General features: G+C 49.0%; 83 protein-coding genes and 2 non-coding genes across 85 annotated transcripts in view; 43 read left to right on the forward strand and 42 right to left on the reverse strand.

Annotated features, from left to right (window-relative positions):
• Positions 1-5960: 5960 nt before the first annotated feature.
• KY384_002194 (uncharacterized protein) lies at positions 5961-7428 on the reverse strand (the record flags this gene model as incomplete). The annotated part of the gene is made up of 2 exons (XM_044810720.1): positions 5961-6917; positions 6982-7428. The coding sequence occupies 2 exons, from the start codon at positions 7426-7428 to the stop codon at positions 5961-5963; spliced, it is 1404 nt and encodes a 467-aa protein (XP_044672694.1).
• A 1581-nt stretch (positions 7429-9009) lies between these two features.
• On the reverse strand, positions 9010-10299 carry KY384_002195 (uncharacterized protein; the record flags this gene model as incomplete). Its single annotated transcript, XM_044810721.1, has 5 exons — positions 9010-9539; positions 9602-9641; positions 9703-9718; positions 9784-9908; positions 10285-10299. The coding sequence occupies 5 exons, from the start codon at positions 10297-10299 to the stop codon at positions 9010-9012; spliced, it is 726 nt and encodes a 241-aa protein (XP_044672695.1).
• A 2439-nt stretch (positions 10300-12738) lies between these two features.
• Positions 12739-15694, reverse strand: KY384_002196 (uncharacterized protein; the record flags this gene model as incomplete). Its single annotated transcript, XM_044810722.1, has 3 exons — positions 12739-13682; positions 14097-14448; positions 14501-15694. 3 exons carry the CDS (start codon positions 15692-15694, stop codon positions 12739-12741), a joined length of 2490 nt encoding a protein of 829 aa, XP_044672696.1.
• A 216-nt stretch (positions 15695-15910) lies between these two features.
• On the reverse strand, positions 15911-18770 carry KY384_002197 (uncharacterized protein; the record flags this gene model as incomplete). The annotated part of the gene is made up of 2 exons (XM_044810723.1): positions 15911-18127; positions 18186-18770. The coding sequence occupies 2 exons, from the start codon at positions 18768-18770 to the stop codon at positions 15911-15913; spliced, it is 2802 nt and encodes a 933-aa protein (XP_044672697.1).
• Positions 18771-21446: 2676 nt separating this feature from the next.
• Positions 21447-22874, reverse strand: KY384_002198 (uncharacterized protein; the record flags this gene model as incomplete). The annotated part of the gene is made up of 2 exons (XM_044810724.1): positions 21447-21964; positions 22382-22874. The coding sequence occupies 2 exons, from the start codon at positions 22872-22874 to the stop codon at positions 21447-21449; spliced, it is 1011 nt and encodes a 336-aa protein (XP_044672698.1).
• Positions 22875-23565: 691 nt separating this feature from the next.
• On the reverse strand, positions 23566-24069 carry KY384_002199 (uncharacterized protein; the record flags this gene model as incomplete). The annotated part of the gene is made up of 1 exon (XM_044810725.1): positions 23566-24069. One exon carries the CDS (start codon positions 24067-24069, stop codon positions 23566-23568), a length of 504 nt encoding a protein of 167 aa, XP_044672699.1.
• Positions 24070-28308: 4239 nt separating this feature from the next.
• KY384_002200 (uncharacterized protein) lies at positions 28309-28746 on the reverse strand (the record flags this gene model as incomplete). The annotated part of the gene is made up of 1 exon (XM_044810726.1): positions 28309-28746. The coding sequence occupies one exon, from the start codon at positions 28744-28746 to the stop codon at positions 28309-28311; it is 438 nt and encodes a 145-aa protein (XP_044672700.1).
• A 4003-nt stretch (positions 28747-32749) lies between these two features.
• KY384_002201 (uncharacterized protein) lies at positions 32750-34021 on the reverse strand (the record flags this gene model as incomplete). Its single annotated transcript, XM_044810727.1, has 1 exon — positions 32750-34021. The coding sequence occupies one exon, from the start codon at positions 34019-34021 to the stop codon at positions 32750-32752; it is 1272 nt and encodes a 423-aa protein (XP_044672701.1).
• Positions 34022-35315: 1294 nt separating this feature from the next.
• KY384_002202 (uncharacterized protein) lies at positions 35316-35683 on the reverse strand (the record flags this gene model as incomplete). The annotated part of the gene is made up of 2 exons (XM_044810728.1): positions 35316-35453; positions 35486-35683. 2 exons carry the CDS (start codon positions 35681-35683, stop codon positions 35316-35318), a joined length of 336 nt encoding a protein of 111 aa, XP_044672702.1.
• A 1366-nt stretch (positions 35684-37049) lies between these two features.
• Positions 37050-38315, forward strand: KY384_002203 (uncharacterized protein; the record flags this gene model as incomplete). The annotated part of the gene is made up of 1 exon (XM_044810729.1): positions 37050-38315. One exon carries the CDS (start codon positions 37050-37052, stop codon positions 38313-38315), a length of 1266 nt encoding a protein of 421 aa, XP_044672703.1.
• A 752-nt stretch (positions 38316-39067) lies between these two features.
• Positions 39068-40365, reverse strand: KY384_002204 (uncharacterized protein; the record flags this gene model as incomplete). The annotated part of the gene is made up of 5 exons (XM_044810730.1): positions 39068-39298; positions 39350-39508; positions 39571-39835; positions 39890-40201; positions 40259-40365. The coding sequence occupies 5 exons, from the start codon at positions 40363-40365 to the stop codon at positions 39068-39070; spliced, it is 1074 nt and encodes a 357-aa protein (XP_044672704.1).
• Positions 40366-43780: 3415 nt separating this feature from the next.
• KY384_002205 (uncharacterized protein) lies at positions 43781-45199 on the forward strand (the record flags this gene model as incomplete). Its single annotated transcript, XM_044810731.1, has 1 exon — positions 43781-45199. One exon carries the CDS (start codon positions 43781-43783, stop codon positions 45197-45199), a length of 1419 nt encoding a protein of 472 aa, XP_044672705.1.
• A 1297-nt stretch (positions 45200-46496) lies between these two features.
• Positions 46497-47885, reverse strand: KY384_002206 (uncharacterized protein; the record flags this gene model as incomplete). The annotated part of the gene is made up of 1 exon (XM_044810732.1): positions 46497-47885. The coding sequence occupies one exon, from the start codon at positions 47883-47885 to the stop codon at positions 46497-46499; it is 1389 nt and encodes a 462-aa protein (XP_044672706.1).
• Positions 47886-50192: 2307 nt separating this feature from the next.
• On the reverse strand, positions 50193-52244 carry KY384_002207 (uncharacterized protein; the record flags this gene model as incomplete). The annotated part of the gene is made up of 1 exon (XM_044810733.1): positions 50193-52244. One exon carries the CDS (start codon positions 52242-52244, stop codon positions 50193-50195), a length of 2052 nt encoding a protein of 683 aa, XP_044672707.1.
• Positions 52245-53098: 854 nt separating this feature from the next.
• On the reverse strand, positions 53099-54344 carry KY384_002208 (uncharacterized protein; the record flags this gene model as incomplete). Its single annotated transcript, XM_044810734.1, has 2 exons — positions 53099-54133; positions 54183-54344. The coding sequence occupies 2 exons, from the start codon at positions 54342-54344 to the stop codon at positions 53099-53101; spliced, it is 1197 nt and encodes a 398-aa protein (XP_044672708.1).
• Positions 54345-55235: 891 nt separating this feature from the next.
• Positions 55236-56933, forward strand: KY384_002209 (uncharacterized protein; the record flags this gene model as incomplete). Its single annotated transcript, XM_044810735.1, has 2 exons — positions 55236-56556; positions 56737-56933. 2 exons carry the CDS (start codon positions 55236-55238, stop codon positions 56931-56933), a joined length of 1518 nt encoding a protein of 505 aa, XP_044672709.1.
• Positions 56934-56957: 24 nt separating this feature from the next.
• On the forward strand, positions 56958-57575 carry KY384_002210 (uncharacterized protein; the record flags this gene model as incomplete). Its single annotated transcript, XM_044810736.1, has 1 exon — positions 56958-57575. One exon carries the CDS (start codon positions 56958-56960, stop codon positions 57573-57575), a length of 618 nt encoding a protein of 205 aa, XP_044672710.1.
• Positions 57576-58278: 703 nt separating this feature from the next.
• Positions 58279-59106, forward strand: KY384_002211 (uncharacterized protein; the record flags this gene model as incomplete). Its single annotated transcript, XM_044810737.1, has 1 exon — positions 58279-59106. One exon carries the CDS (start codon positions 58279-58281, stop codon positions 59104-59106), a length of 828 nt encoding a protein of 275 aa, XP_044672711.1.
• Positions 59107-59478: 372 nt separating this feature from the next.
• Positions 59479-60312, forward strand: MET14 (Adenylyl-sulfate kinase; the record flags this gene model as incomplete). Its single annotated transcript, XM_044810738.1, has 3 exons — positions 59479-59486; positions 59546-59801; positions 59923-60312. The coding sequence occupies 3 exons, from the start codon at positions 59479-59481 to the stop codon at positions 60310-60312; spliced, it is 654 nt and encodes a 217-aa protein (XP_044672712.1).
• Positions 60313-60409: 97 nt separating this feature from the next.
• Positions 60410-61810, reverse strand: KY384_002213 (uncharacterized protein; the record flags this gene model as incomplete). Its single annotated transcript, XM_044810739.1, has 5 exons — positions 60410-60613; positions 60670-61162; positions 61220-61311; positions 61366-61460; positions 61510-61810. 5 exons carry the CDS (start codon positions 61808-61810, stop codon positions 60410-60412), a joined length of 1185 nt encoding a protein of 394 aa, XP_044672713.1.
• Positions 61811-62674: 864 nt separating this feature from the next.
• Positions 62675-64338, forward strand: KY384_002214 (uncharacterized protein; the record flags this gene model as incomplete). The annotated part of the gene is made up of 3 exons (XM_044810740.1): positions 62675-62697; positions 63105-63267; positions 63322-64338. 3 exons carry the CDS (start codon positions 62675-62677, stop codon positions 64336-64338), a joined length of 1203 nt encoding a protein of 400 aa, XP_044672714.1.
• A 582-nt stretch (positions 64339-64920) lies between these two features.
• On the reverse strand, positions 64921-65598 carry KY384_002215 (uncharacterized protein; the record flags this gene model as incomplete). Its single annotated transcript, XM_044810741.1, has 1 exon — positions 64921-65598. The coding sequence occupies one exon, from the start codon at positions 65596-65598 to the stop codon at positions 64921-64923; it is 678 nt and encodes a 225-aa protein (XP_044672715.1).
• Positions 65599-66805: 1207 nt separating this feature from the next.
• KY384_002216 (uncharacterized protein) lies at positions 66806-67394 on the forward strand (the record flags this gene model as incomplete). Its single annotated transcript, XM_044810742.1, has 2 exons — positions 66806-66820; positions 67062-67394. 2 exons carry the CDS (start codon positions 66806-66808, stop codon positions 67392-67394), a joined length of 348 nt encoding a protein of 115 aa, XP_044672716.1.
• A 398-nt stretch (positions 67395-67792) lies between these two features.
• Positions 67793-68517, reverse strand: KY384_002217 (uncharacterized protein; the record flags this gene model as incomplete). Its single annotated transcript, XM_044810743.1, has 3 exons — positions 67793-68014; positions 68073-68243; positions 68293-68517. The coding sequence occupies 3 exons, from the start codon at positions 68515-68517 to the stop codon at positions 67793-67795; spliced, it is 618 nt and encodes a 205-aa protein (XP_044672717.1).
• A 1433-nt stretch (positions 68518-69950) lies between these two features.
• Positions 69951-70595, forward strand: KY384_002218 (uncharacterized protein; the record flags this gene model as incomplete). Its single annotated transcript, XM_044810744.1, has 1 exon — positions 69951-70595. The coding sequence occupies one exon, from the start codon at positions 69951-69953 to the stop codon at positions 70593-70595; it is 645 nt and encodes a 214-aa protein (XP_044672718.1).
• A 308-nt stretch (positions 70596-70903) lies between these two features.
• On the forward strand, positions 70904-73837 carry KY384_002219 (uncharacterized protein; the record flags this gene model as incomplete). The annotated part of the gene is made up of 1 exon (XM_044810745.1): positions 70904-73837. One exon carries the CDS (start codon positions 70904-70906, stop codon positions 73835-73837), a length of 2934 nt encoding a protein of 977 aa, XP_044672719.1.
• A 368-nt stretch (positions 73838-74205) lies between these two features.
• On the reverse strand, positions 74206-75447 carry KY384_002220 (uncharacterized protein; the record flags this gene model as incomplete). Its single annotated transcript, XM_044810746.1, has 1 exon — positions 74206-75447. The coding sequence occupies one exon, from the start codon at positions 75445-75447 to the stop codon at positions 74206-74208; it is 1242 nt and encodes a 413-aa protein (XP_044672720.1).
• Positions 75448-77183: 1736 nt separating this feature from the next.
• KY384_002221 (uncharacterized protein) lies at positions 77184-78387 on the forward strand (the record flags this gene model as incomplete). Its single annotated transcript, XM_044810747.1, has 2 exons — positions 77184-77805; positions 78032-78387. The coding sequence occupies 2 exons, from the start codon at positions 77184-77186 to the stop codon at positions 78385-78387; spliced, it is 978 nt and encodes a 325-aa protein (XP_044672721.1).
• A 2008-nt stretch (positions 78388-80395) lies between these two features.
• KY384_002222 (uncharacterized protein) lies at positions 80396-81255 on the forward strand (the record flags this gene model as incomplete). Its single annotated transcript, XM_044810748.1, has 4 exons — positions 80396-80579; positions 80647-80742; positions 80800-80978; positions 81043-81255. 4 exons carry the CDS (start codon positions 80396-80398, stop codon positions 81253-81255), a joined length of 672 nt encoding a protein of 223 aa, XP_044672722.1.
• Positions 81256-83293: 2038 nt separating this feature from the next.
• Positions 83294-84342, reverse strand: KY384_002223 (uncharacterized protein; the record flags this gene model as incomplete). Its single annotated transcript, XM_044810749.1, has 2 exons — positions 83294-84138; positions 84189-84342. 2 exons carry the CDS (start codon positions 84340-84342, stop codon positions 83294-83296), a joined length of 999 nt encoding a protein of 332 aa, XP_044672723.1.
• A 222-nt stretch (positions 84343-84564) lies between these two features.
• On the reverse strand, positions 84565-86811 carry KY384_002224 (uncharacterized protein; the record flags this gene model as incomplete). Its single annotated transcript, XM_044810750.1, has 1 exon — positions 84565-86811. The coding sequence occupies one exon, from the start codon at positions 86809-86811 to the stop codon at positions 84565-84567; it is 2247 nt and encodes a 748-aa protein (XP_044672724.1).
• A 6822-nt stretch (positions 86812-93633) lies between these two features.
• KY384_002225 (uncharacterized protein) lies at positions 93634-96554 on the reverse strand (the record flags this gene model as incomplete). The annotated part of the gene is made up of 2 exons (XM_044810751.1): positions 93634-95439; positions 95835-96554. 2 exons carry the CDS (start codon positions 96552-96554, stop codon positions 93634-93636), a joined length of 2526 nt encoding a protein of 841 aa, XP_044672725.1.
• A 310-nt stretch (positions 96555-96864) lies between these two features.
• On the forward strand, positions 96865-98664 carry KY384_002226 (uncharacterized protein; the record flags this gene model as incomplete). Its single annotated transcript, XM_044810752.1, has 6 exons — positions 96865-96917; positions 97824-97894; positions 97955-98002; positions 98057-98312; positions 98375-98552; positions 98611-98664. The coding sequence occupies 6 exons, from the start codon at positions 96865-96867 to the stop codon at positions 98662-98664; spliced, it is 660 nt and encodes a 219-aa protein (XP_044672726.1).
• An 840-nt stretch (positions 98665-99504) lies between these two features.
• KY384_002227 (uncharacterized protein) lies at positions 99505-101306 on the forward strand (the record flags this gene model as incomplete). Its single annotated transcript, XM_044810753.1, has 3 exons — positions 99505-99787; positions 99996-100745; positions 100795-101306. The coding sequence occupies 3 exons, from the start codon at positions 99505-99507 to the stop codon at positions 101304-101306; spliced, it is 1545 nt and encodes a 514-aa protein (XP_044672727.1).
• A 1826-nt stretch (positions 101307-103132) lies between these two features.
• KY384_002228 (uncharacterized protein) lies at positions 103133-106718 on the forward strand (the record flags this gene model as incomplete). Its single annotated transcript, XM_044810754.1, has 8 exons — positions 103133-103255; positions 103389-103419; positions 103468-103531; positions 103583-103709; positions 103757-104704; positions 104758-104818; positions 105371-106098; positions 106311-106718. The coding sequence occupies 8 exons, from the start codon at positions 103133-103135 to the stop codon at positions 106716-106718; spliced, it is 2490 nt and encodes an 829-aa protein (XP_044672728.1).
• Positions 106719-108057: 1339 nt separating this feature from the next.
• KY384_002229 (uncharacterized protein) lies at positions 108058-111436 on the forward strand (the record flags this gene model as incomplete). The annotated part of the gene is made up of 2 exons (XM_044810755.1): positions 108058-108795; positions 108854-111436. 2 exons carry the CDS (start codon positions 108058-108060, stop codon positions 111434-111436), a joined length of 3321 nt encoding a protein of 1106 aa, XP_044672729.1.
• Positions 111437-112004: 568 nt separating this feature from the next.
• KY384_002230 (uncharacterized protein) lies at positions 112005-115181 on the reverse strand (the record flags this gene model as incomplete). The annotated part of the gene is made up of 1 exon (XM_044810756.1): positions 112005-115181. One exon carries the CDS (start codon positions 115179-115181, stop codon positions 112005-112007), a length of 3177 nt encoding a protein of 1058 aa, XP_044672730.1.
• A 407-nt stretch (positions 115182-115588) lies between these two features.
• KY384_002231 (uncharacterized protein) lies at positions 115589-116887 on the forward strand (the record flags this gene model as incomplete). Its single annotated transcript, XM_044810757.1, has 1 exon — positions 115589-116887. One exon carries the CDS (start codon positions 115589-115591, stop codon positions 116885-116887), a length of 1299 nt encoding a protein of 432 aa, XP_044672731.1.
• Positions 116888-117176: 289 nt separating this feature from the next.
• KY384_002232 (uncharacterized protein) lies at positions 117177-118028 on the reverse strand (the record flags this gene model as incomplete). The annotated part of the gene is made up of 3 exons (XM_044810758.1): positions 117177-117329; positions 117402-117737; positions 117894-118028. The coding sequence occupies 3 exons, from the start codon at positions 118026-118028 to the stop codon at positions 117177-117179; spliced, it is 624 nt and encodes a 207-aa protein (XP_044672732.1).
• A 568-nt stretch (positions 118029-118596) lies between these two features.
• On the reverse strand, positions 118597-126928 carry KY384_002233 (putative PKS/NRPS-like protein biosynthetic cluster; the record flags this gene model as incomplete). Its single annotated transcript, XM_044810759.1, has 6 exons — positions 118597-119421; positions 119499-119822; positions 119870-121635; positions 121690-124590; positions 125372-125774; positions 126443-126928. 6 exons carry the CDS (start codon positions 126926-126928, stop codon positions 118597-118599), a joined length of 6705 nt encoding a protein of 2234 aa, XP_044672733.1.
• Positions 126929-129285: 2357 nt separating this feature from the next.
• Positions 129286-130621, reverse strand: KY384_002234 (uncharacterized protein; the record flags this gene model as incomplete). Its single annotated transcript, XM_044810760.1, has 3 exons — positions 129286-129469; positions 129602-130562; positions 130600-130621. The coding sequence occupies 3 exons, from the start codon at positions 130619-130621 to the stop codon at positions 129286-129288; spliced, it is 1167 nt and encodes a 388-aa protein (XP_044672734.1).
• Positions 130622-131027: 406 nt separating this feature from the next.
• On the forward strand, positions 131028-132380 carry KY384_002235 (uncharacterized protein; the record flags this gene model as incomplete). Its single annotated transcript, XM_044810761.1, has 5 exons — positions 131028-131344; positions 131409-131505; positions 131572-131727; positions 131781-132019; positions 132083-132380. The coding sequence occupies 5 exons, from the start codon at positions 131028-131030 to the stop codon at positions 132378-132380; spliced, it is 1107 nt and encodes a 368-aa protein (XP_044672735.1).
• Positions 132381-133183: 803 nt separating this feature from the next.
• On the forward strand, positions 133184-134149 carry KY384_002236 (uncharacterized protein; the record flags this gene model as incomplete). The annotated part of the gene is made up of 2 exons (XM_044810762.1): positions 133184-133271; positions 133308-134149. 2 exons carry the CDS (start codon positions 133184-133186, stop codon positions 134147-134149), a joined length of 930 nt encoding a protein of 309 aa, XP_044672736.1.
• Positions 134150-138459: 4310 nt separating this feature from the next.
• Positions 138460-139679, reverse strand: KY384_002237 (uncharacterized protein; the record flags this gene model as incomplete). The annotated part of the gene is made up of 3 exons (XM_044810763.1): positions 138460-139212; positions 139297-139473; positions 139608-139679. 3 exons carry the CDS (start codon positions 139677-139679, stop codon positions 138460-138462), a joined length of 1002 nt encoding a protein of 333 aa, XP_044672737.1.
• A 3464-nt stretch (positions 139680-143143) lies between these two features.
• Positions 143144-144442, reverse strand: KY384_002238 (uncharacterized protein; the record flags this gene model as incomplete). The annotated part of the gene is made up of 2 exons (XM_044810764.1): positions 143144-144109; positions 144371-144442. 2 exons carry the CDS (start codon positions 144440-144442, stop codon positions 143144-143146), a joined length of 1038 nt encoding a protein of 345 aa, XP_044672738.1.
• A 2060-nt stretch (positions 144443-146502) lies between these two features.
• KY384_002239 (uncharacterized protein) lies at positions 146503-147170 on the forward strand (the record flags this gene model as incomplete). The annotated part of the gene is made up of 2 exons (XM_044810765.1): positions 146503-146553; positions 146607-147170. The coding sequence occupies 2 exons, from the start codon at positions 146503-146505 to the stop codon at positions 147168-147170; spliced, it is 615 nt and encodes a 204-aa protein (XP_044672739.1).
• Positions 147171-148275: 1105 nt separating this feature from the next.
• KY384_002240 (uncharacterized protein) lies at positions 148276-149154 on the reverse strand (the record flags this gene model as incomplete). Its single annotated transcript, XM_044810766.1, has 2 exons — positions 148276-149019; positions 149080-149154. The coding sequence occupies 2 exons, from the start codon at positions 149152-149154 to the stop codon at positions 148276-148278; spliced, it is 819 nt and encodes a 272-aa protein (XP_044672740.1).
• A 956-nt stretch (positions 149155-150110) lies between these two features.
• On the forward strand, positions 150111-151252 carry KY384_002241 (uncharacterized protein; the record flags this gene model as incomplete). The annotated part of the gene is made up of 4 exons (XM_044810767.1): positions 150111-150133; positions 150228-150450; positions 150556-150723; positions 150788-151252. 4 exons carry the CDS (start codon positions 150111-150113, stop codon positions 151250-151252), a joined length of 879 nt encoding a protein of 292 aa, XP_044672741.1.
• A 366-nt stretch (positions 151253-151618) lies between these two features.
• Positions 151619-152617, forward strand: KY384_002242 (uncharacterized protein; the record flags this gene model as incomplete). The annotated part of the gene is made up of 2 exons (XM_044810768.1): positions 151619-152095; positions 152144-152617. The coding sequence occupies 2 exons, from the start codon at positions 151619-151621 to the stop codon at positions 152615-152617; spliced, it is 951 nt and encodes a 316-aa protein (XP_044672742.1).
• Positions 152618-157639: 5022 nt separating this feature from the next.
• KY384_002243 (uncharacterized protein) lies at positions 157640-158503 on the forward strand (the record flags this gene model as incomplete). Its single annotated transcript, XM_044810769.1, has 1 exon — positions 157640-158503. The coding sequence occupies one exon, from the start codon at positions 157640-157642 to the stop codon at positions 158501-158503; it is 864 nt and encodes a 287-aa protein (XP_044672743.1).
• Positions 158504-159853: 1350 nt separating this feature from the next.
• Positions 159854-161898, reverse strand: KY384_002244 (uncharacterized protein; the record flags this gene model as incomplete). The annotated part of the gene is made up of 2 exons (XM_044810770.1): positions 159854-160041; positions 160125-161898. 2 exons carry the CDS (start codon positions 161896-161898, stop codon positions 159854-159856), a joined length of 1962 nt encoding a protein of 653 aa, XP_044672744.1.
• Positions 161899-171649: 9751 nt separating this feature from the next.
• On the forward strand, positions 171650-173120 carry KY384_002245 (uncharacterized protein; the record flags this gene model as incomplete). Its single annotated transcript, XM_044810771.1, has 4 exons — positions 171650-171855; positions 171909-172111; positions 172162-172571; positions 172620-173120. 4 exons carry the CDS (start codon positions 171650-171652, stop codon positions 173118-173120), a joined length of 1320 nt encoding a protein of 439 aa, XP_044672745.1.
• Positions 173121-174411: 1291 nt separating this feature from the next.
• Positions 174412-176749, reverse strand: KY384_002246 (uncharacterized protein; the record flags this gene model as incomplete). Its single annotated transcript, XM_044810772.1, has 2 exons — positions 174412-174429; positions 174467-176749. 2 exons carry the CDS (start codon positions 176747-176749, stop codon positions 174412-174414), a joined length of 2301 nt encoding a protein of 766 aa, XP_044672746.1.
• Positions 176750-177210: 461 nt separating this feature from the next.
• On the forward strand, positions 177211-177711 carry KY384_002247 (uncharacterized protein; the record flags this gene model as incomplete). Its single annotated transcript, XM_044810773.1, has 2 exons — positions 177211-177420; positions 177484-177711. The coding sequence occupies 2 exons, from the start codon at positions 177211-177213 to the stop codon at positions 177709-177711; spliced, it is 438 nt and encodes a 145-aa protein (XP_044672747.1).
• A 199-nt stretch (positions 177712-177910) lies between these two features.
• On the reverse strand, positions 177911-180253 carry KY384_002248 (uncharacterized protein; the record flags this gene model as incomplete). The annotated part of the gene is made up of 2 exons (XM_044810774.1): positions 177911-179736; positions 179956-180253. 2 exons carry the CDS (start codon positions 180251-180253, stop codon positions 177911-177913), a joined length of 2124 nt encoding a protein of 707 aa, XP_044672748.1.
• Positions 180254-186074: 5821 nt separating this feature from the next.
• KY384_002249 (uncharacterized protein) lies at positions 186075-187256 on the forward strand (the record flags this gene model as incomplete). Its single annotated transcript, XM_044810775.1, has 1 exon — positions 186075-187256. The coding sequence occupies one exon, from the start codon at positions 186075-186077 to the stop codon at positions 187254-187256; it is 1182 nt and encodes a 393-aa protein (XP_044672749.1).
• Positions 187257-193039: 5783 nt separating this feature from the next.
• Positions 193040-194214, forward strand: KY384_002250 (uncharacterized protein; the record flags this gene model as incomplete). The annotated part of the gene is made up of 2 exons (XM_044810776.1): positions 193040-193409; positions 193448-194214. The coding sequence occupies 2 exons, from the start codon at positions 193040-193042 to the stop codon at positions 194212-194214; spliced, it is 1137 nt and encodes a 378-aa protein (XP_044672750.1).
• A 1269-nt stretch (positions 194215-195483) lies between these two features.
• KY384_002251 (uncharacterized protein) lies at positions 195484-197750 on the reverse strand (the record flags this gene model as incomplete). Its single annotated transcript, XM_044810777.1, has 3 exons — positions 195484-196487; positions 196637-197673; positions 197737-197750. The coding sequence occupies 3 exons, from the start codon at positions 197748-197750 to the stop codon at positions 195484-195486; spliced, it is 2055 nt and encodes a 684-aa protein (XP_044672751.1).
• Positions 197751-198256: 506 nt separating this feature from the next.
• On the reverse strand, positions 198257-199727 carry KY384_002252 (uncharacterized protein; the record flags this gene model as incomplete). The annotated part of the gene is made up of 3 exons (XM_044810778.1): positions 198257-198839; positions 198950-199171; positions 199558-199727. The coding sequence occupies 3 exons, from the start codon at positions 199725-199727 to the stop codon at positions 198257-198259; spliced, it is 975 nt and encodes a 324-aa protein (XP_044672752.1).
• A 907-nt stretch (positions 199728-200634) lies between these two features.
• Positions 200635-202148, reverse strand: KY384_002253 (uncharacterized protein; the record flags this gene model as incomplete). The annotated part of the gene is made up of 2 exons (XM_044810779.1): positions 200635-201599; positions 201641-202148. The coding sequence occupies 2 exons, from the start codon at positions 202146-202148 to the stop codon at positions 200635-200637; spliced, it is 1473 nt and encodes a 490-aa protein (XP_044672753.1).
• Positions 202149-203299: 1151 nt separating this feature from the next.
• On the reverse strand, positions 203300-207608 carry KY384_002254 (uncharacterized protein; the record flags this gene model as incomplete). The annotated part of the gene is made up of 4 exons (XM_044810780.1): positions 203300-204343; positions 204396-204755; positions 204849-207445; positions 207512-207608. The coding sequence occupies 4 exons, from the start codon at positions 207606-207608 to the stop codon at positions 203300-203302; spliced, it is 4098 nt and encodes a 1365-aa protein (XP_044672754.1).
• Positions 207609-209522: 1914 nt separating this feature from the next.
• Positions 209523-211214, forward strand: KY384_002255 (uncharacterized protein; the record flags this gene model as incomplete). Its single annotated transcript, XM_044810781.1, has 1 exon — positions 209523-211214. One exon carries the CDS (start codon positions 209523-209525, stop codon positions 211212-211214), a length of 1692 nt encoding a protein of 563 aa, XP_044672755.1.
• Positions 211215-214706: 3492 nt separating this feature from the next.
• On the forward strand, positions 214707-216130 carry KY384_002256 (uncharacterized protein; the record flags this gene model as incomplete). Its single annotated transcript, XM_044810782.1, has 3 exons — positions 214707-214895; positions 215149-215571; positions 215624-216130. The coding sequence occupies 3 exons, from the start codon at positions 214707-214709 to the stop codon at positions 216128-216130; spliced, it is 1119 nt and encodes a 372-aa protein (XP_044672756.1).
• Positions 216131-218349: 2219 nt separating this feature from the next.
• On the forward strand, positions 218350-221102 carry KY384_002257 (uncharacterized protein; the record flags this gene model as incomplete). The annotated part of the gene is made up of 2 exons (XM_044810783.1): positions 218350-220682; positions 220889-221102. 2 exons carry the CDS (start codon positions 218350-218352, stop codon positions 221100-221102), a joined length of 2547 nt encoding a protein of 848 aa, XP_044672757.1.
• Positions 221103-221565: 463 nt separating this feature from the next.
• Positions 221566-226053, forward strand: KY384_002258 (uncharacterized protein; the record flags this gene model as incomplete). The annotated part of the gene is made up of 3 exons (XM_044810784.1): positions 221566-222286; positions 222396-224218; positions 224431-226053. The coding sequence occupies 3 exons, from the start codon at positions 221566-221568 to the stop codon at positions 226051-226053; spliced, it is 4167 nt and encodes a 1388-aa protein (XP_044672758.1).
• An 863-nt stretch (positions 226054-226916) lies between these two features.
• Positions 226917-229857, reverse strand: KY384_002259 (uncharacterized protein; the record flags this gene model as incomplete). Its single annotated transcript, XM_044810785.1, has 2 exons — positions 226917-228838; positions 229803-229857. The coding sequence occupies 2 exons, from the start codon at positions 229855-229857 to the stop codon at positions 226917-226919; spliced, it is 1977 nt and encodes a 658-aa protein (XP_044672759.1).
• A 620-nt stretch (positions 229858-230477) lies between these two features.
• KY384_002260 (uncharacterized protein) lies at positions 230478-231854 on the reverse strand (the record flags this gene model as incomplete). Its single annotated transcript, XM_044810786.1, has 1 exon — positions 230478-231854. One exon carries the CDS (start codon positions 231852-231854, stop codon positions 230478-230480), a length of 1377 nt encoding a protein of 458 aa, XP_044672760.1.
• Positions 231855-232927: 1073 nt separating this feature from the next.
• On the reverse strand, positions 232928-233660 carry KY384_002261 (uncharacterized protein; the record flags this gene model as incomplete). Its single annotated transcript, XM_044810787.1, has 3 exons — positions 232928-233346; positions 233405-233459; positions 233601-233660. 3 exons carry the CDS (start codon positions 233658-233660, stop codon positions 232928-232930), a joined length of 534 nt encoding a protein of 177 aa, XP_044672761.1.
• A 683-nt stretch (positions 233661-234343) lies between these two features.
• On the forward strand, positions 234344-234883 carry KY384_002262 (uncharacterized protein; the record flags this gene model as incomplete). The annotated part of the gene is made up of 2 exons (XM_044810788.1): positions 234344-234431; positions 234723-234883. The coding sequence occupies 2 exons, from the start codon at positions 234344-234346 to the stop codon at positions 234881-234883; spliced, it is 249 nt and encodes an 82-aa protein (XP_044672762.1).
• Positions 234884-235172: 289 nt separating this feature from the next.
• Positions 235173-235886, forward strand: KY384_002263 (uncharacterized protein; the record flags this gene model as incomplete). Its single annotated transcript, XM_044810789.1, has 2 exons — positions 235173-235211; positions 235356-235886. The coding sequence occupies 2 exons, from the start codon at positions 235173-235175 to the stop codon at positions 235884-235886; spliced, it is 570 nt and encodes a 189-aa protein (XP_044672763.1).
• Positions 235887-238178: 2292 nt separating this feature from the next.
• On the forward strand, positions 238179-239920 carry KY384_002264 (uncharacterized protein; the record flags this gene model as incomplete). Its single annotated transcript, XM_044810790.1, has 2 exons — positions 238179-238528; positions 238591-239920. 2 exons carry the CDS (start codon positions 238179-238181, stop codon positions 239918-239920), a joined length of 1680 nt encoding a protein of 559 aa, XP_044672764.1.
• Positions 239921-240829: 909 nt separating this feature from the next.
• On the reverse strand, positions 240830-241794 carry KY384_002265 (uncharacterized protein; the record flags this gene model as incomplete). Its single annotated transcript, XM_044810791.1, has 2 exons — positions 240830-240884; positions 240911-241794. 2 exons carry the CDS (start codon positions 241792-241794, stop codon positions 240830-240832), a joined length of 939 nt encoding a protein of 312 aa, XP_044672765.1.
• Positions 241795-242499: 705 nt separating this feature from the next.
• Positions 242500-244942, reverse strand: ERB1 (Ribosome biogenesis protein erb1; the record flags this gene model as incomplete). The annotated part of the gene is made up of 2 exons (XM_044810792.1): positions 242500-242664; positions 242729-244942. 2 exons carry the CDS (start codon positions 244940-244942, stop codon positions 242500-242502), a joined length of 2379 nt encoding a protein of 792 aa, XP_044672766.1.
• Positions 244943-245228: 286 nt separating this feature from the next.
• KY384_002267 (uncharacterized protein) lies at positions 245229-247121 on the reverse strand (the record flags this gene model as incomplete). Its single annotated transcript, XM_044810793.1, has 2 exons — positions 245229-246074; positions 246225-247121. 2 exons carry the CDS (start codon positions 247119-247121, stop codon positions 245229-245231), a joined length of 1743 nt encoding a protein of 580 aa, XP_044672767.1.
• A 3013-nt stretch (positions 247122-250134) lies between these two features.
• Positions 250135-250927, forward strand: KY384_002268 (uncharacterized protein; the record flags this gene model as incomplete). The annotated part of the gene is made up of 2 exons (XM_044810794.1): positions 250135-250432; positions 250797-250927. The coding sequence occupies 2 exons, from the start codon at positions 250135-250137 to the stop codon at positions 250925-250927; spliced, it is 429 nt and encodes a 142-aa protein (XP_044672768.1).
• Positions 250928-252514: 1587 nt separating this feature from the next.
• Positions 252515-253680, forward strand: KY384_002269 (uncharacterized protein; the record flags this gene model as incomplete). Its single annotated transcript, XM_044810795.1, has 2 exons — positions 252515-253546; positions 253582-253680. 2 exons carry the CDS (start codon positions 252515-252517, stop codon positions 253678-253680), a joined length of 1131 nt encoding a protein of 376 aa, XP_044672769.1.
• A 1319-nt stretch (positions 253681-254999) lies between these two features.
• Positions 255000-256371, forward strand: KY384_002270 (uncharacterized protein; the record flags this gene model as incomplete). Its single annotated transcript, XM_044810796.1, has 2 exons — positions 255000-255279; positions 255398-256371. 2 exons carry the CDS (start codon positions 255000-255002, stop codon positions 256369-256371), a joined length of 1254 nt encoding a protein of 417 aa, XP_044672770.1.
• A 504-nt stretch (positions 256372-256875) lies between these two features.
• On the reverse strand, positions 256876-257738 carry KY384_002271 (uncharacterized protein; the record flags this gene model as incomplete). Its single annotated transcript, XM_044810797.1, has 3 exons — positions 256876-257007; positions 257102-257593; positions 257658-257738. The coding sequence occupies 3 exons, from the start codon at positions 257736-257738 to the stop codon at positions 256876-256878; spliced, it is 705 nt and encodes a 234-aa protein (XP_044672771.1).
• A 530-nt stretch (positions 257739-258268) lies between these two features.
• KY384_002272 (uncharacterized protein) lies at positions 258269-259863 on the forward strand (the record flags this gene model as incomplete). Its single annotated transcript, XM_044810798.1, has 4 exons — positions 258269-258469; positions 258610-258817; positions 258984-259171; positions 259729-259863. 4 exons carry the CDS (start codon positions 258269-258271, stop codon positions 259861-259863), a joined length of 732 nt encoding a protein of 243 aa, XP_044672772.1.
• Positions 259864-260742: 879 nt separating this feature from the next.
• On the forward strand, positions 260743-262009 carry KY384_002273 (uncharacterized protein; the record flags this gene model as incomplete). The annotated part of the gene is made up of 2 exons (XM_044810799.1): positions 260743-261331; positions 261435-262009. 2 exons carry the CDS (start codon positions 260743-260745, stop codon positions 262007-262009), a joined length of 1164 nt encoding a protein of 387 aa, XP_044672773.1.
• A 961-nt stretch (positions 262010-262970) lies between these two features.
• Positions 262971-263042, forward strand: KY384_002274. Its single transcript has one exon. It is a non-coding gene; the product is annotated as a tRNA-Arg (tRNA).
• A 490-nt stretch (positions 263043-263532) lies between these two features.
• Positions 263533-264564, reverse strand: KY384_002275 (uncharacterized protein; the record flags this gene model as incomplete). Its single annotated transcript, XM_044810800.1, has 2 exons — positions 263533-264114; positions 264262-264564. The coding sequence occupies 2 exons, from the start codon at positions 264562-264564 to the stop codon at positions 263533-263535; spliced, it is 885 nt and encodes a 294-aa protein (XP_044672774.1).
• A 3486-nt stretch (positions 264565-268050) lies between these two features.
• Positions 268051-268121, forward strand: KY384_002276. Its single transcript has one exon. It is a non-coding gene; the product is annotated as a tRNA-Gly (tRNA).
• A 1204-nt stretch (positions 268122-269325) lies between these two features.
• On the forward strand, positions 269326-270510 carry KY384_002277 (uncharacterized protein; the record flags this gene model as incomplete). Its single annotated transcript, XM_044810801.1, has 2 exons — positions 269326-269538; positions 269593-270510. The coding sequence occupies 2 exons, from the start codon at positions 269326-269328 to the stop codon at positions 270508-270510; spliced, it is 1131 nt and encodes a 376-aa protein (XP_044672775.1).
• Positions 270511-271402: 892 nt separating this feature from the next.
• Positions 271403-272468, forward strand: part of KY384_002278 (uncharacterized protein) — a gene marked incomplete at both ends in the record, with an annotated part of 1829 nt that continues 763 nt past the window's right edge. The window contains 2 exon segments of the mRNA XM_044810802.1: positions 271403-271438; positions 271456-272468. The exon segment at positions 271456-272468 is cut by the window's right edge and continues 763 nt beyond it. Coding sequence (XP_044672776.1) covers positions 271403-271438; positions 271456-272468 — 1049 coding nt within the window.

Consider the following 272468-nt stretch of genomic DNA (forward strand, 5'->3'; position numbering starts at 1 on the left):
TAATTATTTTATTATTATAAAGTATATTAAGTTTTTATAATCTATAAATATTTTAATATATTTTACTTTTTTTATATATATTCTTTATTATAGATATTATAATTTTATTTTATATCTATTATTTTATATAAATAATATACTATAAAGTACTATTTATTATTTATTTTCTATTATAAGTATGCCCCTATTACTATATTTAATATATTAGTTTTAATTTAAATTACTTTTCTTAATTAAAAAGTCTTTAATATTAAAGTTTTTATATATTCCTTCTTTAGTTAGTTAAATATTTATTATTATTCTTTAGTTTAATTATATTCTATTTCTTTTTTTATTAGCTTTATTAAAAGTAATATAATTTATAAAAACTTTTATATAAATTTTTTATTAAAATTAATTATTTTAAAAATAATTATAATTTTTTAATTATTATTAGTTCTAATTAATCTAATATTACCTATATTTTTTCTAGATCTATTATTAAGCTTTTAGTACTTATAATATATCTTAAAAAAGGTACTTCTTTCTTATAAAATTTACACTTTTTTAGTTTGAACTTAAAGTTTATTTTTACTAAATATATAAATATTTTTTTAATATTTTTTATATATTATTATATTATTTTTAAGAATATTAATATATAATTTAAGTATATAATAATATATTAGTCTAGTAAGTTCCTTAGAATATTATTAACTAGTTCCTAGTATAATACTAGTATATTAATTAGCTTAAAAGGTATAACTATATATTTATATAATTTATATCTTATTTTAAAAGCTATTTTCTATTTATAGCTTTTAGTTATTTATATTAGATTATATACTCTATATATATTAAGTTTTAAAAACTATTTAACTTTTTATAGTTAATTTCTAAGTTTATTTACATTTAATAATAGATATTAATTTTTTATTATAATTTCGTTAAGTTTTTTATAGTTTACTATTTTTTTTTAAAATAAAAAGAATTAAGTATTTAGCTAAAGAAGATAATAGCTTTATAAATTCTTCTATAAAAAGTTTTTTTAAATATTTATTTAAAGCTTTAAATTCTGTTTCCAATAGTTAATATATAAATTTAAATATTAGTTGCTTATTGTTAATTAATTTAATTTAATAATCTTAAAATTAATATAGTAATAATACTTTTTCTTTTTATTCTTTTTTAAAAAAATATATCTATTTTTTATATTCTAGTAATATAAAAGTTTTATTAATACTTTTTCTTCTAGCTTTATAATTAGTTAACTTTTCTTCTATATTTACTAAAGTTAGCGTATTACTTAGCTACTTATTTTTCAAAATCTAAAATATATAAGTACCTATAATATTTTATTAGATTTTTTTATCTAAGATTATAATTATAAACTACTTAAGTTTCTAGGCTTTAATAATAAGTTTATTTTTAAACCTTAGTTCTCTAAATAGCTATTTAATAAATAAATTCTATTTTTTTAATTAAAATATTCCTAGTATAATATTATAAGTAGCTATCTTAAGTATATTAAATATTATATTTTTATTATATTATTAAATAGCTATTATTATTTATATAGTTTCTTTTATAATTAGGTTAGTTTTTACTATATTTTTTATTACTATTATAATTATATATAGTTTGTTTATTACTTATATTTTAATCTATACTTTTTATACTTTCTATTCTAAGATATAGTTTTTTCTTACTTTTATATTTATAAATATAATTATTAGTATGTTATTAATCTATATATTTATTATAATATATAAGTTATATTTTTTAGTATCTTACACTTCACTAAGATTATTAATTATTATTTAAAGTAGTATTCCTTATTATAGTTTTTTATTTTAATATATTTTATATAATATACTTTTATAGTATTACTATATAGAGTTTTATTACTATATTAAAAGCTAATCTTCTTCTTATAAAATATATAGCAAATATATTCTATTTTTTAGTTCTTTTATTAAAGATTAGTAATATAATTTATATTATTTATTTCGATATTTTAGAAAAAACTTATTTTTATATTTATTAAATAAATAAGATATATATTAGTTAATTATATAATTAGTCTATATAGTTCTTTTATAAAGTTCCTAATAAATAATCTATTATATTACTATTTTAAAGATTTTATTTTCTAGTATATATATAATATTATTTATCTAATATTTAAGTTAGAAGTTAATATAAAAATATAGTATCTTTTTAAAAAGTTGTTTATTACTATCTTTTAGTTCTATATTTCTATACTATTTTAATTCGTTAAAAAGATTTTATAATTTGTTTTTAAAATACTTTTATTTATAATTATACTACTTATATATTTATAATCTTTATTTAAGTTATTCTATTATATTATTAAGATCTATATTAAGTAATTTACTTATTTTTTCTATATTTTATAGGGTATTATTTAGTATATTAATTTATTCCTACTCTTTCTATTTAATTAGCATTTATTCTTAAGTATTATTATCTATTATTATAAAAAATAATATATTTAAGTTTATATTACTTACTAAGCCTTTAACTTCTTTATTATTAATTAATAATAAGTATAATAATAGAAGTTTTTATAGAATATCTAACTATTTTTATACTTAATTCTTTAATTAATAGTTATGTACAATATATTTTATCTTACTATATTTATAATACTTCCTTTAATTAATCTTTTTATAATTACTTTTATTATTATATTATAATATTAATATATTTAGCTCTATAGGATTATTTTATAAATTAGTACTTCTTCCCTATTTTGCTTTATAGTTATAGTGTCCTTAGTATTTTATTATATTATTACTATATTTTATAATAACTTATCCTATATATTATTTTCATTATTTAATTTATTTTATATATTATTAATATAGCTTATTATTAATTTTAATTACTACTTTTATAAGATTATTAATATTTTTAATTTCTTTATTATAGTATATAAGCTTGTTTTAAATATTGTCTCTTAGTTTTTATTTAAATATAAATATTTAAACTTTATTATTCTATTCTATTATTACTATATAATACTAAAAGATAGTTATATAATTAGCTACTTTTTTAGTTTATTATAGTTGTTATATTACTAATTTAATATACTATTCTTTATTAGCGGGTTTAAATACTTATTAGATTTATTTTTTAAATTTAGAATAGTTTTTAATTTATTTATAGGTTTCTATACTAGCAGTTTTATTTATATACTTTCTAAAGTCTAAGTTAATTTATAATAATATTTTACTTTTTATATATATTACTATAAAAACTATTTTAATTTTACCTTTAATATTAAATATTAATTTAAACTAGAAATTTAACTAGAATAATTAGTTATTAAACTTATTTTTTTTCTTATAAAAAAATTAAGTTTTAAAAGTTTAGTTTTATCTCTTTTAGTAGTAGTTAGTTAATATATTATATACTTTTACTAAAAACATTACTTACCTATTATAGATCTAGTTATACTTATCCTAAAAATATTTAATATATTATAACCCTAGTATTTAAACTAAAAAATAATTTTAACTATAAATTAGCAAGTTAGTTCTCCTAGAATATAAATAGCAGTTAAAAAGTAAGTAAAAGTATAATAGTAAAATAGAATTAAGTTATAATTATTTTAAATTTTATAATAAAAAATAAAACTTATATTAAATATAAGGAAATCTAGTTAAAAAAGGGAATAAAAGGTTCTATATATATAACTTTACTTAACTTATTTAATAATATTTAACTTTTAATTACTTTAAGTATATTTAATTTAAAGGTTGCTTAGTACTCTTAGCGCTTAAGTATATTTAAATACTTTAGCTAAATTTTCCTTTTTTTAGTTATTTTTCCTTATAACCTAGTATAGCTATAGTCTCTATCCTATAGCAGTTGTCTAGTCACATTTATTACGCAAGGTTATAATACCCCTCTTCTAGTTTATAAGTTATTATACTTAAGTATTTTAAATATATAAATACTAATAATTTTATTAAGTTATATAATATTTAAAAAGTATTATAATATTAGTTTTATATATTTTTATTATATTTAAATAGTATTTCTATTATTATTATTATATATAAGAGTATTAAGTCCTTTATATTAATAATAATTAAGATTATATTAAAGTCTTAGAATAGTAATTTAAAAAATTAATAGAATTTTAACTATAAATAGAAGTCTATCTAAGAATTAGATAAAAGTATAAATAAGTATATATACTAAGCCTAATTAGGTTTAGCGCTTACTCTAAGCAAATACTTATACTAAGCTAGGCCTAGAGCTATTATATTTAAATATAAAATAAATATATTTCTTTAAATAAGTAATATACTCTTAAATATAAATATATTAAAAATATCTTATTTTTATTTTAATAAAGACTTTTTCTTCTTCTTAAATTAGCTTATATTTAAATTAAATTTAAAAAATCTTAAATTAAGTAAAAATTACTTATATTCTTAGTTTATTTAATTTAAGTTTATTAAAAGTCTAGGCTAAAAGAATTAAATATAAAATAAAAGTAAAATTAAAAGTTTTCTAAAAACTTATATAATAAGATATTTATATAAAAGTAATAGCTTTTTAATTAATATATATATTAAATTATTATTTATAAGTTATAAAAGTAATAAATTTCTTTAAAAGTATTAATAGTAAAACTATTAATTAATTTATAATAAAAAGAGGGGCTAAAGCTAATAGTAATTTATATTTAGTTAGCTTTTTATTAACTATTTAATATTTAATATTTAATTATAATAATAATATTAAAAAATATATATAAATAATAATTTAAAAGTCTCTTTTAATAGTTTATAGTCTCCTTACTTACTAATTACCTAAAATATACTAAGTTTTAGTAATAGGAGGTTTACTAGTAATAAAGATAATATATTTTAAAAACTATAATATAAAAAAAGAAAAAATTCTTTAAAAAAAAAGAAAAACTTAATAATAAAAATAAAAGAAAAAAAATTTAATAATTTTTAAAATTAATATTATAAAATAATATTATTAAGTTTAATATTTTTATTATTAAATATATCTAAAAATATATATATTTAAAGTTTAGAACTAATAAGCCTTATATTAAATAAATAGTATTAAAAATAAAAATTAAGTTTTTTTTATTTATTAAATAGTTATTAAGAGTTGCGCTACTATATCCTATCTATAAGTTATAAATATACCTATACTTTCTATATACCTCTATATAGTATTTAGTGTCTAGAGTGCCTTAAAAATATCTATAAATATATTTATTATTTTAAAAAATAAAGTTTTTAATTAATTTAATATAATTTAAAACTATTAATTTTTTAATTTATAGTCTTTATATTTTTTTTATAATAGTATTCTTTTTTCAATTATTTTAAATATAATATTTTTTATAACTTAATTAATAAATAAAATTATTTAATATAAATTAAATATTAAATTACCTATATTTAAGATATATTATATTAATATTTTTAAATATAGTAAAAGTCTTAAAGATAATAATTAGGTTTTTAAAGAACAATAATATAGTAATAATATAAGAAGGCGCCTTATATAAATTTTCTGGGGGGCGCAATTCTAAATGCCAAGAATTTGCAAGATTATCAAACCCGTTGCCTACCAAAATGTTATTCCGCCAGCTCGAAAATGTGAAGCGATAGTTTTACCATTTTGCAGGTTGATGCAGGGTATGACTTCGTGCGCAACCCGCGCAATCCTAGAAGGCCAGTTCACCAAACGAGGAATCAAATTTCGTCGAGCAACCCATATGAGCAAGTAAAGTATCGTTCTCGTTCAGGAGTAGCAGAGGTACGCTATGCCACGGATCAAGGAAAGAAGCGCAGATGTGAAAAAACACCGACTTCCTTTTGTATTCATATTATGACATTCTTCAGCCTCTTCAATCCGAAAGACAACATAGAAAGCCAGTCTCTGACGGGACGGCCAAACTACAAGGTCGGGAAAATTATTCAGGGCGCAGTCAATTGCGCATCTGCCACGTAATGCCCACGGCCTGCGCAGAGGAAACCCCCTTCGACCCGCTTCCACGAGTACCCATTGGCGCACTTCCCAACCAGGTTGAGCGCCGCGACAACTTTGGTGTTTTCGGCTGTCGTACCGACGGGGATCTTCATCGCGTCCTTGGCTGTTTCCTTCGCCTCCTCGACCTGTTTCTTCTTCGCTTCCTCCTCTACTTTCATCCTCGCCGCCTTCTCCTCGGCTTCCTTCTTCTGGGCTGCTGCCTCCTCGGCCTTCTTCTTTGCCTCCGCTTCCTCCTCCGCTTTCTTCTTGGCGGCTTCCTCGGCCGCTTTCTTCTCTGCGGCTGCTTGTTCAGCTTTCTGTCGCGCGGCTGCTTCTTCGGCTGCTTTTTTCGCTGCGGCTTCCTCGGCTGCTTGTTTTTCAGCGGCGGCTTTGGCCGCCTTTTCCTTCGCGGCGGCTTCTTCTCCCGCCATCTTCTTCGCTAAGGCTTCCCCAGTGGCCTTCCGAGCGGCAGCTTCTTCCACCTTTTTCTTCGCCGCGGCTTCTTCTTCCGTCTTCTTCTGAGCAGCAGCTTCGTCGACCGCCTTCTGTTGTGCAGCTTGCTCGACTGCGGCCTTCTCAGCGGCTTGCTCCGCCGCCTTCTTCTTCGCCGCGGCTTCCCCCACGGCCTTTTGAGCGGCGGCTTCTTCCACCTTCTTCTGGGCAGCCACTTCTTCGTCCTTCTTCTTTTGAGCAGCAGCTTCACCGGCCGCCTTTTGTTGTTTAGCTTGCTCGACTGCGGCATTCTTAGCGGCGTCCCCAGCCGCCTTCTTTAGAAGAGCACATTCCTCGGCATGCTTTTGCTGAGCAGCTTGCTCACCTGCCGCAAGGTTGGTGGATTTCACCGCTGCTACCAGTCCGGCTGCGAGGTCGATTAGGATATCGGCTCCAGGGTACGTGGGGTCGGGCTAAAGGGGCCAAAACGTCAGGTGAAACTACCTTTAATAATGTATACCAGGTTAAGGAAATTACCTGAGACTCATTCCCGGGGCCAGCTCCAATGGCCTTCGTTTGCCCTATGCTGGTAAGAGCCCCTTGGCTGGGATCAGACTTTCCAACCGCCCCGGTGGCTCCATCCACACCCACGAGTCGCAATGTTTCCTCGAGATCGTACAGAAACTTAGATAGGAGGCCCTCAGCAGTCTTGATAGCGAGAACACGCAGGGCGCCGCTCAGTCGAGCCCGAGAGATATGGCACAAACGTCCTTTGACAAAGGTATCCTCGATTTCCTGTCTTTTTGCGTCCAGCTGGGGAGTCCCGATGGCGGTGGCAAAGAGCAGAGAGAACTCATCCAAGATTGTGCTGGAGGTAACTAGAGGGGTTACCACGCTCAGCGAGACGGGGATCCGGAGGCCGAAGTTGACGGTACTGCTATTGAAGTGGTGATAGTCCACCTTGGCGATATCTACTTGAGACATAGTGATATGAGTAAAGAATTGTGCGTGATGATAGATCAGCGAATGAACTCGACAAAGAAAGCCGCCAGTTTAAATAGATTTCTTACTCTGTGGGTTTTTTCGCGTTGATAAGACGTCAGGAACGCCGAGTTCGTACGAGTATATGCAATTAGTCCCGAGAGCTTTCTCCATCTACACGGCAAAAGATCATTATGCAATGTATTCAGGTTCCCATTGATAGAACTCAGGAACGCCGAGTTCGTGCGAGTATATGCATGCAACTAGTCCCGAGAACTTTCTTCATCTGCGGGGCAAAAGCTCCTTATGCAACGTGTACAGGGTCACATCGAGGTGTGCGTCATCTCGTTCAGATGAAGATCGACGCGTCGGAACACCTAGCAGATGCAGCGATTCCAACCAGAACAGCTTCGTTGGACCAGCAAGGCTTGGGAACGTTTCAGCTGATTAGTATGGTGATTCAATAGATTGTTTCTTCTGGGCGACGCCAGAGCCTTTAAGATTTGGCAAATTGAAACTCTGCCTTCCAGATTCTTGATCTCACTCGCCCTCTATATAAGCGACAGAGAAGCCAATGAATTGTGGATACGCCCTGCTTCACGAAACATGAATAGAGCGCATGTGACATAATCGACGCACGACGGCCTGGCATACCTGCAACCAGATACGTCCGTTTGTGGGGTAAGTCACCTTTTGACTCCCTCATTATGGCTCGGTCATTTTTGAAGCCCTTGGAGCATCGACGGCAGTGATAATGCGGGGTCAGTGGGCTCGAGATCTCTCATACCCCCGACATCTGTCGTGATAGGATTGCAACTTACATCCGAAGTGGCGAAGGCATTTCGCTTGCTCGCTTTCGGCTATGGCACTCTGGATGATGCTTCCGCCTGTTCGTCTGAGTATCATGCCTCCTTCCCCTCGTCAATTTCATGGAGTTTTTCGGGGCAGAGGATGGAGACTCTATCGTCGAGTTCTCGTGGCCTATGACGCTCCTATCTAGGAAGGTGACGGCGCAAGGCTGGTACCACGCTAGTCTCATCATTAGCCGTGGAGGGTCTTATGAGAAAGCGTTGGTTGAGATGGCCGAAGTCCCTCGCTGATTAAGGCGATATCTCCGAAATAGCGAAAGTTCGGCGCGGAAGAAACCCTTGTCCCGTTAGCGTCGTATCTAACCTCATAGGGAGCCTGTAGACGCTAACGGACTTTTGCCAACAGCACACTAGGGGTTGGCATTATTAAATAAGCGCCAGGTTTCGCGGTCAGCGAGACCGCGAAACCTTCAAGTACCGCCGTGAGCATAGCTGTATGGAAGTCCACTTTTTGCACTTCGATATGCTTCGTCATGCTCTGATCGAACGTCTTGGCAAACCTGAGCCTAGGATCAGCTCACAATTTCAGATTGAGCCAGTTCCAAAGCAGCTTACCACGTATCCTGTCTGAAAAGATAGCCAAAGACCTGGGTAAGGTAATTCTTCGCGCAGACTGCCCTTCGGCCGCGGCAGATAGTGCCTTCTTGTCAATTTGCTGCTCAACGATGCCCTCGCAAATCAAGGAGCTCCAGGCCTACCAGGATTGGACCATACCTCATAGCTCCTTCAACTTTTCTGTGCCATGGGTATCGAGGTTACTGGGAGGAAAGCCAACGAAGAAGGTCGTCTGATCATCGGACTCTTCGAGCACAAGCCTTTCCGGGAAATGCATCACAGAGAGCTTGTTGAACTGTTCCCTGTGTTTTGCTGGATGGCGCCCCCAGAGACTGCCAATTTGTTTTTTGAGTAGCGACTTCCCGTCGCCGGATTCAGGAGCACTTTCGCTGTCCTCATCCTCGTCAGTATCACGGCTTTCGCTGTTGTCTTCATCATACATGTCGGACGCCAATGCGTGCCCAGTCAAGTCAGTCATGCTTTCAGCGCTTTTCTTGAGCGCTCCCGGTTCCACTCGTACAAGATAGAAGCCTGTGGCAAAAAAATTATATTCTGTCTTGATGGCCAATTTGACAGCATGGACAGACTTCTCTCCACTGATTACTGCTAAAGCAAGGATGTATTCAGCGAGCTTGTTATCAGCCGGGCCGACAACAGAATCAATGTTGGGAAAGCCAAACCCGACATGAACTTCGACCACATTTCATTAGCATCATTTCAGGGTATGAACTTTCACAGAAGTTGGTGCATACCTGCAGTGGACGCATCGTTCATCAGAACAGGTGAGCCTGACTGGCCTTGAGTCAATAGTGTCAGTACATCGCTTATCCTCGCGAAATCGCCTGACAATTACCTTCGTACTCGTCGATCTCATAACTCAGCAGCTTGAAAAGTATGAGCTAGGCCAATTTCGGCGGAAGTCCACTTTTGATACATGAAATTTCCGCTGCCGAGATCGCCTGGATAACCGACCATACCTAGTTGCGTCTCGGTTTCCGCCGTTGGCGTACTGACACATTTGATGGGCTTAACCTCACTGACAGCTTTATTCAGCACGATCTGCATGGGAGTCAGGTTGGTATTCGGTAAAGTAGATGGACTGTCTAACTTACGAACGATACGTCGTGGATAGCGGCCTCGGCTTTGAGGGACTCAGCAGGTATTGCCACCCTGGTACTGTAACGGTAAGTAGATCCGGCTTTGTCAATTGACTCGGGTCCACTTTATCCAAAGTAGACTTTGATATAGTTCAAAACATGGCCACTTTCAACACCACAATGTCCAGCGGTGACAATGAGTGTTGGGCTAATAAGCCCACCAATTCGATATGCTCGTCCTTCGGAAGACCAACTTAGCTCATGAATAACTTGCAGATAGCTTAACGAACTTTAGATTCTTAAAAATGGTACAAAAATAAATAGAAGCCGAGATTTACATCCGTGTTTGCCATTTGGTTGGATGTCTGCCTCGGGGACCTTGACTCGGTGATCACTCTTCAGATTGAGGCTTTCAGTAAACTTGGCACGAGCTGGGCGCATAGCCTTCCTCTTCTCATTAGTAGAGGGGCTATCCAAATCCCAGCGCGCAACGATGGTCCTTTTTGAATCTTCATTCTTGTTGTCTCGATGCCATCATGTGGACTTTCGGGTTGCTTGCATCAATAGCGATTATAGTCTGGAGGGCGTCATTCTTCGTGGCAGCTTTGAGAGGCTTGGTCGATATCGCGGTTTCCATGTCATTGTGATGTTCTAGGCTGATCGGTGACGAAGGGACTTCTGTGCCTATTCATTGGCTTTGGAAACAACAGTCGGGAAAAATGCTGGAGCTATGTATGTTCACTCAGAAGCTCTTTGAATTCAGACATAGACAACCTTTTCTAGCCAGTTCTCGTAGAGTGAGACATGGCCCCTGAACCCCCACTTCGCTTGTTCGAGTCCTATCACCTACCTAACCTAGAACAAAGCTCGAACTTCTGAGTCAGACTGGAGCACCAGGTGCCTGATTAAATTAGTCTCGTCTTTCAGGCAGCTACCTCTTGGGTTAGACCCAAACTTCCCATCCCATCACGCCGTGTCATACATGTCATGTCGCATAGCTATGACAAACTTTGTTTTTCAAATCTTAACATCTACCTCAAAATTGATCGCGAGTTTCCAAGTGGGGCTGAAGTTCCGAGTGCCTGTTTTCACCAATCTCGTCTTCGAACCAGCTACCTCCGGACTAGTGCAAGACTCTCTTTCTGGTACCCCGTGATACATGGAGCATGCTGCATTACCGTGGTGGCCACTGCTCATCTAGAACATTCGAAGCAGCCGGATTTGTTAGCACTGTAGATGTGCCGTCACAGAATCTAGTACGCTATTAGATTTGTCGACGTCGCATCTGTGCCGATCTGCTTGATGTGCTGCCAACATTTCAGCTCAGGCACTTTGTGATAGCGGCAGGCACCATGTCCTCAGCTTGTCCTTTTTAAGCCACGGCGGCTAGCTAGGAGTGCCATACTGCAGCTCACTTACTTGCACAATACTAATCTGCGAATGCGTTGGAGCCTGTACAGACCGTTACACCGACGCTTCTTGTCAATCTCTTCGTACCTCCGATTGTAACAATCGAGTATGGGCCAATAGTCTGTGATCGAGAGAGGTTCAGATTGTGTGGCGAGCTATGGTTAAACAGGCAAATTTCGACAACGTAGCAACCATCGGCTGTGCGAAGCTATCCAAGATAGTACTTCCAGCAAAAGAAAAGCTAAGAATACTGCAGGAGGGAACAAGCAATAGCATAGCTACTGGCCTCTTCAAATTAGCCAGCAGGGAGACCTGGACTGGCTCACAGACGCGCCCACTGAAGGTCAGTCTGCCCTCGCAATCTTGCGCTGCTTTCCAAACCTCTTTGAACGACCAGCCATTACAGGGAGCGGTTCATTAAAGACTCGAATTGGAAGCTTTGGTATATGAACTTCGAAGTGATAACGCAGGCATCATACTCTTCATCGCCATTCTAATGGCTTGTAATAGTCGCCGTTAGTATATCGAGACCTACTGGCTATGCACCAAGACCTTACTAAGTGTCACACCTGATTGACCAAGTGTTCAATTTGGTCAATTAGCCTACCCTATTGATCAATTAGGTAGTTTGGTGAGTCAGACAGCTGATTGACTAATCAGATATCTTGTTCATCAAACTCATGCTGCTTTTGATAGAGCAGGGGTAATTATGGGCAATCTAACCTATCTAGGTATATTCTAAAAATTAACGTCAATATATTAGAACCTTTGTATAGTGTTTTCTTGACCTAGGCAACTTTTTAGAAAGCTTGCTTTACACCTCGCTGACCCCCTAATTTAGCGATTAGCACTATACAGATTAAGCTACTATAAAGCAGCACGATCTATATAGTCAATTGGACGGTACTTAATCAAACAAGCTAATTTTTGGCCAAGGGACTGCGTAGTTGATCAACAAGACACTATTGGTCAACGAGGTGAAAGGAATTGACCAATTGGGCTATTTGGTCAATCAGGTGTGACACTAAGAAAGTCGCTCGAAACAAGCATTGCGATAGGCTGAAGTTAGCATCAATCTCACCCTGATCCAGGTTCTTTTTCAACAAGAGGTATCATCGCTCATCTAGTTCACATCGCGTTTTGAAGGGGTATTCGGCCTATCGGCGTCCACATTCTTACCCTAGGTGGCGTCTCGGTGAGCGCCGATGCCATGGATGGCCATAATACTGAGCGTTCATGATCAGCTGTATGTAAGAAAGGAAGAGCGGGAATCTACCTCTTCCATGATCTTCTTCACCCAGCCTCTCATCCTTCTGACCTTGCACTCTCAATTCGTTCGGCTAACTTTATGACCGCTACAGATAACAGGTAGTCAGTGGCATTTAAATCAGTAGCTGTGGCATACACCCACATCCATCTAGCCCTGTCGGCACCATTCCATTACGCCTAACAGTAAAAACCCAGACCTCAGATCTCTCCTCCAAGCTCACCTTTCCTCCGCCAGCCCTCACGTCAGCAAGACCCAAAAGATTCCCGTCCTGCCGTGTTCCGAGCTCGAGCTTGAGCTCGTTCTCTTCATTTTTGAAACCTCGAATTTTCACCGACGCGGCCGTCGTCCAGCCCGCAGTCTTTTCTTCCGCATTCACCCACTTGATAGCCAATCGGACTGACTTACCGTCTTTACTTTGGAAGCAGAGCACGTCCCCTCGCCTTTTGTGTCTAGATTTCCATCCAAGTGGCAAGGAGAGTCCGTGGCGCGGCGTGTGCCTGATCTCGGTGGTGGAGAAGAGGGCGAGGAGGTTCCAGCCGGTGAGAAAATTTAGGAATTGGTGGAGGGTTGTGTGGCTTGATGGCCTGATTTCCTGCTCATGCACTTGGGCCTGTGCTGGACCTGTGTCAGGTCCCCTGTCGTGGTTGACCAGATCTAGGTCTGCTTGGAAATGAAGAGAGAAGCCTTTTCGACGTTCGCATAAGCCTACGTCGAAGAATTTGGCGGTGTCTTCGGGTCGTTCGTATGCGGAGTCATAATTTGACCGATAGTGAGGCATCCAGACGGGGTTGATCGTGAATTTGATATGACTCCGATTGTTCTCTAGCGCCCAACCAATATCGGTATTGGGAGGTACGAAGACCGATTCCCTTCTCCAAAACTGCGTCTCTCTTAGGGGATAGAGCAGTGATATTATTTGAGATCGCCCGCTGCCATTCTCAGTATCCCAGTCGAGATCATGAATGGTGAGGACTTTGTGGCCTGGAATTTGCAATTTATGTATCGAAGATTGCTCTAATGGCTCGCGGGAAATGAGCTTGCTGAGATCTCGAGCATCTGGCTCTTGTCAGCATTGGTCTCCTCAGACTAGTCGATAAAGATGTAAAGGACCTCTTTCATCGACAAGCTCGACTTCCATCCGAAGATTCGTTTTGAGGGGGCTACTGTAATGAACCTATTCATGGATGAGCAATACGTAGTACTAGCGGTACTATCCATTGATTGTAGCAATATACCTTTCTGAACATCGAGCGGCGATCTGGATCATGGATTCAATTAGTTTCTGTTTCATGCTCTTCTCGGTTGAGACCTTTGTAACGCACCGGTTATCCTCTCTACGTCCTGATCGCAATCGGACCATTCGAGCACCACGTTGTTTGCATTACACTGCACTTGAACAAAATAGGCTGGCAACCCTAATTCAGATACCATAAGCACTGCCCTCTCGAGTTTTGAAGGAAATATACGCACATTGTTCTTGAAGTGAATTAGATCCAATAAACAGCACGCGAGTTGTTTGCCAGGGTGCGTTGGAGACACGTTCTTGAATTTCAACTGTACCTTCATTTGGGTCCACAGAGTAGTTGTACTCACCGTATCGGGGCGGGTCGGAGGATTTAAGATCTTGTTTTCGCCTTCCAATCTTGAACGATTTTATAGACCTGGGATCCGAATAACCCATCGGTTTCCGTGGATTCGGTGGGGCACAGGGGGTTCGGGGTCTGAGGACAGTTTCCAAACAGCAGCTGCCGATGAATTTTGTGCCGCGAACTTCTTTTAAGAGCTGTTGAGCGGTTTTCCGCTGACTACGGTCCTCATGGAGCTAGTTATCTAAATCAGCGATGAACTGGGGATGACCTCGACTTTATTCTTACCATATTTGCGATTGAATCATCTAGAATCACCGATCGAACAATACTGTCACGTTTTCGAAGCATTTCTAGCCACGGCTTGATATTGGAAAGCGATGATGCATACGTCCAGGGTTCATTGAAATCACTAATGGCATTTGGTGCAATTTCTCTAGCCATATGGCTAAGGGTCTCACCTCGAAGAACAGTATGGATCTCAAGAAATATACACCCCAACGAGAAGATATCCACTTTACTGTTGTGTGTCAAACCGAGATCATCCAGAACCTCCGGTGCTTTGTATTTTCGTGTCCCGGCTTGGCCACCTTCTGTCGACTCCTTTCGGTCAGATGGTTCGAAATCATACGCACTACCAAAGTCGCAAATTAGAACACGACCGTCATGTATAAGAATGTTCTTCGTCTTCAAGTCACGATGTCTTATTTTCAAATCATCGTGAAGATAACGCACTGATTCGAGCAAACATCCAAATGCTTTGGTCAATGCTTTACGTGAAGCATCATGTGCGCTGTTATGTAGTTCATTTCTATCCGTGTAGCCACTCAGTACTCCTTGCAAAGTCGACTCAGCAACAGGCGACATCACAATGCAGAAGGAGGTTTCATCTGTGAAGCTTGCATGAAATTTGATCATATGGTAATGTCTGCATCTCAAGAGATTGTGGAGTTCCGTCTCGAACTCCCCGACAGTACTCCTGCGCGGCGAATTGCCACCGACTTTTCTTGGGGCTGGTTTGTTCATGAGCTTCAGCGCGAACAATTCAGAAGATTTATTGTCCTGGGTGGCATCGTGTCGCAATCTTCCGGCCTGGACTTTCCCGAAGCGGCCAGTTCCAAGTACCTTAGTATAATCGAATATTGAGGTTATATCGAAGGCTTGGATATGCGGTGGGTCTCTTCCCTCGAGCCTCAATTGGTGGGGGATCGATCGTAGTGTAAGTGCGGTCTCGTCGATATGCTTCGTCTGGGCCTCTAGAAAATCATTGACATAGTCCCAAGGATTACTCGGGTCGGTGCTGTCTTCAGGTAACTGGTCCTTGTGATACGGAAGCAGGTAATCATTCCAGTGGAAATCGGATCGCGAGTTATCGATGTCAAGCAGTACAAGCTTGCCAATAGTGCTTAGAATCTCATACGTCCTCGGACAAGACGCTGAGGACGAGGAAGTCGATGCTGATATTTGACTGGGCTCAGGCATGTGGGGTGGATGTTCGGGATTCACAGTCTTGGAAGCACAAACATAAATGAATTGCAGCAGCGGAAAGCGCAGAAGTTAGGCAGCCGCGAACATTGGGCAGTGGGCAGGGATCAGACTGGTTTCAGCCTCGTATATTTCTCCCTATATTTGCATTCAATATGCCACACTTTACGGTTTCAGAACTCCATAGTAATACATGTACAATGACTAATTGAATTACGCACGGCATTTGCTGGAACTCAGCTCTTCAACGACAAGCGTCCGAAATCGCATCGGCATCTTGTCAAAACCTCCTAGAGAGGAAGTCGTCTCTAAGGTTCCGTCAAGACATTTCAAGACACTATCACGATAGGATGAACCCATTGACGGCCCTAGACGCAATACAAGCTCCTCCATAGTGGATTCATCGCCGTTGCATTTACGTACAGCTCCTGGATACAGTTGCCAAATGCCTATCTCCAACAGTAGTATGCCTAGGGCATAAGAGTCGTGGTGCATTTGAAATCCCTGGCTCTGAGACCGATATTTCGGATGCTGATAGTAGTCATCCTCTTGTATTCCCGCTGCGGGTCCATCGCTGTGTGTCAGGTCCCGATCAGCACGACTTTGTGCAAAACCAATGAAGTAGAACGCTTTAGGATTAATTGGATCCCCCTGCTTGTCATAGAAGAAGATTATGTTGGATGCTGAGATATTGCGGTGTAGCCATGACACAGAATGTAGCTCAAACAGTGCGGCTGCAAGACTATGGGCAAGGTGGAAGCGGTCTTCCAGGAGCCAGGCCATGCTCTCGCTTTCGAGAATCTGGCGTAGGGTGATGTATTGCTCAAGCTGGCCATGCGGACCGTTGGGCAGTTCATAGAGTAATCCCGAACGTAGCTCAATTGGGTGGTGGTAATAGCCACGACACCGCAAGACTTTGTATATATCATTAGCTGCTGAGATCGAGAGCAATTTTGTTATCTCTTGTAAACGTAAGGGTGACGTTGGTTCAGGCGCAGTGTCGATCCCGAAAAAAGTTGTGTCTTCAACAAGAGCTACAGTATGCTCACGAGGAGTGCTGGACATGACCTGCACTTTGGAGATCTGATCCATTCCTGGCGAGGGGTCTAGTTGAGAAAATTCGACAAGAAGATTTCCGTCAATACGTTCATTCGACCTAGATGGCATAAGAATTCGTCTCCTTATGTCGACTTTTCTTTCCGTGTGCGCGTCGAATATCTTCTGGCTAAACTTGTGCAACTCTTGGAGCCACCCGAAATCTTTGCTCTGGAGCATGATGTGATCCATGTACGCCGAAGCGCTGGCACGTCGTTCGCCATCTAGAGCCTCCAGGAGGCGATCTATGCGGTTCCTAGCAGGTAAGAATGCCTTCCTTCCTCGATTAATATGGCTCTCTTTGAAACTGGCGACTGTGCTTTGCAATGCTTGTAAATGGTCCATCGTGGACGCAAAGCCGCCATAAGACGTATCTACGAAAGATCCCAGAAAGTCTGGAAAATCCGAATGCGTGATTTTGACTGCTAAACGCCATCCTTGGAACCTTACTCTCTCGACATGGACGTGGGTGTAGTCACTCTCGCAAGCCTGACGGAAGGCCTGGTCAACCGTCTGGGACAATAAATAGATTATCAAAGCTCGAATGTGTATATCGACAGCAGCAGCTCTCGGTCGCTTGTTCTTCTCCAGAGCAAGCAGTTTTTGGATGATTTTAGAGAGGCCTTGCACGAAGGCAGAGGGATCAAGGTCAAGTTTAGTAAATTGATCTATTAGACCCTTATTAGGTCTGTCATAATCATGAAAGCAATGATGCGAATACTGCGGCCATTCTCTTCGGCGCTTACTCTTGAGCTGCTCCAGCCCATCAGGACCATCCTTGTAGTACACTAACAGCATCAGCATGATACATCCAAATGCCCATATGTCACTCGAACGCCCGATGGGATTTCGGATGAAATCTTTGCCTTCGTGCTCAGGCGCCAAGAAGTCTCCCAGAACATTCGGTGCTGTAGAGCTAGAGGTCTCCTGGCTGTCCACAATTCTGGATAGACCGAAATCGGCCAGGAGCAATCGCTGACCATCCACAAGAACATTCGCAGGTTTGAGGTCGCGATGGCATCCTATCAGGCGGAGATTTCCAGATGTAAATTCGTGCATTGTTACCAATGCCGAGGCTAATCCAGACACACCCATAAGGACAGATCTATCAGATTCCATTATCGACCATTGAGATGGCATCTGACGTCGAAATAATTGTTCGAGGTTTCCGTGACTTGCAAGGGGAAAGATGAGATTGAAGCTTCCATCTTGTACATATGCTGACAATAGTTGGACAATGTTTTCGTGCCGTATTGAAGACAAAATACTTAAGTTATGAAGCTCCTTAAGGAACATCTTTTTCTTGACATAGGGATGAAACTTTTTGCGAACCACCTGCAGTTCCCGTCAGTAAGTCTTTTTGCAAAATACTCCGGACTTTGATTATACGTACTCTACCACTATAACCCGGCTCTGCTTGGTGACCTTGCTCAACATAAATCTCTGTGACAGAGCCGAACGCTCCTAGTTCGTCAAAGTGTCTTTCCGTCTCATTAGATCGGAGTGGCAGTATGACTTCTCGACTGAACTCGACTGGAGAAACTATACCAAGGCGAATGGTAGGTGCAATGAAATGCCATTGCTCGTTAAAGAAGGATTTCGCATGATCAGGGTCGAGCTCGCAAAGGTCGAGACTCTCGACAGTAAGTGGCAAACGGTGATCAATATCAGAGCCTGTAGAGTTTCCATACCTGATGAGGCTGACGATGTAATGTAGATAACGTAAATAGATCGGATCGAGGTGAAATAATATAGCAAGCGTTGCCGTCGCCTGCGCATGAATGGCATCCACAAGACCAGGTCGGTATTTGACCCCAAATTTGCCACCATCCTCAGGAGTTGGAAGGTTGCTCTCGTCTGCAAGCTGGGAAATAGTGTTCCTGTCGAGTAATTTATTTATCGTAGGCCTTGGTATATACCATTGATCGTCCACGTTCGTTTTACGAGCATCACAGAATCGTGCCGACAATTTCTCCATCTTGATACAGCTGCCATAAAGGAAGATTGCTCTGGGATTCGTCGGTCCAGGTAACAGATTCGATTACATAAGATCAGTAAGCTATAACGCTGTCAATCTCTTCCTGCATCTCATTAGACCGCTTCCTTGCGCAAAACTCTACGAGTATTTAAGGGATTTTCAGTAACCTGAGTCAACCCTCGTTCAACTTGCAAGACGTAGCTATCGTCAACAACCTATTGCAATGATTAGAGAGGCCAACATCTCTTACAGAGGGTTTGACACTGCCGACCTCGAGGGAATATCTTGACCCAAACAGGTTTTTGAGTAGTTGCACCAAATCTGCTTTATCGATGTACCGATTTGAAAGGACTTGGTTCTGCATGTTGCGAGGCAGCAACAATATTGAGTCGGCCTCCCTTAACCTCGGATTTGCACCGATCTCTGGTATGTAGATGTAAGGTTGAGTAATGAAAGAGCAAATTAGTGGAATCGGCGAAGTCCTTCCTACCCCGCGGACATAACACGTCAGTGGGCTTATTAGCAGGCAATGGAGTAGGCTGAATAGCGCCCTGCATAAGAACAGGGATCTAAGGGAAAAGCCCCGCGCACAGCCCGCAGCTGCTGGCTACATGCCCACAAGTAGGCTGAGATGGCGTCCTGCATAATGACGAAAGATCTGGCATGTTGCATGGGTCTTGCGAGATTCGTATTCCAAAATATCACCGCACTTGGTATCTTTTGCGGTATACCCTTCTAGTTATTCATCAGATCATGGACTCTAGGCGACCAGGACCCTTCTATAAGCAGGCATTCGAAGATGCTGAGCATATCTTCAATAGAGAGCTCGAAAGCGTCCGTGTCTTGAGAGCGCCGTCTATTCAGACTCCAAGTAATTCGCCCTCGCTGTTGGAGCGGGTTATGATCAGTAATTTCGAGCAGATGCGAGCAGAGACAAAGGTGCGGTCTCTCTTAGATTGCGAGACAACGAGGTTGTACCATATGCCTGACGGCTTGCGGAATTAGGCCAACTCATCTCACCGCCAACGATCTCTTTAGTGAGTTTCTTCTATGTTGAACTCCAAATGAAGACTCATTCACCTTCACCTAGCTTGGTATCCCGGAATTCAAGTTGGTCCTGCCTCAATACATCTCTCGAGAGTTTCCGTGAGCTCGTGGATGCCTATGAATTCAGTGATAATGTCTATGATGTTGTTCAAGCATTTGGGCGGAGACAGAGCGAGATCCAGCAATTTCGATGGAATGGCTGCCGAGCATTGCTCACCCATACCAAACGCCACAATTATGGCAAGTCTTTAATCTACTGAACATGCTTCCGCCTACTGATGTGATCGGTAGAGATATGCTACCGAGTGCAATATCCAGTTCGAAACAATCGTTCCCGGGGCGATCCGTTCTCCATGCGCCAGACAGGCATTTGTCACAAAAGATTTGGAACACATTCCTCGGCTTGGATCGTACTTCAGCCAAGCCCAGATATGGAAGCCGATATAGAAATGACGGTTAACGATCCAGGACTGCTTTTTACAATCGATGAAGACCCGATGCTTCCCCACTTGATCTTTTTCTCTTTCCAAAGTTCCAAGTGGGATGATTATGTGGAACACCTCCGGAAAGAACTGGAGCCCCTGGTCAGTGTATCGCAAAACTTTGCTATCCAATTAATTCTGAGACTAGAATGAAGCAGCGCACTTCTCTCGGGTCGGCCGCCAATGCAAATATTCCGAGTCCGACTATACGGTTACTTTTGCAGACTGCCAGAGGTTGCGAAAATTCCAGTGGAAGCTTGCCCAGATAATTCCGGCCTTGGATGGCAATATTGCAGCGTTGAGAGTATGCGAAGAGCGCTGGAATGAGTTGGATGACAACCACGTTGTGCATGCTTCCTTGGTCAAGGCTCGTGGCTTTATCTCTGAGGTTGAGTTTCATAAAGAGAGTCTGCAAAAATTGGCAGAACAGTCGAATCGATCCGCGGATCTGGTATTTTCTTTTTAAATCCGTTGCCTCACCCGATTCACTAATATCACATGCTGACTTTGCCTGTTTGAATAGCTCCACAGAATCCTAGATTTTCGTACTAGCGAGCAAATGGAAAGAACCAGCGCGGCAATGTGCCACTCTTTGTGTACCCTAGACTCACAGGCCAAACAACTTAATGTCCTTGGCACACAAATTGACAGAGATTCCAAAGTCATGAAGGCTCTGACATCGGTTGCGACTTTTTATCTCCCCGCTAGCTTGGTCGTCACAATTTTCAGTTCGAATCTCGTTCAATTGGCTCCGACAACATCTTCAGAACGGCCGAGCCACTTCCGAATAGCTCCCCAATCATGGCTACCAATCACGGCCACTCTATTGCTCATGGTTTTGACTCTGATCTTAGTACGACTTCTCGAGAAGGCCTTTGGGTACGGTAAATTGTGGGGTCGTAGGTAAAGAAGTATTGTTAAGAAGAGCGTCGTTGGCGCCGTATAACTTGAAATTCATCATTGTAGAAGCTTGGCTTCTGTGCTCTTGAAGTACTGTTTCTGCGCGCTCGCTGCACAATATTATCTTTAGGTAGAAAGATTGATTCACGGTATCCAAATGAAGGAGAAGAATATAAAGAAGCGATCTTTCATCGATCTAGACATGTACATCGGCGTTACTCGAGTATCGACTGTCACGTTTGTAATTCTAATTCTCATGAGAAACTGGGTGTCGTCGATGTCGTGCAGAAGATCTAGACCCGCTGTTGGCAAGTCTGATTGTATCATCGTTGTCGCTTCCAATGCCCCCATCAGATTCAACATCAAAGTCATCAAGTTCGTAACCACCGTTTGAGTCTCTATCCGCGGAGCGATGGACAAGTTCGGGATAAGGCTTCCGTTTGAACCAGCCCCCAGATACTAACCATATGACTTGAGCTTTGCCTTTTTCCATGATCTGCTTGGTACTAAAGTTGAAGACTCTATCGAGCTCTTCCAACTTGTATCGACTAGTCTCGGGCACGAAGCTATCAGCCGGAAGGTCAGTCAGCTGCCTCAGACTCTGAATAGCGAGTACGAACAAGATGATTAAGAACCATCCAATAAGATTCAGGATCGCATAGAAGCCAAAGCTCCCCTCGTAACCCCATCTAGCCTGCATTGGAGGCCAAGTCAAAGCCATCAAGGAATTCAAACCCCAATATATACCAGTGAGAAGACCGACTCCTAGATATTGTCAGCACTTTCTAGATAGCTTCACGGTTGTGAGGCTACAAGGAGACAACAAATTGAACGAGCATTTTCATACCTGTGTCCCTCAATTCCAGAGGGAGACATTCGGACGCATAAACCTAATGATTCAGCCTTCTAAATGGAATTCAAGAGGGGTTCACATTTTGTCTGCTTACCAGTGGCACTGGACCTTCTCCAATACTGTAAGCAACACAAAAAAGATATGCAAATGTGACCACCAAGGCGTGTTGATATTGGGAGTTCGCGCGGAAACAAAACCCTGTAATGAACATGAATGCACTCATCAACGGAAATGTCGTGATCAAAAGTAGACGACGGCCAACTCTGTCAATAAGGAAGGCTGCTATTATTGACATGCCGAAGTTTATAGCACCGAAACCCAGAGAATACTGTTGATACGTGAGCGGGAGTGCGCTCTTGTGTCCACAGCTGTACGTACACTGAGAGCGGTGTTATCCTTGCCAACGGTAGCTTTATCCAACGAATCCCAGAAGACTGAGCTGGAATAATATGCGAGTACGTTTACCCCACACAACTGCTGTAATGACATGACAATTAATCCCGCTGTTATTGCTCGACGACATCGGGCTTGTCGGAAGAGCTCTAAAATATTTTCCCGCCAAGGTCTCCACGGTAGCCGTGAAAACCCTCTGTCTCTGTTTGCTTCCGGGTTATATGACTCCTCACTTATCTCTTCCATGCGAAGCCAGGCGTCAATAAGAAACAGGTCTCTCGCTGCTTGAAGCTTAGTTTGACGGAGCTGTCTTAGTGCGTGGAAGGCAGCTTCATAGTGTCGCTCAATTCTTAATGAATCAGGCTGTGGACGTCTCTCGAGGCGCCGCGCTTTGAGAAGATGCCAACGCGGAGACTCTGGTAGCGCCATGGTCAGAAAGAATAGTACTGCAGGAGCCACCATCTGCGAGTTTAGTTAGCAATCTTTAGATACCAAGACTGAGAAATTGAGAGACTCACAGGACTGCCGATCATGAGTCGCCACCTATATTCCTAGTACCGTTAGATTGGTTTAAACCATGCGCGTAGTATCTTACCCCTAGATGCCTGAAAGCAAACGTGAATGCATATCCGAGCATGATCCCAAGGGCCGTGTACATTTGCCAGCTCATGACCAAAGCGCCTCGAATTTCTTCCGATGGCACACTTTCCGCTGCATAGATCGGAATCGTCGCAGATTTTGGACCTATTCCGAAACCAAGGAGCAAACGACAGGCTAGGAGCTGCTGCCAATTCTGGCAGAATGCCTATCCAAGGCAAGAGGTAAAGGAGAACACACAACAGACCATGATAGCACCTCTCCGGCCATAAAATCGATTGAGGGGCTCTGTTAAGCTGTCGAGCAGGTCAGCACCTGACTTGGAGGGTTTGGCACAATGGGCAAGCAGAAGAGGTCAATGTCAATTTGGTTCTTGTCAGAGTTTTGGACTTCCATTAACTTACGTGCAAGACAAGATGCACATCAAATATGGTGCAGCATTGACAAGTCCAATTTTTACAGGGTCTTCGTCAATGTTGAAGGTATTGCGATAAGTCAGTTGGGCTGGATTGCATGTTAGATGTTATGACGACTCCCCTTCATCGAACTCACCTCCATTGACTGCACTCTCGTCCCAGCCTTGTATGGCGGCACCCAAAGAGCAGCACAGAATCAAGGCATGAACATGCCAGTTCTGCCGCCTATAGATCTGCCATCGCCCTCTGTCACCTTCGCTTTCGAGATGTCTGTACATGTACTCCCGTCGACGGGTAACCTTTGTATCGGTGTGGTCTTCCGCCCGAGCTCGCTCTCCGTCACTTGCATCATCGTTAGGGTTACTCGATTTTCTGTTGAGAAGGTCCTCTTCTTCGTGCATTCTTTTGAGGTGCTTTATTTGTTCTGTCCCGAATGGTCGACGAGCAAGGAAGGCGCCAAGCCGAATTTCTTCGGCATACTCGTAGAGAGCTGTCCTCTTGAGAAATCGATCGATACTCCTGATCATGTCGCTGTGGGTAGGAGTTGGGTCGAATGGTCCTCCCACACCAATTGATTGCGTTGCAGCTGACCTGGAGGCGTTCGGCGCCATAATGAAACCTCGAAGGGTCTTGATTCTGGGCGAGGAATGTATCAACTTAGAATTTCCAAGTTGGTCAATCTGTCGTCCTTTAGCGAGTTTATAAGAAACGAGTCGCCACCAACCGATGAAGGTCTGCAACATGCTGATAAGGTGTGCATGCTTCAGCCTTGTCCTTGCAACCTTCGATTTGCTCCGCGTTAAAACGCTCGGGCGCTTTGGTACACTCTTGACAAGGGTATATCAATACTAAGCAGCGCAAGAGGGCGCAGCGGGATGCGGGCGCGTACAAAGGGCCAGTCGGTAATTGCAAGGCTGGGAGAAAGTCGCAAATGGAGCCAAAACGAGACTTATGTGAAACGAATATCGTTACTTCGTACGTGCGGCCGTCACGGAGATAGTCTTGCGAGGCCATACATTGTGTCGTCGTTGACCAGAACGATCAACACCACTAAACACTTCTTGTCTACCGCACGAAACCATAGAACTCCGTCGTAGCTAGACAAGTCACGTAGACGCATTATTGTAGTCGAGGCAGAAGCCTACAGATACATAGACTATGACAGGAATTGTCTCAAAGACGGCCACCAAGGCTGACCGCGGGACATGATGAGAGGTCGGAGTTCCAATGAGCAGCTTTTGAAACTTGCGTTACAGTCATGTTGCCCCTTGCGTCCCTCGATCATCCATACTGTTGCTCGCAAAAGTCTGTGTTCTGGGAGGCTGGAATGACAATTAAGGGTAAGAATTAGGGCTACACTCCCGAGGGTCCTAGCGTGGTTCTATCCGGCACTAAGTTTTGCACCGTTTTCAGCCGTCTATTTGGAAAAATCATTTGGTGAATTCATCAGGTGCCATATTGACAAGCCTTCACTTTGTGTGAGCGATTTCACACAGCCTGCAGCTCGTGTACGCGCGTCTTGATAACGAAACGGATGTCACCCTCCCAAACATACCGCGCCGGGTCTCCTGATAAGGCTCTGACTGCGAAAACGTTTGACCCATGTTTCACGACCAGCCTACTTCCTCGTTGCCATCGAGGCAACGAGAGCATTATCCGTTTCACTAACATCCATAAGATGTCCTGTTAATCGACTCGGACCTTAGCCCTCGGAGAATAGCGTGCGCTAGCTTGTTGCAAAGAATCTTGCAAGGCCTGTTGAGGTCTTTCAGTGTGAATGCTGTCTACGAGTGGAGGGGAAAAAGTGTATACCACTTTCAGTCAGTACAACAAGCTCCCAATAACTGGGGTTGCAAAGAGCTATTGATCCATCCCTCGTGGAATCATTGAAGCAGAAACATCCGACTGTGAAAGGCCTTTACGATGAAGATTTATACAGGTCAATTGGACGTGCCACTCATCTTCTGAATTCGAAGCAATAGCGTACCTGGCTCGCTATGCTGATATGGACCAAGAGCAGGGACAATTGCGGATGGAGAAGAGAGTGGAAAGGAATCCTCAAATGCGTCATTTGCAGTATAGCCTAGAAGTAATGGATCCCTTCACAGGGATTTAGCCCGCTTTTCAGCTCGGGAATTCTTGCAGGATGGTGTCGTTACGTTGTCTTGGGTGATATAGTGGTTCAAGTAATCAAGAAAGGCTCAAGTGCACTATCAGAAATATGAGGTACATGTGCGTGACATATGGGTGCCCAACGCTGTGCCTCGCCCAGCGGATGTGTTGCATAAAGCTCACGTCAGCACCTCGGCTGGCAATCTGTTGCCCTTTTTGTCGCCACCAAGGCAATCAGAAGCGTATCGGAACCATTGGGGCAAGAGTCCTGCCTAGAGCAAGTCATAGCCCTCCTCAAGATGGGCCTCATCAGAGTACCTTGCAAACAATAACCACGGCCGCGCGGATACCTTGCAAGTTTCTCTGGAGGTCTGGATTCCTAAGGCACAAGAAGCGGGAATCCTAATGCCTGCTCAATTAATCGAAGGAGAAAGGGCGAGAACGCCTCTATAGCGATACTTGACATAAGAATATGTTACTCTTGGTCTTCGTAACTTATCAGCTGTTATCACCATTTCTCCAGTGAGCTCTTTATGTGAATTGTGGTGTGTAATTGTTGCTAGGCTTGGTATCCACGCCCAGTGCTCTTCGACTCTACGTTCCTGACAGGGTAAGGGGTTCCCCCTGCGTTGTCGTGGCAGGACCAGGAACACGATCCTGTCAGTCGATTCAATAACATCCTGTGGGTCTTTCGTCGAACACAAGGGCTGCATTCGCCTCAGCCTGCCGTTATCTGGGTCTCATTAAATACAACATGCATGACAGAAACTTTGGAGATCCTACGGAAACACGAACTGGCTAATGGGCTCAGGATGTCGTCTTCCGTGGGGATACTTCCAGGGGTCACCTAAGAAATTGGGCGCTTTTGGTTTCTCGCCAAGCAATTAGGCATTCATTCCTTTCAAAGATCATGCTTTGGACTTGATACTCATACCAATCGCCAACGTATCATGTGGTGCTCGGTGGTCCGTGAAAGAGAGTCCTGCAAACCTGACTTTTCTGGAATCATGAATCGTCGAATGTGAAGATATTAGAACGTATTTCACATCATGTGACTAGCTTCTGCCTTAACACATTTCGAGGCGAGCCCCCAGCAAGTGTCTTCGAAGTGCGCTTTCTTTGTGAGAATGGGCGGCCTCGTCACTAAAGAAGTACATGATGCAAAGGAAGAGCCTTATGGATCATAACCCCTTCACCTAGAAGCGGTCCTTAAGTTCGCCGGTCGGGGTGGTGACCTCAACCTGTCGCCAAAAGACATTGATGACAAAAGCGACGCAGATGCGTTTACCAAGGTTCTGATCTGCATTCAAGTCGTGTGATTTGCTAAGCAATGTGCTGCACGATTTTCTGTAAAGCTTCCGGTCAGTCTGCTGGAAATTCATACAGTAGTGCACGTATTGTGTGCCCTTGGCAATGTATGGTATGTGGTGGAAAGTCAGCCGACGAAAGCCTAACCAGTGATTCCAATAACAGGTTCATTAGAAATCTCACAATGTCTCCCAAACTGTCAACATAAGATATATACGACCGTCAAGACGTTTCAATGCCCTCGCTCGAGTCAACTGGCCTGCGTGAGGTGCATCCAGAGGTTGGCAATCCAATTTTCGAGGGGTCGAGATCGGTGTCCAACCACAATCCGCAGATTGCACCGCATGATACAGCACACGAATCGATGCACACCGTCCGACGTAGCATATCCTACAAAGCCGTAAATTGTGAAGTGCTTGTAAACTCGTATAGACGTTCTTCAGACCTCGAACAAGACATCGCATGTGGTCTTGTCCCGGACCGGCGACCCAGCTTTGGGATCGACCATTCTGCGAGAGACGACGATCGAAGGTGTTCCCTAAGAAGCTCCGCGAATACTGTCACGCATCTCTTTGAAGACGACCATTCTCTTCGAATTGAGCTTGCAAAGTCAATGAGTCCGCCGAAAGAACTGAATCGCGCAAGGAAAGCAATTGCGCAACAGAGAAACGAGCCTGGCATTTGCGTACTACAACCATCAACATCAGCTGGTCCTGAATATGAAGCAGAGGCCTCGCTGAGCCTTCATCATCCAAACTACGTCAAGTGGTCGCTCTTGCATATTGCATCTGACCCGTTGCCGCCGCATGCAGCAGGAATCCTGTCGATAGTATACAGGGTCATCCACCTGGCAGCCTGGAATTTCAGATTCCCCTCAGGTACCGAGCAACTCTTGTGGAAGATCGCGAGCATCATTATCATAGCCACTCCACCGCTCATATGCTGTTCAGGTTGGCTTAAAAAATCGCGCTTTTCAAGCCCATTATACAAAAACGTTGTCCCGTATTCAGGGTGCATGATGCTCACACCCTACGCATTTTCACGAATTTATCTTCTTGTTGAGGCTTTCATCAGTCTACGTCACGGACCCTCGGGAGTTTGGGCTACCATGCCGTGGGGTCAGGCTATGCCTCATTTGTGAGGAAGACCGCGACAGGAACACATGATATCTTAGGGGTGACATGATCACGAAGACTTAAGTACACATTTGTGCTCTATCTGCTCTCTAATTTGAACACATTGTTCATTACCCCTTGACACTAGACCGGCTGGTTTTCCAAGTATCTTTGCCTCAGTCGGTAAGAACCGGTGATTTGACAGGGAATCTTCCTGTTTCCTCCTTATTTCATGATGTTTCATACCTAGACAGCTTCGAAAAAATCATTCACTAAAGCGAAAGCCATCTTGCATATCTCATCCTTTGTGCAGCTCTACACATCCCTCTTGAGTGGACCGAGTAACGCGTATAACGCGATCAAGTCCGCTTCTCCTTTATCAATGTCTTTGATAAGTTCATCTTTCACAGGTAATGCTACATCGGGTTGATCATTGACAGCGGCGACCAGGCTTTGGGAGAGCGTAATCGACATTTGAATTATGGCTGCTAGCTCTTCCCCGCTTTGGGGCTGGTCAGAGGCATTCTGTAATGACTGTGCTTCTGACTCTTGAGTGGTGAGCTGGTCCTCCAAGCTTTGCAGCTGCGGGTCAGGAGCTTCGACGTTGTCCTCCACGGCGCTGATGATGATGTCCAAGATTCCTATTACGTTCTCGATGACATCTCCTAGAGAGCGCTGGTCGAGAGTGAGCGGCCTGGAACAGATCGTTGTGACCAGCGAAAGCATTGAGAAGAGTGTTGCGAAGAGCTTCATTTTCTTTGAGGTTGAAGCGGACTGTCTTAGCAAGCGAAAGAACTGGGTGTGAGTGGGTGTGAGTTTCAGGAGTGGAATAAGCAAAGCGTGAAGAGACAGGGGAAAGTTATCAGGGTAATATGTCCTTAATGAACGACTCACACGACAAAAAGTAGCAAAAGATCAGTCATGATGGATGGGTGCTAAATCCAGGTGATTATGTGCGCCACTCAGCGGCACAATGGTGTGGTACGGTGTTGATGTAATGGAAGACAAATGATTTCTTCGACTGGGTGCGAATTACCTTGAACTCACTATCTTGCACGACGTTCGACGCTTGAGGATCATCGGACGAGAGGACGAGTGTATGTAGCGAAATGAATCTGGTAGTTCATCCAAGACCCACGAATCAGACCTTTCACAAGCCTATACACCATTACCTTCTTGCATCGACCACGGCCCGTAAGCGTTGAGCCTAAACCATCTTTGATCATGGCTGATCCCACTTGATCGTAATCACCACCTTCGCGTTGGGTGGTGGTGTAAAGACTACTAGGATTGGGTGACGATCGCCGAACCTTTCCGCCACTATGCTATCTACGCTAGTCTATAATTTCATGGTCGTGCAGCAATCATTCACCAACGCCGGCTTTTGAAAGTCCACGGAAATGCAGACGGCTCTTGGAAGGCGAGCTGCCTCTTGCCATTTAACCCTCGCAATGGTCAAACGTCATTGAATTGGACACGACTTTGACTAATCGCAACATTGAGACGTGGGTGAAAGTACGAGAATGTTCCTTAGAACCCGACCTCGGTTTACTTGACGACGAAGACTAGCCGTGATCTTTCACAAGAACTCTTTGAGTTTTCAACATATTGTCAGCTGTGCTTAAGAAGTCGAGCAAACTGGGAAATTGTTTACCCCCCGCATTGAACGAGGCAAATCTGAGGCCAATGTATTCTTGATCCAAGAAATTGATTTTAGCCAGCTACACTATGGGAAAAGCCATACGGTAGCCTGTGAACATACTCTTAGACATTTGGCGGGAGGTTGGTGTGAGGCCGCCCTTAAATCCTATTAGATAAGCGATCGCACAGCCCATGAAGACGGCAAGATCGACAAGAAAGGCAGCCATGGCCTTAGTTCTAAAATCATTGAAGGATGTATCCGCGAATCATCCAAGGTTTTGTCCTTTTTGAAACAGAGATTAGAAAGGATGGGATACCAATTCTTGACGAGGCCACCAATGGCATGCGGGTCGCGTCGTGTCAGTGACGTGGCCGACCATGAGCCGCCTGTAGTATTCGATAGGAGACCCCCTCCATCCTCTGGTCATTTACTACGCTCAGACGGCTGTCCAAATCTTGTAGGAATCCTGTTCTAGAGAAGGCAAGGACCCAACCTCCACCAATAATGAGAAAGCCAATGCTTGGGAATTGGGCAAAATGACTGCTTTTAAATGTCGCGATGCAATAAAATGTAAAACTCTTGAAGCTTGAGTCTCTCGAGGTTTGATATAAGTGTTGGTGACAACAGCCTTCCCATACTTGACCCAGCTGGCTTCTTGTGTGCTTAGCCCATTCGCTGGACCAAGCCACTGATAGTCTGCCGGATAGTCTACATGTACAGGCGCGTAGCTTGTTGATGATATGTTGGGGATGCTCTTGCCGTGAACACCAGCTATGATCCATGTATCAAACCAGATTGTAGGTGGCTAAATTCGAAGCGAGAGCTTCTCCTTTTCTTCCCTCCATGAATCATCCCTGGCACCGCGCTACTTAAGCCTTAAAGCCACTTGATATTTATAAATATCAAATAAAAGCCTAGAAAGCGGTCGTCCCTCTAATAGTCAGTCTAAGAGATGTGTGGTTGTGATCCTCCGAACCTGCGAGAGGGTCAAGTTTGAAGGAAGACCACGAAGCTCTGAATAATTGAGGGATATATTCAGAAAGGTCGTTGGTATTTGGAATATCACTTGGCTTCATCTCAAAGCTGCTTCAACGGGGGTTAGGGCCCACAAAAGCGTGAAGTGTTCCTCTTTCAACTTAGTATCGGGAAGGAGCTGGCAAAAACTACCTCTATACTTCAGCGATAGGGCTTTCATATCATGGACCAGGCGTAGACCGCAGTGCGTAACGCCGTCCATTTTTCGACGATAGCTCCCAGATGCTCTTAGCTCCTACCCACGTGTCTCTGATTGATCGCCTGGGCATTTCACTAACTTAAAGGAAACCAGTGGTATTGGTGTCGGGCAATGAGGTGGATTGTCAAGGAATGGGAGGAGTGCTATCTTGGAATGGATCATGATTGGATGCTTCTCATTCTGCCCGGGCTGCGGCTGAAGACTCGATGTCTTCAACATCCCGCCTTTCAAATTTCCTCTGTCCATCTCACGACTTTCATTTCCTATGTCAGTGTTGTCAGTGTTCTCAAGGTACATTTTGCGGCGTAATGAATTGGTTTCTGTCGTGAATGTGAGCACGGCCTGGTCGAGTGATAATATCCAAATTGCCTAGGCCTGACACTTTTGCGGCTCTGGTTCAGTATGCGTCTCTTGAGTATCGCTACTTTGCAGCTCAAGGAGTTTTTGGGCTCGAACATACCCAAATACGCTATCTTATTGCATCGCTGAGGCGATGAGGAGGTAAACTATAAATATTGGCGAAAAGGCACTTAGTCGGATGTTGATATCTCCCCTAGGCCAAAAGTCTAGAGACTATTAGAAAGCCTGCTATCTTGCCTATATCCAATATCGGAGGGTCCTAGTGCTATCAATATTCGGAACTTTTGCCAGCTAGCTGCTCAGAATGGGTTCAACTGGGACTGGGTTGATGCTTGTTGCATTGGCAAGAGGAGCAGTGCAGAGCTTTCAGAGGCCATCAACTCAATGCTGAAATGGTGTGAAAAGTGATTGTCCACTTGTCCGATGTTATCAAGTCTCACGAAGAAGAGCAAGTACTGCAAGATAGACTAGTGGTCGATCTTCTATTTCCAAGTTCAAATTGTAAAGAATCTAAGCTAGGGAATGATTGGCTGTCAGGACATTTGTCAACGCTGTGGGAAAAGCTCCGTGAAAGCTCTTGATTCACCCGAGTATGGACACTGCGGGCATTACTGGCACCAAATGACGTTATTTTTTGTTCTGATGAGTGGAGACCGATCGCATTTCTGATAAATATTGTGAATGAGGTATCCACGAAAACAAAAATTAAACCTGAATGTCTGCAACCATTCCAGCTGTCGACTGGTGTCATATATTATTCGGTGGCTGCGCGTATGAGCTTGGTTGCAAATCGATCTACAACTCGGGGAAAAGATCTGGCTTATTCTTTACTGGGACTTATCCAAGTAAACATGCCATTATTATATGGCGAAGGAGCTCGAACTGCGTTCCGACGATTACAGATCGAGATTATAAACATTTCTGATGATGAATCCTTGTTTGCATGGCGGACTGAAAAATGCACATTGTCTAATTCCATACTTGCAAAGAGTCCACGTTACTTTGCAAACTCTGGGGAGATCTTCTGTGAGAGACATAGCAGTCTTCAAAGAAATCCTTACAGTATGACTCATAAGGGCCTGATGCTCGCTGTACCCCGGCATAGTATTTCTCGCCAACTGATGGGTTACTTCGCAGTATTTTTAGAGGTGTACGAATGGTAGCCAGAACGAAACGATTTTCTTGTCCTAGAGAACGACCCCAAGGGAATTGTCCGAGCGCATAAATTTGGAAATGGAGACGATCCTCCTGTGTAGAGCTCGAGGTGCAATTTCGACCACTTACTGAAGGATCTTCAACACACAGAAACGATCTACGTACAGTAATATGATCAATGGTGTAATTTCAGGTGAATCTCATCCAGAATCCGTCTTGTCCCCATTTATGATGCCAGGGAGCTCAAAGGCTTGATGAAGGCATTAGGCACCTTCTCAACATCGGGAATAGATTAGTCTGCCTTCTTGCGCCCATGGCTCGTAGGTGGGCGATCTTTTTATGCGACACGCAGATTCAGGGCACTCTCAAAGTTCACGAAAGCCACTCTGGCGGCAAGGCCACTGTAGAAGTTCTCTCCACTTTGCCTTGCCCGCTCCCAGATCACTCGCACCGTCCGAATGTTGCTTCAAAGAATGATACGTCAACGTATACTCTCCCTCTTGCACACAAACATTCCCGTCTTCAGGTTGCGCGAGGAATTCAACAATGTGCCTCAGAATCGCGATACCCAGTCCACCTATCCACCACCTCTCCTGGAACGTTCCGAACAATACAGTCCAGTATGCAAGCAGGATCAAAGCCATTGGCTCTCTCCTCTTTACCAGTGGGAAGAATTGATCGTCTAACAGGTTACTCCAGACCATCACGATACTCTCATGATCAGCATTCACTGCCACGATAGCAAATGACGTTTTGAGAAATTTCAGAGCCGCATGAAGTATCATCTTGTCGACACTTAAGGCTGTATGTTGGTCAATCGCTAGTGCAAGGGCATCAAGTGCTGATAAGACCTGCGGTGAGACGGCTTGCTTGATTTGACTTTCGATGTCGCTTTCGGTACCTTCGACGCGTCGATGGCAGAGCATAGGCTGTAAAAAGCCATCCATTATGGTGGCGCCAGCGTTCTGGACAACTGAGTTGACACCCCGAACCAGGACAGAAATCTCCAACCAGTCGTCGATGGGCGATGGGTGCCGAGACTGATAAGTTGCCGCACAGTAACGATTTTGTGTCGAAGCTAGGGCATTGAGTGACAAGAGGGCCGAGGCAGCACAAAGAGCTTCCTGATTCTCCACGTTTAGGGTACAGAGACTAGGGATGTAGGCTTGGAAGGCCAGGCGTTGTTGTTCCAAAGAATGGCATTCGTATAGATGGCTTTGCTGCATCTGCCGCTCCGTTCGATCAAAAGAGTCATGGTAGAAGCTGGTTTTGAGGATCGATTCTCCAATAACAGGGGAGACATCTAGTATTTTCTGCGGTTGCTGTTCTAGGGGCTGCTTGGCATATGCGCCGCAGAGATGGGAAGCACTTATCGATAACATACTATGCATGAGGTACGGATGAGCTTTGGCTTGCTGGGGAATCTCATGCTGCCACATCTGCCGCAAATGGTCATGGGCCGAGATGATTGGGGCTACAGAGCTGCAATAGTGATCGAAGAGGCGGAATTCAAGATCTGAGAGTCCAAGGAGGGAGATCCCTGTCTTGACTGGTGACAATCGCTTGACTTCTGACGGTGACGCAGGAACTGAATCTATCGTCGAATTTGATGATGGTGTGGCACAGGCTTCATCCATAAGAACCGTTGTATTGCTACAGTGCTCATGTCGGCGTTCGCAGTGCTGGCATGGTGCTCTAGCGTCACACTACTCCCTCGTTCAGAGGAATCATTCGTAGTAAGAAGATCTACGCCGGAGCCTCACCTTCACCCGCCTGGTCTTGCATTGCTTGCAACCAAGCCTACTTTTAGGGTGGAAACGTCGGGAAGGCATGATCCTTGATTACGAAGCGCTGTGCCTGTCTTACTGCAAAGACACAGACGCAAGTATAGTTGCCCATTGGGCTGTGTGTATGTGAACATTGAAAATGAACGGTCCCAAGTTCCGTGCACACGTATGACAGAAGATTCGGCCCTCGTTTGTCCGGATGTTCCATTGACAATTTTGATGGCGCTAGGGGACATTAGGCTTAGTGTACGAACTATGCGTACACATCATCACACTCTCTGTACCTTTCAGCCTTACTGTTTTATTTACTTGACCTTTACGTCCTTGTTTTGAACTTCAATCTCTACTAGAAACCGTGGATATGAAAGAGGTGTCGGAGACGCTCCCCGCTTGCAATGTTCTGCTTCGCAAATTTGCTAGGAAAGAGTACCTTGCAAGACATTTGGTACACTGACTAGCGTTACACCTTCTGGGGCCAAACCAAAGAGACCTTCGAAAGCCGGAGCTGCTACCGAGTACCGCATCTGCAAATTGTGTCTCACTGAGCCCAAGACTGATCTCATTCGAGAGACTCATCTACTTTGTGCGCAATGAGAATAAGGTCAATTATCAATGATACCTGAGTTCACCTAAGGACTCATGTTGGGGGCCAAACCCCTAGTGCTTATGGGGGACTTCACGAGCCTCACCCAGAAACCTTTCGCTTGAGATTAGATCGAATCCTTTGTTTATATGGCGTGTTTCAGTATTTGTCAAGTGGCTGGCCAGCCCGGCCAGGATCCAGAACATTTCCTCGAGCTTGCGATTCACGGCTGGCTCCTACTCACTCAGAGATCACGCCGCATTCTCGTCCGAGGTCGAAAATCTAGATCAGCAGATCATGGCAAGCTTCCTATTACCTCGTGACGACTCGGGACCAGCCTGTTACGCAAGTCGAGGCAATGACGACAATGGGAACACCAAGATTGAGGCTGACGGTATTCAATCGCCATGTGGCGGTTCCAAAACAAATGTCACCTCTTGTTGTATTACAGGGCATGAGTGCACTCAAGATGGCATTTGCCATTTCCAAGGAGCGCAAGACAAGTCCAGCGGATACTACATTGGGGGTTGCACTGATAAAACGTTCAACGACGCAGCCTGCTCAAAAGCGTGTATTGAATTCAACCAGCACGATGTCATCTTCAATACAACGAATGGTCTTTGGTCCTGTTGTTGGAACAACGATCAGAAGGAGATAGATTGCACCGACCCCACCCGGCAGACCTTTCAGGCTGCCCCTCTAAACTCGCTGTCAGCTGCCCCAAGCTTTACGCCAATATTGTCATCAAGTAGTTCCTCCTCCGCAAGCAGTTCCGCCACAAGTAGTTCTGCATCTTCGCCCGCAGTGACCTCTTCCTCTTCTACAGCTCCTCCTTCAGCGGCCGATACGCCTATATCGTCATCAGGGGGCCTAGGTTCGGGCGCAAAAGCCGGGATTGGCGTTGGTTGCGCGATAGCTGGGCTGGTCATCATTGCGGCCCTGATGTTTCTGGCCTTGAAACGGCGAAAAGGAGGACGAGAGCAGAAACAGGAAATTGGATTCGCGGGCGAAAAAGCACGAGAGGAGCAATACGCGACGACCTCGATGATGCCAGGGGAGCTGGATGGTGGAGCAAGAGAGCCAGAGCTTGCTGGAAACCCAAGGTCTGAATTAGAGGCCAGCACAAGATTCAGACATTGAAGGACATGTCGTGGTTTTGGAAGCCTTGCACATGACGGGCTACACACTGGGATTACGACTCATGAAACTGAAGCGGGACTATATCCTAGGAGCTAATAATATGTCTGATGCTTTTGCCAGATGTCACCCATGAAGATTACAGACCTACAGACACGGGCGGATATTCCGGCGTCTATGATCTGGAATATACAGCGTGGACATTGGGCACCTCTTCGAGAATTGCCAATTACTTGGCTCTGCGCTATGAGCATCTTACTCTGTCGCCGACGGCAAGAAATCAGCAAATATCCTCAAAACTTGTTATTGCATGCTCGCCAGGCTCGCTGTTGAAGTGAAACCGGGATATCGACATAGACTCTGGCGACGAGGACGGACTTCAGTAGTCTGATGCTAGCTGCAAGCATGCACCAAGGCTTCGGTACACGTATTTGACTTGATGAGATATAGGCATTCGGCCCAGATATCTGCAGAAATGCTTCGCGTGCTTTCTTGCCCACTGAGCCGTTGCACGCAAAGTCGCTCAAGGCAGAGTCGACTGCAATGTTCGTCGGAAGTTCGACGCCAATAGGGAAAGCCCTTGGCTAAACGTCGGGTTGAAGATGGACCATCGGAGAGCGAAGCATGGCGCAGTACTTTTTATACAAACAGAGGAGGGCTTGGACAGAGGCGCTTGTCGGAGATGACATTGATGTCAAACGCTGCAGTACTTCGTTTTTGATCTACTATTCCATGTTTCTGGTGGAAATGCTTCCTTCTGATATTAGATGTCCAATGAGAAGCTTTCTCCCTTCAGCTTTAGGCTCTTTGGGTCTCAATTCGCATGAAAGTGAGCATGGACCAAGCTCTGGCAACCCTCAATTCTAGGTATCCAGTTGGCTATGCAATTGTCACTGCAGCCTCTCTCTCAAACCATGTCTATTCCCGCTTCACGTCCTAATATAATCTCTTGGCACTGATTCGCGACGTATGTAATTAAACCTAATCTCAAACCGTAAACTCATAATCTGGGACTTCTATTCTGACATTGCCTGTGCATTAAACCTTGAACACGTCAGCCGAGAAAGATCGAATTCCTTCCATGGCTGCAGAAGATATGGCTCCGTTTTGACATCCGCGTCCGCGTCGAGTCATCCTCATTCATTGACCCTCTGAAGTATGAGTGCACGCCGAAACGCCTTTCTCTCGCGGACTGAGCCGTTGCAGAGACACGCGTCTTTGGAGCTGCAGCATGATCGCATATCAGGGCCATTGAGCTTCTTGAACCCCACGCGCGCGGTCTACACGCATCTCTCGCCTCCAGTGAAGCCTAGCCAGGGTATCTCAAACGGGGCGCCAGACGGCCATCAGTCTTCCCATGGCGATCACCCAGCATCTAGACTCGAGTTCAAATGGCGATCCCGAGACAATCGGAAGGGTCGTCATACCCTCCTCGTTGACTCTTCCACCAATTCCGTCGCTCCTTCAAAGACGACTTCGTTGCGCGAAGTCTGCAAAGGGATACTCCGCATGCTGACTCAATTCCCTTATTGGGACATCTCCTGGCTTGTCGCCACAATTTTCACCCTTGGTTCCGTCGTCTGGGTCATGAATTCTTTCTTCGCTTGGCTCCCGGACGTGGCGCCATCTACAGAATTCGACAAGGAGATACTCTACGCTGGAGGCATCACGGCCTTCATCGGAGCTACGATCTTCGAAATCGGTAGTATCTTGCTCATAATTGAAGCGGCAAATGAGCACCGAGAAGGATGTTTCGGCTGGGCGCTGGAAAGGCTCGTGGAAGGCGATGATTCGGATGATGGCGGAACGCTGCGGATCAAGCCGGATAGCGACCGATGCGCGCATCATCATACTAACAAGAAGAATCTAGTTGGGAAAGGAGACACTGGCATGCTGGAGAAGACCGTGGACGAGCGTGGCAGTGGGAAAGGATGGACTTGGTTCCCATCGCGGTACGACTTGACGAATCACTACCTACGCGAGCTCGGCTTTCTTGCCGCCCTCGCTCAGCTATGCGGTGCGACTATCTTCTGGATCTCAGGCTTTACTGCTCTTCCCGGCATTAATGATAAGCTCTCAAAGGGGCTCTCAGACGGTATTTTCTGGACGCCGCAGATCGTGGGTGGCTCCGGCTTTATCGTATCTGGGACTCTTTATATGCTTGAAACGCAGGAAGTATGGTACAGGCCTGCATTCCAGGTGCTGGGGTGGCATATTGGGTTTTGGAACTTCATAGGAGCGATTGGATTCACTTTGTGTGGAGCGCTTGGCCCCGCATCTTTTACGAATAGTGGCGCGCTGTATCAATCTTCGTTGGCGACTTTCTGGGGGAGCTGGGCATTCTTGATTGGATCTACAATACAGTGGTATGAGAGCTTGGATAAGCATCCAGTTGAAGTGAGGAGCAATAACAGTAACTTCTGAGACGATTTCGCCAGACAAAACTCTATCCTTGATTGTAAACGAAAGACAAAAAGCTCTTCACCTTGTTTCGTCATCTATTCTATCGAAACATACTGTAATTAGTTAATCTAGATCTATAAAACACAAGAACGATCTGCCTTAGCTAGAGATTCGGCTTTGGCATCACCGCATAGCAACTCACTTCAAGGAAAAGTCAGTTACGTATCAGGATCTGGTGCTCTAATCGTCTAAATTAACTCAGATCCGTCAAGCGCATACAGAAGACATTCTGTCACTGAAAAGGACCTTCCTCATGATCCTCGCAACCAGAAATCCTCACCACTTCCATCAATCACCCTTTCAGATCCCACCTCGCCATCTCCCTCCCTAGCACCTCCTCAACATACTGATGTCTAGGCTTCAAATAGACCCGAAACGGCATCGGGCTCCGTCCACTCAAGCCATCATACTCATTCAAATCAATCGGCTCACCCGGCACTTCAGTCATGTCGAAAGCCCAAAGCATGCGCGAGATCGTGAGCCAGATTTCGCGCTCGGCGACGAGCATACCTGCGCATATGCGGCGTCTGTGAGTGGAAATAATCGTTAGCTCAAGGTAACAAGGGGGGAGGCAAGGGGGCAGCAAGGGCTGGGTGCGCATAGGGAGGGGAGGGGGTACCCAGCTCCAAATGTCCAATGATCGCGTTCGTACGGGTTTGGTAGATTTGCGCTCTTGGCTGAGGAGAGAGGGTCGTTCGTGTAACGCTCTGGCTTTAGAGGTATAAGCTGAAGTCCTGCTCTGCGAGTAATGAATGAGTTTCGAGGGTGGAAAGTAAGCCTACCTTGAAAGTATCTGGGTCTGAATACCGCTCAGGATTGTGGTGCATGGTCCAAGTATTGAGGACGATTGCAGTGTTCTTGGGAATGAAGTGGCCTTTGTATACGAAATCTTCCGTACTAAAGTGTGGCGTACCGAGCCAGAAAGGGTTTCGGCAGCGCTCGACCTACTGGTGGATTAGAGGATTGAACGAAGAGAAGTTGAGCTAGATGCGCACCTCTTTGATGATAGCGTGACAATATGGCAGGTTTCTCTCGTCATCGATATTTGGGAGACGGTGTCGGCCAATAACGCGGTCCAACTCCTCTTGGGCCTTCTGCTGAATATCGGGATAGGCTGGTATAAGGGCCGAGAACCATTGCATGATACCGGCAGTCTATTGCAAGCAGATCAGTAAGATGTCATGTAAAAAATTCTGAATGCGCTTGCTGTTTCAACGCCACCAATCATGAAGGCAGAAGCCAAAATCCTCATGTCCAAAGCACCTAGGTATTCCGTTCTAGGGGCTTGAAGCATGCTTTTCGCGAGGCAGTCCTCAACCGGTCTTCCGGCATTCAAGTCTTGCTCCATGCCATCAATGATCTCTCCATAGGTCTTGATGAGCGTGTCATGAAGTCTTTTGCCACGGCGCTGCATGAAGGTCGGAATGAATTGTAATGGTCTGATAAAATCGACTAGATTTGACATAGGCCCTGTGCAATTCCTGGATAACTTTTAGTCCTGACCTAGAGGAAAGGGGATACAGACTGTCACTCACATAAACTCACGGCTCAATTGGAGGGCCTGCCTCACCAATGGGTGCTCGATGCTATTAGTACGCATGCCAAAGGTAATGGTGAGCATGTTGTTGAGGGAGCAGCGACCGGCATGAGGCTTGAAATATTCATTAGTCAACCGGGATAAGAAGAGGCGTGAATCATGTACTTGAGGATTGATGGGGACCATGCCACAGTTGCTTTCTCGGTTCAAGGCGTGTAGCAGCACTGTCGCCTCTTTGTCGAGAACATCAGTGTACTTGTTCACGGCTCGTGTGTTCAGCCAAGCCGTGGCAAGACCTCGATGTTTACGCCTTTTGCTGAGCTTAGCTACATCGTGTCCGCTTCTCTATCTGGAGATACCCACGTACCATCTGTCATTGTACGGTGTCGCAGTAATGCCCCGTCCAGCGAAGATCGTCTGGCTTTTAATAAACATCTCTTTGCGAGAAGAAAAGATGTTGCCATTGGTGACCATGAGATCTTTCGCGACGGACGCGTCGGATACAACAATGAAAAGCTGATTGCCAAGCCAAAGAGAGTATATTTTGCCATATGCTTTGGCCCATTTGTCAAGTATAAGCTCTGGATAGTGTGTCAAAGAGAAGAATGAGCCTGCACAAAGTCAGATACACCAACGAGCGGCCGTGAGAGCGGGATCTCTAGCCACACCAACAATAGGCCAGCCCCTTGGACCCGAAGGAATCTTGGATCTTGGCTTGATTCGGTGAAGCTTCGCGGCTAAAAGAGGCGACAACGCGCGATCGACAGCAACAAGAAGAAGGCATAGGGCAGTTACAACACTTGTGACGATAAACACGTCGGGCATAAAATGGAGAAGTGTCCTCATGATGACGAACTTTTGAGTGAAATATGAGTTTGAGACTCGAGAAGTATTTCGACAGACAGAGACAACAACTTGCACCTCTCTTTTCTAGGAACCATCGGATTCCAGCGGAGATAAACCCTAAATTTTGAATGGCTTCTTTCAAGGATCTCCATCTCGTTGAAATATAATCGAAGCAACGCTTTGGGCAGGGAGACTAATGTGCCGAAAGAGGCAACGGCTTACACATCGATTGTGGAGCCGTAATTCTTCGGTTGGACTATCGATTTATGGAAAACTCGAGGCTCACAGACTCTCTGCGGCTCACCAGGAGCAGAACATTCCCTGCAGTATTTGCTGCGCAACGGAGGTTATTCATGCTCACTTTACCGACACTTGCTTACATGAAGTACGTCGAGCAGGAAGATCTGCTGAGCAAGCGTAAAGCCAATGGCTGGTAAGTACGACACCTGATCTTGCTATGAGGTTTTTGGAAGATCACGACGTTGTATGGGTAGATCGCGCGCTATCCGCATAGTCTGGGTAAAGTGGTGTCCTTTTCCCGGCTTTGTCGGACCTGACGACAAGATGACACTATACTAGACCATGGAATATCAACCATATACGATAGCTAGTGTCGCACTGAGCCAGAGCTCGACAAACAAGGATGGATGCGCTGCTATGTGCACCTGTGGTTGTAGTACAAGATGTATTCCAATGCCAAGAACGTTCTAGTAAGCAGAACAACCCTCAGAGGCGGTGATCGATTGCTGGAGAGCAGCCTCACACGATCAGTTGAATCTAGAACATGAGAGCTCGATGCAGATGACAGGTGTAGCTTGTCTGAAAGACAGCTGTAGGTAGTTGACTCCCACAACCTCAAGACTTCTCGTAGATCCGCTAATCAGATTAAGCTCAGCGCTAAAAAACCGGCTTAGTCAGCTGAGGCACTAGAGCTCGCTTAGATCAAATATGACGAGCTAGGCGAGCCGCAACTTCCGATGCTGGTGAATGGGTCGTAAAGATTGCTATTCTGCTCGAGCAAAGCCAACGCGAGATGCTGTGACGTTGTTCAACATCGCTCACTTTATCGAGTGCTTATGAGGCGTCCAAAAGCTGCTTTGGACCTCTTTTAATGATGTCCGTGCGCAGTGCCTATGGATTCTCGCCTTCCAGTGGATCAACTGCCATGACGGACGAAGGATGCCAAGCGTGGGCGTGCTTGACACGGTCAGACGTCATTCTTCTACCTGTAGTGAGGTTTGTGCAACTTGAGACTACAATGGCCCCTTCTCCAGGCAAAGACCGTTGCTCTCAGCTATTTGAGCCTCCGACCAGCGCGATTGGCCGTGGCCTCCTTTAGGCTCGAGCCTGCCAATGACAGGCAGAGTCTATGAGGCATCTCGGCCCAGGTGATTGTTGAACGCTCTCCCTGTTGACTGTTCGTGAGGAAATCCTCATGTTCAAGTTAAGTCATGGGAAAATTTTCTGTTACGTAAACACTAACAAAATCACAACGTCACCTGCACTAATCCTTGTCTCTTGCATCTAAATACCCACAATTTCTTCCTAATGATGCCTCAATGTCCTAGAACTGACCGATTTGAGTATCTGAAATGCTACATTCATGACGAGTACGCAATCTCTTCATATCAAAGATACAGTCTAAGGTCTCTCGAATACTGAATCGTAAAAGTCAGCCTTTAGCAAACCTACCCTGAGACACCATAATACTATTTTCCCCTGCATTAAGCAAAAGATCTGGTATGGCATCAAGACAACTGCTGTCACGCCTGCCCCTTTGGATCAGCCACTGGCTTGGATATCGACCGTCGCGACCAAAACCACCTCCTGCGTGGGCGGTCTACCTTTGGTCTTTCATCGGCTCTTTCATCGGTATCTCCGTTGTCGAAACAATCTTCATGCAAAGTTCCTACTTTCACGCTCGACATGCTCCGATTATTGTCGCTTCACTTGTAAGACTCGCCCAAATGCCGGATTCTGCCACTGTTTTGCAATATTCTCGAGTTCTCTCCATTGAATGCACCACTTACTAGAAACTAGGGTGCATCAGCAGTCCTCTGCTATGGCGACATCGAAACTCCGCTTTCTCAACCGCGTAACCTGATTGGCGGCCATTTTCTTTCTGCCTTGTCCGGGCTTTGCGTAACGAAGCTTCTTCGCCTCCTACCGACCACCAATCGCTTCAATTGGCTGCGTTGGCTTGCTGGATCCTTGTCGACTGCGACCGCAATAACTGTCATGGCTGTGACTGGAACTACTCATCCGCCCGCTGGCGCAACGGCCCTACTGGTTGCAACTGATGATATGATTTACGCAATGGGTTGGTACTATCTACCCGTGGTCCTTTTGAGCACCACCATGATCTTGGTGAGTGCTTTGATCGTCAACAATATTCAGAGGCAATATCCGATGTGGTGGTGGAAGCCTGACCCACCCGGTCCTTCTATGCAAGACGAAAAGGGGACAACAACGAAGACTCCGTCGAACAGAGCTGAGGGGAGCCAAGAGACGAATAGGGCCTCCTCCGAAGTTTAGTGTGGGCATTACCAAGGACGCTGCAGTACTCTCTTACCATCCAAAATAGCAATAAGCTTACGTATCAGGCTTTCAATTGCATAGGTTGTCACGATGAGACATGTGACGGGTGCCATGCTCCAAAGAAGAGCTCGGAAATTGTAACCTAGCATTGAAGGTTCGTTGATCTCAGATTTCAGCTTGTACAATAAATGTGGAAGCAAACTATCGGTTGCACAATTCGTTCTTGCCAGAATAGCTGCCCCAGGGATGAGCGTACGGATCGGGGTGCAACCCGACTCGTGCCTTCCAAAACGGGTGGAGTGTCCAAAGACTTATTTCACCTTCCGGCATAGCCGCAGACTAACACTCTGCATTCTTGGTATATGTGTTAGCATAGCATGAGCTACGGGATACAAGGCTTTCAAATATCATTGCTGCAAAAGCTTACAGCGGCCTTGCCTCTTGCCGTCCTGCTCAAGGTCGGAATCACTAGACTCAGGTCTGAGCAGTAAATATTCCGGATGCAATGCTGTACTACGACTCAAATTATAATGTTCTAATTTGCAGGTCCCACAAGCACGCGGTGAGAGACCTAGGATGGCACCTTCGAATCCACGGGGTTTCCGGAAGGGAGCGTGAAGCCCTTCTCACCGAGTACGGCTCACGGACCATACGAGACCCCCGTTTCAGGCTTGCGGATAGCACCGATGTCCGAAGCTGGCTGGCCGATCCTGTCGAAGGATACTTATGCGCAAGATGCAACTTCATGACGAGGAAATACATGCACCTCCTCATGCACTGGGAAAAGGCCCACTATGATTTGCACAATGCTCCACGTCCTACTTTTGCGGAGCCTAGAAGCCATGCCAAATGCATTTGGATGCAGACCCTCTACCCTTCTCCCTTCATTAGATGGTTCGCTGTCGAGTATCGGAGGGGGTCCATTTTTAGCGAAAGGCATGAAAAGATGCCCGTTGGTGCCGAGTGGCGACCGGAGTTTTTGAATGATTGTATACATAACCTACGTGAGACATACAAACCAGCCCTTCTTGGCATGCCTAGAGAAATCCGAGATATGATATACGAGCTTGTCCTTACAAAGGACGCCACCTACCATATTGAAGACATACTAGGCCCGGTTGAGCCCGAATTCGGTGGTGGGATGATTGACGATGAACACGATCTAGCGTTCGGCACCTTAGGCGATCGAAAGAAGCCTTATGATTTCCGAAAGGTGGCTGAACGTGACCTCGAAGCCTTCTATCGGAACGGACAACCTACTAAGCTACGAGCAGTCATGCTATCTTCTCACCAAAAGCAGCCGGTCAATCTTCTTCGTACGTGCTTCGTGATATACCTGGAGGCCGCAGAATTTTTTTACACCAAGAATCGTTTCTTCATTCACATGCGTTGGCAGAACTTCATGACCGCGATCCACTTTCTCACATCGCTTCGTCCCCAAACAAGAAACCATATCCGTGATTTGGGCATCAAGAGTCTAAGACCTCCTCAAGGAGCGGAGAAACCGTGGGAGGGACCGTCGCCCAAACAGGCGCTCCTCTATTACTTCTCCATGAGGGAATTTCTACGGGTTTGCGTACCTTCGATGTCCCTCAAATCTATTGTCCTTTGCTTCAATCTCCAGGACATTGACGAGGGAGGCCACTTATCTCCGCGCTCTTCTACCCAATCACCTTGGCTAAATCCATTCTTACGGCTTTCTACCGCGTCAATTGAGATCCGTATCGCAAGCTTTGACTTCACGGGATATGAGACTGGAACCGGCACAATCGACACTTCAGCAGGCAGGCTTGTTGATAAGCTCTGTGTGGTGGATCGTTTGAAGTGTATCAAAGGCCGATGGGGGCACGGTGATGACTACGGTGGTGATATTTATGCGTGGTGGAATCGAGTGCTTCCTAAAAAAGGGAGAGAGATATCATGAAGGGTTCGGTAAGGTGGAGACTTGATCAGTACAACAAGTTTGACAGTCGCGGCAAAAGTTATTCTACACTGAACATTTGGGCCAAGCTTGCCATCGAAGCAAGTGACGCTATGTTGAAATCGTCGACAAATCCTTACGAATGAATATTCTCGGAGGACATCGATGCATGAAAACGACCGCTTCAAGCCCCAGGACTTATACTTTGCAGGCTTGAATCTACTACTGTCATATTAATCGTTTCTTCCCACGAAAGCAGAAATTAGTTTGGAATCGCTAATTCTTAATCTGATATCGTATTCAATCGCTTCAAACATGAACTTAAATTGAATGTTAACACATTTCAAGCATAGGGGTTTCCCAGCAACTGCAAGTTTGGCTATACTACTCTCAACGTGCTTGTTTCGAGAACGACGAAATGCCCGCCAGTCACAACACGCTAAGAGCAACCCAAAGCCTGCCTAAAAAACAAAGAACAATCACCTACATCTACCTTCACTCACTCCACCCTGTGAGAACCGTGCCCGCATCACGATCGCTAACGCCAAAATGAAATCTTCCCATAACTGACATCACGTTCTATTCGAGCCTTCGCGGAGACTAATTCGAACTATAATGAGACGGAAAAAGCATGCAGCCCGCTGAAGAAATGCCGTAAAAGCCCGTGTGCTTGGTGTATCTTGTCTGGCTTTTCTGCTGTTATTGCGGATCATTTCTTCTCCTGTCTGCTCATGCATGAATTACTGGTGGTGGTTCCCTTAAGGAGCTGATACTACGATGTCCGCTGGGAGGGGAAGGGAGGGGAGGGGGGGGGGGAGGCTGTGGTGGCGCGCTGTCCTTATAGCTACCCGCGTGACATATCGTGTTGGAGGTGCAATTGCAGTCGTTCATTGATTTGAAACAAGGGAAAGTCGTTTATGTTCGAGTCGAGTGTTTGTTCGCTGCTTGCGGATCGCCTAGGAGGTTGGTAAAAGGGACTAACAGGCCCTGGATAATCGGGACTTGTACTGGATTGACAGAGCGAGGAGGAGAAGAGGGGTGTGTCAGAAGAAAGCCGTGAGTTGTCATTGAGATTCTAATCTTAAAGTAAATATTTAACTTATGCCCGGACTGAAAAGCGAAAGAAATCCATCAACGTAATCGAACAATTCGTGACCCGTCATATTTGGAGGCCGTTACACCATTCCCATCCATGCTGCCGTTGCCATGCTCCTCCGACCAATTTCCGTCACTGGTATAAAAATGAACCCCAATCTCAACTCCCCAGTATACCGGCGCCTTCCATCCTCAATCACCAAACTCACCACGAAAACTTCACCTTCTCCCACTCCTTCCCATTCAAATACTGAAACCCCTTCCCATCAACACTAAAAACAACCGTCAAGCTCTTCTCCTGCAAAGGCCACGGATCCTCCTTGAATAACCGATTATGCACATCAAATGTCGCCTTATCCTTCAAAAGATGCAGGAACGTATCCACTGTCTTCTTATCATCAAACACCTTCCCACCATACATGATCGCGTCAATGTAGACATTACCGAGCGTGTGGCCTGGCTTCGGCACCCATTTCTTGCGGTTGTGGAGTTCCTCGATCTTTCGGTGGAGGTCGTTGATTTCTTTCTGGAGTTGGTCGTTCTTATCTTTGAGTTCGCAGGCGCGTTGGGTTTGGCGGCGTGCGCGCTCTTCGGCGTCATGGAGGGCTTGGTGCGCCTCGTCGAGGAGGGTGCGGTTCTTGTCGGCGCGCTTGGAGGCGTCTTGGTAGTTTTGGCGGGCGTCTTTGAGTTCGTCCTCGAGGTCTTTGATCTTGCATTCGAGGGGGGCGATTTTCTCTTGGAGTTCGGAGAGTTGGTCCCTGGTTTGCTGGTGGTAGATCTTTTCTTCTTCGAGGGCCTTCTGGACTTTCCTCAACGTTTCGAGGTCTTTCTCATGTGCCTCTCTCTCCTTTCGAAGTTCTTCTTCAACCTGTTTACGGTACTGTTCTTCTTCGATGAGTCTTTTCTGCACTGCCTTCAAGGTCTCAATGTCATCCTTATGCTTTCGCTCTTCTTCTTCGAGGGCATGCTTAGTTGCCTTATGGCGCTCCTTTTCATCATCGAGAGCTTTTTGGACAGCCTTGTGCTTTCGCTTTTCTAATTCGAGAGCATTTTTAGTTTTCTGATGATGTTCTTTCTCTTCGTTTAGGGCGTTCTGGACTCTCTTCAAAGTCTCCACATCTTCCTTATGCTTTCGCTTTTCTTCTTCAAGGGCATGCTTCGTTGCCTTATGGTGTTCCTTTTCATCTTTGAGAGCTTTCCGGACTTCTTCCAAGGTCTCAAGGTCTTTCTTATGAGCAAGTTCCTCTTTCTTAAGCTCATCCCCCTTCTTCTTCAAATCGTTCAATGCCTTCTGGTACTTGAATTCGAGCTCTTTATATTTCAATTCGGAATCCTCCAGTTTATTTGCCAATTCCTTATTGCGATTGGTCAGATCTGAGTTCTCGTCGCGGAGCGATTTGTTCTTGGTGTCAAGAGCTTGATCGTGGCGGATAAGTTTTGTGATGATTCGAACATGGTGCTCATAGAATTGCACAATGTCATTCGCTGGTCGGATTACATCGTCTTCAGAGTCGGATTCGACAGACTCCGTGCGGACGATGAGATTGTCTCTAGAGGCCTCAAATGCCTTGAGCTGACTGAGAACTTCCGTCATGGTGATGGACTGTTGTTAAATAAAGTGGGTTGAACTGGGCAGAGCTAAAGGGATAGTTCAGATCAAAGGCGGATTCAATATTTCGGGTAATTGTTATAGTCTTGAACTGCTTTCTGTGGTTGAGTTGAGTGAAGAAGACGTTGGAAACATCCATCCTTTTATGCCTTTCGAGAGCTACGCGGTGAGGGTCTTTACAAAGTCTAGAAACCTTGGGATCTGTGATGATAAGGTTCTACAGAGCTCTGGACTGTCATTCTGGAATGCCAAGAGCATATTTCCAGCCAGCCTTGGGAGTGTGGCTTGCATATTCAGCGTTATTGATGGCAGACATCTGGGCAAAATGAGCGTACTACCGGCCGCAAGATGGCTCACTGTCATGAACTAGCCTGTGACTATTACCACAAGGAGAATAAACGCCGGAACATGGCGCTTGTAGTCACACTGAAGCGGAGAGGTTTCTAGAGGGCCTCGCCAGACGGCCAAAAGTGGCTGGCCACCGACTTAGCTGAATGGAAGTAGGAGGGTCGTGATAGTGGTAAGGCTGCCTGTTCAAGCGACGGTCTAGGCTTCCGCAACCATGGTCAAGGCGACGCCACAACACTCAGTGGAACCATTCATGCACCAATTGATGGAGCAATTGAGTTCCAGAAGCCCCTAGGCATACAGGTTGATATCCAGTGAACGGATGGTCCATGTTGCCGTGTGGGTCACTAGATCGTTATCTGAAGCTGTAATATCTCGATAGCTGCTTTCTGAGTGATATCGATGCACGGCCGGTAGGACACGTATGGTGACTGGTTTATGACGGTAATATTACGGTTCTTCTAGGATGTTATGTTCGGGAGGGCACTCTGTCGGCAAATCGCACGAAGGCAGAAGCTTGCCAATTCTTGTTTACCACAAGCAGCTTGACAGCCGTGTATCAATCAACCCAGCATGATCATTAGCGGTCGGTATTGATTGATGGTAGAATAAGGCTGTCAGCTTCTGAAGTACGCCACAAGCCACACGACCCGAATTGGAATGGTTGGTTCCCAATGGGGCAGTTTCCACGTTGACTTGCATATTTTAGCCGACGCAGTCAACAGGGGTCCATCCCGTGCGACAGAAGTCTAGACCTGGGTCCATGCAACGGTCCAGCTAGCCACGTCAATGCAGTTGCTTAGTCGGATACTTAGTGTTACTCCAACAGTCGCAAGTGGACGTTGTACCCTCAAAGCCTCTTATCAGTATCCTGCATACATATCACATCTATGGGAAGAATAGTCGGATTCTTACCTCCGCGTGATGGTGCACTCATTCCTCACAGGTGTTCCTTCTTGAGGCCACAAGAGGCTGGTCTATGCACTCCATCGATCCATTACACGTCAATTGGGAAGCATTCGTCTAGTTTAGCAAAATCGCGCCATAGCGAACGAATCAGAGCGTGACAAGCTCCCGCATGGATGGGAGCTCGAGGTCCATGGCTTGAACACTGCTCAGCTGAGAGGCCCCGGAACACTGGAATTGCTGTCGTGCCAAGGACTTCAGGGTCCCTCGATAAGCGTCCTGGAGAAGGGGTGGGCTGGGGACTATTGTTCGAACGTGCAGAAAGCTTGCCTAAATGCTCGCTGCTCAACCCACTCGGAGACAAAATGTTTCAGATGACTTCGAGTAACACATTCAAGGTTGCAACCCTCGAAAATTGCGGCCGTGCACGATCGCTTCCACTTTGGGAGGCTTCAGTACTCCATCGACACGGTTCGGGATCGCCCCAAGCGACAAGGCCCCCGTTTCTCTTCTGCAATGCGCCCGGCTCTGGGTTGTGTGAATGTTCTCAATGTTTCGTTACTCATATATCCTCGAAGAAGAAGACACGGCGGCTGCCAGGCTTCAATGAATAAGCAGCAGTCCTAAGGCAAGCATGTGGTGATGAGATGCGTTCAAGTACTTGACTAAATGTCGAAGGTGTGTGATTTCTTGCATGTCTAGTGATCCTTCGATGATCGAAGATGATATTGCGCACTGCTGCCAATGAAAGCCTGATGTTGTCAAAGTCTGATATTTTGACTCGGAAACATAATTAGATCGTGCATGAAACCCTTGTTCATTCGGGGTACACCTTACTCACATCTTCGACGTCCTGCATAGAAAATCTCGCTTAGATCAAGACTGTGGATATGAAGCCAAGCTTAGTCTACACAGGATCAATAAGTATCGGGTTTGACCTTCATAATGCAAGACTTAAAGTTCGGCAAGCGCGATCATGGTGCACTTGTCAATAGAAACTTGGAGTACAGCCGCTATGAAAGCAGAGGCGAGATCCAATCAAGCTTTTGATTTATCAGTACATAATGTAGGCTCATCTGTCACAGTCAAGGATTCTATAGCTGGCTGTTCAGAGCATTGACTCGTCCTGCTTGATGACTGCTTCATGCTGCATTTCTGGATCTTACCCTTCGTGCCGCGTTTCGATCGAGCTCCTCCCACCGAGACCTGAGGAGCCTCTCTGACCCATCTGGCCACAGCCTCTGCTCTGCCGCTTCCTGAAGGATGTTCTTTGGCGTACTGCTGCGACCATCTGTCGTCCTCGGACTCACTGTGGAACGTCGGATTTTGGTTTGAGGTTTCGGACTCTTGAGTATTCGCCCTCATCGCGGCCTGGAAGCTCGCCTCATCGTGTACCCTTTCATCAGCTAGAGCTTCAAGAATCGCTTCGTGCCTTCGCTGTTCTCTCATTTCCTCTGGTGTCTTTTGATGTGAGACTGCACCATTTTGATTTGGCAAGGGCGGTGGAGAACAGAGATTCTCCCATGACTGGCCGAGGTCGATCCAATTCGCCGTCTTCTGTAGGATCTGAATCCAGTCTGAACGACTTGGCGACCTTGCTGTGAGAAAGATAGGGTATCCTTCACAGATTCGAGCAAGCCGAGCTACCATATGAGCGTGGCGGAGTATTTGCTTTGGTGGAGTCTGAATGAGCGAATGGCAGAGGAGAACAGCGTGAAGTACTTCGACCACCAATGGGTGGTACGTCAAAAGCTCCTCGTCCTCGATTGGAGGGCGGAACATATCCTCTTTCACTTGTTGCGCCGCTGCTTTGCGGGTGACGGGCGCTTTCTCTGTCGATGGATAGGGCGGAATGTCTGCTGGTAACGAAATCGAAAAGAGTTCAGAAGCTGAGTACACTTTGCTTTGACGGAAAGTCGACTGTGGTTGGTGTGGGTTTAAATCAGGCCTGGCGCTTAGTTGCACATCAGACTGATCTCTATACTTGAAGGTGGAGGGGTCTCGAACTGACGACAGCTGTGTCTCTGATTCTTCACCAAGCCCACCGTCCGCAGAGATGGCAGCGCTTTCATGCGAAGAGCGCGTTTTGTGCTGACCCGATAAGCTGTCGAAAGAGTCCACTGTTGATAGAGCTGTATATTCCAAATGAGACAGGAATTCGAGATAGTCTTTTAAAGCGCGTTTGGCATTGATCTTCACAGACCTCTGTGCCTCAATCTGACGCTCATCCAATTCTGTTTGAAGTCTCTCTCCATTACCACCATGAGTGCCATTTGTATTGTTTTGCAGAGGCGTATCAAGTGCGACGTGGATCCTTTGACATGCGAGTGTCAGATATACGCCACCGCGATGAAAGAGTAATTGAGGCTCAAGGCTACTCAATCGCTCTACATCCTTTTTTATCGCTGCTCTGTCTGGATCCTGCCTTCTACGACCCTGTACATGCCCCACGACCGTCGAATGCTCGGCGGGGCGAGTTTTCCAGCCGTGTAACGGCGCAACATTGCGGTAGATTCGGAGGGCTGCCGTAAGATCTTCTAGAGCGCTCTGATATTCCTCCATGAACAGCTTGGTAACAGCTCTTGTTCTCAACGGTGCTGCCTCCAAAGGTTGATCCTCTATCACTTCATCGAGTGCCTGAAGACTTGTACATTGAGCGAGCATTCGTGACGGAATCTTCTCATGAAAGAAATGCACGTATTTGGCATGACTATCTTCTGGGTTTCGCTGTAACACAAGATTGGCGACATCCTCCAGAGATGATGTGCCCTGCATTGTAGCTACACTGGCTGCGATCTCTTCTAAGTAATATGCCTGCGACAGCTTGCGCGTCGCCAGATCCCGCATCCGATGTTTGCGTTCCCGACTCAATTTGATATTTGTCCCCCCTATACCGCCAAAGCCTAACGCTGCTGCGCTCCCGTAAAGCCCACTGTCAGAATTATGAGAACCCCCAGAGGCAGTACCGTTGGCTGCCCTGATTGAAAGATCTGTGGCGTCGTCGATCAGCTGACGTATTTTAACCATATCGAAGAAGATGGCAGGATCAATCGGCCGAGGACGTGGACAATTGTAGTTGGCGTAAGCCATGGACTCTAATATTTCTATGGGCAATTGAAGCCATGGTCCATGAAAGCAGGATATATCTGTAACGGTATTAGATTGAGAAAGCTCAGATGCGAGGACAAATACATCTCCAATGCTTGTTGCGACAGATGATCAATGAAGAACTTGCAGGCTTCTGTCCCTTCGCCGACCCAGCGCTATCGGCATTCATGGAATGTGATGAGTCCGGCGAGACTACCTCAGTTGACTTGAGGTGCCCATTACAAGTTTTGGAACCGTCTCCATTGCTGCTTTTCTTCTTCGTCATTGTGAGTGTCCGAATTCCACTTGAGCGGCTGGTAGTCTGTGGGCCGCTATGAAAATATCGAACGTGCTTCTTCCAGGTCTTTGTGCGCACCAGACGTGTAGATATACATGTGTGCAGACTGAGTATGCATGCAACTTCGTACTCTCAGGACGTAGGATGAGTGTAGTATTGTCAACACGATGCAGTCGCGGGATAATGGAAATTGGTTGTTTTTCATGCGGGTAACTGCGTCAAGCCGCAAACCTTAGACAAGCTTTTGTGACCCTTACGAACCTTAATCACCCTCCCTGTGAGGACGGCAGACAGAAGTCTACGTAGCTGTGACTGGATCTACTGCGCAAGAACGCGATCCTTTTGAATTGGAGGTAGAATTGATATATGAGTCGCGAGAGCTCAGACTTGCCTTTACTACATCACGGTGCTGTATATACGTCCTTGACTCGCTGTTTCACTGCTTCGCCTCTCATGGAACCAAAACCCGTGAGAACAGCTATCGGTGGTAAGCATCGCTGTTGCGGTTTGCAGTCACTCAGTAGTATCTGATCATCATCATCGCCCATTGCTGTACTACCTAGTGCTCCTCCGATACCAGCTGGGTGCCTTTCTTCTTTCCTGTCTCCATTCTAGCGGTCCTCGCACCAAATTGTATGGCTCGCTTCTTCTCGCCCGCGGCAACGCGAACTCCAAGTTGCCAGGCAAGAAGCCGCAGAATCTTCTTACTAGGGTCCAACGAGGGTTTTGCTCCGCGATCCTGCCCAAAGCCGCATTTGTGAGAGATGGGTGCTTTCAGAGCCCATGTTACCACATCTTCATCCAAGTAGGGGTACCTGACCTCCTTCCCCCAGTGTGAAATGATGCGGTCATCCCTACCTAGATTGCGCTTGCCAATCCTTTTAAAATCAAGCTCCAATTCGTCAGCGAGGCCTGAATGGCCGCGTCGATCATATGCAGTCGCATGTCGTTGATAACCACCAAATAGTTCGTCAGCTCCCAAACCAGAAAGAAGGACTTTGGCAGGTGTGGTGAAGAAGACGTCTGAGCCATGTTCTGTCGCGATAAGCCCGCAGCCTCGGCTTGCAAAGTAAAGGGCGTAGCCTATCGATAGATCCATTTCAGTGTTATGTGGTAGAAGCAACGTCAGTACTGTAGATCTGTGAGAGAAGGTCTCTGAGTATGGTATGTTGATTGCGACAAAGCGCCACTTTCGAGATGGGCAGACTTTGCGCAACTCCTCGTAAGACGAGCGTCCAGTCAGGCGATCCGGACAACGCTCATAAACCGAGTAGGAATTGGACGTTGCACTGTCAGATTTGTTAGCTGCTTCAACTACCCTGGGGTTCTCGAATGCCACATTGAGAAGGTCGATTTCAATTTGAGAAGGAAGTACATCATGAGCGATGCGTGCAATTAGCGTACAGTCAAGGCCGCCAGAGAATAGAATTGCTATTTGTTGCCGAGGAATTCCCATAAGATCAGTTACCGGAATCGAGGACAGTCGGATTGTAATAGATGTACGCAGGTGTCTGAAGAGATCTTCGACGGCCGGAGAATCAAGGTCTAAAATTGCATTGAAGGGCGGCTCCTTGTTGAGAGTTGGAAAGGGTGACTATTTTGGGCAATCAGACATTCGGCCCGAGAGCTTCGAGAGTGCTTACTTCTTGGTTGCCTACTAAGTTCAGAGACTCATCATAAGGCCAGGATATATGCAAAGCTGGCAGCAGTCCCACCTGATTCTTATCGTTTGCTGATTTGACCCGAGCGCCTGGAGCAAGATCGACAACGTAAATACCATCTGCTTCCACCTCATGAAAGTCCATGTCCTTACTACCATCAGAGACGCTCGAAAGCTCTAGGAGGCCATGAGAAGGCCGTCTCGTCAACAGTGACCGCCTTCCCAAGCAATCTCGCCCATAGAAGAGGAGTCGGTTAGAACTGTCGTAGAAAACGAAGGCGTAGGGACCAGATACTCTACTCAATACAGCCACCACAGTGTGAAAGACAGGATTTGATGCATTGCATCGTGAATGAGTAGAAGCATCTGCAGACCTTACGGCCGCAAATAGATGTCTACCTATGAACTCTGCGTCATTCGTTTGCACTAATTCAGCGTCGTACTTCCACGCCTCGCCATTCCATAGGAGGAAAGATGATTGTGGATCATGTTCCTTGATTGGCTGCTCGGTGATCGCAGTCCCACGAATGGCGAGCACGCTTGATACTGCATTCAACGTGCACGGACATTCTTCACTTTGAAGGGTTATTGAAGACGTCTGAAGACTATCTGGGCCTCTTTTCGTTAAATATTCCAGAAGAGTGACGGAAGGATGGGTGGCAGGTGGACGACCACAAGAAAGGAAGATCCCACACATACCATGTCTGGTAGAACACAATCAGGGGCAAATGTCTGCTTCAAGCAATCTCGTAATGCCTAGAGGCCCAAAAGGGTGGCATTTACTAGCGGGAGAGGCGCGGCCCGGGCGAGGTGTGAGCTAAAGACTGCTTTAGCTTTCGATATTGCAGGGTCAGGTGCAGCGTCTCAGATTCCAGCCATTGTGTGTGCTTTACAGAGTATCACTCTATATTCCATCCTAAATGACGTGGAGACTTCGTTATCGCTCGTTCACAGAGATGTCTAGATCGGAGAGAACGGTTGCTTAGCAAAAGAGCCGCCCAGCTTCGCTCGAGTTCAGTGTCAAGAGATTCACATCATGGATGCAGCGCATGCTACCATCACAACCAACGCGTTCCACGACCCGGCCAGCAAGTCGTTTGGTAACGCAAGTGGACAAAGTGCCCAGGCAGGAATAGCAGACAGTACTGGCTTGGATTCGGAGACAGCAAGAGATGTCGAAGGAGGACTACAAGACGTTGTTGAAGATGGAGGTGGCTCAGTAAATACTGAGTCGCCCAAGATAGGCACATCAAAAAGTGAGGATACATCACACGCCGAGCTACAACGGTGGAACACACTAGCAAAGGATTTCCGCGAGCTGCAAGTAGAGCCGGCCAAAATGTCGTCTGGGCCCTCCACCACCACGAACAGCGAAGATCCGCCAACAGAAGATAGCAAGCCAGAGATCTATCTAGATCCAACCCCAAAGACTCCTCGTATGTCTTCGCCTTCGCGTGCTCATGACAGTCCAGTCGAAGCCCCAGAGGAAAGCGGTCCCACACCAGAAATCCAGAACATCATGGACCAATTCGGAGATGCAGATGGATTCGAGGCCAAAGATGGTAAAATACATACGGGAAGAGCGAATGGAATGACTACAGATAGCTCAGTACAGCATCCGCCCCGGGGATCAAGTCTAGAACCTCTCATTCCAGGATTGGATGAAGCGGAATCGTTAGCAAGTCCCACAGATCGCCCGCTCACAATACCCAATTCAGAAGAATCAAATACTTCAGAATTGGTAATGCCAACACGTGTGTCGAGTCTGCCGCAGAATGCAGGCTTGCAGATGACTGGAACCAACGCATCTTCCACCCTTTCGTTGCCCAAGGCGTTGCCGCCAACACCTGATCCTGAACCAGATCTCCCCTTTGACTTCCATCGTTTTTTGGAGCAGCTACGCCATCGATCAGCGGATCCAGTGGCTAGATATCTACGATCTTTTCTCACTGAATTCGGCAAAAAGCAATGGATGGCGCATGAACAAGTAAAATTTATCCAAGACTTTCTAGCATTCATTGCCAATAAGATGGCACAGTGTGAGGTGTGGAGAGGCGTCTCTGATGCAGAATTTGATAATGCAAGAGAAGGGATGGAAAAACTTGTTATGAACAGATTGTATTCCCAGACCTTCTCCCCCGCCATCGCCCCTACAGCCACTTCCGTAGGCAAAGGCAAAAAGAAGGACCTGGAGAAGCTGCTGGGACATGGCAGACGAGGTCAACATCAAGAAGATATTGAGCGCGATGACATCTTGAGCCAGAAGGTCAGTATTTACAGCTGGGTCCAGGAAGAACATCTTGATATCAAATCCGTTGGGCCTAGCGGAAAGCGTCTTCTTGATCTTGCGCAACAAGGTATTTCCTACCAAAAGATGTCCACGATGGACATACTAACCTACAGCAGAGCTTTTGAAAATTAAGAATTACCGAGCCCCTCGAGATAAAATAATATGTGTGCTTAATTGCTGTAAGGTCATTTTTGGTAAGTTCGATATTGAATGGAGTCTGGTCATAGGACACTGCTGATCTATGAAGGATTACTTCGCAATTCCCAATCTTCCGATACATCTGCGGATGCCTTTGTACCACTACTCATTTTTGTTGTACTTCATGCAAACCCGGAGCATCTTGTCTCAAACGTGCAATACATTCTTCGATTCCGCAACCAAGACAAACTTGGTGGAGAAGCTGGTTACTATCTTTCCTCACTGGTAAGTGTAGATGTTGAGTGAAGGTCCCAAGCTGACGTGTACAAGATGGGGGCAATTCAATTTATTGAGAACCTGGATAGGACGTCCCTGACAGTCTCAGACGAAGAATTCGAGAAGAGAGTAGAGGAAGCAGTCTCAGTCATCACCGAGCGTCATCAGCAAGCATCTGTGCCGAATACGCTAACTTTCCAGCCCACAAATCATGTCCAGATCTCCGAAAAAGGCACGATCAGCCAGCCTCAAGTAGCTAGAAATTCCATTGAGGCAGAAAGCCGGTCGCCAAGAGTTTCTGGCAACAGCAACTTGGCTGGCAATGGCCAACCAGTCGAAGAGAAAAACCCCATGAATGGACTTCTAAAAACGATCCAACGCCCACTCTCGAGCTTAGGAAAGATTTTGACTGATGAGTCTTCTAATAAAGTCAACCCCAAGCCCCAAGCCCCACCACAACCACCACGTCGGCTTTCGCCTGCAATGTTCCAACCACCCCGTCATAGTGAAGAGCACGAGCGGCCGAGTCCGCAGTTTTCAGCGGCTGAGCAGACGAGCCTGAGCCAGTCAAAAACTCTAAGGGCAGAGGATGCAGCTGCTCGACAAGCCAGTGCTGAAGCAGCTGAGGCGCAGCGAATACAACAGGCAGAGCACAATAACGTGGTTGAGTAAGCGACCAGATACTGTACACATGTATCGCGCTGATGCGTGCCACTAGAACTCTGGCTGGGATGTTCCCAAACCTTGATAAGGATGTTATAGACGACGTTGTAAGAGTGAAGCAGGGCAGGTACAGTAGATGCTCCGGTGCTCGCCCGTTCAGGCTGACAAGGATGGCTAGGGTCGGTCTCGCGGTAGACGCGTGCCTTGCACTCAATACATGATGCTACCTCAATATACTCCTTGCCCAGATCGGAGACAGCATGGATCAAATTTCGCCTTGTCAGAAAATTCGACTGGCACACCGACACAATTTCATGCGATAACTCTAGCGTCCATCGCGACTTCCGTTAAGCAAAACGTTCGCAGTCCAGCAATACCAAATTTCCCGTGTCGACTCAGAGGACCACGAATCTACGCCTTCGATGGGTATCATTGGATAATATTCTAATCAATAGCCCTTCATGCATCCCTAGGCTCAGCAGTGATCGCTCCTTATCTCAATTGGTACAGACTGCCAGCCTATTTCATGATTGCGACGCATGAAAACTGAAGGTTGCAGGCTTACTTCAAACTTGAAGTGCCTTACGGGTGCAATATAGCAGACTTTAGCTGTCATCCTAATCTGTGGACGCGTTCTTGAATATCAATACAGGAACAGCGTGAAGCGCAACCACGGCTTTGAACTTCATTGGAGCTTTAAAGTCGACTCATCATGGTATCAGCAAGGCGTCTTATGGGGCTTCTCAAAGCCTTGGCGAAGACTTCTGTCGTGGCTCTCACATCCTCGCAATCCATGGGCAAAGGATTGAGTCAGCAATCCATTTCGCTTAACGATCAGTCCCAAGGCTTACATGGTAAACCTACGATGCATTCGTTGCCACACTCCAACGAGACTATACGTACAACTTTTGAAGCCGTCGACATACCGCCCACAGCCGCGAGTAGCTATTCGAATGGGCTGAAGAGCTCGGGGCTGCAATCTTGCATCGACAATACAAATTGCATCCCCATCTACATGCCTGGATTTTATCTAGTTCCGACGGTGCCTCAAGAACTCAGAAACGATGGCTCGGAAGACTCCAAACTTAAATTTGACATTCAAACCACAGGACTTACAATACCATGGAACCGTTCTCAAACAGCAATATCAATCCCTGGAAAAGATGCTGATCCCAAATTCCGGTTGGGGAGTGACAAAGCAAACCAGACGGATCAAGCTGATGCAAAACAGCCTCAAGACGAAAAGAAAATGGGATTTCTAAAGCGGTTCTTCTCTCCTCATGGATGGTGCATGGATAATGTCTGCCATGATCCCAAGTGGCTTAACACGACGTGTAACCTCACTTCAATCGAATTTATGAGGTTACCAGGAAATACCAGGAACGAATGCTTGTGGTGTTTTCCCCATCCCAAGGAGACAGCGCTTAAAGCTCATTGTAAGAATGTTGGCGACAGCATGGAGAAAGCATTGTATGGAGCGCTTGGGGCACTTGGAGGGTTGGCAATGGTCAGCCTAGTCCTAATATTCTTGACGCAGTAGAGGCTGAGAACGAGCCGGAACAAGGAATGTCCTCTTTGCATAGAGGGGTTCGGTCAGGCATGACCATTATACGAATATACGGTGGCTTGAAACAAAAGGGGAAAGTGCTTGACGCAAAGAGGTTTTTAGAGTTCTGAAAGAGTTGTATTGTTGTGGAAGTTATAGACATGCCGAGGACGGTAGATGAATGGGATCCTTATGTGCAAAGTGTGTTGTGCGTGATAAGGTCAATGACACAACAATCCCAATGACTTAGCGAAGCCCAACCTAGATAATCTCCTGTGGCGTGATCAGGCGTGAATCTTGCATATAACAATCCAGTAATACCTCGACGCCCTTTTCTCCCTCCAAGCCCATACTTGTCTCAATCCAATGGCGACGTAGGTCCGCCCCTCTCCTGCCCGCCCTGCCCCGCCCCCACCCGCTCACCCTCCCGCAGCAACATAACATACCACCCATCCACCGTCACCTACCCCGAGCGCACCTCCCTCCGCAAACAAAAAGGTTTCACCCTCTGGTTCACAGGCCTCTCCGCGTCAGGCAAATCCACCATCGCCAACGCGCTCGAGCAAACCCTGCTGAAGCGCGGGCTTGCCGCGTACCGGCTCGATGGCGACAACATCCGCTTTGGATTGAACAAGGACCTGGGCTTCTCGGAGAGGGATCGGAATGAGAATATTCGGCGGATCGCTGAGGTGGGTTTATCCTGTCCGGAAAGCAGCACACACCGGGTGGGGAGCTGGGTAGAGGACGAAGGAAGAGAGGGGTGGGGTGGGGTGGCAGAGGTGCTGACTTCAACTATGTGGGGAAGTATAGGTGGCGCTGCTCTTCGCAGACTCCTGCACAATAGCAATAACGTCCTTCATATCGCCCTACCGCTCCGATCGCGACGCCGCGCGCGCTTTACACGCCTCCCCACCCTCGCATCCGACGCAGTCGCTTCCGTTTCTTGAGATCTATGTGCATGTGCCGATTGAGGTTGCGGAGGCGAGGGATCCGAAGGGGCTTTATAAGAAGGCGAGGACGGGCGAGATTAAGGAGTTCACGGGTGTAAGTGCGCCGTATGAGGAGCCTGTGGATGCGGAGGTTGTGGTGAGGAGTGGGGAGGAGAGTGTGGAGGAGGCTGTGGGGAGGATTGTGGGGGTGCTGGAGGAGAGGGGGTTGCTGAGTTTTGAGGGGGAGGAGGGGAAGGAGGGCGGGACGTGAAGGGGGGTGAAGGTAGAAGGAAGGCGATGGGCGGACGAGGCAGGTTTGGAGAGCATCAAAGAGTTGCTAAGGTCGAAGCACGAGGGGTTTGTCCCCGTCATTGTATCTCAATTTCGTAGCATACATACGCTGAATAGTCGCCTCCATCGCCCATGTGACCAGCTGCCTGCATGTCAGCAGACATGGCCGAGTCGTCCTTCACTATTCTCCCCTTCTTATCTCTGCCGAAGGCGTTGCCTCCGAGGTGTGAATATGCAACATCGAGTGATGCCTTTGCTTTTTTGAATAGCTTTGGCGTCGTCTTGAAAACGGGGATTAGCATTGACATGTTCGCAGAAAGGTCTTTTGTTTACGTACCCTGACCAATCCACACACGAAATTGAGAGGGAGTCCGTATCTCAAGACCGTCTCCACGAAGACTCTCAATGCCAGCACATGTACCCAAGCCATGACGGCTTCCCCCCACGCCGTCCGTCCCAGCCGTAATGCCTCATTTCTGACCTTACTCTCATCCTTTCGGACCTTTTCCACCTCTTTCTGCTCCTCCTCCCGCCCACCATCCTTGAACTTGAAGTCTCGAGGCGTCCATTTATGTTCCCTGCATTTGTGTACGAATTCTGGACTGTTTTTCCGGAATGTTACGACTGCGTATAGAGAGAACTCATCATCCGAGTCAATCAACTGGGCCGAGCGGGGTACAACTTTGGGTGATAATCTTTCGTAGCTCTTCAGGAAATCTTTGATCAGCTGTTTGGGAACGGCGATGAGGTGTGTCTCGAGGTATTCGGAGTCTTGGATGATCTTAGAAGAATCGACGACGTTGGAGAGGGATTTGTTTGATAGGTTGCCTCTAGCCAAAAGTGTCAGCCAGCCGGAAGATGCGCCATCTGAAAACCTAAGCTCCTACGATTGTTTCTTTTCGAGATTCGCAAGAGATGTCTTGAGCTGATTGTATTGGTTGTATTTATTTCTGACGTCGTTGTCTATGCTCTGGATCTCCTACTTCCACCATTCAGCTGCTCAGGCCTCCTAATCTAGCCTGACGATAGTCACCTTTTGAAAAGTATCAACGAGTTCGCCCAAGGGTTTGTCTGCCCTGTATTTGACCTTGTTCCAGTGGAAAGATTTGAGATAGGCATCAGCAGGTTCTAAGCTATGTCAGCGGGGTGTTTGGTGGGCGCGTTGCAAGTGACAGACTATCATTGACGGTTTTGAGCTGCGCTATCTTTTCCTCGTCCCCGCCAAGTATGCTCCTCAATGAATCTCCAACTTTGTTCACGACACCTTCACATGCTCCTTCAAGCTTGGCAAAATCGTCGGCTTGCTGTACGAGAGCATCTAGAGAGCCGATCTTGAATTCTGGGATTGGGAAAGGGAAGACGGAGCCGTAGTCATTCGTAACGGAGGAGCGGAGAGCTGTCAAAGCTTCATCGTGATCACCTGAAGGTGATATTGAAGTTGGTAGAGAGATCAATAGGTATTTGATACCTTTAGACATCCTTACAAGGTGGACATCTATATTTGGGGGGAGCAATACTTCCGCTCACTCTAAATATCTGATCAAAAACGGAAGGGCGAGGCGCACTTCAAAGTCTTGGCGCTCGGGCCTTTCACGGTCTAAACTCCGAGGGCTGTCCTCCCAGAACCGGGCGAGCCCAAAGAACTTTCATCGTGGTCAAGCTCTTTTCAACAGGGAGACCCTATTTCGTGACGGAATCAGTTGTCTGATTTGCGACTAGGATCAGGTATTGCCGAACTTGATTAATTGGTTGCATACACTCTTTTGCGTGCGGATCGTGTTACCCTCCCTTAGCCCTGCTCGTCCAGGAATTTCCTGCCTATAAATAAATCATCCTACAAGGCTGAATGGCGATTCTTCTTCTACGAAAGACTTCATCATGAGCGTCATTCATTGCCATCCCATCCAGTGTTATTTGCTAGCATTCCGTCGCAAAATATTGTTGCCATTTTTTGAAAAAGGTCAGAAAATACCCACTGGTTTTGTCTTAAGACTTTTGAGACTGTTTGCACGCAATGTCAGCGCCTGAGACCTGGGATGTATTGAACTTCACCTTTTCTGAGCATTGGTCAGATTATAATTCCACTCATCTATCATCCAGTACTATCTATGGCCTCCAAAACGCTCTGAGTCCTAGTACAGGGTTCCAGGTGCCGTTCTACTCTGAGTATCACAAGTTATATATCTTCTGGGAGCATTGCTCCGGAAGCACTTCTTCCTGTTTCAGCCATTGCAACAACTCGAAGGAAATATTCTCGTCCCTACCTAATCTGCACAACTGCGTAATTGGCATGTTGTTGAAGCATTTTGCTACTTCTGACTCTCGTCCATCCTCGTATTCGAATGAAACTGGTCAGACCATATCGGTCCCTATCCTACCGAGTTCGACAGCTACACAACTCGGAGACCAGGTGAAGACATGCTTTGATAAAGCTTGCGAGCTCTCGACATTGTGCCTGCTCAATAGCACTTCGGATGAATTTTACAAGGAGTATGGAAGTATTTGGCAATTACAACATAAAAACTCCATCGGCAGTCTTTGTCATGCAACTAAAACTCAACTTACCCAAGATATCGGCGGAGTGGGCGTAAGTCTGCTGGAAATGGGTATGGAGATTTCTACTAAGAAAGCATAGATCTATATCTCGTACTGGATCCAAGCCAGTTTAGTCCTTCTTGCGCTAATAGGCATATTCACGTGCAAGCTGCTTCTGCCCAATCTGCACATTGTAGATGTGGAACGTTCGTATGCCTCACTAATCGCTCACAAAAGACTCTCAAGGCTTGTCCTGGCTTTGACCGACTTTCACAAGGCCCAGTGCTATTTCGTTGTAGCAACAAACATAGCCGCAATAGTCATCACCACGACTGAAGGTTTCAAACCGGACACCCTGCAGCAGATCTACAACAACTACTTATTCCTCAGACTTGTTGCGGTAAGCGGGTTTCTACCCGTATCATTTACCCTCTTGTTGTTGCACATAGTCCAGATGACATCGTGGTATCTGATCTTGCTCACTTTCATAGCAGTCACTACGGCTCTTGGTACACTGATCTTAGTCGGCATTTTCAATGTAACCGCAGAGGATAGCAACTTCCTAGCCACTAAAGCCTTATCAGGAGGTCCGGAGGAGTGTGGTGGGTTTCAACCTTGGCTTTGGTGCTTTGAAACTGTTGGTAGTGCTGGAGAGAAGGGTGTAGCCGGTCTCGAGAAACCGGCGTACAACACTTTTGCCTTTTGCCTTCTGGTCATATTTATGGTCGTGTTACGCAAATTTGGACTGACACATCCGGGCAAGCGATTGAGAGATTCCATGGGTCACGCCCAAAACCACGCTCGAAATTTTGTACAAAAAAAATTACGGCCAGCCACTGATACGATTTATCGAATTTATATCTCAGTCCGGCACTCTCTGCCTGAGCAAATTGCCAGTCTACTTGAAGCGAGATATGGCAGTCTAGACGGGGACTCGCAGTTGGACAAGGCCGTCGTACAACGTCTTACGACACTGAGCTCTTCCGAAACATTCTGGATCATATTTGAAACCGTCATTTATCTTGTCTTGATAATTGTATATCTTGTGTTCTTCAACACATTCCTGCGTGAGCTTGCCTGGTTCCACAAGCACAATATTTACGACACTAGTTGGAGCTTCGGACAGCTTGTCGCGATCTTTGTTTGGGCTCCCGCACTAGGGGAGTATGCACATTTGGAGTTGAGAGGTATGAAGCGTGGAATGGAACACAAACTTCTACCCCCATACCGGATAGTGGGCCGAGAACGTGAAGACACGAGCGACGAACGGGGTTCAAGCGCACAATCAGGAGATGTCAGAGCAGATTATGTCGGTACAGATAATCGCCATACCCAAGAAGTGGGTACCGAAGAATTTACTACACGGATACCAGAAAGGGACTCAGGCCGTCGGGATATCGAGAACCCCGAGACGCCGGTGACGTGGCAGGATGACTTACCATGGGTGTTTCCTGAACTGCGAGACTTGTAATATCGCAAGTCTTGATCCAACAAGTGTACGGTAATCTCTCTCGTGACTTCTCATGTGATGATCACTGCGAGTGCAACAGCAGAAGATTTGGGTAATGAATTACCTACGACACCGTCAAAGGCGATGTAGCAAAAGAAAGGCCATACAGATACAGCGTTTCATTTAAGAAAGTATTTCTCTCAAGCCTCCTTCGAAAGCAGCCCCTACCAAAAAGCTGATTCTTTCAGAGACGCTTTGCTGTGGGTATCCAGCAACCTTGAGAGTCGGAAAATTCCATTGTGTACAAAATATGGAGTTCTTGTACTCAAGATCAGGAGCATAATACACTAGGCTGCAGTCATCTCACTGTGCTAATTGAGCTCAAGCTAACATCATCCTCTCTGTCAAGTATGCTTGTTGCTATCTTCGGGTAGCAACCAAGAGTACCAACCTAAAGGTTAACATTTGCATCCGGCGTCTGGATCCGTCTGAACTTTTGCTCGCACCCAATGCATACATAACCTTTCGACCTCGCAACTTGCTACTATTCAAGAATGCTTCCCTTCAATTAGTGAGGACGCGGGGAGTTTTTGACCCGAGCATTCATGGCTTATATTTCTGCAAGTCAGCGCCATCAGCGCGATTATCCTCGATAAGAGGAATACCCTCCTTTTCCACCGTCTTCGACACCGCAGCACGCTTTGTGACTTCAAGCACGAGCTTCGTATACTTCGGATACGCCCCCTTCATATCCAATCTCAGCATGTGTCCCCAACGATAGATCACGTAGAGAAAAACATCGACCGCCGTAAATGCATTTCCCACAGCATACACTCCAGTCAACCGTTCCTCGACATCCGAAAAACACTGTTCAATGAAGGCGTAAGAGCTGCGACGAATAGGATCAAACGCAATCTCATCGTCGGCAAATCGATGCGGTCCGAAAAAGCTGCCGAATCCACGCTCGTGGAAGGTGCCTGAGAGCCAGTTGAACCACTCGTATGAGCGGACGATTTCGAGATCATCAGATCCGAGAAGATGATGGTCAGGCGCCATTTGCGAGATCTTTGTCGAGATGGCTACGGTTTCAGTGATGACGGTGCCGTCGTCTAGGATTAAGATTGGAAGGCGCTTCTTGGGGTTGATCTCTTTGTATTTCTCTGGGAATCCGAGTTCTTTGACGATGTCGACGATGACGAGCTCGAAATCGGCGTTGATCTCGTTGAGGAGGATGTGGGGGAGTAGCGAGCATGCGCCTGGAGAGACCCATAGTTGGACCATCGCGATAGATGTGGTGCTTAGATGGAAGATTGTTTTGCGTCAGTTGGACAGTGGAAAGATTTAGCTTTGCTTGTTGAATGAGGAAGCTCGAGTGAAGTACTGCCTTGCGAACTCGCTTTATGTCTGTGAATTTGTGATTGCAGATTGAGCGGGGTCGTCGCCGAATGTTTCCTTTATGAGATTGGCGAGGACTGAGACTAGCCGAAAAGGTAATTAACGAACACACTCAGCAAGGTTTGGTCGAAATTTGTGAATTGCTTATTGGTGCATAGGCAGACTTTATACTCTTCGTTTCAACGTAGGAGTGCTTACTAAATCCCGACGTTCAGATCCTGTTGAGCGTCTTTGCGAAGCTTCGGGCTAGGTAATCACCACATCTGCACGGCTTTGTTTGAACATGCGCGGACCAACAACGAGGAATCCTTGAACATCGACTCTGATCTTTTCTGAACGTTGTCAATGTAGTTGTGCTGAACCCTTTTCTCCGTTATACATCCATCTCCGTAGTACCCGCATCTTCGTTATGCTGCCATCTCCCTAGCACCGCAACGTCCGCAGTACCATCAGTCCGTAATATCAGTATCTCCGTATTGCATCCAAAGCAAGCACGAAAGACGATTCCTTAGCGTACCCGCCTCTAATACTGACTCTTGTGGATCTTTGCCTGTTCGAGGATGCCAGTCCTCAATTCTTTTCTAGGCGCAATTGACAATTTGGCTGAAAGGATCTTGGGACTCGTGCCTTTTGCTTCGAACCTCTGCGATCTACTATGGCTAAGGGTTTGCTAAACCGCCAGTGGTGTGGATCATTAGCGTGTCTGCAATTTGTAGGGGCGGGTTGCGGCAAGGGGGGACATTGAAAGATAGATCCATTTTTATATACTCAATGCGATTGCCACGCAGCTAATAGTTTTTGTGGTCCCTCCATTAACCTGACTTAGCAAGATTCGGGTCTTATCAAGCCTCTTGCGAAGGAGACTTAAATGAAAACCTACTATGCTAGACGCAAATAAGAATTTTTCGAGTCATAGTAATGTGGCTGCCACAACTTCAAAGACGCAATTGTAGGATACTATAATCTTAAAGGCCTATTTAAAGTGCTGTCCCTCCGATTTTATCCCTTTTTTTTGTTTTCCCCTGGCCTTGGCCACCACAATGAAGTCGCGGTTTGCGCGAGGGTTCCAGTGTGAAGTTCCAGAGGGCTTAAAATGGTCTTTTCGAGGGTGAGAATGGTCAACGAACTTCACCTGATGCAGATACAAGATTTCATCTGGACCATTCGAAGGCCGCACCTGGGCCAGTCTTGACGGTGAGGAAGTTCTTTTTAGCTCGGACCATCGACCTCGTCTTAGATGTCTGTACTTTCACCATCTGTTTTGTTGTCACCGTGCAGCGTGGGAAAGTAGCAAGGAAGACTGGGAAGTCAAAGGCGATACCATCATAGATCATTTTGGTGCCCAGTAGGGCACAGCAGGCCGCTACATACGCCGATGCTTTCTTCGAGGCTTTGTTTTGGAGATTGGTCACCAGCACGAATACTTGCTGAACCATGCCATCAGTGACAGAGAAGAGGATCCTGACCCCACGATACCGTACATAATGAAGAACACAAGCCCTGACGAGATGAGTTCGAACTGTTCAGAGGACGGGGAGGAGAGTGAGAACGAGGAAGACGATGAAGGTGAGGATGATGAGGATGAGGATGAAGAGGATGAAGAGGATGAGGAGGATGATGAGTATTTTGAAGAAGCTCGGGATACGAGCGACAGTGAACCTGATTTTATCGGGTTTCCGTAGCGCGTGTAGTAGACCAGTCAATTAGCCACGCCTGAAAAGGTGATGTATGATGGTGTCAATACAATTTCCGTGTCAAAGAACAATACAAAGGCCGATTCTCGAATTCGATTGTTTCCTGCAAAATTTAGCACTCAAAACATCTTTGCGAGGGGAGCTTTGACAGATCGAAAGCTCTTCTCCGTAGTACCACCATCACCGCAATACTGCCAACTCCGTAGCACTGCGTCCCCGTGGTACCCGCAACTCTGCAACACTACCATCCTCGTAGCTTTTGCATGAATGATCCTGGAGGACCTGAGCATACAAGGCTTCATCATGAGGTCCCGACCTAAAAAACTTTTGAGGTCGATGTGACAAAATACGTATTGCACGTCTATGAGACAGCCTGGTCGATCCGATCACACGGTCATAGTAGTCATCTCTACTGATGCTCCCGACTTTGCGTTATTGCGCGACTGACGCCAGAAATAATACGCAAATGCAACCATGGTGGATGGAACCGTGAGGATGACCCATACCCAGATCCTAGATGAGTCCTTCAGACTGTTGTCAAAGAACGGCATTGAAAGGATAGCTGCGAAAGACGTTCCTGGAAGAAACAACATTGTACATGCTGCAATCTATTGAAGAGTTTAGTATACCAATTGTTACTGACAGCGTCTAGCGATGGGAACTTACTGTTCGCATGGACAGGCTGTCCTCCTTCATGGACTCGGATAGCTTGTGTGCCTTCGTCGCTAAAAGTCGTGACACCTTGGTCTCTTCTCGTGATGCTTGCATGATGCCTTGCATCGCGGCTCCGTTCGCAACCATCAATCGGTCATTACTGAGCTGAATCCTATTGAAGAGCTGAAGCTTCCTTAGCAATCATCCATAATTCAAAGGACAGTAAACCTACCAGAGCTAGATTATTCTTGATCTTCTTCTCCAATTCTAGCTCGAACTCCATGACAGCCTTAATTTGGGAATGTATCTGTTTGAGATTGTCTTCGACTGCTCGAAACCCTGGATGCGATACACCTAATGTGCTCCCAACTATAATTGAATGCTGTGAGATTACTGCATTAGCCGTATCTTTCAAAGACTTGAGCTCCGAACAATAACGGTGAAGGTGTGCAGCCATTGCATGCAAAGCCCGGTTCATATCTTCATGCGATATTGAGGCTGCGGCTTGTGTTTCGTGGTCATTTTGAAGGTGATTCTCCTATTAGCCGATCATTAGCAGGAAGATCAAGCGCTCGAAAGGGCATGCCTTACATAGGCAATAAGTTGATCATTGATACTGCTCAGGGAATTGGTCCACCATCGCGTCACACTGATGAGATAAATTAGTTGAATGAAGAAAGGGTCGCTTTGTGTATCGTGGTTGTGGCTCCGTTCTAGGACTCCTCTGATTCTTGTCTCTGGGTCCTGGACTGTCTTCGGCCACCTCCCATCGATGAAGTTGACCGCCAGCATTGAGATTGAATTGTCTGATCTACTATATCGTAGAGAGAGAGCAATCACAGAGCCTCGGATATCAATCCCGTGATCCGGCAAATGCAGATGGTTGAAGGGATTCATCTGCTTTTGATTGGATTTGTTCGTAATATGACACTTTGTGGACTCCGAACACTTGACTTGCATCCGAATTGGAAGGAAGTACCAAATGCAGTTGCCCAGAATATCGTCGTTGGAGTAGAGGCCACACTCCCCCTGCCGGAAGGCAGAAAATAACGAGAGAGTGAGTATACAAAAGCCGAGGGTGCGTCTAAGGCGGATAAGACACGCTCCAAAGCGTTTTTCGAGATGCGGAGTTTCGCAGCGTCATCAGGTAATGTGACATTCTTACCCTTCAGAAGAAATCTATTGATGAAGCTGCGAATGAAAACGTATCAGACAGTGGAAGGTATACGCCGCTGAGAAGCCACAGGCATACAAGCAACTATATTTGTTCTTCACGCGCTCTAGCAGCTTGTTCCCCAAGATGAGTAAGCTAAGGGATTAGTCTACAAGGATTCTTGATGTGAACCAACCATTGGAGAAAAGATATGCGAGTCTTTGAGCATTACATCGCTGAGACCTACTTCGACATCGGTGACTGTTCAATTGGCCTTGCCTTGGGAGACCACGCACATCCTGAGGGTTCATCGAGTACCATAGATCGGAGACTTGTCTCCTCCGAGAGACACGAAGCAGCAAAAACATCGAATTCTGTCTCGATCTCGTTTCCATAGAAACTACCTCAAAGTCAGTAATTCTTCTGTGGGTCCTCATTTCTGGCGTGCTTCACAGATCGTTCATCGCGCCCCTGTCTGCTGATGACTGTACCACGATAGTCGAGTGGGTCAGGGTGAAAGACTGGCTGAGGCAGAAGACTTGATGAAAACGCTGGTCGGGTCGCAAACGTGGCGCAATTGAGGCTATGTGCTCTAAATAGGGAAGGTGGGGCGACGCCACCAGATGCAGCCAAGAAGAGTCATTTGAGCCCAAGTCTGCCTTGTGAGTATCGCTGTGCAGACACTCTTATTGAGGACCAGAACTGGATCATTGAAATTCGACTCTACTTCCTAAATCATGTCAAAGAAGAAGTTCCGCTACCACTCAAGCTTTGCACCTGATTGGGTGCTTCCATTGCAATCTGAAAATCCGGCGGAAGAGTCCAGCAAGAAACATGTCGACCCTCAACCTTCTCGTCCAGACTCCAAAGCAAAACCCGATCGATACAAGAAAGTGCTCCCGACAGACTGGGTAGATCAAGAAACGACTCCATCTAAACCCATCCCTCCGATACTTCCACCACTCACCAAAGAAGGTTTGAATGAATTAGGCTCACTGGAGACAGCCGAACCCAAAAGAAAGCAGCGCGACGTCCCTCTTGTCGATACCTCAATCCGCAAGACCCGTGCAAGTGGCCACACTCCACCTCCTGGTCCACGCCGCTCCACATTTGCTTCTGTTTGGGGCAGGCAACCTCCTCACTTTTCTGCAGATGAACCATCGCGTGGTGATGACGATGATAGGTCGGATCTACGATACGGGTCAAAGGCCAATTCATTCCACCCAGCCGAGTTTCAACCAGCCGCGCGCGAACAACCTATATCGCCTCCTGTCAGTGTAGGAGTATCATCGTCAGTCCTCACAACTAGTCCATACCATGGTCGAGATCTGCCAGTCAGAGGCCCTAGGATGTCTCCTTCCTACTCTGTTGTGTCGGGTTGAACATGGTGTTCGCATTCATCGAACGATGTAATCAGACACAAAGACCATTGATCAAGCTTTGGTCGTCAGGTTCTCATTTACTGAGGTAGCATCAAGTCATAATTGTTTCCAAAGACGTCGATGGCGTCCGCAGAGTGGCGAAGCACAAGGCTGACTCAACTCTCGAGCCATTTAGCCTTACTTGTGCAGCACCTTTGACAATCGGAGTACTTAGCAAGTCGTTTCCCATCTACTAAAACCATATCAGGCTTTTGGAGATCTACTTCTGGCAAAAATCTTAGTGAACTCGCTGTTGCAAGATTCTAGTCATGAGTGCTGCAACCCCGCAAGTAAGCTCGGCCAACGGGGATGGAGTTGGGCCTGATGCACCCAAAGCACCCTTCAAGCCTCGTTGGCCGAAATATTCGCCCACTCGAATCCTCAATTATGAGGCAACATCTCAAAACACTTCAGAGCCGTCGCCATTGCATATCAGCCAAGGCGAATCTCCAGTTCATGATCAACAAGAGCCGTTTGACTCGTCGTCCTCCGCCATGCAGGAAGCTGATTCCATGATGACGGGTACTTCAGAGCATTCTATTGAGAATGGCTCAAAACCTCGCACTCAAACTCTGCCGGTCCCAAAAGAGGCGCCTCTTCAACGCCCCAAAGCCTCTACCGTCTCGAGTAATGTCACCGAAGTGCCTCTACAACGACCTCAGCATTATGAAGAGGAGATTGCCTTTTCTGACATAGTGGCAACATTCGCTGTTGACGTATCTGGCAGTACAGAAGGAAGGGTACTTGAAGAAGAGAAAGACGCAATCAATTTGCTCTGCAGTGGCCTCTCTCGGGATGCTCAAAGTCAAGCGCAAATCATACCTTGGAGCCATGTAACTCATCGCGTGATTCGTCCGACTGAAATCGATAGTCTCCAACCAGGGGGTGGTACAGTTCCCAATTGTCTCAACCAGGAGACTGACTCAAGGAAAGCGCTGAGCATGTGCTCCGCTTGGTTCTTACTTACGGACGGACAAGTCGACCACCATGAGGTCCTAGACTTCTCTAAGGGCGTTTGTGAAGCAAGCCTGCATGGGACACCTTGCGTCATCATTCTATTCGGCTACAAGACTTCAAGACCTGTGCAAGCTAATGTCTCTGTCGGTCTGTCAGTTTTTAGCAATGCGGCAGATTGCTTGTTCTTGTTCCACGACATCGATAGCACACAGGTCTACGTGCTGCAATCAAAGGGAAAATTCAACCAAATCCTACCGCCAGGCTGTCGAGAGTTGCTTCTAGATCAGACAACTTTGTGGGGCAGCTTACCTAACTTTCACTATCGTGAGTTGTTTGATTTACCATTACCAGCTCGACAACAGTTGCAACCCGATGATCTATTACTACAAAGCGGAAAGAGAGTCAATCTCCAGAACTTGTTTCATGACCAAGTCGGATCTCTTGAGGCCCGAGAAATTATGGAAAACGATGACAACTTAAAGTCAGTATTACTCGCGGCGCAATTACGGGGTAGGGACGATGACGTAGGCAGTTGGGTGTCAAAACAAAAGCTCGACAAAGACAGCATCTTGCAATGCGATAGACCCGATCTTGGGATGAAAGCATTTCTCTCGATGCAACATTTGTTGGAGTTGCTATTCTGCCAAGGAATAGATTATTCGAGAATCAGACTTTGGAAGCAAGAATTAAGGTCAGCCCATTACATGAACTGGCGCAGCTTCGTGACTGGCGCCATTGCGCATCACGATTCAACGAGGTCTCGAGACACAGTCGTTAGAGACTCAATGTCTAGGCTTAGGAGCAACCGGAGAGAGATGGACACAGGGGTTCATAGTCCGCACATGATGGTGCCGGTAAGTCCGACGCCGTCCCTCCAGGGAGGATTCACCAAAAACATGTCTTATTCAGAGTATTATGATACTTCAAATGTTTCCGGACCGCCCGCACCTCCTACAATGTCCCGCAGACAGCTACCAGGGCATGGCGATCCCGATTCCAACCGAATTGGGACGCAATATGTGGGCAAGCAACAATTGAGCAGTCTCAAGGTGAGACTTGGCAAAGACTCTGGAATCCTCTATATACCGGGCTACAAGGACGAATTTTCGAATCCCAGCGTGGCCGGACTCTGTCCCATCTGTGACGAAAAGGATATACCACTGGTTGTTTTGCTGAAAGCGCCACCTCAAGGCCTAGCGACACCTGGGTTCCCTAGCCCGAACCAACGAAAGGGTCTCGTCTATCCTCTTGCAATGGGATCCTACCCTGAAACGGATGTACTCTCTTCACAAGTATGCTGTGACTCTTGTGCGTTCATTCTAGTACAGAACAACATGTCCGTTCGAGACGATAACATTGTTGGAGCGATACCAATCTTAGAGAGTGCCTTCACCGGAAAGTGCAATCAGACCACTTTCAAAGCGATTGACAAAGCTTTGCAGCACAGGTTTCACGAGTCCGCCGTATTCTTGGTATTCCTTGCAGTAATATTCAGCACAATTGCCAATACCGAAGACGACGCCTCTGACGTCAGCTTAAGTGCTCTGCAAAGCTTGGCAAGTCTTGTGGCCAAGCACACCGAGCTACCTGTGAACTTGAGTATGTCAATCAATGAATCCACTCCTCGGACCGGAACTTTTGGGAATCCTCGACCTTTGCAGCGGGTGATTTCGCAGAATTTCCTGGGTATTTGGGAGCCAGATTGCCCACTGTTGCAGCATCCGCTCGAGGGTTTCGTAGTACTCGCTCTGACGGCCCAAAATCTTGGAGTGTATGGTTTGCTGAACCATCGCGTCGACGTCCCCCTCGCAGTACTGCATCGCTTTCTGTACCACCTAGTGGAGAAACACTGCGCTTGCGGCAAGAAAGATCAAAGTGCGGCGTCAACGGCCTTGAATGCCATTATTCAAGATCTGCAAAAAGCTGGTAGACCCTACGAGAGCGTCTTTGAACCTCCGCGCGGGAAAGATGTTGAAGACCCAGATGTATCAATGACTGGGGAGACTTCGGGGCTCCAACAGATGTCAAGCACCATCCTCAAAGGAACATATCTTGTCTCGGATGAAGAATTGGAGGAGTTCGACCGCCTCGATGATTTTGCGGCAGTTGTCAAAATGCCAGTATCGAAACTAGAAACTTTTCCGAAAAGTTTGCTCTTGGAAGCGAGTCAGAACACTTATGCGAGTGGTGTCTTCGAAGTATTAAGAGCTTCTGAAGTGCTGAATGATACTTTCAATATTGAGTAAGCAGTACGAAGCGGTGAGGAGATTGTTGCGAGCTGTCACAGTGAGCCTTGTTGTACCCCCAGCTTTATCAACGCTAGCTTCCTGTTTCCCGCAAATCAACGAAATGATGAAAATAAATGCACATCTACAAACGGCTTAGGAAAGCATAGTAATTGCATAGATCCTTTCTACTAAGCTTGATTTGTATATTCTGAGTTTATTTTGGACACCGTCCACACCCGAATTTCTGCGGAAGTTGAACATGGTTACGTGGTACTATTTGCAGCTAAAAGCGAAGACACAAGTTGAAAGACCAAGCTCTTATCACACAGATCTCAATCAAAACGCTTGAGCCGTTAGCAAATCTTGCATCCATCACGCATCTTCATTTAAGCCTTTTTTGCAAGCGCTGGAACCAAGGGTCCCGGAGAGACAGTCACCTCCCCTGTCTGTGCCCCAACCGACACTGTAGTAGCGTTCCGCATCTCAAAGCTATAGCTAGGCTCCTTGGGCTGTACGCTCGGCTCCGTGAGCGGCTTGTTCAATGTGGCACCGAAGAACCACGGAGCGATCTTAGCGTCCTTGATCTTCCGAACAGCTCCCACAATATCAATGGGCACGTCCTTCTCGATGTCAAAGGGCTGAGCGCCAAGAATGGGATCCTTGCTGAAGACAGGAGGCAGCCATACGTTTCTGCCAGGGGAGTGAATTCTTGCACTGCCATCTTTAGTGCTGAAATAGCAGAGGAGATGGGATAAGTAGTTCGGATCGTCTACGGGAAATACGATGTGCGGGGGAAGCTTAGCTTTCACGATCAAGAGCTCGGCTTCAGGCGCGGTTCGTCGAACGATCGCTGTAGCGACCTTGACGCGGCCGCGGAAACTGAGATCTTCGTCCTCCTTGTCGTCCTTGGTGTTTCCGGCGACGATCCTAGTGGCGGCTGCCGCATCCTCGAGCACAATCACGTCGATCTTGTAGTAAGTGCGGATGAGTAGGCCGAAGTCGCGGCTGGATTCGACAACAATGTAAGTGGTGCCGACTTGTTGAGCAGCAAAAGTCCATTCGAGGTTGCCGAATTGGATTTTGGCGCTCTTCAGGGCCAGTGCGGTTGCCTCGTACTTTGCATCCAGCGATCCTTCGGGGGAGATCGGTGGGGTGGCCTTGATCGCGAAGTCTTGCCCCCAGAAAACGGTGATGGTTTCCACTTCGCGGTCAATTACTTGAGGTTGTCTAGCCACCTGATCTCCTTTCCCTTGGCCAGTGCTCGAGGCGCCATTTACCTCACTTTTTGGTGGATCAGGGGGGTTCAAGCCGCCCCAGGTAATTTCGACCAGCTCTCCTTGGGGTTGATTGGCAGTCTTGATCAGAACCTTGTTGTCCGGGCAGACGACCCTCAAATTTGGTATCCGAAAGTCTTGGGATTTCTCATACGGTTCGACTGGTCCAGTGCGAACTGGATCCACCCAAGCATTGAGGTCAAACAGGAGACCGCCAAGGATGATGCGGCGCTCAAATTTGATGGCAAATCTAGGGAAATCACTTTCGCCAGAAGCGCCGAGTGTCAGGATGGCATAGTGTGGGTTGTAGAACGCGCTGAGCTTGGTAGCAGGAACGAGTTGTAAGATAGCCATGATATCTGAAATGCTTTGATTGGTTCAAAGGACTGAGGTCAAGGAGGTCAGGATGTGCAATCTTTGTCTGGTAATTTTGGAGAAGATTTGAAAAATGGGTAATATGTCAATGAAGCTTCCATTGGGGGTTACTGAACACGTCTTTTATGCCTGAGAGATCGACGGATGACGACCCAAAACAGCAACGCCTCCAATGATCATTTTTTCGCGAAGCGGCAAGGTCGACCATTTTCGACCATCAAATTGGGGCATCAGGTCAAATTGGATGGCTACACAACCACCAGCGAGCGCCACACTGGCCCTCAGCAGCTGACAATCGGCCGTAATGGACCAAGTATCACCAATGTTGAAGGTACCTCGAAGACTAGATGCAACGATGGCTGAATCTGGCCCCATCAGCTCACAAAAAGGAACGATTGATGGCAGGCAATTATATCAACGGTATCTTGATCAGGAATGGACCGCCTCCTCCGACCAACAGAACGCGTGGGGTACGCCACAAGATTTAATTCGAAGCTGAATGGGTTGGGAAATTAACGGTCGCATATATGGCTGCGAGCTAGTTTCCAAAAGGAGTAATACACGGGCGGCTACGGGCCTGCATGACATGTGACAGTGACGTGACGGGCCAGCCCTTGACTCTTTTTGGACCAATTTTGTTACGAAATCTCCTGGATAAGGGGCTAGTGAGTACATGGTGCTAAGCTCTAACGGTAATCGGATACGCCATCGCTGTAGATTACCACCGTTTTCAGAAACAGCAGGAGGCTTGTTCCGCAAGAGCTGAGGGGGCATTAGAGGGCTTGAACGGTGCTTGTGAGTTGCCGGTCTCCATGGGTTAGAAAGACCAAGATAGGTCGTAGACAGGTTCGCTGAAGATACTATCACTTCCTGAGCCTAGTCTTCACTTTGCAATGAGATACTTTAGGTTCCACGTGATGGGGATGGCTAGCAAATTGTCCATTTTGGATGGTGAAGTCCTTTCAAGAGCTTTCAAGGAGGCGTGAAACAGACTACTGTGCGGGCGAGAAGCTGTGAGAGGCGGTGTAATTACCACGGGACTTCCATCTTTCAAGTGTTGAGGGGCTTTGAATCTGATGTGCCCAATCACTATCGGATGCCCGATTCGAGACGTTTACGCATTCTGGACTCTTGCTAGATAGCAATCCTCGGTACCAGTATTCTCTCTAGGGTAGGTGCCTCGAACAAAAAACGATGCGACGATCAGGTTCCTGAACGTCACGAACATAAGCTTTCGCTGAGCTCAAATATAGCCGAGCTAATTTCTTAGACTGTATGTGTTCTACCAATAGCGGGAGCGTCATTTGGCCCCTATTTCAACAGGCTATGGGTGCCGGCAGTTGGTTGACGCCTAGTCGCCGGGGCCATTGCGCCAAGAGCTTCAGCCTTGTGCAAAAGGATTGCATCTTGGTGGTGTCACCAACATATCACAAGATTAGGGCAATCTTCGCCAAGTAAGCCTAGCTTCGGGTCAAGTGGTGTCATATACTTGGTTGTGTTGTATATTGTAGGAATGTCAAGCAATAAAACAAGCGGTGCTTTGAAGGGCTGGACTTCCTCCGCCAAACAATCGAGGATCTCTGGACATTCTTTGGACTTGCCTCACAACCATCCTCCTGTCGACTCGGTCCGCTATTTGCCTGAATGTATCAGAACCTGATGAAACGACATGGAGATATCTAAGGCGTAAAGTGTGGCCCACTTGCATTGCATTAATGGGCCCAGAAAATCTATTAGGCTTCGCGCTCGGGGAATGGCAGTCAGCGCGCGTATCTGTGATCCAACTGAAGCAGATCCGAAAAGACAATAAGTGGAGGTTGAAACACGCGTTCTTCGCCGACATGGGCGGGTTTGTGCTTCGAACAGGCGATGGTGTCAGATTCTTTCTAGATACGAAACATATCCATTGGCTGCTTGACCATCAAGCCATTTCGATGGCACAATTTGAGGAGCATTTCCTTCTCGACCCTAAAGCTATTGATGATCGCAATAAATCTGACGTGTTCGTACGCGTCATTGCTGTTGGACAGGCACTATGGTTCTGTGTCAATATTATAGCTCGCGATATACGACGAATGCCTATCACAACGCTGGAAATAACAACTATCGGGATCATTATCGATAGTGTCTTAGTCTACTACTTCTGGAAAGATAAGCCTGCTGATGTCCAGAGGATGGAGGTGGTCAACATCCAAATGACCATCAGTGAATTGCTTCTGTTGGAAGAGAATGAAGCAGTTCGAACACAAGCTTACTTCCGAACACCGCTCAACTTCGCCAGCCGTAAGGTCTGGTCAATGAGCTTGATCTATATTTACGGGATGAATATGTTGAAAGGTCTGCTTCCTTCGTTTTGGCGGCCAAACACAGGATAATGACTTGGCAGGCGGTCAGAAAACGATGTACTTCCTATTACAGGAATCGCCTGGATCATAGCGTTGATCTCTGCTTATGCCTTCTTGGGCACTAACTTCATCGCCTGGAATTTCCATTTTCCGACTTCAATCGAAAAAATTGCTGTGGCAGCTCTCGTCCTGTGGGCTAGTGATACTCTTCACCTTAGGTATTCTGGTAGTCGGCCTTTTCTATGGAGATCGCGGCATCAGGAAGATGCAAGCAGATGTTCAAAAGCGCCGGGAGATGCTTGCAAACCCTGATCCTCTGGAAGGGAATGCATGCTTGAAGGACCGCGTCGTCCATATGTTCTGGACCCTCGCGATGAAGCTAATGAACAACAGCCTTGAGAATGATCCAAACCTGGATGTGTCCCTCGTCTTTCTTTTGGGTGTACCGTGTTTTGCAGCGTACACTGTCATCCGAGCGTATATCTTGGTAGAGGATGTAATTGCCTTTCCCGCGCTGCCTCCAGATGTGTACAGGACCGTCGATTGGTGGGGCCTTCTTCCGCATATCACCTGATGTTGGGCTCATCGAGAGGTTCACAACACCATTCAATTATGGTGGCTTGCGACCCGTCTCACTTTGGACGAAAGCCTACAGCAGAGATAGGGGGTTGACATAAGACATTTGTTTCTGAAGTTGAGAAGGGTCTCTAGTGCTCGAAAGTCCATTCCTTTGCGACCGCCGCAACGAATACTCCCCAATTCTTCTCAGTTTCGGAGCAGCGTCCGCCACCGTGTAAACGGTCGTGATTTGAAGCCAAACTGGACTATCAAGGGAAGAATTGAGCTTCCAATAGTCGGTGCGAAGCTCAAATTGGACTGCAGCTGGTCGGTTCAAACCCCTTAACTGGACAAGCGGGCAAAGTGTTGAGCTTGCTCAAACCGCGACCAATCCACCATACCGTCGGCAGCCCCGCCTGGGAGGAACTCCTCTCTCGTCCGCTAGTCCAAATTTTAATTGAGCGCCTGTGCCTGATATGGTGTAGCTTGCTGTGTATCCTGTCCAGATCAGCTGCGACACAATGGCGCCACAAGTGAGAATGATAAGGTTTCAGTTGGCGCTTGCACCTGGTCCCACTCCATTGTCCTTTCCACGGGCCTTTGGAGAGCTAATATAGTCAAAGATCCAGGAGTCTTGTGCCGTCACGCATTGTAAGCTCGCAAGAAAATGACGAAACGTTCCCCAGGATTAATTCTCCGGGTCTAGAAGCTTGACAGCTGGCTCGGACCTCTCAACCCAACGATAGCCAAAGTCAGCCACAGTAGTTCCTCACAGCTGAAATACTTGCTATGATGGTACTACGCACCAGAGCAATCTAGTCCCTTCCCGATCGGGCCGCCGATCAGCCACAAGCGTATAGAAAGCGCCCTATTCCGTAGATGCTGGCTAACCCGTAAGGCAATTACTCCGGATCATAGACTAAGCCCTACTAATGCAGGGTGACGTACAGTCGCTGCTGGCTTTAGTGTTTCACGATGACCCGTTCGGACGTTGGACATGCTCACCTCTGTGACCGACACTCCCTCACCTTGATGATTGGCAAGCAAGCTTCGCCATTAATGCAAGATCCAGGAAAGCGCACGTGCAGATTGAGATAGGCTCGTTGGGGAGGCCAGTACAGGCAATCGAAAAGTCGCTAGTGATCATCTATCAAGGCCTGGAACACGCCAATTTGGTGTCGACTTTCTTCGCGGCAACAAGAGTCTTGATTGCCGCCTCTGAGCCGGTTTATGTTATCGATGTAAGCATTGTTATTTTGCACCAAATCTTGCTGGACGTGTTGATTTGCTATTACAGCATGTTGACGCAAGCTTCGACCGGCAGACAATTGTCACGCGTTGCAATCGAGATGTGGCCTCTTAGATTATTTGCAAGTGAATAGACCCCATTTTAGAGACTTGGCACAGCCCGAACAAGCATCTCTCACTTGCCGTGTCGATTGCCTGTATCAAGTGAAAGATCTTCTCAATCCGGCCGCTTGATCCGGTCACCTGCATGCCTCATGTATAGAGAGGCTGGCTGAACATATGGCTAGCGCTAGCTATAGACGCATCGTGTGCTCTCTGGGCCGCACTCAGCTGGAGTATGGCTCCTTGCGGCGTCAAGACTTCAGTCTGGATTCAAGCCATCATTGGTATGACAAGCTGAACTTGAAGATGGCTCTCTGTCATTGGAAGGTCTCGGATCATCTCGACTCTTCTTATCTGCAGTTCAGCTGGACAAAGTATTGTGGCTGACAGAGATTGAAGTAACGACCGAGGGCATCTCCTATCACATACTGTACTCATCATGTTAGTGGTGTGTGGCGTCCTGATAGCGAAGTCGGAGGAGCTGAGTTATGAATTACGAAGGCGTCTCACACCTCTTGCTCGGTAAATGGTTTCCAGAAATCAGACATCATTGCAATCCGTCCAAAAATTATAAAGAGGTCGTCAAACCCGCTGAGTCCATCACATATCTCACAGCACTTTATCCAGATTCAAGCAAACTTAGCCCAACTTCAAAGATCATTAGTCAGTTCACCATGCCTACGACGTATACCATCAACTTCAACAACAACTCCAATTCGGACAGCACCTATGCCTTTTTCGTGAAAAGCCCCGAGCTTTCTCCCACTCCGGGATCTTATTTCAGCAACGTCTGGATTTCCCAATTTGTTCCAAACGGTGCTACCTTTGACATTTCGACAACTGATCAATTCTACGCATGTATGTCCCGAAATCCAAGCAGGCAAACGAGATAAAACATACTGATGTCGGGTTGGTGACATAATAGGGACTGGTACAAGTCCGGAAACAATTGCTCCAGGTGTTAAAGTTAAAGGGGGTGATGGTAAACCAGCAAACTTAGCTACAGTCAGCGAAAACGGCAGTAAGAAACCTCATTCGCTGCAAAATCTTGCTTCAAACTCACAAGAGTGACCTCTAGGTGACTACCCTATGACTACAGAGTCGGGAGCAGCTTTTTTCAAGGCCGATCTGGAAGACGGCAAAAAGGCCGGTAGCTTTGCTATCCAAACCGATGGATCATTCCAAAACGGGCAAAATTACCTTGTTGGCCTCGGTCAGCTCGATTTGAATAACGACCAGATTGTTCCTGTTGCCACAGTAAGTGATCTTATAGAAGATGGTACATCATGATATGCTATCTGGATCCGCTGAAAATACTTAGGCTCCCGCTCAACCCGGGTTTGGTTACACGTTCACTCCAGTCGTCAAGTATTACGTTGCCGAAACAGTCGAAGCCCTGGGCACTGTGGTGGAAATAGATGCTGGCAACTTGGAACCTGGGACGATCGATTTCACCAATGGGCCAGGACAAGGCAGAACGACTGCTAATGTCACCGTGGATCACTTCAATCATTTTGCGGTGACATATCAGTAGTGCAAATAACACCAGGGATCATGCCGATACTTATTGATCCCTTGACTGCTGTCAAGTCACGATTCGTCGACTTGCTATACAAAGGTTGCTTGGTCATTTTTCTGTACAGGCCTGTTTACATGACATTCGTTTTCGCGAGTACACAATAGCTTGTTCATATCGCAATACAAATCTTTGACGTCTTTTCGCGCACGTTTGTCTTAGTAGCCTAACACTCAATCGCAAGACTTCGAGCATGCATATATACTGCGCAGATGAAGATTTATGCTGACTTAGGAGATGAGGATAGTCGACTGTAAAGACTAGCTCGCAGATGTGAAGCCACTGCGATTACTCTTCCAAAGCCACCCTGAGAAATCGCAGTTTGATTCTAAGTCGATCTGCCTTTAGCAATGTCACCTTGACAGTAGCTTGCAGTGCCACAACATCCTCGTGCAGCTGACAGAACGAGCTATCACTGGAGGAGTCGCTAATGGAGGTCTCGGATACGCCCAGTAGCTCGAAAGATCGCAGCTAAGGAACGATGTAAATGCCAGTGCATTCCAATTCAAAGGGTCGGATAGCGCCATAACGCCGCTTCTAAATCGGCACATGGAACGTGAAGACTTGCCAGGCAACGAGTCGCTTGAAAATACATAGCTGAAACGGAGGATACAAGAACACACCCTGCTATTTCTGGAGGAGGGTAGCGCGTACAGCCGCTTTCCTGATGCTTGGCTTTTGACGAGGACGAGGCTAGTGCATGGAAGAGTCTTCGATAGAATTTTCCGGTGTTGTGAAGGAGCTCATCAGGTAGTTGCAGCTGAAATAAGCGCCGCTCTGAAGCTTCGCCGCCAGAAGCGGCACGCGTGACAGCTGTAACACAACCTTCTTGACCCACTAGCGCAATCAAAATTTATATTGCATGATCATGATTTGGCGATCCAGGCTTTCAAGTGAAGAGTAAGATCTGTCTGCTTGAATGCAAGAGGGCAATTTAGTGAAGAGATCGAAAGATTACTGAAAGACTCGGCGTAGGAAGCAGGAGCGTCTGCTTATTCAATGACTCTGCTAAAGAACCTCTGAATGGAAACAGCGGATTGGAACCGAGTTGTTCTTTCAAACGCAATGAAGTGAAGAGTAAGTGGTCATCCCATGCCATACCGAATGATCAGCATTGCGTGTAAGTGTTCAAGAAGTCTGAGCACTCTTGGTGGTGGTCGTCCCAAATCCATACCACATGATACCCAGCGAATGCAATGTATGCGGCAAAGCCAAGCCGGAGGTCCGGATTAGAAAATCAATCTATCCACCTTCTATATGCCACGTAAATTATGGTCTATGCTGCCGTCATTTCGTATCCACGTTCAGCCGGATGTTGTTGTACGCTGCAGGCATGAAGATGTATCAAGCGAAGTTTTAATGAAGCAATGTGCACAAAGCGACCAGAAAATGTGATCATCTAACACTGCATCTGACTAATCACAAACAGTATATAATCTGCTGTAAGACTCTTTCCGTTATCAAGAAAAATCCTCGATGGTCTAGTGGGTTAGTAACAATCATCCTGCTGACAAAGCCTAAACCTGACATTTCTGCTTAGTTATGATTTCCGCTTGTCGATTCGGCAGTCCGCGGGAGACCGAGTAAATTTCCCCCTTCAAATGCAGAAGTGATGATTAACATGGTGCAGGGTTCGATTCCTCGCCGAGGAGTTTCCTCTTCTTTTTTTTGGCTTCTAATCAACCCCGGCGGACATTGTCTTTCTATTCTCACTGAGCAGGAGGTCGTAATGGAACGGAATTCTCAGATCCTCAATGACCAAGATATGTATTAGGTATGTGTTGGATACAGAAACCCTGCATATCCTCAAGTAATACGGATACCCCGCTGGCTTATGCATTTAAGACTGATAGGAGACCTGAGCGTGGTCCTGGCGGGTGTAGGATCTCGCTCTTGTGAGTATGTATAGATTTGGTATACTGGCTATGCCGGTTAACTTCTAGGGAGACGCCTGTATCCTTGTGCAAATTCCGAAGAAAGATGGAGGCCATCTTACTCATTGTTTCGAGTCGAGGTCGTTCAAGCTAGGGGGCAACGTTGAGTGCTCCTCATCGAGGGCCAACTTGAAGAAAATTCGGAAGAGACTGAAGCCATTAGATGACAATCGTCTCAAGGCTGTCAAAATACATACCTTCACGTATTTAGGCTCAACGTATAAAGCTTCAGCTTCCACAAGAACGTCACCCGGCTTCTCATCGTCTCTGAGTAGCTCAATGGAGCCTTTCACCCAGACCTTCCTACCTTCAGCCTTGGTCGTATACGCTCTGAGGACCAGGTATGACCCTGCAGGTACTGGCTTGCGATAGTTGATCATAAGATTGGCAGTGACAGCGATTTTACTGGGCAAAGAATTAAAGCCGCACCGTGCCAGACCCTCATCGAGCATTGTCGCCAGCAAGCCTCCGTGTACAATACCGTTATGGCCGCACATGTCTGTACCCACATAGCTCAGAGAAACTAGCTCTTTATCATCGCTGAACACCAGTGGTGGCACCGGGAACTTTCCAGGACCCATAAGCGTACCGGCAGTCAGGCTATGAGGTCTGATCGTCTCAGGGTATCTGAGATGGGGTCTTGACTCTGTCCAACCTGGTCGTTCGCGCAGGGCCACCGAGATTGGATGATTGGTAATATGTTTGTTGATCTCGGCTGCTTTCTCGTGTGCGGTATGGAAAAGCTTCAAGGATTCGGCGTCTGAGGGGGCGGATACAAGAGAGAATATGGTCGTGGCGGCAGGGCCGGCGGTGGCGACGATGCCGACGGACGTAAAGAAAAAGGCAAATGCGCCATAGGCGAGGATTCGGCGAAAGCGAGCTCGACGAAGGCTTGGGTTGGGAGATGCTATATCATCACGGTCAGCAATCGGAAGCACATTGTTTGACACTCCTCACTTATGTTGGATTGGTGTCTAATGGCCTGAATATTGAATCTCGGGATAATGTTCCGGGGCCGCAAGGTTGCTGAAGGAATCCCACGGTGACCAATGGGCGCAAATTGCTTGTGGTACATGGAACGACAAATTGAGACATGGCGGGCAGCTGACATGGATGCAATGCTCGCTAAGGGGAAAATACGACTCGTCACAAACAATACTCGAAGTCGCCGCTTCCCGAAAAGAAATATCGAAAGATGTCAGATCATATCTAATCTCAATGATCTCTTGGCAGTCTTGGCAGTTTGCTTCGTCAGGGGGCAGTTGATTCAAGTTCAAATATATGCCGCTGCTCATGAAAATCATGATATGTACAGGTGGAATTAGAGAGCTCCTCATCCATCTCTCTCCCAGTCTAGCTCCGCATCTGCCATCGTCTCCACTTCCATGTCCGCCGGCCCTTCTTCATCGACCCTCTTCCCGCCTTCGACGACTAACTCCACCCCCTTCACTGGATGCAATAGCATGGCAGGTAAGCACATTCTTCCCTCCCCTGTAACCTCCTCCTGTTCTCCACCATCATTGTCGACTTTGTACCCTAGCCACCTTCGCCAAAGATTTGGTGAGAAGCCCGCATCATAGAACCAAGTTTGCCCCTTGAAGTTGTGTTCGCGGCCGCCGTATACGCTCGTTCTTGCGCCGCCTGATGCCCCGTTCCTACCCCCATTCATTACGTCCGCCAGGTACTTTGTCGGCCATCTTCTGTCGATGTAGACAGGATGGGGAGCGTAGACGGCTTTGAGACCGTGATGTAGCGCAATTGATGCAGGCCACATCTCGGAAAACATGTGGTGGCGCGCTAAGATGGTCTCACGATGCATTCTCTGCAGTAAGCGGCGGGAAAGACGTGATGACGCGCCGATAGCTGATCGTCGTGGTGGGAGGCCTGTGGTGGTGTTGTAACCCGTAACATCGTCAGTGTAGAACCATGTCGTGCCGTCTGGGTCGAAGAGGGGGCTGAATGTTATGAGATCGGCTTCTTCACCGACTCCCCATTCGTAGTGGTCTTTTTCTATCGAGGTAGCTGGAGTAGGGTCTTCTTGATCGGCGAGCATATCTTCTGGGCTTTCGGGGCCCCACACTGGTTTGTCGGTCTTGCCTTGTGGTAGACCTGGAACTTCACTGTTGCCGGATTTGAGGCCAGACCAGATGTTGTTTGGGCTTTCTGTACCCATCTCAGATTGCACGCGGACCATCTGTTTGAAGTCTTCCCAGCTACCATGGACTGATGGGATATAGAATCGGCCGTTTCGCTCCCAAAGCCCCTTTCGCGGCTGATCTCTTGTCCATTGCCGCACGCGTTCAAAGAGGTGGTACCAGTGGCCCGTATATCTCACATCTAGCTCCCAATTCCAGAGATGTTCATACTCCGGATGCTGGGTTGAGAAGTATTGTAATGCCATATACAGGCCCCGGTATACACCATGGACGGGTAAATCACGGAAGAAGGACTCTTCAAGCCCCCCGTAGATGAGACTCATTTGTCTCTCGCTCCACAGAGATCCCATACCGCGGAATTCCTCAGGTAAGGAATTTTCTAGTACCCGATCATAGATCTGTTTTTCAGCCCAGATCGGTACATTGTCATCTTTAACATGAACTAGAAAATGGACGGTGTACTCGCCACCTGACATTAGCGAAAGCTCAGATATCAAAGAACGCAGGTAGATGATTTCTTCGGATGTGTAGTCATGATCCCACCATGTACGGATGACAATCGCAGTTCTTGAAAGCCTTCTTATGTCCTTGTTCAGGGTAGTGTTTTCGGTGTCATTGTGTATTGATGAGACAGTCGCATTGTTCCTCTTGTTGAGCTTGACCTCAATACGGTCTTCTGATGTCGTAGTATCCCCCGCGTGGGTAAAAAGAGGCTTCGGCGCCGTCTGATTCGTCTCAACATTCTCGAGTCTCCTCGCATTCTTCTTAAGACAAGCATCCTGAGCCTCAGCCCACCTGACTTTCTTGAAATCAACTTCCGGAATACTTTGGCCCCCCGTCCACATATCATCAGCGCCTTCCCTGTCACCGTTCATGCCAGCACCCGACCCTCCCTTCCTGACACTATAACCATATCCATATGGTCCCAGCCGGCCGAATCGATCAAAGCACACATCATCACGCAGCCCCAGCGTCTCATGTGCACCGATCACCGGATCTGGCATTCCCCTGGGCACTCCCTCGTAAAGATGCACTTGCGGTATCCTGATCTTCTCCTCTCTATCCAAGAAACACTCTTTTCTCTGCGCAAACCCCTCTTCCATCTTGTGATATGGATCAAACGGCACACCCTTCGGCATCTTGTTCAAGTCCCTGTGCTCCACGGTCTTCCCCACCGTCTCATTCGTCTCTGCAGTTGCTTCGCCTTCCTCCTCGACTCCCCCTTCCTCACCTGGATACTCCCCTCTACTCTCCCCCTTAGGAACAATACTCCTCACGCCACCAAAATACCGTGTCAGGAATGGAAATTGCTCCCACGGCGGCGGTCGCGGCGGTCCGGTCTTCTCCACTGGGCCCATTTCCAATTGTTTTCTTGAGACATGGCTCGCTCTGATCAAGCTGAGGATGAAGAGGATGAGGGTCATGAAGACGAAGAGGCAGAGATAGCGAGTTGTGCGTCTAGAAGGGGGTCTATAAGGCTCCTGGGGGGTCGCTTGGTTTTGCGGCTGTGGTGGGGAAGCATTGGCGCGTTGGAACCGGATGTGGAGCGCGAGGAGGAAGAGTATGAGTAACGGATTGGGTGGAGGACATCATTTTCGTCGACGCTGGAATAGGTGGAAGAATCTGAGTCGGAATCATGAGAATAGGCGCAGGGGTAGTTCTTCTCGAGGTCGGGAATAGAGAGTTGAGGGCCGGCAGGTGCGTCGAGGTTACGTTGTTTGCCCATTGTGGTCGAAATGATGGTAGTTTATGAGAACCGCATGCACCTCATTGTCAGGTATTTTTGGACTATCAAGGGAGACCTGTTCCGGTGTTGCGCGCAATCGCGGTAGTTTTCGAGGGGAGATTCAACGTCAGTGGGGCTGCGTGTTTGTTTATTTTCCCACTTTTTGAGGGGCAACCGCTTCAGCCCTATCAGCCCTTGAACTACCAGGGGCTTCATCTAATGCCGTCTCCTCTCGTCCTCCCCATCTTCATCAATATCATACATACTATTCGGTTTATGATCTCTCCAAACAAATCACATGCTCTGAATAGGAGCTTTGGACTGACTGCTTGATGGAGAGCAAACAGTAAGATTGAATAGTCTGCTTCCAGCCCAGAAAAACACGGCGCGTTCGTGAAGCCGAATCTTTCGTGGCATGCATTTGCAATGGTCATGAGGACCTACCTTTGCGCAGTTGATTTGACCGACAATGAGTTGAGTCATACAGAACATGGTGGGTCTTCTTGCGTTGATTGCTACTCCCATCCGCGACGACAATATAGCTCCTCCCGTGAGACGAAATAGCATTGCTGCATCTAAGCTTTTCTAGTTGACAAGCATTGGGACTAGAGAGAGCTTCACTGAAAACGTTGATGGCCTATTCGTTGCTTGTAATGCGGACTGTAACATCAGGTAGGCTGTTGGGTATTTTTTTACGTTATTGGCCATCAGAGCATATGCTCAGCCCACAATCCCAATACACTGCGTCACGATTGAGCGTCTATAAAGTAGTAGCGGTACATCTCTTGATCATTCGTTCAAAACAAAATGCATGGAACTCAGCTTCTCACCACTTCTTCTGTATTCATGGCTTGCTGCTGATGTCTCCCTATCAACAGGATGGTTCCTCTGACTCATATTATTGGCAAAGTATCTCTACCTTCAGAAAAAATCATTGCTCCCCCTCTCCACTACAGTCAGGATAACCAGTACCAAAGTAGACAGCTCACTGTCCTCTCGTTGGCGCTTCGAGTTGGTGGCTACCCCTTCATTCAAGCGCCCCATCGAATCCAGGGTTGTGGTCAGCAGAGTTCCTTCAACTGCTTTGGAAGTTCGATGTCGGAAAATCTACCCGCTTATGCTTTCGCAAGATACACAAGCAAAACAGGTTTTCGAATTCTAGACCATTGCACCGAGTTTGATTGATGGAGTTTTGGCTAATCTAGCGTTGTCCTTCGGCTCCAAATGTAACCCAATGACCTATCGCTGCTAGTTTGAGCAAACTCGACGGAGAGAAAACGCTGATCCCTGAGGCATTGAATAAGCACCAAGGGCCTCCTTTACCTGAGCAAGCATATTTTACCAAAGCAGGGCCTACTATGACATTCGCGCTCAGTGGTTCGATCCAACTTGTGTGCGGAGCCCCTCACCTTCTAGAGGTAGCTGACAGCCCTGACGCTAAAGAGATAGACTGGCGACATCTTTGGTCTCATACGGACGGGTCATGTAGTGAACCCTCACCTAGTCCGCGTGGACTTGGCATAAAGTAACGCCAGAGCCGAAGCATGACATCGAACAAGCACGTGCACGTGAAGGATGATTGTCACTTAGAGTCATCATCAAGCCGGTTGATATATACTCCGACGGTCTTCCTCATGCTCCGCCTCTTCCCATGAGTCAAGGCGGACTATTGGTTTTCGAATAGGGAGATAGCGCACCTTACTTGATGAAGGACTTCATACTCCAGTGAGAATACCTTCCTTACCAACAACATTCATCCAAGAAGGCTGACCTTGACTGAGTGTTTCAGTACGCAGGCAAAAAGACCTGAGAGGCAAGAGTGACCAGCAATTTAAACGCTCTGAAGTTAAGAAGCAGTGATAACTCCTAAACCGGCTGTCATTCTTTTAAATTTTACTGCAAAGATCAGGCCACTCTCTAGGACACCGCTAAAATCGGAGGAGCTAGTTGATATTCGCGGTTGAGCTAAGGTTCCCCAGATTTATCCGCTCCAACAGCCCAAGCCGTTTGTATGGACCCTTCAAAAGCTACACTAGGAAACCGTTCTACAACAAGCGAGAAGTCGAGACAGCTTGACCACATAGGGCGAAGACTCCGCTGACTATCATTAAGTCTCTGGTAGCAGGCATTTTGTGTAGCAAGATTGATCTAAGACTGGCTATCGCCTGATCCAAATCGTTGAAGTATGATCCAGAATGCCTACCTATGATTGTGACCAGTGAGTCTAAGTCGTGTTGGATCGAGGTGGTCTGATCATTGCAATGACGGATCTACCGAGAAAACCTCAAGCCACAGCAAGGTCTGGAGCACAGAAGCCAAAGCACCCAGTGATATAAAATCCACAACAGACGTGGAAAACTTCTCGGATCCTTTCGTCTTCCAGACACCTTTCATTCTCACCGAGCCACACATTTCAATACCCAAACCAGCTCAACATGGTCCGCCTCATGCATACCCTCCTAATCCTTCTCGGGAGCAGTCTTCCTCTCGCCCTCACGAGCATTGTCCCGGCGACCCCAGTCCTCGACAAGCGCATCACCTGCCCCGCCGGCCGCGCAAACTGCAACACCGTCTGCTGTAATCCTGCCCCTAGTGTCCCACCGGGCTCGTTTGCCCAAGCTGCCGACGTCTGCGGGTCTTATTTCAGATCGAAATGCTGCCCCGCCTACCTTCCCTTCGGCGCCAGCTCGGTTGGCATAACCGCCCAGACAAACATATGCTGCCCCTCTTCTGATTACAGCAACTGCGGCGGAGCGTGCTGCTATGGCACATGTGTATTTGGTCCTAACAACTTCCCGTTTCCACAAACCCAAACCTGCCAGAAAAGCAAAGGCCCCTGCAATACACCCAATACAGGGACAGGGATTGCGTGCTCGGTCAGTTCAGATTGCACGAGTATCACGAGAGGTACCTGTCCGAGCGGTGGCGGATGCTGCTATACGGGTCCAGCTTGAAGGAAGGAGGGGACGGTAGGATGGAGTAGGGGAGGAGTAGAGGAACGGAAAGTCTGAGTAGTTGCACTATTGGAAGGTCTTGCTAGAGCAATTCTGATCAAATTTGCCATCAAGTAGAGAGGTAGCAACAGAGATCAAGTCAACTTTTCCAATGAGCGCATAGCTTCTTCAAGCCAAAAAAGCATATTGTGCGAAATATTTCCTCAACCCTGTGAATTGTGCTCGCAAAGAAGTGAAAATAGACTTACAGTCCCAGATTTGAGCGACTCGTCCAAAACATTGGGCCACGCTGATTTGCTTTCCCACTGATTTGTACAAAGCAAGCAAAAATATCCTTTCCAAACCTGTCGTGGCATGACATGCACCACTTCAAAACATTTAGTTTGTGATATCACTGCACGGCAGTGTCAAGCAGCCAAAACACCACTCAAGATCAGTCACATCAGTATTTCACTATCACGTCATCATTATACAGGCGCTGCGAGGGCACTGCAGGTGAAGTCCCTGTAAAATTTTGGTAAGACTTTGTTTGTTTACTTTCAATTCCCATGGCAACAGCCTCAGCCCTATCAGGGGTCTCAGCGCAGGCTACGCACATCATCTGGTCGATGCTTCGTCTCTCCTCTGCTTCAATCCTGAAATTCCTTCGTTCGATCTCTTCATCGTGCAGTTCTCAACGAGGTCGATCTTTCATTCATGACAACGAATCGAGTATGAGCCGCGCAAAGATCGAGAAGGTGACCATCGAGCATCTTCTTCAGACCGGCCAATTAAAGGAAATCATGTTTGGGAGCCCATGGCCAACCGCCGCAGAAATATGGTGTTCAAAGTATTATTGGAGCTTCATCAATGCGATGCTACCTATGCTCAAGATCGCTGTTCTAGAACGGCCTGGAGGCTCTTCGCAGAAGGCTGGGATGTCCTGTCGGATATCCTCGGCGAGGGCCATTGAGTTGCCACTTGGGAGACAAATCAGGCATCTCCTTGCGTCTAGTCTTATCCGATGGCATACGCTACTGCATATGACTGTGTTCAACCCTTCAGGGTGGATGGTTGAGGTATTGCTATGAGTGCGATGCAAAGAAGCAGACCGACTCGCCGTCAAGCACCATGGCGGAGACGTCGTGTTACGGCCTTGGTTCTTCAAGAGACTGCATCTCGATCAGGGTCGCATTGAAGGATATGTCTAGGATCCTTCGGTCAGGCACCGAGAGGCCAAGCTTGCCATCCAAGCAAAACCAATCATGCCTCTCGCTACTTACGTGCGAGTCCCCTTTCACGGTCTGCATCCCATCAGCCGTGGAGCTGTGCAGTGCAGTACACCAATATCACTTGCCAATGAATACCCTCATATCCACCGTCTGTTAAGCAAGATATTGGTCTGTCCGTTCTTGACGCAGTTCTTTAGGTTGTTGGTGCGGAAGACCGTGCGCTGCAGCGGAAGCGGCCTTCCCCTCTGACGTATCTTAAGAGGGTCACTTTCCCTCTCTCCCTCTCTTGTCACATGCTCTTCCTCTTCACCCTCACTTGATCTTCCCATTTCCCCCCATTTCTACTAAATTCTCATCTGGGGATTGCGTTCACACCTTTCCTTTGCGCTTCTTGTCGCTCACTGAGCTGTTCCTCGCATTTGTTCTGACAACACTCTTTATTCATATTCAAGCTTGTGCCCAGGTCGACACTCTTGGCTTGCAAGTCACACCGACTCCAGCTTGGATGGTTCAATCAATCAAATACTCTCAATTGTTCATGGACCGAGCAATACAATCACATCTCAGCAGTACAGTGCAGCTTCCCGAACGCTACACGCCATTGAACACCGCCAAAGAGTTCGGCAAGAGTAGCACACCATCACCTTGAACCGCTGTTGAACAAGGCACCGGACTGCAAGACAGCGATTCAACCAAACTTACAACGTGATAAAGGATCACTGAGGTAATTCCATGACCATGGATGCAGTTCCTAAAGCTCAGTGGAACCTTCCAGCCCGAGATATCATCAGCATCCTCGAGTCATCAAACCTGTCAAACATCTGCTACGCAACCGTAGGCAGTGTCGTGCTTCTCAAAGCCTACAATGCCATTCACAAGGACTACCAGAGCTTTCTCGCTCTCGGGCCAGGAGGCACCCCATCGACCGTCATGGGCTATCTGAAAATCTGCTACCTACGCCTATTCGCCTTGAGTGATCCCTTTCAGCCACCATCCCTGTCCCAGGCTTGCTTCCCTCTGAATGGCTACATCCAAGGCTTACCTCGAAGATCCGCTCCGAGACCAAAGACTGGCGGCATAGCTCCACACAGGCAGCTGAACCAGAAGTCCACCCCTGAGCTAGATCAAGTATTCAGGACTGCGTTGCACGCCATAGCAGACGCCCATCCCAACCTAATGCGGAAAGGCAATTCCTGCTTCGAAAAGCGTGGCCTCGCACTTTTCCTCAGCGCCTGCACTGCTTCTCCACACCGGTTCTGGAGCCATTTGAACCCCACGTGCGCTGACAGCGGCGAGATCTGTCACTTGCACGCTATGGTAGGGATTTCTTATCCAATCATCCCAACCCCCACCCCCCCTCTCTCTCTTCCCATCTCCAGTCGAAAAACCTCACTAATCTCCCCAATCCCTGTAGGATGGATCAATGCACCTGACACTCCACCCTCTCGATGCAGCAATGGTAATCGCTTCCGGCTGGGGCGAACGCCATCCCCTCGCCGGTAAGCACTCCCCACCCATCTCGACGTCCACCGAGGCATCGCACCCCAATGACTTGTAGCTGACTGCAATTCATGATTAGGTCGCAACATCCCACCCCTCCATGTCCCGCCCTATCCACATGGGAAACGGCTGCTACCTAGTGGGTTTGTGATGGTGTATACGGTAACTTTCTCTCTCCCTATCCTCCAATCATCCTCTCCCCCTATCATCCTCTCCCCCTTCCCCTCCCCGTCACCCCCTCCATCCCCTATCCCCCACCTCCCCCCATGCATCCTAACGAAACGTCCCACTGACTCCACCAACACCAACAGCCCCAAACAGAAGCCGATATCGCAACACTAATGGAGATCGTGCGCGCAGCGGCGTGGTGGGTCGGCGGGGTCGATTTGTCGGGTAAAGGGAGGGGACAATTCGTGGGTGCGGTCAAGGAGCGGGATGTGTTGTTGGTTGATGGTGCGATGGAAGGTAAGGAGGTTTGTGAGGGGGTTTGAACGAGAGAGGGAGGGGAGGGAGGGGATGTGATTAAGGGATTTGTGATGTGTGTGGAGGGGGGAGGGAAGTGCGCGAAAAGGGGAAGGGGGAGGGGATGTCAGAATGCCAACGAATGGAAGTAGATGTTGTGGAGGATGGGTTGTTTGTTATGGCGCGAAGAAGGGGGAAGGGTAAAATGGGGGGAGGAGAGAGGAGAGGTCCAGTCTGCTAAGGAGGAAGAAGTACAAGTCTTAAAAGGTATGCAAATCATCAACCGTGCTCGGAACTCACACAAAAAGAACTAGGAATTAAGAAATAAGCAACATATTGCAAATGAGGTGGGTATCTTAAAACAATTGCCATCCCACACCCTCCTTTTCCTTCTCACCCACGCAACCCAAGACTACTAGCCCTCATCCTCTTCCTCCCATTCCCATTTCCATTCCCATTACCACTCTTCCCACTCTCCGCACTACCCGCCCTCCGCCTCGCAACCTCCATCCCGCCACCCATAGCATCAAGCGGCTTCCTCCTCCTGACAAGCTGATAGCACCGATCCAGCTCCACCTCGACCGTGCATCTGATCTTCAACGAACAGACGTTCGGCCAGACACTGCGCTCGCCTTGGCGGACCCAGTATTCTAGCCTCGCATTCCCCGCTTCCTCACTTCCTCTGTTTTCATCGCTGTTTCCGTTGGTGAGGGCAATGGGGAGAGGAAGGGAAAGGGAAGTCGGTCCCGGTTTCTCCATGATCACTCGGATGAGATCTGTAGGTCGCAGATCCGGAACGAGGGTGAGGTTCGCCCCTGGCACCGCCTCGTCGATCAAGAACCGCCGGATACCAAGCGGGAGAAAGCCGAGGGCGTCGAGCTGGCTGAGGCGGTGATGCACCTCACCCGTTGCGAGCCTGAGCAGCGCGATCACGAGCCCACTCCCGCGTTTCTGCCGCGGGGAAGACGGGTGCTGTAGATCTGTGCGGAGGAAGGGGGCTAGAGACGGCCGCGCCTGGGACACAATGAAGTGGTTCACGTTGAAGAGTTCTGCTATGCGGGAGAGGGGGCTGTCCATGCCGGTCGTGCCACTGGCGGTCACGGGGTCGAGCCGGTGGGGGTGGAATGTCAGAGTCTGGGCGTGCGATTTCGACCAGGCTGTTATGGCGCCGGTTTCGTCTTTGCAGAGGAGGGTGAGGGGTTGGTGCAGGGCGAAGGTCGTGATGCTTGAGGCTTGCGCAGCGGAGGAGATGAGGACGTTGGGCGCTGTCAGGTAATTGAGGAGGTTGGGGACGCCGCCGCGGCCGGAGGTCGGAATTGTGATGTTGAGGACTCGTTTGGTGCGCGCGTAGGCTTCTTCGAAGGTTAGGTCGCCGACGTGTTCGCGGACGCAGGACTCGAGGATATCGGAGTCGAGGAGCCGACCATAGCGGATGAGGTTGATCAGGCGGTTGAGAGTGGCTTGCGTGTTGCTTTGGCGTTGTTCGGTAAGGATGCCTTGCGTTTCGTCGTCGGTGGAAAGCTTTCGTTCCTGGGCGAAGCTGGTTATGTCGATGCCTTTGCCGTTGAGGAAGTCCAGCAGCTCGTCTTCTGGGTGGATGCCGACGAGGGCAGCCACCAAGGCTCCGGTGCCGGTGCCGGTGATGATTCGAGGAAGAAGACCCCGAAGATGTAGCGCTCTTACGACTCCGAGATGGCAGTATGCAAACATACCACCTCCTTGCAAGACTAGAGTAGATCTTCCAAATGCTTGCCTTGTATCATGCAGCAAGTCCAGTTTCGCCTGACTGGTCCAACCACTTTCGTAGTTCGAAGCCGCCGGTAGAGCCGTGACATACTTAATCGCTAAGGCAACTTGCGTGATGTATTCTTCAATCAGCAACTTTGTCCCCGCGTATGCTCTGTTGAACAGCTTTGGTGCTGTAATGTTGCCCAAATTTCTGACCAAGCCTGAGCGAAGCAGGTTGACAAGACCGAGTATATCCTCATCTTCCCTAGCTTTTACGATAGCCTTGCGGCGCTCATATATCAGACGAAAGTCGTAATATTTGCTCGATGCATTTTGACGCCATAGATCAGTATTAAGGAGTTCGTCGATTTGGGAAGCTGTAATTTCCCATTCTTCGAAGGTTTGGGCATTCACGAGTTTATCAAGATGTGCCTCCAGAGGCTTTTTGTGCCAGACCCAGCCGTAGACTTTCTACTTCAGATGAGATATTGCTCGTAGGCTGGTGGACGTTTTGAGTAGACTCACGCTTTTCCAATAGCTTCCTACGTCGGCGAAAACGCCCAAGATAGAATTGAGAGGCATTGCTGAAGATGTGACAACATTTCAGCTCATTCAATCTCTACTAGCTGAGAAACGGCCGAACAATGTAAATCAAAGTACAAATAAATGACCTTTAAACTTCAAACTGAGATGATTTGGCTGAAGCGCGAATGTGACCGAGGCTATGGCTCTAATCTTATCGGCACGTGACTGTGAGCCTTGTCTACCTGATAATGCCCTAGATGTGCACGGGAATAAATCAAAACATTATGTGTACTGTCTGTGAAAGCTCCCTTATCCTCCTTTAAAAGTCATTGAGATGTTACTTGGCTCATGGTTCCTCCATTCTCGCTGCCCAGTGTAAAAGTCTCATTGCTGTTGCTCGCATCAGATGACCCCAACAACCCGTTGCCTGCATGCTGTTGGTTGCTAGCGCTTGTCCCAGTCGAATGACTCTTCTCAACGGTGATATTGATCCTGCCATATTTGCCAGTCGTAGTGGTGCCCCCGGTCCGTCCCTCAAGATACATACCCACCGCACAAGCATCGATCAAAAGTTTTACGCGATTGGTGACCACCAGCCAGGTACTTTCGTCTGTCTCGCCTATGCCAATATCGACTGTAATCAAGCAGATTTGCGTCTGAGGTATTTCACCTTTTGGCGCATGGACCTTTACTGGGAGCTCGTGATCATCTTGAACACCACCTGTATGAAATTGTCCGACTTCGTGACCCGAAGGGAGAGACATGATGGCACCTAGGCAATCCCGTGTTCTGGCCCGCTTTGTTTTATACAATTTACCTGGGAAACACTCGTAGTCTGCGTTTAGAGATTCATTGTGTATTGAGTACGGTACGGTCAACTCGGTCCTGACGGCATCGGACAGTGACGTGCCGTTAAGTATTGAATCGCCCTTGGTACTTTCAATAGCGTTGTAGCTGTTGGCTAGGCTTGGTAAAACATCGAGAGCTTCTGTGCCGTGAGATTCTCCCGCTGGATATGCTGCTATTCGATGGATAATGAGTAGAAGGCTAGTTAAGAACATTCTGCACGTTTGGAAGAGATCCATCTGTCTTACTTAGCTGCTGTCCTTCAGCACAGAGGCTGAAGAAAACGCGAGGAAAGATGCCAAACGCATTCTTAAATCTTCGTTTCGCATGAACGACGCAAGATCTCATGATAACGCGGTGGAAATCCGTGACCCACAAATGCCCGATATGTGGAGGTGGTTGTCGCGTCTGCCAAATTCTAATGCGATAAGACATCCAGCTGTAGTCTCAGACATTATCAATGCGCCTGCAGGGTTTCGACAATGATAGGGGGGAGGGGGGGGTTCCAGAATCTGCTTTGCAATCATGCAAATATTGCCCCGAGTCCTTTCTTTTATTGTTGGGAAAATTGTTATATCGTGTGTCAATGTGACCGAAATATAAGGCAAACATGGGAGCAAGACCTCAGGCACTGGATGAATTACACTGACACCGACAAGTAGCTGCACCTTTTGCTCCAGAACTTTCACTTGCAAGATTATCGTCCAATGGTTCATTGGAGGAAAAAATCACACATCAAGCGCCGCACTAACGGCAATGCAACGCATGTCTCCAACTCTGTAGAAATAATCGACGCAAATGTCCGAACAGGGTTCTGATACATTCAAGCATGTAGACGGAAAATCTCGTGTGCAGTGCAACCTTACGCGAATTTTGTTTTCAATGTTCTCCGACTAATTTGATCTAGCATGTGAAATTTGCAGGCAGCTGTGAAAGCCTCAATTGTCACTCTGTGAAGTCTCTGGAGGCTTTCGGCTGTGAGTATAAGAGGAGGAGCCTCAGATTGATGGAAAGATGATCATTGTTGATGTAAATTCATGATTCATGAACTTTGAGTCTGCCGTTTATTCAGCTGACCTATAATAACTTTGGTATGAATGTTTCATCAAAACGTCTTGAGTGGACTTCATTCAATGAGTTTCTCTCGCTAAGCTACTTTGCAAGAGAGGTTTAGACCGTCGGAGCGACTCGGGAGACAAGGACAGCGACTTATTGCTACCCAGCCTCTGAATAGGTTAATCAGTAAGGGTAGTGACTACATTCATGTGATATAGACATCGCCAATGTCTACTTTTGTGATCTCGGAGAATAATAGTTGCATAGAGCGAGAAGAAGGTAAGAATCGAAGATTGGCCGGTGGAAGATAGTAATTTCCAGGCAAAAGCTTTTCAGCCCTATAAGTCTTGGCGTCTCGCTTAGCTCTCTGCCGTCGCTCCACCAAAGCGGTCGCTTAGTATCTCTGCTACTAACAATTCTAACCTCAGCTCCTACGCTGTCTCGCTAGCTACGATGAGGTACATACACTCGGAAGAGTCATTAGCAATTCCGGACAACGGTGAGCTCCACGATTCAGCAAAGGTCTTGAAACAATGGACGAGTTGCTGACCCCGCGCAGTCAAGGTCCACATCAAGTCGAGGATAGTCACCGTTGAAGGACCTCGAGGTACGTTTGAAAAACGTTGTCAGCGCACTGGACTTATCGACTTACACCTATTAGGCAAGCTCGTCAAAGATCTATCCCACATTTCCGTCTGCTTCTCCCGTCCATCGAAATCTACCATCAACATCGAGCTCCACCATGGCGCCCGAAAGAGTGTTGCTACACTACGCACAGTCAAGACCTTAATAAATAACCTCGTGATTGGAGTCACCAAAGGCTTTAAATACAAGATGCGATACGTCTACGCCCATTTTCCTATCAATGTGAACGTGGAAAAGAATTCCGAGACTGGCTTATTCGAGGTTGACATACGGTACGCTCCAAAATTGGGGGAACAATTGCAGAATAACCAAAAAGGCTGACTATGTACTGAAGGAACTTTATTGGCGAAAAGATCGTTCGGAGAGTCACAATGTTGACAGGTGTGACAGTAGAGATATCGAAGAACCAGAAGGATGAGTTACAATTGACGGGCAACTCATTGGAGAATGTATCCCAGAGTGCGGCAGATATCCAACAGATATGCAGAGTCAGGAACAAAGATATCCGAAAGGTAGGAGCCACGCTGAGAACCTGAACCTTGGGGGAATGCTGACAAGATTCTTGCATAGTTTCTTGACGGATTATACGTATCCGAGAGGGGGAATATCGAGGAGGGTGCATAAAGGACCTCCAGACTCGGAGCGCGCGTGGTGATCCAAGATAGCCTCAAAATCAAAGCTGCATAGCGAACGGGCCTTTGCACCTGATCTACTTCGAACGTTTCTTGACCAATTTCGTTGCGGCCGAAGATCCGGAACAATTATTTGCATTTCCGACTCAGCTTTCGAATCCTTTGGTCTTAGGCTGACCCGGAGAACCTGTAGCCTGCCTTGCAACCGCAATCATGTGTATCTGTACGAATGATGAGTATTCTTTGGTAGTAGAATGAGCGTAGACACAAGACGCCAGGATGCATGACGCTAAGACTTTCGCGTGGTCATAGAGGGTTGTTAACTCGAGCTCTACTTGCCACCTGAATGCAACCGTTGATCCAGTGATAGGATCGGGGTGTGGGGGACGGGTTCGTTAGTCTTGGTCCCAAGACAGTACTAAATCGGTCGTCCTAACCTTTGGAACTTCAGCGCCTTGCCAGTCTCTGCCTAGAATCGCCGGTAATCTTATTGAACCAAAAAGCAACAATGTCCGCCCCATAGATCTTCTATCATGAGTGCCTGGTCTCGGTATATTCCATGTTAGAAAATGTCATCCAACGTCACACCCCGCTGCCCACGAGATCCTCCGCCCTGAAGCTTCGCGCTTAAGTGCCTGCCTGCATACCGGGCCGCAACACCATATCTTGAACAGGCAGGCCATGATTTAATCTCACTTGACACTCGGACGACACTTCATGTTGGTTGTGTTCGCGCCTACTTATGCTACCCTCCCCCTCCCACTCTCCTCCTCCATCACCTACAGCCTCTTCTGACAACTCTCACGAACTACGACCCTTGATCGGCCAATCCATGGAAGACCAGAAGGATATTGAACACGTTAATATAGACTCTCATCTTCCAACTGGCGGGGTTTTACCACGTCATGCAATCCTCAATGATCCCGAACTCGACAGCCTGACCTTGTACGAGAAGAAGGCCTTGCTGGTCAATCGCGAGCTCGACAGTCATGGCATGGGAAAATACCAGTGGTACATATTCTTTCTCTGCGGCTTTGGCTACCTCTTAGACCTGCTGTACGCGCAAGCATTTGGTCTGGTAGAGCCAGCGATTCAGCAGGAGTTTGGCTTTGGAGGTGCGTATTCCTCTGACCATTCAACCTCTCTTTGCCACCACTGATCGCGCCTTCAGATGCTCAGTCTGGCGACCTCTTCTCCTCCTTTTCAGCGGGCCTAACGGCTGGCGCATTTGTATGGGGTGTCTTGGTCGACATTATCGGTAACGTACTCTGGCTCCTGTCCTTTCTCCTCATCATTACGTGGTTCTAACTGCCGCACACCTAGGCCGACAATATGCATTCAACCTGACGGTCCTGATAGCTTCTGTCTTTGGCCTCGCGCTTGCGGGACCTGACACTTACAATGGCGTACTCGTACTGACAGCTTTCGTTGGCTTCGGCGTCGGAGGGAACATCCCCATTGACACGACAATCTGCCTTGAGTTCATCCCTCAAAATCGGCGCTTCCTATTGGCCTTGCTCTCGGTTTTTCAGCCAATTGGTGTAGTTCTATGCTCCGCCATAACGTACGGCCTATTGCCCAAATACTCCTGTGGAACAGACGCCAATGGGGACGATCTGAAGGCATGTAGCAAGGTGGCAAAAGGCGCCGAATGCTGTACAAAGGCGAGCAACATGGGCTGGAGATACACTCTGATCTGCCTGGGAGCGATATGTCTGGTTATTTTCTTCCTCCGATTCGTTCTCTTCACTTTCCAAGAGTCACCTAAGTTCTTACTGTACCGAGGGAAGGATGAAAAGGCTGTCCAAGTCTTACACAACGTGGCAAAATTCAACAAGAAAGAAAGCAGCATCTCACTAGAAGTATTCGATGCCTTGACCTCGGAAGACAACTCGCAAGCAAGTGCCGATACATTCGGCGGAGGCGCAAAGCAGCTGAAAGCCAATTGGCGTGAAAAAATAAGCCTTGAACTCCAGAGATACAAGATCCTTTTCAATGGTTTCAATATGGCGCGCCTGACGATCTTAGTCTGGATTACATACATGTTCGACTATTGGGGCTTTAGCATAGCTGGTAGGTCCGGTCGCTTTCTACTAGCAGCAGCTGTGCTAATATCTTCCAGGCTCCTTCCTCCCCAAGATCCTACTGAAGAAGAACAAAGACATCAAGGTCTCCACTGCTGAAACCTATCGCAACTTCATCCTTATCTACTTCCCTGGCATCTTCGGCGTGCTCCTCGGTGCCCTGATGTACACCGTGCCACGAATCGGACGTAAATGGGCCATGGTTGGTTCATCGGCTCTGATGGGCGCCTCCCTCTTCGCTTTCGCCGGTGTCAACACTCAAGCCTCTAATATTGGTCTCAACGCCATGGAATACTTCTTCCAGTCCATGTTCAACGCCGTACTGTATGGGTGGACGCCAGAAGCTTTCCCTGCGCCAATCAGGGGAACTGCATGTGGCTTGGCGAGTTTCTGGGGACGATTGTTTAGCATCGTGTCGCCACTCATTGCGGCACATCTTTACACTGAAAATGTCAACGGCCCACTGTATCTAGCAGGTGCTGGAGTGTTTGTGTGCACGGTGGCACTAATCTTGATGCCGGCAAAGAGCATGGGTGCGCAGAGCTTCTGAGAGGCCTGAAAGAAGCGCACATTCGACGAAGGTGATGACAATGAAGACGCTGGCCACAGTGACGTGGTCACGCAATAGCATGCGATGGGCGGTGGGTACACAACAGATGAATTCTTGTTGATATTGTTAGGACGATGGTACTCCTACATAGCCTTTCAGAAGCGAGCAGTATTTTCGTGCCTGTGCATCTCCATCTTGATGCGCCTTTCTCCGCGTGTGAACCTGCTTCATTCCTGCATCACAACAAGGACGCTGAGATATTTGCTCGCCCAATTCGAAGACTTGTGCGATCCAACTTCTGATTCGTAAGTGCTCGAGCGGAGAAACCAGTTTGTAACGTACAAGGCCTTGCGGGCACCACGCGACTTGTCAAAACCCTCTGAGACAAGACCGAGCAGCCGCTTCGGTTGGCTGCATATTCTACTTAGTAGTGAGCCACACCCTCACCCATTGTGCACGTGCTTCGAGGCATTCACGCAACCATGAGCTCGTCGGCTAAACAGCCTTCGGAATGAGAAAATTGTCAAGATGATATATTTCGCATACGTAGGTCCAACGATACGCAGTCTCACGGGCTGAACGCGCCGGCACACGCAAACGTCAAGTCAAGGACAAATCCAACATGCACCGAGAGTAGGCAAACGAGGCGCGATGGACGGACCAAAAGCCTAGCCCTCGCTGGCGTTAATTATTCACGCCACTTCAACGAGGAGTAACTGACCAACAGCCCTAGCTTATCTGAATGACAGCTGAGACGTTGTTGCCACTACTACCACATGTTGCGGCAACAATAATGGCTTGGGTGGGACTACTTCTCAAGCTATGTTAGCGTTTTCGCAGCCACTTTGTATTGATGTTGGCACGCATCGCTCGGTGCTCGCTAGAAGTCTGGACAGATTTGGATCTCCGACCAACTGTGAGGCTGAGATGGTACGTTCGGCATCGGCGAATCTCATTATTGACGTTTTGAATACTACGCTGGCTGGGCTGGGCAGTCTTTTACGGTGATAACATTTCGTAAAAGGGTGGAGCAAAGAAGCAGGCTAAGTATGCCTTCAGTTAGATGCCCCGCAATTCCGTCCCATCGGTCGCTGCGTGCCATCGCACGCCATTCAGCCCTTGGCTTGACTCGGCTTAACCCCAATCGTGGGGAACATCTAGGCCTAGAGATGTCGCGATGCCCTAACGAGCATATCCAATAGTCAATGCAGACTCTCTGATCCAGCAGCTTCCTCCATGCGAAATGGACGAACTTCTACATTGCCATCGAGTAAGCGATTGAGAGTGGCGTTGGAAAGTAACCCCCACCACAGTGCACGCACCAACGTTATTTCCCCGAGGTCATTCTTCAATAGTCCATACAGGCTAAGCTCTAGCCTACATCATAGCTTCCTGGCCTCCCTGCAGGCAGATTGCTGGGTTGGTCCTTTAAAGATCGGCGCATTCTCGTCGCCAACATCTTCTTTTCCTCAATTCACCCCACAGCTGCACATCAGCTCTTATATTTGAACTTGAGTCCGTCCCTCGAGGGAGCTTGGTCTTTGCTGTCAACCACGTTCTGGCCAGCCTAATTCGCTTCGAGTCCGGCCCGTATTCAAGTGACGTTTCCTTGAAGACGCGCAAAGACACCATCATAACCGATCTCGATTTGTGGTTAATGCTGAGCGAGGAACGAAGGATCGATCGTCTCATCAACACAGTGCATTTGCGCTGCATCAGGCTGATAAAATGGCGTTGAAGAACAGCCCGTCGGATTCTTCTAATGAAAAGCCCGGGGGTGGGACTATGATGCCGAGAATGGACGTCAAGGAAGCCAGGGCCGAAAGATGAGCAGGGTTGGAGGCACTCTTTCTGCGCAGACTACTTCCGACGACCACACCGATGTGGATAAGCAGATTGAGTTGGAGGCGTCCAATTCGATCAAATATAGGACGTGCTCGTGGCAGAAGGTAATCGGTCTCTCATTTCTATGTTTTCTAACAGCCCCCCATCGCACAGAAAGTTTCGATGAAATCCCCACGGCCCTGTCTCATAAAACATTTCAAAACGAAAGAATCAGGATGTCTGACAGTGATTTATTAGACTGCTGCCCTGCTCTTCTCCGAGTACATTTGTTTGGCTATCATGTCATTCCCATACTCGTACTCCATACTGGGTCTAGTTCCGGGTATTATTGTGACCGTCGCCGTTGCAGCTACCGTGCTGTACACCTCCTTAGTCTTATGGTTCGTTGAATTCCACCAAGGTTGCGAATTTAATGCTCACAAGTCGTCAAGGGAATTCTGTATGCGACATCCTGAGGTTCGAGATGTGTGTGACGTAGGCCAGATGCTCTACTGGAATTGGCGCTGGGTCTGGTACTTCACTGCGGTTATGTTCCTACTCAATAACACCTTCATTCAAGTAAAGTGGCCCCTAACAGTATTCGAGGCCTCCACTGACTTCGTCAGGGTCTTCACGTCTTGATCGGTGCGGAGTATTTAAACACCATGACAAACGGCGCGGTCTGCACAGTGGGTTACTCAGCGATAACTGCAGTGATCGCATTCTTCTGCTCATTACCGAGGACGTTCGACACCCTTTCCAAGCTCGCTACTGCCTCAGCATTCTTCACTTTCATCTCCGTTCTCCTGGCCTCCATCTTTGCCGGTATCGAGGACCACCCCGAAGGTTACAACACACCAGGTGGCGGCAAAACGGGCCTGTTGACAGGAGAACCAATCGTGCTCACCGTCGCAAAGAGCGGAACTCCCTTCGTTCAGGGAATGTTAGCTTTCCTGAACATTTCGTATACTTTCATCGGCCAAATCACGCTCCCCAGTTTCATCGCCGAGATGAAAGAACCCAAGGACTTCCCCAAGGCCTTGTGGGCAGTCACGATCGCAGAAATCATCCTGTTCAGCGTCTCAGGCGGAGTTATCTACGCCTATACTGGAACCCAATACAACACCGCTCCCGCTTTTGGCTCCCTCGGCAACGCACTTTACAAGAAGGTCTCATTCTCCTTCATGATCCCCACCTTGATCTTCTTGGGCGTTCTCTACGCTTCCGTATCCGCGCGATTCCTCTTCTTCCGGATATTCGAGGGCACGCGCCATAAGGGCAGCCACACGGTCGTTGGCTGGGCCAGCTGGGCAGGTATCTTGGCTGTGACCTGGATTTTTGCCTTCATCGTGGCAGAAGTCATCCCTTTCTTCAACGATCTGCTTGCCTTGATGAGCTCGCTCTTCGACTGCTGGTTCGGCTACGTTTTCTGGGGGACTGCGTACTTCAGGATGCGATCTGCTGACTACGGTCCTGGGTTCATGACACGTAGAGGGTTCAGGGGTATCGCGGGGGCTGTGACGAATGTGTTCATCATTGGGATTGGTATCTATATGTTGAGTGCGGGCACATATGTAAGTTCAACTGCTATGGGAGATTTGTTTTGGTTATGCTAATGCGCTCGCAGAGCACGGTGCAGAGTATCATCGATAGCTACGCTGCCGGTACCGTGAAGGGTGTTTTTACTTGTAAGAGCAACGGTGTATAAACGACGAGACGAGAGTGAATGCTTGGATCTGACGAGTGGGTTGGAAGTGGCTACATACACCTGTAAATACATAAATATAACCTTGGAATTTGCACGCGTTATGATTGGTCAATGGCACGCCTGCGCTATGACGACTCTGGTCCTCGCGGAAAACCATCCACTTTCTCCGCATCGAAACACCAAGCATTGCCCCCGACAAACCCATTGCCCATAATTCTCCCCTTCATTTCTCCACCTCCAGAACCCATGTTGGTCTCGTAATACTTGCCATGGTCACAGGCTAGCATCGATCCACCCACCATCCTCACCCCAACACACAATTCCCCGCCTCCCGTCAACAAGCACAACAACAAAATGAAATCCACAAAACTCCACCCCTCCACGCTCTCCCGACCTACACGTCTCCTCCTCTCCCATCTCACGACACCTTCTCCCTTCATACGCTCAACATGCTCAGCTCGGCCTTATACTCTCCCCACCATCACCACCCCTCGTACCCCACTTCATCCTACTCACCCCTCCCCCTCTCCAGCCCCCGCTCTTCGGCGCTACAACAGCACAGCTCCCACACCACCGACACCCTCCCCAAACGCCGACGACGCCTCCCTCCCCTCCGGCCAGCTACGGCACACAGACCTCCACGCCTTGCACGTCCAAAAGGGCGGTAAAATGGTTCCCTTCGGCGGGTACAGCATGCCCGTGCAATACAGCGATCTCAGTGTCAGCGAATCCCATAAATGGACCAGATCAGAGGGAAAATGCAGTTTATTCGACGTGGGACATATGGTGCAGCACCATTTCTCCGGCGTTGGTGCGGCGGGGTTTTTGGAACGTGTGACGCCTTCTGCATTGACGGGGTTGGCGCAGAACACGAGTACGCTGAGTTGTCTCTTGTTAGAGTATACGGGCGGTATTGTGGATGATTGTGTGGTGACGCGCCTCGGGCCAGAGCTTTTTTATGTGGTCACGAATGCGGGGTGTAGGGATAAAGATCTGACGTATTTGAAGGAGCAGTTGGCTGTGTGGAGGGGCGAGGGCGCGGGGATTGGGGGAGGCGGGAAGGTTATGGGTGCGAAAGGCGTGGGGGAGGTGAAGTGGGTGATTAGGGATGGGTGGGGATTGGTGGCGCTCCAGGGGCCGGGGAGTAAGACTGTTTTGGGGGATGTGTTGCAGAAGTTGGGGAGGGAGGGGGAGGCGGCGGGATTGGAGGAACTGTATTTTGGGCAGTGTTTGGGCATTGATGTTGGGGGGCTTTGGGAGGTAAGGGGGAGGGGGAGATTTTGGTCAGTAGGGCGGGGTATACGGGGGAGGATGGGTTTGAGATTTCGGTGCCGCCGGGATTGACGAGGGCGTTCACGGAGTTGGTGCTTGAGGTTGGTGGGGAGGAGAGGGTGCGATTGGCCGGGTTGGGGGCAAGGGATAGTTTGAGATTGGAGGCGGGGATGTGTCTATATGGGCATGATTTGAGTGAGGATGTTACGCCTGTTGAAGGGGGCTTGGGGTGGGTTGTTGCGAAGGAACGGAGAGGGACGGGGGGGTTTCATGGGCATGAAACTATTTCTAGGCAGTTACGGCCTGTGAAGGAGGGAGGTGGGGTGGAGAAGAGGAGGGTGGGCTTGGTTGTTGAGGGGGCTCCGGCGAGGGAAGGGGCGGATGTGCTAGGTGAGGGGGGAGAGGTGGTCGGGAGTGTGACGAGTGGGTGCCCGAGTCCGAGTTTGGGGAAGAACATTGCTATGGCATATGTGAAGACGGGGAGTCATAAGTCGGGCACGAAGTTGAGAGTGAAGGTTAGAGGGAAGGAGAGGCAGGCGGAGGTTGTGAAGATGCCTTTCTTGCCGAGTAAGTATTGGAAGAAAATTACGGGGACTGCTCCTGCTTGACGGAGAGGCGGTGTGTTTAGAAGGTTTTACGTGCAACACGAAGGGAGGTCTGGTTTATGACATGATGATCCTTGGTCACCTGGAAATAGAGATAGATCTATTAAATTTCAATACTCAAGACTCCGACAGTTACACAACTATAAGTACCCCTAAAAAGGGCCTTATTACAGCGAAAAGATATTATTCTATTGATATTCTTAGGTAACTATTGTCAAATGACTTGAAGCCATCGATTTATTAAGTATAAATCCCGAGATGGCTCTCCATACGTGCTCTCAACCTAATTAATCATGCCCGAAATTACATTCTTTCCATTCATCATTCAAATCCTCAACGCCTGCAAACGGATGAGGGGCGTAGGAGTTTGGATAGCGACCTAAAACCATCGAAGCAGCTATATTATGTCCTTTGAAGCCACAGTCAGCTTTGTTCTGGAAAGAAGCCGCTTCTCTTTGCCGATATTTTTATTTGGTAAATACTTTGGCGTAGAACGGCTCCCAAGTTGTGTCCAATACGACAGAATGTCCGTTGACGCATACGCAACCGAGAGCAATACGATTGTCTAGATAGCAGCGAAAGACGTCATTGTAAAGTCAATAATTGAAAAGGATGTAAAGATGATATAAGAATGGTCGCAAGCAAGGGACTAGTCAGGACGGGAATTTATGCAAGGGGATGGGAGGACCAATGACTCTCTCGACATATTGAAGATATCACAGACGCATGTGCTGAAAAAATCACTACAATGAGGGTATGGTTTCATACTGTACCGCTTGCCAAATAACGTGAAAGGGCCAGGACTTGACGTCTTTGAGCCAGCCATTCTCGTTGATTTGTGAACAAGGAGGCATGAGCATTTTTACAATCTTATACATTGAGTAAGCACCTATATCGAATAAGCCAAACAGAAGTTGTCGGTCGAGGGTTGGTGTGTTTGAAGGTTGCCGCGCCAAATTATAGGCGCTAATTGGGGGTAAGGCGGCCTTATACAGCCCGCCTGTAGGCAGCTTTCCCGGGCAACCCCCCCAAAACGCCCCCTAAAATTGGATTTGGCGCGGCAACCTTCAAACACACCAACCCTCGGGTGCTCGACTGAGGATTTGTGCGGCTTAGGCTGTACTGCTTGCCGTAGTCGGGAAAAAGCAAAGCCGGCTAGTCTGGCCGCACAAACCCCACATGCCTGGAGATAGGGGCAGGCCGGCTTACAAGGCGCGTCCCGGGGGAGGGAATCCCTACAGCTGCCCCTAAGGGCGATCGCGCTCAGACTGGCCGACCCTCGGCTTGGCATGATTTTCATCAAGAATCTAAATATTGGGGGCATAGTCACATAATCAACGAGATGCCTTCTAAGGGCAAAGTTAGTGATGGGAATGGCGTTGCTAAATCGCAAGAACCTCAGTTCGATTCAAATGCTCTACTCCAATTGACCCAGAAAATCCAAGATGGCTTCAGTAAAAAAGCTACAAAGGGCGCGAAAGGTGCGCAACCTTTGCACGAGAAAAAGCCCAAGCTAAAGAATCAAAATCGATCAACCGAACGCGGGGGCTCGATAGCCAAGTATGGAGGTGATAAGCAAACTCGAGAGACACAGAAAATTGGAGAACATGCAAAGAAGCCCCAAGGGAAGAAAAGATTGCGGAACGGGGAAGAGAAGGAGTCGCAGGATTCGTTGGCTGCAAACAAGCAAAGAGCAAAAGAACATAAAGGGGACAAAAGAGTGCATGATCAAGCTGCTGTAAAGCCAGACCTTCGAGCTTTGGTTGAAGAACTTGGCGGCTCGGAGGACGACTATAAGCTTGTTGCGAATGTCGAGTCAGAGTCAGAGCATGAACTTACAACTTCAGGAGAAGCAGACGGGAAACTTGCAAATGATCTCAAGAAGTTCATGAGCAGCCTTGGTCTCGAGAAAGCAAAGCGAGAAGCCTCAGAGGAAACAGTAGAGACTGACGACTACGACGAAGAGAATGTTGAAGAAGATGGTCAGAGGCAGATCAATGGTGCTCATACTCCCACTCAGCCCATCACAAAGCAATCCAAGACGACAATTAAGTCTCCCAGCAACGACCATGCTAAGCTAGTAAGGCCCCTACACATGAGATGCGTGACCAAAACCGTGTCACTGACTGCATCAATAGATATTGCAACCCTTATCTGAATGGCATGCGGCAGGGCTGGCTCCAATAGAACAGCAATCGGAAAGTCGGAGCTCAGTGCACAAAGACACAGTAGAACGGCTACATACTCACGCAAAATCTTTACTTGAAAAAGAAAACCAAATGTTTGCAGATTCACAGCGCTCAGCATCATCTTCGCATCAATTCTACACGACCATTATGGCAACAGGGACGCTTTCAGACAAGATCAGCGCGCTGACACTATCAGTGCAAGAGTCACCCGTGCATAACATGAAAGCTCTCGAGAATCTGCTTGGACTCGCACGAAAACGAAGCCGAGCTCAAGCTGTAGATGTCCTTGTTGCCCTGAAGGATCTTTTTGGACTAGGAAATCTACTACCTTCCGATCGAAAACTGCATGCTTTTGGAGCCAACCCCTGCTTGCACGCTGTTTTAGCTTCTCATGAAGTTCAATGGACAGATAAGAAGCAACTGCCGCGACCACTGACTGAAGCACATCTCCTATTATGGGCCTTCGAAGACTGGTTGAAATCTATGTTTTTCCAAATGCTTCAGATTCTCGAAAGTTGGTGCAATGATGAGGTAGTCTTCGCACGTAGTAAGTCAGTCGACTGCGTGTACTCTCTTCTCAAAGAGAAGCCGGAACAGGAAGCAAATCTGCTACGTTTACTGGTGAACAAGCTAGGTGATTCCGACAAGAAAGTCGCTTCGAAGGCTTCTTTCAACATCTTGCAGCTTCAGACAACACACCCCTTTATGAAGCCGATCATTATCGCTGCAATCGAGTCAGACCTGCTATTTCGTCCTGGTCAGAGTCTTCATGCTCGATACTATGCAGTTATCACCCTCAATCAGACTGTATTAAGTAATAAGGAGGAGAATGTTGCCAAGAAGCTCATCGACATCTACTTTGCTCTGTTCATGAAGCTTTTGAATGATCCTCTGGAGCCTGTCTCCAAGGCCAAAGAGGTCAAAGTAGCCAGTAGCGTCAAGATCAATAGCAAAGGAGAAGTGCAAGGAGGTGGAGGAGCACCAGGCAAAAATGCCCTCAAGAAACAAGCCCAAAATAGCAAGTCCACGGCTGCTGCAGAAGAATTGCGCGAGAAAATGCTCTCTGCTGTCCTCACTGGAGTCAACCGCGCCATTCCCTACACCAATACGAATAATGATTCATTCGAGAAACATGTCGACACTCTCTTCCGAATCACCCATTCCTCCAACTTCAACACAAGCATCCAAGCTCTTCTACTAATCCAACAACTCCAAGGCGCCACCCAAAGCTTCAGCGACCGATTCTACCGAACCCTTTACGAATCCCTTCTCGACCCTCGTCTCCTCACATCCTCGAAACAAGCTATGTACCTCAATCTCCTCTACCGCTCTCTGCGCTCCGACCTAGATGTCAAACGCATCAAGGCCTTCGCAAAGCGTCTCCTCCAAGTAATCTCCATGCACCAACCTTCCTTTACCTGCGGCGCAATCTACCTCCTCCGCGAACTCGAGACCGTCTTCCCCAGCCTCTCGAATTTCGTCTCGCAGCCCGAAGAAAACCTCGATGACGACGAAGAAGTATTCCGCGACGTGCCAGACCCCCTCTCTACCACCCAACCACCCAGCAAAGACGCTCTGTTAACCCCCGCAGCACACCAACGCCCCTCCTATGACGGCCGCAAACGCGACCCTGTCCATGCCTCTGCCTCCGCCTCCACCTGCTGGGAATTACACCCCCTCCTTCACCACTTTCACCCCTCCGTCTCCCTTTTCTCCACTCGCCTGCTGACCCCCAGTATCCCCATGCCGCCGAAACCGGACTTAGGCGCCAATACCCTCATCCATTTTCTGGATCGTTTCGTGTACAAAAATCCAAAAGCCGCCACTAAACAGACGCCTCTGAAAGGCCAATCGGTAATGCAGCCATCAGCTGGCGGTGCTAAAGGCAGTATTCTCGTTACTTCTTCTAAGGTGGGGGCGGTGAAAGGAGTGGGGCAGAATTTTACGGACGAAAAGTTCTGGAAAAGCGAGGAGGGAGGGGTTAGGGAGGATGAAGTCTTTTTTCATCGCTACTTCTCTACCGTGCAGGCGAAGAAAGAGAGGGCGAAGAACAAGAAAGCAAGAAAGGAGGAAACCAAACGTAGGAGGGATCGCGCTGATAGCGAGGGTAGTGCGGAGGATGACAGTGGTGGGGAGGAGGAGATATGGAAAGCTCTTGTCGGAAGCAGGCCGGAGATCGGTGGCGACGATGATGTTGATGGCGAGGACGACGACGAGATCAGTGAGTTAGAGGATTATGACGATTCCGAAGGCTCTATTGGCGATGCAGGGGTCGAATTCCATGACAGCGACGCAGAGGAGAACGTCGACGGGCAGGGTAGTGCAGATGCCATGGATCTCGATGACAACTCTGAGGGCGCGCTCTTCGATAGTAAGGATGAATTGCCTGACCTACCTTCTGCTATGCCTTCAGATGCGGGCGAGAGTAAGGGCAAAGGCAGGAAAAGACGCAAATGGCTCAAAGACTTGCCTACTTTCGCCAGCGTGGAGGAATATGGGGATATGCTTGGCGGGGATGAGGAGGAGGGATAGGTAGCGCAACTAGAGTAGTGCCTTTCCCTTACCTCTGCCCTATATACCAATCAAATTGCTTTGCAACTGCCCTCGAATTTGCTTCTGCCGGGGATTGCGGGCACTGCGTAGCTTTCACTGCTGAAATATAGGTGTGTGGGCGAGAGAATGAGAGTAAGGGATAGGATAGGATAGGATAGGAGGGGAGGGGAGGGGATGGGGTAACAAGGAGGTAATTATTCATTAAATTATGATTACGCCAGTCTATAGTATCCACACCTACACCCATGCCTATACCAGCCCACTTTCCACACCAGGAGTACAGATTATTGGTATATGGCTCCAATAGCAGATCAATAGACAGCCCATCCACCCACTGCCCTAGATCAGACCAAAAGTCTTCCTCTACCCAACCCAACCCAACCAAACTCCAAACGCATGCACCCCCAGGCAAGCAATGCAAGATCGATATCCACTCATACCCTCCCAGCCGTGCGTGCGTGCGTGCGTGCGTGCAAAACATGCGGTAAACCAAAAGCGAAAGGGGGGTATCATAAACAAAAAATCTCTCTCTTCCTTCCCCTTTTCCCTACCTCCTCCCACCCCCAGTCAACGCCTCCCAATCCCTCCACTCCCCCGCCACCTCTCCAAGCACATCCGCCATCACCGCCGCATTAGCCATCAACCCATGCCCTTCCCCCTCCAAGATCCTAACTTCGCATTTTCCCCCTCCATACATCCTGCCGCCCCCTCCCCCTCCCCCTGCCCCTCCTCCACCTTTTCCCCCCACCCCGGTATTCACACCCTTCCGCATATTCATCATCCCGCCCAACCACTTCACATTCTCCACGGGCACGCGCGTGTCTTTGCTCCCGTGGTGGATGACGATGGGGCGGGTGATGTCGACGTAGCGGAAGCCGATGGGGTGGCGGCGCTCGAGGCAGGTGAGTAGGTCGAGGTGAGGGTTCGAGTGTGCTTGTGAGAGATCCCAGATTCGGGTTGCGAGGCGGGTTTCGTAGTCTGCGGATCGCGTCGGGTCGGTGGGGTTTGATGGGGCGCTGTTGGTGGTATTGGAGGGGTGAAGGAGCGAGGTGGTCGTCGTGGTGGGTTTGAGGGGAGATGAGGCGCGGCTTGAGCTACGGGCGTGGGACGAGCGGGGGAGGGAAGGTGGTGAGGGGGTGGGAGGACGGTTTTCTTTGTCTTTGTCGGAGAAGGGAGGGGGAAGGGGAGATAGCGGCGATTTCTCGTTGGAGTGGTCTTCTTTTGGCTTGGGCGTCGGAGTGCCGTTCGCTGCATTGTCGGAACTCGTGGTTTTGTTTGCGTTGCGCTTCTTGCGCGCGGAGGAGCGTGGGAGACTGGTCGTTAATTTGTTGCTGGTGACAGAGAAGAAGTTGGAGTTTGCGGCACGGAACCAGGCTTCGGGGAGAGAACGGAGGAAGCGTTGGGAGTAGGGAATGGCGGTTGATGGGAGCGGTTCCTGTGCGGTGCCAATGGCAGACATTTGAGAGGGTGGGATCCAAGGAGCCAAGAGATGTACGCGGCATCGGATGTGCTGAGGCATGCGGAGAGCCGTTGCCAATGCATAGATGGCGCCCGCGGAGTGCGCAAGGATAGAAAATTTGGTTATGCCTCGATGTTCGCATATGGTTCGTACATCATCAGGCCAGTTCAGAGGAGTATTATTTTCGTCAGCGTAGGGTTCACTGCCGCCGACTCCAGGCCGGTCAGGAGTTATTAATCGTAATTTCAAGGCTTTGGCTATGTCATCGTAGAATGCCGATACGTATCTCGTCAGGCCCATGCCAACGCAGCAAAATATCACAGAGCCATTCGGATCTCCTACTTCGGAAAAAGAGATGACGCGTCCGGTTACCGGATTTGCGACTTGCTGCGAAAGTCTAGGCGAGGAGAGATACTCGTCAATGGCAATATCAATCGAATCAGCGCTATCTGGTCGTGGCGAGTTGTTATTAGAAGTGTCTTTTGGACCGCCGATCTGGAGTGATAATCGCCTGCGATGCTTCTCTGTAGATGTCGGGGTTCCTGGACGAGGTTGCCGTCTGAACAACTTCGAGTTCGCTCTTTGAGGTGCACTGAAAGAGCGTTGATTATCCTGTAGGGGACTTGGATGTATTTTCGGAGTGATCTTGGTCTCTGTGTTCTTGTCTGTCCGTAACGGAACGACTCGAACAGAAGGAGATGGAGCAGTCTCTTCGTTCTCTGCTATTGTAGGAGTATTCTCGACGTGACCGTTTGGAAGCTTGAGCTCCGTCTTCCCGGCTGTTGTTTGGTCAGGTGTAGGCTCTCTTGGTAACGGAGAATGAGAGCGGCTCCGACTTTTCTCCTCAGGTATGTCTAGGGATGCAGCTGCTGCCTCAGCTTCAAGTCGATCTCTTTGCGCCTTTTGCTCCCTCAATTCTTCTATACGCCGATTGACACTAGCCTCATCAAGCTCAGCGATAGCCACGGTCGGAGTCTGAGGAGGTGTGACGAAGCTGTCATCGCCTGCCTCTGTCTCGTCGTCCTGTCCAACACTACGATCTGATTGAGTCGTTTTTGATCTTCTATGGCGGCTGGCATAACTCAGGCTCTGACGCTTGGAAGAACTTCTAGTCGGTATTTGACCCTGATGGGCAAAGTTATAGGAGCTTCTTTTGCTCTGGCTAGGCCCTGCTGAGGAGGCAGCATCTTCCGAGTCCCAGTAGAGTCTCTTATTGGCCAGGACAGATGGCAATGTACCAGCCTCATCTGTTGAATGTAGAAGATCAAACGCATCCACAGGCGCATCGATGCGCGAATCTCTCTTCTTCACACTCAAGCCCTCTGGTGTAGGTGACGAGGAGCCAGAGCCAGTCAGAAACAAACGCTCTCGTTTCTTCTCCGGCTCTTTCTTTGCGACGAAGACTGGTACATCGCCTTTGGGTAGCGAGTCTGTCGAGTTTCTCATTGCTAGACTCCGAATACTCCTCGCGCTCCGTAGACTTCTCAAGCTTTTCTTCTTGTCTGGTAATTTCAATGAGGGAGCTGGCGTGACTCCGCGCTCGATGCTCAGTGTGCCGATGCTGTACGCATCGTCCAGAGACTCTTCATAGGCCGCTCCCCGAGACTTCTGCTTTATTGATATTTCGGTCGCATGTTTGGAGGATCGTCGGGAGGGGGTTTCTATCGCATGAGCAGGATGGAGATGAGTGATGGAAGGCGACGTCGACTCGGCTACGCTTTCAGTGTCAATGCTGAACCCATTGGCTAGAGGAGAGGGTGGCGCGCGGAAGCTGCTCCCCGATCTTGGGAAGTGAGTATCCCATGCGCTAGGGGAGACTGGAGTGGAATGCGACTCGGTGATGTTTGGCAAGCTATCGAAGTGTTGTTCTGCCGGCGCTGAGATGACGGAGAGAGTCTCAATGAGGGAGGAGATGACTTCGGGAGAGGCTGGTTTGACTGTCACGCGGTTGGATGATCTGCGTCTGAAATCGTGGTTGTGGTTTGGTGAAGCGGGGAGGGACTTGCGTTTCCTCTCCTTGTCCTTAGGACTATTCAAATGGATTTTGGCAGGAGTCAACGAAGTCCGCTCTGGGATGAGCGGGCCATTGCCATTGACATGAAGATTGGCATGATTGGCGTTAATGGCGCCGTCGGCCATAGTGCTTGGTCTGTGGGTGGAGCCAAAGCGCAGTGGGCGCGTTGGGGTCAGTCTGTCAGGTGCATTCGGTGGATGGACCTTATGCAAGGGCGGCCCACAGCTCGCCGGCTTGGGGCCCATCTCCATGCGAGTGAATCATATTGCTTTCTGGTTCAAGCGCCAGATGGCCATTGGAGACCATTCTGCCTCAGTTCAACAGTTTGGGGTGAGACTGCGAAATATAAAGGATGAGGAGATTATTGTTTATTCCGAAAGAGCTTTCAACATGGAAAAGGAAAAATTGGGCATGAGACAGTTGGGGGTTAATGACAGGGGGAGGCAGATAGGGCGTAGTTGGTGCAGGGATGGATGGCCACCAGTAGGCCACAGAGGCCGACGATCCTCCACCAGGACGGCAGAACTCGATATGCTTCTGATGCTTATCCCCAGCTTCTCATCCGCCATAACCTCCGCAATTTCGCGTCTCCATCCAGTCAGGCCAGACCTGTTGCAGCCTCAAATGTCTTTGATCTCCTCGAATTGATACCGCCATCATGGACTACATCCCCTACCTCACCCGCGAGCCGACTCTGTTCGAGAAGGCTTGGAGCACTGTCACCTACCCGGTCAATGTCTTCTACCATCCAATCGAATCGCTCGTCTCGTTGCCGGCCCTCTCCTTCCTCATCATACCCGCCTTCTCCTCATATGGCACCACCCTGAACTTCTTATTCTTTTATATGACATGGGCCATCCTGATCAAGTCTAACCCGCCGTTGCAGGTCGAGCTGATAGGGACCGCGGGCATACGCGTCTTGTTCTACTTGGTGCCAAGCACCCTGTTTCTGGCTCTTGATAGCTTGGCTCCTGATTTCGCGCAGAGCCTGAAAGAGCACGGCGAAGATGCTTTGGCCACAGGAGAGGCGCAGGGTGGGCCACAGGGCAGGTGGTGGAAGGTCACGCTCGTCAGCGTCTTCAATGTCACCCTTGGCGTGTTCCTGCAGACAGGGGTGGATGTATTGTTTACAAAAGTGTTGGGCATAAGAAGCGCGATCAAGATATCTACAAACCTGCCTATGCCCTGGACCATCGCTTTGCAGCTTGCATTGGGACTCCTGCTGAGAGAGGTTCTGACGTATGCAGTTCTTCGCTTTGTATTGCATGGGCAGAAGTCGCGTCTGAAGACATGGCACGAAGGGTGGCAGCATTCAGTGGTCGCTCCTTTCAGCTTCGTCGCGCATTATGATCATCCAGCCGCGTATCTGCTTCATGTATTCCTCCCCATGTATTTACCTGCTGTCCTTCTCCGGATGCACCTGTTGACATATCATATGTACATGATCATTGTCTCCCTTGAAGAGACATTCGCGTATTCTGGATATAACGTTCTACCAACTGCTTTCATCCTGGGAGGTATTGCTCGAAGGCAAGAGCGTCATCTTATGGGAGACGGAGATGGAAACTTCGGCTGTTTCGGATTAGCGGACTTGATCATGGGTACGAGCCTAAGTGATGATCTTGTGGAGGATGTTGTCGATGAAGCAGAAGAGAAGCAAGTCGCCAAGAAAGCAAAGGGCAAGGCAAAGTCCGTGAAAAAGAAAGCGCGTAAGCATGCGCCTAAACATGACAAACAGGAGGAAGAGGATGATAGTGAGCCCACTGAGGAGCAGACAAGTGAGTCGCACTCGAGAAGCAGGCCAGCTCGTGGAAGAAATGGGAAGCAGAAGGCCAGGAGTGAAGATACAGAAGCTGATCAGCACCAAGATGAGGACGAAAAGCCGAAAAAGAAAAAAGCTGCCAATGCCAAGAAAGTGAATGGTAGGCGGAAGAAGCGCAGTAGTGACGAGGATTGAGACATTGGATATGTGATGCTGGATGTCATGTTGTCATGATTTCACTTTTCTCATGCAGGTTCTAGGCGTCATGAGGTCGTCAAGATACCCTTTGGACGCTGGAACAGGTGTTGTACGAAGCCAGCCCGGTTGGATGTTGGTAGTGATATTTGATGATGATCGAGGACTCGCTCGAGAATATTTCGTGTCGTTTACTTAAGTTTAGTACAAATGCTTCAATCCATGATCTCAGCCGCCTGCACACAGCTCCTAAGCTCACCCAGTTATCCTCATTCTACCTAACGCCTGTCTAGAACACCATCTCATGTGGCCGATCCCCGCTCCTTAAGCTGAAAGTCGTCGCCAAGTAGTCTTTCAGCAACGACTCTTTCCCAAGCGTTTGTAATATCGCCTTATCGACCGATTTCTGATCGCTTGCTCTCGTCGATGATACCTCTTTCTTCTGTACGCAGAGACGAGTCAGTCTTGTAAGCCCATAGAAAGTCTACCGGCATGGCTGAAATTCCTAGCTCACCTCAGGCTTCTCCCCTTGACTAAAGAACTTATCTTCCCCGCTCTTTTTCTGTGCCTTGTCCTTTGTGAAATACCCCTCCTGCCCCACCTTCTCCAGCACCTTATCGTCGATCCCCTTCAATTCGACTTTGTTCTTTGTAACAATTACATATTTGTGGTTCACTCGCCGTAGCGGAACGCCATTCACTCTGAAAGGACCCGTAACGAGTAGCACGCCTTGCGAGAGATGTTTGAGAAATATGACCTTTTTGCCGCGAAAGCGACCGGCGAGAAGTATGAGGACAGCACCAGGTACGAGGGAGGGGCGGAGTTTGGCTTCACGGATTGACTTGCGGACCTATGGAGGGACTCAATCAGCGATGCCCCCATAATTAGCATCATCGGAAAGGACGATTGTGAAAGGCAGTGGAAGGAAGAGAGGTGGCAAAGCTTCTCGCGAACGATTGTCACGATGCCAGCTCTGGGTATCATTGTATTGAATGGGAATACACACTTTCTTCGGCTTTGCTTCGATTTCAGCCGGGTAGAACTTCCGGGCCTTCTGGGTGTGGTGAGGGATTGTCCGCTGGCCTTTGCCGAATTTCTTTGTCTTAGGCTCAGTCTTGCCACTAGGCTTTGTCGAAGACATCTTGAGGGGATGGGGAGCAGATTCCGCCGAAGTTGTGTGGCCGTAGTTATTGTGATGGTTGGCGAACGTTGATAGTGATCGTGGGCGCGCTCTTGTGTGCGGCGCTAGCGAAGCTTTTCTTGGCGGCTCAAACGGGCTAGCGTAGATAACCACCCGATATGCGGGACGACCGCTACCGATCTCCGTACTCCTGGGACAATCCACCTCTATATAAAGATGTGATTGCAGTCAAACTTGGTCGTCTTTTTATCCTGAATCACGCGCACGCCAAGTCTGTAATGGAGGATTTTTAGCAAAGACACATTTCATCACAACGATTCTGAGGGCATCCCGAAAGTAATGGTACCTCCGAGGACAATGGAACCTTGGACAACGACAAGGGGCGGTTCTGGGGGTAATTGACTCATTACAGTAGTATATTACTGCCGCTACCTGTTGCTTTCAGACGCAGAAGCTACGATACAAATGTAACAGAGTCTTCATATCATGCGTTCTGCTCGTAGCATTGTTGAAGGCTACATCTAGCATTTCCGTGGTACTCAAGATCAATTAGATGCTACGCTCACTCTCATTCGCCTTTCACTTTTTCCTTCACAATCTCCTGCACGATTTGCATAATCGTCTTCTGACCATTCATCACGTCTGACATAGGTATAGTAGCGCTAGCCTCCCTGCTCAACCAATTCCGAATCTCGACTGCAACGAGACTGTCAACCCCGTGACCTGACAAGGAGTCGTCGTGGTGGATGTCATCGAACGGAAGGTCCAGCAATCTGGACAACTTATGGCTGAACGCGTCAAGAATTACTTCCTGCAACAAATCCTTGTTAGGTCCAATCGTCGCGATTCTTTCAGCCAATGATGTTTGGTCGCCGGTTGCGGACTGGTTGGTCCTTGATTGTGCTTGACCCGCTGCGATATGCGAGAATCTCGCGTCCCACGATCGAGTTGCTTCGATTCCAACGGACACTTGAGGATCAACTACGAATCGCTTTGGGCCAGTTTCCAGAGAATTGATGATGTTGTGCTCAATCAGGCGAAGCAGATGTTCCGTAGTTATATGCTTCGCCCATCCAACACCTTTACCCGTCGCAACAAGGTCTATGTTCTCAATAGTCCATCCTGCATCATCTACGAATCCGACGTCGATTGATAGAGCCGGGAGGCCCTTTGCCACTCTGTGGTATGCCAGCGCATCCTGATATGTGTTGCCTGCGGCGTAATTGGATTGTGACAAATTCCCGTAGATGCCGGCGAGAGACGATAGCATGACGAAGAAATCGAGATCCATTGATTGTTCGATGAAGTATTCATGAAGATTTCTAGTCCCAGCGACTTTCGGACCTAAGGCTCCATTGAACTTGGGAAGGGACATATTGGCAAAGACTGAATCCTACTCAGACGACATCCGGTCAGCGATCAGAACGATTATCTATCAGAACGAAGGGACAGGAAGATTCTTCCACGTACCTGAAGTACCATAGCACCTTGAATAACACCTCGAATCGGTGGAAACGACCCTGAGCAATCCTTCAGTGCATCTTCAAGCTGTTGTCGATTTGTCACGTCGCAGGCTTGGACTCTGACCGCTGCTCCCGCCTGCTCTAAACCTTGGACAAGTTTAGACGCGCCTTTAGCTGTTTGGCCAGACCGAGATAGTAATATCAGGTTTTTGGCACCCCATGCTGATACCATCCATTTGGCGAAGGCAGCGCCAATACCACTCAGACCTCCTACGATCAGATATGAAGTATCTGACCGAAGATGAATGCTAGGCAAGGGCTTCGGAACAACCTGACAAGACGTTAGCGTAAGAGTCAGGAGCGTCATGTTGGACTTACAGGGACAATGCAGTCTTTTATAACATTGATGACGATTTTCCCTATATGAGTCCCAGACTGCATGAAACGAAACGCTTTTTCAACCTCTGGCATCTCATACACTGTGATCGGCTCAATCGGAGACAATTTCTTCTGGGCGAAAAGATCAATGACGTTCCGCAAAGCCTCCCCGGGAATTCTGTCCTTGTGGAGTCCAAATAAATCGAACCCGACCGCAATGAAGCTCGCACTTTTCTCAAAAGGTGCCATTCCGAGGTTAGCTTTGTCAATGGAGTCTTTCTTGCCCAACTCAATGAAGCGTCCAAACATTGCAATGCATCTCCAGCTCTCCCGAAGTGCATCTCCGGCTAGGGAGTTGACGATGACATCTACACCTTTGCCCTCGGTCAGCTCCATGATCTTTGGTCGAAAGCTCAAATCTCTAGAGTTCAGAATGTGACTGCGAGGTATGCCAAACGTTTTCTCGAGAAAAGCAATCTTTTCAGGAGTTCCCACCGTCACATATATTGTAGCACCAATCAATGAAGCGAGCTTGATGCATGCTTGACCAATACCACCAGCCGCTGAATGTATGAGGATTGTTTCGCCAGCTTGGAGTCGAGCAGCGTGGAAAATGCTGTAATAGGAGGTGCTGAATACTGAAGGTATGGAGGCCGCAACCTCAAAGCTCATCTCTTCGGGTATCGCACATGCCAGGTTTTGTGATGTCCTGGCATGAGTACCAAAAGTACCAGCGCCTACTGCACAAACGCGCTGCCCAACATTGAAGCCAGTCACCGCAGTTCCCATCTTGGTGATGAAGCCTGAACACTCCACGCCAAGGCCCAGTGGGTCAGGGAGCTGATCTGTAGCTATCAGAAGATCATGGAAATTGAGTGCGGTCGATCTCACTTCTATCTCGAGGTGATGGGGATGTATGTCATTTTCAGCTTGTGGGTCAGAAACAAACTGAAACGTGTCTAGAAGACCTTGATGACGCATTTGAAGTCGAAGAGGATTGCCTGGCTGCCACAAAGGCTTCATTTCGGGCTTCAGAGTATTTGACTTGCCATCGACGGCTCGGTTTGCTGCCTTGTCCTCAAGCAGTCGTGGTATCAAGAGCCTTCCGTCCCTCGTCACGAATTCGAGATCAGACATCTCAGCCGCGAGAGGGGATCCTCGAAAGCCGTTCTCAAAGACTGATAATATTGTTGTTGCCACATCAGCATTGAATGCTTGAGTTTGCATGGACTCGCAGTCAAGTGAGACGCATTTCAGGCTCCCATATTCCGCTCTCAAAGTCCTGAGAAATCCTAAGACAGATCCAGCTTCCGGAAAATTAGCACCCATGAGGCCACCAAAAGTCACCCATAGAAGGCCTTTTCCATTTGAAAATACCTCTTGAAGAGACAGCAGGTGTTCTTCACTCAGACATGTCAGAATTGGATGCTCTCGGTCATCTAGTATCACGTATAAAGTGTTAGAGGGAGAGATTTCTTCGAGGCTTGCAATGGAACATGTCAGCCCTGAGGACTCGGTATGCAGTGCTTCTGCTAGGCAGCGTGCTAGTTCTACTCCTGACTGGGAGACATGAACCACTGTCACGTCACTTTGTGGTTGGGGAACGTCCTTGCTAAGTTTCGTCGAGACCATCATCGAGATTGAATGTTTATCCTCCGCGCTATCTCGCGCAGCTATGTCGAGGCCGCTGAAGCCGGATCTACGGAGAAGCACATCCCATCGTTTCTCAGTCATAAGGGGACCATCTACTCTCCCCTCTTCAACACCTGTGCCCCCGTCAGTCAACAGGTTTTGTTATGCGACTGACATGAGACACTTACCTAGCCACCATCCAGGTAGCAAGCCGAAGACCATTCCTACAGATATCTCTCCCACATTCGTGAGCTCGACCAGAACAAGTTTGCCGCCTGGCCTCAGTAATCGATTGACATTCGTCATCGTCTTCTCCATGGATGCTGTTGCGTGCAAAACGTTCGCGGCTACAACGAGATCATAGCTTTCCGGCTCGAAGCCCTGTCCCTCAACTTCATTTTCAATGTTCAAGGTCTTGAAATCTAGGATATCGTCCCAGTACATAAATTTCTCTCTGGCTTTCTCAAAGAAACCGGCAGATATATCAGTGAACATGTAGGAGGAACAACGTATCAAGTCGTCTTCTTCACTACCAAGGGTCTTTAGTAAGAAAGACGTCGCACTGCCTGTCCCTGCTCCTATTTCGAGAATCCTTATCTCTGGCCATTTGTGGGCGGCGAGATCAACATACTTAGCCGCATATTCGTAGGCTCGGTCCTGACTTGGCAATTCGGCATAGTAACGGTCAAGAAGTCCGTCTTCCATCATCACAGAAAGTGGATCGATTTCTTGACGCAGAATATCCGGAAGTCGGCGCCCAACTTGAGTGACCATCTGTGCAGGAGCAGCCGATCGACTAGCCTGCTCTAAGGTCGAAGCAATCGACTGCTCATCTGCATTCATCCAGTCGGGGTCCTGATATTTCAGATTCCCAGCATCACCTGTTTCCAGACTCCCTTTTGCCCATTTGAGGTAGTGCTGATGATGCGAGAGGAGATTTTGTTGCTCAACGTCAGTCAATGTCTCGACAGCCCGCCTGATGCAAAAGTAAGCCGCTTTTTCGATGAGAGCACCACCCTTAATCTCTTCGGCCGTCTTCACATGTTCGCCCCAAAGATCCTCAACGACACTTTGATCAATAGATGTCACATCAGGTTTCCAGACGGTATTCCAACAGAGCTTGTTTTCGCCTTTGTTCTTTGTCTGATTCGACCCTTTGAGTGCTGAGGTTAGGACGAACTTCGCTCCCTTGATAGTCATGACAGGTTCTAAGGAGTCAACCGTCGAGTTGGCAACGATAGCGTCTCCAAAGAAGTGCCGAGGATCTTCAACGTGCGTTTTACCTCCAGCGCGGAAGACGTGCCCTGCTTCAGATGCCGCATCCTTAGATACGAAAAGCTCTTCAACAAACGTGGGCATGAGCGAGTCTTCAAAGGCTTCGACCATGTTTACGACTGCTAGAATGGCAACTTGTAGCGCTGCATCCAGTACTTGAGGCTTGACTATCTGTGGGCTCTCATACTTGTGCGGCATAAATGACCGTGTATCTGGGATTTTAAGGTCGCATACGGTTTCGTCATTGATCACTGAGCATTGTGATAGCAGCAAGAATGTTTCCTCGAGCTTTACGCCAGTATTTTGGGTTCTTGAAAGCAATGTTTCGTAGAAGTGCGTGTCTTGCTTACTTGAATCTGCCCTGAGCGAGTCGATCTGAGTCGAAGACATACCGATTTTTGCCTCCCGTGAGGTGCTGATGAGACCACTGCAGTGTTCGATGGCTTTTCTGTCGGCAGAATAGGAGAGAATACGGAAGGTATTCCAGGTATTGGACGCTGATGTAGAGCTGTCACGCGCCGGTTCAAGTATCAGAGTAATTTCAATCCCGTCCGAAGTATCAGGCACCATCAGAGCCACAGAAAAGTGCACGTCCCGCAAAGAATACCCTTTGATCTCCGAATCTACCAAAGTAGCCTTCTGCCGCGCAGCTTCAATTGCCATGGAAAGATACCCAGCACCTGGGAATATAGGCTCTGACTCCAGAGTATGATGTTTCAACCAAGGCAGATCCGTCACGCGGAGGCGGTTCAGCCATCTCATATCGAGGTCACTACTGTCATCAGACATTGTACCGAGCAAATCGTGTTGTGGACCAAGTCTTTTCAAAAAGTTGCGAGCAAGCCTTCCATCCTGCCAGTACCGCATCGAATGATTCCACGGATATGGCGGTAGATCTGTCAAGACCTCAAGATCTTGTTTGTGGGTTGGAAAGTTTACTTCTCGGGCATCGATACGGACACCATTCGTGAAAAGCTTGCAGGCTAGGTTTAGCAAACACTCATCGGCAGGCTTGTTCCTCTCTAGAGAAGGCAGGTAGTGGGGTCGCAGATTTGGCGCAAGTATACTACAAATTTGCTTCAGTGGCCCGGCTAGCGCAGAGTGAGGGCCGATCTCGACGAAGGTGTCTACTCTAGTGGTCTCATTGGACGAGGAAGAGCATATTTTCTGGACCGCATCACTGAAGCGAACCGGGCTGAGCAAGTTCTGAACCCAGTACTCTGCATTCGTTGTGAGTGGGATTCCTGGGAACACCGTAGAGTTGAACTTGACTTCAGGACTCGCAGAATTGGCTGTGATATCGGAGATGCATCCGCGATATTTCTCTGAAATCCGGTGCATGTGATGTGAATGGTATGCTACCTTCACGCGCAATTTTCGATTGAACATGTTCGCCTCGTTCAGACCAAGTTGAAGTTCGTCAATTGCGGCTGTGTCGCCAGAGATCGTCACGCTCTGAGGGCTGTTGATGCATGCTACAGTAGCTGTACCTGCCTTCAAAACCGATAGTCGGGGCTGAAGTTCCTCGGCTGACATGCCTACGGCCATCATTGCACCAGGCAATTCTTGTTCAGCTTCGAGCTTCAAGGCCGAAACACCACGGTAGTAAGCTACCTGCATGGCAGCTTCTAATGAGAGCATTCCAGCAGTGTATGCAGCCGCAATCTCTCCACTGGAGTGACCTACTACGGACATGGGTGTCACGTTCCATGACTTCAAGAGTTCGACTAGTGCGATCTGCAATGCTGTGCACAGTGGCTGACTCATGGAGGCTTCGTCGATTCTTGAGGTTTGTGCTTCCCGTAGAAGCTCGTCTATTCGCTTGTGAGTCTCGTACTTCCACGGTTGGATTCATTCCAATTACCTTGTAGCGACCAAGTAGCCCCAAATTGGGCCAGTGCGTCAGCCGCTGCACGCAAGGTATTTCGATACACTGAGTACGCGTCAAGTAATTCATAGCCCATTCTGGCCCACTGCGATCCTTGACCTGTAAACACAAAACAAATTCGAGGTTCCCTGGTTATCCGCGATGCCTTGGTCGCAGCAGGTTTGAGCCTGGAGGCAAGGTCTTTCATGGTACTGCCTTGACAAGCAAATCGGTATCTCAGCAACGACCTACGTTGTCCAATCGTGTATATCAGGTTGTCAAAGAACGCTAGGTCGTGAGTGTCGTGAGTATATTCTGCCACTTGCTCAATTAGCTTTTGCAGACTCGCTTCATCGTTCGCGCTTAGTAGTAAAATCCTCCTTTTGAGATCTCTGGACGGAGAAGATCCATGTCCATTGAGCAATTGGCGTTGCCTGGGAGCTTCCTCAACTATAGCATGGACATTAGCGCCGCCGTACCCAAAGCTGTTGATAGAAGCTCGTCGTGGCCCATCACGATGCCAATAGTTGACCTTTGTTGGGACCTGAAAATGTCAGATTGCTGTCTTTGTCAAAACACCCAACGTGGACTAACAGCGATTCTCCAGTCTTGAAAATTAATCTGATCGCTAGGTATACTGAAGTTGCAATTTGGCAGTATGCACTTGCCTTTCAAAGCCAGGACGGAATGAATCAGTCCTGCTACACCACTGGCTCCCTCACAATGACCCATCAAGGACTTGACGGATCCTACGAAAATTGGCCGCTCGGGATCTCTGTTGGATGTCTGCAACGCGTTGGCAAGCGCCTCTGCTTCCGTACGATCGCCAGCTTGTGTGCCGGTGCCGTGAGCTTCGAAAAAGTCCGTTCCAGATACGTCAAGCCCGGCTTGGCGGTAAGTCTGCTCTATCAGTGCTTGCTGAGCGCTCATACTGGGCATTGTGATTCCCGGTGTCTTCCCATCTTGGTTCATCATCGTGTTGCGGATCACGGCATGTATCGGATCATTAGACTCGAGAGCATCTGACAGGGGTTTGAGGATCAGAGTTCCTATACCTTCGCCACGAGCATAGCCATTGGCACGTTTGTCGAACATGTAAGTTCTACCATCTGGGCTCAGGAAACTGGCAGTCTTTTAGCAAGCATAGGAGGCGGGAGACTAGGCCGTACTTGAGCGTACTCAACCCAAACATGACAGTCGGACTGAGCATAAGATTCGCTCCTGAGACGACCGATATTTTTGAAGTCTTTGTTCGGAGAGTCTGACAAGCTAAATGTAGAGCAGTAGAGGATGCCGAGCATGCGGTATCTACACTCATGCTTGGGCCTCTTAAGTCAAACCAATAACTTATTCGGTTCGAGAACATAGAACTCCCGAGACCTGTCGCTTGATACGCAGGAAGGAGGCTTGGGTCTTTGTCAATGAGTCCGCCGTAGTCTTCATTGAAAGAGCCAACGAATACAGAAGTGTCAGATCCTGCCAGCGTTTCGATTGGGATCCCAGCTAAGAATGGTCAGACCCCTTTCCAGACTTGAGTCAAGAAGTGTTACCGTTTTCGAAGGCTTCATACGCAGTTTCGAGGTGCATCCGGGCCCTTGGATCCATTGCCTTGCTTCGTTAGAGAAATTATTTCGAGGACGGATCTCACTCTGCTCTACCTTAGCCTCATTAGGGCTGATATTGAAGAAAGATGCGTCGAAATAGCCATACTGGTCTTCCTGTAAGAAGTGCCCAGATTTGACGTTCATCTACTCTATGTGAGCTAGGAGCAAGACATAAAGCATACATTCGAAACTTACAGAGCTGCTTCTCTCAGGGTTGGGATGATAGAAAGCATCTGCATTGAACCTTTCTTTTGGAATCTCGGACCAAGCGCTCTTGCCCTCCGCGCATTGACGCCACATTTCATTAATGTTATTTGCGCCGCCAGGGAAGCGGCAGCTCATGCCTACGATAGCGATGGGCATTATCTTGCTATCGTCGGCGTTCGTAAGGACTGCCTTTGCACCTTCAACGCCTCGAGTCTGAGGCATCTCGTTGGTTCTTGCTTTGGGGAGATCGATTACCTGGTAGCCATTGGAAAGTCTGTCTGATGCTCCAGACATGCTGTCATTCTGAAGGCTTGATGAGCTGGAGTTGTTCGCAGTTGACGATACTGAGAGAGTAGCATCACGGTCTCTATTATCAGTCAACCCGTAAGCCTTGATGACAGTATCGCGGATAGCTTCGTGGTCTAGACCCTGCAATTGCTCCTTCGAATATCCACGGTTACCAGCCTCGTCCATTTTGCTTGATCGTCAGTTTGGCACTTCAGTACGGATTCAAAAGACGACTTCAGGCTCGCCGAGGTCGGTGCAATGATAGTCGGAGGGTCCAGGCTTTTACTCTTCTCCAAAACCGCTTATATACTAGATCCCTGTCTCCTAGATTTCTGTTGCAACGGTCTGCGCTTATACTCTAGGCCCACGCAATGACCGCCTGACAGGTGTCAAATGTCATGTTGAAGACCTCGAAGACTATGTTCTAGCCGATATGAACCCTTGCAACTTGTGTTCAATGCTAGGGCAATGAGTAGCTGTCGTCGTAGCTATGAATGGCATGGGAACGCACCCCCGCTGTCAAAGCCTTGTGTTGAAGTAAGAGATATTTCTGGGAAGTGCGCGGAGTGGAGACCCCAATGATTCCAGTCCAATAGATACGATGGCAGATATTCTTACAGTCGGAAGCTGTGAATTCCGACCCAAGCTTTCCTTCGCTTCGTTAGCTGCATGGAGATGGAGAACGCGCCCTGCTTCGAACACTCTGCATCTCTTCCAAAGGAGCATCCGGAACGTTACCCCCCGCTTGAGATCCGTTCTTGCGCAGTATCCTGCAGCGACCGTTTAGCGAATGCAAGTTGGCCGTTGTGTTCCCCACATTCTCCATTAGCCCCCTGTCGAAATCCTCTTTTTCTCGCCTGGAACTGCGTCCTTTCTCTTGCACTTTCTGTCAATGAACTCCTAGAGATGAAGGTCGCGTAGGAAAGGGCAAGACACTCTCGCACAACCGAATACTCCGGTGTTACATCTCGCGTGAAGCCATTGAAGAAATGCGTGTACTGTGTGTGCACGGATGGGGTGCCAACGCTCAGGTAAATGAAAAATGTTTTTCCTTGTGACAAGGGGCATCAGGTTTTGAGACGAGACTGATACTAATGACAATACTAGATATCGAGGGCACAGTGTGGTATGTTGAAGTGTCTCTCCCTTCGACCACACTGAGAATAGACAGCCCACGATTGGGCCTCGGAATCACTTTAAAACAGAAAGCTGCTGATTTTCGATTTACAAAGCACCACTTCGTCAAGCACTAAAACGTGCGGGTCATAATGACGTGTTTTTTGAATATCTGGAGGGAAGGATCGAGGCAGCGCCCTTCCCCGGTAAGTCATTAGAATCTTCTGCTACCACAGCCCGAGAGTCTTGTTTCTCACCTCTTCAATTGTCATAATTCTAGGCTTGAGTGACATATATACACCGCCTTTCTATGGATTCTGGGAGGAGAATAATCCCGAATCCATCGTGAGGGAGACTGGTCGTATCAGATCTGTACTCGAGGACGATGGTCCCTTCGATGGTGTATTTGGAATATCTGAAGGCGCTGCCGCACTTCTCACTGCAATGTTTCTGGCCAAGAAAGCGCAGGTTTCCTTGGGAGTGAAGTTCATGGTGCTTGTGGCCCCAATGTCGCCTTTCGATCAAGAGGGTCAGCGAAGGCTTGATCGGAGCATGACGGGGGGAGCAGTGTTTGATGTTCCTGCTATTGTGATTAAAGGAAGAGAGGATCCAATCAGACTTTTGATTAAATTGGTACAGGGACTCTTTTCAGAGGGAAAGACGACAGTTGTGAGGTGGAGTGGAGGACATAGTATGCCAAATTCGGGCGAAAAGGAAGTCTGGGAGCAGACCGCTAAAGAGATTGTACATATCGTTGAGAAATAGTCTACTCTGTTGTACACTTTGTTATTCCTCATCGTGTGAGACAACAAGGGATGTTGCTAACCTTTCCAAGTCGAAGGCATTCGTGAAATTACGTCAATTTGCGAAGGGGTACACATCTTGCTAGAGATTTGATGAAATCAACTATGGCGCTGCGCATCATTTAGCCTGCTGACCTACGATTTATCTTTTGTTTTCTCCTTAATTTTAAGGGGTCTGCGGTGGGATTGAAGTGCTGGTCGCAGGGTGCATTTTTGCATTCGACAGGAAGAAGAAGGTGGTGAGGGACATCAGGAGAGTGTTAGTAAAAGATGGTGGGACGGAGGTATTCCAGAATATCATGGAAGGGCATAAGAAAGAAGGGTTAGGGGTTTAACATCACGGATAATAAGAAGGGAATTCATTTCTGAGTGATTCGGACCCTTGTGAGTGCCTGTTGGTCAGTACTTTGGATCCACCTGTAAAAGGCGGATGTGTGTTCATATAAATTGCGGATATAAGTATTCTAGCTCTGAGGACGTTGCAGATACTCACTCCTTCTTGATTGTGGCTAGCTACTGAAGTGATCAGATGTATGAGGAGAAGAGCCTTTATACTGATTGCCAGACTTGCCAGGAAGAGTGCAGCCCGCGCTGCTTGTAATGTCAATTAAGGACAGATCACCCCTACAGCATCTGTTCGCTTTGTTGCGCGAACCAGTTGCCAGGTATTGTGTTGGATGGGGAGGTCAGACTCGTGGGAAAAGGTTGCAATTCGCGCTGCTCTCGCTGCTCCATGTCCACTGTTCCCCCCCGCACTTTCTCGACGTGGTGCAATAGCCGATACAATTCTTTGATATCATCATTCTTGCTGTACTGTACAGCATCTTTTGATGAGATAGACCAAAGGGAAATGCCTCTACCTACTTGGTACGTTCGACAAGACTCCACTACGAGGTGGCCAAGGCGTGGAAGGAGGCATAGCATATGAAAGACGCTATACCATGATCCGCGCCTTTGGACTAAATGCTGTAGCTGTACCTCCCTAAGACTGAGGGAACGAATGGTCTGGAGGTTTTGAGTCTTTGTCAGGTCTAGTAGGCTGGTTGAGGGTGTCATGACGCGAGTCAAATCCAGCACCTGTAAGGTCCGTAGATGGGCTGTGTTAAGTGTGCTTAGGTTGAGCACTGTGTCGCAGCAGATGCTCAATGATACTAGATTCGAACTCCTCTGGAGAAGGTGAAAGAGCCCTAATCCTGCATTTGCTGGGAACGCAGGATTGGGAAAATTCTGTTGTCGATTCCCAAAGCCATGGTCTTGCGCTTGGACTCGCAAGTGCTGGATCCTTCTTATGTTGTCTGTTACAGAGAATCGAAAATTGCCTGAAAGTTGAGTAGGTCTTGATAAGAAGTCCTCAATGTTGGACTCAGAACCCACTCTCGTCGGTAAGTCTAGAATAAACTCGTCGAATCTAGTAGAATTCAAGGCTAGGAGCGTACTGTGGACAATGCTCGCGATTGCGTGTCCTACCTTCAATTCAAGCTCTGTATCTTCTATCGTTCTTCTGTATGAGAGTGCAAAAGCGCGAAGGTTGCGAAATTGCGGAATCAAAACAGGAAGACCAGATTCAAGACTACTCAGGTAGGTATTGAATGCGGCTGTTTGGCCGCTCATCCACTCATCCTCCACATGGATGGCAATTACGTCTACATGACTTGCAGTGCAGGCATTCTCGGCAGTCTTGCGCAAATGTGTCAGACTGGAGAAGGATGTGACATTGATTCTCCGTCGAAAATGTGGGGTTACAGCTCGATAAAAGGGTTTGCTCGTGAGTCTCAGGCTTCGAAGCGCCTGATCATTCTTATGCTGTTCTTGTAGCCACGTATGTGGTGCTGAAAGGCTGTCTGGCACTGGTCCATCATCATCTACATAGAATGTGATCTGATCAACGAGATTAGACAAACCTGGGATAGTGTCAATCAGCAGCACTCACAAGATTACAGATCTCCTGAGGAACGTTCATACTGAGTGTGATGATGGCGTATGGTCAGATTGGATTTCTTCGATGGTCGAGTGAGAGATGAGAGTCGGCGGAGGCAAATTATCTGCGGTCATTTGCGGGGTTGTACACCCAACAATGCTCAAGTGTAATGGCCAAAGTCGGCAATTCTAGCTTGAAATACTGGTGTTGTCGTTGCCACTGTGGATCCAGAGCAGCGAACTCGACAGCTCATGGTGTGTTCAATCTCGAATCAACCGGGATGAAATCCTACTTCTGGGCTCACAAGGTTACTTTTCCTGTTCCTCATTTCTTTCCTACTAAACGCGTTGCGTATTCCCCCAAAGTTGCGTCTTTCTTTCTAGTCACTCCAATTCTGCTCGCCGCAACAATTGTGCGATACCCTTTCAAACACCCAAGACAAAGCAATATGGCAGTCAAGATCATGGATCTGAGCAAAAGCAACCGCTTCTACCCCTGGCTTTCGGTTTTCGGCTTCGTGTTGCTCTTGCTATCCACCTACCATCTGACGAAGGAGACTTCCTGGACAGGCTCGATTTCCCTCAAATCTGACGCAGTCGCACCCGTTGGACCTGTTGTACCTGTTGCACCTGTCGCACTCGAAGCTTCAGGTACCGAAGCAAAGGTTGGACTGCATTTTGGAGATCCTGATGGAGAGCTCACGCTTTCGGACAATGAATTTCACAAACTTTTGGACCATGGATTGCACAAGCGACAAAACTTTTGGTGAGTCAATCTACAGATAATAGCGACATTATTGTGACCGAACTGACGTGGGATGATGTTTTAGGAATAATGCGATTCGAAATGGCCAAGCCAAGATCGACTTGATGAATGGACCTAGGGTCCAAGCCCGACTGAGCAATTACTATGATCTGGCGGCTAATGTAAGTGAGCTACCGGGATAATAGTCTTCCCATCACCTTATAAGGGAAGCTGCTGACATGTTCTAGGGCTGGGATTACGAAGATGAAGTTAGAGACGAAGCAATGGTCATCACAGGGAAGTGGGTGGAAATCTATGAACAATTGGGAATTGATCCAGAAAACGACAATGATATCGACAACCATCAGTCCCAGCGGTTCTCCAATTGCATGTTCCGAAATCTGGTCAGTCACTGAGCAGCCTTCCTATAGTGTCGCCATACTGACGCGTCGTGCAGCCACCTACCGGGGGATCTTTTGAAAATAGATACAACCCCAAAGGCCGAATGATAACAGGCGTCAACAACTACAGCCCCTATAGTAAATTGCAAGGTCAGGCGAACGTCACTATTGGGACAAACACCAACGTAGCACCGTTCCAGCGAGTGCCCGATTTGCAAAAATGGTCGCAGGTGGTGGCAATTGTGTGGAGCCATCTCGCGGGCAATGATGCGCATAACCTGAAATACATCTTCAAGTCAGTTTTCATCTTTATGTGCCTTTGGATTCGCAGGATATGAAATGCCACTGACGCCTTTAGAATGGGTATCGTAACTACAGCAACCCAGCAAGTCATGATAGAAGCGGCCAGGAGACAGCCCATCAACATGCAGAGCGCCAACACCTTTGAATTTACTACCGAGTGGCCTGGTTATAAATTTGGTGCGGGCTCGGATGGCTATGCGGCTCTGATGGGAACCCCTCATGGTGTTGGCATTGCGTATCTTTTGCACGAACATCCGGATCAGTTCGGCACAAAGACAGTGGAGTCGATCACGATCTTCACTAATCCTGACGACTATCCCACCTACCATATGCTCTTCACCCTCACAGATTAGGATATCGCCGTAGGGCATAAGACTTTACGTCATTATAAAAGAGCCTGTGTCTCGCACGAGACGTATTATGATATTGAAAAAGAAAATTAAATCAGAACATGCGATTGGATTATACCGAGACGATATCGAATGGTAGGAATTTGAACACTGGAATGACATAAGATTCATTAGAGGGGGGAATTGTGACTTAACAGATTTGCAACACATGTGATATAGACACTGGTACTTCTACCATCAATGAGAAAGCCGTCAGCACGCTGGCATTACTCACATCTGCTTTTTTGCTACAATTTTTGACACTCAAATGTACAATCCATATCCCGATTCCCATCCTCATACCCCCGAACGCTGCAGCGATTATCATCGCTCGACCAGGAGTCGCCTGCGTATTTGAAGTGTAAGGGCTTACTATCCACATTCTCTGCACTCCCAGGCTTATCAGCTATGATGACGAGGACATAAGGCAGGGCGCTGGCGAGGTCAGCTATTCCTTATGAGAAAAGATCTTTGCATTGCTGCAATCAAAATTCGCCTGGTGAAATGACGCACAAGAGAGCATTCCATACTAGAAAGTGCTGTACCGCGTTGCAGGGCACATTGAGGCGTTGTGCAAATCACTACAACAGTCGCCACCGTTTCAGCACCCGGAAGGAGTGAGTAAATGCACACGAAACTCTTGGCGTCTATTCTTAAGGTAGAGGGACGTCTATGACGATTGGCGAGTCACGTGTATGCCTCGAAGGAAGCTTGGCCCCGATCGGAAGGTGAAATCAGCGAGACTAAAGGCCAACAAAAAGCTCGCAATGTTGGCAGCGCTTCCTGTTTTGTCCCGTATTTTTGTTGCTCTGATTATCCTTCGAGTGTCGCCTCTCGCTGTGTTCGATACGCCCAGTCAGCCCTACTACTCGATACTATCACCGAAGACAGTTATGTCTTCTCAGGAGAAAGTCAAGCTTCCTCCTGGACTGATTGCCGCCATTGAACAGGATGATCTCGAGACTGTAAAGCGCCAGTATGCGGAGCTTCCTATCGCCGAACAAAAAAATCAGCACACCTTGTATGAGGCTGCCAGTCTCGCAACATCTTCAAGTCACGCCGAAATTCTATCCTTCTTCTTCTCTGAAGGCCTTGTCATCGGCACCCAATCTGCCCACGATTCTATTATTGAAAAGGCGTGTGGAGTTTCTTCCATACCCATATTTCGGGTCCTGATCGAAGAGGGTCACCTGGATCCTTCTCGTAACCTAGAGCTGTATGGCGATCCTCTCACAGGTGCAGTCTTTCATGGCGATGTCGAACTCGCCGAGTTTCTCCTGAGTAAAGGCGCAGATCCCAATACCGACTACCCACTTGGCCACTATAGCTCTCTAGTTTGGTCCATCGTCGGCGATCATAATCGCGAAGCACCGGACGGTGGTCATCGTATGATGAAATCATTGCTCGATGGTGGAGCAATAGTGAAGGAAACTGGAGCGCTCATAGCTGCCGCCGATGTTGGGAACACGATCGCGGTGCAGGTACTACTCGAAGCCAAGTCGAAAGGTCTCGAGGTAGACTTGGAGGACCTCACCGAGTATGGCGAATATGATTCCCGAAAGGATGAGGGGACTGCCCTGTGGTGTGGCGCAAGAAGTGGCAATCTGATGGCTGTTAATCTGCTACTCGAGGCAGGGGCAAGTGAGGAATTTCGAGATCGTAAGGGACGAACACCGATCGAGATTGCGCGTGCCAACGGTCATCAAGACGTGGTAGATAGTTTGGCAAGGTAGAGTCATGTCCTGCCTCTGTTACTTCGCTCCACATGTGAGACTCTGTATCCTGTCAAAAGGTCTCAATCTCCTGTGCAATAGCATTGCGTTGTTGATGGAGCAAAAATCAACGTCGGCAACAGTCTACTGGGGTCACAGTAAAGACTGTGTCAAAGAGCCATACACTTCTCTCTCCATACTCATGACACGTCTCCGCTGGCCGTGCCTCTCCATCCATCTCATTCAATATCTTGCAGGGCCTAGCCCGACTAGGGCCAAAAAGACCTCAGAAAACCACCCTCATAACACCCATGACGCCAGCACTGTGACGCGTAGAGCCGCAACTCATCTATTGAAAAAGTTTTACTTTTTGAACCCATTTTTATCACAATTATAACTGATATAGCTGTCGCGAATATAGCGTACATGCCAACGCGGCACTCATGCGGGCAACATTGGCGCCTCACAACTGGTCATCAATATTACAACTATCAAAATAAGCCGCGGAAGACGTTTCCAAACGCTGATATGTAGATCCTGTTAAAATAAGCCGCGGAAGACGTTTCCAAACGCTGATATGTAGATCCTGTTAAAATATGCGAGGGGCGGCTCGCTGTAATACTGACGGTAAGTGATTGCTTGAGCAATAAAGTATTCGAGACCGCTTGCACGGTTGATTTCAGGGTCCCATTTTTGATGTCTTGGCGGATGAAGAGGACGAAAATGCAAAATCCCTTCTTCGTGCTAAATTCTCTGTGGCATAAGGGGCACCACCCGGAGTTAAGCCAGATTAAATCCAATGCCAAGACTAGTTGCCAAGAGGGACAGAAAATTCCAGGGGTTGCTGATCAAATTTGCAGTGGGAGGTATATCTTTTAGACTTACGTCCATTGCTTAATAGCTGAACGGCCATGTCGCCTAGGCTTTCGTGGATGCAGTGTGTCCAAGGCTAGTAGCTCGTCGCAGCTTTCCGTGTCTGTTGACAAGAGCTCTGTGCACGATGGTCGGCCAGAAGTGTCAACGTTCAAGCATCCATACTCCACTCCCGGACCTTGTTGCTCTATCCAGGCCGATCATATGCCGCTTGACCTTGAGCGTGAGGGTCCAGCCCCATCTTCACTTCGATGTTGGCTTACAAGCAGCCAGCTGAACGCTCAGCCAGCGCCATGTTTGCTTCAACGAGAGTTTGCTAGCCGCCAGCTGGAAACTAGATATGCACAATCATGCAGCAAGGCTCGTGGTGATCACCAAATTTGCCCCTCCTTCCTCTTTTGACATAATACCAGGCCACTGACCGGCGCGTCCTCCCTTCGCCCCACTTACTCTTATAGGCTATACTTTTATGCAACTCACCTCAATCGTATGTGTACGGCTTTGATACTTATAAATTTAATCACTAACTTTGATCATCTACAGCTGTTGTTTAATTCCACGCTGAACATTCAATGCCATTTCACCCTGATGAAGGAGTTGGTCAGGCTTCATGTAGAAATCCATCAAAGATACTTTGTATAGGGACATGAGCTTCAACGCGAGGTATTTGGCCATTGGGGAGGCCCGGAGACCGCAAAGCTACTCCAGGCCAAACAGGCTTACCTAACTGATTTCACAAATTATAGCCTATTCAGAATCCAGAACGACATCTCAGCTGTAAGTGTAACGTTCAATACTGACCAAAATCCTGCCATTTTCTTGAAAGCAAAACATGGTTGCTTGTTGACTAAAACAAAAAAGGTGCTGACAAGATATGAATAACAGCGCCTTCAAACGGTCATCGACTCGATGCAGGAGAATACAGAAGCGGCCGCCAAAAATGTCCAACTCCTGCCTCCCAATCCGCCAGCCTTACAAAAGCAGATCGATGATGCGTCGAACCAGTCAATGAAGACGATGAAGCAAGCAATTGAGGCTAGCATTTCCTACGCACGAGCGCCCGTGGCGACGTCCGCATTTCCAGTAAGTCACACAACAATCAACCTCAGCGCCGAGCCTTTGAACTTCAAGATATTGGATAACGTGTTGAACTGATGCAATGTGCTATCTACAGATTGAATAAAGTCCGACGAATGACACCAAGGAAGCTCAGAGGAAATCGGACGTGCGCATTCATTTCCCGTACTTACCCACCACGTTTTTACTGTTAAAGAACCTGATGTTAATTCCTGTTCACCGCGTTCGTTATAATAGAAGAAGTTGAGTGGTCAAAATAGAACGCAGAATAGCTCGCACTGCAATGCTAGCGCTCTGAATATTTTGCCCGTCCGCCTCACTCAATCCGACCGCGCTTGTTTCTGTGCTTTTCTTGTCATCAACGATGTTTGTTCATAAGCGAAAGAGTATTGCGCACGCGAACCAACCAGTTTTTGTGACTTTGATATCTAACCTAGTGATATGTAATAATTAATCGCGATCAGGTAAATATCCTAAGTACAAGTAGCGGATGAAAATACAGTAAAAGTAAGTAATGGTAATAAAAAGGACCAACTATATCTATTTTAGTGCGCTTTGTTAAGAACATAGAAGGCGCAGCTCGCTTTAATATGTACGATCGAGGGGAATGTTGATTGCTTGAGAACCGAAGAGTAATAGTTAGCGGTTGATATTTACTACTATTCTAGATTAAGATTTCCAAAATCGACACCGAAGATTGAAGAGCCTCAAGGTTCATGACTGTTTGTAACGTATAAGTGCCATAAAGTCCAATTTAGGGTCAATGTCCCAAGACCTGTGGTATTGGCTTCTCGACGGCCTCACCCTCGTCATGTCTTAGCGAAAAACAACGCTTTTCGAGAAGGACCATCCAACTATCCAAACCTGGCCCACCATCTCGCTCGTTCTGCGGAAGCACAATCAGATCATGGCGTCTGGCCTTGAGATAATCCATCACACAGCGCGCCCCGGATCTGAGGCACTGCTGGCTGTCTACGTCAAAAATGCTATGTCTAGCGAAAACGACGAATAAGACTGCGATGTGAGTGACTCTCTCCGAGCATTCGAGGTTTTGAGAAGATCGCTTGTCAGACTCTAGTCTATCTAAGAGGTGAACAAAAGCTAGAAACCTATGCTCTACCCTCTATTATCTTCCCTGCCTCAACGTATCCCATAGGCCCCATAGTCAAAATTCACCAGCGACTCCCTCATCTCCGCCCACCCATCACTCGACCACAACCCTCCTCCCTCCCACGCCACAGCCTTGCCCTCCCCATACTCCCCCCTCCCCCCCAACACCGCCCCCTCCTTATCCCTGCACACCTCCCTCAGCCCCGCATGCGGCACCCAAACAACCCTCATCCCCGCCCGTCTCCCCGCCTCCACACCAGCAACACTATCCTCAAACACCAAATACTCTTCCCTCTCCATCTTCTTCTCTCCCGCGCCTAATCCCGCATTCACTCTCTCCAACGCCAGCAGAAAAATATCCGGCGCAGGTTTCTTGCGCGCGTCACTCATGTCAGCATCATCGCCGAAAACACGACAAGAGGGAGGAGGGATGCAGCTGGTCAGCAGGGGAAGATGGGAAGTCTTTCTATGGAAGGAAGTGCTGGAGGCGGAGGAGGCGAGGGCGAGGAATGGTGGGCTGCGCGCGCTGGAAGTGAGGGTCGTGAGGAGCTCGATTACGCCGGGGAGAATGATGCAGGATTCGAAGCGAGAGTGTTGGCCGCGCACGAGATTTGTCCATTCTGAGTGGTTTAGGGGGAGTTGGGCCCAGGAGAGGAGGTGGTCTGTGCCCTGATGCTCGGGCGTGAGCCCCCGTGATGTTGGGGGGTGGGGTGGGGTGGGGGTTTGGGGAACAAGAAAGCCGACATACCTCGCGACCTCTGCTTTGCTGCTTGGCTTTTATGCTCCATGGCAGGTCTGGCTTGCCATAGGAATGGAGGATGGAGTTGTAGATATCGGTGTAGATGTCTTCGGAATTGATGAGGAGGCCGTCGACGTCGAAGATGCAAGCGCGGACGGGTGGGAAAGTGGGAGTGTCTCGGCGGCTTTGGGGGGACATGAGTCTGAACGGTTGAGGGTAGTGATCTTGCTTTGTTCTGTTACTAGGTACTTTTGGTTGTGCCGTCCAACCTAGTGCTAAGTCTACGAATGAGACCTCCCTAGGGGTCGAGGGTTGGTTGGTTTGACGGAATGTGGCCACGCCAAGGCCAGAACCACCAATTACAGGACTTTAATGATCACTCTTACAGTCAGACTTGCTTCGAAGTCCCTGAAACTTCTTATTGTAAGTTGTCCATTTTCAGTCAACCTCTGCCAAAAATTGTCGAAATACTTTCCTCCTAAATATTATGTCATTTCAGGGGTTCTTTTTTTTCCACCCAGAGATTCTACGCTTATTTCTCCTTCTCCTCCTCCTGTTTCTCCTCACGATCCTCTCCCTGATAGCCCATGCCTGCCGTTGCCTGGTCCATATCAGGATCAATACTGCCTTCATGCTTCAGCTCTCGGTTCAAATCCTCAGGGCATAATTTCTTGCACAGGGTCGTCATGTCATCATATACCCCCTGGCGTTGGCTCGACCCAGGAATGTAAATCGTATTGGCAATATTAAACGTCAGAGAGTAAAGCAAGTTGCGCATATCCCAGTCATCTTCAGGTGGTGAAACTGGATACTGAGCTGTGTATTCTCGAATGTAAGCTTTGTTGCTTAAACGATGCCGTGGTGCCCTCCAATTGCCAGTATCGTACTCGTTATGACCATAAAATGAGCAAACGTCGAAAACGAATGCGTTCCCTGTCCGCTGATCCAGGGCGGTATTACCGTCCCAAAAGTCACCATGAAGCAGGCAGGGTTTGAGAATGCGTCCATCTGACTGCAATGGTAGAAGTAGTCGAGGCACGACTTTTTCTATCGTAAGCTTGCATACAACGTCGAATTCGGGCCATTGTAAAATCGGCTTTGCGAGGTTCATGACATGTTCAAGATGTTTACTGTAAAGAGCGCACCACGAGTCTTCCCAGGTGTTCACCGCCTGAGCAATTTTAGCATGGCATGTCGATATATGAAACCCAAATTTCTCCGTAGAAGACATCGATTGCTTGTGGAGCTTTGCCAAGCTAGATGCGAGCTTTGCAGGACTTGCAGGCTATCAAAGACTTAGCCATAGAGAGTCACTCATGGTGGCAAAGACACCTGATTGTGTTTATTCGAGATTGGATAGGTAACGTACCTGCTCACCAACATCTCGAAATTCGACAAGGAGGAAATACGTTTCAGGATCCGGCTGTGTGTATTTTCCCCACGCGTGGGGTTCCGGTACAAAGCCAGGATAAACCTCATATATAGCTTTCAAAGATTCAAATTCCCCCTCGCACATATGTCTACCAGTCACACCCAGAGTGACAACCTTGAGAAAATAGCTCTTTTCTACGCCGGATGGCAGTCCGACGGTTATTTTGGCTGTCTTGCCCCACAGAGATAATCCATAGTTTTGTGCGTGTATGATCTTAGTCCCAGGAATGGAAAGTTTGGCTTTCACACTCTCATCCACATCGTAATGACCGCTCGGCTGGGGGGTAATAGAGGTTCTGTAGGCGCTTCTTCCGACTCCATCCTGGCGGCAATCTTAGGTTGGGGTATCGTCCTCTTGGTGGAGATGCTACGGTCGAAGAGGAGTAAAATGGCAGAATTGAGATAGGAAGACTGGACAATGCCCCTGATCTCTAGAAAAGCTGACCCCCCACCGGTCACACCCAGGCTTTCCAGGATAGACGATTTTATTAGTAATTTGCTTCTCAATCATGGACTAATTGCTCATGAAGTTTTTCACATTGTAGTTCTGAATGGCTTTCATACCGAAAATTTCCAACCAAATCTTGTCAATAAAGCTAATGGGGGAAAGACGTAAGGGTGTTCGGGGTGCTTTCAAGCATTTTCAATGTCTTGGCAGAACAAGCTAAAACAGGGGAAGTCACACGTCTCATCCAATCAGAGAGTCATTCATCGAGACTTCAGTTGATGGTGAGCTAATTGACAAGAGGTGTAAGAGTCTGACAGCCGAGAGTATTACCATTGTTTGATAAAAAATCGATGTCGAGTATTGCAGCACATCTATACCATGGAATTTCACAATTTACTCACTATGGACAATGATATCGAGTGAACATCAATCTACCCACACATCAAGCCCGCACACTGGTATTCCTCGACTTGATTGACTGTTGTGGGGCTGATAGCAATCAACTTCCCACGCAAGGTCGAACGTTAGTCAGCTGACTCCGTAGGCCGTTCAATTGGCCAACCAGATGTTGCTACCTAATAAGAAGACTTGAACGAGGTTTTGACTCCCAGACGGTTCTCTAATACTTGGCAGTTCTGACTTTGCAACAGAGGGTTGGTTCGGTCGATTCCTGAAGTTAACCCGAACGCGCCGTCAATTCTTCCTCAATGCATGCCTATGATGGTGTGATACGGTGCAGATCCATCTCGATTGAGTCTAATGGTCCCTGCGAATTACTGCATTGGGGCACACCCCCCTCGCGTAATACTCACTAGCACTTAGCATGCTTCTGGTGCTGCAGTAGTCTCGGCCTGCAGGTGGAAGCCCAATTCAAGGTCTTGGGCCTCAGTCGCACTAACACCCTTCGATGTGTAGGGAAACGAGATAGAAGGAACACAGCAACGACGACATTTACCCTGACGCACCCGATATGGCTACCGATATGCAAAATGCGGTGCAGTACATACCAAAGTTGACTTCGGTAAGCAAAGGCGAATTGCTCGTTGAGATGACAAGGCTGAAGGGAGGTTTTTGTCTCTTGACTGTCAATGCTCCTCTCCTCAGGGTCCAACTAAGCTTCCTTTGGCTGAAAATCCAGACCGATGGTTGGGAACTCGTGGTCTAGAACGATAGCCCACCAGCATGGGCTCCCAATGCCTGTCCAGCATGGCGTTCCGAGGGGTCCACCAGAAGAAAGACGAGGGATAGATTGGCGTCGCACCCGGCTTCTTCTCCTTTCCTTCCTTCAACTTTCCTCTTCCTCTTTACAAGCGATCAATCGTTCCTCAGAAACATCGAAGAAAGCTTTCAAGGAGTCTATGTCGGAAACCTAAAGGGCCCTTATGGATAACAGTGCGTCTACACTTGCTCATAGATCGTTTTCGCTCTTCCCTCGCATTGGACCATTCCTCACTGCTCATACCATTCAGATGCGGATCCCACTGTTGATACTGACGCGAGCGCTACACAACCTCAGGTCCAAGCAGACCCTTCCACCCAGATTGCTGAAGGACCTCAGCCTTATTTTCCGCCGCAACAACCGTACGCCCCCATTCCAACCCCTAAATGAAAAAAAAGGGAGGGAATCCCAAGGCTGATTGATCCTTTCCTCCCTGCGTAGAATTATATTATCGCCCACTTCTGACGCACCGCCATCCTATCCAGCGACCCCGTCTCCTCTAACGCAACCACAGCCGCAAACAGTCATATTGCAGCAACCGCAACCACAACTTCAACAGCAACCGCAACCACAACTTCAACAACAACCGCAACCACAACCTCAACAACAACCTCAGCAACTACCTCAGCAACAATGCATAGTCACACCCATCGCACAACCTCAGCCAGTCATGGCACAGCAACAACCCTTCAACCCATCCTTCCAACACCCTTACCAGGGCCAAATCCTCATGTCTCCGACCGGCGAGAAGACACAAGTCTACCAACAAGTGACGACCCAACCGACTCCACAATTCCAATACCAAACAAGCACAGCTCCAGCAACGATCGTGCAGTACCCCATGATCCAGCATCAAGTGGTCACCCCCACGATGGGCCTAGTGAACCTCCAACAAGCCGCCGCCCGCGTGACTTGCCCCAAGTGCAACGCTCTCGCCTTCACACGCATCCAGATGGTATCGGGCAACACCACCCATGGGTGGGCAGCGCTGTTCTTCTTCTTGTTCCTCGCGCCTTGTATTCCGTACTTGATGGGCAGTTTGAAGGATGTGGAGCATTATTGTGGGAATTGTGGGCAGCTTTTGGCTGTGTGGCATAAGAGTGGGAGGACGGTCGTGATGACGCAGGGATGATTGGGGTTTTGTTTCGTGGCTTATGGTCAAGTCGGGTTTGGTCAAAGCTGGTCTTGGATGGCGCTTTCTCTCTTTTCACCATGCCTTTTATCCTCCAGTTAGGACTTCATACCAGCAGCATGTATTAAACAGAAGGAAAGAGGGAGGGCGTAAATGGGGTATATCATACTGATGTTCTCACGCCTAATTAGTAATGGTGAATATTTGTGCAGTCTACTTCCCACAAGCCCAACATCCATCATACGCGAGCGAATGCAGAAGAAGTCCTTCGTTTTATTTTCTCGTTTCAAGTCTTCCTCGAGCCCTTGACCACTCCGTCAAACGTTTCGCGAATCAAGATTTATGCATCCTGTACGGGGAAGGTCCGGTCCTGCGGCCCACGTGATAGGGATTTGAAACCCCCAGACGTTTGCATAAGGCTTGGTTCGCTTCTCGAAGGTCTAGTGCATGACTGATGCCTCGCTGTCGAGACCATCAAACGATCAAATGGGCAATATCCATTTGACGATGCTCTGGTGGTCAGAGACTGATGCTTGGTGGTACTTCTGGATAGCCACAAATTAATTGCACATGATCAGAGTCCAGTTGCGAAAGCTAGCCACATAATGCTGATCCTAGACGGTCTAAAGCATCCTAGAAGTTCCGTAATAAGGCGACTTGTGCGTATTTATGTCACAGAGTGCTTCTTCGATCAGCCGAAGTGACCAGTTTGAGCTGATATGCATCGCGAAGATCGCTTTAAACATTATAGAGGTCCTAAAATACCCTTCAGACACTCAACAGGACCTTCATTTGCGGATGATGTACGCATTAAAGCGTTGTATAGGTAGAAACCTACGTACATGAACCGGAAGCTCCGGGTGTGATTTCCTGCAGGCCTAACAAGACAAATTGTGCAGGGGCCCTCGTCCCAGTGACGGGAATAGACGCAAAGACCGAGGCTTACATGCAATATCCACCTTATTGAATATTGGGTAGTTTGTGGTCTAAGTCCCCCAATTTGATGGATTATCTTCAAACCCTTGAGGCCATTCAGACAGACCAAGTAATAGAGCCACTGACGGCTTCCAATGTCTGCCTTCTAACGTACTGATCTCTACCTTTCGAGCATCCTGAATATGGGGATCATTCCACCACGCTGGCTTGGGCTCATCTCTCGCCTTCAGTAGCAATCCTAGACAAGTGAGGTCAGGCCTTGAGATCGTGACATCTCGTGAAGATGCATTATAGGCATTGCTGGGCATATAATTTAGTGACATGATCATCGACACATAGCTGGATTCATAATGGGCACGTAGTTCCGCACTTCTATTGTTGCTCTTAATGTTGCGCAACACTTGATTTGCTGTCATAGATTGGTGCTCCAGACCAGCTTGTAACCAGGCCTTCATTGCAGAATGGGGTATGTCCTTCATGAGCAAAGCGATTTCTGTGGCTGCCGCAACATACGATGGCCCAAGCCCACTATATTGTTGGTCCATCACTTTCCAATAATAGCTGCGAAGTACTTTATTTGGACGAGGGGCCCAAGTCCCAAAATTCTCGAGGCTGCCTGTGACGCCTTTGACAATATTGAAGACCAAGTTACGGGGATTCAGACCTTTGTTTCGCCCAAGAATGCCCATCGCAAGGCATAGACCATCACCTGAGTAGCCATCGACTGTGAACGGACGTGATTGAAGAAGGCCACTCGGCATGCTGGAGGTCGCTCTTGATACCCGTCTCCGAAAACCCTGCTCTTTTCCCCAAAGCAGCGAAACATCCTGCGGATCTGTGTCACCATTATCATAGATGAATTTACTCTGATCATCGGCAGATGCTTCCAATAATTTAGAACGAGAAAAGTCGACATTACGTAGAATATCTGTAGGATCGTAGGAGAGGCCATTAGTGGGCCAGAGCCGCCAACCGTACCAGTCGGAGGGGGTGGGTTTGATCTTGCCGACATGGACCTTCTTGGCTAGAGATTGCCAGTGAGTTTTGCGTCCACAAAATCGTGCTTTTGCCGCATGTATGGTTGTCCGACTGCTGCCTGTCCAGGCAAGCCATCTATTCTCAATGAAGTGTCTAGATCGCCAGGATGGGATCATGTACTGAACGATGGTAAGGAATGTCGCTGTAGATAAAGCCAAAATTGACATTGCCTCATTGCTGTTGCCTGAGAGAAATGACAGAATAATCAGCACCAGAGAAATCAGTAACAACAAAGACACCAATGTCCACCACCAATGCTCAATCTTCGCAAGGCGAAAGCGAAACGTCCAGTAATTTGAAGATTCTGTCATGAACGCAAGAGCAGATACGAGTCCTTGCAATAATGCAGTGATGACAGCGAGGCCGATTGATACCCAAAGAAAGCCACTCTGTGCTTGGTGATTTACTTCGAACAAGGCCTGGTCACGATCCACGGGAGCTGCAAGAACGCAGACGTTTTGCAGCAGAGCAAGAAGGCTAATTTCGTCCATGAGCAAAGATACGAACATTCTGTTGTTGCAAATGCGCGTAGGTAGCTAATGGTTGAATAGATCCATGGCAACCTAAACGCCCTTGGTTTTGCCAAGCCTGCCGCCAAGGCTACCGTGGCGCCTTCGTTACCACATTCGGACGCTGCGGCGAGTTGTCAGCCAATCTAGGACTGACGCTATCAGATCAAGCAATCAGATAGCTGCGCAGGGCACCATCTTTCTTTGACCGGCCCCAAGGCAAGCATCAAGGGGCGAGGCCTGGCCAATCATTGGGATGGCTTGAGAAGGGAAACCCAATCACTAACGATTTAGACGACTGCTCCTACCATAGCTTGGACGCCTTTACCGAAGTATTGCAACTCCTGTGCGCGGCGTGTTGATATCTCGCTTGACAGCACCCATGCAGACAGCGCTGTCCTTTCTAATGTACATATAGCCTCGTATACTAAGATCTCCGGTCGTGTTCGCCCACCGATATTGTGCAAGCTAAGACTCACGAGCATTGCAGCATACTGACCCCGATAGAGCCGTGCTAAATCTGCCGGCGAAGCACCATTTTGCGCTGCCATGTGGTTCAGGTCAATATCTTGTTGTTCCATCGTTCCGTCTAACCAATCCTCTAAAGTCTTAGGAGGTATGTCAGATACCAATAGTGCCAACTCCGTAGCTGCTGCAATGTATTGCTCGCCGAGAAGTGAGAACATTCGAGTGAAAAAATCTCTATACTGGCTACGTCGGGTTTTCGCAGGCCGAGGCCAGAAACGGCTTCCTTCTTCAAAAACGCGAAAGGCCTTGTTTCTCTCGAGATTGCAAATCAACGAAGCTGGCTCGAGTCCTTTGTTTCTCGCGAGGATGGCACATGCCAGATTGATTGGTCTTGTATCAAGACCTTCAGTCGACCTTGGAGAACTGACGAGTAATGATCGTGGTACAGAAATTATGGCTCGACTACACCTGTGCCGAAAGCCCAGATGTAAGCCCCACAAAAAGGAAGCAGAGACATCACCCTCAAGAGGTTCGTAAAGGCCAACCCTGTTCTCACTTCGCGGACTCCACATACGGAGCTCTTCCTTTCGAGGATCATTCCTCTGCTTCAATAGCTCCGTCGGATCTGAGGCAACTCCACCTTCGTAAGGCAATACCACTGCCGCGAACTTTTCAACAGGATGAAGGCTGACCCTTCCGACTAGAATTGACAGTGCTAGCCAATCCTCTCGGCTACCAATGTATTTCAAATATTGAGGAGGAATCCCAGTCCGGCTGGGACCGCTCCATGCCTTCCAACGAAGCTTCCTGTAGTTACGGCTTTCAGCTAGGTGGTAGAGACTGAAAGCGGATGTGCTCACGGCAAATAATGAGACGAGAGGTTGCCAAAACATATCATCGCTGGGCCAAGTGTATTTGGGCTCTTGCAGTATCGATTTGAAGACGGTCAACAGCAAAAGCAGGAGGTAAGGAATCACAACGTTCTCGTAGTATAATGCAATCTTCAAGCGGACAGTCCAAAAGTTTCGCTCCTCAAGAAGCCTGAGGCATCGCCATCCCAGCAGTAGAAGGCCACTTGCAAGGAGGAAAGCAGAAAGAAGCATTGCGTAGCCCGGGCTGGTAGCTTCAGAAATCAAGACGCCGATTCAATCATTGCTGTCCGCTGACATGACGCCGGACGAAAGAGGCATGCACCAGCTCAAGCTCAAAAAATTTATTTCTGACATTCAGATGTGGTGAGGTGCAGCTAAGTCAAGCTGTTGGAAGTGGAAGCTTTCCATAAAGGGTTCGATGTCTTGGCGCTCGGGATGAGCAGCTTAGTGAGACCAACAACCTTAAGTGCAGCCGCCAAATCAGTTCAACATCCCATCGAGTACACAGTCCTTGCACTCATCATGTCGATCACACCACTCATGACATTCAAGGCTGGTGCCTGTGACTTTGACGTAGGAAACAATCTTCCATGAACTGGAAGCTGCGCTGACGGAACCGAAAACAGACCAGCTCTTCACCTCCCAAAGTCCTACCAAAGCCCGCTAGTGGTTATATCTACCTATACGAAGAAGACGATCTGATACAATTCTGTTGGCGGCCTCGTGCGGCACCTATGTCCTCCCCAGAGTTGAAATTATCTATGGTCCCTACAGACGGCCAATTCATACCATACCAAGAAAAGTCCTCAGACTCAAGTACCATCAAATCACCTACCAACGGGCGAATATTTGTCCTCAAATTCCAATCCAGCAGCTCTCGTCACCTGTTCTGGCTGCAAAGCCGAAGCCAACACCCCCAAGGCGACCCATCATGGTTCAGTCCGAGAGATTTGAAGTGGGGCGAAATAGTCAACCGGCTCCTTCAGGGTGAAGAGGTTGACATTGCAGAGGAGGTCGCCGATACTTCAAATGAAAATCAAGGTGGGGGCGGAGACACAGAGATGGAGGACGCACGGCCAGAAGGCGGGGAGATACAGGGCAACATAGGGAGCGGGGACCCTTTCATGGGCAATCCAGAGAATGAGGGGTCAGGATCACGAGATGGTGGTGCCGATGGGGGAAGAGCGTAGGTATCACGCCTTCTGTTGCATCCCTTTCAATTCGACAGATACAATCTTCATTTCAAGACCAGAATCAAATCTAGCCATTCATGTTGGCCCCTACCCATCACCCTGCCCTCAGAAAATGTCCCTGCAGCAATCCTGCCTCTCAATCCACATTCTTCCCTCTTCCACGTAAGCAAGACTGACACCTCAACTCCAGACCCAACATCCCCACCGACGCCGCCGCCGCAGTCCAAAACTTCCTCCAATCCCTCCGCGGCAGCAACGCCCCCTCCCAATCCCAACCCCCCGAAGGCGCACTCTACACCACCCTCCCCGAACTCCTTCCCTCCTCAACCACAATCCCCATAATCGACACCGCCCCCACCTCCCTCCTCAACTCCCTCCTCTCGCACCTGCCCCCCTCCATCCTCACACTCAACCAAGAACCCGCCTCCTCCGACGATTCCTACACCGACCCCACGCCCGCAGCCGCCCAAGCGGCCATCGACGCCCTCAGCGTGGAGCAGAAGCGGGATATTCTCCGGAGAGTGATGCGGTCGCCGCAGTTCTCGCAGAGTTTGGGGAGCTTGACGCAGGCGATTAGGGATGGCGGGTTGCCGACTATTAGTGATGCGCTGGGGGTGCCGGTGAAAAATGGGGGGTATGTGAAGGCTGGGAGTGGGGTGCCGCAGGGAGGGGGGATGCGGTGGAGGCTTTTGTTGAGGGGATAAGGGCGAAAGTGGAGGGGGAGGCAGGGGAAGAGAAGGAAGAGGGGGAGGGGGAGGGGGGGGGAAGATGGATGTGGAGTGAGATGCTGGGTATTCGAACGGTTGTCAATAGATAGGAAATATCAGAATAGAGAAAGAATGGCAGCGTGATGATACATTAGCGTTGAATTAGTTTGACAAGGGGGTATCTTCTATCAGTGGCATCCCATCCTTCCCTACCCAGTCGCGTCCTAAGAGATCTGTCGAAATAAACAATGAAGACCTGTAACGGTCATAGTCGATCCAAACACTTTCCCCACCCGTTCTCCAACCAAGTCTAAGACATTACTGTACAAAAAGCCGCTTGCTTGCGGCATCGTATCCAATCTCCAACCACCCCCCACCACTCGGAGAAAGCACTCTCAGTCGCCCTCCCGCATCTTCGTAATAGTAAGCCGTTTCCCGCCCATATTCTGTATCTTCTCGACCAGCGTCCCCGCTATTTCGGCGGCTTCGATGTCGTCGCCACCACCGACGCTTCGCCCATTTATGAGAATGTTGGGCACGGTCCGCCGGCCTGTGGTCTTCTCGAGTACGTCTTGGATCTTGCCTCCGAGGGGATGTTGGTCCAGCTCCACGATATGCGGGGCGGGGACGATGTGATATTTGTCCGTTAGGATTCTTTTGGCTTTCGCGGAATAGGGGCACCATGTTTTAGAGAATATGATTACTGAGGGGTGTTTTGTTAGCATGTGGCCTTGCAAAAGGGAAAGGAGCGTAGGAACAGGTAGTGACGTACTGGGACCGCGCTTCAGTATCGAGTTCATCTCTGCCTCTACCTGACGCTCCTCTTTCGACTTGTGCGGCCGATCTGATTTGTGCCCCTCCCCCTTCATTTTCTTGCGGCCGGCAACGCTCTTCTCGTCGCCCTCTTCATCCTTGGATTCTGTCTTTGGATACTTTTCTGGTTCGCCGTGTGGCTGCTCGCCATCGTCTGATGATTCGTCAAGTGGTTTCTGGGCTGTGTTGCCGTCACTTATTGGCTCTTGGTTCTTGGCGGGGTCTTTTATCGTCCGCCATTTGCTTGCTGCTTCTGCGTCAGAAGCGTGTTTCTTGTCGAGGGCAGCAACTGTACGTGTATAGAATTCTTGCGTGGTTGTGTCTCTCTGTCATGTGATATATGAGTCCCAGATGAAAAAATCCTCAAGGATGGATGTGTGGCTTACACCGACGAAAAGGATGAAGCAGAATATCACCGCTATTGCCAACGCTATTGTTTTCAATCGCCGCGAAGAAGGCATGACGGGAACGAATGACGCTTGGGACTGTCACGAGGTTGTTTCAAATGTCTCAAATTATCATTGGAAGCGCTTCTGACCGCTTGTCAGAAAGTTGAGGCGCAAAGGGAGTAGAAAGTCAGTGCTGCCGAGGACCCGAACGAGCGCCGCAGCCGATTAAATGTGATGTACGGTGGAACGAGCGATATAGAACATTATGACTCTGGTTCATTCAGTCATAAAAGCAACAAGAACTGGAAGAATGTAGGGCGCACAAAAAGAGATGTAGTCACTCCGGTGACTAGCAGGATTGGTAGCATCAGGGCGGCCCAGCATGTGCGGAGGATTTCCGCATGCTCCTGCCCGAATAGGCAAGGGCCGTTGAATTTGTGTGTAAAAGGGGCAAGAGGGGCTAGGAATAAACTTCTTTTGGCATTTGCTGGACGCGACTTTAAATCCCTTTTCGGACGTGAATCTGTAGGTGAGCTTTTATGGATTAAATATAGCGTCTTTGTTGAATTGAAATCATCAGGTTCTTTTGCTATAGAGGCCGGCACACCTTGATTGATGCGGAACTATGACATTTCACAATACTGCACCACTGATCACCCACACTTACTTGATAGATAATGAGTGTTCTGGAAGCTCAAATGTTTATGTCACGTGTCATGAGACCGACGAGTAGGAAAAGTCCAACACGTTCACTCTTTTGCTGCTAAGCTTGATCCTTTGATGCAAACTTCCGTGGACCGCAAATCAGGCCTCTAGAATACCAGTACGCCAGCTTCAAGGAAACAAATATTCGCCGCGACCTTACTCAATCCCACCACATCAACTAACGAGAGGTTGAAGGTACGTCACGACACGCTCTTCTCGACTTTTCTGTAGGAGCAGGTGTTAGACATCAGTCCTTTCTAGAGTGTCGATCTAGTTGTTGAGATAATACTACTCCGGGAGAGTAGGTTGCTCACTTCTTACAAATGGCACCTAGTCTTCCATTTAAGTGAGAATACACTCCGAACCATCTTCTCGACCTCTTCAGGAGTTGACATCATACCTTCATCTCCTGCAAAGTCTACAATTAGTCATCAAGCCAGCTCTCAAACGCTTGTTAAGGAGTACCGCGCAAAAGTATGGGCTCTTCCAATTGATCCAGTCGAATTTATCACTCGATTAGAAGCGTATAATGCCGCAAGGACTCAGATCGATTGCCTCCATGAGGTCTATAGGTCTAAATCCGTAAATGACATTCAAAAATTGTCTGTCGAGATCTTGGATATGATCGCCGGTGAAATTCTCGATACTGAGCATGATAAGAGAGTACTCCCTTGGCAACAGCTGATCGACTGCTGCGATCGCACATGCTTGGCTGTGTGTAACAAAAGTTCAAGCCACCTTACATATGCTGAATTTGATGCACGAAAGACACTTCAAAGTTTGATTGAAGTTTCAGACTTAGCAGGGCTAGAGGATGCTTTCCTTGATGCATTGGATGATCAGTTGGGAACATTTGAAGACGTTGAAAAAGAAAGGCATTATGGTGGAATGAAAGCAAAGCTCGCTTGTGTAGAAGACTTTCAGCGGTCTCTTGAGGTATGTATCACTACTTCATTGATCCAGGCGTTATTGTATCATGTCCAAGCTGAGAAAAGAATAGGCCTGGAATCTGAAGAAACAGCTTGGAGTATATCCAAAGCTTCAAATTGCTAAAGACTATTTTGAAGACCACCTAGACGATGAAGATATCGAAGATGAGATGGGGTATGCTGAAGATTATGATGAGAGCGGGAACAGCAAAGCCTGTTGGAAAGTCGATCTTAGTGCCTACATAATACTCGATGAGGATCCATCTGAAGCACGTAATGCGCCGGAAATCCAATTATTGGGCATCAGAGGGCAGCAGACGATTGGAAGGGTGACGGATGCCAAACAGGAACAAAAGTTTGCAAGGGCACTGAGAGTGCTTAAGCTTATACCTCTGGGCTCTCCACAACTGATGAGTGTGGTACGCAAAGGGGCGATGGAAGAACAGAAGATCGAACATATGGTCGCAGGGAACAGCCACTACGAAGGAAGCATCATAGATTACCTCGAAGTGCAGACCTTGCGCCAGCGCTCATAATACTATGATTTGAGATATCTGGTCAAGGGGTGGAAATTGACAATCTGCAGGCCGGCGACCCTGCTTCGCATGTGTTTGGAAGTCAGCTTGAACTAGACATATTTCGATTATGTGGTAATTTGGCAACTAGATCAGCTTGATGCGAAGATCTAGCTTTCTTTCTCCCTTGGCTAATATCGTTACGCCTCATTTTGAAAATCTCTCCAATCGAAATTGACTTCACCACCTTTTGGGCTCAGTGTTGCGGACCTGACACATTCGTGTGCAACGTGGCCAAGGCACTTCAACTTGCGAATGTTCATATTTCACTTGCCATTTCGTTCTGACGTCTGCCATCCAACTTCATCAAAGCCATCACAATAAATCATGCCTAAATGGAAGAAAGGCTGGGCTGTCCAGTTCGAAGGCTTCGAATTTGCTGCCCGCTTGAAGGCATATGCTGCTGCGCGAACGCCAATTGACGCTATTCGGGACCTCAATCAATCGAACCAATCGACTAGTCTATTCACGAAATTGCCAAAGGATGTGATCCTCATGATAGTAGAAGAGCTAATCGAGCTTGAGTATGAGATGAATACGCCTCACTGGAATTCGATGGAGAATTGCTCTAGCCGCTCTTGTCTCAACACGGATGAATTAGCCCATTCATCACCACTTCGCAACAGCGCATTTAAGAAATTGGATGAACTGCGGAATCTTGAAGGCGATTCAGAGTTAGACCTTGAATTTGTCAACCAGCTTGATACACAGAGGGACAAAATGCTGGCAATCGATAAAAAGCTACATTACCAGCGATTGATGTTATTCGCCTCCGGGGTGGAAGAACTCAAGGTAGAATGTGATGTAGGTGATCTGCAACTTGTGCATTAAACCCCTTACTGAGACCCACAGAAATGGCTTTGGGATGACACACATGAATCCAGACTCGAACAGCGTCATGTAAAGATCTATCCTCTTATTCGATACGCCAAACATTATCTCCACGCTTCCAACGACCCGCAAGCTAGGGAAGACTATCACTCATTCGGGAATGAACGCAATCATCTGTATTCGCTAGATATCGAAGGGTATCTTTTCGTATCTTCACCTTTGACCAGTCTCAACCATGTCCATATATCCTGGCCATTTCGAGATAATTCCGATTTTGGGAGCTGCTCGCCAATCCAAGACGGGGAGCGACAAACCCTAGCGGAGGCGATGAGACTCCTTAAGTTGCAGCTCAAGATCAATCCATCCGGATCTAATGATGAAGATACTTTGCAAGGGTTGGAAGATGTGGAGACTGTGCAGACAGACGGGCGAAACAACCAGGAGAGATTCAATATTGAGCCGAAATATATGATTTTTGATCAAGAATGGACGTAAAAGCTTCAAAGTCAACATAGCAGAGAACAAGACACTCCGAATTTCATCTCCGCTAGACCTAGCAAGGACAAGAAGTAAGCAAACCTCACTCTCAAATCGCTCAACTGACTAAATCTTCTCTCAGTCAGTGTGGCCAACCGCTTATTCAGTCCAGATTGAAGCCCAAAATGAAGCATGAGTAGTAAAAGTGTGAGTTTAGCAGTCGGTTTGCACCTCGAAATAGTCTAAGCGAATGCATTGAGCTATCTACTAAACAGTCGATGCAGAGGTCGAATTGGACCGTCAGCAATTGCTTTGACCTCTAAAGTGGACCGAATATTTACAAAATTAACTATCTAATTCGCCCGGACTGCTGACAGTCCACAAAAGCGTTGGCCACACTACTCTCACTTCCGTCACATTAGTGACTTATTTCCACAGAAGTCATAATGGAACAAGACATTTCACGATTCACGATGCCTTTTCTACCCAAACGATCAAACGCTTCGTGATGCTAAACCAAATCCTCGCTCACAAGAAAGCGATAATTTACAATCAAGCACTTGTCTCGACTACATGCTCCCTAATTGATCCCCTTGTGAGAATCCACTAGCCCACATTTCCCTTGCTCGACTTCGTCCTGACCCAAAGCGAGCGTTTTACACGATTCCCTTCTTTCCACTAATCACCCATTCAAACCCCCTCCACACTTCTCACACCATGCCTCACTAGCAGCCTACGGCCCCAATCCGCTTCCCTAGTCCTCCAAGATTGCCCAGATCAAACCAAAATCAGCGGGAGAGCACATTTATCCCCAATTGATCCCCTCCAATCTCCCCTCTCCTCATCCTGAAGTTTATCACGTCAACTCTCTCCCACTACTCATGTAAAATAATCCAACAAGACGGTCCGAAAACACTTTCAATAAGCAACCTGGAACGACTATGTTATTTATTAGTGAGGTGTTACTTTTTGTAGGCAGGAATAGCTATTACATCAACTTCATATGTGGACCCTGAGTGATTGTTGCTTATCATTTCATTGAGAGATCATATGGGTGTAGAGAGAGAGAGAGAGATCCGTTGGGCACAGAGTAGGATGTCGGGACGTCAAATGCGTGGTTTCAACTTCACATGGTGTGCAGGAGGCCGTAGTGTCAGGCTCACAGCTGCGTTACTGCTTTTCTTGGACAATTCACTTCTATGATTCATAAGAGGCAGTATTGGTGTCAAGGCTGAATGCAGTCTCACACCATATCCTATGTACCTTCATAAACCAACCTCTGCCTGAATTGGCTCATTTCAGATTCCGTGCATTCTGAACCAATCACAAACTCGTATCGTTGCTCGAAATCTCTCGCCGTACGCTGTGCTGAATAATCCAAATATTGTACCTTTCTCAGACATGAGCTGTTGCCTGAGGTAGTATAGGAGGACATGGGACATGGAAAAGGTGATCAATAGATCATGGACTTTAGCCACAATCTGGAGTAAGGCTAGAGACTGGTTGATGCTGCGACTAGTCCAATAGATATCTCGCCAACTAAGGCTCAAGATGCCAAAGGTGATTTCCACAGGATGAAGAAGAATCAATACAGAAATGAGTGCTTTAGCGCGACTCTGTACCACTGTGTGTTGCCTTGACTGCAAGAGTAGCTCTTTCTTTTCTTTTAGATGTTTGGACACGGGGAGCTTCCATCTTCTCCTCCTCGACGCTGGGCTTTCAGTTGAGCTGACGTACGCTGTTTAGCTTTGAGGTACTTGATAGCCAAAGCCATTCAGGACGCAAGATTGGCGGACCCTCGTAAGTTCCGACTATTAGATACCCTTGCATCACGAGCCTCGGCTTGACCAGCGCTGTCAGCGTGCGAGGCCATGAAGCATTCCTAGAACAAGGGACTGGGCTTTGCCATTCAATCAGGAAGCGGGGCAAAACAGGCTGTTATTGTGACGATCAAGCTGGAGCCTGATAACTCCACTCACTTTTCCGCGTCATGGCGTAACAGGAGACTTGTTTTCAGCCTTGCTGCAGCTGTTGCTGCAACTACTACCAAGCTGGTTCTTCGGTAAGAATTGCCTTTCAACAGATCGCTTTTGTTATGTAAGCTAGCCTGCTGCATGGAGCCCAGGTACTCGCTTGGTCATTATTAGTTTTCGAGCAAAGAGTCCAGATACTATTAGCCAAGCCTACCACTTGTATTGCGAGGGTCGATCTGTGGAATTGATGAGGAGCCTGTCCAGACAAAGTTGAATGCATTCACCCCTCAGTCAGCAGACGTAGATTGCTTCTCCTCGAGAGGCTTCACAACCTGCGACTCGGTCGCATGCGACCTCACTCAAGCTTTACAGTCGTCTAAAGGAGCCAAGACTTTCCAGAGAAGCAGTTGCTGCATCTCATTGATCGTTTCGTTGCCCTTTACTTGCAGGCAGGTCAACACAACATCGGTATAGGTTTTCCCAGCGTAGCCGGGGAGGCTGCGTTTCGCCCTGCTAATAATTTCGTTCCGCGCGTCATTGGAGTCTTTGGGCATGTTGTAAGTATTCAACGACTGCCAGACACCAATCTGAAGCAGAACAACTCCAAGGCTAGGCTGGCGTCAGCATTTACTGTGGGCGGCTAAATTTCGAATGCCCTCTAGCACACTAGGTGCCAATCTTTGTGAAAATGTCATGGAGAGGAGATCATACAGCGTGCTTGATAGTCAGGAGGGCAGACTTACGAGTATACATCACAAGCGGAAGTGTACACAATATCACTGTTGTCGCGTTTCCTTGGGTGGTGGTTGTAATCCAAGGATATATTCCATCGCATGCTAGTTCTCTCTTGCCTTCCATAACTCAATGTCGTAGGATCCTCATCCAGCTCAAGCTCATCCATTCTGGAATGACCGAAGCCGGACAAGTATGGTCTGCTGAGATCTTTGCTTTCACCTCTAGATGGGGTTCCTCCAGAACGCGATTCCTGAGGGAGAAACATAATAGATGAGGCCCGGATACTAGAACAGTTTGAGTCAGATTGACTGGATCTTCGATGGAATAGATTACAAAGCGCCTACTTTTTATGAACCCATCCAGTAGCATGTAGGACGTAGAGGCATTGGGCCACGTTGCGGGCCAATTGATAGCGATCACCGAGGGAAAGCATGGATCGCAGCTGAGTTGGAAAGCCAGAAATCATCTCGCTTTGTAGGGTTGTTGGTTTTCGTAGCCTCGAGAACTCTTTGTCTAAGGTTTTATGACCCTCTAAATTTTCAATATGCCGAGAGGGTTGATACACAAAGCCGAAGCGAGCATTAGCCTCGTCTCTGAAGATACCAAGGAGTTTAAGGACACGAAAAGCTCTCGGTCTATTCTCGACCCCGAAGAAGTCGGAAAGGGCCATGATGTCGTTCTCTGCTCGCTCGTGTACTTCCTTGTGTGTCACAACGCCTTGTTTGGAGTAACGAATCTCCGCATACCGTTTCCATTCCTAGCAGATATGGGTAAGTCATGGCTGGTCTAGACGTGAATGCTAAAGCTTACAATATAACAGGCCTTCTTGGTGCGCTTGTCAATGGCGAGAAGTACACCAAGTTGCTTAGTCTCAGGTCTATGTGTCTCCACGGTGAAGTCTCCTTGGTCGAGGTAGCGTCCAGAGAGTAGGAAGGACCGCCTACGCTCATTAAACAGAGTTTGTCTCTTCCTGGCGAGTTGCACAACGCGGGCTTTGAAAGCTGCAATGTCTCTAATAAGTGCCATACTTTCCGACTCCTGTCCTGCTTCTCGCCTTCTTACGACTTCAGAATCGTACACTCGACTAACGACCTCCAAACTGCCTGGACTTTGGTTATTTGATATATGCCCCGGTAATACTCGATCAATTTGCTGACGAGACCATCAGCATTCAGGCCGCGAGCATTGGCACAAAGAGTTTACAGCTGCTTGTGCGTCGGAGCAAATGTTGCGAAGGACCCCGATGAATTCTCTCAATCTCTCCACAAGCCCATCAAATTGAGAGGCTCCTCTCAATTCAAAACGGCACCGCTTCAAGATGGCCATGTGTTGTCGTCGAGTTTCCACTCTTCTTTTGATTTGTGCTACATTTGAGGGATCTCCAAGAATAGCATCGGCAGTAATGTCCTGCAAATCCTGTGAGTTGTAAGCCACGAAGCACTACGTAATGAATCTCAAGAACAAGGCTGACTGGATCCCTGCGCTTCATGTGAACTCCGTATTTTCGTTGAAGCGAACTGCTATCTGCGAAGAGATTTGAGATCGCGGCAAGGGTACGCAAGACGCTAGAGCCCATTTCCTTGTTCCTCTGGACCCAACGTTGCAATTTGAAATCTACACCTTGCTTCGGCGCAATGGCTGGAATCTCCCAGACCATGCCCCAGCCTTTGAGATCATCTCTCTGGATCTGGATTCTTACCAGCTGTTCCTCAACTCGGCGATCTGCCTTGATAATGTTTTCAATGAGATAGCAGCCATCGCTGCAAAGAGGCAGTAATGCGATGACACCAGTGACGATGCCAACCACTTCAGCCATGGCCGTCAAACCTGTGAAGCCATCTGCAGTATGAGGAACCAGAAATCGCAGACTTAAAAGATGAGTGAAGGATGACTCAATGAATCCTTGCACGAAGCGACTTCAGCCGCAGAGTCTTGAGCTGCAGCCTTACTGAGCGGGCTCATCGATTGGATACTCGAAAGCGCCATGAGCTGTGGCCATCAGACCACGTCCGCATCTTCGAAATGAAGAGTCAAGATTCTTGATCCGTCAGCACACATCAATGGGCCTATGTATTCAATACAGGTACCTTGTTCACGGCATCCCTCTGCCAGAGATGGACTAGACCAGAAAATCGCTACGTCATCGCATCAAACTTCTCTCGAGTCCCCAGAGCATTTCAATCCTCAACAATCAACCGCCATTGAATAGCACCATCACCATGAGCAGCCACAGTAATGCTACCTCAACTATATAGAAGGCTCCAAAAGTAAAAGACATCGCAACAACCCTTCAAGCCTCCACTGTTCCCTGCCCCCCTCCACCACCACAACCATGGCCCCCTCCCTCCAACCCAACAAAGCAAGCCAAATTCTCACCTCCGCCTCCAAACACTCCTACGGCATCCCGGCGATCTGCGTCTACAACCTCGAAGGCATAATCGCAACAGTTCGCGCCGCAACCGCAAAACGTTCCCCGGCAATGCTCCTCCTCTTCCCCTGGGCACAAACCTACTCCTCCACCGTCCTCGCGCACGCGGCAGCCGAAGCAGCGCGAAAAGCCCCCATACCCATAACCGTCCACCTTGACCATGCGCAGACGCCCGAAGCGGTGAAAGAGGCAGCCGATATGGACGGCTGCTACGACAGTATAATGGTGGACATGTCGCACTACGACCACGCAGAGAATCTGCGGTTGACGAAGGAATTGACGGCGTATTGTCACGCGCGGGGAATATTGGTGGAAGCAGAGTGTGGGCGGATAGAAGGCGGAGAGGATGGGGTGAGCGACACGGCGGACTTGGAGGGCCTGATGACGACGCCGGAGCAGGCGCGGGAGTTCGTGGACACGGGGGTGGATTGGCTGGCCCCTGCGTTTGGGAACGTGCATGGGATGTACGGACCGAGGGGGATACAGCTGGAGTTCGAGCGGTTGGAGAAGATAAAGAGGGAGGTTGGGGATGTGAGCTTGGTGTTGCATGGGACGGATGGGTTTGATAGGGGGATTTATGAGGAGTGTGTGAAGGCGGGGATTACGAAGTGTAATATCAATCGGGTGGTCAATCAGAGGTTGACGAAGGTGTGGAAGGAGGGGGAGGGAGGGTTGACGGGGTTGATGGAGGAGGGGACGAAGGGGATGCAGGAAGAGATTGAGGTTTTGATGGATTGTTTGGGGAGTTCGGGCAAGGCTGATTTTTGAGGCGAGAGAGGCTGTTGTTGAAGGGCAACAGCCTGGTGCGGATATGATGTGAGTGGAGGTCACGGCGTCTGCTCGATATGGCCAACGGCATCAGGATCAGTCTAAGGAAAGACTCCCTGGGTCGGCAATGGATCGTCACTACGAATGTCAGGTTGAATAAATTGAAGAACAAAGAGTAGACTGATTGGATTCAGTAGGAGATCATCAGCTCCAAGTACACGCCAGGTCCAGGTCAAAATCTTAGGAGACAAGCCCCCACGTGCTTCGCGTCGGCGAGGCTGCTTACAAAAGAGGGCTTTCGTGGGCTACAACCATGATGGTAGCCTTTACAGCCTCTAATAGCCGCGTTGACGGCGAAGCTGAATCAGCTTCGAAGACGAGAAGATCGGAAAAACTGATTCTCCAAATTGAACGTGGACGACACGATTAAGTGTATGGATGTGCTCGATGTGGACATGGTGCATTGAATCAAGAGTAAACGATGACTTACGTTCATGTACTTCATTAGAATCACAAATATTACCTTATGAATATATTCTACGAATACACATGTCTGGAATATTACCCACTGCGCTGAAAATCTTCCTTTAGTGCCAAATTGGACTGACGGCTATATAGATGGTCATCACAGCCCACAGAAATCGTATTGAAACTTCTTGCAGTATCCTACTACCAGCAGCAGAGCTCTCCTGTCCACCACCTGTCGTAGCTGAAGAATTGCCAACATCCTGACTAGGCGAAGGAATGTCCCCATCGCTCTCTGTAGGAGGATCATCCCCTGAGTGATTGTGGCTACCACTTTTACCGCCTGTAGGCTTGAGCCTGAGCGAACCACTCTTATGAGTTTGCCGCGATCGACTGCCGGTTCCTGATCCACGGCTTGCAAAGCCTGTTGTCGATTGGGCATCATCATCTGCCGAGGTGGGAGTCATGGCTTGCGTTCCTGAGAACACTCTTTGTGTGGTAATGACTGCAAAGTTTTGTACTTGAGATGATTTGTCTTGCGAAGCCAAGGTTGATAGCGGAACATTGGTGTCACGCGTGCCAATAATAGCAGTTATTGGGGAGCCGGGTCTGGTGGAAGGCGCCGAAGGCCCTATCATCACTCTTGAGAAGTCATTCATAGCTGCTGATGGTATTGTTTTTGTTGCTTCTACGTTCAACTGAGTGATTTGGCTTGCGTGCAACGCCTTCGAATCAATGTGGAAGGAAATCTGGCTGCTATTCGTCGTGTTTGTCTGACCTGTGGCTATTATTGAGCTGCCTATGTTGGAAATTTCGGATGGAATGCTTTTTTTGGTAAGGCTGGATCTAGCAAGATCCCTTTTAGAACGTAGGTGCAAGCCAACGCTAGAAGAGCCTACGAATCTGCTGATAACAGACTGTTGCGTGGAGATGAGCGATTGTGTGCGTGTTGAAGGCGTTCGCAAGTGAGGCGTAATGATTGGCGAGTTTGAGGGTGAGGATCTGAAGAATTTGCTCATTGTAGGCCTCAGCGTGTTCGTCCAATTGGACCCTGACTGTGAGGTTTGGATGGACTGATAGAATGAGCTACCGCCGTGCGAAGCTACAGCAACACAATGGGACGCCAAACTCAATGGTAAGTGAGTGGCAAGCTGACGGTGAGAGATTTCTTGGCTTGAAGTAGCTGCCTTGTTGATACATTCAAGAGTTTGTTGCAAAGGCTGGGTAGTCTGAGTGCGAGAGCTTTCCTTCTCCTTTCGTGACATTTCTTCGACTATAGTCTTGGATGGCATAGTAGTTGAAGCATCATCGGGAGGCTTAGTTGACTTGGAGGATGTGTGAGTCTGGAGGTTAGTTAGGAATTCGAAATCTCCGACGGTCGTGTGGTTGTCGGTAATGGTGGGAGCTTGGGATGTTTTGGGAGTATGCTCGTCGTTTTGGGTATCACTGGTCATATCCCGAAGTATAGAGATGTCTCCTGGATTAGTGGGATGTCTAGTGTTGTGAGACAATTTTAAATCTTCAATAGATCCAAGATGACGATCAATTGGGGCTTGGGATTTCCCAGAGGTAATAATTCGCGGAGAGTCATCAAGAATGTCAGAACTCTTCGGAGATGCGATTGGTGAAGCACCAATAGAGGTCTTAGGTGTTTCGGGTGAGTTGAGGACTTGGGATTCCCTGGCAGATTGCGGATGGATAGAAGTTTCAGGCTTTTCCGTCCCTGCGGGCTTCTTCGAGCCACCAGCTAATTCGGATGCCATCGAGGCTACAAAATTTTCAATTTGATTGGATTTGTGAGCGGGCACCGGGCCCGTCTTTGGCTGTTGCGAAAGATCAGAAGCAGTAGCCGCTTGATTTGCAGCCGGCTGTTGAACATGTCCATTATCTTTGGACTTAGTCGAGCTAGCTTGTAATGGCTGGGGATTATCTGGTGTTGTAGAATCTTTGGGGAAGCCTTTTGGCTCGCTGTGGGACTTTTCTTGAGAAGACAGCGGCTCCGATTCACGCGTTGGATTTGGTGCTGGGGTATTCGGTGTAGATGGTTGTCGTGGTGGGTTTGCTGGTGGCGGATTAGCTGGCGGTGGGTTCGCTGGCTGTGGGCTCGCCGGCGGTGGATTTGACTGAAGTTTAGAACTTTCAGGGATGACCTGTTGCTGCTTCTGTGCAGCGACGTTAGAAGGTGCCGGCCCTGCCTTGGGTAAGTTAGGCTGTGCAGGTGTATTATCAGGTTCTTTGGAGACAGCAATGTGCTGGTCAGGAGATCCTTGCATTGGGGGCGTCGGTGCTGCCTTTGGCTGCGGGGGATTTTGTGGAGGGCTAGGAACTTTGGGGGCAGCAGGTGCTGGGACTTGGCTAACACCGTTGAGAGGCGTCGGGCTTGCTTCTGGCTTGTGGTCTGGTTGGGCAGCTTGCTTCTGTCCACCGGAACCGGGTTGTGAATTCGTCATTGGTTTGTCAGCGCCCTGAGGTATATCGGAACAATGTACCTGATCGAAGGAATCTAGGTATGTCGATTCTGGAGCTTGCGTTGCATCAGGCTTGTCAGGCCCTCTTAAGGGGCCAGGCTTAGGCGGTGGTGTCGGGCATTCATTTGTTTGTGCTTTTGTGACACGCCCCGCTTGGCCATTATGCGGGGAAAGAGCGTTAGTTTTGCTGATAACCCTAGGCGGATCAAATGCCCCATAATATAGAGGCTCACAACGTTTCCATAGGGGGTCGACGCTCGTCAGTTCCGCTGGCAAAGAAACTCTTGGGTTGATATAAGGAGAGCAGCCGGCTTTCGTAGTGGTTGATGTAATGATAGGATTGTAATAAAGTGACGTGAAATCAATTGTAGAGAAGCCGCTGCCTGACAGGACAAATCCTTCACAAGTCGAGCCAGGACTTGACATCGTTCCGTATGCCAAAAAGCGGGATGAATAAGCCATTGTTTTTTCATCAAAAACTGGGCCAATCGTTCGCAGCGTTGACGAAGGGCCGCAATGTGCTGTAGCTCTCAGAGATGTATACACGACGTATACGGAGGGCGAGGTGCTATTGATGTCAGATGGACACTGCAAAACGAATTAGGTCATCAGCCCGCCAGACTTACAACGTAAATCCATCGGAGACTGAAATTGATTGATTCGCGGGCACTGATCCATTGTATGCGTTGTCAGGAGCCCAATATATGAGCCGCACGCCTCCTGGAGCTTCTATTCCACAAAAATGATTACAATCATCAAGAAAGCCAGGGGTTCCTGCGTTGAGGGCAACATTAGGAACTAAATCGGGTAATGTCGTCGAACCGGCCGAGTCTTTGGTTCTATCAGTCAATGTATGGTGTCTTACTAGGGGTAAAGTCTTACTAATGGCCGCACAAAGGGCCGTCTGAACTTGCAATATCAAGAATGCTAGGGACACGGAGGAAATAAACATTAAAGGGAGTGGAGCGTAAAGAAACTGACATTTGAAGCGAGTGTGTTGACGGTGTGAGAAAAGAGGAAAAGCAAAAGAGTAGGAGCGAGTGAAATCTACATGAAGAACACGGTCTCCTTCTAGCTGCCATCAAGGCCAAGAAGGCACAAGTTCTTTTCCCCATGTGAGCAGCAACAGAGTTCCCTCGCACCACTCAAAACAACACACTACAGTACCAGACAGGTTCGATCAAACGCCATGATGAGGAATACAAACACAATGCTAAGTGAATGTATGTATGAAGGAGGAGGCTGAGTCAAAATCGATCAACAGCTGAGCAGGGACAGGAGGCTCGAAGGCAGATCAGAAACAAAGGCGTCCGAACTACTCTTGCTTACACATGATATGCGTAAGGGTGACGAGTGCTGCTGGTAGAACCTGCTTTATCGGGAATGCTCATGAGGATTGCTGTGCCTTGTGGGGGCCTTTTCAAAGGAAAGGGGATTTCTAAGCTCCATTGAAGTTTTCAATCTGAGCGAAGAGACAAGAGCCGAGCATCCTCGATATACGTTCACGAGACGATGCGAATCTCTGTCTTCGTACCCGACCAAAGAGAACTGGATACAATATTGTGGAGTGACGGTGCGTATGTACAGGGGGTGAAGATAGAAGGAGGAGATTGGAACGCCACAGACCCTCGGGCTTGGCAGGGCTGTCTTGGCGTGCTGAATCATCCACATAGGGCTGAAAAGTTCTTTGGCCCCAATAATGCCCCTTTGTCCTCGTATCCGCTTCGTCATCATGCAATCTTTGAGTTCTGGTATTCTGCCGTCATTGTTAGGATATTGTTGTGTTGATGTTTTCAGAACCTTCATAGAACTCATTCACGCTCAAGACGACTTCCAGTTCTAAGCGATATCTTCCAGTCCCTGAAAATGGGATACTACCCCCTATCCATTTATTACCAGCTGGCGGCAACTTTTTGTGTAACAAACAGTCATATATGATATCGAGTATCGGACCGATCAAGTCCTTCACAGGAAATGTGTCGCTCGCCAGCGGATCATCACAGCTGATCTTAAGGTGGCATTTGCCGTTGTGGATGGCATATGGGAGTCTTCGACTTGGAGGTGCTGTCAGACCCCATTCCATCTCACCAAAATCCTCATACTCCTCTTCCCATTCGTTCAACAAGTCCTCGCAAACCCACGCCGGGGGTGTCTTCGTGGCTACTGAATCGGGAATGCAATCACTGTCTCCGAGAATAGTGACAGAGTTTGAGGTGCCGTTGTAAAGAGAAGTCGATGTTGTCAATAATGCAACGAACGGTACTGAAAGTGAGTGTCGCAGTATCATCATTCTGACGGCTCATTGGGAAGAGTTGACAGATCAAATACACCAGGGGTGATTGCTTGTTATTGTATTGCCATACTAAGGCATGACCAACTGAGTATGTGTTGAGTCCGATAAGACTTGTATCACCTAGGGAAACGGCCCACAATTAGTCGCATAGCCTTACTTATATCCTGTGCACTAAGGATTACACGTTACTAGAGACGGGAAGAACGAAAGGCCAGGAACAACGCCCTTACAGGCACAACTTTTTTCACGCCTCAAAAATGATCTCTGATCAGCTAGCTGTGTATTCCATTTAGTTTGATTGCCGGTCAAATTGCAAGATACGACGAATATGGTAGGCCTATCTTTTACGCATGGCTGTGGTAATTATGCAAGTCGTCATTCTCGACAGCTGAGCTGTGGATCTACTGTCTCTCAAGTCTTGTGCGGCTCAAGTCGAAAGCTTATTTATAGTCGACAATGTAGCATTCTAAATTTGCTGCTTTGATGGATGTTGACATCGACGCATTTAGCGCAAGATTCCACACGAGCCGATACTTGAATGGAGCTTCTTTCCCTGAGCTCATGATCTCAACTCACTGAATTATGGAAAAGTTTCAGAGATCTCCATACCACTAACCGCTTTCCACGTAGAGGGACTCGTTAGCTTTGCAGAGCATGAAGCTGCAATGCGCCACAACGATTGTGCCTGGTAGCATATCATTACCTGCGTTTAATCTAGCTAGGGAACCCCGATCCAGTCATTGCTCACATGACTCTGTTTCATTGGTGCGTGGTGTCTGAGACAGTACCTCAGAGGTGACAGTGCGCTTAAGCTTCTAGACACAAGTTCCTGCAGTCGGCTCAAGCTTTGATCGCGCGGTTCTATTATTGTCATCGCGGTCAACGCTGTTCCAAGTACTACATAGGGGAGAACAAACCTCTGATACGCCAGAACGGTCAAACGACCTCGCTTGCTTTCCCATCCCGCACAATGCTTTCAGAATGTAAACTTCCTGCAAAGCACACATTTGGCCATACCTTGCCAGATGACGGTTTGAAAACCGCTACTGTGGGAAGCGATAAGACTCAGATTTCGCCCTTATGGAGGAGTCATGACACACGTCAACTTGTCAGGTCAGTGCCAGCCGGGAGTGAACCGGCAGATGCCTGAGATGTGGTACCGCACGATTTCGAGATCCTTTGGGTGCTGATCACTTCATGCGAGACTTGACAGGCTACCTTTTAGAGCGTGTCGGCGCCTTCTGGAAGAAACGTCGTTCTCTTTTGATCACGAAGCGTCCAGAAACATGTCGTCGAACATACTGAGGCGAGCGATCGCTGAGTGAGGCACAGCGAGGCAAGATCCATAGCATTCTTCACGGCCAGGAGCCTGGAGAATAGTACAGCGTACGAAGACGGGGATGCTACCCTTGTATACAACGTACAATAGGTCGTCCATATAAAGCCGTGGGTCCCGTGATCGCGCTATTTTGCTGCCATTCAAATTCTTCAAGAAGTCAAAGTATCATCTCAAAGCAATTTCATGCTCTGAGCGAATCAGGAGGGTTTTGGTTGATTTTGTGCAAATCTGCAAGCCTTTACGTCTTCTTTTCCAAAATGGCTGAATGGCCCAGCTTATTGCAAAACTACAGACTTGCACTGAAAGGTACGAACAATGATCCTTTACAAAGCTCATAATTGAAATTTTTCAAAGCAGCGCGGATGTAATTCGAGCATATCTTCGAGCAAAGGCCAGCCACATAATTGCCTTCTCGTCGGTGTTTGACGCTCATGCGGCATCGAGTCATGAACGAGAACTATGACAAGACCTTCTGCTGAAAAGCTCGCCGCGTACCTATCCTACAAATAGCAGCAATTTCTTACAATGCTTCCGCACTTCTCAACACGGACTCTACACTTAGTGATCTGCAAAAGGCGTGTTCCTACCACATTGACTATCGATCAAGTCTCCAAATCTCGCTCTTATAACAAGCAATCGATCAACCGTATCCGATTTCCTGCAATGCACAACGCTTTCCTTGCACTCTCCATCCCTCCTCCCACTTCCATCTCCAACGAATCAGAGCTTGTAGAGATCGAGTCCATCACTCAGACTCAAACATCGCGGATACTTCAAGTCCACTGCCAAAACTTGCTTTACAATCACCCCGGCCCCGCCCAGCCCAATGCAAACACCACAAACTAAGCCATGACTTTCCGCCTCCCACTCCCCCTTTCCCCTGCCCCATCACCTGCCCACCCCCCAATCCGTCTCAACAGCTTCTCCTCCTCCTTGGTCGGCTTCAATCCCCCCTGCCCCCACCCCATTGCCATTCCCGCTAAGCACAAACCCCGCTCACAACCCCACTCAGCGATTGCGGCAGCCCCTTCCCAGTCTCCAAACAATACCTCAAGGCGCGTTCCATCGATGGTAGCTTGGCTGCGGCCTTCTTCCTTCAGTTCTTGCCACAAAAAGGGGTGGGGTCTAAAAGCCTGGCATAAATCTCAGGCGTGTCTTTGCCTATGATTATGAGGCGACGGACGGGGATCCTTTGCTTGTTTGTTTAGGTACTGGGGGTGGGGGTAATGGAGAAGAGAAAAGCAGGAGATGGGATAGAGGGGAATGGGAAGGGTGGAAATTGACTTAATGTAGTCAACACCAACTGTGTACAGATGATTTCTATGCCAGTCTGACCGATCCGCTCGCAGACTGGTATTTGGGCTTCTTGGTCATTGGAGCAATGTGAAGCAGGCTAAGACTTTCCATCTCGCGGATTTGGGGGAAACATAGCAGTAAGGCAGAGAGGAGTCTCATGAAACGGATCCTGGAGGCAGGAATGGGGTGGTCTGTCTATCTAGGAATTTCAACGTCAAAGTAGCCCTGGAAGTCAACAAAAAAGATGCTTGTCCTGCAGGATTTTGGGATTTTGGGGCGTGGGAGCAATCTACGTTGGACGCAAACAGTACAATCCTTTGTGCTGTCCCCGTTTGTCAAAACTTTCATTCTATGAATGGATCTTTGGAGGATTGGTATTATTGCACAGAGCTTTGTTTTGGTTGATTCTAGGAAGTACGATCTCTTGCTAGAATCAATTGAGGCACGATAGAATGAGACCCACTCCCTTTGCACACTTGGTTACATCACAAGTACCAGCCCCTTGGGCGAACATCACCTCCCCCCAGTCATTCACCTTATGGTAGCACTCTACAATCGAAGAACCGTCGCTAGCGAGCGCCGATATTCACAAAATGGCCTTGGTCACGTTCGAGTGAATCCGGCCTGGTCAGCTGCAGCATTTTGAACTATACCATTCAGGGGCCAAAAACCTCACCACACCGGCACAAAGCTCGGCAAGGGCCAAAGCCGAGAGTTCATAAGACAGATCATGCACGCTTGTACCTGCATAGCGGCCGGCCGGATGGAAGGTCCACGAAAGTGAAGTGCCTCAGCGGCCTGGTGCGGCCGTTTCCTCGCTGCCAAAGCGAGCTAGGCTACTATCTACGAGAGCGAAAGGCCGAGGACTATCAAGCAAGTGACTGAAACGGCAAACGCGTCAGTCGTGCACTGATAGTGAAGGATAGCGTGCTTGAAAGGGGCTAGTGACTTCCATATCGATCACGATCTAGTCACGAGAAATGAGGACATATCTTCACAAATCGAAATGAATGAGTGAACGACGACAAGGTGTCCGTCTCTGACAACAATCTCCTTGTATCCGAGCTCCTATCATATGCTCACTTGGCCTGGTAACTCAAGGATCGTGATGCATAGGGGTAAGTGTCATTTGCTCTGCTGCACTTAGTGCCGGTTTGAAACGCGTAAGTAAATATATAAACAACTTTGGGAGGCAAACAACGTGTCGTGTGCCCGTTTCCTTCCGGTATGGACAAGCGGAGGAAGTGTATAAGTGTCCTGGATTCGCCGTTCAAGATCCTCTCTTTTTCACGCTTCCTCGAATCTTCTGTGAGCATCAGCATCTTTCCTCTTGTGATCATTCTACCCAGTTGAAGCAGCCCCTTAACGCCCCTTGTCTAATCTGAATTGGCAAAGACTCCTGAAGCGCCTTCCCGACCTCCCCTTTACTACCATTTTTCAAAGGTAAAGAACCAGAACTTCTTCATCCACCACTACTTGCCTACCTCAAGCAGCAAATCGTTCTGACTAAAGGGTCTGCAGCGAAGAAAGATCCTCCACTGCCTACCACTAGCACACTCTTCGTCTTTTCCGCCCGGTCACAAAACCTTTGCACGTTTCTTCAAAGAGACACAAAGTAGACCATGTCGTCGGCAAGCACTAGCGGAAACGATGGACGTAGCCAGTCGGGAGACCCTTTCGAGGGAGGAGTCAAAGAGACTACGGGTCTCACAGGTGAGGAAGCTCAGGCGTTGGAGGTACGTTATCCATTTCCTTTCTATAATTAAGGGAGCGGCACTAATTCTTGAATAGGAACGAGACGCGCAGTATCTCGAGGAGCAGAAGGTAAGCCACTACCATGACCACCTACCAGTAACTTCAGCCTTGACCTATCATCACAACAGGCGCGCACCGACGCGGCCGAAGCAGCCCTCCACAACGCTCCGAGTCCCCCGCCAAACCAAGCCGAAGTGAAAGAACTAAGGCCATCAGTACGTTCCTCACCGCCCCTCCCCTAACCTAGTCCTCCAAGCTAACACATTCCTTACAGACGAAGCTCCCCTACCCCTTCCAGAACACCAAGGACTGGCTACCACACGAAGACCAGACCCTCATCAAACTCATCCTGGACGGCAAAACCTTCGACCAGATCCACCATCATTTCGTAAAAGAAAGTGGCCGCTACTGGTCCGCCGACGACCGCCGGGAACGTGTGACGGAGCTCAGATCACAAGGTCACCTGGCCTTCGTCAACGATCGAGACTGGAAACCTTGGGAAGATCAGAAACTTGTCGACCTTACACGACAGGGCATGACCTACTACCAGATCCATCTACATCTCATGAATGTGCACGGACGTTTCTGGTCAGTCGATGACTGTCGCGCACAAGTACAAGTGCTCAGAGCCAGTGGACGTTTGTAGACGAGCTAGGAGGAGGTGGACACGCAGTAGCAGGCTCCTGTTGAAGGATGGCAGAGTACACTGACTAATGATGAGCATGACGAGTATGAGACGTGGTTGACATTGAAGTCTTGTGGTGACGAGGTGTGAAGGACGTGAGGGTGTCTGGGGTCTGTCGTCGTGCTTTTGCTCCGGCGTTTCAATTCAAAACTTGTGTAGTTGATCATGCGTGGTGTATACTAGATATCGCGGAGGTAATGAAGGGTGAACAGCTGGCTGTTCAGTAAGGTGATAGTTGACGGGTATTCGGTCAGGGGAACCTAGCAAGTGGGTTAGATGATGGCTAGATGAATGAAAAGTACACTTGCCTTCCAAGGCAGGTTTGCAATCCTCTCACGTGGAAATTGCCTGCTTTCACTGCTCGCGAAGTTTGCTGTACTCCAATGCTACTTGCCTATCTGCTTCTGCACATAGCGTGTGAGCCCTCGCTGCTAATTCTAGTGCCGCTACCAAACCCATGCTCGTAGGCTCGTTGGGTCTTGATGGACCTCGAGGAGTTGACGATTCGGCATTGTCCATTGAGGTCGTAGTCAATTCAATATTCTCGCTTCCTCTAATGACCACTGGTGCTGGCTTCTGATGTTCGCGCACGATGTCTCGAACTGTTCCTACTACGTCGACCAAGGGCCTAAGTGCGATCAATCCAGAGAATCGACGATCCAGATCCGTCCGCAAATATTGTGTTGCAAATTCGTTGCGAGCGCGTACTGAGCTCTCAATGTCTTTCGCGGAGAAACTCAATATGAAGAAGAGTAGACAGAGCCCGGTCCCCACCATCAACAAGACGAAGTTATTACGACTATCATGAGGCGCAGCGTCTTTGTCTAAATTTCTCGAGAAGACGAACCCTTGATATATGGCGAGACCCAGCATGAATGAAAAGATCGAAACCTTCACTAGATTGAAAGGGGCAGAGACAATGAAGATGGCGGCTAGAGAAGTTCCATCTGTCTCCTCTTGGGGCTCCGCAGAATCCAATATGCCGTGTTCGCGAGGTCGCGTCATCATCAGCCAGTCCCGTACCAGATTTGCCTTGTACAAACGGCCAATGATCCGTCCAACTGCGCAGGCGTAATAAACCGAGAGGCAGCCTGACGTTACGGCGATGAGGAAACAAGCTCGAGCTATCCAATGTGTAGCACTCAGAGACGAAAGGCCTAGAGCCGTGATGGCTACCTGGGCGATAATGGCACCCTTGAGCAGTCAGATATGCTGAAGCATACGGAAGCACAAACACTTACTGCTACAGCGGTCATATTGCACTCCGTTGTGATAGCCTGTCTAAAAGCCATGGCATGTTCTGCCTCGCCGTGGAAGATCGAGCTATCAATCCTCTCGTACTCGCTTGCAAGGCTTGGCCATAGGAGCGCAATGAGCACTGCAACTGGCCGTCCATATGTCCGAGATAAAGCAGATCGCGGTGAATTTGCAAATTGCACGGCTTCCTTGTACCATCGAAGTAGGCCATACACAACAGTAGACAGGCTGACGGCAATTTCTAGTCCACTCATGCTGGATTCGAACACTGGAATTGATATTCAGGCTAGTGGCTTCTTGCTTCAATCAAATCCTTCAATGATGTCTGATTGAGTAAGGAGAGTGAGAAATGAAGTATTCAGGAGCTTGGTAATGGGCAACGCGCTGGCCCTTTCAACTAAATGCATGACCCAAAGGCGTCTGTCTCTTCAGCCTCGTGAGATCTTGCTGCCTATTTCTAAGGACATGATCACAACTTTGCTACTTGACTGTTGAAATTGGGCAGACAGAATTGCAACAATAGTCTTCAGGGATGTATGACTTGTCCCTCGTCGGAGCGGTACACTCATCATCATCACCACGACTACCTTGCAATATTTAGACTGACTGCGTGGAATGATATAGCCCTAGGCCTAGACCAAGCAAGATATTCCTACCCCTGGCACGTGCTGGGCCTTGGCGGCAGGCGTCGATCTAGAACTGAACAATGTCGTCACACCCTATTTATTCCAGGCTTTCTCGGTCGCTCTCGAAGTTCCAACTATATTCATTCTTGTACATATTAATTCTCTTCTATACCTCTATCCTCTAACTATCCCATTTTTCCTCCACCAACCATCGTCACCAATCTTTATATCAAGCGGACATCATGCCTCTCATACCCTCTACCACCTCCGAGAAGCCCTCCAACAGCGAGACAAGTGCCGACAGGCCACCTGCCCATAGAGACTCCATGACTGGCAAAATTGAGGCGGCTATGGCTGGATCAGGTGGCATGAAGGGCAGCTCTGCTGCTGAAGACACCAAGAATAATCTCGCAAAAACGGCGAGTGAGGTCGAGGCCGCGGCCAACAAGTTATATGAAGAAAGGATCAATGACGAGTATGCCAAGAGAGAGGGAGGTGCATGACGATGGATACTATACGACTGTACGATTGAGATGCACCTTGGGTCAAGAGAGTGTACGACTTGATTTCCTGTAAATACAATGATGAGATTTGCTGCAGCAGCACGATCTCCAACCTTCGTTTAAATCTCGAATCACAAATGCTGGTCAAATCACAAATTGCATTCAAGCATGGTCGTCATGATTCCTCGACGCCTTAGCTTATGGTGTTGAGGTGGTGACACAGGTAAGGCGCTTCACTTCGCTCGCGTATGACAAGCAATTTCCTTGTGCAAATAGACTGTCCCTTTGAATCGAGCGAGCCCCCGCTATCTCATCAATCTATCTTTGTACTTCCAAACTTGAGATTTGAAGCTTTGTCTGTTTACACGCCTTGCGGTAAGTATCGACAGCTCACCATCTGTTGTATTGCTCTATTGAATTTCTCGTCGGGCGAACGGAAAGCCCATTACTATTCTCACAATGATGCGCCCGGATCCTGTGTACAATCTATCCTCTCCAGACAAGAAGAAGCGCATCCAGTGGATCAAGACCACCCTTTCGAAAGTTTCAAACATTACGTTCTGGAAGGAGGCTCAGGAATCAAGGATGGATAAAGCACAGTCGGATGAAGCAGCGCCATCTCACGAAGGCCAGCAACAAGATCCTGCTGTGCGAGTCGCAATCTGGTACATCCTTCCCTCCATGATCAGCAGTCTACGGTGCTAAATTGTTGTTACAGTGGAGCAGGGATAGCCGGAGTCGCGCTGGCAGCGTTTTTATCGAAAGCAGAAAACATAGCTGTAGACCTCTACGAAAGCAAAGCTGAGCTTCGAGCGCAAGGCGCCGCCATCAGCTTTTGGAAATCATACCACACCATGCTTGAAAAAGAGCTTGACTTTTCAGGCGCATATGCCATTGCGAGTGGCCAAGGCAATATCATTGGTAGGTTCCTAAGACATTCTAACGTGTACCTCGTTAAACTAAACTACCAGACATCACAATCAATATCTTCAACGCTAGCAACACGACAGATTCAAGCAAGTTGATCCTCAGCACGCCCCACAGCTTCAAAATCTGTACCCGGCCTAACGTTCTCCATGCGCTACTGTCAAAGATCGACCCCAAGAAATGCCAGACCTACACGAGTCACCATCTACAGGACTATGTCGTCAAGGAGTCAGGACGTTTAGAGCTCTGCTTCACCAATGGCAAAACAGCATCTTGCGACATTCTCATCGGAGCAGACGGCGTCCATTCTACAGTACGCCGCTTGATGTACGCAGACCAACCTTTGCACGCACACTCACATTTCAGCGGTACCTATGTCTACCGCGTGATATTTGACGCCGATCAATTTCAGCAGAAGTATCCTGATCACCCAATTTTAGGTGGCTTCAAGATTGTACGTTCTTAGCCTATCTCGATTCTCCCATACTAACACACGTAAAAGTGGGCCGCCAAAAGCACACATCTCATCACGGCTCACATTGCCACGAGGCTGTTCGTTTCTCTCTACGCCCACGACCGCGATAGCGCCGCTCATCAGGACGAGAAGGAGGTTTGTTCAGTCTCACTCCTGACGTTTCACGCCCTCCTCGCTCCGTTCAACTCCGACCTTACCTCTCTTATCAACATGTCCCCTCTGCCTGATGAGGCCGGAAATGTGGTCAGTCGCTGGGCTGTCCGAACCATCCCACCTCTCCCTTCATACGTGTCTTTCCCAGCCGCAGCACCACCTGCAACTCCATCCAAAGCTCCTAGCCCAAAGTTGAGTGCAAACGCCATCTCTGCAGGCGTGGCATCTGTGAGCGATACAACTCCTCTGATCAACCCCCTTCTGGCGAAAATAAGACTTCTGATATTACCACCACTACTGTATCTAAAAACGGTACCGATTACAGCAACCAGAGCATTACCAAGGAGTCTACAGCAAGAGCCAATATCGCCCTGATCGGAGACGCAGCCCACGCCTTCCTCCCCCACCAGGGTCTCGGCGCAGGCCAAGGGATCGAAGACGCGTTCGTACTGTCTAAACTCCTCACGCACCCATTATTCCACTCCTTACCCAGCCCGAAAATCAATACTACGACCACCACCGCCCCCCAAGCCCGCCTACTTCTCAAGCTGAGGCGACAGCACCCCGCAAGGCCCACAAAATCAGCAAACACTTCCCCTCAATCGCCACGATCCTCTCTTCCCTGTCTACAGCCGACTCCACGCCTTCCACCACCATCCCGTCGACCACAACGCCTTCTCCCTCTACCACCACTTCCCCATCAACGACTACTACGGTGGATACCTCCGCTACTTCCACCCGTCCCTCAACCGCCTCCCCCTCTCGCCCCCCTTCCTCTCCCAAACCCCTCCCCCCTTCACACTTCAACAAACACCTGATCCCCTCCGCCCTCCTCTCCTACTCCAAAATCCGACAACCGCTCGCCAACGCAGCAGCGATTTCCAGCGAACGCACGGGCCAAACAATCGAGTTCTCGAACCCGGCGTATGAGGGCATGACGATGGAGGAGCTGGGCGAGGAGTTGGCGAGGGGGAGTGGGCAGTTGGACGATGAGGGCGCGTGTTATGAGGCTGTTGATGCTGCTGAGCGGGAGTTTGAGGGGGTGGTGAAGGGGGAGGGTGGGGAGGGTAGGGAGGGTGGGGATGGTGGGGATGAAGATGGACAGAAGAAGGAAGAGGGTGATGTGGACCGTGTGGATTGGCAGGGTGGAGGGGTGGATATTGGGGTCGCGAGGTGAGGGAGCGCGAGTACAGGAGGTGTGTCGGGGGGGGGGGCTGGAAAGGAGGTTCAGGGCAATCTTTGGTGAGGTGTCTAGAGAGCGAAGTTTTCTGTTCGCTATGATATGTTGTTTGAACTATGTCGCGATTTTGAGATCTAAGGGAACTTGCTTGGGATCATGGACTGGAAATGGTGGTGAAAGGGGAGAGGCTGGGGGACATGATCTGAAAGGGAATCATTTGTTTGCAATGCAAAGTAACGTGCTACGCGGTGTTTGAACAAGAGAAGATATGTGAGAGGCGTGTATGTATGTACATTCGTCTAGCTAAGCAAGCATTATATGCTTATTACGGTTACCTTACATCAGAATCATCATCACAAACCGTTTATTATTCCCATGAGTTGAGTTACAAATATTGCATCGTATTCAAACATGCCATTCCATTGCAAGCCCTCCGCCATCACCACCACACATCCACCTTCCCCACCCCTCCAGGCCCCACGAGTCCTATCCCAGGTACCGGCTCTATAATGTTAGTTGTCTTCACCCCCTCCCCCTTCACCCCCGCCATCGTCCCAGCCCCAGCTCCAACGCCTAGCACATCTGGCTCCTTAGGCAGATCGCTCATATTAAAGTCACTCATGAACGCGTCCCATTCCGCCCAATTGATCTCATTCCCTCCCTCTCCAGCATCACCCAGGGACGCATCCAGATTCATGCCCTCGACAGGGGATGCTAGTAGCATATCATTGAATGGCGTTGTCCCCATAGCAGCACCTCCATCCCCAGAATTTCCAAACCCCATTGTATGTGGTGGTTGAGTTTGGGGGTTCATACTCGGCAAACCTGGCTGCACGATGGGCACATCGCCCAACCCAGACCCTAACCCTTGGCCCGACCCAGGCATCTGAAAACTCAACTGATCAAACTGCGGCAACGGCTGCTGATGCCCCAAATCATTAACAGTACCCTCACTAAGAAAGCTGCTCTCCCTCCGTTTCGTCTGCGCCTTCGTCATCAATTTCTTCATAGGCCGCCAAAGCATCCCGTTAGGGGAATCCGCAATCCGTGCCGCCCAGTCATCAAACACTATGTCCACAATCCGCCACGCCCTCTCTACTAGTGGTCCTTTGGTCTGTACGCAAAGCTCTGCAAGCGTGGTGGCTAAGGCGTGCCACTGCACGTACGTTTTGAAAAACCAGCGCCATTGTGCGGCTTTGGGTTCTGTATCCAGGAGGTGTGCGAATTCCATGCCCGCGACGGCAGTTTCTAACAAGCGCTCACGCGAAACGGCGGGGCGAGTGACGCGGCCGGTGGAAAATTCGATGGGATGGTAGACTACGAGGCGAATGCGACAGATGATGAGGCGGGCGACGACAGAGGTTACCCATGCGATTGGGTTATTGAGGTCGCAATATTGTAGGATGTTCTCGTTGAGGGTCTTCTTGAGGGCGTTGAGGACTTCGAGGCGCTCTTCGTAAGGGACTTTGGAGAGGTTCTCTTCTCCGTGCGCATTGAACGTTGTTATGTCACCCCAGCGCCAGCGGAGAAAAGAGACTTCGTGCGAAACGGCGACTTTGCTCATCTCGGTGAATCCAGGGCGGGGAGCTGGCGGGGAAAGCATTTCCGGGTCTATGTCGGCGTCATTGATGTTCAGGGGTCGTTTCGTGTTGAAGGAGATGGGTGTTATTATGGGCTCCGAGGCGCGGTCTTCGCAACAGCGGATGTCGAGGACGATTAGCTGCCACCAGACCCGGCGACGGAGTTCAACTTGTAGGGGAGGGAGCCCGACGTTATTGGATTCGCGGTGGAGGCCAATGCCGTGGGCTAGGCGGATGGCTGTGGCGACTAGAGTCCATGTGAATTGTGAGTCGTCGTTTGTTCGGACGGATACTAGGAAGATCGTGAGGGCTTGGATGGTGCCGAGTTCTGTTGTATTGAGATATCCAGCGTTTGTGAGAGCGCGCTCAATGCCGGCTCGATACCTGGACAGCAAGGAAGCTCGACCGTCCTGAAAATGTAGAAGACATTGCTCATTGGTCAAGGTTGTGACTGCGGAGTAGTATACTGCAAACAGTAGCGGCTCGACGTAGTTGTCTGTTGGAATCTCGTCTAAGTTTGCGACCACGTTTGCGATAAAGTTCCGCGCTGTTGGGATATGTAGCACTTTGAAAACAGCATCAACGTTGGTGGCAAAGAGGTCAAAGAGTTGATTGATGTGCGCTGTATTAGGATGTAGGTGCCGTAGAATTTGTGGTGTATTGTATGCAGAGCCAAACGTGGTAGATTGTGGTGTATGCCCGTCAGTCTGGGAAGGATCAGACTGCGGTGTAACATCTTCGCCATCTGACGCGTCGTCCATCGCTTGCCGTAAGCCTTCTACCTCGTTGGATATACTCCGCCAGAAGTGTCCACCAATGTATCGATTGAGGTGATCCGGATTGCCCGAGGCATCCTTCTTGTCTAGATTCCAGCTGCCCTTCCTAATGGGTGTTTCTGCACGTGCATTTGGGGATGCTTTGTTCTGCTCCGGTTCTTGATGCTCAGTCTTCCCATCGCCATCTATACTCCCAAGCAAAGTCTCCATTCGACTGAGCCGAGCCAGCAGCTCTTCTGTGGTTGACTTTTGTCCATACTTCTTTTTCTTCGGATGTTTGGCACGCTCCGGGAAGGTGCATTCGAGTCCAGATCGCTGGCATGGTAGACATGGGTATGTTTTGTTGCATTTGACCTTCCTATGACGACAGTGTGTGCAACTCAATGGATGCTGACCCGTTGTCTTTGATTGACTTTGGCTGTCCTTGTAAGGGAGCGTGGTATGTGTTGACGCGGTATGATCTGCCATGTCCTGGAGGATTCAGCATTGATGCAAGTCAGTCTGGCAATAATGAGAGGCCACGAAGGAGGGGGTCAATGGTCAATTCATGATATTTTGGTCATTGCGAGTCATAATTTACATCACAACCAACCGCGGTTTAGCCCGATCCTGATACCGCCGTATTCGCAACCAACTCTGTCAGCAGCGGTGGTTTGTTGCCTAATTGTCCCCGAGAACTCCAACTAGCGAGTAGCGACTGATTCATGTTCGTGGCAATTAACGCGAGCCGCTGGACCCAAATTCAATTCGTTGCTACTCAGGGGTTGAGTTGTTGATGGTGACTGCTCGCCTAAAGAGCGAGAAAGTCATGATGACATCACCAGCTACATGTGCTCACCGCGAGCCTCATGTCCTCTGCGCTTTCTGTACTGAGCAATCATTGTGTATACCGCTTTCCAATATTCAGAACTTGAATCAGAAATACCACAATGTCAGACCAGCAAGATACCCACCCTCAAGGTGGCTCCCTCAGCGACATGGCAGTCGAAGGCACTACCGTTCCCTCTTCCGCCTCCGAACCACGCTATATCCCTTCAAAGCCGCGTCCTGGCCAAGTCACAGACCCCACGGACGACCCCGTTGAATTAAACAAGCGTGACGCTGCCGGGGAAGTGGACAATGCTGGGGATATCTCGCGAGTACGTCCTCCATTATGCTATTTTAACGAAATCGGAGAGAAGTACTGATTCATGGTATCATAGAGCACTCGAGACAACGCACCCACCCCAGATATCGTGACCGGAACTGGGGACGCTCTGCCAGCTGAAGCAGGGAGCAAGAGGCTGCATAATATCCAGCAGGGCGAGTTGAGCAAAGGGCACCCGAGGTACGAGAAGCATGTGAGGCAGAAGGGTAGTGACCAGGAGAAAGGTGCTAGTAAGGGTGGAGAGGAGGAGTATGTGGGTGATGGTGTCGTCGGGGGACGTTGAATATTAAAAACAATTGAAGCTGTGGATGACGAAAAAGAACATGTCAGACGCTAGTGACTTTTCATCATCCGACTGAAAATGTCATTCAGAGGACTAAGGTCTATAACCAAGGTATCCTCACCGATATGCAGTATATATACATCGCTGACCACGTGACGCCCCTCCGCTTTTCCCCCTAGTTAGTTTCCAGAGAAAACATTCAAGCCATCATCTCATAAATATGCCTTATCCTCTTCTTCTGCGCTTCCTCGGTGCTCAATCCTCCGCTACCCTGGGTATCTTGACTCCGTCTACTACCTCTCCGACTTGACATATGGCCCAGATGTCCCACGTGACTTCCAGGCCCATCCAAGTCCTGGCTCCCTCTTGCCCCACTACCAGACCTATATCCATCCCTCCACCCTTTCTCCCCTTTTCCAGGCGCCGTGCTGGTGCTCCCACGCTGGTACAGCTCCCTCGCAGCTTCACTTCCTCCCAACTCTTGTGGCGGTCGTGGTAATGGCTTGCTCAGACTGTACTCCCGACTTAATCCCTCCTTGAGAGGACTGTCGAGCTCTATTCGTCCGTCTACTGGACTGTGGCCGTTAGCGTAAGTCGTTGGGCTACCGATCAATGTCGTTTCAGCAGCACCACCAGGCGAGAGGCCGCTATGTGAGCGCTGAAGCCGAGGGTCGCGGTCGTTATCCCAATGGTGGCCACGATCGCGGTCACGATTTCGATTTGATGTGTTGGAGCGGGAGTTAGAGGACTCGCTACTACCATGACTGCCTTTGATGTCATACTTTTCATCTATCATGTGTCCGGAGCGACCGGTGCTGGAGGAGAAAGTCATTGATAGTTGTTTTGGGGAGCGAGCGTTGTTTCGAGCATGTTCTTGGCGACATTTATTTCGATAGCGGCGGTACCAGAGGAAGAGGAGGACGAATATGCTGATCAAGGCTACCGAGGCGCCAATTGCTATGCCGGCTATGGCGCCATGGCTGATTGTGGACTTATCAGGGGTTGCTGAGGTACCTTGAATGGAAGGTGCGCTAGGATTGTGGTTTATAGTGATAATGTTCGAGTTTGGCGGGGGTGGGGATGTGGCTTGTAGGACGGAGAAATTGCCGGCGTCGTAGTCAGCAATGAGGTAGGCTTCTTGAAAGAACGCCCGACCCAGTGTGTATTGATTTGGTGTGGTAGCCCGTCGGATGGGAAAGTAATTCGTTCCATTGTCATAGAACGGCTTGGAGGCTTGAAGGTCGAAAGCGGCGTAGGGAAGGGAGATGTTGACCGTCTGGCTGGGGAAGAAGCCGAATTGAAAAGTAATTTGAGGGTTTTGGTTCAAAAGCTGCTGATGTACTGTATCATTTACAAGGTACAATTTTGTGTTATCGTCCCATTTCAGGCCGAAGGCTTTCTCGAATGCCTGGCACACTGAAAGAGGAAGCCAGGTGTGGGGCGTTGTAGTGTCAATGACGGCTGTAATATTGTTTGCCATCAGGGTAGTGTTCTTGCTGAGAGTTTGATTGGCACTGATCATTTGTATAGGGATGTTGAGGTTTGCAGATTTGTCAATACCGAAAGTCATGTTGTTAGGAATGAATCGCGAGGCATCATAACCGCCAAATGTGAGGCTTCCAAGTACGGGCTGCTGCTTGTATAGTGCACCTGCGGAATAGCCGTATGAGAGACTGGGAATCTTGTTCTCGCTCCTGAGCTGGGTCATGAAACTAGGGGTATTGCCGTCAGGTCCAGAAGTATTCGAGGGTCTCATTCCTAGCTTCCCCAAGTAAAAAGGCAGAGTTGGTACGCCTGCGACCACTATGCCGTCCAATGTCAACCCTGCTGCCGCATCTGCCCCGATCCCAACGCTGTCGATACCGTACTGTCCAGTGGCAGTGGAGTTCAGGTACGCTTCGACATTGATTTGGTGATTGCCTTTTCCAGCCCATGTTGTCGAGACGTTCGAAACGAATCCTTGGGCTAGCAGAGGATTTGCAGCGCCGCCGTTTGAGGGAGCAGTTGCACTTCCAAAGTTCCAGTCTGCGCCGGGGCATGGGCATCCTATGTATGCCGCAGTACAGATGCCAGCAATGCCGTTGCATCCACCTGAGTTGCATTCCCCTGGTGTATCACCGCAGCATGTTCGTCCAGTGCAGGGTCCTGTTGTACATTTTCCTTCGATGCTGACGCAGCTTCTGCACATTGGCGATTTGTTTGCAGTGCATGTACTTCCAGCATCCAAAGACCCAAGCTTGACACCGTCTGGAGATCCAGAGGCTGGACCGGAAGTCCCGGCGTTGAATGGCATGACTCCTCTTGCATTTCCACACCAACTGACGCCTCGATCGCAACTGTCTGGTATGGGTACCCATGATTCTGCCCCTACCGTTGAGGGAGTGATTCGAAAGTATTGTGGAGGATTGCCAACGCGAATGACGAATGTCGACCAGGCGCCATCGTTACCATCCCAGACCTGGCTCGGAGGAAGAGAGAAGGCTTGTGTGTAATTGGTGATTGGATTTGATCGTGTCTCTAGAACATATGGCGCCAAAGACATGGCGTCGATATCTATGCGTCAGTCATGTAAGTGTTCCTAAGTGTAAGACACAGAAGCCATTTTCATTCAAGGGTACAAAAATAGAGAAAAACGCCTTGAGCTTATGGTTCTGTAAAGATGCGACTTTTGGGCTGATTTGGAAGGAACGCCAGCGCGCAAGACCGCTTCAAAAGGCATGAAAGGCACGGTGCTAGAGTCACACCATCGAAGAACCTCCCGGACGACGAAGGGAGAGATCGAGCATCCGGAAGGCTTGACGGAGTAATCTGGAAAGCATATCAAGCGAGAGATTGCGTTTTAGCAGGCAGGACGATTGGTGCGCGAGCGAAACGTCGCAGTTGGTGTGATGAAACGTGAGCGACTTCTCAAGGTTGAGCACGAGCACGAGCACGTTTGGACCGGGCCACCACTACGGACGACCTGTGGTGGATGAGGGTGGTTAATCTCAAGCTAGGAGAGTTTTAGCCTTGTCCAGACAGGGGAGATGCAAGAGTAGCAGGCAAGCAGAGGCACCAGCATGATACCAGTGGGATTTAGTAGTCAAAATCTCCGTCATCTGAAACCTGTGACGGGAAGCAAGTAAGTGGTAGAAATGCTGGAGTGAGTGAAGGATTGAGGTGGTCATTGGCGCGCCAAAACACCCGCCATCCACGCGCGGGATTCGTCAACCTTCCAGTGTGCCATCGGACTCGAGAGTCACCATCTGTATCGCCCCATATGTACAATATACACCAGATTGGTCCAGGCCTATCCGACTGGACGGTACAGATCCCACATGGACTCGGTGGGATCATTTCAGAAGGAGCAAATCCACGGCACACCACTTCGTGACCTGCCCACCCTCCCGCTGAATGGCCGAGACATGATTAAGCTTGTCTTCTATGATGTGTATGATTCATGATCCTGGCTCGCCTCGTCATCAATGGCCTACCCTCACTCATCACCGTCGTGATCGCCTTTGCCAACATTGTCATCGACCCCTCAAGGGACGGTCAACGAAGGTCGAGGCTCTCTTGGCAGGGGTGAGCTCGATATAGTCGAAACGTGGAGCTGGGTACACCCGCTCGTGATCAGCAGTTGGTCCTGAAATAGTTCGTGACAGTAGCTGGGGTTTCGAAACTCAAGTGAGAAATCGCAAGTGACTTTCTGGCCGCAAAAGGAGAAGAGATAGCCGGAAAGTCCACGGATTGTGCACGGCAAAATTCGCTGCCTGCCATTACTTTACACTCGTCCGACTTGTATTGATGTGAATGGCAACTACTTCTACACTCAGATAATAATTTAGGATGAGAGTCTCAACATAATTGTACCATGTTAAGACTGTCTGGGCACGTTGTCGGCCTCCTGGTGTCATGGCTACATCCAGCCTTGTTCGGAGCTGATACAAGCACCCAGCAACTTATATGATTATGCTATTCTTGTCGAAGTCGGCAGTACGCGTGGGTAGCGATCGGCATGCATGTTCGTGAGAGTCTGCTCGCAATCTCGCTCACCTGATTCTGTCTTACTCTTCATACCCCAGTTCCCCAACGAAGAAGTTCGGAACCCTTGATGTCGTTTCATTGCCTCCATTTCGCAAGACAGCATATCTATCTGGAATATTTTGCAGCCACAGTCTTCCTAATGGTGGGACCTAGATTCATCTTCATATATATAGGTCTCCTACGCTAGTGTCTTTTTTTCACATCCAAAGAATGTGCTACACAGTATTTCGGGTCAAGACTTCTAGGCTGCCTGATACCACTTTGGAATTTTGGACTCAGTCTCGCTCGCAATCTCGAGATTTAGGTCACAATGCACGACCTTTAGAAGATTGTTGCGAAGGCTTGGTCCACGAGCCAGTCAAAGGCCGCCACATCTGCCAAGACAAACCGTCATGCCTCACTCTCAGGTACCACGATGGATGCACTAATTAGGGTCGTCTATGCCCAACGCCGTCGCTCTAGCATGACGATTAACTCGCCTTTGCCGAAGCCAAGTAGGATGCCAAAAAGCCACACACAATCAATGGCGAAGTGAATACTGCGTAGTGCAGACTATCCCAAAGATCCACCAATCACCATGCAAGACCGCCTCGCCTTGTTTTCTTCGAAGCCTAAGTGCGCCAACAGCAACACGTTCACAATATTGTGATACCTGTACGCTCTCAAATATGCAAACGTGCAAGGTACAGCTTTCTTGGGCTACCATCTTCCATCTCCCCTAAAACTATCACCGAAAACCCTCCCAAACAAGGGAAAACATTCTCTCACAAAAGCCGCTCATTCATAAAACTTACTGACTGACAACACCCACCGCTTCTCTCAACAATTAATCTTACCAACTTCACCGCCTTCAGCAACCACTCAGCCTCAACCACCATCTTACGAACACTAAAATGAACACACCCTCCCTCCTCGCGCTCCTCCTGACCCTCTTCGCGCTAACACTACTTCTAACTCTGGCGATGATACGAATGGTACTCTTACGCAGGCGATCGGCGAGCAGGAAGGTCAGCCGGCAGACTTCTATCGGTTCGGCAGAGGAAGCAAAAGGAAGTCCAGGGGGCAGTGTTAGGGGGAGTGGTGGAGGAAGCGGTGGGGAGAGCAGGGGAAGAAGTCCTGGTGCAAACGGTGGAGGTGGTGCAGGAGAAGGGGAGGGGGAGGGAGAAAGGGCATGATGTATGAGGGTCTAACAATTATCTCCCGGTCAGAAAACAGTGAATGTCTGTGAGGCAAGCAGCGGAAAGGGGCGAATGTGCAAATCTATTGATCCGAGCAAGATTTTGATGGAGAAATTGCAGACAGGCGCTGAGTCCTCACCGGCATAATGTCTACTAATGAAACAAACGGCACAAAACATTGTTTCCCAAATTAAGAATCAATTTCATGACGAGTCATCACACACCTCCGAATACCCTCTCCAACAATAACTTTCCCAGCGTCTCCTCCCCAGGTGTGCCTACACAAACACCAACTCTGTTCCCTCTCCTCTCACTCAACCACCCACCTTTATCGCCACTCACCTCCCCCAGTCCTCCCTCCCCTTCCCCCTCCCACTCCACCGCTTTCTCCTCCATCATCTTCCGTCCCCTACGATCAACAACACACATCCCCTTCGTCCACTGACCCGCTGTCTCGACTCTGATATCTCTCCCCTCCTCTACCCGCCACCCTTCACCCGCAGTAATAGCATACCACACAACCACAGGATCATGCAACGCCATTTCCCGCCCCTCATCCATCTCCAACTCCGAATTCTTCGCGAAGGTCGAGTTTGTGAACGCGCACACCCAGTCCGCCAGGGACTTCCCTTATCCAGCGCGTTTTTCGCAGCGGAGTCCATGTCGCGCTGGCGGAGGAGGTGCGGGGTCGTCACATCCAGCGGAAACATAATAACCTTCAAGCGTTTATTCCCTAATTCGGCCGCAGGAGGATATGCGGGGAGGGGAGTAGATCCTTCAGTGTCTGGAGGCGGCATCGTAGTCAAGGGGTTTGGGGAAGTGAGAGCATATACGCGCGCAGCGGCGATGGGGTCGGCGATGGTATTGAATTCGCCCACGGGGGTGATGTTGCCGGGGACGTTGAGGGCGCCGCCCATGACGAGAACGTGCTTCGCGCGGAGGAAGGTGAGCGGGTCTTTGGCTGCTGCGAGGGCGAAGGTTGTGAGGGGGCCGAGGGCGATGAGGGAGATTGTGGAAGGCGGTGAGGTGGAGAGGAGGGTGAGGATTTCGTCGACTGAGTGTCGGGTTGAGGGCGTGAAGAGGTGGGAGGAGCTTGGAGGGTTGGTGTGGGTTGCGGAGATGGCGGTGGTGACGATCGGGTCATTGTCAGGTGGTGTGGGAGGGGGTGGTTGGAAAAGGTGAGACCATGTTTCTTCAGGGAGGGTGTGGTGTGGGTGCTAGACAAGTCATGAGTGTTGGTAAGAAAAGGGGTAATGCTGGAGAGGAAGTACACTTTCGCTGACACCGCCAAGGCCATCGATGCCGTCTTATGTTCATCAGTGTTTTCTTCCCAGACGGTGTTGAGGTACCGTACGATAGTAGTCCGCTTGCATTGTCTGACCACCTAGAGGTCCATCTGCGCCAATTGCAACCAAAGGCTTATGCTTTGCTAACATTCCGAAATGATCATGAGAGCCTTGTTGTCTTCGCCATTCGCGCTCTTTTTCAATGACGTGAAAGGTCGAAACCACATTTTGCAAACAACTAGGATAAGCGTCAAAAGGGAAAAGTGGAATTCAAATCTACGAGAATGAGACCTTTTGACAGGTACGTTACCAAAAGTCACAGAAATTAGTAGAATCTCAACATCTTCAGGGCTCGAAGAGAGTGCAAGCAATAGAGCTAGGACGTCATCACATCCCTACTATTTCAGTCCGAGCTCCTTTTCTTCACGCACACAGACTTACAGGATCAGTGTCTATGATCAATTTATGTCCTGCCATCTCTCTTTACGAGTCTGATATCCAAAGAGACTTTTTCTAGTTTTTTGGAGAGTAGAAAATCATAGCAAGGAGTTGTCAGCACAAATAGAGATAAAATGGTCTTGGCATCCGGATACCGGCAAGAGTAAGGGCAAACATCTGCCTAGAGGCTCTTCGTGCGGCTCTCGAGGTGGTAGGATCGCGTTATGACAAACAAGTCCATAGCCTATCATTTTGGACAACTATCCAATTACCAGTCTCTCCTCTGTCATTGGCGCTTTGACCATGTGCTGAGTTATTGTACACATTGGAGGAAATCAGTTTGATCATTGAGCGTGCAAGGCGTGATCCATGAAATCGACATCCGTGGCAGATATAATTCGGGAGCAGGAAGATGTTGTCAACGGTAAGAGACCAATATCTCTTCAATGCAAAATCGGAAGCCTGCATTGGACACCACATGGACAAACTCATTTCCCCGCACGATTGGATTCGAGTCGCAGTGCATCAAATGGATGCTGGCAATGTAGCTTTCGAAGCCGTTTTAGTAGGCTTACTGTTTATTGCTAGGATTCAGCTGTCGCCTGAGATGTGTAGCAAGCAGCCAAGTCTTGCTTCAGGTCTTTCTCAACACAGCATTCTTTCAGTAGTGATAGTCATGAGATTTATGCCTCGCCCAACGTCAGTACTTTTTCTTTTCCTTGTCCTTGGTATACTCTTTCATCCCAATACCTAGCACAAACAGCGCTCTTAGAACTGCGACATAGCCAGTAATGCCAATGTTGCCCCACTCTTCTGGCCTCCAGTATCTTGGATGCGCTCTGCCTTCGACAGCCAACAACCGCCCAAACCCATTTAGCATCGCCAGGTCCACGAGTAGAGTACCAAACTGTATAGCTCGCCAAAGAGATACATCGTGTGGCCTTGGACGCAGGAGAAAGACTTGTAGAAAGATGCAGCAGGCTAGGAAACCAGCCGTAATGTGAAGGAGCAAAGTAGTCTCAACCGCCGGAGGAAATGTATAATTGGGCGTGTAGGATTTCAAGATCGACGCAGGTACAAAGATGTTACCGACGACACCACTCAGGGAGAGAATTGGGTCAACTAGGGTGAAGGAAATACGGTAGAAGGGGGGAATCGTTGACTTGGCGGACATGCTCGGTATATTGGTTTCAAAGCGTTGTGGAGCGGTAGAAATACAGCATTCGCCGTAGGATCCTAGAGCCAAGTCACGATGATGGCAAAACAAGAACAATTTACACGCCCAGATGTAAAAGAAATAATGAATGAAGGGAGGGAAAAATGAATACCGAAAGGATCGACGTGACGTGACCCGCGTCGGCTGAGGCCGCCCGTCGATGTCATCAAGAAGCTCTAAATATTTTCTGGCTGACAACTGCAACAACATCTTATTGGCATGGATGAGGACTTTGGTGACGATGCAGACTTCGCTGCCGTCGCTGCTTCGGTCGAGCGAAGCGATGTGCCTCGACAAAATGGTGCCTCGAAACCAAAGGTCCAACAGCCAAAACCTCAGGCCCTTCCATCTCGTTCAGCAGCGTCGTCAATCCTCGTCTCGACTCGCCAGAAGGGCAATCCTTCCTTGAATTACATTAAATCTCTACCATGGGAGTACAGTGATATCCCTGCCGACTATGTCCTTGGTGCTACGACCTGCGCGCTTTTCCTCAGTCTCAAATATCATCGCCTCCATCCTGAATACATCTACTCTCGCATTAAGGCACTGGGACACAAGTACAATCTGAGAGTACTCCTCACAATGGTCGATATACAGAATCACGAAGAATCCCTAAAAGAGCTAAGCAAGACCAGCTTGATCAACAATTTGACGCTTATATTGTGCTGGTCCGCGCAAGAGGCCGGGCGTTATCTAGAATTGTACAAAAGTTATGAGCATGCATCGCCTACCTCGATACGCGCGCATCAATCTACAAGCTACTCTGAAAAGCTCGTTGACTTCATTACCGTACCAAGGAGCGTCAATAAGACGGACGCAGTTAGCATCGTGTCTGCATTTGGAAGCATAAGAGCCGCAATCAACGCGAGACCAGAGGAAATTGGGGAAATCACCGGCTGGGGTGAGAAAAAGGTTCAAAGATGGTGCAGTACTGTGAGGGAGAATTTCAGAGTCAAGAAGGCCACAAGACGAGGAATAGGAAGAGAAGGGAGCTCAATTGGCCTTGCAAGGGAAGAGAGCTCCATGGGTGTTGTTGATGAAGAAGCTGAAGTGAGAGGAGCTGAGCCTATACCGATCGGCAGTGTACCGGTGCGGCAGAACGCGGTCGCAAGTCTGAGAAATGATGCTCATGATGCCCATTCTTCAAGGCCAAGGACTGCAAATGGGACTCTGGAAGGGCCGCCAAAAAGATTGGCAAGTCAGGTTCCATTCGGAGAGCCGGACGAGGACGATGAAGAGGCCTTGATCGCTGCGGCTGAAGAGGATGAGAACTTCTTGTCAAAGCTAAAGACAAACAACAAGTCTGAAGCCACTAACAAATCTCAGAAGGCATTACCTAAATCGACAGACGCGCTCAACGAAGGAGTTGCCGCTGCCCTGGCTAAGCTGAGAAAGGAGTGAGGATCTGCCGCCATATACTTCACGGGAGCCCTCATCCTACCACGTTAGCCCTCAAGTTGACAACAACTCTTGCCTGTTGCGGTAGAGTGTGGAGCTCTTTCCCATGGCCATTATTCACCATTAGAGCTTCTGTGACACCCATTGGCTTTGACGTAAAGACAACTGCGCTTGAGCAGCACGCGCCAATGCACAAGCCTATTTCCCCAGATTTCGACAAAGTAAGTTGCGCGTACCTGTTTCGGCTGTCGGAAACGTCTCACAGCTGGTGATGGCTAACGCTTTCTATAGATGAATCTGTCAAAAATAAGTATGAACAAGCTCTTTCCGCGGTGTCAGGGACATACCCGTCACATGCGCTCATGCTTAAGCTTCACTTTATTACTGATGAGAAATGCGAGTGCTCTGATTGGTTCGTCAAGTCTGAGCATCTGGGGAAGCCCCAAATCTGAGCGACTTCTGCAGAAGGTCGCCATGATGGAGCGTTGGGAGTCCGCATCTGTGATTGTCTCTGTGCGTTTGTTTCATTCAGTGCAAGAAAGATAGATCCGACGCATTGTGGCTCCTACAGTTCCCACATACGTGATCTCAACAAGCTATTGATTTCCTTTGCACCTGCATGTAGCCATGTCTGTGTCAGCACAACTTAGAGATTGGCTTGCCAAAGCTCCTCCACCGCCTTCTGGCCAGAGATATAGCACGGGCAGTCAGAGATCTTCAGACCCAGAGAAGCACAGCTCTTCATCATGGAAAGGCAAAGACATAGAATCTCAATCATCATCCTCAGATTCAGGGAAACCCTACCGCCAGTCCAAAGTGTCCGCCTCAGAATTCTCACACGCCTCCGACTCAAGACGAAGTCGGCTAAGTTCTTTACTGTCCCCAGGAACATGGAAGCCTTCAAAGGATCTCATGTACAATGCCATCATCGGCACCTCAGATGGCATGACCGTTCCCTTCGCGGTCACAGCAAGCTTAGCAGGCGTGACAGACACACGACTAGTAATGATGGCTGGTCTCGCAGAGCTGATAGGAGGCGCAATCAGCATGGCAGCCGGCGGAGTGCTAGGAGCCCGCACAGATACGTAAGTCTCTCCAACTCCTCGTCAGCCTAGAGCCTACAGAATCCACCCCCTCACAATTTTATCACGACATCAGTCCCCTCCAACCCCCTCGTACCCATCTCGTACCCACCCTCCACTTCCCAAGCGCCAAAGTACCCAACTAACGCTCTCTCACCCAACAGACAAAAATACGCCATAACAACCACCTCCCTCTCCCACACCCTCACAACAACACCGTCCCTGCTCCCCCAAAAGATCTCCCAAACCTTCACACCCACCCTCGGCCCGGCCCTCTCCTCCCAAATCTCCACGCACATCTCCCACCAGCCCCACGAAGACCAACTCGACTTCCTCCTGCGCTTCACAGACGTCTACCACGAATGCCAGCCCCCCACCACGTCCGGAGTCTGGAAAATCGCCATTGTGCTTGGCTTAGGTTACTTTTCGGGCTTGGTGCCGCTGATCCCGTATATGGTTGTCAAGGATGTGGATCGGGCGTTGTATATTAGTATTGGGGTCACGGGCGTGTTGTTGGCGGGGTTCGGGTTTGGGAAGAATGCGTTGGTTTTGAATGGCGCTGATGTTGAGGGGGATGGGGAGGGGGAGGGAAGAACGAGAAAGGGGGAAGGCAGGAGGAATGAATTGGTGGCTTTGTCTTCAGGGGTCATTGGAGTGTTTGTGTGTTGTGGGTGTGAGTGCGGGATTGAGCGTGCTGATTATTAGGGGAGTGGGGGGGACTTTGTAGGTTGGCGGAGCATGGGCGATGGAGAGAGAGTGGGACGGGGCGGGAGGGAGGTCAGTGGTGATTGTCATGGAACAATGTGACGACGAAGACCAGTCTCAGGAGCACGAATATTTGCAATTGCTTGCATGATAAGGGGGTTTGTAATACCCGAGGTGGCATTAGCTTATAGGGAAGTCGAAAAGCTATGAATCAACTTGGCTCGCGCGATTACCTCTTGATCCATGACCTGTGTACAAATTACCCTACCTGCTGCTCTCCTTTTTCAGCCTTGTACTTTTCCATGGATTCATTAGCCTTCGATGGGGAGGGCGGGGGGGGGGTCTTCGTCCGAATGACTAGATTGACGATTATTGCGTCTCAGAGCGGACGGGGATGCTGGGTTGGAAGTTGGTGGAGAAGCCATATTTGGCCTGTTGGGCTAAGATCAGGAGGCTTTGATATGGTACATGTACGATTCTCGCTTACCACAGCGCGGGTTTATGTTCGCCTGGCAAAGTGAGATCGTCCCTGGTGCTGCTTTGGTACGTCTTACGGTACGACAGTCCAGGCCTCCGACCGAATGTACTTGAGATGGCTTTTTTTCACGACGAATGAAGTTACTCAATCGTCTAATGAGCATCGTCGACATGCCTCCCAAGCCTTCTATGGCTTAGACCATTGCGGGCGAGTATCTGCAAGGGCGTATCCTTATTCATAAATGATATAGCATTCTCATTGGCGCCGTGCTCAACAAGCAGTCCATATGTCTCATCGTAAGCAGGACATTTGGATGTATCTGTCGCCGAAGCAACGATGTGCAGTGGCGTCTTCGATTCCCTAATACTCAAATTAACGAATCTTTCCATTTCGGCTACCGAGAGTATAATTTTCACGCAAGTAACGTCAACGCGACCGCAGGCAACATGTAACACTTCGTTAAATGGATCGTTTATGTTGAACAGTGTAACGAATTTGAAATAGGTTTTAATTTACTAAGGTTTGCTAGAGAAAGAAAATTATTCTAGGAAAGGGAAGCTATTTATGTGCGGGCGCGAGCGCCCAATAGCTCCGCTAACTCCGAGCGCCGGGCATCCAATGGGCATGCCTCGGTCAGATCTCTCACAAACAGCATGGCTCCTCGATCTATAAGCTCTTGCAAGCAGTCTGGACGTTTATATATTACTGCCAGTTCTACTGCACGGTAGTCTGCATCGTTCAGGCTGTCGACATTCGCGCCCGCATCTAGAAGTGCTCGCACGCAATCAGTACGGCCAGAGATAATCGCTTCATGTAGCACTTCATTGCCTTTATTGTCGCGGGTAGAAATTATAGCTCCTGCATTGACGAGTGGCTTTATCGATTCAGGAAAATTATTTCCAACAGCCAACATAAGTGGCGTTCGCCCGTCACCGGTTTCGATGCTTGCATCCGCTCTCCCTATGTAGCAGTAGTTCAATCGCTACTAATCGTTGTGCACGATTCGATTTGGTCGTGATCAAGTACAGGTGTAAGGGCGTATTGCCTTGATTGTTCTGGGCATTGACATCGGCATCTGACTCGATGAAAACTGCTGCATCAGCGCTAGGCTTCCCAAAGTAAGCAACAACATGCAAGGGAGTGTCGCCATTAGAGTTCCTGGGATCTGCGAACGTTCCACCCCTGAGTTTTCCTCCTAGGACAATGGGAGAATCGCGGAGCGCAAGAAGATGTAGATGTGATCTCTTCGGATCTTGGCTCAGGACTGCCTTGTAATTCGCATTGGGGGCTTCGTACTTTTCGGGAATGGGCTTCATGTAGCTAGCCAAATCCTTCATTCCATATTGATCAAGTGCAGCTGTAAGATTCTTCATCTCTTTTGCTCGCGCTGCCTCGGGCGTCTCTTTTTGTTCTGTTTGGTCTTATTGGTCAGCCCAGAACATGGCAAATTTTTCACAAGCCGACAATAAGAGGAACTCCAATATATCAAGTCAGATCAGACTTCGACATGATCTTTTGAAGCTCTCTTTTATCGCATCATCTATAGACAACGGTCAATGAGGGTGTCTGACTCACTCAGAGGGGCCAGGCATGCGTTGTAGAGCTCTTGAATGTTGGCGCAAACCACCTCGTAGTTATCGGCGTCATCCCCCAAAGAAAGATCAAAACAGCAAACGTTGCCGTGATCAGCTTCTAGGCGAACCTGGTTCTCGACTTCTCCCGATAGTCCAAGAACCGCCGATTCTCGCGGAACGATCTACAGACTCTGATGGTTAACTTAAATCCAACTCTTGCAAAAATGAGCAGAACTCACATCACCAATGCCTTCATAGAACGAGACGATTCTGTAAAGATTAAGTTGATGTCTCCAGCCCTCTTGTAGGACATCGGAAAATAATGAGCCCTTCCCCAAAGCCTCCAAAATATCCTTGGACGGATTTCTGAGAACATTTGTTGCAACTCGGGCTGCAATCCTACCGATGAGGACCAAAGCATCTTTGCCGCCTGCGTGAGGCGTACCGAAGAACACTAGTCCGGTGGTTGCCTCCTTTATCAGTCTGTATCTGGAGTTGTTGTGGGCGTTCACGAGGGCCTGCTTAATGAGGATCCCGCCAAGACTATGGCCCATTAAAATGATGGGCCGTTTCGAGCAATCTGTGCGTTTAATATGCACTCTTTCCAGAAAATCATTGGCTTGGTGTACAAAACGCTCCTTGGAAGTTCCAAAGGCAGGGCTTGAGTCATATTGGTAGAGAAAGATCCTCGCGTGGGGAATAGCTTTCGGCAATTCATCTCGAAGCCAGAGGTTGCCAGTGTCGCCTTTCGGCTTTCTCCAGGTATCATATGCGTGATCGGGATTGCCCCATGGGTTCAATCCATGGACGGCGAAGATACTATGTAAACTTCAAACGATGTGGAGAGAGGTTGATAGCCAAAACATACTCTACTTTCGGGTGTTCATTAGCTTTCTCGTCGCCGCCCGCGGCAACGAGTCTCAAGGGCTGGATCGAGTTAACATATATAAAGCTCCAGAAGAATCACTCACCATGTCACTGTCGACTGCTCTGTATCGCCTGCAAGTCCATAAGAAAGCCGGACATAAGATACAAACACGCTGTTGGAAGGTTCAAGAAAGCATAACTGAAGTCTGTTGTCTTAGCATTGCGCAAGGCTACGAAGCCCCTCCGACCGGTGGGGGCCTATCTAAAGCTGCAGCTAAGGGCAGATGGCTTGAAACGCGAATGGTCAATTTGCGTTCTAGACCCAGCTGTCCAGGCACATCACACTCGCAGTGTGCCTTTCGGCTAGGTGAGTCTTATGGGGATGCCTTGGATGCCTCGAGGTTGGTGCAGACGTATCTATCCCCAACCCAGCCATCAGGAGGCCCCTAGCCAGTCGAGGCGAGCGGGCTGCATCAACCATCCCGCTAATTCAGGATAGACATACCCCCTTGTGCATCCTAGACATTGTATGAGGAGTAACTCAGACTTGCCTGAGTCTTGACTGGGCCAGTGTAGGTCGCTGCCAATAGGACATGGGAATGAAAAGTAGGTAGGTCGGGTAAGGTACTCGGGTCCCAGAAAAGTCTTGGCGTTCATGACTCAATAGGGAAGGTTTAAAGTTCGGCTGGTGTCCCGGCGTCAGATCTATGATCTCACTCAATCTGGCACCATCTCTATCAACGTCCATCAAATTGATAGGGTATAGGAGCATGTGAAGCCAGACATCCGAAGTCACCGATAGCCGCTTGAAATGCCGTCCATCGTTACGGCAGCTATCGCTTCTCCCGTGCTCTCCGTGCTCTCCGTGCCCGCATATAACTGCCATGCATGGTGTTGACTGGCTTCACTGCCACTTTCGGAGTTCAAGCTATCACCAAGAGTCCGTGATGGGTGACGTGATGATATACTTAATGCTAATTTAGACTTCGTCCTCCCAATCCTTCGTCTCTCTGTCTCATGCCTCCTTATCTTCACTCTTTGACCCAGCGCGTTCCACTGCTGTTTTCTTTCTATTGAAATATGACAGAACTAATCCGCGATACTGTCTTCGGACATCTCGTACGCCTTGTTACCAGGAATCGGATGCTGCAGTATATGGAGGAAAAAGATCCATCATTATGGAAACAGTATCTCGACCGAGACCAGACCCGGAACATGGCATTGTTTGGCCATCCTCAATTGACAACTGAAGAGCAGGAGCAGCAGAAAGAGAAGGAGTCTCCAGAAACCCCTTCGACTGCAAGCGACAGTACTTTGCCAGAAACACCAACCGAACGCCAGCCACATAGACATCAAATGCACAGCACCCTCACGGCACAGCGAGTAGACACAGAGAAGGGCCGAGACTTGTCGATGGTATCGTGGTGGGGCGACAATGACCCGGAGGTTCGTGCGCCTACACTATCTTAATCTTCATTTAAATTCCAGATGCTAATAGTCCGCAGATGCCAATGAACTGGTCCACCTTCAAGAAAGTCTTGGTAACATCCGAAATCTGCCTCCTCACCACCTCCGTCTACATTGGATCCGCTATCTACACTGCAGGCACAGAGTCTGTCGTCAAAACCTTTGGTGTCTCCGAAGTGGCAGCTACTCTAGGCTTGACCCTTTTCGTGGCAGGTTATGGGCTGGGACCCATGATCTGGGCGCCCATGTCTGAAATCCCTCAATTCGGCAGGAACCCCATCTACATTGGCACTCTTGCCGTTTTTGTCATACTTCAGGTGCCAACGGCCCTCGCGGTCAATTTTGGCATGCTACTGGCCTTTCGTTTCATCACCGGTTTCATTGGCAGCCCTGTGCTTGCAACTGGTGGAGCAAGCATGGGTGATATGTACACGCCCAAGAAAAGAGCGTATGCGATTGGCATCTGGGGTATCTCTGCTGTCTGTGGGCCAGTACTTGGGCCTTTGATTGGTGGCTTTGCCGTTCAAGCTGAAGACTGGACCTGGACTATTTGGGAATTGATGTGGTTATGCGGTTTCACGCTTGTGCTGTTGGTGTTCTTCCTGCCAGAGACTAGTTCTACGAACATTCTATATCGGAGAACGAAAAGATTGAGGAAGTTAACGGGCATTGAGACTCTAAGGTGTCAACCCGAGATTGAGGCCGAAAACATGACTGGGAAGGATGTAAGTCTGATACCCACAGGCATACCGCATTGGAAGATGCTAACGTTCACAAGATCGCCATGATGACTCTAGTCCGGCCTATCTCGCTGAATTTTCAGGAGCCAATCGTCCTGCTCTTAAATCTTTACATCGCTCTAGTCTACGGCCTGCTCTACATCTGGTTCGAAAGCTTCCCCATCGTCTTTGTCGGTATCTACAAATTCAATCTCGGTCAAGAAGGCCTCGCATTTCTAGGGATCCTCATCGGCGCTTTTCTCGTCATGTGAGTCCACATTTGCACTCTGCCATTAAACGAGTCGACTACTGATCACTCACACAGTCCTCCATTCTTCTACTTCCTCTACAAATACACCGAGCCCCAATTCGACGAAAACGAAGAGATCCAACCTGAGAAACGTCTCCCACCCGCCTTCGTTGGCGCCTTCGCAATCCCCATCTGTCTTTTCTGGTTCGGTTGGTCGGCTAAGCCAAGTCTACACTGGTATGTCCCCTTCCCATGCCCTCCCCTCTCCCAACCTATCTCCTTCACCCTCCTCAAAATCACCATCTCATACTCACGGTTTCCAGGATCATGCCAATTATCGGATCAAGCTGGTTCGCAGTCGGTGCCTTCCTCCTCTTCAACAGCGTGCTCAACTACCTCGGCGACGCATATCCTCTCTACGCAGCCTCTGTCTTCGCTGGAAACGATTTCATGCGATCAGCGTTCGGGGCGGGATTCCCACTGTTCGCGAGGGCGATGTATACAAAACTTGGGGTCGATTGGGCGAGCAGTTTGCTTGCGTTCTTGGGAATTGCATTCCTTCCGATACCTTTTCTTTTGCATAGAGTGAGTTTCTTTTCCTTTCCAGAGTAGTGGGGATGGGGGGTGGGGGTGAAGGAATGTTGCTGACGATTCATAGTATGGACGGCAGATACGGATGAGGAGTAAATTCGCACGACACGATATATGAACATGCCCAAACCGCCATGTTGACGCAAATATGACACAAACGTACCTGACTTGATCTGAATAAAAGCACATCCGTTGCTTCTGAGTTTCTCCAAAACATAGATTCGCCGCAGTATCGAAATTTCACGAAACAGCATTCACGGAAGCATAGCGAGCGAGCAAAGCTTCATAGATCAATACTGTACATACATACACCTTATCGTGCATCGTCACATCCCAATGATCCACTTACGCAATTTTCCCTCTGTATCCGCAGCTTTTGAACTTGGCAGTCAATCATATCATATCATCTCACCTCATCGATACATCGATACATCTCATCATCGACCCCCCTCCCCTGCCCCCCTTTTCTCAACCCCATCACCTCCCTAAATCCCGACTCAAATCCCCCGTTCAGCCCAACTCCTTATCATCCCCTCAACGCTCGCCTCATACTCGACCAATTCCACCTCCCCATCCCCCTCCTCTTTCCCCTTCCCCTCATTCAACCTCGTACTCCCCATAACAAAAACCTTCCTAGCAACCTTCCTCCTCAACACGCACGGCCGCACGCCCTCAATCCAATACCCCCTCGGCTCCGGCGCCGTCATCTCCTCATACAGCTTCTTCCCAGCCACCACGTCGGCCGTGGACTTGTATGTGTGTAGTTTGCGCAGATAGGCGTCCACCGCTTTCTTCCCATGAGTCAATATCTTGGCTTTGTCGAGCTTGATCGTGATATCGTCGAACCCCGCCCCCGCCCCACTGGGGTTGGGGTTGGGCGTGGTTTCAAGCACGCAAAACCCATCGCCAGCCCCCAGGAAAGCCTTTAGGATGGAAAAGCGAGCTTGCATGTGCGCTTGGCCCCACTTCCCGGCTTCGGGGGAGAAGAACTCAAGACTCGCTACCCCGGCGCGCGCCATGGATAGGTAGGATGCGTAGAGCACGTCGCCTGCCGGACTATCCATCGCATCATCAGAGCCATCACGGGGCGTCGTGTCCAAGCCGAAGATCTTCGCGATGTCGAAATCGCAGGCGAGACTCATCGCGACACATTCGGCCCTGCATTCTTCGTACGAACTCGACACGGCGCCGAAGACGGAGGACCATGTTTCTCCGGGCTTGTACCAGGTCTCGACTGGCTTGTTGGTGATTGGCGAGATGGGAGGAGAAGCGCGGTCAAAGTTGAAGTTGCCGGGGGACGTTTCTTGGAGGAGTTTGCCTGAGCCGTGGCCTAGGAGTTCGTGTAGGCCTACTTGGATCTCGAAGGCTGTGTCGCGGTTGGCGGTATACAGGGCGAGGTCGGCGGGGGCGATGAAGGGGATGGGTTCGGAGGGGGCTTTGGCGGAGAGGATGTTGGCGAGCGAGACGTTTTTGAAGCCGTGGGTTTGGCGGATGTCGTCGTCTAGGATTAGATATCGGGTATTAGATACAGTACTCAACGTTCAGAGTAGGAGTCGTAGTAGGATTCGTTTGAGCATCCATCGCACACTGGCCATCTTTGGGTAAAAGGGTTGGTAATAGGAGATATGAAGATAAAAGAGATCGACCTACAATTCGGAATATTAATCCCCACCGGAATCCCACTACTCGGAAAACTCAACACCTCCAAACTCGTGAAATCAGGCGGCTGGAACTCATCCTTCTCGAAGTTTTTCCCCCACGGCAGCTTCGGCAGAGCCTCTGGCGCCGCATCCACCAACCTCTTGAACTTCCTCGTTTGCTCCTTATTCACAATGGCAACCAGTCCTTCCCACTCCGCCCGGACGCCCGCTGGGTCGCGGTACGTCTCGATAAATCCTATATTGGTTTCGACAGCCGGTCCTACGTTGTCGACCCATAGTTTCTGGCTCTCTTTGAAAGCGAGAAGGGAGCCTGTACTGTAGGATTTCGCGTATTCGGCTAGCATGGCTTTTTCGGTGTCGTTGGCGGCGTGTTTGGCGGCAAGTTTCATGTGGATGGCGGCTTTGGCGAGTTCCTCTTGATGATCACCGAAGACGAGGGAGACTTTTCTGCCGTTGGGAAGAGTCCAGGAGTGGTCTTTGGTGTCGATCTGTTGAGGTGGCGGATTGGTGATCCCAGAGGCTATCAAGATCTCGAAGTTGCCATCTTTGAGTTTCTTGATTCTTGTGTTTTCTGGCAACAATCCCTTCTCGCCGGTGAAACGGTCGATCTCTTCGATCTCGCTTTGGGAGATGTCTGGAGAGTCAGGGTAGTAGTTTGTCATATGCCCTTCCTCTGGGAAGCCTAGATGCATGAGACCAGGTTTGGCCTCGTAGATGGCGTCGACACATTTTTCGGAGAGAGCTTTGGCCTTCTCGTCACCAGATGCGAGAGCGATGATGGTGTCTTTTGGGCATCGAGGAATGAATTTGGAGTCACCAAAACCCTTGTAATTCCCTAGATTGCCTAGAAACTGAGCAGCATACGCCAGGAAATGGTCGAGATTTTCCTTCGAGACAGAGACATCACTTGCTAACTTGGCCCAATCACCCTTGGAAGATGAGTATACAGATAATATCAAGTCGTAGATAGTCTCTGACTCGGGCGAGACTTGACGTAGGATTACTCGAGAGCCATTGAATGCGGCCCTGAAGGCAGGTCAGCGAACTTCAGCCATGCATAATCACCAATGCTACCATACAAGAACGAACGATTGAATCAACATAGCTAGTGAAATGTTCCTCGTATTTGCGAGAAGATCGCAGGATTATCAAGGACTCTTGAGGTCAACGACAAGAAGAGCAAAGACAATGAGATGTATCAAGTGAAAAGCGAGACAACAGTTCCCCTACGGCAATAGACTGCTAATAGCGAGTTTTGATTATTACTTACAGACTCAAGTGATGGGCGTAAAGCTTCTCCTTCTGCGACAAGGCATCAAAGTGGGGTTTGATAGCAATGGGCACCACAGTAGGCGGCGAATCAGCGAGGAAATGGGTGAGATCAACGCCACCCATATTGCAATACCTCAGTGTAATGGCGTGGACACGTAATAAAGGCTTTGAATTATGGGTAACGGGTGCCTACGAACGGAGCAGTGAAAGAGAGTAATTGCCAGGACCAGATGCTTTATAGGTGTTCTGGGCCGATGTAGGGCTAAATATGTAGCAGACGAAAACAAGGCGTTCAAATAACCTTGCAAGTTTACGAGGAAGTCAGCGCCCATTTTATCTATGCTACATGATTTATCTCGCTACCCAAATGGCGCTGGCCATTCTTTTCACAGACCTCAACGCCGCCGATGCTCCGCTCGCATGTGTCTTGCGCCTTTACATGACTCGCGTGCTGATCCGGACATATCGTACTCTCTACGAACTTCTGACCAATGGGGCACGAGGACCTGTCCTTGTCAATGAACGGCTTCAATAGACCTTCTTCTTCTCGTCGACCGAGATAGAGCCAGCCCCTAAGCAGGTTTAGCACTTCGAGCACATCGGTTGTAGCAAGCTCACCCATGTTGACCAATAATAGTAGCCCACCACTTAATCGTTGATCAGTAAACATTTGCGAGGACAACAAAGATGTTTCACTTACACAATTGACAGGATCTGGAAGAAATCGTACTTTGCAAAATCCTTCTGGGGGTGGTGCTCGTGCAGCTATGTTCGTGTTAGCCTTAATCCATCCGAGAACCCATGGCAGGGTAGCCTCACCGTCCAGAAATTGTTCACCAACAGATTGAATATACTCAGGATGATGACCAGGATCGTCGCGCTCCATTTCGCCTTGAATCCGACCGCAACCATCACACAGGCTACAAAGCCAAAAAGACTGACCAGGATTCTTGTGATACCCCAATCACCTGACCAAATAAAGCCCAGAAACAGTAAGATCAACAAGATCCGCCCAGCTAGCTGTATGTACTTCTTCCGATCCTTCTCATTCGGCAACGGAAGCCCTGCTGGTGCGAACTTCTTCCTGACCCAGCTATCGCTTAAGACCATGAGCAGACCGCCCATCACAGACAGGTTGCGAAGGAAGAAGTTGAGGTCGAAGATGAGACCGTAGCCGAGTGCTTGGGTCACGACAACGCCAATGAGGCCGAAGACAGCGTATTCGGGATATTTGCGGATTATGATGAGGGTGCTGCATATGATCATGGCGATTACATTCGAGAAGAGAAAGAGGTGGGTGAGGCCCCATGGTACTGTTGAGAAGAGGCGCGTTAGTATGCGGAACGAGATGTTGAAAGGGAGAATGTAGATGGGGGGTGGTCGGTGGTATTGTGGAGATTCACTTTTTCTATAATCTTTGAGATATGTCAATTGGTCATTCCATTGTGTGATGATTCTCAATGCGTCTTCAATGAACGTGCAGACGATGAGGAAGCGCCCGACTGCAGGTATGTATCTGTATGTTTCGAAAGACGTTAGCAAAGCAGGCTCAGGTCTTATGAACACGCTTGATGCTCCAATGCCGAATAAATCCCTCTTTTTTTCATCCTTCACTGCTTGGAATTGGCACAAGCTTACGGTTTGATAGGATCCGCCGCTGTGTCCAGCCACTCTTCAATTTTACTCGTCTGCTCCCTGATCTGCTCTAGAGGACTTGGATCATTCGTGGCATCACTTCTGGCTGGGCCACTACCAAAGCGGTCCTGAGATCCCAGGTTGTAGCCCGCCGTTCCACGTATCTGCGCCATTGATCTCGCGGTGCCTTAGTTTTGCGTCATGCAGATGTGGTGGCTATGTAGAGGTGGGGATTCGATTTCAAGAGGCTCGACGCGAGGGCGATATTCGTGAAGATCTTCGTACAGTCGTGGGGGCTATAAGGCCAGCTGTTGGGGGAGCTTTAATTGCGGTGAGGACACGCTTGCAATGCTTTCTGGGCCGATTTTGGGATGGTCCCGCTCCGCAAATTCTCTTGGGCGCGCGCCAAGCCACCATCCCAATTCGGCCATCAGAGGCGAATTGATGGAATTTTGGGGCTGCATGAAGATTACCCAGGGCATCCAGAAGGATTTTCCAAAGGACTGCGTAGAGACACGTCATCTCATTCGGATGGGATAGGAAGGCTACGTTCAGGAGTATCCCAATGGTCGAGGCCAAAGACCGATCTATTTGCTATGCAACTGATCTAAAATACTCGGCCTCGGTCAAGTTGAGGCATAAGATACTGTAGTAAGAGGTTTCTCCTCTATTGCCTAATCATCCAGTCAATATTTGGAAGTGACTTCATTCGCCGTCCCTCCACGACGCGATGCTCATGATGATTTAAATACATGAACGCCCGTCTGCCCAAGGAATTGCGTACAAAGTCCTCCAAATGCAACAATAATAAGCGCTTGGTCATTGGGTGTTAAGCCCACAAAATCGAAAAAAATATGTAACGACCCATGTGCACAATAGCGTGCTGAAGTCGCTGTGAAGTATATGGCGCCAAGCGTAAATGCCTCGTTTAAAAATAAGTCGCGCATGGAAGTCCGAATCATAGTACACAGTCATTGTCCACAAGTCTTACAGAAGGAAACTATCACGTCGCTGTCTCATCAGCCTCTACTCTTGACGCTGTAGCGAACCAACTCACCAATTGCTCTGACGCTTTTACTATCATACAACAGCCCAATCCGAGTCGTCGGGATGGCCGGTCAAAGCGTAGGGAAAGGCAGGATCATAGTCAGGGTGCTCATGGATGTTGGAACGGTTCCATACACCATGATCCAGAGTTTCTCGCGTTGCTTTCCCAGAGTGTACCTGCTCCTTGGGTGCCTTTGTGGTCTTAGCAACACCATTAGCTTGCGCCTTGAGCGCGGTCCCTGGGGCGCCTTTGGGGAAGCTAGACTCTCCATTTGAGGCTCCGGTGGGCTTAGCTTTCGTCTCCTGTGCACTGTTACTGCTCTCATCTTCGCTGGCTGGTACATTGGGTCTCTTCTTTTTCCCACCCTTGGCGACGGTATTCCAGCCGTTGTCGCTGTCCAGCTCCTTGAGCATGCTGATTTGCTCCTCTTCGGATGGAAGACTGCCGTAAGACATGCCGTTTGATGTCGACTTTCCAGCGGCCGGAGCGTTTGCACCAGTTGTTACATCCTCAAATGTATCAAGAAGGTCGGTATGTTGCGGTGGCGCGGCCTTCTTGGTGGTGTTGTTGTTACCACCATTACTTGTGGTGGTGGACCAGGCATTCTTCGCAGGTGGCTGAGAAGAACCGAGACCATTCTTTGCAGGTCGCCCTTCGGCCTCTCTGGCAGTCCGTCGCTGGTTCTCGAGAAGCTTCTGCCTCTGCCTCTCCGCTTCTTCACGCAAGGTCTTTTCCTCTTCCCGCTTGCGTCGATTCTGCCTCTGCTTCTTGGTCTCTTGTTCTTGCACCGGCTTTTGGGCTTTGGGCTGCCTTTGAGGCTGAGGATTCGCAGGTTCTGTCAATCGAAGAATGGATGGACCCTTTGTTGGTGGCTCGAGCATGTCTGATATATCTGCGCCAGAAGGTGTGGTAGTGTTAGTGACGCCGAGGTCGGCCGAGTTTGCGGATGAAAAATCATCATCAGCATCTCCCCTGTTGTAGAGGAGGCTGTCGAGTTCTCCTGAAGAGGCAAAACTCCATTCGTTTGAGGTGGCTTACTGCTTTCAGGCACGATCGCTGCTTCAGCGCGCTTTGCTTGCTTTCTCGCCTTCTTATTCTGTGTACCCTCTGGCTTCTTCAATGACGTCCCCGTCATCTTGTCTGAAAGCTGCTTCGCAAATTCCAGATTGTCTTCCTCATCCTGATCTTTCTCTGCCGTATCCTGTCCTGAGCCGTAGTTCACTTCCGCAGCCGAGGACTGTGCAAGCTTGCTTGGCTGCTTGTTCTTTACCTCCCTCCTCTTTTTGGCTTTGTCGCTAACACCACCCTGTGGGGAGGCCGCAGATGCGTCGGAGGTGTCCTCTGGCAGCTTAGCCCTCTCTGTTTCTTTTGCTCTGTTATCTCTGCTACTGTTTCGTTGCTTCGAGGCATTGCCAGTGCGCGTTTCCTGTGCACTGAAAGGTCTCCAACCACTCCCTCGTTTTTTCTGTCCACCGGTTGTAGCATAATAGTAGCCAATTACTATGGCAGTGCCACCGAAAAGTGCCCAGCTCTTCCAGGCATCCATGGCAATGGAGTGATTGGAATGTCCAGGAGGTGGAGGTAGGTGGCCAACTCGTGTCTGCTAGTGCCAATGGAGGGAAGCAATTGGGCGCTACCGGCACTAATGCCGTTCACGAGGTAAGATCTATGCGCAATCAATGCAGAAGCTTTGAAATCGTCTTTCACAGCTTGAAGGATTTTTTCGTATACGTGAAGGCGGATGGACTGCTCTTGAGATGGGAAGGAAGTGAAGTGGCGTGGACGGATGATGTCCCTGAGGAAGCAAGGAGGCCGCCTCCGCCAAGTGGAACCACTTTGGGAGCTTGGCGACAAGACCTAGAGATCAGTACCAGTCATTGCTCGGAATTGCTAATGGTGGTCTCGATGCAGAAGGAGTGAAGAGTGTTGAATATGCGAGGTGTCGTAGGGAAGGAACTGCTGCAGACAGATGTTCTTAATTGTTGAATCTGATAGGCTGCCTTTAGCCGTGATCGACGTGTAAATGGAGACGAAATGCAGGGAAGACCGAAAGAAAGAGAGAATATATCTACGGCAGAGAATGAATGTGAAGAGAGCGATGATGTCGAACACAAGGTGTGTAAGGACAGGAGCAGGGACAAAGTCGTCTAATGGATTCAGGAGGCGAGCGTCGTAATACGATGGTTGCTCGAGAGATCCCCATTCGTAGCGGCAATCTGCCTCGGAGCTTTTGCGGGGGAAGCGCTCGAGCTAGCAATTTGCCTCCAAAGCCCCTATAAGGTAATTATGCCGCCTCGAGGGTTGACGAATTAATGAACGTGAGAAATGCGGAGCCAAAAGTTTACTATTTACTTTTATCCTCCTAGGTAGATGTAACCTAGTTGAATGCAAAAGGGGACATGCACAATCTTCACACCTTCTCCCTCGTTCGAGCTACAGCTTTGCCTCCAACTTAGTTCAATCTCGTCCTGATCATCCATCCCTCCGCTGGCTCATCATAGCCCCGATCTATTCCATCCTGAATCTTCGACCCATGAGTGAGATGCTCAAGAAAATCTTGTGCATGAAAGGTCGCACGCTTTGCGTAAGGTAAAAGGTTCCCTTCGCTCCGCCAGCATGAATAGTTGTAAAAGCTGCTCCCCAAAGCAGTAGCGACACACAATCGCAACTTGTTGATAAGAATTGAGCGTCTCAGGCTCAAAGAGCATATGGGTTCAATGCCCGGATGGTTAGGCATGGCGGACTCTTGGTGAGGTCTGTCTTCAAGATGACGGGCACACGCGTCATCTCAGTCACATCCTGGATGTTCTCCCCACCTTCTTCTCTGAGCTTGAACAGACTCAGATACTTCTCTTTGTTCGACAACTTAGCCTCTGGAGTGTCATTGGGGTTGGAAGCAAGCTTAGGATCAGAGCGAGCCCGGAGAGGGTTCTGCCCGTTTCCATCCGCGTCAGGTGCTGGTGACGGCGGGAGGCTTTGGGTGGGACGATCTGACGGAGCCAACCCAAGAGAAACACCGGCAGTTGACTCAGTAATTTCAGAGATATTGTCGTCATCATCGAACAGCGCATCTGCATCGTCGGTGGGCACCGAGCCAGTCTCCAATTGTTTCCTCCTGGCCTCAGCGTTTGCCTTTTCATTGGCCACCTTGGCTGCATGGTCATCAGTGCGGTGATGGCGACGCGTGCTTGCTTTTGTTTGGGGGCGCTCATCCTCAGGCACGTAGGCTGACGACGGCACTCCCTTCTCCCAGTATAGCTCGAGAACGCGTTCTTCCTTACGGAACTCGGCTTTCTTCAGTGGAAGCTGATCGCAATGGACGCGCTTCTCGAAGCCATACTCCGGGATGAGGATATCGAAAGCGGACTCGTAGACGCAGAGCACAATTCCCTCGCTGATGAAGTCACCACCAAGCTCCACCCTCTTCTTGTCTAAGATGCGGCAGGAATCAATGTGCACGCTTTGCTCTTGGGCAGACTGGGCAGAGTCTTTCTTGTTGTTGCAAGATTCTGTAGTCTTCTTCAGAGTATCCACGTCTTCCTGGAACTCTGTAGAGCCATTTGACAAAGCAACTTCGAGCTGACGATGCACGACGATATCAGCATATCGTCTCGTGGGGTTGGTAAAATGTGTGTAGATCGGAAGATTCAACGCGTAGTGCTTGTATTGCTCTGAGTTGACTGCACCAGCGACGATGTATTTGGCACGGCGCATAGCTTTGATCAGCAATGTTTCCATACCCTGTATTTGGTTAGTAATCTACTCACAATGAATGGGAACTGATATGACATACCTTTCGCAAGTCTGCATCCTTCACGTTGAACAAACTGTTCAAAAGAGTACCACTGGTCGTCGTATCAATCTCGTAGCCAAGTCTAGTCATCCTCTGTGCAAAGGTCTGCAGGCGCCGTGCGTTTGGTGGTGACTGACTTCGAAGCAATGCCTTCTCTGGTAATGCGACGTGAATCTTCTTGGCAACAATGATATTAGCTTGGTGTCCTATTTCTTCCAGGATCTCATGCGCAGGGGTCGAATCGAAAATGTTCATCTCCACGGGCACGTTCTCATCATCCAGCTGTTGAATAAGGCGGAGCGGAGGCACAGCTTGCGAGCGATTACCATACCGGACTTCTCGGAGCTTTTGTGCAATCGTCTATTCAAAGTCAGTTGGAACGATTTACAGTTCTTCGGAAAGCCTTGCCTTGAGCCTATGAATGTCTTTCGCAGTTGCGCCTTGAAGCTTGACATCCTCTTGACCCTGTATCACAGCATCGACGTCGTCATAAGATAGCTTGCCAACACTCTTTATGATCGCCTTGCCAATCCATGTATCATCCTCTTGAATCTCGCCATTCTTCGAATCAACTGTGAAGATGACAGACATGGTGAATCTTTCCTCGCCGGGACTTAAGGAGCAGACTTCATCAGCAAGCTTAGGCGGAAGCATGCTCACAGTACGGTTCACGAGGTAGACACCACTTCCGCGTTTCTTTGCTTCTCGATCGACAAGCGAGTTATGTTTGATGAAGTGGGCTGCGTCTGCAACATGAACTCCAATCTCCACCAGTCCATTAGGGAGTTCCTTGACATGCAAAGCGTCATCGAGCTCCAGTGAGCCTAGTGGGTCGATGGTGAAGGTTGTTTCTTCACGGAGATCCTTGCGAAGCGACAAAGCTTCTTCGGATTCTGTAGAAACAGACCAGTCATCGAATCCGATGTTTTTCAAAACAGGCTCCGAAAACTCTTCGGAGCCAAAGTTGTTGTCCCTCAATAGAGCATCCGTTTCGACTGTGAGGTCGCCCATACGACCAAGATGGTCCACAAGGGTGCCAAAGGGATGAAGAGACGTGATAGGCCATCTCTTGATGCTTGCAACGAAAATGCGATTTGCAAAACCTTGGTGCTTCTCAACAAAGTCCTTTGGTGCTTGTTCGGTTGGAATGGCGATCAGAGGCACGCGCTTGTCGGTAGGTTTGAACCAAACAATCTTTGGTTTGTCCTGTTGTCGATCTTGTTGGTGACGACCGGGACCACCCTCGCGAGTCTGCCGTTCAGCTTCTTGCTTTTCTTTGGTGGCTTGAGAGCTTGGGCGAAGCAAACCGAGGGTCCCAGAGAACATTTGGCCAGAAACACGCTCGATGACTGCCACAACGTGGCCGGCGTAGAGAGGCTTTTGTTCATCGTTGACTTCCTCTTCCTCCATGAGAAGTAGACTTTGTCCTTCAACTTCGACGTCGTCGTTCTTCTTTTGAGTAGGTCGCTGTCTCAAACTTCCACGTCTGCGAAGCCCACCTTCGTTGCCTCCTTCTTGACCTGCGTCATTCGCCGCAGAATTACTTCGAGCGCGTCCTTCAGGGCCACCTTGTCCACTACCACTGCGTGCATCTGATATATCTTTACGCTTTTTCTTCTCTTCCTTCTCGCGCTTTTGTGACCAAACTTCATCCACGTCAAGAAGTTCAATAGCTACTAGGTCACCTTCCAAAGCTCTGTTTCGATCTTTGCTACCACAAATGAAAATGTCCGCATCTAAATCATCCGTTGTAACATACGCGTCGCTGCGATTTTTCTTATTGACCCTCAAGATGCCTTGGACTAATTGAGCGTTATTGAGCAAGGCGGGTAAGTTCGCGTGAGGGAGATAGGGTGTGAACAGGGTTTTCCGTTGCTGCTGCTGCGCCGACATTTGTTGCTGGTTGATCTGGGCTCCTTGCATATTAAGATGTTGAGCGCCCAGTGGTACGCCTTGCAACGCCTGGATCTGTTGCATTTGCATGGGGTTGAGCTGCTGGCCACCCATCATTTGCGGCTGCTGGAGCATGACCTGGCCTTGGGGCAGCTGAACGAACTGAGATTGGTTGGGAAACTGGAATTGTCCCATGGACCCAATCGATTGATTCATGGATCCTCTAGGTCTATGACCTGGTTGGAAAACAGCGGCATTCGGATTCTGGGCTTGAAAGCTGCCCATTGGAGGCTGTTGCTCCTGCATCTGTGCCTGGTTTCCCTGCTGCCTCCAGTTGCCGTCGAAATTCCTCGACGAGTTTCGAGCATGCCCGTTCTGGCTTGTTTTTCTAGAAAAATCATTGCTCGCACTGGAATCGTTTGATGGAAACTGGAAGCCTCCAGCTCTGTTCGGCGCATTTCCTCTGCCGTTACCGACGGCCATGCTCTGACTCCTACCATGCGTTGGGCCTCCTCTATTTCCAGCTCTTGCCATACCGCCTGGTTCCGTAGGCGGCTGGAGTGTTCCACTGGATGAATTTTCAGCACTAGTAGGGCTCAAGGATCTCTCGGCAGTTGTAGGCGAAGCACCTGATGCTCCTGGAACGGGAAATTGGAATCCTGAGGAATTTCTCTTCTGTTGCGCTATTTCGGCGGCTTTCTTGGCTTCTGGCAATGCCAAAGAATGGCGACGTGCATGACCGGGGCCCGCAGGCGGACCTCCTCCTCTTCCGCCGCGCTGAGAGGACATGTCACGGCCCATACCTTGCTGCCCAAAATCGCCAAATGCTGTACCTGCCGAGGGTGCTGGAGGAGGACCCATATTCATATTTGGGACTGCAGATTGATTTCGACGATGGGTCTGCATCTGAGGGTTCATGGGAACGTTTAATTGTTGGCCTTGCATTTGTTGTGGGAATTGAAAAGCATTTCCCTGTGGTTGCAATCCAGCCATCTGTCCTTGCATGCCCGCCTGCTGTGGAAAGTTGACGTTTGGGACTTGTGGCTGTTGTTGAGGGGGGAGCATCCCCATATTCACATATTGCTGGTGTATTCCGGCGATATGCTGCTGTTGCTGCTGTAGCTGTTCGATCTGCTGCTGTAAGGCAAGTTGCTCCACTAGAAAAAATGCATTAGCTCTGTTCACGGGAATGGCGTAGAAGAAAGCTTAAGGAGGTAACTCACTAATCATAGGGGTCATCTCTGATGGACTCCTCCTGTGCGCAACATGGAATCTTCTGCCGGTCGGGCCGGGGACTCCTGTAGGTGGTTGTTGGTCCATGGCTGGTGTGATGATATTGATGTAAGAGTTCAGTCAAGGAGGATTGAAATGATCGACTAGAAATGAAGATTCAAGGATGGACAGATTCCTTTCACTCAGGGCCAGACCGCAAGATATCTCAGAAACGCAGCACGGACAAAGGCCAGGCTAGTAAGCTCGTTTGATCGGTTCGCTGCCACCAGTTCAGCACCCTGGTTTGGATCGCAGTATCGCTGTGAGAGAGTGATATACAAGAAGCAGTAAGGGATTGAACGTGGTATGACTGCTGTAGAGCATGTGGATTAATGTTGAGGTGTGCCGTTGGTCGTGCCCGAGTCCTTGGAGATGGAGATCAGATGCACTGTTAAATGGTTGTGTGAGAGAGACTGCTGGATAGATGGAAAGACAAGAGACGGACGGGGGGAAAAGGAGAGTCGGTGATGGTTGTCGTAGGGAGTGACGATGGGGAAGGAGTGATGAAGAAGTCGTCGTCGGCCTCAGACAGGCTGAAAAGCACTCCGAGGCAAATTGAAAACGCCTACTGGCTTGGCAGACTTTACAGGCAGTAATTTACTGCTTTACTGCTTTGGGGAGTGACTGCCGGCAGGGCAAGAGCCCCTGATATGCCCGAAGCCTGAGTGATCTGCGCCCCAACCGCAGCCAGTATGCTGTAAGATAAGATATCCTCGAGTTTCTTACAGATGTATGTATTCGCCTCTAGATTTCACGACTGAATTCACTGAGCAGCAGCTACATTTAAGTATCTAGTCTGTCTGTCAGGGAGCTCGATACTGGTACCTATCGTACGGCTTCTGATTGCAGAGCTCATTGGCACTATCTCGCTGCAGTAGTCTGTCCTCAGATTTACCCCTGAATGTATCAGCGAGCCAACTCGCAGAGACAATGCCCTTCTGGCTGGAGTCTCGCTTGACAACCGGCGTACTCTGCATGAAAGCCTTCAGGCAATTCTGAAGGGACCTTTGCTTTCGTCAGTCCAATTCGTTCATGCAAACCTGCTACATCAGTATCACTTTCTCCCGCAGGATGGTCCCACTGAATATCGCCGTACCAAATCCTACTCAGCACATTATATACTTAAGTCTCGAAACTGCATTTTTAAGGGTAGGATATTTAGGTTTCATACATGAGTTCTTATAAGCTTCGACCATAAGGATCTAATCAATTACCTCATTCTTTAGTCATCACTCCATCTTCAAGTGAATCGTGATCCTGATATCTTCAAGGAGTTTGAGAGGCATTTTATGGGATCGACTCAGATTTTACCCTACCTTTGAAGCGCGTTGAGCTCTCGAGGTTCACTCATTTCTAGCACGTGAGGCCTTGTTCCTGTCACGGTCTACTGGTTCATGGACAGGCCATCTTGCCATGGCGATGTCGAAAGTAGGTTGTAGACCCAAATCACTCAGATGTCAAAAATCTTTGTTTGGGCGACGGATATATCGGCGTTATGACTCTTTCAGGCGGTAATGCTGTGGCTTTGGGGCACTTATCGGGGTCCACCCCTGGAACGTGCCCTAAAAGCAAGTCTTCTACTCTTGGCATAGCCCCTATCTCGACTCACTGCCATCCATCTGGCGCGTCAGCCTTATGCAACGTCAATTACTAAGCAAGCCTGGGCCAACTTGAGAATCTTGGTTGTATCACCAGCCTTCGACTTTCCTGACCTTACACGGACTATTGAGCTCGCCGAGTCTACATTACACACACTTTTTTCTCTTTAATTACCCCGCGTGGGCTGAGCTTTGATGAAACCAGCAATGAAAATGGGAACAAAGAAGACTAGGAATGCAATTGCATTACCCAAAATCTCGAAGTCCATCGGCTAGCAGGCTTTCTTTTCTTCTGCCATCAGTCTCAGCTTGAAGCATGTCTGTTCCTTAAAGGATTAAAATCCAATCACAGCTCCACAGTAAGATGGAAGTGATGCCCACATCCAATGAAAACAGTCCGTACAAAAATGCGCCAGACTCCCCATCCCGGCAATTGCTTTGGGAGCTCAGCCAAATGACTATCTCTTCTCAACAAAGATTCCATGCGCATTTGGATCGTGAATCCGAAGCACGAGCGGACGAACACAGGCAGGCACTGGCAGTCGCGGCCGCAAAGCATGACCGTGTCCTCCAGAGCGTAGAGCTAGAGAGGCAGAGATTAGAGGCTCAGATACAAGCTGAGAGGGAGCGCCGGGACAATGAAACAAGGAAGGAGCTTGAGCGACAACGACGGGAGAAAGCTGAACGGGAAATTGAAGAGAAGAAAAGAGAATTAGAGCGTGCCAAGGTCATCGAAGGGGAGCAGAAGAAGCTTGCTGAACTTGAAAGGACCAAAAGGGAGGCTGTAGAGGCGACACGAAAGCAAAGAGAGCAAGAACAAGAACGAGCGGACGCCGCGAGAAGAGAGCAGGAACGACGAGCTGCTGAACAGAAACAACGAGAGGATGCCCAAAAGCAGCAGCCACCTCCTGCGAAAGCTTCGAGCACAGCTCAACCAAACAAGATTGCAGTACTAACACCCCCAGAACCTGCGCCTGCTCCTTCCATACCTACTCCGGCCCCTCCACAGCCCTCTTCATCCACAGCATCAGATAACGATTCTCTTTGGGAGGCAGAACACAACCAGTATCTGGAAATCCACCAAAAGCTCAAGGAACTCCGCAAATTCATGAACGAACAAGGCAAGACCAACAAGCAGCTCAAAACAGCTATGGGGGAAATGCGCCGCGGCATGCGCAAATGCGTCGGCCAACTGACCGAGGGCAAAGGCGCGAACACAGAAATTGTAAGCCGTAGCCCTTCCTTCAGCCCCCTCTCAACTAACCATCCACCTTCCTCTCAGCTCAAACAAATCCTCGCCCTCCTCCGCTCAGCCGTAAAATTCCAACCCCAACCCGTCGTCCCCATCGCACCCTTCCTCGCCACCTCTCCTACCACCTCCACCCCTGGTCCCGGCCTCCTAATCTACCTCCTCTCCATCTTCTCCAAGCTCGTAATCGGGCAATTCATCGACGAAGCGTCCGTGTCCCCCAAACGCGCCGACCCCGTGGGGATAGTCGCCTCGCACATCTTCGCCCTCCCAGATTTCCAATGGCAAAATACCTCTACCATCTCCATCCTCATCGCCAAATTCCACGCCGTCTGCCCCGTCCTCTTCGGCATCTACGGCCCGGAAAACACCGTGAAGGGAAAAGAGCGCCTGGGCTGGTGGCGCGAAGAATCCCGCACCGCCGGCCCCTTCGTCAGTACCCAACGGCATTACGAGCGCATGACTGGCATAGGGGCCGGCTTCGCGTCCCTGGCCCTCCGCAACTATGAGAAATCGAAACTGCGGAATCCATACCCCGACGGCAAGTATTGGGAGGCGTTGGCGAAGATTTCAGCCACCCCCTCCGAGGGGTTGACACAAACCCATTTTGTGGTGCTCAAAGCGATAGTGCAGGGGTATGAGGATCGGTTTGTGAAATTCTATGGCAACGCGGCCGTTGCGGCGCTGAGGTTGTGTCTTGTGAGCTTGCCGGAACGGGCGCCCGAGGGGATCAAGGGGACGGCGGCTGTGAAGGGTTGTAGTGGGTTGGTGGATGTGATTAGGAAGGAGAGGAAGCTTGTATTGTGAGCTGGAGACATTCGGGGGTAGGAGTGTAGGAGACGAGGTACTTGAGATGGATTTGGGCGGGACGAGGCTTGGGGAGGGATCCAATACTACTACTACTGATTTTATTACGCCACTCTCCGGGTCAGAGGTCGTGGACCAACTGATGAAGAGAGAGAGAGAGAGAGAGAGAGAGAGAGAGAGAGAGAGAGAGAGAGAGAGAGAGAGAGAGAGAGAGAGAGAGAGAGAGAGAGAGAGAGAGAGAGAGAGAGAGAGAGAGAGAGAGAGAGAGAGAGAGAGAGAGAGAGGCGTTCGTCCATGGGTTTTGATATGTCAGATCTGATTGATTTATCCTATCCAACAACTGAGTTGCAATCCTGACCACCCAATCCGCCCCCACCCCCCTCCCCCCTTCTTGCTTTCCACACTCACTTTCATCACTTCTGGGTATCACAATTCATCCAATCCCCTCAAAAGTCCCACTACCAACCTCTCTTCTTTCAACTCATTGGTATCCCATTCCTACTAACGTCCCTCATGGGTCACGTTGAAAGCAGCTAGCCTCAACGCAACCACACCACCTCAGTGGCTCGCCTTCGTAGTCTAGACAGCGCCATCAGTCTGTAACTCAGACCGAGTCGATAGTGACGCTTGCCCAGACCTCTGTTCTCAGTGGCGCAATCCAGATTGGTGGGTGGGAGTCGGTCGCTGTGCTCTCGTACTGTGCAATGGCTTACCGTCGCCTCATCCACCTGATGATGATGTAGAAGGGGATCCTGGTCAGATCGTCCTTCGATTTTGGAAGCCTTAAAATAGAGACTCGAGAGGATTGTTTGAGAAGCGGTTCCAGGAGTTTTCCCTGTTTGATGGTGGATCCAACGAGGCGATGTCCGAGGTCTCAAAGAATGCGTGACAGGTCATGAAGGCCATACACAATCTGTTCTCATGATTACCTGATCGAGCGCCGATATGGCTACTTTCCAACAGCTTTTCCTTCGTGATATCAATGCTGCTTTCACACCTCAGGCCTTGGAGCTTTGAACCAGGGTGCGTGCAAGACATCCTTGCCATGTTTCTCCCACAAATGCACGCCGAACTCATCATCATCATTGTCTTGTTCTGCTTCTGCCTGACGCCTTTCCGGTCTGCGGAAAGTAGCGTTGCAGGGATTGGCGAGATTGCCATTTACCTGTATATACGGCCTTCTCTTGATGTTATCTCTCGTCATACTCGTCGTCCTCCGCCATGCCTGGTCGTGCGGTCGTGAAAGAAGATGAGGACTCTGAACGCGGGCGTCATTGCTTGGTACTCGAAGTGTGGCGCCTGAATAGTTCGATGTATCGCTTGGCTTCTTGGATATTTCTAGCCCTGGGGGATGACTCGGTAGATTCTCTCGAGAGTGACGCAATCTTGTATCATCGAAGAAGGAGTGTATCTCATCCATGGGATCTTGGTGGAAATTCAAGGGTTCTTGGGCGGTTGCGTCTACGGCCATTTCCGGCAATGCTCGTATTGATGATGTTTGTGACCCGGGCGCGGCTGATGTGGGTTTCTGAAGCTCGAATTCTTCCTCTTTGACTTTCTGGTTTGGCACTTTCCCTTCTTCAAGAATTGGTGACTGAAACGGATCTGATGTCTGTTTTGATAGGCTTTGAGGTCCAGCCCATTTTTTGCATTGTGCCGAGAAGTCGGTTCTGTCATCCTTGTGGATATATCTCTTTTCCTCCCAAGATTTCTTCAGGACGCCATGGGCAGCTACAGCCATCAATTGGTTGAGAACAAGGAATTCCAACTTTATTTTCAAAGCGTAGCTGAAATTTTGTATCGGATGACTAACACCTCCTTGATTTACGTAGACAAATGTAACGGTCATTACATCGAAGCAAAGAGCAAGAACGTTGACGTAGATCAAGTCAGTCATCACGCGCTTCTGGCGAATTGCTGCTTTTTCGCGGAGTAGACGAAGCAATGACCAAATGTACGTCCCACTTACGATACATTCACAAATAGTGAAGCCAATCTGCGTATAGCGCTCGATGATCAATTCCCTGGGAGACCATGTTGAAGAGATTGCATGGTCTGGATTGAATGAGTGGAATGCTCCTATCCAGGTTGGCAGAACGAAGGTGACTAGTGTCGAAAGAATCATCCAAAAGATCGCCTTTTGTATCCAAGGAATTTCATTGACAAGGTGTAGTCGAGAGTAAAGTATCATTAGTTGAGCTGGTGCATACAACGACCAGCCTCCAACAAGGAATAGAGTGTACAGTGGCCATAATTTGGAACCATCAATGCCGGGAGTCAGAAACCTGAGAATGATTCCCAGGGCGTCTATCACGCATCCAGTGATGCCGATAAAGATACTCCAGAAATAGATGCCCTTTTTCTTCCTGAAGACGCGCAAAACACAGACGCTCGTGTCAACACACAGCCAGAGACTGATTCCAGTGAATGCAGCAGCTGCAATTTCTTCTTGGGGTTTCCATTGTACCCGTGCGGCTTGATTGACAACATACGGGGAGTACTTGTGATCTGACATCACACTGATATCTGAGGAGTGCAGGCGCGCATAGGTCCTGGTAGCCCAGTGAAGAGATATATTCCAAATCCCTCAGATCAATTAGGATTACGTGCCAGATTGGATGTGATGTATGGTGTTGAGTGTGCACCCTCTACAGCCTGAGGAAAGACATGAGGATAATGTTGGAAACGGGTGGGGAGCTCGAGGCATATAGTCTCCCACCCCCCTGCCCACGTATCTCTCTTCTCGGGGAGGTATATGGGAGCGTCGAGCTAGGTGAGCCACGTTTCGTGCAGGATGACGAACAGCTCGATTGAAGGTGCACCCTAACTTCTGGATCGGGTCTACTCATTGGAGCGCCTGCTTGAAGACGGCACGGGCAAGACGGGCAATCCCTCCCTTGTTTTCTGCGGGGCCGCAATAATGCTGGTGGTAGCTCAGGCGACGATTATCCCGCATATTTCGATCGATTGCGGGATGGGGCTGAGAAGCAAAAGCAGATGCCCAAATAACGGTATCGGTTACAAACTTTCTCATTTATTATTCTTCATATGCTGCAATCTCGCAGTGCGTGACGTGATCCTCGTAGACGCTACTCGTAGAGGCCAACCCCATTACCCCACGGGCAATCTGGAAGAGGAAATAGTGTTCTGACGCACCAGGACGCCACCAGACGCACGAGATAAGTAATGAGGCATCCCACTAGCTTCATAACACCATGTACCACGTACCAGAATTCTCAAGTCAATATGAACTGTAGCTTGAGCAGACACCGTTGCATTATTATTCTTGTCAAAGGGTAAAGTCGCCGCCAACGGGGTTCCGTCACGCTCGGTAGGCGCCGCCGTTTAGTTGCCCCCCACTCCCCGACCTCTCGTTGTCCCCAATCGTGCCTGAAAATTCTATCTACGTCACGCGAGCAGTGTGAGAAACATCCCACCACGACGAACACTTCGTCCCAATTCAACATTGTAAAGTTCTCCCCATGACCGACAATGTCTAGCTCTGCTCATAAAGCCAGCAATGGCACACACGACCATGACATCCCCTACATACCCCTCCAGTATGGGAAAGAAGACTCCGAATCCTCCGCTACAAAGCTCATCCTCGCACTCTTTCCGCATTGGCGGCAAGGGGAAGGCAAGATCGAATTCACCACCTTCAAAGATGGTATTACGAATACTGTTGGTGGATACTCCTCGTGAAAAGTGACGTCAGCTGAATCTTGTAGTAGCTCATGAAGGCGGTGAAGAAGAGACCAGGAATGTCGGAAGAGGAGATGGACAAAGATGCAGTCCTGTTGAGGGCTTATGGAAGCGGCACTGAAGTTCTCATTGACCGAGAAAGTTCGTCGCCTGCCTCCTGACCAAGACCCTCGGAAAACACGGCGCTAAGAAGTAGCCAGGGGAGGCAACATCCCATTCCATTCTCGCCCAGCACGGTCTAGCCCCCGCTTTACTGGCTCGCTTTCAGAATGGCCTACTCTACAGATTCATTCGAGGGCGTGTCTGTACTCCACCAGACTTGACAAAAGAGCACATATGGCGAGGTGTTGCACAACGCATAGCCCAGTGGCATGCTTCTCTTCCCGTCGTTACAGAAGGCCGCAAAGCAGCGATCAAAGATGATATCGTCGTTCCATTGGGTCAAACTATCCCCAAGATTCCTGGTGCAACGGAGAAAATGTACGCCATCACACCCAATACACCTGTACCGAACATTTGGACAGTAATGCAGAAGTGGGTCCTTGCCCTCACGACAGGCACATCAGACGAACGCGAGAAGAGGGATATGTTACAAGTCGAGATAGAGCGGTCGGCAAAGGAGCTCAGTGATACACCAGGTCTAGGAGGCAACGGGGTCGGTCCATGCCAAAACGCTCTTTCTGACTCTCTACCTGACTCATGTACAGTTGATCTTCGGTCATTGCGATCTCCTAAGTGCCAATGTCATTATCCCACCACAAGAGAAAAGCAACGGCGAAGCTAAGTGCGCTTCCGTCGCCTTCATCGACTACGAATACGCCACCCCATCTCCCGCCGCTTTCGACCTCGCCAATCACTTCTCCGAATGGGGTGGCTTCGAATGCGACTACAACGCTCTACCCACACGCAGCATCCGTCGTGCTTTCATCGACGAATACATCTCAAGCTACATATCCCACACAACCGTTGACACCAAGACGGACCTCACATCCCGCTTATTCGACGAGATAGACCGCTTCCGTGGCATACCAGGGCTGTACTGGGGCATATGGGCGCTCATTCAGGCGAAAATCTCCCAAATCGATTTTGATTATGCTTCTTACGCTGACGTGAGGCTGAAGGAGTATTGGGACTGGAGAGCCGAGACGGATGGAAGTCGAGCTGCCAAGGGCGTAGAGAAGCCGCTGCGGGAGAGAAGGTGGGCTGAGGAGTAAATAGTATGATGGGTTCAACACCAGCAGCGTTAAATGGGAAGGCATTGTGATAAACATGAGCAGCGTTATGGGAAGGCTGAGTGTCTTCAACGACAGAGAAAAAGTTTCGCTTGTGATACCATTCTTAAATGCATCTTCACACCACGACTTATCCACGGAAGCAATTGGGGTTTCAATTGACTGTTGCTTTTCTATGCTAGAAGGGCAGTCCTGTATTTCTCTTCTATCACGCGGGTTCTCCCATTGTGAACTCCACCTTGCGCCATTCGCTCACCATTCAAGATTACTGCTTACTTTCCTGCCAAAACTCATTTACGAAACAATCCTGCTGATACCGGGTATCACAACTCTCCCTTACTAAAAATCACACAACCAAGTTCGCTCAACCAACAGCACTCACAGTGTAATACCCAGGTTCACTTCAACCGCCAAACAAAGCCTACCCACCCCCTCAAACCTTCCAACTCCACTCATGCCCCTCCTCATCTCCATACTGTATCCCCTCAATCCACCCCTTCATCCTCATCGCCACCTCCCCAGCCTCCTGGCCCTCTTTCAACCCACAATCCACCATCGTGCCCCTCCAACTGATCGCTCTGACGGGACTCACAACAGCGGCCGTGCCGGCGCCAAAACACTCCAACAACCTCCCCTCCTCGCTCGCGCGCGCCAAGTCCCCCATCGTGAATCTCTCCTCTCTAACCTCCCACCCACCTTGCGGCACCAGTCGATCCCTCGCCAATTTCAGCACGCTATCGCGCGTGACGCCCTCTAAGATCGTGCCATCCAGGGGCGCCGTCCACAACACTTTCTTCCCCGACCCGCCTCTCCCCTCCGACATGACCGCGAAGAAATTCATCGTTCCCACTTCCGTCACGAACTCCTCCCCGCCCTCCCGTTCCTGGAACACCCACAGGTTCTGCTGCAACCCGCGCTTCGCGGCCTCTAGTTGCGGCACGATCCCCGGTGCGTAGTTGGCGCCTAGTTTCTTATCGCCTACGCCCCCGGCCACGCCCGTACTGCGTACGGTGTTGCGTCTAATGATACGGCTTTGAAACCGGTGGGGTAGTAGGGACCGACTGGGGAGGCGATGATGTAGAGGAGGGCGGAGCCGGGGGGCCGACGCCCAGGGTGCGTTGGGTTCCGATGAGGGTGGGGCGGAGGTAGAGGGAGTAGCCGCGCTCGCTGGTCGGTGTCAGTGGGTAGGAAATGAAAGTGGGGTGGGACGGGGCTGGGGGGAGCGTACGCAGGAATAAACCGTTCCTCCATCCGCACAAAGCGTTTTATCAATTCAATGAGGGCTTTGCCGTCGAAAGTGGGGAGCGCAATTCTCGCCCCGCTCTTGTTGAACCGCGCCATGTTCTTGTCGGGGCGGAAGAGGCGCAGGTCGCCGTTCGGGCAGCGGTACGCTTTCATGCCCTCGAAGCAGGTGAAGGCGTAGTGGAGGACGCAGGTCGCGGGGTCGAGAGAGAGGTTCTGATACGGTGTTATACGCGGCGCGAGCCAGCCGGTGGTGGATGTCCATTCAATGGAGAGCATGTGGTCGGTGAAAGTGTGGCCGAAGATGAGATCTTTGGGCTCGAGGCAGTCTTTGGGGGTCGTGCAGTCGGTTGTTGTGAGGAGGGATGGGTTGATGTTGGGGAGGCGCGAGAGGGCGGCTTCTTGGGCAGCAATGGAGGTGGAGCTGCTGTATCGGGCTTTGGGTTGTTGGTGGTGGTGGTGGTGGTGGTGGTGTTGTGGGTGGTTTTGTAGCTGTTGTAAGTGGCATTGTGGGGAGGGAAGTCGGGCTGATGGTGATTGAAGCTGAGAGAGCAAAGAGCGAGGTAGGCGGAGGATGCTGGAGCGTGCCATGATGTGTGTTAGGAGGAAAGGAGTCGAGTGGCTCGAGGGCAAGGTCCTGCATATTTATTTTGAAAGCGACGAGCGATCTCGGCCAGATGCGGCCGCGCGCTGATTGGCTGCCGGTGACAGCTGTCGTAGCCTCGTAGGGCTGATAACAGTCCGATATCAGCAAGTCCTTTCTTGGCCATTGCCAATCTTCAAGAAGTGGCTTGTGCATGGGGAAGTATCTTGTCAGTGGCAGTTGAGCAAATCCGGAAAGGGATGCATAACTTTCCGAGCTGCATGACCAGCGGAGCTTACGTCTCTCGTCCCCGCTGACACCACCACAACCAATTATTGAGCTACGTGCAGATTCGTCCAATTCTCTACACATCAGCATGTTCTCCTCAGCTCTGAAAACCTTTCAGTCCAACATTTCCGCGAATTATACCCTATCATCGAGTCCTACAGCGATCTCAGGCGCGTGGAAGATATTTGATGGAAAGAAGAAGGGTACAGGCAAGGCAGTATCTGTCTTTGTCTTTGACAGGAAGTCTTTGGAGCCTCATTCTGGGGGCCTCAGCAGAGGGAGTGGCGGCTCGTCACTACGAAGATTGCAAGATGAAGTGGTTGCAAGGATCAAGAAAGAAGCTAGTATGCTTGCAAGATTACGGCATCCGAGCATTCTAGAGCTTGCAGAGCCGGTCGAAGATACAAGAAGCGGAGGCTTGATGTTTGCTACAGAGCCTGTCACTGCCACTTTATCAGGCTTACTGCAAGACCAGGATGATCAGGAAAGATATGGAGGCTCGTCGAGTCGACCGAGCCGCGTTGTGGTTGAAGATGCCGAAGGTCAAAGAAGAAGGAAAGAACTTGAGCTCGACGAGCTGGAGATCCAGAAAGGACTACTTCAGGTTGCTCAGGGTTTAGAATTCTTGCATGAGTCTGCTGGTCTAGTCCATGGCAACTTGACCCCTGAGGCAATCTTCGTCAATGCTAAATCGGATTGGAAGATTGGTAGTTTTGGATTTGCTGGGCCGCCTGATCAGTCGAACACACAGTCGAACTTGACTCCGATATCGTTATCAGAAGTCATGTATCATGACCCGCGACTGCCTAGATCCATCCAATTAGATCTCGACTTCACCTCTCCTGACTTTGCTATGGATAGTAGTGTCACGACATCTGCGGATATGTTCTCGTTAGGCATTCTCCTGATTGTACTTTACAATTCGCCGCATACATCCCCCATCAAAAGTAATTCGAATCTCTCAACATACAAGAAACTATTCAGCTCCTCATCTACAACACCTTCAATGTCCAACAACTTCCTATCTACCAAGCCCTTGCCAAATGAATTAAAATCAGCAACACTGCCGAGACTGATTACTCGAAGGCCAGCGTCTCGCATGAATGCAAGGGAATTCCAACAGTCAGCATTTTTTGACAATATCCTGGTATCATCCATCCGATTTCTGGATACGCTCCCAGCCAAAACGCCAAATGAGAAATCTCAGTTTTTGAGAGGCCTTACAAATATTCTAGGCCAATTTCCCAAATCTGTACTTGATAAGAAGGTTCTACCAGCGCTACTTGATGAAACCAAGGACAAAGACTTACTGAATTTGATATTGCAAAATGTCTTCAAGATCGTCAAGATTTTGCCATCATCCCAACGTGCCATGAGTGACAAAATACTACCCCATCTTCGCGAGATATTTGCAGCAGGTAACTCGAAACCTGTTGGGGAAAAGGATACTGCAAAAGAAGCTGGGCTTGCCATTGTCTTGCAGAATGTAACTCTCATAGGAGATAATTGCGGCGGTAAAGAGTTCAAAGATTACATGCTGCCCATCATATTATCTGCTATGGACTCTTCAACCCACGCTATCGTGGACAAAGCCTTGAGCTGCCTGCCAAAAGTTCTTTCAATCCTGGATTTCTCAAGTATTAAGAATGAGGTATTTCCAGTCGTTGCTGCTGTATTCAGCAAAACAAGCAGCCTTGGCATCAAGGTGCGTGGCCTCGAAGCTTTTGTTATCTTGTGCGGTGGCTCCAACGACAGCTCTGACATTGGCGATGATCTGAACGGCGCGAAAGCCGGCAAAGCCTCCAACAGCGCTGTACTGGACAAATATACTGTCCAGGAGAAGATTGTACCGCTGCTGAAAGTCATCAAGACCAAGGAACCTGCAGTCATGATGGCGGCGTTGAACGTTTTCAAACAAGTTGGTAGCATTGCTGATGCAGATTTCTTGGCCATGGATGTACTGCCCATCCTTTGGAGTTTCAGCCTTGGTCCCCTGCTCAATCTTGACCAATTCAATGCATTCATGAACCTTGTCAAGACCCTCTCTTCACGTATAGAGCAGGAGCAGGTGAGAAAGCTGAAGGAAATTTCCTCAACATCAAGTCGGTCTATGGATCAAACAATATCCAATGACCTCATGAATGTAGGGTCAGCCAATGGTATTGCGAATGGACAAGACGATGTGGGCGAGAACGATTTCGAGCGTCTAGTATTAGGCAAAAAACCCGGTCAACCCCCCAATACAGACATGCTAGGAGACGCTTTGCAGCCTCAAAATCAACCTGCAATACCATCGCAGCAGCCGACTCTCCAATGGCAACGGTCAGCCTCGAACATAAGTCAACGCCAACATGGTAACAACTCAATGAGTGCTCTGAAGCCTCAGTCTCGAGCGATCACTCCTGACCAAACATTGAGCGCGTTCGCCCCCTGAGCCCAGCTACGAATACTTACAACACCACCCCTCCAATGACAAACGGCTTGAACTCATTCCCTACTGTTCAGAGACAAGTTCCTTCCGCCTGGCCCACACTGTCTGCGCAACAGCCACAGCAGCTGACCCCCTTCCAAACGGTCTCATCGCCTCCCTCACTACCACAGCAAGGGAGTGCTTTCAATGGCTTCAGTATTGCACCGCCTCCAGCCATCAATGCTGGTAACAATGGTATGACGGGTCTCGCCAACAAGCCTATGGGACCAACGCAGAACAGCTTCGCGGGAGGTATGACAAACGGATCAATGCAACCACAGCTCACACATCCACTTCAACCACAGCCCTACCAAATGCCTCAGCAGCAGCAGAAAAAGAGTGGACTAGACGCTTTTGAGAGCTTACTATGAAATGACAATGATAATGATAATGATCAAGTTACTAATTCAAGAATACAATTCATCCAGCCTTACTTTTGCAGCATCAGGGAGCGACGTAGACTTATTTTGCATGGTTCATGCAACTGTTTAGTAGCTTTTGCTTCACCTATCCTGACATACCTATCCTGACATATTGATGGGCATATTCTTTGTCTCTTTCTTGTCTCGTATAATAGCCTCATCGACAATGTTCATCACATTGAGCGCTGTCACATACCACGATGAGGCACATGCTCTGAAGTCCCTAGGCCACTTTTCAGCCCTTTGTAACAATACTACTGTACCGCCCATCAGCGCTACCTATGCAGCTACTACTTTCGGCGCGTTCCGATGACTCTCAGCCGCCTGCCTGATGTCGGAGAGGTTGCTTCCACGAAACTTTCTCATCTTGTTGACACCAACGCTCGGAACGTCAACCTCGTCTAGTGCGCAAATGGCTGACTCAGACATTCAATTTGAAGATATCTGGAATCATGTATTTAGCCTGTATGAGGAGAAAACGAACAGAGACCTGAAAACCGATCCTTTGCTTGGAGAACTGCGCACTACCGACGATCTCCTCCTTCAGATCAATGCCCGACAGCGAAACTTTGAGGCATTTCGCCAAAAGAAGGCGAAACTATGGTCCATTCTGCGTGGCTCAATGATTGGCGTTGAACTCGTAGGGGGTCTCACGCAGGATGCTTTGACCTTGACTCCATTTTCCATGGCCTCGCCTGTACTGGGAGCAGTCCTGTTCTTAGTTAGCTCCGCTGGAGATGTCAGTAAGGCTTATGACACAATAGTAGACCTGCTTTCTCAGCTTGAGGACTTCACTGGACGCTTGCAGGAATACACTAATGCTACTGTTGAACCGAAGCTTCGCAAAAAGCTGATTGATGTATTAGCATGCCTACTTGAGATCTTCGCAAGATCGGAGAAGCTCATACGAAAGGGCAGAGTCAAGCAGTATTTCTCTGTGACCTTCCTCCGTAGTAATGAAAAGGTGGCTGCTGCCTTAGAGCGACTCAAGTCGCTCATGGACACAGAGGCAAAACTCGTGGGGTCACTCACATATTCGACCCTTCTCAGAACAGATGAATCAGTATCTCAAGGATTGAAAGTTATGGAGAGGACTGAAACTTTGTCAGAATGGCACCAGGAAAGCCTGGAGGGTATGGCAACAATGATGAATGGTGAGCCAATCCGATGGAGCTTGTAAAACTGATACTTGCCGCCTCGTCCACTCTATCTCATTCAAATAGTGCTCACGTGCCACAATAGATTCCAAGAAAGATGCGAATGAAAAAGCTGAACGGGAGAGAATCGACAAGGAGCTTGATCGAACCACCTTACGAAAAGTCCAGGACTACCAGAACGACATATCCGAGCGAAGATTGACTGGAACTTGTGACTGGATAAGGAAAGAGCCCCTATTTCAACAGTGGATTGCTCAAGAGAGCCCCATACTGTGGATCCTTGGGGGCCCAGGAGCTGGGAAATCATTTCTTTCGTCCAAAATTATCGCCCATCTCCAAGAGAAATTTCCTCAAGATCCTCATGTGCCGTCCCGCGAGTCTGTCGGCTACTTCTACGTCAGAGAGGATGATCAGCAGCTTCGCTCATTGAATGCCATATTGAAAAGTCTTGCATTGCAAATTGCAACCAACAATCCGATATATAGGAAACACGCTGCTAACGTATGCAACTCGCCAGATAAGATAGGTACTGCAAAACATACCTGGCAAAACTTGTTTCTCGACTTCTTTAGTTCAGACCAGAATAGAGATAGTGTGGTCTTCATTGTGATTGATGGATTAGATGAAGCGCCAAAGAAGGAACAGACAGCATTTCTAAAGATTCTGAGAAGGCTTCTCAGGCAGTCCAGTGGAGTTGATCAGGCACCAATGCGGCTTCATTTTGCCATGGTAGGGCGTCCTGAGCTTCGAGAGAGTATACTGTCGGTGTGGGCATCGCAGATCATATACATTGAAGTTTCAGCGGCAAAAAATACGCCAGATATTGATGACTACATCAAACGCGGTATCCATAAAGTCAAAGCACTGAAAAATAGACACATATCTAGTACCGACAGAGAGTTGCTGAAGGCCACGATCGTTCAAAAGCTACAAGAGGGTGCTTTAGGTATGTTTCTTTGGGTCAACTTGATGCTCGATCAAATTTGTAATGTATCACGACCAAGTAGCATTGAGGGGATCTTAAAGGAAGCGCCACATGACTTGGCAAAAATGATCCGACATGTCTTTCAAAGGCTTGCTGCCGATCCTGGTGTACAAAAAGAAGACATAAACGAGATGCTGACATGGGTCACATTCGCTCAAAGACCATTGCTGCTAGGTGAGATGGACGTCATCCTGAAATTGAGACCGCCCGTTGGAGAAGGCATGCCGGACCTAGAGGACAGACTGCGGGGCCAATTCGCTTCATTCTTCATTCTGAATCGGGAAGACTCTAAGACAACAGAAGATCTAGCTAGTGAACTCGCCGAGAAATTCAAACACAAGATGATACTTGAGACTCCTATTGATGGCCCACACGATCTCGCAGATGAAGAGCAAGGCTTTGACATTCTTGAGCTTCCAAGCTATGAGTCTGATTTCAAAGCTACTGAGTTGGCTTTCAGCCATGCGAGCATACGGGATTATCTCTTACAGGAAGGTAGAGCAGAAACACGAAGGTGGCCTAGCGATTTGGGTATTGGCATTGAGGTCAATAAGGCGAAGCATCATGTTACTGTCTTTTGCCTCACAGTTTTACGCGATAAAGAACACGAAAAAACTTTCCCTGGAACCAACCTTCTGACTTACGCAGCTGACAACGTTCTGACACATCTAAAAGGTGTGGATAGATTGAGTTTGACGACTCACGAAAGACAGGCGGTCATTGATCCGCTGTTCAACCTGTTGGATGATGATGCTACCATTGAAAGATGGTTCAGTAATATCTCTAGCGACAAAGATATCTTTATTCGAGATTGGCTGACCGACAAGGACCTGGAAAAGTGTATCGGAGACTGGCTCGCCGATGAGGAAAATCAGCGCCATGGCTTCTCAGCATCATCCTCCTATGTGCAGCTTCTTCAATCGGTAGCCACGTTCTGCAAAATTCGATGGCTGACACGCGAGAAGGGTTATCAACCAGCCCTATACTATGTGTGGTTTCTACACATATGGGCCTCTCTTGTGAGTGTCGTAAATGCTCTGCATCATGCAAGGCTCAGATAACGAGCGAGGCTAATTCATTGCTTTAGGAAGGCAATGTATACCAAGACCTCAACGACTATAGTCTCAGTATACAGACACTGCTGATCGAAAAAATTCCTACTGCCAGGCTACGCCTCATTGCTGACGACCCTCAATACGAAAAGACTGCGTACTGGCATCATCGGCTTGGAGCTATACTCAGAGAGGCGTCATACTTTGAAGCTGCGATTGAAGAGTTCGATATTTCCTTTCAAATGTATGACGGTGATTGGATACTTCATTGGAACATGTCTCGGGCCTATGAGTCGCTCGAGGATTATTCGTCCGCCCTTTCCTGGGCCGAGAAAGCTCTCACCATAGTGCCTACGAAGGAGAAGAGCATCATATTGCAAGACATTTCAAGATGGAGGCTAAATTTAGATGATGTGGAAGAGGCAATTGAGGCAGCGCACGCTGCATGGTCTTTAGCACCAGAAAACCCCCGTATGGGAGGAAGCTACCTCTATGCATTAAATGCAGGATTCAAATATAAGGAGATAATGGACGTTGCAACTTATCTTTCGGTGACTACCTCGCAAGAGAGCCAGGAGAATCAGCTTTCGCTGCTGTTGCTCAATACGTTCAGCTTTCATGAATTTATTGGCAATGCAGCTCGGGAGATGGGCGATTTAAACTTTGCTGAGAAAGCAATAGAAAATGCTATCACTGCTGCAGAACGCAGGAAAGACTTAGAGGAGCTCGCAACCCAAAGATGCGAACTTGCCATATTCTTGGATCGCCATGCTTTTCGGACATCTAAAGCCATCGTGACGTTTGAACTGGTCTTGGAAAGTATTGCCTCGCGTAAGAGTGTCAACAGCTTTGAGGACCAGAGACACACCGCAGTGAAGTATCTCGCTCAATTGTATTATAACGAAGCCGTTGCGACCCGAAGCCAAGATAAGCCTTCTGAACATTGGATATCGAAACTGCAAGGACTAGCCAAGTCGGGCGTTGCACCCGATGGCGAGGATGTCTATTCGACAAGAATAGCTTCGACAATGCTTGGTCTGTGGTACCGCAACCACGGCAAAGAAAGCGAGGCAAAGGCATGTCTGCGTCCTCGATTCCTCGAGGGTATCGACATGCTCACAGATGATGACCCCGCAAATGACCAGTTTGGGTACGATGTGCTTTCTGAAATACTTTTGAAGGCGGGAGATCGTGAGAACGCTGGCGCTGCCCTTGCCGTTACTACTGCGCCTCTAGACAAACTAAAGTCAATTCGATCCACCAAGGAGAAGGCTGCAGGTCAAAGCCTGAATAGCAACGCAGGCGAAGAAGACTCGACTCCCGCACTGCCAGCTGAGGAGTCAAAACCAAACACGACTCCAGCAGACACCTCCTCACCATCACCTCCTACCACTAAACGCTCTCTTCCATCTGCTCAAAAGCCACTCTTCATCTACGAATGCGACGGCAACTGCAAACGTAAGGTCGAAGACTGGACCGCTTTCTACGTCTGCGAGATCTGCATCGACACAGCGTTCTGCGACCAATGCATCGAGCTCGTGAAGACCGCAAGACTGCCTTTCAAAAAATGTCACGCAAATCACATTTTTTACCAAGCGTACCCCTTAGAGGAGAAGGCGGACGAGATCGCTTCGGTCGTGGTGGATGGGAAGGTTCTGCCGAGGAAGGAATGGTTGGAGGGGTTGAGGAGGGAGTGGGTGGCTTGATGAGTAGTAAGGAGGTAGTATGAGGGTGAGGGTGAAGAATGAGAAGAGGTTGCTAGAGGGATGTGCTGATGATGCTTCGTTGCTGGGGCGAACAGGGAAGAGATGGAAATTTGCGTGAATACGACACTCCACTTAATAATGTTAGCGGATGAGGAGATCATAGCTTCGAGCACGTAGACGATCGCAATTGAACAGTTGATAACACAGAGCGTCGAGCGTCGAGCGTCGAGCATCAAACAAATGGGCGGATGAATCCACAATTAGCATATCTCAATTGAGGCATAATGGCCAATAATCCATACCAGCTATGAACTGGACAACGACCTCGAAATGGCTAGGAAGATCTAGAATCACTCCACTTTGCTGAAGGCGACGAAGACGACTTCATGGCATGTACACGGTAACAGAGGGTATATCTCGTGCTTCAAGATATTATCCATGATAAGGTGGGGTGCATCTATGCCTGCTGTGAATAGCTAGTCATATAGCAATTAAACATACAATTTCAGACATACCAAAAATCACAGTGCAACCAAAGTACGTACATCTATCTGTATGAATAACATCCCAGGCGATGACATTAGCTTCAAGCTATTGGATGGCTTAGTGGACAATTATCTGCGCCCTCACTCTTTGCAAATAGACGGAGTAGGATTTCAATTCAATGGTCTAGCTACTCGGTAGAGATCCTCGTGTCTGAAGTCTTCGTCGTGCTCGTTATTTACGTACTGGAATATCGCATTTCTCGTACGCTAAAAACTGATCAATGATGCTTCAACCCATCCAGCCACGTTACCAGCCGCTTTTTGATAATAACCTGCCCATTGTTACGATTAGCACATGTTCCCCACCGCAAGCCTAAATCAAAAATGAATGGAAGAAGGGGCACTCACACCAACCAACTTCCCCGTCCCCTCCTCAACGACGCACAGATGCCTCAGCCCCAGCTTCCCAAACATCTCCACGCAATACTCCATCGGCGCCTTCGCACAGACAGTCAAGGGTGTCCGATCCACGAAGCTAGATAGATCGAATCCGTCCGCGTCATCCAGCGGCAGCCCTGCACCATCAATCTCATCGTCTACCTCTCCTATCCGCCGTCCATCACCCACGCCACTCTCACCCACTCCGCTCCCCAACACTCTCACTTCAACATCGCTGCCCCAAAACTCCCCCAACTTCTCCAGCCCGAACTCCAGCTCCGTTTCCGCAAGATAGCCCTGCAACATGCCCTCCTGCACCAACACGAGCCCCGCATCCATCAACCCCCTCTCCTTCAATTTCCGCAACTTATCCTCCAAGATCCCCCTGCGCACTTTATTATTCCTTGGCACATGCACAGTGATATCCCTCATAGTCCCCTCTGGCGGGATGAGCTCCTCGACCAAAACCCCCGCTTGCTTCACCAAACCCATCGCATGATCGAGATCCAAAAACGGATGCCCAAGCACCGTCTGCGCGAGGTCATACACGCCCTCGGGCTCCAGCGCGTCAGCGACCCATTTCGCGACCAGGATGGCGATCATGTGCGGGACGATATATTCGAGTTCGCCCGTGAGTTCGAACATGATGACGCAGAGGGAGATAGTCATGCGGGAGACGCCGGCGAGAAACGCGGCCGCGCCGACCATGGCGAAGATGCCGGGGGAGATGCCGGAGCCGAGGAAGAATTGGCCGATGAGGCGGCCGAAGAAAGCGCCGGCGTCCAAAGCTGGGATTATGATGCCAGAGGGGACTTTGCAGCCGAAGGTGATAGTGGTGAGGAAGAGTTTGGCGAGGGTCCCGTAGATGAGGAAGGCGATGTATTTGGTGTAGTCTGGGTTAGTGTGGGGGAGGGATTCGTGGGTGCAGAGCCAGGATTCTGAGGTGGAGGGGGAGGAGTGGCAGTCTTGGAGGAGGTTTTTGATGATTTTGTCGCCGGGCTCGCGGGTCATGGGATTGGGGAATTGGAGTAGTCCCGTGGCGAGGGTGACGAGGAAGACTTCGAAGACGGGGTGGGATTTTATGAGGGGAAGTTGTCGGAAGGTGCGGGACCAGAGGAAGTTGCATTTGCAGAATATGCCGCCCCAGAGCCCGCCGGCTATGCCGAGCAGGACGAAGATAAGGTAGTGCCCTGGCGAGTATGAAGTCCCGTAGTTTGTCTCGAAGAGCACGAGTTTGCCTGTCCCGGTGGGGTTGAGAACGCGGAGGATCATGGCTGCACAGAGGGAGCAGAGGAATGCTCGCCAGAGGACTGGGCGGGGAAAGTAGGTACTGATTTCCTCGTAGCTGAACAGGACACCGCCAATGGGGGCGCCGAAGGCGACTGAGAGCCCGGATGCGCAGCCAGCGCTGAGGAGTTCGCGCATCTTCCGGCTGTTCTCGCGGTATTTGGGGATGCGTTTACCGACTAGGTAGGCGACGCAGGTTGAGATGTGCACGAAGGGGCCTTCTTTGCCGAGACACATGCCTGTGGCTACTGCGAAGACGGCGCCTACGGCTTTGATGATCAGGACTTTCAGGTCGAGGATGTGCGGTATCACGAAGCCGGAAAGAATAGTCTTGATCTCCGGGATTCCACTGCCGGCGGCCAAGTAGATGCTTTTTCCTCCACCTCCTTCATGGCCGCTCTTCTCTCCGCTGTCCCCGTGGCCTGGAGCCGTGATGGCCATAGTTGATTTCGTCAACATCGTAACACCGGAGCTGATGACACCGAACAAGAGCGCCCAGCCGACATATATACCAAATCGACGGTACCAGTCGTTCGTCCAAAAGACCCACTCCTCGCAGCCCGCGCCTAGGTTAGCTATTCCACGCGTCTTGAGTTCACTTTGAGGGCTGTGTCTACTGTAGACCAACCCAGGTAAAGGTGAATTATCCGTACAGCAGGTCTCTCTGTTCGCAAACACATTCGTAGAGCAGTATCCCACCTTCCAATCACTGACCGTTGCCTCTGCTATATCAACCAAGAATGCCACACAAGCCGTCAAGCAGCCGATCAGCGCAGCGGCAAACCAACCAGAGGAGTGCTCGAACGCAGAATAGATCCGGTATCGAAGACCTGGCCGGTTGTGAACTGCTCGGTGACGATAGGATGATTTGACCTACGAATTGCAAGAGTAGTTAGCGAATTGGATCCACACAGCAGATCAAATGACAGAGCAAATGTATCAACTCCGTCAATCCCTCTTCCATAAGAGGTCCTTTCCCTACAGCCAAATTCATCTGTCCTCATGCCCCTACCCTTCCTGCTCTCGCTTCTCTATTTTCACTCCTAACCACCCTCATACCCACTATTTCACTTTCCCAATCTTGCCACTAGCATCTTCTTACACATCATCTTCGTCTCACACGTCTCTTCCCATAATCAATTGCCATTCCTCTCCACTTCCCTTCCTGCCCACACACCTCCCTTGTGTCCCATTCATCCCCTCTCCACTTCCCCTCCTCCATTGCCCGACATCACGTATCCCCCTCCCCCTCCCCCTCATTCCTCAAAGAGAAAAAAAAAACACAAAAACCCACCAAATCATGCAACCAATCAATAGTCCCATAATCATTATACGGCAACCTCTCCCCCACCGTCGCGTTCCCCAGCGCCTGCTCATCTTTGCTCACATAACTATCCATCATCGAGCTTGTATCATCTTCCTGCTGCAACTGCTGCACAGTGGATAGTTTGCGATTGTGATAGGGTGGGTTTGGGCTGGAGGCATGCTGGTTGTGATTATGCTGGTGGGGGTGGGGAGGAAGCAATCTGCTCCTCTCACTCGGATTCGGATTGGGGTTGAGGGCAGCGTGTTGGTCTGAGTCGAAGGGCGCCATAGTCAATTGATGGAGGGGAGGCAGGCATTGAAGCCCCAGACTCGCGGGATGGCAAGTGGAGGGTCAATGGCTGTGGATAGAGGACGAGGGAGCTTGAGGAGTGGTTATGAGGGGTGGCGTTCGAGGAATGGAGGAGTCTGGCCTGGAGGTGTTTATCGAATTGTCTCAGCGGATTTAGAAAATCCATGCTGAGCTTAATCGAGCCAGGCTAGACGTCTAGATCGATTGTATAGGTTGGTCGGATAATTGATAGAGCTAAGGCATATTAGATAGTGGGGAGATAAGAATGCAGCGGAGATACTTTTCACGTGGGTGCGGGGGCGGTTGATAACGGGAGTCTAGCTTCTTCGGGCTAGCGACATATCTGCCTTGATGATTGAATATCTAGGGTGGAGCTGTATGGACGTGGGAACATGGAGGGTGATGATATTGTATAGAATATGTTCCTAGTACGAATAGTCTAAGTAGTCATTACACTCTATAACTGAGAGCATCGGCTTCAGTAACTAAGGGACAACGCCTTTGCTGAACGCCTTTCAATCCCCTTTCATAATCCGGACACCGACGCTGGAACGCTCAAGAGAATCCGAAAAATAAGAAAATGCAGTCTTTCTGATGTGTTATGTTTCCATGCTCCATCTCTGTTTCAACGGCAGGGCTATGTTCGGGATGGGTAGACTCCATCTATCTGATGGATCGAGTTCAGGCTGCCAGTTCTCGACTTGCAGAATGTCCTCCTGATCGTGCTTCTCACGTGGGCTGAGTGGCAGGCCAATGGATCTAGCAATTTCTAGAGATGGTCCTATGCCATGGCTCCCTTGGCTATTGACGAGCGGTGAGTTCGGCATGAGGGCCTGGAGCGTGCGTAGGGAGGAGTCGCTCGCAGTGGATAGAAGGGCAGGTCGAGGTCGGGGTATAAGGCTTGTGCCGTCCCTGGAGGCCGATGGTATGCTTGGTAGTTGCGGACGAGCGGCTGCGTTAGGAGCGAGAAAATGATCTGGTGGGTATGCTGGAAAGTAAGAAGCATTACCATTCAGCTGTGACATTTCAAGGGAGTCTATCGATGCTTTGTCCCGTGATAAGTCTCTATCGTGGTTTTGTCCAGCCTTGGATGTAGATGCTGATGTGAAGGAGAGGGTGCTGCGGCTCGTGTTGATTCTGCTCATCGAATTGGAAGCCATTGTGGGATGTAAATGACCGTCCTTCGCCATTTTCTCTTCCATAATCTTCTCTCCAATCCTACGACCAAGATTTTCACCACCCCGTCGCGAACTGGCTCTGCTCCCAACGCTGCTCCCATGACTCGTACCGCTTCCACTTCTGCTTCTGTTCTCTCTTTCTTTGCCCGCCATTACTTTGGCTTTCGGAGGCGGTTGCAACATCCATTGGATTTCTGCTTTCGACGTAGGTTGTGTACTCACCACTGGAGGATGAAGTTCATTGACCTCAGGGTTACGTGCGCAGTAATATGTCCCACTGCCTCTGGCAGAGCTTGAAACACGTGAGAAGCTGTTGGAGGATGCCAAATCCTCATCCATTCTGCCCCACAATAACTCGTCTTCTCGCTGATATCGCCTGCGATTCCATCCTTCTTCGCTGGAACGGCTGATGTCTTGAGAAGTTGCTGCCTCATCGCCTGGTCCCACACTCGTGACACCAGTAGCGGTACTACTATCTCCTGCAGACTCTATATCTCTGGCTCCAGGCGGTTTCAGCTTCAACAAACGTCGCTTTTTCTTTTCGGCTTTTGTCATCCGGTTTGGTGGGGGCCCGGGCCCCACACGAATCTCCTCATTCCAACCGGGGTTCCGCTCTGAAGGCAGAGGATGTTGGAATATCCCTAGCTTTTCATTCTCTTTCCTCTCCTCTCTAGCTCCTTTAGCCTCTGTTTTCTTTTTGCGTCGTTCAGCGTATTTGGTGTACGGCGCGCACGAGACGTAGTAAAACAAGGCCGATTGGGTGCCCCTCCAGAACCAAGCCTCAGTGAGAAACGTCATTGGTCTTGGTGGAGTGCAGGCTGGAGGTGAGGAATGATGTACTTTGCTGTAGAACCAAAAGGCACGCCGATTTGTCAATTTTCATGGGTCAGCTGAATTGTCGTTTAGGATATTGAAGTCTTTGGTATGGGAACAGGCTATCACTGCTGATCTTGGTCTTTTTAAATGATCATTGTACAGCAACGGCTTCCGAAGCCTCAACATGGTACAGACCAAAGGCTCAATGGCTGGCAGGGCGTCCAAAAAGCGGATATTTTGGATTCTAGAGGCGGTTGGGGCTGGCAGATCTCGCCCGCCGCTCGCCGCTCGTGTCAATATTTAGGACTGGTACAGAGTCGGTTGTCAAGTCTGTACGTCGAATATGATGATGAACTGACTGGCACTGCCAGGTGATGGTCGGAATCGCGGTTGTTGGGTGCAGGAATGCGCCAATAATGTCAATGGCAAGGTTGCATCGGAGCGATCGAGATGACGCTGCCAGCTTCATTAGGGTCCGCCCCTAGCTTTAAAAGTCAATGCACGGTCCTGCAATTCCCTTTCGAGAAGCTCGAGAAGATAGTCTACAGTTCACAAGCTTGCTACATGTACCTATGGTACATTTCCATGTAAGAACATGAGAACGCCGAGCCCGGAAGCCAAGCTCGGCGTATGACACGAAGTTGGCTTACAGGCAATTCGCGACTTGAAACAAGGAAGGAGCTTGCTTCGTAGGCGCTCGATTAATGTGAGATGCGGTTGGGACCGCTCCTCTTTCACACAATTATGGCATTCTGGTGTTGGAATTCGATGGGTTTCACTCTCAAACACTGGTAGCAGTAGTGTTGGGACTCGAAAATGCAACAATGTTGTTCCACTGCATACATATAAATTATTTGTCTCGACCAGAAGACTGGCAGAGCTTCTCTAATTACACTGCACCGTATGCAAACCATGTCCATTACTATGCCATGTAAACTTTTCCCCTTCAATGTTGTGGACTCCCGATGAAGAAGTATCCTCTTCAATATCCCTGCCAAATGACGCCATTCAATCGCATGAAAATGCTATTGACATAGAATTGTAGATCCCCATATTCACAAGAAAGCGGCGAACAACAGACCAGCGAATCCAAGGCCGGCAGCAGGTTGAACGACACCGGCAGCACCAGATGATGAGCTGGAGGAGCTGGAGCTAGAAGAGCTGCCAGAGCTGCTCTCGGATGAGGTTGGGGTGCCTTCATCGGACGTTGATGATGTGTCAGTGGATGCAGATGAGGCGGAAGGCTTGAGAGAGCTTGCGGAGAAGGTGCCGTTGGAGCCAGAGCTGGGAGAGCCGGTGCCAATAGCTCCTCCAGTGCCAACCGCGGTTCCAACAACAGCTGTAGCAAAGGTGCTTGGCGTCCCAGCTGGAGAAGTCGCGGCAGCTGGTTGAGAGGTGACGACAGTAGGTTGCGTCGTAACGACAGCCAGATTAGGGGCTGGTTGAGAGGTCACCACATTGAGATCGGGTGCAGCTATGCGACCATGTGAGTAAAAGTTCATTTCCAAAGATGTCTTGAGGTTTTGTCATACGCTGGCCAGTAACCACACCCAGAGAGTTTGTCAAGGAGGTAAAGTCACTGGCGTCCTGCAACAGTCGCTGTTAGCAATGAACCTCAAGCAGAACTGAACGTAAACAAGTTGTAGAGAAGCCCCACAGAGCGGGCAACAATTAACGTAGCCCTCGTCGTAAGAGACTACAGAAAGCTTGACGAGAGACGGTGCTTACACTCTGAGCTGAAGCGACGGCGGCGAAAGCGGCGGTCGCGAAGACGATTGAGTAACGCATGCTGGTAAAGGCGTGTTGATGTGGAGCTTGAGAGAAAATTAGGAGTCGATAGGTTGGATTATTAAAGTGATATTTGTGAATGGGTGAAAGCACAAGCGAGTGTGATGAAGGTCAAGAAGTGAACGTTTGTAGAGAGTAGTAGTGAATGAGGTAGGACAGAAAGTGGAACAGGAGGCAGAAAAGAAGTTCCCAAAATTGAACGCGAATACCGCTAGTCCCGAAATGGATCAATACGAGCTACCCCGGTATTGGCGCGTGATGATTCGACGAGAGGGCGTCCCTCCCGAAATGAAACGCTTGGGATTGTCGCCCGCTGCATCCTTTGGGCCTGGGAGCTGCATCAACCAGACACATTCGGACCTCTTCGCTGTTCCCGATCATCTCGAGACGTAGATGAAACTTGGCCTTACGAGTGCGGACAGATGTCATCTATTATTCAGAAGTTGTGATAGCTCCAGAAGGTGTCTATATGGGGAAACCTGACGATGAGGCCGCAGTCAACGTCCTGGGTACACAGCATGGGCTGATCATAGCCTGACCCAATTCTAGCTCACGAAAATCTGCTGCATCAATGCGCTGCGGATCTTCGGAGCTATTCGTTGATCCAGATCTCAGCTCATGCTGCAAGGCTGCCCCTAATAATAATGCGACGTTTTCAGTAATGCAGCTCGTTCTTCCCAATAATGCCAACCAAGTCTCCTCAGGAGCCTGATGACCTGGTATACGGCAAGGGCACTGAACAGACCGAGCACAAGTGCGGCGGAAAAGAGTGTGAGTCTGATGGACTGGCCATCAGGAATGACGTGTTTTATTCCTTCTTTTGCCCATCTTAGATGCTTCTGCCGTACTAGTAAGAGTCAGGAATATCTTGAAGGACCTCATTTTCGCCGGATTACCTTGAGTCTCAGTATTCGGAATTAATTGACAGACCACAGGATGGCACTCAGACTCGCGAGTCTGAAGTCTATGGCTACTATCTCGTGCTTTGACTGCCGAAGGTGCTTCAAACTATGCAAAAGTGCTCAAACAAATGCTATCTGTAGCCCCGTTCTCCTATGTGAGACCATACCGAGATGCCCGACAGAAGCTTTGACATCGGTAGTGGCACGGCACGTGGACTACGCTTCGGTCAATATTTCAAGCACTACGGTGTTATTAAGGATGACTGCCATAAGATCCAATACTCATCCTGCGCATTGTTTCAATATTCGGATGCTTCATAGCTTTTCAATGATGGAAATGAGACTGTCTGTACTTCTCTACCTTCCGTCCGCACCCGAATCCTTATGGAGAGCAAGCTTTGTGGCTACCGTACCTGCCCTTTTTGAATCACAACGACCCTGAGCTTTCCGCAACCCGCCACAAGCGAATGTATTTAAAGCTGGATTTTCGTTGCAAGAATCCTCCTCCTTACCAAATACAACATACTTTCATAGAAGAGAAGCCACGCTCGACTGCAGAATCATTGCAATCTCACCTTCTTTTCATCTCTGAAGACTTAAAACAGGCGTCATGGCCGCTGCAAAGGATATCACCGGTCAGATGATGAAGGTCCGCACTCTTCGTTCAATCGTCCCTTTTAACGCAGTGAGGCTCGCTCGACCCAAATGCCATACCATGAATCTAAATGCTACCTTTCGAACATCCGCAAAGACATCAGCGCGGTACAAATACTTACGCTGTAGACGTTTTCAGATATATGCTAATAGACCAAATAGGAAGAACTGGTTCGACGAGATAATGCATGGCAAACCCCAGCCTGAAAAAGAAAGCCCTTATTTTGGTCTCTCCTCTGCTATCCAAATTGCTCTACAACCGTTGCCTAATATTTTCCTAGGGATCATTGACGCCCTTATATTTGGAGTCGCAGGGGGCCTTTTCACCATCTTCATTCGTCATTTCACTCCTGTTAGTCGGCTTTTCACGGCCTTCGAACAAAACCATCCCATCGACTATGGTTGCAAGACTGAGACTGGTAATAATAAGACCCTCAGCACTCCAGCTGGCGCTACCACAAAGCATGACATTGACCCAGAAACCTATTGCGAAGAGATGACCCTGGAGGAAGAGATCAAACACTGCAAAATCAGAATGAAAGGATACGATGCACGCACAGACGAGGAGCAGAAGTGGCTCAACGATTATTACGCAAAATCTGTCAGGATCTCGTGCAGAGAGGATATCAAAAGACTGCGGGCCAAGTACGGACGAGAGAAAGCTCGCTGAAGTACGTACATAGACATTATTTTTACTTCACTGTATAGATAGAAATACTGAGTTGACCATCACCACGATGAAAATTGCCCGCTTTTCAACAATACATCTCACCCACGCGCCCTCGTCAAGCAGCATCGCCATCCAATCCGAGAGGGTCACGTGGTGTTGTAGACTTGTAACCTTGCCTGCTTGCCTCGCCCCTGCACAGTCTTCTCCTCCTCTCACCATACGTCTTTAGATCAGCAGCCGCCCAAATTATATTCATAACTACCTCTCGGCGCCGCGATCAAGAGCTCGCTCCCTATTGAAATCTTGTGTATACCACTTTGCCTCTGTGTTTGACCGCAAGATCATACATCTACTACTATTAAACGCGATGCACTGTCATTTCAAGTTTGACGCTCATATGATGGTTTTCGAATGTCAAAAATGGATAAACATAGCTTAGCTTTTCAGGTGAATTTGTGCAGATGAAAATGGGCTTCGCTTTGTCCTAAAGACGAAGAGCATCACCGGCCTTTGCCAAGCCTTCCCTATGTCACACGGACCCCAAGTTTGATGGAACGCTGCAGCCTTGCACGAGCTTGCTCTTCAACGCTGTCGCATGTTATCGCAGACCTCTCATTGGTCAATTACATCTAGGAGTAATCTAACCCACAACTCTGTATCCCGCCCTCTGGCAATCGTTTCGACGCTGTATATAGCTCAAAGTTCTCGCCATGTCGACGTCCTTCGTTCGAATCAGTCGAGGGCCAGCGTCTCGTTGTTGTGCCGATGCCATCTGCTCCTCTCCCCGTGTTAAGCGTTGCGTTCTACCTGTACACATGCCTCGCGACTTCAGCAGGTGAAGACTTGTTCGGGTTTGGGCAGTCGAGCGCGAAGGTCCTGTTACGGCGCGCAAGAGGAGGAGGTGGAGGGTTTGGCTCTTATTACAAGTCATGCCAGGAAAGCTACGGCTCCGGCTTCGCTGAGTGCTATGGGACGTGCTTCAACGCGGGCGCAGGAGAGAAATGCTGTGCAGGCAATTGTACGCATTTTAGCTACAGGGCCAGGTGAAGAACCCTCTGGCTGACGTACCATCAGATAGCTGCCCCAATGGTCAATACTGTGGCTTTGGCTCATACTCTTATTGTTGTTACGACGTGAGCTCTCCCTATTCCTACCACACAAGCCAACCTTCCCCCCTTACGCAATAGACTACAAGCGCTCATCTCTTTCGGAAAAATCTAGTACAAAACGCCGGCTGAGTGCGCAGGCCAATACGCCATAGCTCAACCTCCACCAAACTGGAAACCCGGCGACGGTAACGCGCCCGCCAGCGTGACCAATCCTCCAGCTGCTGCCGACACCCCAACCGCCACTCCCACGGATGACAACAGCGCAAACCAGCCAACGGCGGCTGGCCCCAACGCGAACGCTCCGTCCTCAAGTGCAGGCAACATAAACACCCTTACTACTACAAGCTCCCCTACTTCGACTTCGGCAACGGACTTCTCCTTCACGCGTCAAACGCTTTCCACGAGTGATGGCAGTAGCGGAGAACCTACAACGGGATTTGGAGGCGTGAGCAATGCAACGGAGCTGGGAGGTGATAATACAGCATCTACGGCTGCCACCGCGAGCCAGACGGACGGTCAGTTGACTACTCCGTCTTCGGGGTCTGGGGACGCCCCCACTGGTGGGGCTGATAGGGTGGGTCAAAGAGGAGTTGTTGGGGGAGCCGTCCTTGCCGTCTTGATAGCGGTGGTAGGCGGCTTGGGTATGGCTGCTGGCAAACTATGATGACCCACGGTGTAGAGAGAGATGCTACGGGTCTGTAAATGGCTCTACACATATGTATTGTATCGATGGGTACTTTAGAACTTAACGTTCGGTATGAAGCTTCCCAGACACAGGAGCGTATATTATGCGTTTGTTTGCTAGATGGGCAGTTCTCATATTCGGTCACCAAGAACTATTTGAAGGCAATGAGCGAACTACCTTTGAGGCTGGATGACTCTTGGCATCAATACGGCAGGCGATAAATCAGATGTAGCTTTAACTCTTTTGACGCGCTCCTCGCTCCGCGACGTCGAAGTCAAAGAGCCTAGGATTGCGCCGACTCCAGTAGCTACCCTAGACTTGATCGTTATCATTCACTGAGCCCTGTTGAGTGCTTTAAGGCCATCTTCTACCTATGTTGCGAGTTTGGAATCATCAAGTGCCGTGGTTGAGACTCTAGCCAGCTGGCAGCTTTTAAAAGCCATCAATTTCGCTCCCCCAAATACCATGCACGATTAGGGCAAGACGATCGCCGCGACTATGACGCCCAACCAACCGCAAGCTTTCATTTCTAGCTACGCACCTCGTCTGAGGCAGTATGGTAACTCTCTTCTCACGCCCGTCATCCCACAGACCATCCCCACAGTACCTAGCGCACGGACAACGAAGAGAGGCACGATAGCAAAGAATTATGCGGAAGATGAATATGACGATGACGATATATTTGAGGACGGAGAGACCTCAAGGCGGCATACCGGACTGCGAAGTAGAAGAGAGGACCCAGGCCATGGAAAAGAAGCAATTGCAGATAAAATTGGGAAGGAGATACATGAGCCAGTCGAAGTGCAAGGCATATGGAGAGATTGGATGGGGAAGTTGAGAATCGTCAGGTATGGCCTTCACTCTTCTCTACATACTATGGGCATGGAATGCTGATGGGAATGCTCTGCAGAACCGACAAACAACATCACGCACAGACCAACCTCCCTCTCACTTTGATACCTATCAGGCTCGACATTGACATCCCTTCCTACATACCTCAGCCTGCTCTTCCACTCCCTCCCAACGCTCACGAACTCGGTATCAACGCTGCCTTACCACAATACAGAGTCCCTGAAGCAACTCCAGCCTACCGACTAAAAGACATCTTCCTTTGGAATCTGCACGAGACCCTCATAACACCCGACCAATTCGCCAACATCCTCATCCACGACCTAGACCTTCCAGCCAGCCCGAAAATAGTAACAGACATAAGCTCTCAAATACGCTCCCAACTAGAAGAATACGCCGGCGTGGCTCTCCACCCCCTCTTCCACACCACTAAATCCACCACGACCACCAACGGCAACATTCCCAAAGCCTCCCAGCCATCCTCCACACTCCCCCAACCTTCCACCCCATCCCCAGCTCCACAGCACACCAACGGTATAAACGGCCACTCAACACCCAAGCCCGACATTACCGCCCACGCGCGCGCCCCTCCCCCTCAACCCCAACCGCGGCCGCAGTCACAACCCCCCATAAACAACGAACTCGACCCCGACGACATGTACCGCTGCATCGTCACCCTAAACATAAACCTCCAAAACAAACTCTACACCGACAAATTCGAATGGTCGCTCCTCCACCCTGTCGGTCTCGCCGAGCGCTTCGCGCGACACACCTGCGCCGATCTCGGGTTGGCAGGGGAATGGGTGCCCGCCATGGCGCACGCGATCTACGAAGCCGTTCTGCGGTTGAAAAAAGAAGCTTGTGAGACGGGCGGCATGCTATACGGTGGTGGAATCGGCGGGGTGGAGTTAGAGAACATGGCCGTCGACTTGAGGGGCGAAGGCGCGGGGGCCGGGTGGCGGTACGATCCAGAGAATCTGTGTGAGGAGTGGGAACCGAGCTTGGAGACGTTGAGTAAGGAGGAGATTGAGAAGAGGGAGGGGGATAGGGAAAGGCAGTTGAGACGGCTGAGGAGGGAGACCGCGAGGTTTAGTAGTACGAGTCAGATGGTGGGGAGTGAGACTGCGGGAGGATATGGGAATGGTGGAGGCGGTGGCGGTGCTGGTGGAGGAGCGGGAGCGGGAGCAGAGGAAGAAACGCAGCTAGGTCGTGGGGAGAGGAGTAAGAAGAAACGACGCTTTAGGAGCTTGAGCCCTGTGGGCAGGGCGACGCCTGAGGTGGTGGGCAATGCTGGGTATGGAGGCGGAGGGGTGGGGTTGCTGAATGAGTGGTTCGTTTTCTATCCTCCCATCGTCTGTTGGCTTCACTATGAGAGGGTGAATGGGTACTGATTTCTACTGCGTGTGTGCAGGGAACGACATTCATGGCGCTGCTCGCACTGTCTAGTCTTCGGCTCTGCAGTCTGGGGCGTTAGAGATGGCCCTGTTGGTCCTAGAGTGAGTCTCATCCCCTTTCCCCCTTTCCTCCCCCTTCCTTATCCCCCGTTTCCCCCCCTTTCGTCGTCACGTGGAATTCCTAACTCTCGGTAGACACTATGCAGCAACTGCGGCCTCGTCTACGAACGCGACAAACGCCTCCCCGCCGCGGCGAGGAATCTCCATATTAACGATGTTGCGATTGCGCGGTGATATAACCCCCCAAACCCAGATAAAGGAAGGTTTTTTTGAGTGAGAATTGTAGGGTAGGATATTGGCATTGATAGTTAAATCCTTCTAGCTACTTAATGCAAGAATTTTTGACCTGATTTCCTCTCCGTGTGTCGATATGATAAAATTCATGCGTGGGGTGTCTCTTTATTTTTCAGTCGCTTTATTTCAAATTGCGGTGGATTGGGAGTAAGGGCAGTCAGTCAGTCGTGGGACTGGCTTGTCGAGAGGATCTTGACGAGGCCCTGATGACACGCGCCGCGCATCGAAACATCGAGCCTCAAGGGTTGGAGGACTGCTGTATGCTTCACATTTTCATTCCATCCCGACGATTAAAAATGACTGCTATACTACTTAATGTGCTAAGCGCAGCGAATATAAAACTCCTGTCCCCAATGCTCGGATATCACAACAATCGCATAGTAACGTCTTATCCACGAGTCCGCGACCTCCCCTCCCCTCCCCTCCCCTCCCCTCTCCTCCCCTCGGGGGACTCAGAAAATCTTCCCTCGGCCGCATCATTCCCTCCATTACCATGTTGTCAATAAACGCGTTGTATGCCCTCCTCCCTCTCCCTCCCCCTCTCCCTCCCCTTCACCCTCTTCTCTCCTCCTCCTCCTCCTCCTCCTCCTCCTCCTCCTCCTCTCCCCTTCCGTTTTCACCTCCACATCACACTTCTCATTAGACTGGCGTTCGCGTTTCGGCAATTTCCTTCCTTTCTCCCCCTCCCCCTCCCGATCTGAAAGACCATCAGACTTCCGCTTCCGCTCAAAAATCACCATGGCAGCTCTCCACACCGCCTCCTCGAACGCGCGGTTGAGATCGTCACGAAGACTTGTGTTCGGATTCGTCGGGTTCTGACTTGGGGAGGGAGTGGTGGAGGGCAGGGTGGATATTTTCTTCAAGATCGCGTAAGCTTCGCCTGCGCCATTGTCGCTGGGACCGACTGTAGCGCCGGTGTTCAAGAAAGGCGCAGGGTTGGGGAAGGGGGAGTGGGAGGGGGTGGACCAACCCTCTTTTTGCTCCCCCTTCTCTTCACTACTTGCATGTGCTGGAGAATGTTGGTGTTGATGCAGTTGCTCGGGTTTCTCTGCCTCGGATGGTCCGCTTGTTGGCGAGGGGAATCTTCGGTTGCTGAACGCGATCGTGTTTCGGGACCCGGCGATGGAGATGCCGGCGTTGATGCTGAGGTTGAGATTCGGTTGCTTATTCGCACCCGCTTTGCCCTTGCCTGCGCCTGCTCCCGTCCCACTCTGACTACTATCCCCTGCGTTCGTAGCGCTTGGGTTGGCCGCGTCACCACCGGGAGTCTGGTCGGCGACAGGACCGTAGATCGGTTCGACGGCTTTGAGGACTTTCTCGATGTCTTCGGTGCGGGCGGAGGGGGATGGGAGGGTGATGTTATTCAGGTGCCCCATTAATTTCGTGGAGGCGTCGATGTGGAGGGTTTTCGTCGTGGGCTGGCCTGGGGGGCTGGGGGAGGAGTGGATTGTTGTGTGGCCAGAACGGTGCTGGGGCTGTGCGTGGGACTGAGGGTGGACGTTGGGGTTCGGGGGCATGTTGGTATGATTGGTGTTGTTTGAAGAGGCGAGGAGATTGTGGAGGAGAGCTTGGGCTTGGGTGGCAGATAGCTTTGGTGGTATTGTGTTTGAAGGAGGGGTCATGGTCTGGGGAGTCGATTTTGAGATTGGTGACTCGCTTTGCGTTGGTTGTTCGGGAGAGTGAAGTATGTGAGAGAGAAGGGGTGTGCTGTGGAGTGATAGTCGTGGCGGCGATAATCAACCCAGAGCATGCGCTTTGCTTGACTTTGAGGGAGGGGGGAAAGGGAGAGGGAAGCGCGTAGAGACGGAGGTATAAGTGAAGGTGAATAACACAGAAGAGAAGTAGCGAAGGCAGGGTAGATATATAATTCAGAGAATAGGAGACATGCGACAGTCAGGGAGCCGCAGATATTGTCACCAGGAATAGGGTACGAACAGCAAAAGGCTAACTTACTCGTGCGAGAGAACTAGAGGAGACTTGCTGCAGATCCTCCCCACAATATGAGAGCTTGATATTGTGTGCGCGGTGGGTGCCCTATGATTAAATCATTACTCCGGTTAGCTCGAACAGGCAAAGCGCGACGACCCCATTGCAAGTCGCGTATTGCATCAACAAGTACCAAACGTAACTCATAAAGTCAAATGTTAGCTCACTCATCTTCGTGCGCTCGGCCTTTGCAATTGTCCATGACTGCTTATTGTGTATCTCATTAGACATCCTGATCACGCCAAGAGCAAGAGTTGGCCTTTTCTCCTATTGTTCGACGTTTTCGCTTTAGCGTCATCAGGGTCTGGGACCCCAACATCCCCCCGATCCCCTCGCTCTCTTTCGCTCTTAAGTCCACAGTCGACTCGTGCCATCGGCTCCTGCGCTCGCGCACCAGGGCTCTTTCGGGTGCCAATCAAGGTCCATAATGCCGAGGTCCTGCTTGACTGTGTGGCCCCTGAGCACCTTCAGGGGAACAATACTCGCATTCTCCATTGCGTCGTGTACAACTTTGCCGTGGAATATCTGAAGGCTACCGTCGTCACTTGCGTCAGCGAAGAGCGGGAGACCGCCTTGGTGAAACCTAACTGCCCGAATGGCTTTCTGGTGGTATCGCAATGTTTTGTACGGTCGCACAGACAGCTCGAGGTCATGCCAGAGTAATCGCTTGTCGTAGCTTCCAACAATCAGGTTATCACCACCGGGATGTACATCGAATGAAGAGATCCAGCGTGCACCCGGTTGGATGATTTTGACGAGCTCTTGTTTGGATAGATCGAAATGCCGTATCATTCTTTGTGTCGCGACAAAGAAGGCGGGCTTTGAGGGATGGAAATGAGCGGCCTGTGCGAGTCCTTTCAAATTGCGAAATGGAAATTGCGTTTGATGTTTTGACAATGTATGGATCGCAACAGCGTTACTTTGACCTTCAGGCGAAACTGTCGCAAAATATTGGCCTCGGCGGTGCCATGTGATGACTTTCACAGTTTTTCTAAGAGCAAACTTCACGAGTACTCCAGACTCTTCCAGCTGAGAACCAGGTCGAGCCCACTGCGGAATGTCTTTCTTGGGCTTGCTATCTCCGTTTGCTGCATAGCCCCAGCCAGCGTTAAGGAGCTCGCGACTTTGTTGGTTGACTTCTGGATTACTGATGGCTGGAACATTGCTCGGAGGCACAATCAGGTACACATCTTCACCGGCAGCTGCCGCAATAATCATAGCGTCTGTGCCTGGCCGCCATCGGACCACATTGACAGCTTCATCCTTGCTCAGCTTCACAGACCAGACCTCGTAGCCCGTCCTCAGCTCATATATCCTGACTGCACCATCGTCGCCTCCACTAGCAAGCCAGTATCCTGAAGGGCTGATAGAGAGACTTCGCACCCGGCCTTCATGACCTCCGAAGATGGTTGCGCACATCGTAGGAAATGGCCGGAGCTCTTCGGGGCTTGGCAATTTCGGTAGTAAAGATTCGGGGTCTATGTTCAGTTTGCTTCGCCTGATTCTAGGGGCGAGGTACAGATCCAGACATCGTTCAAACTTCTCCTTCAAGAAGCTATCGTAACCAGGCACTTTACGTAATGAGTCGTGGTTTGTAGGGAGAAAGTCCTTCTCTTTGTCCTCTTCATCCTGCTCATCCCACGCTTTCTTTTCCTCGTCATCAGGTAGATATTCGGGAGGGGGATGGTAGCTTTCTTCGTAACCCGGCGGCGGTAACTTTGGAGCCGGAACATTCATGGGGTGATCAGGCCTTGGCGCCTCGTTTGCCCATATATCATACCTTTTTACGTCTGTATCCTCTTCCTCATCCTGCGCAGGAGGCTTGTATGGCATGATCCTCCCTTCCCGTATCGCACGCACAATCTTCATCACGCGCTTGGCTTCGTGCTTTGAGGGGACGAATCTTCGCTTGGGCTCTGGCGCAGAGCTGAGAGGCATCTGCTCCGTCTTACTCGTGAAGTACTCGATCGTGGCTGGATAGGGGTCGTAGCCATCCTCTGGCACCTCGTTTGTTTGAATCCTCTTCAAAATGTCCAACTCTTCCTTGCTGAGCTCCAAAGGCTTCCCTGTTGCTGGATCTGTAAGACCAGTCCATCCTTTGGGTACCTCAATGCTGTCCAGCAACGCATCCAATGCCTCGCCCTTAGCTGGTCGACTTAGCCTCTTGCCATTGATATCGTAACCGATGTGGGGATATGCATCATAGAACGAGAGCGGAATGTTCCCAATCGTGTTGGTGGTCGCCGGTGCCTCTGAATCGTCTGAGTCGTAGACAGGGTCAATTTCAGGGTAAATGTAGCGAAGATTTCCGTTTGCATCCGTCTCAAGCTTGAAGTCTGCTCCGTGAGACCCGTTAGTGGTAGCCTCTTCGTCAGGACTCAATTCTCTGATCGTTTTATCGTCTGCCGCGTTTTGGTCCTCATCGGACGGTATTTCGTCACTCTCAAGGTCTCCATCTGATTCTTCTGATTCCCACTCATCTTTTTCGTCCTCTTCTCCAGCACTGCTCGACGTGGGATCCTCATCTTCTAGTCTCGTTCCATTATTGTGCGATTCAAGTTCGCTCGAGAACGTGGCCTCAAATTCGTCTGCGCTTCCGTCACTCAGCACGATCTCGTCAGCTTTGGGCGAATCCCGAGTAAATGCCTTTCTCTTCTTCCCCGATGCCTGAGGAGACATTGAGCTGTCAATTCTGTAGATGTCCGCGGCTTGAATTTCATCAGAAAACTTGTGAAAATAACACGGCAGACGAATGTGTCAATCCCGCAAAATTTAGTCTTGTCCGATAGTCTTGCGATATTTCCTTCAAGAAATGCACTTGAAAATTTCAGTTGATTGGGCCTATTTGGATTAAATTTACCATTCTGAAAGATAATCTTGCAGCGGTGAGCGTAATGTAGCTGGTGGAAATTTCTCGGTCATGTAAGGTAAAATCGCCCAAAACACCAATCAAAGCAGTGTGCTGCTATCCCAATACTAGATCTATCAATTCTATGGGCTGGTTATGCCAAGCTGACGAAAGGACCCAGCCAAGCGCTTTCCTATGTGCGACGCCACCACTCCAACCAATCCACATTACGTGGTAGAATTCTAGAGCGCCCGAGTTCGTTTCCCAACGAGACTTGCTCTCTCGAGCAATGCCAGGGACACCTTCCCTTGATCTGGCGTCGTCCAGTAAACCATTCATGTCTTCTCCAGTAGCAATCCAAACAAGTTCGACCTGCTGAGAATGGATGAAGTGCCTTGTGTCGTTCAATACTAGAATCCCAGCCCACTCGCTATGCTCAACATCGAGCATTCTCGTTCTTATACATGTAGCTTCGTTGGCATGTGTGACATATTCGTCTCCTGGGATTCTGAAAAAACTCCTCATAGTTCGACCGCAGAGTAAACCCCCTAAATTCAGCATCTGAGGAGATCCTCTCACCTCCAAAAATGGAATCGGGTATTTGTAACGTATGTCTGGGCAGCTTTGATGCACAAAATAATAATTAACGCCCTTACTAGGAGCTCCATCATAATTGACTCGGCGCCATCCAATGGGTAGAGGTGCGTCCCTATCAATCATACAGTTTCGATATTTGTGAGACGATTGTTCAATAGAAGTGTCTGCTTCTAGGCAGCCATAGGACCATTTGACACTAGAAGTGACATTGAAACCGAATCTACCCTCAGACAAGTGGTCAAACTGCAAGAGCCATTCTCTTGAATCAAGTGAACCACGCCAGCCGACCCATGACCAAGACGGCAGAGCAATGGCATCAGAGCTACTGAAACTGTCCTTTGATCTCCTGATCAGTGGATCACGAGGCTGCCAAAGTAAAGCGTGATTGAAAAACATCTGAGGGAGGCCCCAAATGAAGCCACCATGAAAGGAACGGCTCCATTTTGAAATAAGTCCCGAAATGGCTTGAAGTCCGTCTTCGTCGAAAGTCAGATTTCTTTCATTGTATTCGCATACTAGGTCGATATATTGCCGGATGTCTGGCCAATCCTGAAACTCAATGTTCCGGCCCCACCGTCCCATGGTAAATCGATTCGTTTCCGTTTTCATCGCGGTGTGATAAAGGGTAGGCATCTCTTCTAAGCCTGTTGCCTCATGCCACGTTGCACAGTTGCATTCCCAAAGGACGACCTTGTATTGAAACATTAATTTCCTACGTGCAAATACCAATTCTTGAAATGTCCAACCTCGAGAATACCAGACCGAAGAATAGGGCTGCATCGACTCGTAGAAGTCCTGACTCTGACTCCTATAAGTAAGGTTTCGAGAGACCTGCGTCACCTCACGGACACCTCTCAGACCGTGTTCAGCATCCCAACCATTAGCAGCAATTACAGTAACTGATGCCTGTGCGTAGATATTACCCATATTCTGGATCTGACTATGCTTGGAATCTTCATCGTCCTGCACGATGCACAAGCAGTCCACCCAGAGGTATTTGATCCCCAGACAAGACACAAATCCTATCGCATCCCGAATAGTCCGTGGTATCCAATCCGCATGGGCAAGAATGGCACCCTCTTCCAACAGATACATCAGATTCTCCTGGCTTAATTTCAGCATCTCAAGATTGCCCCAGACATAGCTCAAAGCTGCGTATTCGGCCCCATGATCCGCAGGGACGATGCAATTCTTTTGAACATCGATCAGCCAGCGAGGCCCGCTGGATTCACCAGATGTTGCACTACTGGCACACCGATCTCCATGTTCAGTATCGCAAACCCATTTCCAATTTCTGATCGTCTCCAAATCAATCCAATCTGGATCAATGCCTGGCGTTTTAGAATTCTGAGCATTTGAGTCACGGCTTGCCGAAGCTCGAAATTCATCAAGCTTTCCTTTCAGCTTCTGCATCGTCGGCGAAACCAATCCGATAGACTCGGCACTCACATACTCCCCAAGACGTTTGAATTATTCAAGTCAGGATATGCACTCAGCTCGCATTCTCTGTGTTCCAGGCTCCAGCGGATTCGAAGCGGGGCAGCAAATGCAGCTAGATGCTAGCTAGAGCCAGCCTTGTGTAGTCTCTTTCCATACGCTTGATTTGTTCGTCGTTCAATGTAATCTAAGGTGATATTTACATGAAAGCAATACATTGAGTCAAAGTCAGGCATCAAATACGCATCATTCAAACCTCAAGATTCTCTCCCTTCTACTGTTAGTCTCGTAGCACACCGTTTCGTATCTTGTGGGATGTCAGTATCGAACCCAATCTTTCAGGATAATCAAGTCCTTTTAAAAGAATAAGAGAATCCTATCGATATAACGCATAACCGGGTATCCAGGCGAAGCACTTCTTGGAAATAACGTAAATATCTCTACTGGATTGAGAACCTTTATTCAAGAGGTTAAACGCATGCAAGGCGTCTACGTGCTTAAGGCGGTATCTTGGCATGAATAGGCAAGTAAGGATGTGCTGGTTCAGTATTAATGGAAGATTCTTGGTAAAGGAATGAGGTGTGAAGAATATTGCTCATAGGGATCGTAGGCAAATCTGCCATTTCTACAATTGAATTTCCAAGTAACGAATATCAACACCTACGTATTCAACCTTTCAACTAAAAAGAAAATACACGGGAGGCAAAGAAAGTGATTGCTCTTGACCGGAATGACATAAAAATGGCAGATATCTGCACCCAGGCAAAACGGTTGTGATATGGCTATGATCAGAGGGTGCCTACATCAGAGCTTTGGCATTATTACGTAGGAATGTTGAGGCGAACTAGTCACTTTAGATTGCTAAATCCGCCGCAATTAATGAAGCCTTACAAAGTCTGTGGGCAATTCTGGAAGCAAAGTCCCAGAAAGTGTCGAGATTGTATCTGGCGTCCAGAGATTGTGTCTGGCGTCCAAGATCTATATGGAAGAGAATGGTTTTAGCAGGCTGTGGGTGCAACAAGGAAGCCTCTTGGCTAAGGAGTATGCTCTTGTCATGTGTGAATTTTATAAAATCTTGTTTGCAGATCTTGGTGAAGTAGCTCTGTGTTCCTTCAACAAGCCATATTTGGACTCAAAGATTCAAAAGGATCGCCCGCCATAGGTCTAGTCGATGGGCAATTAGGGCTACACGAATCTGCCTGGTATTATCAGCGTCACTCGTGCATGTCGATGCTGTAATCCTGGTTCACGCATTCTTTACACTTGTTATCTCAGGCACTGCTCACAACCAATCGACATCGTTATGACCCTCATCATCATCATTGCGTTCGGATCTTTCCCGCTGCTAGTCCACGCAACTCGATTAAGTGAGAAGTGTCAATATACTTGGGCATTCTTTCTGGTAGTTGCTCTGTGTCTGGTCTGGGTCCTTGTGACCTCACCATGGACACCGCTCAGCATCTACACCGGTATGAATCTCTACCTTTCCATCTATGAATAACGCTAACATCGTGCGGCACCGACAAATTTCACACCAGATGTGCAAAACTTCCAATTACCTCCTGTCACGACAGATAGGTACATATACTTGAAAAGCTGTGACGGATGCGAGGCATCACAATTATGCCCAGTCACTACAATGATATGATGGATAAGGCGTCAGGAGAGAGGAAAGGGGGAAAGGCCGAGGGGTAGGTTGGATGGAGAGAGGAAGCGAGGGAGGTGTATTCAATAAAAGGAGCATCCGTGTTCCGAACGACATGTTAAATATGGCAGCGTCATCAGGACTTCAAAGTATTGACTGACCCCTGCAGGGCTCCTCCTCTAGATTTAGGGACCTTCTACACTCCTATGAAAGACTTCTAGGTACAATAAGTTACTGTACGGCAGTATTCGTCGCTTTCAACCCCTGACCGACAGATGCATCGGTACAATAATCATATCTTGGCACAGCCTAAAGCGCATGTGATCGTGTCGACGTGTCGACATGTCACCATGCATGGTCCGGGGACTTCACCCAAGAGGTGACAAAATTCCTTGTGACTTGATCTGCATTTTTGGAGGGCATCTCCCTGCAAAACCCACTTTTTTCAAGGGGGAAAAACAAACCGTATGCTATCTAAAACATGTAACGCTTTTGTTCCCCGTTCTGGTCTTGGGAACGTAGCACATGTACACTTAATGAATCCTGAGCGAGTCCAAATAGCCAGCATTGGTAACCGTTTCAGCATTTCCTGTCTCTGACATCGTCAGCAAATATTGCTCCATGGGTGCTCTGACAATGAGAGAAGCCACTCTTGCAAACAAGAAAAAGCCGCCGGGTATCGAACGGTTTGGTGAGAGTTTATGTCTTTCCCACATTCCTACCAATTCCCGTTTCTTGGATCTTATTGCACGAAAAGCGTCAAGGAAGAGTAATCGCTTTGACCTGTGAGGATTCGTACTACTCGTTTCACGAGGCATAAGCTCTCTCACATTTCTCGCAAGCACTACTCTTCTTAAAATCAGACCTACTTCTATCAGATCATCGAAGCACTCAATGCTGTGCGGCGCTCCTACTGTCTCTGGCGATCCTGCCACAACAAAATCAAGACCGAGGGTCAAAAATGATGGAAACATAGATTGAGAGATAATACGGTATGTCCCCCTTCCTTCCCACGACCCTCCCCTCTATCTTCGCCCTTGTGACTTGCTCCATTCCTCTTTAGGCGAAGATACTAACCCTGCTGTCCAGCCCACGCCACCCCCGACACCCCCACAAAGCGCACAGCCCAGTCCCGCCCCTGCCCGCCCTCCGAGGGTGAGGAAGACTATTTATACCACCACTGAGTATGAGGAGGATATCCCTGCCGAGACGGGCAGCTCTCAGGGAGAAGTTGATGGGAGGCGTCAGCGCTATTCCTTTGGGGGACTTTACTCGCCGACACCCTCGCCCGGGGTAGAACAGTTTAGGGGTCTGTCTCCACCACAGAATGTGTATTCAGGCGCAATGGGAAATGGGTCGAAATGGCAGGAAAGGGCAGGGGAGCGAGGGCAGGCTGGGGGTGATGATAATAAGGATGGTCGGAGGATCAAGGAGCTGGAGGACCAAGTCGCGGAGATGAATCGGAAGCTGGATTTGCTGTTGATTGGGGGTGAGAAGAAGGGCGAAGAGAAGGTAGTAAAGAGGGAGAGGGGTAGTGGATGTGATAGATTTGTGAAAGAGGAGGACTGTTCGGATGAGGCAGGGGATAATAAGGGGGGAGACGAGGAGGAAGAGGACGAGCAGTGGGAAGAATTTGAGAAGCGTGAGTCGAGACTTTTCTAGAGAGCGAAGGAGAATTGGCTGTTGAGCGAAACAGATTGGGACTTGCTTGCCGGAAGAGAAGGTGTGTGAGGTGTGAAGATGTCGCATCCATGTAGATGTTTCGCACATGTGTTGCTTGAGGCATCGGATGCCTCGGTGACACAGTCTTCAACTCAAGCTTTTACAGACCGACCAACTTGGCCAGCATTGAGGATAGATGTGTATAGTACGCGTGGTAGCTCTCAGATTGCCGATTCCACAGACAGTCCGGGGACCAGATCTCTCTCGAGTCTCACCGCCTTTTCTTCCTCGTCCAGGCCCAGACTCAGGGACCCAAGATTTTGCTCCGTACTAGTTGCATGAAGTCAAACAGTTCGTGCCGTCGCTAGGAGTCGTTCGCCGGTTCATGCGGCCGAAAAAGGCTAAGGGGCTCATCGATGCGTTGTCAAGAAAGGCAAAGGGTGGGAGTCTAAGGCAGGAACGGAGAGATGGATGATGAGGTGGACTCGCTGCCCAACACTTTAGGGTGCATACCCGTAGTAGGTAATTCTGACGTATACCATCGCCTGCGCATGCAGTATACTGCCTCACCTGGAGCTAGACATCTCTGGACTGTGATTGGCTACATTCTTAGGCTGGAATAGCTCATTCCCAAGCTCTTCCCCGCTATTGACCAGCGGCTACAAATCCTGCTTCCAAACTTTCGCCAGGTCATCGTTTCCATCTGGCGCTCACCTTAAATCCATGAAGCCATCGATGTCTCAAACTTATGTCGGGCAGCTTTTTGACTTGTCCTGTTGTGCGGTGTCCCATGGGCGGCCTAGGCAAGGCTGGCTCTGGGCCTGCGCTGGCAGATCAAGGGACCAGGATGTGCCGGGACGAAATGAACGCTCCGCTTGACACGTAGGCAAGCGTCTCTGCTCATGCAGCTCCACTATCCGCCCTACCCTACCTACCAGCTCATACGTTGGGTGCCAGAATGCTATCGAAGGCCATCATGATGTCTGCTATCCAGTCGTCGCATCATTTCTGCCCTCTGTGAGCTGTCACTGCTCGTCGCAATGGCAATAAAACCCTGCAACTGGACCTCCTACTTCCTCTCCACCACCAACGCCAATTCCTGAAAAGGCGGTGACGAACTCTATACAGCCTAAAACGGCGGCTCAAACAGGGCGGAAGAGCTTTCCGACAAGCAAAGAGGGCGAGACGCACACAATTCTCTGGGGGTCTCAAAAAAAAACCTGAAAGCTCCGAAATACCTCGACTCGAGCAAATACCTCACTTTCGAGCCATTGAGGCTTCTACAGCCCAGCAAACATCTGCACGTGTACATACAACATCATAATTTGGGTTTCAAAAGCTTGTCGGTATTGTTCTGGTTTGTATCATAGGTAATTGGAGGTATTTGTGCTTGTTTGCATCTACGTACTGCCAGTCGCTTGCCCTTGGGACGACGACCAATTGCTGACAGCATTGCAGGTACAAAGCCTCCCTTTCCATCGCGAAGGACAAAACTTAATAAAATAATCGCACACATACATGAGCACGGATTGAATTTATTGCTGTTTCGGGATTGAAACTTTCACGATCAGAAGCCTGGTCAGTGGATAGCTCCACTACATCCCCGGCACCACGAAGGCTGCACATTCCCTACACCAAGCAAACAATATCTTTCAGTGGTCGCATCCGGCGTAACACCCTCCGCGACGGTTGTTGTGACCAAGAGGAGGAAATTCTCAGGCGAGCGCCTCCTATCTGACTGAGATTGCGACGATGAAGGAGGCGGTACGGGGTAAAATACATACAACCACGACCTCGACAATCCATCGCAGCAGACCCTATCAGAATTATCCGCCAACCAGAAATAGCTGTGCATCTGTGGTGAAAAAGGCGCGCGGTAAACGGTAAGCTGTGATTTCTTCATCGTACCTCCCCGTTTCAGATAACCGATAACGCTTTCACTACTTTTTACACTCCACCACCATAAACAGCCAAACTACACCAATGGCAAATATTCTTCATCATAAACATTTTTGCGTCCATTCATCCACCCGCCACAAACCCCCACCGCCTTTTGCTGACAATGGTCTTCTTCCAGGAGCTCGCCCGCTTCGGCTTCCGCTCGTTGATGGCCTCATCAGAGGTCGATCAAAAGTACCTGGGCCGCTACGCGAGGATCATTGAGCGAAGAGACCCCTATGACGCTCAACCTCTATACCAGGTGCTTGGCATCTCGGTACTCCTCTCCAAAAAGCTCATTCGAGCGCGTCGACTCCGACGATTGGACACAACACGCGATACGAAATCCCTCCAACTCTATCATCACATCATCTTTTTGGCTCGTGAAGGCCTCATCTTGCTCGAGCAATACATTATACCAGTTGTCGATGGGAAAAAGAATTCTTGGGAAATACGCGTGTTGATACACAAGCTCCGCGCGTCCTTCTACCACATCTTCGTCCTCTTTCACAATCAACCATCAATCCACGTAGCAGCTATTCCAGCATTTGCAGGGGAAGGGAGAGGTACAGGAAGCAGCAAGCAATCTGATCGATCCTCATTGCGTCGCTCGCCACCCCCAAATGGGCGCGGATCCAGTCGCCCGATGCCTCCAGGTCTCACACCTGTCTCAATACCTAAGCCATCAGCTACCTTCCTACTCCCAGCTCGAAATTACATCCCCGATGCCTCCTCCTATTTCTCGTATGCTTCAGAGATCGCAGACGCGCACCTCTTCGGCTCACATCCCATTCGCCTGTCAGTGAAGACGGAGTACTCAGCGTATCTGTACGACTGCCTACATGACGGTGAAGCCAGCAGAAAGGTAGCTCAAGCAGCAATTAGGGACGTGTACAATGCAAATGAAACAATTGATGACGAGATGTTTGAAGACTCGGCGGAAATGGTCGTGATCTTGGGCAAGATGATGAAGAGGGGCCTCAACACGAGAGGGGCTGGAAGTTCAAGCACAGGTAGTAAAAGTACAGTGACTACGGGTGCGAGTACACCGAGGCCTGCAAGTACAACGAGACCTACAAGTACCTCAAGACCTCCGAGTGCAAATACACCAAGGCCTACTGCTAAGAGGGAGAAGAGTCCACCCAAGCGCGAGGAAGTGAAGAGAAGTCCTGGGAAGAAAGACAATACTAGGAGGAGCTCGCCAAGGAGAAGCCCACCAAAGAGCAGCTCGCCAAGGAGGAGCTCGCCAAGGAGAAGGAGTCCGCCAAGGAGAAGTCCACCAAAGGATAGCTCGCCAAGGAGGACTTCACCGAGGAGGAAGAGTCCGCCAAAGGCTACAGAGCCTGAGAAGAGCCCCCAGGCGAGGCGGAGTCCCAAAACAAGCCCACCCAAGAGGGAAGAACCGAAGCGAAGTCCACCTTCGGGTGGCTTGGGTGGGTGGTTCAGAAGGAGGAGTTCATCCAAAAGCGACGAGTCTAAGAAGAGCCCACCACAAGCTGAACGGAGGAGGCATAGCGCGCGTTCGAGTGATGAGACTAAGAGAAGCCCCCCTACCGAGACATCAGTTGGCAGGAGTCCACGCAAGAGTGATGAGAGCAAGAAGAGCTCATCGAAAGGTGAACGCAGTCGGAGGAGCCCCAAGGAAAGCGAGGAGGCTCAGAGGAGCCCACGGAGGAGCGAAGATGCCAAACACAGCTCCCCACCAAGCGAAGAGACGACGACACGCGAAACGAGGAGGAGAAGACGACATCGAGGCTGAGAAAGGGGATTGAAATTACGATCACAGAAGCCTGCACAATAATGCCTGCACTATAATGTCACATCAATCGCGTTTTCTTGCACGCGGGATCATGTGACAGGCTATCTATGGAGCCTTCATTCACACGTCGAGATTGACCACAACTCGACAGGCGTCATGAATGGTGGTAAGGGAACACAGAACCTGGACCACAACGGCATTCAATGGTTACCTTTCGCTCGCAGTGAAGGCGGCTACATCTAACGAAAATGGTCGGAGCGATGGAAAAGAAACGAACGGTCTGTATGATAAATGTTTGCTTTGCTTGTCTATATTTGCTTACTCTAGATACCCTTTCTCCAAGAGGAGATTGTTTTGTCAATACTTTAATCAAAAGAAAATCGTATTTTCTAAAAACAGTTGCCTTGAAATTTGGCGTCGCTTTCGTGATACCACCATTCTTTGACTTACTTTTTCTTGCGATGAAACGCGTCTCTTCACTGTTGCTTTAGGATGGATCTCATGTTGACTCCACTGGGAGCAGATGTGGGCACCCTTCATTGCCGCTTTCTAATTCACGTGTGAAGCAGGACTTCTGAAATCTGACAATTTGCCAACATTTAAATGAAGGATTGCCACAGTCGCAACTCTGTACCCCACTATGCTCGCCAACACAACACAGCAACAGCAAATGACAAATAGGACGCGCCTTCCCCGCCCTCATCACGTCCATGACACTAAAGATTTATTACTTTTCGTCCCACACGTCTCTCCTTACAACGCTCTCACCGACCACCACATGAAAAACCCTCACCATCCCTCCTCCCACAGCTAATCACCACTAACTCAGTTCAACAAACCACACGTCGCTATGCTCACTACCCGTCGCCTCCTCCCCTCCATCCCCCCAATTCTCATCCTCGCACTCTCCGCACTCACACTGACGCCCACGCCATCTCTCGCCTCTCCCCTCCCTTCAGCACCCTCGACATGGGTGACGCTCAAAGATGGCCGACAAGTCCACTTCGAACCCCTGGAAGAAATGAATCCGGTGGCAGATACAGTGCCGGCAGATCGAGCAGCCGAGCCAATGTCATTGACGCAGCTGCGAACGCACGTTCCATGCCTAAAGGGTTGTATCGAGTTATTTGGTGTGAGGTGTGGTGATGATATGCTTGACTGTACGCCTGCCCCATCTCATCGGCGCTTATCACCGTCATACCCACACACCTCTTCATTGTTGAAGCTGACACGATCTATTTCTGATAGGTACATGCGCACATCTAAAATCCCCTGCACTTGAGAAGCTGGTGCGCTGTTCTGCTGCTGCTTGCCTCACTCCCCCAACATCGGCATCAACCACACCCCTACGCCATGAGAATGATCAAGGTACCGCGTGGGGTGTCGATGACGAGTTGATAACAACGACACAATCCTCCACCTCCCCCACTCGCTGGCACGCCCACCTCGGCCTCTCGCGCCTCCTCGCGCAATGGGGAGGTCAGTGCACTAAGGCGGGGTATTTCGGTTTGCCGGCCAATTTGGATGATGTCTTGAAACTCGGTGCATTAGGAAGCTACGGCGAGAAAGGCGGTGAAAGCAAGGGAAATATGGAGAGTGTGGGTAAGGAGGGTAAGGAAGGGTTGAAGAAGCGCGGGGTGGAGCTGAGGGATGGGCAACCTATTCATCAAAGAGACTGGCTTGTAAACAAAGATGTGACTGGGGAAGAGGTGGGCGAGGAGGAGGAGGAGGAGGAGGAGAGGGAGAAAGATATCGCCCGCGTCGAAGCCGTCAATCTCAAACCCCGAACCCCCACCGCGGTAGCGGACGGAGAGGACGAGAGAGGCAGCACGGCGGAGGGCCAGAGTTTGGGGGCGGGGAACGGTTATGTCGTGGATAGTGAAGCGAATACGACGACCACGACCACCTCCTCTTCCAATAACAAGAGTACAACCCAAACCGATCAAAGCGAAGACACGCCAGCAGAGAACGCAGGCGGGGGCACTATCCTGGATATACCCGCAACCTCCAACGGCGCAGCCAGGTCGATGGACATTCCTCTGGGGTCGTGGGTCGTCCTTGCGGGGCTGGTGGTGTGGATGGAGAGGTCGTTCGTGAGATGGGGCATCATTACGCATGCGAATGCCGTGTTGATTGTTTTTGGGGTTTTGGGATGGGTTTTGGCTGTGCATGACAGGGCGTTGTGGGTGGGGGTAGGGATGGGGACGGGGACGGGGGGTTGAGGATGTTGGTGGATGGAGGGTGTGAGCGGGAAGGGGAGAGAGGAGGAAAGGGGGAGGGAGGAAGGCGTGGGGAAGGGAGGACGGGAAGGGGAGGGGAGGGAAAAAGGGGATGGTAATGCTTGCGATGCGTGTGGATGAGTAGATGAGATAAAAGTTTTAGATATCAACCCAAATGTTGGCTGCTGTGGTGTCTTAATTGAAGTCGTGAAAGGTTCTTGTATTCTTCTTGCTGGTTTCGAGTTAGTAGTTGGTGCTTGGTGACATGAGTGAGGAGGGTTTGGCTTGTGAGCATGGAAGAGCAATCCATCCACTGGAAAAAACGTTGTTTTGAGTCTTGATGTTTTTGGTGTTGTGCACATTAATTTTTCACGCACGCTTTCTCGCTAAAAATGCCTATCCTTCCCCTCAACTTTTGGGTTTGCCCAGCTCGACCTGGGGGTTCAAAGGAGCTGGCACGCTTTGTTCATCAATCAATCATGGCGCGTCATATTCGATACTGCAAGGTCAGAGATATCCCAGTGTCTCCCTCAAAAACTCAGGACTCAGCCTCTTCCCCGTCTGATCGAAGAATCGGCTCGATATCTCCAGCCATTTCCGGCGCTCGGCGCGCGTGTGCATTTTGTAGAGTTGAGCTAGCTGTTGTGCGAGATATGAGGTGTTAGATCCTCCTTCGATCGCGGGTCAAGGGGTAGAGGGCGTAGAGGGGGTAGGGGGTCAGAATGGAACGTACCTGTTCAGTATTCAACTCCCCGCCCTCGTCTACGAAGATTACTGGCCTGTCGCCCGTGCTCGCGGGCCCCTCGCCAACTTCCCCGTCTTTGGGTTTGTTCGGGTCTTTCATGGCGCTCTTCTCTGGCTGTTTGCCTTTTCCTTTTCCCCCTTCATCTTCATCCTTGGGAGTAGCACCGCCGCCCGCGCTACCGTGTTTCTGCGCCATGAGATCTTTGTATCGTTGTCGTACTTCGTTTCGATCGGTCTTGCCCACAGCCCCTTCGATCTCTCTCCATGTCTTGCCAGCTGCTTTCATCCTCATGATGGTCTCGTCTTGGGCGGTGGTCCAGCCTGGTGCCGTTTCTGTGGCTGATTCTGTGGGTGGAGCTTCTGGGGTGGGAGGTGTTGCAGGGGGTGGTTCCGCGGGGGGTGGATCGGAGGTTGCGGCTGGAGTCGGCGCTGGGGTGGATGAGGAAGCTACAGGCGGGGGCGTGATGGGCTTGTTTGTGACCTGTGATTGTAATTAGTCGTTGATCAGGTGCAATAGGGATGAGCCTGGGGGGCGGTGAAGCTACCTTTGCGCGAACGAACGCTTTTCCGCCACTCTTGGTCTTCCCTACTTTCTCGCCACCGAAGTTTAGAAATAGTAGTGTCATAGCGTCTGGCATTTGATTATGGACAAGGAAAATGAGGGTGTTGTCAGGGGGTTTAAATGAAAGTAAGGCATGCAATGCAGCAAGACTGAGCGAGTGAGACTGATAGAGCTAGGAAGCAAGTGAAATGAGACTTCGATAGCTGGATCGGGCAAATGGACCATGTTGTACAGAGAGGCATTGTTGTCGTGGCATCCCGCCGTCACCGAGACTCGATGATGACCTGTAGCATATAGCATCAACATCTTCATACACTGACATGATATCCTAGTGGCTGAGTACTTTTATGATGCAGCCTATACAAGCTGAATGCCATGGACTTCTCATCTTGATCTGAGGCCTCAATGCGCTCAGGTGGAGTGAATGTGAAGGTTGAATGAGTGTTGGTGTAAAGGTAGTCCTTGATTGAAGGTTACTTAGTGACGCGACTCTCCTGAAATGTTTGTCCACTTTCGTTGGACACGCATTTCATTACCCTACAACAATCACCACCCTGCCATTGCTTTCTCCAGAACTGCAGCCGTCTGGTCACCATGCTACCTTCGTTACGGACAACAGCCCTCATCGCTGCCATCTTCCTCCCTTTGTCCTCCCTCGCGCATAACATCAACCTCGCCTCTCACACAAAAGAATGCTTCCACGAAACCCTCCACAAAGATGACAAGATGACAGTCACATTTCAAGTGGGCGATAGAGAGTTTGGAGGATCAGGAAATCTAGAGATAGACTTCTGGGTACGTCTTCCCAAACGCAGGGCCCTTCAGCAAAAGCGACTGCTTGCGTCTATCACAGAGCACTCGACACCCTTCCCCCAGGCATCATATTCCTCATACGGCTCTTCCATCATGGATAAAGCTAATGAGGCATTCTGCAGATTCAAGACCCATCCCACTACAATTTCGTCCACCAGCACGGCGTCTCCTCCGGCGACCACAGCTTCGACGCCAAAACAGATGGTAAACACGTCTACTGCTTTAGTAATGAAGCTTGGTCGAGTACTACGAAAGAGGTCAGCTTTAATGTACATGGGATCGTCTACGTGCCAGAGAGTGAGGCGCCGAGTGATCCATTGGAAAAAGAGGGTTCGTTTCCCCAAAGTCTACCTCTTATGCTCAAAAAGCTATGCACATGGGTCCGCATTCAACTTGAGAGGGAGGGTCTCCTTCACTCGCAAATTGGCGAAAATCATCACGAGCTCATTCATGGAAACTTAATTCGAGCATATGCTGACTCTACCTGTCCATCTAGTGAAAGATCTAAACAACCTCCTCAACCAGGTCAGGGATGAGCAGAGCTACATTGTGGTTAGAGAACGTACGCATAGGAACACGGCTGAAAGTACGAACGCGAGGGTAAAGTGGTGGAGTGTGTTTCAATTGCTGGTACTTATTGGGGAGGGCATCTTTCAAGTCTGGTGGCTGAAGAGATTCTTTGAGGTATGTGCTTCCTTGCAAACGCTTGAATTTGATCAAAATACTGTGCAATATTGTGGCGAAGGGCCAACTAAAATGCATGGTCGCTAACATAGGAACAGGTCAAGCGAGTCGTTTAAGCGATTGATCGGCGTACGGTTGACAATACGTTTTTAGATGGAGATCCAACACAGTGCTGCATTATCGTACTAGCACTATGAGTGCTGGATAGTAATTTGCTATGTCCCGCACTGTCATCGAAATAATGAGCCCCATGATGGCAAAATCGACAACAGAGTCGCATCGCTCGGCCGAGGTACCCAAGTCGTCCTGACTGACGCTGTTGTTCGTGCTGATCCACACCCTGCCTCATGCGCTCACACTTGTCAAGAACTACTCAGGCTGGGTCAACATTGAGTCATGATTTAGGCAACACGAGCCTCTGACTGTGAGGCTACGGGCTTAAGAGTGAGTTTTTTAATTGTCTAGAACGCTAATGGATTCGTATGCGCCTGTGACAGCCATCACCTAAATAATCATACCGCAGACGTCCTTGACAATTCGAGTCATGTGAGGTCTAGGAGGAACACGGTGTTCTCGTGAAATCCGAATCAGGCAAAAAGCTGGCTTCTCATTTCGAGCTCCATTTATACGCGAGCCCTACCGATGGAGCCAGTCAAATGGATGCGGAACTTCAAACAAAAGATTCCAAATAGCTAAACAAGGCTTGCGCCGTGCGGCTACAGTGAGATGTACCTGGCTAAGGCAGGTCTATGAACACATCATCCTGTATGTCTCAGGAGCTTTGCAAATATCTCAACAGGCTTCTCCTCGGGACCTTGCAACAATTGACGAAAGGATACACATATCGCGTGGTCATAAGCGTCAGCCGCAGACGGTCTCCGCTTTGACAGGACGATCAGCTCTAGACAACCAATAGAAGGAATGATGTTCGAGAGGAACCTGGTCAAAGAACCTGCATCTTCAACGATGTTGCAGCACGGTTATGCACGTCGTGGGGAGAGAACGGGAGTGGCAGCAGGATTACCCGCGGCAGCTGGTGGCATTGTCCAATGACATCAACTAACGACGTTCGGATCACCGCATCCGAGCAAATCCGGACGATCAACGTTGGACTCATACCCAAAGGAGACTCTTCACAACACTGCTAGCGGAGACTATCCGCGCACGGCGCATCCGCTACCAATTCTAGTTCTGGTCTGCCAGACCCTGGATGGGAGCTCTGTTAAGTCCTTTTTCCGCGCACTTCTCCTTCACTTCTTCCCTGAGTTGACACTTCAACCTGATCGCATTTAGGCAATGCCTTTCCTTCCATCCATTTCACGCTGTTGACTGTCGTTTGCTCAATTTGCATTACTCGGTGGCGTCGCTTGCTTATCAGATCCAGATCTTGATTGTTCCTAGATCTCCCGACCTCTCCCAGATCTGAGACCTCACCCAGATCTAGATCTGTCGCAACTGACAAGGAGCTTATCGCAACCCTGATCCTTTTCATCTGTACTGACGCCATTTGAATATATCTCACAAGAAGCGACGAATAATTACAATTGCTTGCCATTGACGACTCCGACACCATGGCTACAGCTGCATCGCCTCTGCCTATCCCCGCTCCATCACGCAATTTCGTTTTCATCAATGACACCAATCCCGACGATTCCAAGTCGAAGAGCAAGCGAAAGCTCGTCCGCGCACAAGCAGCTCGAGGACCGCATGCCAACGCCCCCGACGGCGCAAAGGGAGAAAAGACCGCAAACACCACCACCAAACATCAGCAGTTGAAGTGCAACAAAAAGGAGCGAAATGCCGTCACAACCTTTCCATTGAGTCTCATCGGTCTCGAAGACCTGACGACACCAACACCCACAACCACCACCAGCACCAAAATCGAGAGAGTGACGATCCAAGTGAAAGAAATGCGTCGCGAAGAGTCGAGCGATAGTTTGACGACAGAGAATAAAGACCCACTTGAGACTGCGGGTGTCAGTGCGCCAGCTGCAGCCATCCCTGCGCTCAAGCAATCCGACTCTGCAGAAGAAAGCAGTTCGCCAAGCACCGATGCAGGTAGCACGCTCGTACCGAGAATGCCCGGCACAGGCTGGGTTGCGCCATTCATCTCGCATCCTGACCCTGAGAAGCCGTATATTCCTATGCTGGTGGATCACTGTATGTTGCCTCCCCAACCCCTTTCCCCCTTTTCATCCTCCCCCTCCACTCTCCTCCCTTTCCCCCTTTTCCCTCTCCGGTCCCTTGACTAACAACCCCCTAGACCTTTCCAACATCGCCGTCAACATCCCTGAACTCGACGCCGGCACGCCTTACATCCTCCGCCTGAAATGGTTCCCCATGGTCATCACTTCGCCCTCAACCCTCTACATCGTCCTCCTAACCTCCGCCTCCCATTTCGCCGCCTTCAACAACCTCCTCCCCCGCTCCGAAATCCAGATGATTCTCCTCAACTTAAAACAAGCAACTTTCAACGCCATCAACAAAGAAATCCGCGACGCCAACGCCCGCGCCGAGTCCGCCGGCGTGAGGGGCGGTGGCTACATGGCCGACACCATCATCGGCGCCGTCGCAAAAATGGCCAGCTATGAAGCCATGTTCGGGAAAAAGGAACTCTTTCATACCCATATGCGCGGCTTGTGGAGTATGGTGCAAGGACGCGGCGGACTCGGCTCGTTGGGCCTCGATGGTTTGTTGGAACGAATGGTTCTGTGGATTGATATCAATTCGGCGTTTTTGCTGGATTCGAAGCCGTATTTTGAGCCCAGGCGGCCGTTGGCGGGCCAGACGGGCTGGGTGGAGGAGCCGAATATGGTGGGGTTTTTAGGTGCGTCGTGAGCAAACCCATCTTACCCCTTTTTGATAGGATAGTGGAGGGGAGGGGGAAGGGGGAGTTTTTGTGGATTGTTTTGTTGACTGTGTTTTTTGCGAAATTAAGGTGCCACGGTGTTTTTTGACACGGATTCTTTTGATCGCGCGAGGAGTATGGCTAAGGGGTTCTATCCGTGACGAAAACGTACGATATCATCAACATACGCGCGGTTTTACGGAGGTAATCGACATCATTTAATCGGCTTCTTGACTTGGCTGCGGTCGAGACGAACAGTATCTATCGATCGAGTATTGGCGCTGCTTTTTTGACGCACTGGCTTTTGATACGAGGGGCTGGTGATCGGTATCATATACACGACAGGATGAGTGAGGGAGGTGTGTGGTTAATGGCGCGGGGGGTTTTATGGGGAGTTAGGTGTCTGGTGCTCGTACGGTAATGGCGTTGGTAATGGTAATGTTGGTGCTAAAGGGGGGAGGAGTGTACAACTGGATAGCGTATGTGCGATAACAAGTGATAGGGAGTTTTACTTAGCGGAGTGCATTGTTACCTTATGGCACAGGGCGGCAAGGGGGGATAGGAGAGACAAGAGAAGGAAAAGGGTGCGCTGTAAGCATAGATATTTTTCAACCTGACTAGGTTAGTCAAAAGAAAGAGGCCGTGCTTCGACTGAGCGCTGCGAATAGTTAGATCCCTTCACCGTAATTTTCCTAGTATTTCTGTCCTGGTATCTCGCAAGATGTGTCCCCCCATCACAAATCGCTTTTAGGCATTCATAGAGTTTAGCCACTATATCGATCTCAAAGCGCGTAGGGGGGCTCTGGGGGGCGGGGGTGCAGTCTTATACAACAATAGTTGCGCAACTGATATACAATTGTGAACTCGTGGATGATGCTTCGAGAGGAAAACCTGATCAATGATGGGGAAAATATTGTATATAACCGTAATAATGATCACTCTTGATCTTGAGGACCTGTGGCCCAATGGCAAGGCGCTTGACTACGAATCAAGAGATTCACGGTTCGATCCCGTGCAGGTTCAATGTACTTTATGACATAGTTGAATTTTTGGTTTTTGAAGATTCCGGGAGGGGAGGAAGAAGGCGAGAGGAGGTTGGGAGAGTATGAGCAGGGAGGGGGGGGGGCGCTGTGCAACTTTCCAGAGGTTACATGTTAATGCTGACAAGCCAGCCAGCCAGCCAGCCAGCCAGCTAGCGCGCATCGGTGGTGAAATCATAAGGGATGTCTAAATTGGGGAGATGGTGGGTGGGGCGGGTGTAAGTGTGGGAATAGGTATTTAGGTTCTTTCTTCTTGGACTTATTGGTATCTATTGGTAATAGAAGAGGTATATGCATTTCACGTGATCAAGGTCATTTATGCCAGCTATGCTATTTATATTCATCCTCCCCCGCGACCCAATCCAACCTAAGTCAACCCTATCCCAGCTCAACCCGACCCTGGCGGATGTCCAAAATGAATATATAAACCATAAAAAGCCCCTTTCGTCTTCCAACGAACGGGGTTGAGGGGCCTATTTGCCAGCCCGATACATATCCCACATCTGGAACATCCTCGTCTCCTGCCCGGCCGTGAACTGGTTATAGCACCTATCATCGCTGTAGTCCATGTAGTTGTGGATGCTGTCTAGCCCGGCCTGATTCGGGCAGGTGTCAGAAGATGCCGGACAACCTGAAGTTGGCGATTTCTGGAGAGGTGTGTCCGCTACACTGTCCCCAGCCCCGGAACACGCACTGCCCTGGAACACGTGGAACAGCCCATGCCAATGCCCAACTTCGTGTGCTGCCGTGCCACCGAGGTTGAAGTTCGTGGCGGATCCGCCGGGGATGGAGTCGGCGAGGACATCGCAGCCGTCTTGGTTGAATGCGGATGAGCCGACGGGGGCGTTGGTCGGGAAGTTGCAGATTCCGAGGAGGCCGCCGCCAAGGTCGGAGAGGAAGTAGACGTTTAGGCTGCTGTAGGTGCCTTTGCGCAGGGCGGGCTTCATTTGCGAGTCGTAGTTCCCGGTCGCCCATTGGTTGTTTGTTGTGAAGTCGGAGGAGATGAGCTTGTAGGTTATGCCGTGCGAGCCGTAGGCGTTGTTCATGTAGGTGAGCTGGGTTGGGTTGTTAGTTGAGTTTGTGAAGACAGGGGGAAGAGGGAAAGAGCGAGGAGTAGTAGGGAGGCGAGGGAATGGGAGATGTACGTTGGGTTACAGCTCCTCTTCTTCTGTGCGTGGGGAAGTGGAGGTGGGAGACTGTACCTGATTGTTCAACTGCGTTTGCGTGTAGCGGCCTACTTTCGTGGTGCTCGTCACGACGTGGAAGTAAGTGTTGATCACGATAGGTGCGTGAGCTGCTGCGGCCTGTAGGCTTTGTGCGTTTGCGTGGAATGATTCAGCCTGCGCTACGAGCTCTGCTGGGGGATCGGTGGAACCGCATTTGCGGCCTGCTGGGGCACGTGGCTCGAGAGGGCTTAGGAGGTCGCGAGGCTCGACAGGCTCGGCAACAGCGGCCAGCGCTGAGGCTGCCTGAAGAGCGGTGAGAGCTGCTGTGATGAGACGCATGATGTTGTTGGACCTTTAGGCTGGGCTGGGTCTGCGCTTGGAATTTTGGACTGTGAATCGAGCGGATGAGGAACATGTCTCTGATGGAGATCATGCACTGTTTTATATGCATTCTGCAATCTCATGGTTCGCAGGTTCCTCATGCCAGGCGATGGTCCGACTTTCCTTATTGAGCATCAGGGCACCAATGAGTGGGATGGTTGCAGTCAAGAGAAGTTGACGGCCGTCGTGACGTCCCGGGCCTGAGCGCCATGGTGAAGAGATAGATTGAACAATGTACAGCTCGACTGCTGTATCCAGGTTTCTCTCCGTACCATTGGTCTGGCAGCTTAATTGGTGTCTGCCCAATAGGAGTGATAGAAGGCTAGTATTGGTCGCTTGTTTCTGATGGCCTAGTCTCGAGGCGTTGGTGCCGGCGTGGTCCCTGAAGCTAGGGGGTTACTGCCTACTCATTTCGAAGAGCCAAGACGCTCGTCGTTGTTCAGCGTTCGCGTGTTGGTTATAACCTGCTTAAAGCGTTTAGAGGTACGGTTGGATCCACGATGTACGTGAGAATGCTTATCATAGACAAGGTACTGGTGGCTTCCCACCCGCATATGCAAAGAAGAATGAAGCAGAAAGTAAAAGGGGGATGTTGGGGGGAGATGTGGATAGCCGGTGCGTGCCGAGGCGGGGGGCGAGTCCTGATATCAGCTTGGGGCGGGAGGGACATGCCAAGCCGGAGTCGCAGGTCTTGGCAGCCGATGATTGGCCGGGAGGCCTTGCAGCGTTGAAATTGATCGCCCTCATTGCTGTTAGTCTCCTTCCCTAGCTGCTGCATTTAGCCAGCCAAGACCGACAAGGCAGACCAACGCTGTAAGTATATCAAGATAAGGATTCCCCAAGCAGAGTTGGGTCATATTGCTGACATGGCCAGCTTGATCGGTATCCTGAAGCTGAGCCCTTCAGTTTCTGACTTTGGACTTGTTGGCGCAGCTTGGAAGCACCTGCAGAATCAGGCATATTTGGTCCCTCCAACAGCTCACTAGCACTGACCGACCTACCTCGACTCTTGAATCTCTCCTGCCTCTAGGTCACGCGGGCCTTCAAGCAAGGTAATGAAGTCTGCTATGAACCACGATTGCGAGCTCGAGCCTTGTGTCTACTACAGGCCGACGCGAGAAGCTAGATTCGGCGGCCATGAAGTACCTTGGACGTGATGGTATACGAGCTGGTGGACTCTAGCCACAAGTTCATCGCCTGAGATTTCGACGGCGTCCCTTGACCAGAACCTCTGTTGGACCATGAGGTGAAACGATTTCTCAACGGCCTTATCGCCATCTCATCACATCGTTGAATGTCGCTCACCGACTTCAGAAAACCCTTTTTCGTCACTGGTGCACCATCTTGTGAGTCTCCAAAGAGTCTAGAACTTCTTCTTCGCTGGAGAACGTGCGAAAAGATCCTCTTTCGGAGTGTCTCTCAGCACGAAACGATTTGCAAAATCTTTCTGTCATCAGTATCGTTGACGATCTGGGTTTCGATCTTCTTGTCTGTCTCGTGACGGCACGATGACTATGACTGTGACTCTGGATGTTGCTCGCTATTGACTGAATGACCGCCTTCCTGGCAACGGGCGCGCTTTCCTCGAAAGCACACTTAGTGTTCAACTTGGCTAGGTCTCATCAATCTCCGGCATCAAGACCTGTCCGTGTTCTGTGGCAGAAATGCTATTTGTCGTGCCGGTGGTGCTGACCCAGTCATGCCCTTGGCTGCTGGCTCCACTAGGCGCAGGAGGAACAACCTGCCAATCCAACGTGTAATCAATCACAACCAGAAACAATGCACGCTTGTGCGCTCCCCAGTCTTCCTCTCAAAACGCATCATAGCGACGAAGCATATTCTCTTCAGAGAGGGGCTGTTGGTGTCTTAGACTTTTGCGATTCGGCTGCCTTCGTCCATGTCACTGTCAGTTGTAACCCTTGAAGTCTGAATAAAGATAAGAAGGTTTGACCATTTCGCGATAATTTTAGCTGGTCTGTAAACAAATTGTGAGCCTGAAAAGCTGATTTTCACAGGAGACGGTGTCCATGGAATATCATTCCCTTCGTACAGTGAGACATGTTGTGTGACCAAGATCCATCTCTTCAAGGAAAACGAGCATTGCACGCCTTGGAATGTTGGATGTTCTGGAGAGAGCGTACGACAATGCAATTGCTACGAGTCACTCCATGCGAATGTTTGAGACCTCGAGGCATTTCGGCTCACTATAAACATGCGCTCCACTTTTGCGACCGCCAGATCTCCAATGTTTGTGAGACATCTCCCCGCGATCTCTTAGGATCCACTTCCCCACGAGCTGGAAACTGCGATGTTATGCGCGGTATTCAAAAACATCGCCGCAGTTTGAACACCTTCCACGTCGCAGCAGACCTGACTTTTAGGTTGGAGTCTCATCAACACTTCCGGATGGACCACGAAGGTCCTAAAAAGTAGAAGTATCAAGACTGCACCTAGATCTCACCCTACCAGACCATCACTAAAGATGCGACTACCTACCCTCCAATCCCTCACCTTCATCGCCGTTGCCCTTCCCCCCCTCATCTCCGCAGCGCCCCTAACCAACACCACCTCATCCCCCTTAACCATCGACCCAGATGTCCACTGCGTCGCCCGCAACTCATGGATAACACAATACTTCGACGCGCGCGACTGCGACGCCGCCCTACGCGTCTTCTGGGACGAAACCTGGGTCCACCTGAGCGAATCCTTCGAGTTCCTCGCCCCCGGCGAACACTCCGTCACCACCCTCTCCGTCGCCCCCACCCCGCAGCGCTGGGGCGTCGGGACCTGCACCGTCGCTGTCATTGAGCTGGCGGCCTTTAATCCCGAGGAGCTGCCTGGCTTGGCGGATGTGGCACGCACTGTGTTCTCAAAGACGGATATTGCGACGTATGAGAAACTGTTGGATACGGGGAGGGCGGCGAGGTTGCAGTGTTTGGAGAAGTTTGATGTTGAGGGTAAGGGGGAGGGGGAGGCCAACTTCATGATTCCGACCACGTGGGCGCAGGTTGGGGATCGGAAGGCCGTGGGGATATTTATTTGGGATACGTTTTCTTTCATGAATACGGTGAGGTTTCCGAATAATGGGGATGGGTACCGGTATTATAAGAATAGCACGAGTGCAGAGGATGCGATTGGGCCGAATGTTACGTTTCCGCTTGTAACAGGGGCGGCGGGTTCGACTGCGACTTCGTGAAATATAGAGTAGATGATCGCATTTTAGGGTAGATGGAGAATGTAGTGGAGTTGGCAAGTTAAGATTGATGGATGAAATTGTGCCCCATGTATCCATCACTCTTGCAGTAAGGATTAACAATGGAATGGTGGATCATATTTGATTGCGTTAATTGAGGTGGTACGGTATTCATCGACAGGACACAGGATCAAGAACACTATTTTAGGTATATATATTTATCTTTTCAAGTTTCCTGTCAGCAAGAAACGGCGTTAGTGGTTTAGTGGTAAAATTCGTCGTTGCCATCGACGAGCCGGGGGTTCGATTCCCTCCTAACGCAATGCTGAACATTCATCCGCTTTGATTTTTGCCATTGTGCTGAATCGCATACTCTACGTGGAGTGTCTATTAGATAAAGCATATCCCATCCATCAATTACACGAAAACAATCATACATTCGTGAAAGTTTTGGTCATGACTTTCAATTCCCAGTAACAGACTGCCGCTCCAAAAGTGGCCAAGCGTATTAAAGATGCCTGATTAATTATACGCCACTGCTGGACACGCAATGATGTCTTTGGTATTTCTTGTTGGAGTTTGACGCTATTACTAGAAATTGGAGGCTGTTTGAAAGGTATGATTCATGAGGTGGTTGGGTAAGGCTTTTGTTTCTGGAAGCGAACGATATCTAGAATTCAGTCTTTCATGTACCTGTCCGACGCTAGCGGCCCATGCGTGAGACTATTGTCCAAGGTGTGTGAAAGCTATACTATGCAAATCGTCCTGTTCATATTGGCCTCTTTACTGAGGATGCATGATACTTTAATATCCGATTGATTCAATTGGTCTGCAGGGTAGTGTAAAATCTCCAACAAATATGAGATGATCTATTTGACGTGGTGTGACTGCATATATACTCAACCGAGGGAAATAATTGGGATTGCTGAAACTACGCAAATAGCTTTCTCATGCTCTATCGATACTCTCTACCAAATAGGCTGTCTATGCCATGTAAGTTACTCATCGAAGCCCTTGGGTATCAGGCAGCAAAATCCAACCAATCATACATATCTCTTGGCGCGCCATGACTAAGGCATGATCTGGCCCACTCCTGGCCAATCACCAGGACTTGCCGGCATCTTGACGCTCAACTCCGTTCAGACGACACGATCCCTTGCCAGCGAACCGCTCGCCAAGTCAAAGTGAAACGGATACAGCAAAGACATTGACTTAGGCAGCACACTTTGCAAATGGCTCAACTCACATTATTGCTTTGTGTTTCGTGAAGCGGGACGATACCCTTCAGCTGCGATCCTGTTAGTAACCTGGTACTGGGGCTTGGACGCCGCAAGGCCTCCAGCTCCACAGGAGCCGTCCTTCGACCAATCCTCCACTCGTATCGGCGCCTCCTCCTCTTCCAGACCTGAAATGACCGTTACTCGGCGGACTATATGACAACGCGTTGCTATGCGCTCAAGATTGTGCCTCTGCTGGTGTTGACGACTCTTCTCTACAGCATTTGAAGCCTCTGCTACGCTCGAAATATGGCCATTCTAAGCCGGCTTTCCGCCGTTATACTCACGTCTATAGCAACAGTCGCATGTTTACCAGAGGTTGAAGGATCACGATATGCTCTGGATACCCTTCATGGAGTAGACGATGGCAAATTGGTGTCACCTCATCGAGCCATCGTCAAGCTTGATTGCGCAGAGTGTCCGACAATTAACACGGGCATCGAAGGGCAATCACAAGCATTGGTATGTAGTACCTAGCCCATATTCTCAATCATTCTGACACTGTCGCTATCCTAGATCCTCGATTTTACCACCTTCCCATCATCTGAGTCCGAGGGTCATCGGCCTGACACTTTAGAACCCTCCGTCTTTGTCAACAATTATCTTCTTGTTTCTTGGGAAGGACGGAGAGAAAGCTGGGCCCCATTCGCCCGATCTGTTTCCGCAAATACAACGATTGATGAATACATGTCCAACCCAAGCAACTATTCTGATGCGTACCTGCTCCCAAATATGACCAGTCGTTGGATCGCTACAGCGCAAGACTGGAAAATGTTCTCTATCCTGCTCGAGGTAGAGGGCTATAAAGGTTATGAAGACCAAGAACGGACTACAGTATCCCCTAGCTCCACGCACTTAGATGCAATCAGTGGAGTGAAGCTCTACGTGCGCCTCCAGAATGCCTCTGACGTTGAAGCTAAGCTTGCACCAGAACTATGTAACGAGATCCTACACCACGAGCACCTTCATGACAAGGAAATATGGACGCTGGAATGGATAGAGATCCTTGACAAACGTTGGTTGAATTGGTTGAGCTCTATGAACGCTGGTTCGCACTACGACCCAGGGAGATTGCCTTTGGGGCTCGAATCTAAGATGTCCAAAGAATGGGACTACTACAGGATCACCATGCCTACAAACCAAAAGAAGTGTCTCGCACCGACCAAGCAGGAGGATATCACAAGCGAGCCTTCAAGGCCCAAGGGCATTGCACGACTGAGGATCGGACCGATGAATCCGTTCCAGATCTTCGCAATGATACTGCTGGCAACCTCTGTCATCATTGGACCCGTGTGGGCTATTGCAAGCCTCATGAGGCGAATGATCAATAGGGTGACTGGTGGGTGGCTGAATGAAGCGATAGGATATAGGCCTTCGGGGGAAGAAATGATATACAAAGAATGGGAGGAGAAAAAAGGAAGAATCCTGCTATAGTTACTCGGTGGTTTGCAGCGCTCTCTACACGATAATGAACCGGATATGTAGCAAGTCGGATGGTCATGCGGTTGAGATCTAGCAGAGGCAGATGATATAGAGATACGATACCCAAGAAGTGGACCGGTGGTTCGAAGGTGTGGAAGGACCGGACTCGGCTTGCGATGTTTGGAAACAGGAAGCACGTGGGTGAAATGATGGTAGTGTATTGGCTAGATAAACGAGGGCGTATATCAAGATTCAGGCATCGTCATCTGGTGGGATCTCACATGGTCGCGTGCTTGACGGGGACTCTGATGAGATGCTCTTGTATCTTCATCGCTTTGTCCCGAACCCACAACAGTTCCTACCTAGATTGCGCTGGCGAAAGTCTCTTCCTTTGTCCAGTCGACGCCTTCACCGACGAAGTCCGCACTCTAGGCTGCGGACTAAGCTCCCCCTAAGCGACTTTTAGGGGCTGACCCGCCGGAGCATGAAAACCATCAGCTGGAAAGAGCATCTGACTCCTTCTCATCCATCAGGCTACAGGCCGACGCCGTGATGACTTGAGTCGTCGCGTGCAGAAGCCTGGTCTGCCCTAATATTCTTGTCTATACTCTTGACATATTCCTCCAGCGACTCCCTAGCCCAGCATGCTGCTCTCCCTGTTTGCACTGCTGCCTTTCTTAGGCATCTGCTCGACCACTCCTTTCGAGCAGCAGCAGCCTCTGCTGGCGGAGGACGTACGACAAGACATAATATCTGAGAAGAAGGATGGAGCAAGAACATTACATGGGCGATTTTTGCACATCACAGGCATGAGCAACTCCGTGAAGCTGGCAGACAAAATCTAATTGACTTTCAGACTTCCACCCCGACCCCTTCTACACGCCATTCTCCTCCTCTGACGCAGATGGCGCGGCTTGCCATCGAGGTACCGGTACTGCCGGTATCTACGGTGCTGAGACTACAACATGCGATTCTCCGATTACATTGGTCAACGCGACTTTTCAATGGCTTGCAGACCACGTAAAAGATGATATCGATTTCATCATATGGACTGGGGACTCGGCCAGACATGACAATGACGAGAGAAAGCCTCGGACGGAAACCCAGATCCTAGACCTCAACAGACTTCTTGTATCCAAATTCGCCGAAGTCTTTGGCAAGGAAGATAAGATTAATGACACAGATCCTACGAACGACTTTAGAATCCCAATCATTCCGAATTTTGGTAACAATGACGTATTACCTCACAACATCATGACTCCCGGCCCCAATCACTGGACAAAAGACTACAGCAAAATATGGCGCCCGTTTATCCCTGAGGCGCAACGTCACAGCTTCGATAGAGGAGGCTGGTTCTTCGTTGAGGTCATCCCTCACAAACTTGTCGTCTTCAGCCTGAACACTCTATACTTTTTCTCCTCCAACGCTGCTGTCGATGGGTGTGCCAAACGCGGCGAGCCAGGCTACGAGCAGATGGATTGGCTGCGCATCCAACTCCAATTTTTGCGCGAAAGAGGTGTGAAGGCCATCATGATGGGGCACGTGCCTCCCGCGAAGACTGACAGCAAAGAGAGCTGGGACAAGACTTGTTGGCAGAAATACACGCTTTGGATGGAGAGCTACCGAGATGTGGTTGTTGGAGGACTTTATGGGCATATGAATATTGAGCACTTCATGCTGCAAGATTTTCACCATGTCAAGAAGAAGACTCGGAAGGGGAAGCTGAAATCTGTGGAAAAGTCGGACACATATGTTGAAGAGGATGGAGATGACTTCAGCGTGGAGAGCAAGACGGAATATTTGACCGATTTACGGGAAGAGTGGAGGAAGATTCCCGACGAGCCAAAAGTTTCGGAAGAAAGTGAGGACGACGTTGGAACCTTTCCGAGCTTCATGCAACGTGTCTTACGGAAGAAGCACGACTCAAAGACCGACAAATATCTCAAGAAGATTGGCGGGAGATGGGCAGA

The sequence above is a fragment of the Bacidia gigantensis genome (genome assembly GCF_019456465.1).
Source record: "Bacidia gigantensis strain McMullin 20006 chromosome Unknown contig_134, whole genome shotgun sequence".
NCBI lineage: Eukaryota > Fungi > Ascomycota > Lecanoromycetes > Lecanorales > Ramalinaceae > Bacidia > Bacidia gigantensis.